The sequence below is a fragment of the Catharus ustulatus genome, chromosome 25 (genome assembly GCF_009819885.2).
Source record: "Catharus ustulatus isolate bCatUst1 chromosome 25, bCatUst1.pri.v2, whole genome shotgun sequence".
Classification (NCBI taxonomy): domain Eukaryota; kingdom Metazoa; phylum Chordata; class Aves; order Passeriformes; family Turdidae; genus Catharus; species Catharus ustulatus.
Genome location: NC_046245.1, coordinates 1384233 through 1657029, shown reverse-complemented (window position 1 = coordinate 1657029; position 272797 = coordinate 1384233). Strand labels below are relative to the sequence as shown.

Below are 272797 nucleotides of genomic sequence, written 5' to 3'. Positions count from 1 at the left end.
GCAGGAAACGTGTGCTGACCTTGTCCTTCCTCCCCAGGGCTGGGCTACAACGAGGAGCAAATCCACAAACTGGACAAGTGAGTGCCACCCTGTCCCCTTGCTGAGGCCAGGCTGGGCTCTGGTGCCTCTGGCTGCATCCCAGAGGGGTTTCATTTATTCCCAAAGGGGTTTCATTTATGCCCAAAGGGGTTTCATTTATTCCCAAAGGGGTTTCATTTATTCCCAAAGGGGTTTCATTTATTCCCAAAGGGGTTTCATTTATGTCCAAAGGGATTTCATTTATGCCCAAAGGGGTTTCATTTATTCCCAAAGGGGTTTCATTTATGTCCAAAGGGGTTTCATTTATTCCCAAAGGGATTTCATTTATTCCCAAAGGGGTTTCATTTATGCCCAAAGGGGTTTCATTTATTCCCAAAGGGATTTAAATTGTCCCTGGTGCTGTCAGAGGCAGTTCCTGAGCTGGTTCCTCCTTGCAGGAGCTCTCACAGTGCAGGTTTTGAGCCATGAACTCTTTCAGATGAAAATGTGGGAGCAGAGGTGGGGCCAGGGAGCTGCTCTGGGGTCACATCCTGTGCTGGGATTATACATAAATATATATATAAAATATATATTATATAATCATTCCAGGCTGCTGCTCACACAGCACTTGGTCTGAAGCCATTTATTGATTTATTTAGGAGGTGCCCCTGCTTCCCAATCTGCTTAACCTGCAGTGGCACTGAGGTTCCTGATGACTTTTGTGCCTTTTAAGAATCCTCCTTTCAGTTTCCACCCAAACCAGGGGAATTTTTCACAGGCAGGAAATACAATTCCCACTTGTACATGCAGCAGGGAGGGAATTTCACATCTTTGTCTCACTTAATGCTCGGTCTAACCTTGAACATTTGCCTTAAATTCCATGGCAGGGATTTCTCAGCAGTGTCCTGAGGGGGAGTAACAAAAAAAAAAAACAAAAAACAAACAAATAAAAACAAAAAAAAACCCACAAAAAAACCACAAAAAAAACAAAACAAGAAAACAAAATTTCCCTCTCCATCACAGTCAGGTTTGTTTTCTCTGTAATTTGTTTCTGAGCAGCTTTAGTCTGTTCTCTCTTTGGTGTTTTCTCTCTTATTTAGGCTGAATTTGGGGAGCCTGGCCAGGAGGGTTCTGTCCATTTTCCAGAAGGATTGTGTCCAGCAGTACCAGGAGGCCCTGGCCCTGCACAGCAGCAGGATGAGGTACCACAGGAGCCCTGCTATTTGAAGTTTATATTTTAATTTATTTGTATTTATTTATATTTATATATTTATATTTATAATTCTATTTATATCTATATTTATATTTATTTATATTTATATTTATATTTATATTTATATGTAATTATATATTATATATTATATAATGCATATTTATATTTAATATATTTATATTTATATTATATATACTTATTTATATTTCTTTATTTTATTTATATTTATTTTCTATTTGGAGTTTATATTTTAATTAATTTTTTAATTTATATTTTATATATTTATATATATAGAGAGGAGCAGCCTGCCCTGGGCTGGGGCAGAAGGAATTTCTGGAATATCTCACAATTAAACCCACTTTGTGACCCGGTCCCTTCTCGGGTGGGGAGGAGCCCTGGGCTGGATTTACAAGTGAAAGGGAATTTTTTAGGCTGGAAATTGGATTTGGATGCTCAGAATTTCTCCAGGAGCTGTGGGCAGGGTCTGCCCTGTGCCTGTGCTCTCCCTGCCTCCTCCTTGCCTTTTCCAAATTTTTCCCAGGTTTTTCCCAGTTTTTCCCAGATTTTTTCTGGTTTTTTCCCAGTTTTTTTCCCCCAGTTTTTTCCTAGTTTATTTCCCCAGTTTTTCCCACTTTTTTCCCAATTTTTCCCAATTTTTCCCAGTTTTTTCCTAGTTTATTTCCCCAGTTTTTTCCCAATTTTTTCCCAGTTTTTCCCATTTTTTTCCCACTTTCCCCACCTTTTTTCCCACCCTTGTCCCACTGCCAGCCCCAGGCTGTCCCCCCATGCTGCCTCACCCCAGGCAGGTGTCACTCTGGGGACAGGGATGTCACTCTGGGGACAGGAGTGAGTGTCACTCTGGGGACAGGAGTGTCCCAAGTGCCCTCCCCACCCTGGCCCAGCTCCATCAGGAATTTTCTCTTGGGTTTTCTCCCCCCTGGATGTGCAGCCCCACAAAACCCACTCAGTGCAGAGTTTTACCTCTGCTCACAGGGAGCAAAAAAACCTCTCCATGTTTTCCTGGGGTATTTTTGTACCTGCCCTTATGGAGAAACCACCCTGAGTCACAGCTGGATATTTTGAATTTCTTGTTACTTCATTTTTAATTGTCCTGTTTTGTTTCCTGCCGGGGTTTGTGGGGTGGTGGTTGTTTTTCTGAGGACTTGAGGTGGATCATTCACCTGAAATATTCTTCCCTTTGTTATTTTTTTTAAAGCCAAAACAAACATTTTTAATTTTTTTATACAACTCCTGATGTGCCTGCTGGGTGTGAGGATTTTTTGGGCAGGGGACAAGAGGCCCAGCCTGTGTTGCTGAAGTGAGCTGCCTCATTTACAAGCAGCTTTCCCATATTAATTAGCTGTCAGTGCTGTTTGGATAACCTGGCTGGAGCTGCAGCAATTACAACACTGCAGTGACTCATTTTTATTTTCCTTCAGCATTTTCAATCCAGACAGCTCTTGCAGAAAGCAGCAATTAAAACACATTAAAAAAAAAAATAAATTAACATTGCCAAGCACTGACTGGGAGCTTTGTCCTCATTTTCTCCTTCCAGGAAAGTTTGTGAGATAAAGAAGCACCTGAAGAGGCTCAGCAATCGAATCAGCAGCTGCAGTGTGGAGATGATGGAGTGCCAGGACTGCCTGCAGGGTGTAGGTGTCCATCCCCACAGCCTCCCCTGCTCCCCTCTGCAGCGTTTTTAACCCTTGCTGCAGTTTTTTGTGGGTGATCCAAGCTGGAGGTGTTGTTTTGTGTGAGCAGGGAGTGGGGAAAGCTTTGGGAAAAGCATTGCTGGTCCCAAGGATTGCCTGGCACGGGGGGATCTGTGCCCAAAAAATGGGAATTACAGCAGGGGGAAAAGGCTGCTGAGCTGGGCACAGCCTCCTGTAGATGTGCTGGGCCTTGGGATGTTTTATTTAGTTTTTCCTGGAGCAGTGCTGGGTGTGACTCTCCACCTCCACAGGCTCTGGACAGGCTCCTCCAGACAGAGAAATGGGATTTGGCCTCAGCTCCTCCCGTGCCTCCCTCCATCCCCCTGAGCCAGGCGTGCCAGGAGATGGCTCTGAGGTGAGTCCTTGGGGACAGGGCTCTGGGGACAGCCCAGGGCTGGCTCTGTCCATGCAGGATGCAGGATGCAGGAATTAGGGCTGGCTCTGTCCATGCAGGATGCAGGAATTAGGAATGGGTCTGTCCCTGTAGGATGCAGGAATTAGGAATGGCTCTGTCCCTGCCCTGCAGGATGCAGGAATGGGTCTGTCCATGTAGGATGCAGGAATTAGGGCTGGCTCTGTCCCTGCAGGAATTAGGGCTGCCTCTGTCCTTGTAGGAATTAGGGCTGGCTGTGTCCCTGCAGGATGCAGGAATTAGGAATGGCTCTGTCCATGCAGGATGCAGGATGCAGGAATTAGGGCTGGCTCTGTCCATGCAGGATGCAGGATGCAGGAATTAGGGCTGGCTCTGTCCATGCAGGATGCAGGATGCAGGAATTAGGAATGGCTCTGTCCATGCAGGATGCAGGAATTAGGGCTGGCTGTGTCCTTGCAGGATGCAGGAATTAGGGCTGGCTCTGTCCCTGCATGATTAGGGCTGGATCTGTCCCTGCAGGATGCAGGAATTAGGGCTGGCTGTGTCCCTGCAGGATGCAGGAATAGGGCTGGATCTGTCCCTGCAGGAATTAGGGCTGCCTCTGTCCCTGCAGGATGCAGGAATTAGGAATGGCTCTGTCCCTGCAGGATGCAGGAATGCCTCTGTCCCTGCAGGATGCAGGAATTAGGGCTGGCTGTGTCCCTGCAGGATGCAGGATGCAGGAATTAGGGCTGGCTGTGTCCCTGCCCTGCAGGATGCAGGAATTAGGGCTGGCTGTGTCCCTGCAGGATGCAGGAATTAGGGCTGGCTGTGTCCCTGCAGGATGCAGGAATTAGGGCTGGCTCTGTCCCTGCAGGAATTAGGGCTGGCTGTGCTCCTGCAGGATGCAGGAATGGCTCTGTCCATGCAGGATGCAGGAATTAGGAATGCCTCTGTCCCTGCAGGATGCAGGAGCTGCTGCAGCAGATGAGGTCGGTCTCCTGCGATCTGCAGTACAACAACAGCATCATCGAGCGGTGAGTGAGGGCACCCAGGGCTGCTCCAGGCAGGGATCCCCTCCTCCCTGCAGGAGTGGCTGGAGGGTCTGGGTGGGCTCCCTGGGACAGCCTCAGTCACTCCTGGGGTTCACACGGGGATTTTAACTGCCCCAAATCTGCATCCTGCTCTGGCAGCAGCAGAATTTCTCCTTCTTGTTTTAGCCATGAACTTCTCTGTCATTCCTTCACCCCTTTTTTCCAGCCTTTTCCCTGTGCTGTCTGCACTGGCTGCTGCTCACTGCCACGGGGCAGGAGCTGATTTCTCTTTCTGTATGAAAATCTGTGCAAAACCCAGCGCCCACTGCTGAACACCCCCCGGGATTTTCCTCCTCTGCATCCTTTTCTCGGGGCTCTGAATGCAAATGGACAATGGGAATTTGTACAGCAGGATGTCCAGGAGTTTAAAAAGACATTCACAGGGAATTCAGCCCTGTTTTTAGGATCACATCTGCCCTAAACCCTTCGGTTTTGTCCCTGCAGGTTGGGTGGGGCTGCTCCCACTCCCCCAGTCTGAGGACACGGTGAAGGTGCTGCAGCAAAATCATTTCCCAGCACAGGAATTCCAGCCTGGAGCACCAGAGCCATCGGATTTCCGTGCCCTGGGACTGTCTGTGCCCTCCTCCTACCTCTGTGCTCCAGCACTTTGCACGTTCAGCCCCATCAGCTCCCAGGGCCCTGCACCGAGGGAGGTTTGGCCAGAAATTCGAGTGGGGTTTTATCTTTTTCTTTTTAAAAAATGCTTGAAGGACTCGGTGTTTTTATGGTTTCTCTGAATCACCGTGTCAAGATGAGGAAGAAGAAGAAGCTTCACCTTTTGTCCTCTTGCTTATTTAGGAATTATTCCAATTTTTCGTGTGCAGTGGGGATGCTGCTGGTTGTGGGTGTTTGAGGAAGACATTCCCAACCTTTCCCTGCTGTTCTGCTGCAGGATGGAGGGGGAACACCTCCCTCCCTGCACAGGGGAGGAGCAGCAGCAGCTGCAGGGCTGTGCCCAGCCTGACTTTCCTGTAGGAACACGCCAGGGGTGCCCAGGAGCCTCCCCCGCCCAGGAAACCTTTCCCCAGTGGAATTTGGCACCAGAGCTCCCCATTCATTTTAATTATAAAAACCAACATCCTGAATGTCCAACCCAACTGTTTGCTGTGGAGAGGTGGAACTAATCCATCTCTTAAAAGCTTTTCTCCTACGGGTTATTTTCTGGGATTTGCCGAGTTTTCTGATGGAAAATGCGAATGCAGAAAATCAGAATTCCCTGATATTCCTGCAGGAGCAGGGCAGGGTCCCTGCTGCACCTCCTGGCATCTGACCTGGAACACGTTTGGCTTCAACAAAAAGGATTTCTTTCTTGGCAAACAGAAAAAAGAGTTTTTGCTAATAGCCCTTGTCATGCTTTAACTGCTGCAGCACAGCAGCTGCAGAAGGGACTTCTGGAATCCAAATGAAACAAGAATTTTCCTGCCAATGTTAATTATTTGGGGTTTTCTTTTTTCCCCCCAAAATATTTTAACCTGTGGCCTAAAAGAGCTCGTGTTGAGCTGTGCTGTCAGCTCTGAATGGGAAGGATAATGACTGCAATGAGCTTCTTGTGCTTGCTGTGGAGACAGAAAATATTACATTTATTTAGTGTTTTTTTTGTCCTGAGGCTGCAGAACAGAGACTGGAGATGGTATTGGGGAAATGAAAGTCCAGAATGGTTTTAGGAGGTTTCCAACCAGACCTTCACCCTCAGAAATTTCCTTTATTTGTAGGTGATTCCTGATACAATTAACAGCTTGTGGAGGATTTAGGGTAAAACACCAAATTTTTGTGGAACAATTTACTGAGGAATAAATTTGCTGCTGCTTTCAAGCAGAAGTAGAGGAGATGTGAAAACGAATCAGGACCCTGAACTGGGAAGGAAAAGACCTTCCAAAAACGAATCTTGCTGCTCAGCAGCAGAACAAAACTTGATTTTTTTCTGGCTGTGTTATTCCTCCTTCAGTTTGAAGCTCTTATTAGGGGCTGCTTATGGCACTAGGCTGCTGAGACTCAGAGCCAGTGTTTTAATCCACCCTTCAAATTAGAATCCTTGAAAAGGATTTAGATCTCCTTGGCTTATCCTGTCCTCAGGAGTGCACGGGACACGTCAAATTCAGCTCCTCATAAACCCGGATTCACCCAGCCCAGCTCTGCCCCCGCTGCAGCTGCTCTCACCTCCCTTCCCTCCCCAATCCTGCAGAAATCCGGGCAGAATTCACAGAATTCACAGAATTCACAGAATGATGAGGCTGGAAAAAAACCTTCAAGATCATCAAGTCCAACATCTCAACTCGACCATGTCACCCAGTGCCACATCAGGATTTTTTTAAGGGATGGTGACTCCACCGCCTCCCTGGGCAGAACATTCCAGTGCTTTATCCCTCTTTTTCCTGATGTCCATCGTGTGTGGATGAAGGCGTTTCACACCAGTGAGAGCAGCAGAGAAGGGTCAGCGCTGTCCTGCCCGGCCCGGGGCTGTGTCACCTCTCCAAAGAGCAATCGGAGGGGGTGACAGGGACACCCTCTGTGCCCAGCACCGCTGTCCCCGAGCTGCCACACTCGCACTTCACGATTTTTTCCCTATTTTCCCTTCCACGTTTCCCACAATCACGGGAGCCTCGGCTGGGGGAGATAATTCCTGCGGAGGGGACAGGGGCTTTTCCCCAGGGTCCCTTCCAGGACCCTGCAGCTCCCGGGGGGACAAAGCTGCGACAGAAAACGCTGGGGAAAATCCTCTGTTAGTGCATGGTGGGCTGCACATCCCCCGGGGGATGCACGGGCTGAGTGTCCAGCGGGGATTCCCGAGGACAAACTGCAGCGGGGACATTCCCAGGACACACCCGGGGAATCCCAAAGCGAGCAGCGGGGAAACATCACCCGGGGGCCGCGAGTGCGGAGCGCCGCGATGCTCGGGGGGGAGGGATGGGGGATCCCCGCTGCCGGTGCCACCCCCGCCGTGTCTCCTCCCTCCCGGCCGGTCCCAGGCGCCTGCGCTGCCCCGTGCTCGCCTCTCGGAGCCCATGGCATCGCCGGCCGTGGGGCCGTGCCCCCGCCCGCTGCCGGCCCCCGAGCCCGGCTCCATGCTCCGCTGCCCGCCGGGTCCCGCGGGGAGCCCTGGTGGGGCCCGGGCTGCCAGGCGGCTGCGGAGGAGAGGGGGAGCCCCTCGGCTGCTGCCCGACGTGCGGAGCATCTTCGGGGCTCCGCGGGATCCCCCCGAGCGCGGCCGCGGGCACCGCTTCGCCCCGCGCCTGCCGCGCCGGGGATGGTGCGACCTGTGCGGGGAGGCGGTGCGGGAGCGCGCCCTGCGCTGCGACTGTGAGTGCTGCCCGTGTCCTGTCCCCTGCCTGTCCCTGCCTGTCCGTGTCCTGTCCCCTGGCTGTCCCTGCTGTCCGTGTCCTGTCCCCGGGCTGTCCCTGCCTGTCCGTGTCCTGCTGAGCCCTGCCTGTCCCCTGGCTGTCCCTGCTGCCCGTGTCCTGTCCCCTGGCTGTCCCTGCTGCCCGTGTCCTGTCCTCTGTCTGTCCCTGCCTGTCCGTGTCCTGTCCCCTGCCTGTCCCTGCCTGTCCGTGTCCTGTCCCCTGGCTGTCCCTGCTGTCCGTGTCCTGTCCCCTGCCTGTCCCTGCCTGTCCGTGTCCTGTCCCCTGCCTGTCCCTGCCTGTCCGTGTCCTGTCCCCTGGCTGTCCCTGCTGTCCGTGTCTGTCCCGTGCCTGTCCCCTGCCTGTCCCCTGCCTGTCCCTGCTGTCCGTGTCTGTCCCCTGCCTGCCTCTATCTGTCCTCTCCCTGCCTGTCCCCTGCCTGTCCCTGCCTGTCCCTGCCTGTCCCCTGCCTGCCTCTCTCTGTCCCCTGCCTGTCCCTGCCTGTCCCTGCCTCTCCCTGCCTGTCCCCTGCCTGTCCCCTGCCTGTGCCTGCCTCTCCCTGCCTGTCCTCTGTCTGCTCCTGCCTGTCCCCTGCCTCTCCCTGCTTCTCCCTGCCTGTCCCTGCCTGTCCCCTGTCTGCTCCTGCCTGTCCCCTTCCTGTCCCTGCCTGTCCCTCGCTGTCCCTGCCTGTCCCCTGCCTGTCCCCTGCCTCTCCCTGTCTGTCCCCTTCCTGTCTCTGTCTGTCCCCTGCCTGTCCCCTGCCTGTCCCTGCCTGTCCCACACCCCCGTCCTGCCCGCATCCCCGCCCGCTGCTGCCGTCCCACATCCTTTACCCTGCCAGGACTCTGCCCCTCCGGACCTTCTCCCTCTCGTTCTCCCCAGCTCTGCCCCCCTCAGGTCCAGTTTTGGGGCTTGCCGTGTCCCCCTGGGGTTGTCCCGCATGGGGGGGACCGGGCCGGGCTCTCCGGGAGCGCTGCTGCCGGGCGGGTTTGGAGAATGAAGCTGTTCCAGGAAAAAGGAGACGATCGGCTCTGGGTGGGGTTGGCACGGGCAGCTCGCGGTGAGCAGGGAGGGTTCGTGTTTGTAAAGCTTTACACTGAAGGGTAAAGTCCTCCAGAGTTTGTAAATTCGCCTGAAGCTCTGCCCAAAGCGCTGGGGGGAGATGCTCCGAGGCGTTGTGGTGTGGGATCCGCTCTGCAGGAAAGAATCATCTTCCCTGTGCGGGAAGGGACAGGAGGGGCCCGAGGTGACCCCGCTGGGGCTGTGCGGTGACACCAGTGCTGTGTCCCTTGTCCCGGGTGCTGCTGGCGAGCTGTGACCCGTGTTGGGTGCTGCAGAGGGGGAACGAAGAGGTTTCAGCGAATTTGTGTCACTGATAACTTGGGGATTTGTGCCCTGCTGCTGTGAAACCGCTCCTGGCCAGCTCAGTCCCTCAGGCTGGGGGAAACTTCTGGGATGCAGCTGCTGGGGCTTGAAAATTTGCTGGTGGGGGTCAGCTGAGCCTCTTGAATTTTGGCAGAAGGTGTCAATGGTGATGCCATTCCCTGCAGGTTTAAAATCCCCTGTACCAGTGTGGGTGTGGAAATGATGCCCGTGTATTTGGGGCTGGGGGTGCTGCTCATTTTTAGGATGTTTGGGAGCGCTGTGCCGGCACCAGCAATGAGTGCCTGGCTCAGCCAGCTCTGCTCCTGACGTTTGGCTTTCCTTAGGATGAGTTCTGCGTTTCTGGTGGGGATTTGCTCGGGGGTCTCGGTTTGGGATGAGGAGATCGGGCAGGGACAGCAGCACCACACGGCCCCGCTGCAGCTCATTAAAGCTTCAACCCTTCCTGCTGCTCATTAAATGTAACCCGGCCGCCAGCACAACGTGACACGGGGCTGGGACCTCGGTGGAACCCTTGGAGGGAGATGCAAATCTCATTTCTAGGGTGCACCTTTGCGTTCTGCCTGGTGTTCTATGAATTCCCTCAAAAGCTGCTCAGGGCCGGGTGGTTCCCCGGAGCTGGGAGCTCCTGCACGCTGCAGGGAACGTGTGAGTGAGGCTGCTCAAAGAAACGTCCAGTTTAGGAGAAATAAGGTTTATTTGATGGGGAAAAAAAATCTTTGTCGAGGCTTTTTTGCCAAACCTGGGAACTGGGGTCAGGTGCGAGGTGAGGTCCTGGCTTGTGTGGTTTGAAATCCTGACTTAAATACAAATTCACAGAATTTTGTGGTGTTGTGAAATGCTGTATAAACAGCTCCTCTGGCAGGATGTTTTCCCATACTTATATTGAAACAGATTTTAAATAACTCTATTTCCCTTTTCATTTCAGAGAATTATGCAGACTGTGGGAGTAGTTCTGCCTCAAAAACTCCCCAAACAACTGGAATGGAGGGGGAGGGACACTCCTATCTGCATTCCCTGTCATCCCAATAGTGATTCCCATTAAAAATGCCTGAGAGCTGCAGACGGGGTGTGCTCTGCCTGCTCAGTGAACATTTATTTTTTTCTTTCTGATGCAGAGTTGCTGCTTGTTTGCTTTTGACTTGCAGCCTGAGGATACCCAGGTTTTTGTTTGTACAGTTCTGGCCTATTTTTATTTACGTTGTATTTCGTAATATGGGAAAGTGGCATTTATTTATTTATGCATTTATTTATTTATTATAATTATGGACTGTTCAGTCTGGAGAAAAGGAGGCTCAGGGGTATCCTTTTCTCTGATCTTAACCCTGATTTTAACTGTGGGTGCTGCAGATGTTGCCTGAGACATGGGAACCTTTTTTTCCCTGCTTTTATTTGGAGTGTTCCAGGCTGTGTGCAGGACAGACATCCAGCACGGTGTGAAAGGATGGGGAGCTGGGAGCTCGGAGTGAATCCTGCTGCCATTCCCTGAAAATCCTTGTTCCCAGCCGTGGAGGGAATGGATTTGGGCAGGAGTGGCTGTGCCTTGAGTATCTCCAGTGTGTGGCTTTGTGCTGCTGGCACCTCTCAGAGCTGTCTGCAGTGAATAAATCACCTCGTGTCGGGGTGTAAATGTCTTTGCTGCTGCTGGGGGACTTTTCCTGCCGGCTTTTCCCAGGGGGCTGGGTGGGTGGGGATGCTCTGGGCTGTTTGGGTGCAGTTTTTGGGTGTCCTGGTGACTAATGCAGCTTCAAAGCCCTCGGTGTGTCCTTTGGGACAGCACAGGAACCGGGCTGGGCTCGGAGCTGGGGCATTTTCCTGGTGGGGAGGGTTGGGCAGGCACCAGCTGGGAACGGCTCAAATGCTTCCCTGGCTCTTGCTGTCTCTGATAACCAAAAAATCGAGTATTCTGATATCTGTGTTGATAAAACAGAAGGGTTTCTTTGCAAGGAAACCACCCCAGCTGCCCTGGGGGGAAACTCAGAGCGTGCCCAGCACCTCTGCAAGCGCAGTCACACCTGGAGCAGCGTTTGATCTGCAGATCCTGCCCCGACACCGGCTCAGCAAAGCAGCCCAGCATCCAGACGGGTTCTGTGCCTCTGTCTGGAGCCGCCCTGAGCTCCCCGAGCAGCTCCGTGCTCAGCCAGCCCCGTTTCCCGAAGGAGGAATTGATAAAAGCATTTCTCGTTTGTAGAGCGAGCTCAGTTCTAAGGCTGCAGGTTCCCAAGGAGCAGTTTGCTTAAGATAAGGAATTTTTTATCGAGTTCTTGGAGGAGCCCAGGCTCACCTGGAGGAGGCTCTGCTCACACCGCTGCTGCTTTTTGGGGCAGGGAGGTTTTTATATCTCTGCTTCCACCGCATCCTCCCACACTCAGCCTTAAACAGAAATCGCCGGCAGCTCAGGGGACCCGCAGCGCTTTGCATTTCTGTCCCATTCAGCTGATCCAGGCAGATTCCTGAGGCTTTTCCTGCTGCCAGGGGACTCGGGCAGGTGGGGATGGAGCTGGTCGGGGTTGGGTGAGGACGGGGTGGGGTCCGGGGATGCCCCAGGCAGGGCGTGCTCCTCCCTGGGAGGAGATGGAGCAGAGGGGAGGGACCGGGACAGCCCAGAGCTTGGGGCAGGGACAGCCCAGATCCCTGGGACAGGGACCAACCCAGATCCCTGGGACAGGGACCAACCCAGAGCCTTGGGACAGGGACAGCCCAGAGCTTGGGACAGGGACAGCCCAGAGCTTGGGACAGGGACAGCCCAGAGCTTGGGACAGGGACAGCCCAGATCCCTGGGACAGGGACAGCCCAGATCTGTGGGATAGGGACAGCCCAGATCTTTGGGACAGGGACAGCCCAGAACCTTGGGACAGGGACAGCCCAGATCTGTGGGACAGGGACAGCCCAGACCTCTGGGACAGGGACAGCCCAGATCTGTGGGACAGGGACAGCCCAGAGCTTGGGACAGGGACAGCCCAGATCCCTGGGACAGGGACCAGCCCAGAGCTTGGGACAGGGACAGCCCAGATCTGTGGGACAGGGACCAGCCCAGATCCCTGGGACAGGGGCAGCCCAGGTTTTGGGACAGGGACAGCCCAGATCTGTGGGACAGGGACCAGCCCAGGTTTTGGGACAGGGACAGCCCAGATCTGTGGGACAGGGACAGCCCAGATCTGTGGGACAGGGACAGCCCAGATCTGTGGGACCAGCCCAGGTTTTGGGACAGGGACAGCCCAGAGCCCTGGGACAGGGACAGCCCAGATCTGTGGGACCAGCCCAGGTTTTGGGACAGGGACAGCCCAGATCTGTGGGACAGGGACAGCCCAGATCTGTGGGACAGGGACCAGCCCAGATCTGTGGGACAGGGACCAGCCCAGGTTTTGGGACAGGGACAGCCCAGATCCCTGGGACAGGGACAGCCCAGATCTGTGGGACAGGGACAGCCCAGATCTGTGGGACCAGCCCAGGTTTTGGGATAGGGACAGCCCAGAGCCCTGGGACAGGGACAGCCCAGGTTTTGGGACAGGGACAGCCCAGGTTTTGGGACAGGAACAGCCCAGATCCCTGGGACAGGGACAGCCCAGGTTTTGGGACAGGGACAGCCCAGGTTTTGGGACAGGAACAGCCCAGATCTCCGTGCCAGGCTCCTGGCGTGGCTCAGGGCTCCCAGGGTGATGTTTCCTGCTGCATTCCCCTCCAGCGCCTTGGGAAGGGTTTATGGAGAGAGACACCAGCCCAGGCTCCAGCTCTCACCTTGCAGGTTTGTTTTTGGGCTGCTCCCTCTGCTTCACCCCAGTGAAGTTCAGGGGATGTTGCTGCTCTGACTGGGGGAGGGAGGGAGGTGCACAGGGGCTCTCTTGGGGGGGCTGAGGAATTCCCTGAGATGAATCTTGGCTTTGGCTGCTCAGGGTGGGTTTTGGCCTGGTTAAATTCCACCTCTGTCACTGCCTGTGTTGTGCAGGGTGCTGGATGCTGTTTGTGAGCAGAGGGGGCACAGGGGACAGTGCAGATGTCAGGGGGGAATTGTTCAGCTGCTGTTTGTGTCCCACCCCATCTCTTGACACCTGGAACAGCTGTAACTGCTCCTCCATGGAATGGTTTGGGTGGGAAGGACCTCAAAACTCATCTCATCCCACCCCTGCCATGGCAGGGCCACCTTCCATTGTCCCAGGCTGCTCCTAACCCTGTCCAGCCTGGCCTTGGGACACCTTCCACTGTCCCAGGCTGCTCCAAACCCTGTCCAGCCTGAACTTGGGACACCTTCCACTGTCCCAGGCTGCTCCTAACCCTGTCCAGCCTGGCCTTGGGACACCTTCCACTGTCCCCAGGCTGCTCCAACCTGGCCTTGGACACTTCCAGGGATCCAGGGCTGCTCTGGGCACCTGTTCCAGGGCCTGCCCACCCTCCCAGAGAAGGATTTATTCCTCATATCTCATCTAAATCTCTCCTCTTTTAGTTTAGAACCATCCCCCTTGTCCTATCACCCTCTTTTTAAATCCCTGATTTTCAGGGATGCTGTGAAAGGCTCTACAAACCTCTCCTAGCTCTGTGCAGAGTTTAAATCAGTTTTATAAATATAGTTAATCTCACTGCATACCTTTAACCTCTGATTAAACACAGGGGACATTTTTATCCCTCAAACTTTAAAAGAAAAGCAGCAAAGGGAGAAGAGAGGATGCCGGGAAGAGACCTCCCAGCACACGGCCGAGTCCTGCTCTTTCTCTCTCTAATCTCTTCCGTTGGGTTCTTTTATCTTATCAAGCAAAAAGCCCCAGAAATAGAAAGTTTTCCATGGCTTACAGGAGATGCACGAGCCCCCGCTCAGAAAAAATAAATAAATAACCCCGTAGATGGCAGCAGGTTGTAAATGGACAATGTCAGGGCTTTATCTCCGTGGGGGGAAAGGCACAGTTTGTTGTATCCCAGAGCATTTGGGGTTGGGAGGTGCCTGGAGAGGATGCCAGACGGGAAGGCAGCAGCAGCCGCTTGCTTCGGGCTTGTAACAAAGAGAATCCGTAAAATCTTCAGGCACTACCCCAAATCCAAGCCCTGGCCCTCGGGACTGCGCCTGCCAAGGAGGCCCAGCAGGGAGGTGCTGCTGGTCAGAGGTAGGTGCTGCTGGGCTTTGGGGTTTGGGGCTGGGTTTGATGCTGCTCTTTGGGGTTTGCCTTGGTGCTGCTGAGGGATCCTGCCTGGCAGGTTCCAGGGTGGGCACAGGGCTGGCACCACACCTGTGGCACCAGGAGGTTTCACCCTCTGCTCTGGCTGCCCAGCACAGGGCATGGCTGCTGTCCCACCTGCCACCCCCAAGGAAAATTTGGGTTTTAAGTGATGGCTCCAGCAGCTGGGGCTGTGCTGCCCTCCCTGCAGTGCCACAGGGACCTCTCAGAGGGGTGGCTGTCACTGGGGGAGCCTTCCCTGCTCTGGACAGACTGCAACAACCCCTGAGATTCCCATAAAATGAACCCAGTCCAGCTGGTTTGGAGCTGGAGCTGCCAAGAGGGGAGTGCAGTGATGGAGCTGCAGGGCTGGGGCTGGCTCAGTGCCCTGGGGGGGTTCAGGAGGGCTGAGACCCTTCCCTGGGTGCTGCACCCACCCTCTGTGGGTGCTGCTGCTGCCCTGTCCCTTCCCACTGTCCTGGTGCCACATCCTGCTGCCACCCCTGAGCTCACCCTGGTGACATCAGCCACAGGAGCAGCACCTCAACCTTAAAAAAAAACCAAAAAAATTGCAAAATGCCACCTCAGGTGCAGCCTTGGAGCTGTGTGAGCCCCTGGAGGATGGCAGAGTTTGGAAGGAGGAAATCTCAGTTGTGCTGCCTGTTCTCAGACACCTGTGCAGCCCCCTCCTCCTTTTGTCCCCATTCCCACCCGGGCCAGGCTGAGCTGGGAGATGCCCCGTGGGGTCTGTGGTACCCTGGGGTGGGGATGGGAGGATTGGGGAGGGCAGAATGGCTGCAGAAATTTCCCTGGGGAGGCTCTGGCACAGAGCAGCTGGGGCTGCCCCGTCCCTGGCAGGGTCCCAGGCCAGGCTGGAGCCACCTGGGACAGGTGAGGGTGTCCCTGCCCATGGCAGAGGAGCTTTAATGTCCCTTCCACCCCAAATTCTGTGACTGCAGCCCTGTGTTTAGGCACTGATGGGGGTTTTTATAGGACTGGTTTAACCCATTTTATCCCCATGAGAGACTTTACCTGGGGAGAAAGGGAAATTGCCTGAAAAACCCAAATTTTTCACAGTATCATGATCTTTCTCTCTCTTTTTTAAAAGAAACTCCATTTCCAAGTGTTCCATTGTTTGACTGGAATGGAAATTATCTTCAAGCCTAAGTGGAGGCATCCTGCTCCTCTTGGCAAAGAGGTCACGTGGCTGCTTCCCAAAGCTGTGCAGGGTTCTATAATTAGTGCTCCCCACCGGATCCCAGTGATTAATCTGTTAATAGGTGATGGTGACTAAGGAGGTGTCACACTTTAATCCCACAGTGGGCCTGACCCGGAGGAAGTGCTTGGGAATTGGTGTTTCTGTGCCCAAAATTGTGGCAGACCTTTGGCTGCCTGCGTGCTGGAGCTGCCCAGATGTGACACCCTGGGCAGAGGGGACATTGGGGAGGTGACAGATGCTCAGGTGAACCCACAGCTGGAGCCTTCTCCAGCTGGCAGCTCCAGCAAAGACTTGGCCAATGCTCCCCATTAAAAGGCTTCTCCAGTTGCTGGAAAGGTCATGCATTAAATTAGTGTGTAACTGCAGCTTATCTCTAATTAAAAAAAAAAAAAAAAGAAGCCAAATCTCCCTGCTTTTCCCCCAGGCTTGCTTGAGACAACTGGCTTGGAATAGGAGAATGACAGACAGCTCATGGCAGATGAATGTTAAATGATAAATGATTTCTCTGTATCCCCTGGAGATTGATGTTTCCCCCTCAGGCACCAGCTCCCAGCACTGCTTCAGCTCCTCTCTCAGGCACTGGAGAATTCACCAGAGCTGAGCAGAAATCACTCTCCAAACCAAACATGGGGTATTCCTTTGCTTTCCTGCAGGGCCAGACATTCAAAACCAATGACCCAAATGTTAAAGGAAAAAACAAAAAAAAGGGGAAAGGAAGAAAAAGGAAAAAGAAAGAGGGTGTGTATTTAAAAGACAAGTTCAGTGCTCTTAGCAAGGTCTTGGGGCTGGTGCAGGGACAGGCACTCACATCCCTCTGTGGACTGGGCTCTCCTGCCTTGCTTTTAGGGTATAATTATTTTTTTCCAGGTTGGTGACCGCTCAGGAATTCTGGGCAGTGTAAAAAGTAAATTTAAGGCTGTTTGTACGGCAGTTAAAAATTAAAAGGCTCAGATGGGCTGTTAAAGTGGAAGGAGGTTGTTGTGGAGCCAGGAGGGTTTGGAGGAGCTGGGACTTTGAGGGAGGGGACAGCACGAGTGGTGGACATGGATATGGGAGAAGTGGAGCTGGCTGTGCCAAACGTGCCCCTGTGCACTGGGGTGAGCAGGACCTGTGCCTGAAGGGTTAAAGCTGCTCTGTGCAGTCAGATGGGTATGAATGGGTTAATGGGGCAGCATCCAAAGAAAACAGCGACAGAAATGCTGTGCTGCACCTGGGGACAGGGGGTCACAGCCTCTGCTGGGGCTGGGATGTGTCCCTGCCCCCTCCAGGGGTGGATTTGGGGCTGCTGGTGGCAGATTCAGATCTGGGGCTGTTGGTGGCAGATCCACATTTGGAGCTGTTGGTGACAGATCCACATTTGGAGCTGTTGATGGCAGATCCAGATCTGGGGCTGCTGGTGACAGATCCACATTTGGGGCTGCTGGTGACAGATCCAGATCTGGGGCTACTGGTGACAGATCCACATCTGGGGCTGCTGGTGACAGATCCAGATCTGGGGCTACTGGTGACAGATCCACATCTGGGGCTGCTGGTGACAGATCCAGATCTGGGGCTACTGGTGACAGATCCACATCTGGGGCTGCTGGTGGCAGATCCACGTTTGGAGCTGTTGGTGACAGATCCACATTTGGAGCTGTTGGTGGCAGATCCACATTTGGAGCTGCTGGTGACAGATCCACGTTTGGGGCTGCTGGTGACAGATCCACATTTGGGGCTGTTGGTGACAGATCCACATTTGGGGCAGTTGGTGACAGATCCAGATCTGGGGCTGCTGGTGCCTCTGTGACCCCAGCTGGCCCTTGGAGATTCCGTGTTTAGGCCCTGGCACAGAGCAGCAGTGGCTGCCCCATCCCTGGAAGTGCTGGACAGGGCTTGGAGCATCCTGGCGTGGTGGAACTGGATGATCTTTAACGTCCCTTCCAACCCAAACCCTTCTGTGATTTTTAGTGACCTTAAACAACTGGACATCTGTCCAGAACAAAGCTATCTCCCCATGGTGGGAGGTGAAGGATCCTTTCCATGTGTGTGATCAATGACACGTGTGTGATCAGTGCCATGTGTGTGATCAATGCCATGTGAGTGATAATGCCATGTGTGTGATCAATGCCATGTGTGTGATCAGTGCCATGTGTGTGAGCAATGACACATGTGTGTGATCAATGCCATGTGTGTGATCAGTGCCATGTGTGTGATCAGTGCCATGTGTGTGATCAGTGCTATGTGTGATCAATGCCATGTGTGTGATCAATGACACGTGTGTGATCAGTGCCATGTGTGTGATCAGTGCTATGTGTGTGATCAGTGCTATGTGTGTGATCAGTGCTATGTGTGTGATCAGTGCCATGTGTATGATCAATGACACGTGTGTGATCAGTGCCATGTGTGTGATCAATGCCATGTGTGTGATCAATGTGATCAATGCCATGTGTGTGATCAGTGCCATGTGTGATCAGTGCCATGTGTGTGATCAATGCCATGTGTGTGATCAATGTGATCAATGCCATGTGTGTGATCAGTGCCATGTGTGCGATCAGTGCCATGTGTGTGATCAGTGCCATGTGTAATCAATGCCATGTGTGTGATCAATGCCATGTGTGTGATCAATGCCATGTGTGTGATCAATGAAATATGTGTGTGAGCAATGACACGTGTGTGATCAGTGCTATGTGTGATCAATGCCATGTGTGTGATGAATGACACGTGTGTGATCAGTGCCATGTGTGTGATCAATGCCATGTGTGTGATCAATGTGATCAATGTCATGTGTGTGATCAGTGCCATGTGTGTGATCAATGCCATGTGTGTGAACAATGGCACGTGTGTGATCAGTGCCATGTGTGTGAACAATGACACGTGTGTGATCAGTGCCATGTGTGTGATCAATGCTATGTGTGATCAATGACATGTGTGTGATCAGTGCCATGTGTGTGAACAATGACACGTGTGTGATCAGTGCCATGTGTGTGATCAATGACACGTGTGTGAGCAATGCCACGTGTGTGATCAGTGCCATATGTGTGATCAGTGCCATGTGTGTGATCAATGTGACCAGTGTCATGTGTGTGATCAGTGCCTGCTCCAGCTCTGGAATCCCCCTGGCTGCTCCCCTCCCTTCCGTGGTCCCCTCCCCTTCCTGCCAGCCCTGGGAGCCTCACGCTGTCCCCTCTGTCCCCCAGACTGCAGGTACACGTGTCACCAGGAGTGCCGCAGCCTCATCCAGCTGGATTGTCGCCGGCCCCCGTGGCAGAGCCAGCTGTCCCCCGAGGGCACGCTGCTGCCAGCCTGCAGCCAGGTACGTGGGGAGGGGTCCCGGGGTCCTGCACAGGGCTGATCCCGGCTCCCAGGGGGGTTCCAGGAGGGAGGGCTGGTCGGAGCTCAGCTGGGAGTGTCACTGGCAGTGTCACCGATGTGTCACCTGCAGTGCCCTGCCCATGGCAGAGGAGCTTCAAGGTTCCTTCCAACCCAAGTTCTGTGACTGCAGCCCTGTGCTTAGGCACTGATGGGGGTTTAGGCACTGATGGGAGTTTAGGCACTGATGGAGGTTTAGGCACTGATTGGGGTTTAGGCACTGATGGGGGTTTAGGCATTGATTGGAGTTTAGGCACCGATGGGAGTTTAGGCACTGATGGGGGTTTAGGCACTGATGGGGGTTTAGGCACTGATGGGGATTTAGGCACTGATGGGGGTTTATGCAGGACTGGTTTAACCCATTTAATCCCCCTGAGAGACTTTACCTGGGGAGAAAGGGAGGTGTGCTCTGCATGGATGGAGGCTGGGAATGGCATCCCCTCCCTCCCTGGAGAGGTGTGAGCAGCTCTGCCGTGCTCAGGTGTCAGCTCAGGTGACAACCCCCGCACGACCCAGATCCCAGTGCCTGCAGGGGGTTGGGATACTGGGATGGGATGGGATGGTCCCAGTAAGGGTGAACCATGGCACGGATGTGTCTGGGAAATGCACTTTGGGCACGAGCAGGGATTTGCAAGGAGTGTTCCCAGCCTTGTTTTGGGAGTTTCAGTGCTCCTGGGGGATGGAGACTCTTCAGTCTGCGTTAGGATGTGCAGTTAATCCCAGGCTCACTCCGGAAGGCTCAGCTTTGCTTTAATCCCCACATGTCTGGGGCTCCTGCGTGGGTGGCACAGGCTGCAGGGCCAGGGAGGCTCTCACAGCCCACGGGAGATGGGAGATGCTCAAGGCACGGCTGGGACACCTGCCTGGAGTGGGTTGGGCTGGGATGGAGCTTTTCAGGCTCTGTGTGCTTTCTGGAAATGTTTGGAGCAGCTCCTCAGGGAAGTGGGGGAGTCAGCACCCCTCAAAGTGTTCAGGAAATGAATGGATGTGGCACTGGATGGCCTGGCTTGGTGGGATCCAGCCAAAGGTCTTTTCCAGCCTCGATGATTCTGTGGTTCTGTGTTCTCTCCCTCATTACACCCCCTGTTTATGTCCCTCTTTGTGGAGGACCTCGATGAGCTCGTGCAGAACTGGGGATGGGAACATTTTGCACAGGGTTTCTGTCTGGGGTGTGGGGTTTGGTTTTCATCCATCCTTTGCTGGGCAGCTGCTCAGAATGAAATGATCAGGAGAGATCTGAAGTGGGGTGGGATTGATCTTCCTAAATCATGCATTACAAAAGGGCTCAGAGTGGGTTCTCCACTCCAGGTGTTTGTGTAAGGGGCTGGAGGTAAATCTGTGTGTGGTTACACCTCCTTAGGATGTCACTGGGCTTCCCCCAGCAATGCTGGGCTCTTGGAAAAATGAGAAAGGCTTGTTTCATCTTCAGGGTGATCACCCCAGCCAGGGTTATTGATGGCCCTAATAACAAACAGGGAGCCTGTGCTTCGTGGCCATCCATCACCCTGCCAGGCCCTGCTGTCACCCTGGCGAGGGGGAGGCATCCTGTCAGACAAAAGTGTCTCTCCAATTCCAGCAGCAGACAGAAATCACATCAGCCCATCCCAAAGGCCCAGCTGGGGATTGCACCTCGGAATCCTCAGCACAGCAAAGCCCTGGCTGGGATCCTGTGCTGGGGGTGTGGGGGATGATTTGAGGGTTAATGAGGGTAAATCTCTGCAGTAAAGCTCCATTATTCCTTATGGATAATGGATATTCAGGGACAAATCATTGCCAGCTTTGCTTGATCTGAGCAGGCAGCCACGTTCCTGGAGGGATTCTCTCGGCCAGGCAGGTTTTGCTGCTGGGAAGGAGGAGGATGGAGGGAAAATAAAGTCAATATTCCAATAGGAAACTAACAGGATGCCTGAATACACTGGCAGGAGGGGAAGAGGCCTGAAAACACATGAAAAAATTAATAGCTGGCATAATTGGAAGTCATTAAATCATATTATCAAAATTAGGCAAAGCGGATGCATCAGAGAAATAACTATTTTAATATCACCTATTTAAGGACTGTTACCATGTAATACAGGCATGAATAATTTGGGCTTTGATCCAGTTAAGTATTTAGGAGTGTTTTACATTTGTGTCCCAGCTCAGCCTCCCAGGGTGACATCCAGGCTCTGCTGAAGCTGCCAAAAGCCCCCTCTGGTCTCGGCAGCACCAGGATTTTATTCCCTGGATTTGGCAGGGCAGGTTGTGTGAACTGGTGTGAACTGGTGTGAACTGGTGCAGGGCCCCGAGGTCAGTGGGGTTTTTGGGGGCTGATGTGCAGGTCACCATTGCATGGAGCTGCTGCTGTTATTTGGTTTATTTTTGGCTTTGTTGTATTTTTTATGGAGCTGATGTCCCAAGCAGGAGAGTGCAAGGAATGAATGAGGGATTCCTGGAGAATCCCATGGAGCATCCAGAGGTTGAACCTTGGTTCCACTGGGAAACTTTTGGGCAGAAAGACCCCAGTGCTGATACTCCCAACCCTCACTTTCTGCTGGTGTTGCACATGCTCAATTTAACCTTATTTCTCCTCTAAATTTATCCCTGACGAGCAGAGGGGGTTGTGCTGCTGCAGGAACACGCTGCTGCCATAAGAACGTGGCTTGTTTATTCCCTCTGTAAATAAAGCACTTGGATTCTTGCCTTCCTCTTTGTGAGCTGCAGATGTTGCCAGGCTTTCCCATCTCCATCTCTGCGTTCATGGGGTGCTGCTGTGGTGGGCACAGAGCTCTCAAAGCCTTGGAGCAACTGAAGTTCTTCAGCAGACACAGCTGGAAGGGTTTGGAGCAACATCTGCAATCTGTCACGAGGAGAGGTTTTGGTGCTGGGTGGGAAGGTCTGGAGGAGCAAGTTGAGATGAGATATTGGGAAGAAATTCTTCCCTGTGAGGGTGGGGAGGCCCTGGCAGAAGCTGTGGCTGCTCCTGGATCCCTGGAAGTGCCCAAGGCCAGGCTGGACAGAGCTTGGGGCAGCATGGGACGGTGGAAGTGTCCCTGCTTGTGGCACCCTGAGGGCAGCAGAGCCCTTCCCCTGCCAGCCCCACAAATCCCTGTGATCCTCACCAGAAAGGTCAGGGCTGCTGTAAAAGCAGGACCCAGGAGCTGAGCAGCTTTTCCCAGGACTGCAGTCCCAGCTGCCTCAGTCTGGGGGCTGAAATTGCTCCTGCTGCTCTGAAATCTCTGCAGGGCAGGGAGGCACCCCTTGTGCTGGCTCCTGGCACCCCGAGGGGTCCGAGCTGCATCCTCACCTGCCTCCCCATCCCCAGCACCCCATTCCCCCAGGTGCTGCCAGGGCAGCTCCCAGGGATGCTCCAGCAGGCACAGAGCACCCCCATCCCTCCGTGGCACCGCGCTTTGTGTCCCCACGGTGATGCCCGGAGTCCCCAGGGCGCAGTGCCGAGCTCAGCACCTCGGCTGCGAGAGAAATGAGAAATTTTGCAAGAGGAAGTGGCCGGGCTGCGGCAGAGCGAGGCGAGGGCAGGAAGGGGAGGCGATGCTGCTGCGCGGGCACCCCCGGGAGCGGCGAGCGGGGCGGACTGGGAGCGGACTGGGAGCGAACTGGGAGCGAACTGGGAGCGGACTGGGAGCGAACTGGGAGCGAACTGGGAGCTGCGCCCGTTCCATGCCGGCCCGGCGGCGCTGCGCAGCGAGGTGGGCGCGGCACGGGAAGGGTTACCCGGCACGGCACGGCACGGGAAGGGTTACCCGGCACGGCACGGCTGCCTGAGGAGCAGGAGCAGCTCGGGGATGAGCACACGGAGCTGTTGCAGATAAGCGGCGAGCCGGGGATGTGAGCGCAGCGGGTCCCCGATGCTCGCCGGCCCCCCGAGCCCCCCGGCTGGCCCGCAGCCCCTCGCCTCTGCCCGGCTCCCATGACCATGAGCAGCGGTTACTGCAGCTTGGATGAAGACCTCGAGGATTGCTTTTTCACGGCCAAAACCTCGTTTTTCCGCAGCGCGCAGAGCAAGGTCCCTGCCAAGGTAACGCAGCGGTGCCGCACGTTCGGGTGCGGGCGCTGCCAAAAAGGAGCTGGAGCGGGGCTGGGGGCAGAGCTGGGGCTGGGAGGGGGTTCTGCCCTCTCCTCTGCGGGGTCTGCACCGCTGCGGGTTTTTCTCAGCCTTTCCAAGCCGGGTTTCCCCCGTTCCGAGGGGATTCACGCCTGCTCTCCATGGGGTTTTTCAGCGTTAGGTGAAATCCTTCAGCAGCCGCGGGTCAGGGATCTGTGGTTTGGCCATGAGAAATTGCACCTGTGCGGTGGATGGGAAAGTTCAGGGCAGGATTAATGTGTGAAGTGATTAACACGGTGATGAACGTGGCTCTTTGCTGGGAGCCTGGGGCTGTGCGTGGACAAGGACAGAGGGTTTGGCTGGGCAGCGCTTCACCCAGGATGAGATTTGTGTCTCAGCAACATGGGCAAGGCTGCCTAGGCAGTTTATAATGTCTGTTTTTAAAAATAAATAAATAAATTAAAACCCTCTGTCATGAACTTTGGGGCCCCAACCAGAGCTGAACATAAAAGGAGAAGGCGCTGCTGCAGAAGTGGGAGTTTCACACGGGAACCCTGCAGCACCCAGAGATCAAATCTGACCCCAGGAGCAGCTTTTTCACTTGAAATCCTCCTGTAAACCACCAGCACCGACCTGCTCCTGTTCAGCTCTGCTGTACCTGCACCCCTCAGCAGGTGCTTTGGGGTTCAGCCTCCTGCAGCAGCTCCAAGGGCTCTCCTTGGGCAGGGGGAGCTTCAACCAGCTGGGAATTTTATTGAATTTCTCTGCAGACATGGTTTAAGAGGGGATATTCCCCACTGGCCAGCAGCTCCCTCTCGCTATGATTAACTGACACGTAGTGCTGGTTTTTAAATGTCATTTGGTGATTCATTTGTGTAGGAGATGGGGAGATTGGGGTGCTGGTGCAGCCAGAGCTGCTCTCTTTGAGCCAGGGCACTGCAGATCCTGGGGCACCTCTGGGACTCAGCCTGCTGCTGTTCTGTTTGGGATTTCTCCCTCTCAGAGGGGTCAGCAGCCCCTTTTTATCCTCACCTGAATGTGACCAGCGTGGGTGGCAGAGATGAGGCTGCCAGAGAAGATGGAGCCTGTCAGGGGTTTGGTGTTGTGGGGAGGAAATGGTTCCTGTGCATGAAGAAAAAAAACAACCCCACACGCACTGAACGTGCTGCTGAACCCAACTGGTGTTGTGTAATGGGGCTGTGTGAGGAGGTGGATTCTCACAGAGGTGCAAACCACGCTCAGGACATGCTGGAGGAAGGGTCTGGGGGGTTCATGGCCTCTTTGGGGTTGGTGGTGCTGCAGGTCCTGCAGGGGGAAGAGGAGGTGATGGAAATGGAGGAGGTGGTGGACATCTCTCTTGGATTTTGATTCCCTCCCCATCTCTCTCTTGGCACCTTATTTAAGTGATAATTATTGCATGTGGAACATTCCCCTCCCCCTGCAAGAGCTGTGTGTGACAACAACTCAATTTTTCACCACCTGCTCCTGGCCACAGGGTGAAACCATCAGCTGAGACCCCAGGGTGAGTCAGGCTGGTGGTGATTGTCCATCCTGGGATGCCAGGGCTGATTCCTGAGCCAGGACAGGGCTGGCAGTGTGGCAGGGCCTGCTCTGGGCAGGAGGAGGTTAAATATGGATAATTTAGGGATTCATGTCCTGAAAGACACAGGAAACATCTCGAGGAGGAAATGAGGTGTGGGTGGGTAGGAGGGGACACAGGCACTGCGTGCAGTGGGATTTGGTCTGTGGGATTACAGAAACAATTTTTCTGATTGGAACAACTGTATTAGTCTGTAGAAGAGCCACTTGCTAGGAACGCTGTAATTCCTTTTTATTTGCAGAACCATCAGTGAAATCACTCTTCATTAGCAAAGAGCTGGTTCAGATCTCAGATGTGACCTCACCCCTGCAGATCCATCGCTTTCCATTTTCAGGCCCCTCCAGCTGAATGGCTTCAGTGACTTCTGCCTGAAGCCTGACTGCTTAAAACTCTGCAAAATCGCTCCTGGAGTCCTGATGAGAGAGCTGGCTCAGAGAGAGAGGGGTGGGAAGCACAGGAGGGCAGAACCCAAGCAAGGGCTAGATGAAAGGAGCTCCAAGGTCCCAGCCAGCCTCACCCCATGACCCCAGGGCTGGCAGGAGCTCGGGGCAGGGTTTTGGGGCTGGGTGGGCAGCAGGGGCATGGCAGGGGAGCCCCAGCCTGGACCCCCTGAGATGCAGCTCCCTGTGAGGACCTTGTCAGCTCTCAGTGCTGAGCTGAGCTGTGGCAGGAAAATCGGTTTCTAAGTGAAGTCTCCATGGCAATCAAAACACTGAGCCCGTCTTCACTTGCTCTAACCTCTCTGAAATGCAGCAGCCATCCCTCTCCCTGCTCCAGAGCAGCACAGCTCTCCTGTCTGCTGTGTAAACCCAGAGTAAACCACAGCACCTCACCTGAATTCCTCAAAGGGAGGGAAATGTTGAGGGTATTTTCATTTTTGGGTTTTTTTTTTTTTATCCAGATCTCTTGTATGATTCTCCCTGCTGCCTGTCTGTGCTGGAGCAGTGGATCCTTTCCCAATTCAGTGCTGGGAACCCTGGGAGTGGGTGTTGAAGGGCAAGTGTTGGGTGTTGTGCAGGGATGGAGAGCTCTGTGAGAGCAGAGATGTCCCAGCTCTGGTGACAGCCCTGTCCCCAATGTCCCCGAGCTGCCACCACTCCCTGCTGCAGCTGGATTTACAGATCTGAGCTGCTGGTCCTCACGTTTCTGACTCAAATGTGAAACCTTTACATTTATTCCCAGTCCTTTGTGCTGGGCTGTGTTTGTGGCTGCAGGTGATGCTGCTCTGGACTGCAGCTCCACAGCCAGGGACGCTCTCATGTGCCTCTCCAGCCTTTGTTTCCTGGTGTTTCAAGGCAAATCTTTCCTTAATAAGCAGAAGAATTGAGGACTGATGGCCCAGCTGATAAAATCCCTTCAGAGGAGATCTCTGAAATGCTCCTGCAGTGTGAACAAGGAGCCAGAGGGAGAGCTTGGGCCGTGGGCTGGGGAATGTGAGCTGTCACAGCCTGGTGGCAATGGGGATGGAGCTGTGCCCGAGCACACCAGGGAGGACTTGGCCACTCCTGCCTCGAGGTCAGGCTGCCAAGAATGTGGTGATGCTGCCCAGATCCATCCCCAGAGCTCTGCTCTTCCAATCCATTAACCAGAGCTGGGAGGAGAGGGGCAGGGAGTGAGGGGCAGGGAGGTGACATTGGGGCTGCAGGGATGGTGACACTGGGGGATGGTGGCACTGGGGCTGTAGGGATGGTGACACTGGGGGATGGTGGCACTGGGGCTGTAGGGATGGTGACACTGGGGGATGGTGGCACTGGGGCTGTAGGGATGGTGACACTGGGGCTGCAGGGATGGTGACACTGGGGCTGCAGAGAGGTGACACTGGGGCTGTAGGGATGGTGGCACTGGGGCTGCAGGGATGGTGGCACTGGGGCTGCAGGGATGGTGGCACTGGGGCTGCAGGGATGGTGGCACTGGGGCTGCAGGGATGGTGACACTGGGGCTGTAGGGATGGTGGCACTGGGGCTGTAGGGATGGTGGCACTGGGGCTGTAAGGATGGTGGCACTGGGGCTGTAGGGATGGTGACACTGGGGCTGTAGGGATGGTGGCACTGGGGGGATGGTGACACTGGGGCTGCAGGGATGGTGGCACTGGGGCTGTAAGGATGGTGGCACTGGGGCTGTAGGGATGGTGACACTGGGGCTGCAGGGATGGTGGCACTGGGGCTGTAGGGATGTGACACTGGGGCTGCAGAGAGGTGACACTGGGGCTGCAGAGAGGTGACACTGGGGCTGTAGGAACAGTGGCCCTGGCTCCAGGGAGTGTTCACCACACTCAGACTTTCTGCCTCTGCTGCTCCTGGCTGGGGCTGTGGTGGGACAGCTCCTGGGTCCCACCTGGAGCTGTAATTCCCAAATCTGGGGCCCAGTGTGATGCAGAGTTTCTGCCTTGGCTGCTTTTAAAAGATTTTTAAGTTGGGAGTTGACTTGAGAAGGTGAGAGTAGGGAGGGTGCTCCTTGAATGTGGGGTGTGTTTCTCCTGGCATGCTTGTAGATGGAAATACCCATCACAGGAGGTTTCCTTGTTGCCTCTCTTGGCTTAGAATTCTTTTGAGAGCTGTCACCATCATCTCCACGGCCCCTGGGCTGTCCATAAAAGCCTGGCAGGAGTTTCCAGCTCATTAGCTGAGTGCTGGCTAGCACTGAGTGAAGCCTGGTGGTGATCCCTGCCCAGCCCCGGGCCATGGGCTTTGTGTGCCACGTCCTGCCCCTTCCCACAGCTCGTCTGGGGCAGCTTTTGTCCCGTGGAGCATTAGCCCCAGTGCCAGCTGTGGCTCCAGTCACTCCTTACAATGGGGATTTCTTACAGCTGAGCAATAATGGGGCTGTGGAGGGCAGGGGGAGGGCACAGTGCTGCTGTGGATGTCCCAAACCCGCGTGTCCAGACTGTCCTGGCAGCCCAGCCAGTGTCACAGGGCTGGCAGAGCCTCCCCTGCTGAGCCTGGGCCATGCCAGATGTGTCACCTCTGTCCCTGCAGTTGTGCAGCTTTTCATGGAGCAGGTGTGGAGCCCCCTGGCAGCTCCAGCTTTTCCTGTGGTTTTCCTGCTGGTCACACAGGACCAGGCACTGGGAATGTGCCCCTTCCTGTGGCTGCCACTGATGTCCTGTGTTGGTTCTTCTGGCTGCCACTTTGATGTCCTGGCTACCACACTGATGTCCTGTGTCATTCCTCTGGCTGCCACACTCATGTCCTGTGCCCACTCTGGCTGCCACACTCATGTCCTGTGTTGGTTCTTCTGGCTGCCACACTCATGTCCTGTGCCCTCTGCCTGCCACTTTGATGTCCTGTGCCCCTTCCTCTGGCTGCCACACTCATGTCCTGTGCTGAGGCCACTGGCCAGGTGGTCCCCAAGGATGGCTGAGCTGGCCCATCCCTGTTTTCCAGGCAGGGAAGCTGCAGGCCCAGCAGGCTCGAGGTGCAGATCAGAGATGTGGTTTTGTTACCAGCTCGTTCCATCCTGTCACGGTACAACAGGAAATGTGGCAACGGTTCATGGTTAAAAGCTTCTGTTTTTCTTCCTTTAGTCAGAATTGCAGATTCTGCACCAGAAACTTTGCACAACTGGGGGTTGGGGTTGATTTGTGAGGAGCAAGAAGTGTTTGATGTGGTCAGGCACTGCAGGAGCAGCAGCACTGCTCCTCCCAGGGCTGCTGCCCCACAGGGCTGGTGCTGCTGGGCTGCTTTGGCTCTGGAAGCAGAAAAGCAGAATATAAAGCTGTGCAGGACCGGGATGGATGGGTGGTCCTTGCTTGGGGGACTCGTGGATGATGGCCTGAGCATCACTTGAGTGGCAAGAGGTGAGGGGTTGAGCCCTTGAATCCCCAGTGCCCCCATCCCTACACAGCTCCTGGGGCTGGGGTGGCCCCACTCTGGATCCTCTGGGACAGCTGCTGGAGTTTGCCTTGATTTTTCTCCCATGACTTCACTGCCCAGGTTTGATCCGGACACTGTCCTGTCACTGTGATGGATGCATGAAAGAAATTATCAAAGTTTCCTTTCCCTGGAGGGGGAGGGTGTGGGAAGAAGGGGGCTGGGCAGGCTGCAGGTTCCCCTGAGCTGCCCAGGACACCACAGCTGGCCAGTGGTTTGTGACAGAGCGTCTGACACCGAGCCAGGCCCCTCCTCTGTGAGTGGTTTGGGTTTCTTGGAAGCCAAACCCCTCCTGATCTGGCTGTGCCTGCTGCCAGGCCCTGGGGCACCGCTCCAGGCTCCTGCTGCCCTGCTGGGCCGTGTCCTCCATGGAAACCGAGCTGCTCCAGGCTCCCAACTGCTGCCACGAGCTGTGTCCCTCAGCTGGGAACATCACACCAGGGGAGGGACCTGGGGACAGGCAAACAGCAGGGACAGGGAGAGATAAAAGCAAAACACACTTTGTGTGTGTCTGGATGAGGGATGGATGGATGATAGATGGATGATAAATGGATGGATGGATGGATGATGGATGATGGATGGATGGATGGATGATGGATGGATGGATGGATGATGGATGATGGATGGATGATGGATGGATGGATGGATGATGGATGGATGGATGATGGATGGATGGATGGATGGATGATGGATGGATGGATGATGGATGGATGGATGGATGGATGGATGGATGGATGGATGGATGGATAGATGGATGATGGATGGATGGATGGATGGATGATGGATGGATGGATGAGGGATGGATGATGGATGGATGGATGATGGATGGATGGATGATGGATGGATGGATGGATGGATGATGGATGGATGGATGGATGGATGATTGATGGATGGATGGATGATGATGGATGGATGGATGGATGATGGATGGATGGATGGATGGATGGATGATGGATGATGGATGATGGATGGATGGATGGATGGATGATGGATGGATGATGGATGATGGATGGATGGATGGATGGATGGATGATGGATGATTGATGGATGGATGGATGATGATGGATGGATGGATGGATGATGGATGGATGGATGAGGGATGGATAGATGATGGATGGATGATGGATGGATGGATGGATGATGGATGATGGATGGATGATGGAGGATGGATGATGGATGATGGATGATGGATGGATGATGGATGGATGGATGATGGATGGATGGATGGATGATGGATGATGGATGGATGATGGATGGATGGATGGATGATGGATGGATGATGGATGGATGGATGATGGATGGATGGATGATGGATGATGGATGGATGGATGGATGGATGGATGATGGATGGATGGTTGGATGATGATGGATGGATGGATGATGGATGATGGATGGATGGATGATGATGGATGGATGGATGATGGATGGATGATGGATGGATGGATGGATGATGGATGGATGGATGGATGATGGATGGATGGATGGATGGATGGATGGATGATGGATGGATGGATGCAGAGATGCAGGGCTGGATACTCTCCATGCTGGGCTGTGTTGGTGCCATGGATGATGTTGTGGTGCCCTCACTCTGCAGCTGCACCCCTCTGTGTGCAGGAGGGGACAGTCCCTGGGGTCCCCTGCCCTCCCTCGCTGTGCTTGGGGTGAGGGGCAGCACAGCTGTGTCTCAGTGCTGTGACATGGGTGACATGAGGAAGTGCAGGCTTTCTGAGAGTTCATCTTCTGTTAACTTACAGGGAAGGGGTGGGGCTTTTTATTGTTTTTCTTTTTGTTTTTCTTTTTTTGTCCTGTCACTCCCTGCCTTTGTCTAAAGCCCCTCTCCCTCCCTTGCAGTGAGGCTGCACCCCAGTGTCACTGGTGTCCCCTGCTCCACGTGGGTGTCGAGCTCCTGAGCTGTTTGCTGCTCTGGAAATTGGGAAATCATGAATTGTCCCTGGGGAATGGCCTCAGTGGATGCAGGGCTCCCCAGCCCCAGCACTGCAGCTGCCTTGCCAGGTTGCAGCCAGGGTTTCAGTTTGTCCTCTGCTTGATCCTCCTCCTGAAAGAAATACCAGGGCTAGCCTCGGGCAAAACTGGCTGATTTACAGCTTGCTGTGTCCTTGTCCTGTGTGCTCTGGGCTGGCTGAGGCAGACAAGCTTTGCTTCCCAAGCTGCCTTTTTTCCCCTTTTTTCCCTTTTTTTCCCTTTTTTCCCTTTTTTTCCCTTTTTTCCCTTTTTTCTCCTTCTCAGAGGTTACAGTTTTCATTCTGAGCCTTCCCAGCCTTGATGGCACATCCCTTCACGCTTTCTGCTCCCTGCTAATGCCAGCTCCTGAGCGAGCCCACAGAAAATCTGGGCAAAATGCATTCCCAGGCTGTCACCAGGGAAGGTGGAGAGTTCTGGGAAGGCAGCAGAGCTCTGAGATCCAGCCCACTGAGCATTGCCCAAGACACACAGAGGCTTGTTTGCTGCAGATGGAGCAGATAAAGCAGGCAGTGCTGCACAGACCTGCCCTGCTGGCTGGAGGGGAGCCAGGGCAGCTTTGGACTGGATAAGAGTGACAATTTCTTCATGAAAGGGTGGTCTGGTGTTGGAATGGGCTGCCCAGGGGAGTGGTGGAGTCACCATCCCTGGAAGTGACACTTGGGGACGTGGTTTAGCGGTGCTGTGTTGACAGCTGGACTCGATCTCAGAGATCTTTTCTGACCTTAATGACTCTGTGATTATTCATTAGTGACATTTCCATGGGTAGAGCCCTCCTACAGGTCAGACCCGTTGGTTTTGGAGGAAATTCCCCCAAACCTGGGCGAGCAGCAGCCTCTGTCCCCTCTGGGTGAGCCCACACAGACACTGAGCAGTTTCTGACAGGGGCTGGGATGCCTGGACTGGCCCTGCAGTTCTTGATTTATTATCATTCACACTGCCAGCCTGCTCCCCGTGGCTTTTATTGCTCTGAGCTGTAATTCCCCAGGCTTTGGACAGGAGCAGTGAGAGATTTAACTCCAGGTTCTGCCTGGGTGAACCCACTGGAAGCTGCTTGAGTTTTGGGGAGTCAGAACCTTGAATAGTGGAAATAGGATGGGATTTTTCTACTTGCATTTCAAGAAGGAAATAAATGCTCCCAGGTGCCTTTGAAAGTGGCTTTTAAAGGCTGGATGTTCTGCCCTGGTTTGTGCTGGGATGTTTTACTGCTCTGGTGCATTTTGTGCTGCCCTACACTGCCTGTCCCTGGTGCCAGAGGTGATTTGGGGTTGGGATGTGGCATCCTGCACACTCAGGGACCATCCCCACCTGTGTCACCCCTATGAAGGATCCATTCCTGCTTTCCCAGGAAAACGTGGAGCTGAACAGATGGATTGTCACCCAACACACACAGCAGCTAAAGCCCCACTCTTGTCATTGCAGAATGTGACACAAACGGTCGAAGAAGAAAAACCCGAACCTCCGACCGTCCAGGAGATCAAACAGAAGATTGAAAAGTACAATGCAAAGGTCACCAACTGCCTGCTGATGAAACTGGTACGTCCTGGGCTGGTTTCCCCTCACACACACAGACTGCTGGTGGTTTCTGTGGGCTCTGAGCAGGGCCAGCCTGTGGGGAAGGTGTCACTGGGGTAAGGGTGGCTGTCCAGCTCTTTTCCTCCTGCTTGGCTTTCCAGTGTCACTGGCACCCTTCCCTGCCTCCAGCCCTTCCTGCTGGCACTCATCTCTGGCAAGGAGATGCCAGGAAAGCCTTGCCCCAGCTGGGTGAGCCCCAGAGGGGATGAGTCACGGTGGAAGCAGGGCTGCAGCTCAGCAGCTGTTGGAAATGGGTTTAGGAGCACAAAACCTTTGTAGAGAGATGCTGTGCCCTCACCACTGCCAGGATTCCTGGGTGGATGTGCAGAACCAGGCTTTTCTCCTGATTCCTGCGTTTTTGTGGGGCTGAGGGTGGGGTAAGAGACCTGTGGTGGGATTAGCTGATGTCCAGGGATGATCTGTTACATGGAGATGTGAGAATCCCTTAAATGGGAAATAAAAAACAAGGAATAATTTTGGGACATCCTGCTGAGCCAGGGGCTTCAAATCCATATTAAGTGCAACTACAAATTCCATGTAATGGAATTTCCATAGCAGGGCTGGTTTGAAATAAAACAAGATCCCACAGTCGAGAGGAAGGGATGAGTCATTACCAAGAGAAAATCAGTAGTGACTGTCCCTAAATCACTGGGTATTTTTACCATGATTAATGAGACAGGCTGGAACTCCCAGAGCATGGGCAGCTCCTGCTGTCACCCCCCAGCCTCTTGTGGTGGAAAAAAGGGGCTGGAAAAGCTGCCTGGAGGCTGATCCCCGTGTGCTTTGCCCCAGAACGACGATGGGACGTACACAGGGTTCATCAAGGTGCACCTGAAGCTGCGGCGCCCGGTGACGGTGCCGGCCGGGATCCGGCCCCAGTCCATCTACGATGCCCTCAAGGAGGTGAACCTGGCAGAGATGACAGACAAGAGAACCTCCTTCTACCTGCCCCTGGATGCCATCAAGCAGCTGCACATCAGCAGCACCACCACGGTGAGCGAGGTGATCCAGGGGCTGCTGAAGAAGTTCATGGTGGTGGATAACCCCCAGAAGTTTGCACTTTTCAAGGAGATGAGGAAAGATGGGCAAGGTGAGTTCAGGGCCTGGCACCTGCCTGCTCTGCCTTGGGGTGGTGGGTTTGGCTTCTCTTTGGTGTCCTGTAGGACCCACTGAGGTGATGCTGCTTAGGTTAACAGGGGATTGTTTTCAGAAGGGGCTGAAACCAGCTGAGATCTTACAGGATCCTTATGAATCCGTGATCCCAGCTGAGCTTCCCTCTGCCCTGGCAGCCCTGATCTCACTGGGGTGTCTGCTGTCCTTGCAGTGCTCTTCCAGAAGCTTCCTCTCACCGAGTACCCCCTGTACCTGCGGCTGCTGGCGGGCCCTGACACGGATGTGCTGAGCTTTGTGCTGAAGGAAAACGAAACGGGGGAAGTTGAGGTACATTGGTGACTTTTCCTTGGTCCTCACACCAATGTGGAGCACATGGTAGAGCAGCACTGTGTCCCTCTAAGAAGGCTGGGTTGGTCTTTCAGTGCTCCTGAGTGATGTGGGTTTTTGAAACAATTCAAACTTGAGCTGTGAAAATGCTGAGCCACTTTTGATGGCCACGCCATAATCTGTTTATGGAACCCAGCAGCGCTGCCCCAGGGTTAATCCTCACTAATTAGATTAGCTGAGCACTGTTATAAGTAATCCACCAATTTAGGTAAAAGCCAGGGACACTCAGGCAATAAATCACAGTCAGTTTTTGGTTGAAATCTTGCTCCCCAGTACAGTGAAGCAAATGCTGGGAGCTGCTGCATCCTGCAGGATTCTCCTTCTGCTGTGGGGTGGGAGGATTGGGATGGTCCCTCATGCTCTCTCACAACATGAGGTTAAAATCCCTGGAGATCAGACACATTTAAATGTATTTTATCCTCACAGATGCAGAGGTAAGAACCCACAAAGCCCAGCAGGTGTGTGCTCACTTTGCCTCTGTGCTGCTTTTGCAGTGGGACGCGTTCTCCATCCCAGAGCTGCAGAACTTCCTGATGATCCTGGACAAAGAGGAGAAGGAGAAAATCCAGCAAGTGCACAGGAAGTACGAGAGGTTCAAACAGAGACTGCAACAGACCCTGAAGGAAGCCAGAGGCAAACCTGGATAACCTTCAGGAGGCATCAGACTAAGCTAGAGACTGTTTTTAAATGAAAAGACTTCTCAGGACACCTTAGTAGTCATTCTCCCTCTTAACCTCCATAAGGACTGGCTCCCAGCACCCCTAAAGCAATCCCACTGCATTTTCTTCTTCTGAAACCTCTTCTCCCAGGACCAGAGCCAGTCCAAGAAGGGGAAGCCTGTTTTTAAAACAGCCTCAACAAAGCAAACACAGCTGCTGGTTGGCTTCCCAGCCGTGCCCCACGCTGCAGAGGAAAATTCTCTCTGTGACACCCAACAGGACCCATCTGCTGGCTGAAGTTCAGGGCAGCTCCTGCTGCTCCTGCTCCTCCCAGCGAGCTGCTTGTTCCTGTTTGGAGCTGCTGTGGCCCCCAGTGCCCTCGTGGCCCAGTTCTGGTTTCGTAAGGAGGGCAGGGGAAGCAGCAGGAAAAGGGGAGGAGGTTGTTGCACCAAACCGTGTGGGCGTTGCAGCTCCAGGCAAGCCCTGGACTTGTTCAGGGCTCAGGCAGCCAGGGAAGCGCCAGGTTGTGACAACCAGGCAGCTGCAACACCCCAAGAGTCTGTTAGTAAATATTACTGCAACTTGGTGATAGCAATTCCCAGGAAAAGCATTCATTTTGATTCTATTTGACTTCTAATTTTGAAAAGAGCTGAATTCCAGTAACTGTCCCTGATGCTTAGCTAAGTTAGCCAGTGTTTCACCAGTTCTCTACTCTGTAGGAATTGGGACCCACGTTTCCAGAAATTCTGTTTGAAAAATGTCCAGGTGATGGTTGGGGCACAGGCTGAGGGTTGAGTGTTGGAGGTTTAGCAGTATGTGTCCATCAGAGGAACCCAGGAAAGCTCAAAACCCCCTCACAAATCCGATTTTGAGCTGTGAATGTGCCTGGCCCCAAGGGACAGGAGCCCCATCCAGGGCTGGGGTGAGGAGGTGGCACCAAGGAAGGGAATTCCTGTCCTTGGATGCTCCTGCTCACTCCCCTGTGCTTGCTCCTGCTCCTCACAGTGCTGTCCCAGCCCTGCTGTCCCTGTCACACCCTCCCCGTGCCCTGTTCTCCCTCCCCACTCTCAACTGGTGCTGTTCCCAGGATTTGCTGTCTCCCTGGAGTCAGGAGAGGACAGCAAGTCCCTCTCTGCCTGTCTCAGGGCTCCCACCAGGCCGAGCATCCCTTAGCAAATCCTGGAGCTGCAGGAATCGCTGCTGGGCTGGGAATGCTCCAGGGATCCCTGGGCAGAGGATGGGCCCCGTGTTTACCCTCAGTGCTTGGTCCCAAGCACGCTGCACACAGCCAGGGCCAGCCCTCCCTCTGTTCACAGCACAGGGAATGTCACTGCTGGGTGGGATGGAGCAGGGAAAGGGGTCTGGGTGCTCATGAGCAGCCCTTGGAGCTCCCTGCACCCAGGGCGAGGGCAGCCAGCAGGTTATTGGGAACGGGGAGGACTCTCAAATTTACCTCAGTGCCTTTTTTTTCCCTTAAGTGTGAAAACTTTGCATTTGGGCTAAGGAGGAAGCTGTGCAGAGCCCTTGTCCCTCCTGTCCCACAGCAGGGGTGTGACAAGCCCCTTGTGTCTGAGGAGGGATGAGGAACTGGTTGGGATATTTATTTTTTTTTTCCAGATTTTGAGTATGTTTGTTTCTAAACCTCATGAGAGTAACTGCATCACTTGGAGCCTCTTTCTGCCCAGCTCAGCTGCAGCTCCTGTTCTGGTCAGCAGTGAGGGTTTGCTGTGGTGCAGAGGAGCCTCCAGCTGTACTGTACTCGACACCCAACGACCTTTAAAATCTGCTGGCAGCCACAGAGCAGCACTTGCCACGCTCTGGGGCTCTCTGGCCGGCTCCACGCAGGCTTAGCACTTCACTGTTCACTCGTGGAGTCATTCCAATACCGTTTAGCTGGTGCTTTGAGCCTTGACAGCACCGTATAAATACTTCAGTTCCACCGTGGGGAAGAACGCTGTAAAAACTGCCAGTGGCTCTCAGAGGGAAGAGCCACACGCTTGGCTTGAAATCCCTTTTCTTTCTGGCTAAAAGTTGTGCAGGTTTCCTTTTTTTTTATTTTATTTTCAGTGAGTTTTGGTGTCCCCTCTCCCTTCCTGGCCCCAGCATGTCTTTGACAGTTTGTAGAAGGCATGGCTTCGTATGCAATCACTGTGGATGCTGCTGAAAACCTCCTGCCACCAGCAGGGCTCGCTCGTTTGGTTTTATTTTTCAATTTGAGGGGCATTTGAAGAGTTGGTGGGTGCTGAAACTCAAATTCTCATGGGTCAGTTGAGCTGTTTTTAGAAGTATTTGCCCCGTCTTTAAGCGCAAAATCCCGTTGGCAGTGCCTTTGGTTAGCAAGTGTCTCATCTAGGTCGTGTGAGTTTCTTTTCCATGGCTACTGTAAAACCTGTAAAATAATGTGTATAGAATGGAATAGTAGAGCTTCTATGGCAAAGTGAAATGCATTTTTGCAATGCTGTAATTTATTTTTACTACTCCCTAGTGATTCTATGGCATTTTTACAAAATGTCTCACTCTCAGCTTTTTTTGAAGGTTCTGGAACTATTTGTTCATATGCAGACAGTGTAAGAGACAATAATAAAACTGTCAGTAATTAAAGAAATCTCTTGGCCTTCTTTTTCTGGTGCCTTCCTATGGAACTTCAATGGATTAAGTTTAAAGGGAAATACAGGAATCCTTCCTAGAAGTGAATTTAAATTTCCTAATTTACTGTTGAAGAGCTAAAGAACATCCACCCCTGTAAGAACTGACTGAAGTGTTCCATTAATTCAGTATTTTAGCTGGGGCTGACAGAACTCCTACCTGTGATATATTACAGCTCATTACATTAAAATGTGCTTTTATATATAGGAAGAATAGAGACTACAGAAGTCCAGCTAATACAGTTAATTCTCAGTGCTGAAATGTCTGATTTCAGTACCTGGAAATGTTTAAAAGAATAAAATCTAAACCAGAGTGGGTTTTACTCAATGGCAGAACACACTGCACTGTCCCAGGATTGTGTTGGAGTGTGTTTTTCTCATATTTCAGTGAAGGTTTATTCCATATCCTTAATCAAAGATACAAAGCAAGAATGTTGAACAACCAAAACCCACTGCAGCACCCAGTGCTTCAGTACCAACTCCCAGAAGAAAAATCACAAAGGGACAATGTAAAGGGGTTTATTCAGCTTTTTTATTTTTATGAAAAATGAACACCTGGAGCAGTATTATTATTTGGGTGAATTCCAGACCTTGTAAACATCCAGGACTCATTGTGGCATGAGCAGGGCCTGTACCATCCTTGATCTGCTGGCAGAAACACTCCCTGAACTGAGAGCTGAGCAATCCTCGCACATCTGGCTCCTACTTCTTGCGGCCGAGCTTGGGAGCCTTCTCCAGGCCCTGGATGTATTTCCGAGGTAGCTGATACTCTTCTGCAACACAGCCAACAGCTCACTTGGGTAAGGAGGAGTTACACAAAAAAAATCTCAGTTTTGGTGCAACCAGAATCTTCTTACCGAGCAGCATCTTGGCCAGGTGATGGATTTGGTTGCCTTGGATCTGGACCTGGACTCTGTCCTTTGCTCCTGGTGCTGGGCTGATGGTGGCACTGGCCTGGACCTTCTGCTGGAGAGTGTTGGCCACACACTGTGGGTCCAGGCCATACAGCTCCAGGTTCTTGATAATTGTCACCTGTGGGTTTAATAATGATTGGAAACATCACTGCTGAAAGATTAATCATGATTGGAAATATCACTGCTAAAGTGTTAATAAGGATTGGAAACATCACTGCTGAAGAGTTAGTAATTATTGGAAGTATCAATGCTAAGGGTTAATAAGGGTTGAAAACATCACTGGGAATAATGATTGGAAACATCACTGCTGAGGCTTTAATAAAGATCAGAAATATCACTGCTGAGGGTTTAATAATTACTGGAAACATCACTGCTGAGGTTTATAAATGATTGGAAACATCACTGGTTAATAATGATTGGAAACATCGCTGCTGAGGGTTAATAAGGATTGGAAACATCACTGCTAAAGGGTTAATAATGATTGGAAACATCACTGCTAAGGAGTTAATAATTATTGGAAATATCAATGCTAAGGGTTAATAAGGATTGGAAACATCACTGCTGAGGTTTAATGAAGATGGAAATGCCTCTGCAGAGGGTTTAATAATGACTGGAAACATCACTGCTAATGGTTACTAATGATTGGAAACATCATTGCTAAGGGTTAATAAGGATTGGAAGTGTCACTAACTAGTTAACAATGAATTGGAAACATCACTGCAAAGGGTTAATAAGGATTGCAAATATCACTGCTAAAGCTTTAATAATGACTGGACACATTACTGCTAAGAGTTAAAAATCATTGGAAACGTCACTGCTGAGGGGTTAATAAAGCTGGAAATGTCACTGCTGAGGTTTAATGATGATTGCCAAGGCCGCCCTCAGGATCTGGGATCTCATCTGCTCATCCCCCAACATTGAATTGTCTTTGTTCACCTTCTTGTTGGATGATCTCTGTGCTATGCTGATGTCGATGGGCTCGATGTTTCCTTTCCTCACCACAGGTTCCTGACCAGAAAACGTCACCTGGTGTAAGGGCTGCAGCCGTTCAAGGCACCTGGACAATAAATAATCTGTGTCATTCTGGGGAGGGATACTGAGAACCAGCAGCTGCTCTCAAGGGTGTCCCACTGAAGGTGTGACATCTCATCTTGTTCCCATTTATCTCCAGGAAATTACAGCTCAGGCAGCTCCCACCCCGGGGCTGGAGTTGCAGGCAATAAATCTGTGCAGTTCTGGGAAGGGATATTGAGAGAAGGATCACCTGCTCAAGAGTTCATCCCATTTGAGGTGTGAGATCTCATCCTGCTCTGATTTATCCAACAGGCAGTCACACAGAATGGCATTCACCTTCACAAAGCTACAAAAGCACACAGAGGGAGCAAACCAGGTCACTTTTTCTTTTCTCCAATTTCAGCCTCTCCTGTGAAAGCAGGAGAGGGAAACTCCCACCTGTACTCACTTTTTGTTTGTCTCATCAACCAACTCGTTACTCTTCACATAATTAATGATGACATTTCTCACCTCACTGCTTGAGAGGATGCTGCCTTTTCTGAAGAGAAAAAGAATTTTTAACTCAAGTATTTGGGTGTTGGGCTCTGGCACTAAGAGAGAAACAGCAACTGCAGCTTTGTTGCTCTCTCTCTTCATTTTTTTTGTGCTTACTTGTGTCCAGATTCCTGAAAGAGTGGCATCATTTTAGTGGAGACCCCATAGAGTGGAATGATTTCAGGAGCATGGTACACTTGTTCTCTGTCTTCACTTTTGCTGTCTTGGGCAGCAGAGGCTGAGGAAAATCCTTCAGGCACTGCAAATGCTTTAATGCTGCCACGAGAATTGTTTGGTGTGAGCAAAAGGGATGGGAACAGAGGTGGAAGCAGCAGATTGCACTCCCTTCTTTCAGAGACCCCCAGCTCCTTTAAAGTCTGGGATATTCTACATACTCTGGGTGTTTCCAGTCCACGTCCACGATGCTCTCCACGCCTCTGCTCAGCTCCTTCACCTGTAAGATCCTCTGCTGCTGCATGGACTGCAGGAATTTAGAGAACTGAAGGAAGCAAAAATGTGGAGTCAAGCATTTTAAACTCCTGCTCTTGTGTTTTAAACTTGTTTTCTATTTCTGTTTCTTATTAGTTCAAACAAAACCATGCAAACAAACAGCAAAATCTCACCTTCTTATAGCTTGATTTCTTTATGTCCAGTTGTTTTCCAGCAGGGCTATAAATAGATTATTTTAAAAGTTATTTAGTTATAAACTCACCCTTAATTTCTTCTTAAATCTTGCTACTTGTGCTGGAAGTTTCTTAATAGTGGGAATACAAATCACACAGAGAAAGAACTACTCCAAAAAAGCTGATAAACAGAATGTGATGAGTGAAATCAGTGCTGATGTTCTTGTGGGCTGGCAAACAGCCACTGAGGTGATTAAACTGTGGTGAAACCTCTGTCAGCCAAGTCAAGTTGGCTCCAAAGTCCAAATCTAGGTCTGGACAATCCAAGCATTTAATATAAGAATTGTATTTGATCAAAGTACTTGATGGCAGAAGTGAGTTTAACTTAAGGTAAGAACTGGATTTCATTTTTTACTCAAAACCTTCTTCCTAAATATTCCCCACAATCTCCACATTTTAAAGACCAAATCCCAGCATGCAAATCCCAATTCCATCTCCTTCCCACGTACCAGCAGGAGACCATGTGGCTGCCTAGAAATGTGCTGGTGAGCAGAGGGAGATCTGACTTCTTCACTTTGCATTTTAAGGCATGGAAAAAGCACTGATTGAACAATGCATCCATTTGCTCTGCAGGGAGAGAGAAGGACAGGGAGGCAGTGAGCTGTCTGTGGGCTTTAACAAACTTAAGGGGCATGGTTTGGTTTTACTGGGATCCCAAAATACCTTGTGGGGTCCTGCTGTCCTCAGCCTCCTGCTGCTCCTCCTTGCTGCCATCCTCAGCTGGCTCTGCAGCTCTGTTCTCAGGGAGCTCCTCCTTCCCCAGCTCTGCACAAGTGTCTCTGTCCTTCAGGCTCAGATCCCTGATGTCCACATGCTGCTGTGGCTCAGGGCAGCAGCTGCTGCCAGGCTCCTTCCCCTGCAGCTCCTCCTCGCCTCCAGCACTCTCCTCTGCAGCACAATCCGTTACCAAGGGAGCTAAGGTAGGAGGAGAAGATTTGTCACCATATTCCCTACAAAAGGAAGAAAGAGCAGAGCACAGCTTTCCTTTTGCTGCTTTGAACCACAGGACAGTGAACAGATGTTACCCTGAATAAAGGCACTGGCACCTGCACAGGGTTTTTTCTGCAATCTCTGAACTGTAACATTTGCTTTGAACTCATCTTCCTCCATAAATTCTAAGTCAAGTTCCTATCCAAGCTGTACCCAAATAATTCAGTAAGTTGGCCTGACAGATCAGTCTCAGTGGGGCACAGATTTGGATTTCATAAACACACGAGACATTTTCCCCCAGGTCTGGCAGGTACCCACCAGAGGTGATCCAGGTGAGTGTGCAGCACAGCAAAGCCCTTCCCCTTCATTCCAGCAGCCAGCATCTCCTCTGTGGACATGGTGGCAACTCCAACTGCCACAGGAGCTCTGGGAAAAGAAGGGAATGTTGGAGCAGGACTACACAGACATGCTGTGCTACTGTTAGATGGAATTTCTTTTACAGTGTCCTTGTTCTTTACAGGTTGTTTTTTTTTCAAGCATCTACATATTTTCTGGTTATCCTTCTAGTATGTGAGGTTTTCCAAAGAATCCTGAGGGTAAGTGCAGCCTGGATGAAGTGAAGGTTGTGCAGTGACACATTCTTGCTTTCAATAAATTACCAGAAGCAGATGCACTGCCAGAAGAGACCAGCAGAGAGAGAAAACCAATGGCTTTAGCACTCCCTCATTCACAATTTCCACATTGTGCAGAATACAATCTTTTGTTAAAAACATCAGTCCAAATTGTTCCAAAAAAACCGATTTACAAAGCTTCCCACCTCAGCTCAAAGATATCCTAACCCAGAAAATTAAGATTTTTTTTCCTGCTGTATTTTCCACTGCTGAGGTTCCCAGCACATCAAACACACAACAACACTTCAGCTTTGATTTCCTCAAAACCCTTCAGTTCGTTTTTAGTTTCTGGACGGGTTCTGGGTTGAAAATCCCCCGTACCTGTTTCCCAGCAGGGTGACAGCACAGAGCGTGCCCCGTTGCACTCGAGGGAGGCCGGAAGGTGGCACCACAACCCCTGGCAGCATCAGGTCTGCGGGAAGAACGAGGCGCATCCATTTCTCAATGAACCGCTCCGGCACCGCCTCCTCCGCCCCCCTCCCTCCCGTTACTCAGCAAAAACACGAGCTGAGCACAAGCCATGGACAACACGAGTCTCTAATTCTCCTCCTAAGGCAGCGCTTTCCCCCCGTGGAGTGTGGGATCCAATCTATAACGGGGTTGGGCACATCCCAAAAATCGGCAGGAGTGAAGCTGGCTCAGCCCTGTCAGACTTTTCAGCCAGCTCCCAGCATCACTCCTCATTCATGGCACGGGAAGGGAAAGGAACACGGAGAAGGATCAGGAATTACCCATTTACTCTCCCCCTTCCCAAGGGAAGGCTGTCCCAGCAGATTTTTCCACAGTGGGAGAACTGCCTCAAAGCTGCCACTGCTGCTCCATCCCTCCTGAATGTGCCACATCAGCTGCAGCCAGCTGGGAATGCTCAGGATTCAGGAATTCTGCTCAAGGATGCTCCTTGTTATTCTGGACAGAAACTGTGCCCCTGCTTCCTTTTGCTTCCCACAGCTGGGATGTGAGCAGAGCAGAGCTTTCCATGCTGCAGGTGTGGCAGTGTCATCCCCCAATGATGGGAACTGCAGCTGCTGTCCATCTCCTGGACTGAGCTGTTCCATGGTTTGGTTGTGCAGGAATCTCACTCATATTTTTCTTTTTTAATGAGGAGGCTGAAGAAGCCAAGATTCTTCCTCCTATTCATTGTCACAACTATTTTTAGCAATAGAAAAATTGATGGATTTATTTTAGAATGAACTCTGCAACTGCCACCAGAGCCCCACATGGGTGGGGACAGAAATGCCATCAAGGCCTTAATGTGAGCATTAAACTGTAAATTACCAGGGCAGACACCAGGTACTGGAATTCATGGAACAGATATCCAACATGCTGCTCTCAGGAGCTGAATCTCCTCCAGGGCTCCTTTCTCAGAGGTGGCTCTACCTCTCCTCCAGCCTTTGTGGCCATGGTGTCCTGGCTGCTCCTTATCTTTGCATCCTGCACAGAGGTAGCCAGGTTGCCAGGGGTGATGAATGACCCACAGGCCTCTTTCATCCACATCCTTCCCCATTAGCAAGTCTTGTTCCCCAGAATCTGGGTCATTTCCAGTCAGCAAGGCTCTGATGTCTATCACAGCTACACACTGGAGCACTTTATATTCCCCAAAAGCAAACAAAGCAGGGAGAGCCGAGTTCCACTTTACACCTGTGTCATGGAAAAAGACATCCCTGCCTACCTGAGCCCTTCCAGGTACAGAGCAGGGCTGCAGCAGCTGCAATTTCATCTTTTTCTGCTTGAGCAGTTCAGCAATTTAAAGTTTATAATGAGCTGATTCTCCTGAATCTGAGCTGCATCCAAAGCAGGTTCCAGAAAACACACTCCTTTCCTGTTAGTCTTGATCCATAATGAGCTGGTAGAGCCAGTAACCCAGGAATTCAGCTCCAACCTCACCTGCACAGTCCACAGGCTGGCAGACAGTGATTGAAGCACTGCAGCTTCCAAAATAAATTCCCTTTTTATCCACAGGATGAGCTTGCTCACCTGGGCACTGACAGGAAACAGGGTGGCAGCAAAGGAACTTTCAAAAGGGACAGAGCAGTGGCACAGGCAGTCCTGTGTCCCAGTTCAGGGCTGCTCATCACCCTGAGAAGGGATTTCCAAACCTGAGCCTCCCACATGGAGCAGTTACTGCATTTAAACAGCTTCACCGACCTTCTTCCAGTCACAAACTCTTTTTACAGCTGATTTATTTCCTTCTTAGGACTCCACCACAAATTATTTTTGAGAACTCATTCCTTCTACTTGTTTCAGGTACATTTTTGCCACTGTGAGAGGAAACACCTAAAAAGCCCTGAAGACAATTCTTTTTCACAGTGCAAAGGGACAAAGTTCTCTTACCTGCTCCTCCTGCAAGTTTCTGTAGCACTGGGGGCCATGTTGCAAAGGCAGGGAGAAGGTCTGGGTAGACCCACAGAGTGTACACTGTCCCAAAACAGAAGAAAATTTAATAATGCATCATGAAGAACTTTATAGCTGGTTCCTTTACATCTTTAAGATTAAACTCTCCTTGGATAATCACAAAGATTTAATTTAATTGGATAACAAAACACTTAGCTGGATAATAAAGAAATGTGAAATCAAAATAATACCACAATAATTAATTGGGAAGGTAAGCAAAGAGGGAGGATTACTCCAACCCTACCTGTTGGATACAGAACTTTCTCAACTTCAAACAGAATTGGGTTCCTGTGGTTCATGTAAACAGTGATGGCCTCCCCTTTGTGAGAGTGGATTTTGATGACATTGAGCTCCTCCTTGTTTGGAATCAACTCAGCCAGTTGTTCAGTGCTCAGGGTGGGAAAAGCTGCTGCCACCTCACTTCGTAGCTTCCTCCTGCAATGATAAAACCCCAAATGTGTTACAAAGTTGTCAGGGCCTTCCCTCAAACTAATTCTTTCATCTGCTGTTACTGTTTGGTTGGCTGTTCCTGAAATTCCCACCTTTTCATAAGATATAATTTGAAGAATTTATGTCTGGGTTTACAAATGATGTAAGAATACCAGGAAAAGGCCAAATATACTTGCCCTGCTCCTATCTTCCTTAAACATCTGCTTTCAGCTTCTGTTTGCTGCCTGTGCCTCCGTTTTGTGCTGTGATTTCAACCTGAGAGTGCCACACTGGCTCTGCCCAGCCTGTCACCCCCAGCAGGAGCAGAAACAGGGGACAGGGGACAGGGAACAGGCAGATTTCCCTGTCCCCTGTTTTAATTGAAGCCCTAGTGACCAGCACAGGGGGTTGTGGTCATTCACAGCAGTGTCCAGTGAACCTGAACCATCAGGAGGTCAGGAATATAAAGAATTAGGGAATTACAGATGGTTTGGGTTAAAAAGGACTTTAAATCTGATCCAGTCCCAGCCTTGCCATGGCAGGGACACCTTCCACTGTCCTATTCTTGGTCACAACCAGGTCTTGGACACTTCCAAGGATGGAGCAGCCACAGCTGCTCTGGGCACCCTGTGCCAGCGCTTCCCCATCCTCACAGGGAACAATTCCTTCCTAATATCCAATATTAACCTACCCTCCTCCACTTTAAATCAACCCCCCAGTCCTGTCACTCCATGCCCTTATCCAAAACCCCTCTTCAGCTCACTTACAGCCCCGTTAGGCACTGAACTGCTATAAATAACCACAGAAAGCTCCTCCAGGCCTCGGCAGAACATTTCGATTAAATCTGGCTTAATTACGGCAGCACCTTCAGCGAAACGCTCACTCCGTGCTCGGGCCGGGAGCGCATCACAAGCAGGGGGTGAAAGAGCCACACGCGGGGGCATCGCCGGCAGCGACCGCGACCCCGGGGCCGAGCCCCGCGCGTCCCCCCGGCCCGGCGGGGATCCCTGCGGGTCCCGGCGCGGATCCCTGCGGGTCCCGGCGCGGCACTCACCGGTCCGAGCCCTTGATGCTGGTGTTGGCCCTCACGCGGAACGCCCTGGCGAACATGGCGGGCCCGCGCCGTCCCCTCAGCCCGCGGCGGCCGCCATGGCGCCGTCCGCGTCCCTAAAGCGTCCGGCTGGAAACGGCGCCCGGCCGCGCCGAGCCCCCGCGACCCTCGGCTCGCCGCCCTCAGGGCTCCCGGAGCCCTCGCCCGCCTTGGGGACCCCCAGCCCGGCTCCTTGGGGGGGGTCTCGGTCCCTCTTGCCCGCCTTGGGGACCCCCGCCCCGGCTCCTTGGGGGGGTCCCGGTCCCTCTCGCCCGCCCCAGCTCTCTGAGGGACCGCGGGTCCCCCGCCCCGGCTCCCTGAGCGGGTCTCGATCTCTTTGTCCCGGCTCCTTCAGGGGCTCTCGATCCCCCTCGCCCGCTCTGGGGACCCCCGCCCCAGCTCTCTGAGGGACCGCGGGTCCCCCGTCCCGGCTCCTTGAGGGGGTTTCGATTCCTTTACCCCGGCTTGAAGACCTCGCCCCAAATCTTTAAGGGGGTCCCGATCTCCCCACCCGGGTTTTGGGCCCCCCACGGAGCCCCCCGGGCTCCTGCACATGAGGAGTTCTCAGACACGTGGGGTTTATTTTGTGTTTAAACTTGCGGGCGGTTTTCTGGTTAACGTGCCCTGGCAGCTGCGATTTGTACATTTCCTTGTGAGTGTCCTGATCCATTTCTAGCTGGAGGTTGAGGAGTGTGGCATGGGTATCAGTACTACAGGAGTACCGGAGTGATTGCAGCCTTGCCAGGATCAGATATTGAGATTGGAAATTCCCTCCAGGATCATCGAGTCCAAGCTGTGCCCGATGCCCAACTGTCCCCAGCACTGAGTGCTCCTCCAGGGATGGGCACTCCAAACTTCCCTGGGCATTTCCAAGGCCTGACCACTCTTTCCATGGAGAAATTCCTGCTGATGTCCAACCTGAGCTTCCCTTGGCAGTTCCTTCTCCTCCCGTCCCTGTTCCCTGGGATGAGATCCCAAATTCCACCCCCGGCTGCCCCCTCCTGTCAGGGAGTTCTGCAGAGCCAGAAAGTCCCAGGCACCACTTGATTTTTATTTTTATTAATTTCATGACACCTCCTACATCCCATTAGAGAGCAATGCCACCGATGCCTCGTAACTCCCGTGGCTGCTCGTGGAACGTTGCCCTGGATTTTTACTGCAATTCTGGCACAGGGGCTGGCAGGGTCGGGCAGCCTGTGCTGTCCCAGAGCCCCCCACACAGCACTCAGCGTTTTGCCTTCACAAATCGCGTTTTGCTCTCTGCAACCCCGTTACTACAGAGCGTTCCATCCGCAGCTCGGTGTGAGGAGCCGCCTCTCCAGGCCGAGCGCTCCGCGGTGCGCGGGGTGATTTGGGCTGAAGGGAGCAGAGAAGTGATCGCTGGAGCTCCATAACCCGGGTGTGATCCCAACCCGTGGGGAGAGTTTGGTTAAGGGGAGCAGAGAAGTGGTCGCTGGAGCTCCATAACCTGGGTGTGATCCCGACCCGCGGGGCCGGTTTGGCTGAAGGGAGAAGCGCAGCGAGCGCCGGAGCCCCGGGACCGATCCCGACTCGTGGGTTCGGTTTGGCTGACGGGAGCAGCGCAGCGAGCGCCGGAGCCCCGCAGCCCCGGGACCGATCCCGACCCCTGGATTCGGTTCGGCTAAGGGGAGCAGCGCAGCGAGCTCCGCAGCCCCGGGACCGATCCTGACCCCCGGGTTCTGCTTCACTGAGGGGAGCAGCGGGCATATCCCACCCCGCAGAGCGAGTTCGGCCGAACGCAGCGAGCTCCGCAGCCCCGGTACCGATCCCGATACCGATCCCATCCCCTGTGTTCGGTTTGACTAAGGGGAGCACCGGGCACATCCCACCCACAGAGCGAGTTCGGCCGAACGCAGCGAGCTCCGCAGCCCCGGGCCCAGCCCGCCCCGGCAGCGCTGCGCAGGCGCGGGCGGGCGGGCGGCGGGCGGGGGCCGTTCCCGGGGCAACGGCCGGGCCGGGCCGGGGCCGAGCGGCCGCGCTGGGCAGCGGCAGCCGCCGGGCATGGGGCCCGCGCCGGGGCCCCCCCGACACGATGCTGCTCGGCAGGAAGCCGGACGGGCCCCTCGCAGCGGGTGAGGAGCACGAGGAGGTGGTTGGGGGTCCCGCGGGGCTGGGGGGGAAAGGAGGGGATGCGGTTTGGGTCGGAGCCCCCCGCGTGGTCCCGGCCGTCCGTTGGCTCTGTCGCGATAGGCGTCGCGATTTTAAGTTCTTGAGCAGCCGACAGCGAGAGACGCCGCCTTTTTTTTTTTTCCTTTTCCTTCCCCACGTTTTTGCAGCTGTAATTCCCGCATCTCATTTTTAAGGGATAACCTGCTTTAAAGGATAGTGCTATCAAGTGTTGAAGTGTTTGCTCGATTTCTGCTCATTTAGGATTATCCCGATTAAGGGAAAGCGGGGAGAATGGTGGTTATTTCTTAGGGATGTATTTTTTTGCAGTGCAGAAGTTGATTAACAAAAGAGAACCTCTAAATTAAAAGTATCTCGAATTAAGATTCCCCAGAAGCATCGCGCTCTTGTGGTATGAAAATACAGTTAAATTCCAAAGATCGTGTAATGAATGAAGGAGAATCAATGATTTTACAGAGCAAAATGTGCAAAAGGGAGCCGCATTTCAGCCTTTGGCTCTGTCTCTGTCAGTGAGTTGTGAATAACTGGTTTGTGTGGGACCTTCCAGCCAGGATTGGAGATGGATTGTACGACTCCTATATGAGGATAGATGAGTGTAGATACCCAGAGCCTACAAATGAAGAACGGAGCCCTTCAGCACTTCCTTCCCTTTCAAGACCTCATGTGAGTATTTTTAAAGTCATCTGTGTCTTCACGTTGTGCAGTGTGGGAGTGAGAACTACCCGGGGATCTGATCCCTTCTTACAGAGAATAAATTCTAAAAGTGGGATTTTGCAGCTTTGTGTGGCTTGTTAACATTATTGTTTCTCCTGAGCATGAAAATGATGTGCTGTGCTCGCTGCAGAACTTCCTGGCAGCCTCAGGAATCCCGTCTGAGTGCCCTCAACTTGTGTTTTAATAAAAAAAAAGTTACTTTCCAAAGGGTTGAACATTCTGCCTTGTCACCTTGTAGTCTGATAAGTAAATCCACGCACGCTTTGCTCTGCCTCCTCTCCTGCACGTTTCCATTTTCGTTCCCCTCATGAAAATTCCGCCGGGTGAGTTCGTAGGAGCAGCAGAAGGAGCAGTGTGAGTCTGTGTGGCTGCCAAACGTCTCACAAAAGTATCTTTCTGCTCTGAAAACTTGGGCATTATCTGGCACTTCTTTGGCTACCAAAATGCTCCTTATGAACTGAAGGTGTTGCCAGGTTTTTCCATCTCTGTTCCCTCTGCAGATGTGGAGTTGGGAGATTTTTTTTTTCCCTTTAATTGGTTCAGTAGTGCTCGTTTTGAGCTGTACTTTTGTACACTGATCCGTCCTTTAGATGGGTTTTAAATGTGTTCTGGCTCTTGTTGAGTTCTGGCAGAAGGGAAGGAGCTTAAGCTTAAAAAAAAACCCCTCTCACTCTCTGAAAAGTGAAAATAGACATTGCCCTGAGTAAGATGCATTTGAAAATCATCACCTTGTGGGATTTTGTTGTAACAAATTCAGTCTGTGCAAACTCAGGGTCATGAGTGTGGGGTTTTTTTCCCCTTTTTGCAAATGTTGAGGTGGAGCAGAAGGAATTTGGAGTTTTGTTGAGCAGTAGGGTTTGGAGAGTAGTGGGTTGGGGTTTTTTGTTTGCAGGGGTATGGAAACATTTCAGCTGCAGTGTTTTAAGCTGACTTCATTTGTTCATAACTGAATACGAGTCAGTGGAGTGGAACTATCCAGTGAAATACAAATATAGACCCATGAATATTTTGTTTGACTTGTCTTCATCTGTGTTTTTTCCCTGAAACCTGTTAACTTCTTAGGGCAAGATTAAGGATTTAAAGCATGCCCAGTTTGCACAGTGATGTATCAATAAAATCCAATCTCAGTGGTATCAAAGAAGCAGAAGCTGAAGATGATGCTGCTGAATTTTAATGGGAAAATACCTGAATTTTTAAATTTCTTCTTACAAAATGTTTTATTATGATGTAATGTTACATGGGAATTACTGCAGCTGCTCATTCCTTCACCTGAGCCTGCAAGAGAACACAAAGTCTCTCTGCTTGGAGAATGCATTGTGTGTTTAATTCAGTGTTCAGAACATCCCTGCAAACCAGTTTGTGTAGGAATTGTCATAACTGTTTCCTTGTCAATGAAAATGAAGTTTTGTCAGGGAGAGTTTTCAGCAGGGTGCCACTGGTGTTGTCAGCCTCATTTCTCACTGCACTTCAGCAATAAAACAAAAAGCTGTGGAGCCTGGGATTTGTAAAAGAGAGCTGTTGATAGAAAGCTGGTGTTATCCAGGAGTCATCTGACTTTGAGTGCAGCTCTTCTGAGTTCAGGGGAAGATGGAGCTATATTTGTGTCTCCCATCATGTGGCAACTGATTTTGGGAGTCCTCTAAGAATGAAAATTGAGACCTTACTACCGTTGAGTCAGGTTTGAAATCCAAAGCCATAATTCCTCCATTAAGAAATCGTTCCAGGATAAATGGAATCATGAATTCCTGGTTTATTTAGGGATACAAAGGTACAAAATGTTTGCTATGAACAGCAGCACCAGCAGAGCTGCTACTGCTCTTGGGTAGGGAATATTTCAACAAGGGTGAACCTAGTTGTGTGTTTGTATCTCCTGTTTGTTTGTAAACTTTCTGTTTGGGTCTGCTGGACTGAAGAGTCTTGGAGGCAGCTCTGAAAAAATGTCATTCTTATCTCGGAGCTTCAGCCAGGCTCCAAGAAAAAGGCGTTTATTCCCAGTTACCAGGGCTGGGCTCTGTTGTTTTTATTTCAGACTCTGGCAAGGCGTGGCCCTCCCAGTGCGCTGCATTTTGGGGTTGATAGCAGGAGTGGAGCTTGCTAGGATCTCTCCCTATAGATAAGGACTGACTTGTGCAGGGAAATGCCCATTTTTTGGGGCTTGTGAGCAAGAATTAACATTTCAGGGCAGCAGCAACAAACAGAGTCTTTTATGAGCTGTGTGTAGTTGGCTTTGGCGAGAACATTCACTTCCCTTATTTGCTGACCCTGCTGAGATGTTGGACTGGATGTAACTAAAAAGGAATTTGGTTTTATTGCTGTGGGGCTGCAGGTTTATTTATATTTTTTGTTTGATTCCTGTGTAGTTATTTTGGTTTTTTAGGGATTCGGTTTGGCATGTGTCTGAGATCTTTATTTTTAGATTAAAGGACAAAATGGAAAACAGATGTTGCTGCTTCAGTCAGGGCTTCTTCAGTTCTGCCTGGGATGGGACAACACCTCTGTGCTTCCTCTCAGCAAGCAGGAAAGGGAATAACTGCTGTGCTGGTGGGGACCTGACCTCTGGGGTGCTCAGCATTTACTAAATAGTAGAATTGACAAGCCTGGAAAATTTCACAGTGTTTTTCTCACCTTGTATGGGTTTGTTTCAGATGTAAATATTTTAGCACATGGTGGTAAGGGGGAGTGTTTGCAGACTGCTCCCAGCCCAGTTGGAGTGGGAGTTTTTCCTGGTTATTCAAGTCTGTGTTAAGAGAGTTGTGCTGTTCTCTCTTCCCTCTGTGACAGTGACAGGACCCAAGGGAATGGCTGGAGCTGTGTCTGGGAGGTTTGGTTTGGATAAAAGTTCTTCCCCCAGAGGCTGCCCAGGGCATGGGCACTGCCCCAGGGCTGCCAGAGCTCCAGAACAGCGCTCTCAGGGACTGGGAGGGATTTTGGGGTGTCCTGTGCAGGGCCAGGAGCTGGACTTGATGATTTTTGTGTGTCCCTTCCAGCTCAGGATATTCTATAATTCCACCATGATTTCAAAGGGAGGTGTGGATATGATGCTGTTTCCTCCTTGAAATTAAAACCCCCCAATTAATTGTCTTTAAAGGATGGTTTCCCTTGCCTTGCCCTGTCCTCCTCCTGTCCTGCCTCACACCAGCCATATGTCACCTGCTGGTGTTGCTTTGTCTTCCTTGGGCAGCCTGGCTGTGCAATCTTCTCTGCACATCCACGTTCCATTCCCTGCTCCAGACAGGTGCAAGTTGCATCTGTTGATGGTTGTGCTGCTGCACCCACGTTTGAAGCTAAACTTAGCTGTTCCCTGGCCCTTTGCAGACTGCACATAGGTATTCTGTGGTTGTTGGAGTCTTTGGCTGGCTAGGGTTTCCCTTTCTGGATTTAAAAGCACAAGTGCTGTTTCTGGGAGTTGCTTTCTCTTTGTGTACCCTTCTATAACTATGCTTGTAATCTCATTTAACCCAGCAGTTTATATTTGTTCCTAATAAATGCCAAACTCATCCGCGTTGCCGATTTTCTGTTGGCAGCGATTTTATTTTTAATCTGTGCTTTAAAAGATAAACTACACTTCTTTTTCCCTTGTAGGTTTCTATCAACAAACTCATGATGAAGGATCACTGTCTGACTGGAAATCAGGTCAAAGTGGAGCAGTTATTTGAGGACTCTGGCAACAGAAGGAGCAGTGCTCTTCAGTCTGCAGAAAGATCTCTCCCTTCCCTGACAAAAGAGAAAACCCTGGAGAGCCTGGGTGCTAGAGGCAGTGGAAGCTCCTTGAAATCACATAAAGCCATCTCCCAAGCTCCAGAGGAAGCTGTCAGACAGTTCAAACATCAGCTATCAGCTTATGAGCAGCAGGAGATCTTTAGTTTCTCTGAGATTTACTTTGTGGGGCCGTCTGCCAAAAAGAGGCAGGGGGTGATCGGCGGCCCCAACAACAGCGGCTACGACGACGACCAAGGCAGCTACATCCACGTGCCCCACGACCACCTGGCTTACAGGTATGAGGTGCTCAAAATCATTGGCAAGGGCAGTTTTGGACAAGTTGCTAAAGTCTACGATCACAAACTCCACCAACACCTGGCCTTAAAGATGGTTCGCAATGAGAAGAGGTTCCATCGGCAAGCTGCCGAGGAGATCAGGATCCTGGAGCACCTGAAGAAGCAGGATAAAACAGGCAGCATGAATGTCATCCACATGCTGGAGAGCTTCACCTTCCGAAACCACATCTGCATGACCTTTGAACTCTTGAGTATGAACCTGTATGAGCTGATTAAAAGGAATAAGTTTCAGGGTTTCAGCCTCCAGCTGGTTCGGAAGTTCGCTCACTCCATCCTGCAGTGTCTGGATGCCCTTTATAGAAACAAAATCATCCACTGTGACTTGAAGCCAGAAAATATCCTCCTGAAACAGCAAGGGAGGAGTGGAATCAAGGTTATAGATTTTGGGTCCAGCTGTTTTGAGCACCAAAGAGTCTACACGTACATCCAGTCCCGGTTTTATCGGGCGCCAGAGGTGATCCTGGGCAGCCGCTATGGGATGCCCATAGACATGTGGAGTTTTGGCTGCATTCTGGTGGAGCTTTTGACTGGCTACCCTCTTTTCCCTGGAGAGGACGAGGCAGACCAGCTGGCCTGCATCATGGAACTTCTTGGAATGCCACCTCAGAAGCTTCTGGATCAATCCAAGCGAGCCAAGAACTTCATCAACTCCAAGGGCCAGCCGCGGTACTGCACGGTGCTGACGCAGCCGGACGGGAAGGTGACGCTGAGCGGGAGCCGCACGCGCCGGGGCAAGCTGCGGGGAGCCCCGGGCAACAAGGACTGGGTGACAGCTCTCAAGGGCTGTGACGACCCCCTGTTCACTGGATTCCTCAAGGACTGCCTCAGCTGGGACCCTTCTGCACGAATGATTCCCAGCCAGGCCCTGCGGCACCCCTGGATCTGCAAGCGGGTGCCCAAAGCAGCCGGCCTGGAGAAAAGCTCTGGCAGGAGGATTTCCAGCTATTCAGGTTCCTTCCAAGGCATTGCTAACAAGCTGCCTCCTGTGGCTGCAGTCCCCAGCAAGCTGAGGGCCAGTCTGGCTGCTGAGCCCAGTGGCAGCATCCCTCTGTGCACTGTGCTCCCCAAACTGGTCAGCTAGTGGGGAGGGCTGGGTGCCCAGGACACCCCTGTGTGTCCTGTCTGTCCGTGCTGAGGGAGGACATCAAATGCAGAGGGTTGGGTTTACTTTTTGTCAGGGGCTCAGTCTGGAATATTGGAGGATCAGTCCAAAATGTGCACGTGGAAGGGCTGATTTTATCCAGTTGTTTCACTCACACCTGGTGCATATTCCACTGCTGAGGGTTCAGCTCAGCTGGGGAATGTAGGGACAGTTTGGCTGATGAGCTGTTTAAAAATGCTGGTTTAGAAATCAAACCATTTCTTATCATGGTTCAACAGGTTCTTTTGCTTAAGGCAGGAAAGGAACTTGATTTAAACTCTTGTGTTTTCAGTTATCTCCAGCCAAACTCTTTCTGTTCCGGGAAAAAAGTTTTTAAATCTCTTGTCAAAAGCACAAATGCATTAAAGTAATGCATTAGGAACTTCCTTGCAAATTGCTTAAGTTTGAAGAGTTTTATTTCTCTGCATTGCTTTTCCCTTATCTATCCTGGGATTTTAAAAAATGTGATGGGATGTAGATACCAAAGGAATTTGTTGTTGGAAAAGGAAATATCAGATGATAAAATTTCAAAGCAGCATAGAGATGCCATGAAACACAGGATATATATAAATAAAACTTCTTTCTGTAACATTTGCTATTTCCCCCTAAAAATCTATGGAAAGCTTGTAGGGGAATTTGGGATCAGGCCTGGTCCTTCACAAATGTGAGCCAGTTTGTTCAGGTCATGATTGAATTCTCTGTTTCTTTGGAGCTCAGATTTCCATCATCAGTTCTGCCAGATGTGTCTCTTTGTTTTTCCTGTGTTTCTAAAACAAAAATGTTGAACTTCAAGAGCTGGTTTATATCCATGTTTGAGATTCTGGTAATTGCAAAAAATTATCTCTTTGTGTAGAGTGAATTCCATTGAATTACATGAAGCTCTTTTAATAAAAGTGCAAACTGCCACCCCTGTCAGACAAGTAGAACTTTTTCAGGCCCAGGGCTGTGACTGGAAAAGGAGGGTGGGGGGAAAAACACACATTAATAATTGGGAGTGTGCTCTGAAATCTCAACAAAATCTCTGGAAACATAACCAGGAAATTCTGATAAGGTGCAAGAACTGGCGGATCCAAATGGAAATATTTTATGCTTTGTGTCTAATTGCCTTCCTTCAGGCCTTTGGGTGCCTACATCTTCTCATTCTTGAACTCCTTGAGCTTGTATTTCCTCTTCCTTTATCTTCCCAGAACATGCCAGGGTGGTGTGACCTGTCACAGGCACAGCACAGCTCGCTGGGGTTGTTCCTTCTCATGGCCCCAGCCCATCTCCAGAACCATCTGATCCCCTGCCAGGTGCCTGAGCAGGACTTCAAATGCAATTTGGAGCTTTTATGAGCAGAAGGTTTTAAATGTGGTGACTTTCTCTGCAGCAGGTTTTGAATGCTAAAGGAGGGAGACTCTCAGTATGCAATAAAGGAGTCAGCAGGGTGATTTTAAAGATAAGGTGAGCAAAGGTTCAGCAGAGCCCCTTCCCTGAGGACATGGGGCTGCTCTGGGTCATCCCAGCACTGGCTGGAGCTGCAAAAAACCTCCAAAAGGCTCAGCCAAAGCTCCAAAGGACTTCAAACCGAGGTTCTCATGTGTGGAGCTTTTCTGAGTTGTTTTGTTTCACAAGTGTCAATTGAATGAGCTTAGAAATGATTTTAAAACAACAACCTGGCCCTTCGTGCAGCAGGCAGCCTGGATGGGCTGTCAGGGGCACTTACAGCCACACTTGGCTGGCATTTTTTATTTTGCTTGGCTAAGTGAAATTTTATTTGAATGAAGAACCAGGGAAGTGGATTCTGGAGGGAAGTCCAGAAGATGTCATGGATTTCAGTGGAATCTCTAATAGATCTGGCACCTTTTCAGAAGCCAGAAATCATCTTCTTCATTTTCTGCCCTTTACATTTCTTTTTAACAAAATACACCAGGTGAGAGAGAAGGGAAAGGAACCTTTAGGGAGCAATAGCTTGGTAGGAAAGAAGCATGGGAAGGATTTTGTAGAGAAGAGGAGGTGATGGTGGTGCTGGAGCCTGGCAGAAGGAGCAGTGCTGGGACTGCACCACCAGGCTCAGGAGCACAGCACACTCTAAACCATTTTGTCTATTAAAAGTGTGGAATAATAATGATACTGCTGTGACTTGTGGGAAGAAATGACTGTGAGGGAACTCCTGTGGCAGCCTCTGGTGCACACTCAGTCATTTTGCTCAGGGCTGGGGCTGTGGAGCTGCAGATAAAGGCAATTAACTGGCAAAACTGTGGCTTTCCATCTAGAAAATGTGTCCAGCATGCCCTGACTGCACGAGGTGTTTGTTTAAGACTGGCTCTTACCTACTTGGTACAGCCACATTTGAAAATCAAATATGCAGTTTAGTGAATTGCTAATTTGGGTGAGAAGGAAAAGCAGCCTCAGCAGATATTTATTTACTGGGCTGGAAACTTCTTCCTCACACAGCTGAGAATGTTGGGGTCTTGTTTCCAATACCAATCCCCAGATTCTTCATAAAACTTTTGCTTTTGGTGGATTGTTTGATGCAGAATTCCCAAAGTGGGAGAGCTCCCAGGTGAGCCAATAAACATCCTGTGAGGAATTGTCCCTGCACAGCCTGGACTTGCTGAGTTCCCTGTGCAGCAGGAGTTGGCCAGGCCACACCTGGGGACCCTGGGCTGTGTCACTGTCATTTATCAGGGCCAGTCTCGTGTCTGTGCTCTGCAGATAGGGCCAAACCTCCAAGTCACTCTTGTTTTTGGGAAAGCCAAACCCTGCTGAGGTCTGAAATCACCAGAGAGCATCCCAACATCAGCTGTGCTGCTGCTGAGGATGTTGGGAGTAGCTTGAATTGAAAAATGTCTGAATAGATCAAGAGCAGTTTTTATTTTTATGTTTTGCTTTGTTGAGCTGCCAGCACTGGCACCTCAGTCATGTTCTCAGAAGTTACCACATGCAAATCACTTGTGTGTACAGCACATCAGGCACTGCATTTCTAAAAGTCACCCAGACTTGTTTCAAAATGCTCCTTGCAGTACCCTGGGAGAGGTGCAAATAACAACTGTTCATTGGCTGCACTTTCAGCTCTTTGGCTCAGCAATATTTTTATATAAACCAGTGACAATGCATGAGCAGCACATCTGAAAGACCCAAACCTAAATCTGGAGATTTTCTGGGTACCACAGACACTCCTCACTGGTGGTTTTTATCCTCCCAGAATGGGAATCCTGCTTGACCTAAGAATTCACAGCAGATTAATTGGACAGATTTAATGCAACTTTTGTGGAAGAGTGAATGATTGCTTACAATCTTTTCTACCTGTTAGGGGGTTTTGTGCAGTTGAAAACTTTTTAAGCAGTTGTAGTTTGCAATGATCATCATCTTCAAAACTACCTCTCAAACAAACACAGGGTCCTTTTTAAAGAGCTGCTGGCTGCAGCTCTCCTGGGTTTTTTTCTTGTTTAATACCAAAAGCTGTCCTGGCTGTGAAACATATATATGATGATCTCAGCAATGTCTTGCTAATCCCAGGCACACAAGCAAAAGGCTGATGCTGCACCCAGAGATCTCTGCTGAAATGATACAAAAATCCCCTGCCTGCCAAAGTTTAATTCCGTTGTGGAAGTGGAGAGCCAAAATAATATGGAAAGATCTGTGGGACTTGTGTGCAGCACCAGCTGGGAATGAAAACAAACCATGCTCAGAGACTTTAATGAAAAATCCTGGGGTTTCTGCCTGTGCTGATGCTCAGAGCTGAGGGTACCTGGCAGCTTTGGGTTTTATATTTGGTGCTTCACTGAATCCTGGAATTGCTGAGGCTGGAAAAGCCCTCCAGGATCATCAGTTCCAACCTGACCTCATCACCCAGACCAGTGTCCAGTCACTGGACACCTCCAAACCTCCCTGGACAAGGCCTGACCCCCTTTCCGTGGAGAAATTCCTGCTGGTGTCCCACCTGAGCCTCCCCCAGCACAGCTCCCTCTCTCCTGCCCCTGTTCCCTGGGATGAGATCCCAAATCCTCCCTGTCAGGGAGTTCTGCAGAGCCACAAAGTCACAGACACCTCTGGATTTTTACTTTTTTATTAATTTCATGATGGGAATAAATAACTCCTCCATCCCATTAGAGAGCCCTCGTGTTCTGGAACACCATCAATGCCTCCAGCTCTGCACCTCCCTCTGCACCAGGTGAAATCTGTGGCTCAGAGCATTGTCCTGGATTTTTAATTCCAAATCAGAGGGTCAGGCAACCTGACTCAGGGTTTTACAGCCTCCACTGCCTCACCACCAGCAGCTTCCTGCTCAGGGCTTCTCACACACTGCACATGTTCCAACAAAATCTCCCCAGAATCTGCAGCTTTGCCTTTTTATTATAAATATTGTGATGAGGTGTGATGGGGTGGGGAATGTGGAAAACATTGGAGGTGCATTCTGGAAATCAGCCAGTCTCAAATGTGTACCTAAATGTAATGAGCAGATTTCTTCAAGTTGTACTTTGGGTTTTTTTTTTTAAAAAAACAATAAACTCATCATTTTCTTTAGCAATGGAGTGTGCAAATTCCTAAAAGTCCTTGATTAAAAGGTAATAATTAATTCCAGATGGTGGAACTCACCTTGTGCTGGCAGCCAAGGTGGCATCTGCCTGGGGAGGAGAGGAGCTGTCACTGGGGGTGGGAGATTTCTGTGTGTGCTGAACGTGATGAAACTCTGCTCTGACAAATGTTCCTCTCGTTAACAGGGCTGCAATTAGAACACACCAGAGTTTTGCCATGACATTCTTCAGTTGTCACTTTCTTATTCAGCCCACTAGAGAGCTTTTTAAAGCCCAGAATCCTGCTTATCCCCAGGCTGAAAGGAGAAATCCAGTAATAGCCACTTAGGGGAGATTTGCTTTTATTAGAAACCTATAAATGGGTAACTTACTGTACACAAGTGGATATTGGGATGGTTTGAAGATGAAATCATGCTCCAATAAAAGGTCTGCAGCTACAACCTGGGTGATTAAACCATGTGTGTTACACACACAAAATGTGCAGACAACACAGTGAATTTTCACCTTGTTTTAATGTGGGTGAACAGCAAATATCTGATTTTTTTTTAAATTTACAGTAAAAAAAAAATTTAAAAATATACATATGTATATAAACAAATGCAGCTCTGTGTTCAGCCTGCCACGAGTCCATGGGACACTCTCTGAGTGACATTTTCTCAAGCACAGCACCTCAGATTAAAAAAATAAGCTTATCTGCCCTGCTGCAATGCTTGTTGATGTAACATGATAAGGGATTGTCTCCCAAATTCTGCTGTCTGAGCTGCACCGGGTGCTGGGAGGGGAAATAATGTTTGGTGCCAGGGGAGGGGCTGGGGAATCCGAGCCCAAAGCTGAGCCCGTGTCTTTGTGTTGGGGGATGTTGGTAAAAACCTGAATGGGGAGCACAAACCTGGAGTTTGTTACTCCTGTGGTGTGTTCCAATTATTGATTAATTTATTATTATTAATTATTATTAATTATTATTAATTCTTGTAGTGACAGGACAGGAGGGGAGAGCTTCAAAGTGGAAGGAGGAAGAGTTAGATTGGATATTGGGGAAGAATTCTTCACTGAGGTGGGGAAGCTCTGGCACAACTGGAGGTGTCCAAGGATGCTGGAATATGTCCCTGCCCATGGCAGAGGATGTGTGAACCAAAAAGAGAATTTTGCCCCAAATTCTGTTTTTTTTGCAGTGCTGGAATGTGTCCCTGCCTATGGCAGGGGCTGTGTGAACCAAAACCATGAACCAAAAAGAGAATTTTGCCCCTAATTCTGTTTCCTTGCAGTGCTGGAATATGTCCCTGCCCGTGGCAGAGGATGTGTGAACCAAAGAGGAGAATTTTGCCCTTAATTCTGTTTTTTTGGTGCTGGAATATGTCCCTGCCTGTGGCAGGGGTTGTGTAAACCAAAAAGAGAATTTTGCCCCTAATTCTGTTTCCTTGCAGTGCTGGAATATGTCCCTGCCTGTGGCAGAGGATGTGTGAACCAAAGAGAAGAATTTTGCCCTTAATTCTGTTTTTTTGGTGCTGGAATATGTCCCTGCCCATGGCAGAGGATGTGTGAACCAAAGAGGAGAATTTTGCCCTTAATTCTGTTTTTTTGGTGCTGGAATGTGTCCCTGCCCATGGCAGGGACTGTGTGAACCAAAGAGGAGAATTTTGCCCCAAATTCTGTTTCCTTGCAGTGCTGTGCTGTGCTGATTCACCTGATGGTTTTTGTGAGCTCAGCTCTGGTGCCACAGACGAGGAGGGAGCAGTGACACCTCTGGGTTTGTTTTTTTTCCTCTTATCGAATGTCCCTAATGAGCTTTGCGAACTTTTTAGGACAGCCACGTGCACAGATGCTCAGAAATGCCTTTCCCTCTAAAGCCTGCTCCCTTCACTTGGATTTTGGGTGTAAAACCCAGCAATAAACATTTCCTTGACTGGATTTTTTTCCTGTGGTCCCATCCCTCTCTCCCCAGAGTTTCTAGGGCAATGATAAAGGTGATTTTTTCTTTCCCAGATGCAGAGACATCTGAACTTATAAGGAGAGTTTGGGATGTGGGAGCGCAGGGATGGGACACCGCTGGCCCAGCCTCTTGCAGACAGGGGGATTTAAATAATTGCTCCTTAAGTGTGCGCCTTGTTTCCTTTGTCTGCGGGGATGGAATAGCTGCCCGAATTAAGTCTGTCCATTCTTAAACGCTGAGAGGAGCTTTCTAAAGGCGAGGCAGAGCAGCCCCAGCCGCTGGCAGAGCAGCAGAGCCATGTAAGGGTTTGCATTCCTGCCCCCGGCTCGGAAGCTCTGGAATTCGGCTTTACAAGCACAGCAGCGCCCAGGATTGTTGTGCTGGGCTACTGGGCTGGAGGTAGGCAGGCAGAGACCGTGATTATAATAATTAGGTGTAATTAAGCATAGCAGAGAAGGGATTGGGAGAAATAAAGCTCATGGTTAGCCCAGGGAAGGGACTGAAGGAGTAGAGACACAAACCGGGCTGGATTTCTCAGGAATTTCTTCCCAGTTGGAATTGCAGTGTGAGAACAGTGTGCTGGGCAGGGGGATGTGAGCCAGGGGCTCTCCAGATGGGAAATGGCACAGCCAGGTCTTGCCCTGGGTGGTTTTTGGTTTTTTGGCTGTGAGGAAGTGCTGAGGACATGGAAATGCAAGAACTCACAACAAGAACTGCTGGAGCTCAGCTGCCCTGGGCTCCAAGGGCTTTGTGCTGGGCACCCACTAAAGGATGGTCCTGTAGGGCAGGGAAAAGAGTTGGGAAAACGATTTCCACCCTCCCACACTCAGCAGGAGCCTCAGAGCTCGGTGGGTGAGAAAGGAGAAGGCAAAAAAGGATTTTACTCAATTCCATTCCAGGTCAGACAGAATGCCCAAGGTCCTTGGCCTGTCCTGCAGTGCCCAGGGCAGTGCCACCTCCCTTTGCCCCTCCTGTGTCCTGCCCTGGTGACAGCAGCACCAGCCCCAGGAACTGCCAGGCTCTCCAGCAGGTGCTGATGACGGATGGCATAAATGGAATTAAATGGGAGGTGTGAGCAGCCAGCTGTAAAGTCATCAAACAGGAAAGGTCGTGCAAGTAATTTACACCAGAGCTGCTCTGCTCCCAAAGCCCTGAGCACGAATTGGTGCAGGCAGGCCAGCAGAGAGGGATCTTTTCTATTTATTTATTTATTTTTGTGTGAGTCTGACTGAGACAGGAGCTGTAGATCCCCCCTAGATCCCTGCACTATTCCCCTGTGTGCAGCTCAGCCCCTGGCATGGCTTGGGCTGGATGCTGTCGACTCCTGTCTGAGCCAGGACAGAAAGAGGCTGAGCTGGGCAGCTCCTGCAGCTCCTGGGATTTCTGGAGGAGCCTGGGGAAACACGCTGCCCACCTTTTTATGCTCTGTTTCTTCTCTAGATGAGATTCAAGTGGAAGCAATGGGGGTGGTTTCAGATGATTTTTCTCCTTTCCTCCTCACAACCTCCACAGGGGACCCTGGGCACTGGGAGGGGGGACCTGTGTTCTCCAACACTTTTCAGACATTTGCAGCCTGGTGATGTTCAGAAATGTTGATTTAATGTGGGCCCTTGTGGGGCACAGGGATCAGGACACGCTGGCAGTGCCAGCCCTGGCTGAGTGCTGGGGGTGTGTGTGCTCACAGGGGCGAGCAGAGGGGAGCTGCTGGTTATTTTGGGAGGTGCAGGAGGGGAGCAAACAGCCCAGCTTTCATTTTCCAGCCAGCTGGTGCTGATTCAGGAGGTTTGAGCAGTGCCAGTTGCGTGGAGCTGAGCTGACACCGCAGCGTTTTCCCCTCTCCATCATTCCTCACTCAGGCACTGGCTGTGCTTTCAGGAGGAGCAATAAGGTGACAGGAGAGGTGAGAGAGAGCCAGAATCTCCAAGCTGCATTGTCTTCTTCTTTCCCCCTGTCTAATGGATCACATGCTGTGCTATAACTATTTCCAGGCCCCTCTTCAGCCCTTGCAGGACTAAGTGTGGTCCTTTGACACATCCCCATGTGATGGGGAATGCACCAGAGTGACACAAACCTTCCTAAATATTCTTTGATGATTTTTTTTCCCCCCTATTAAACTAAACCCAGAACTTCATGCATCACCCACACTGCTGGGTCCAGTTACACACCATGAAGAAATTTGCCTTTATGAGCTGCTTGCTCAGGTTCTGGTCTCATTCCACGACCCTTTCTGGCAGCTACAGAAAAATGTTTTACCTTCCCACAGGGCCACAACAAATGCAGCTTTTGGTGGACCCAGTTTCAGTCCCTTCCCTGTCTCCTGGTGCCATTTGCAGAGCTCTTCCCACATGGCACTGCCAGGGGATTGAGGGCCAGCAGCAGCAGGGCTGGCAGGGGTGGGAGGGGGGAGCTTTGTCCCTGCTCTGTGCCAGCCACGGGGTGACCTTGTGGGAGCTTTGTCCCTGCTCTGTGCCAGCCACGGGGTGACTTTGGTGACTTTGTGCTTTGCAGGAAGGTTATTTCAGATATAACTCCTTTGGACACTTCAGTCAGCTCATCTCGCCTGTTTTCTGTCTGCTGACCCTGTTCTCCTGGATCCTGCCTCTGCAGGGTTTGTGGGCACAATCCTGGCTCCTGAGGAGTCCACCTGAGGAATCCCAAATCATTCCTGACTCCCTTTCCCTGCCCACAAGGTGCAGAAACAGCTGGAAGGTGCAGAACACAGCAGTGTCAGTGGTGTCTCACAGATATTGGGGTGCCCCTGGTTCCAGGCTGTCCTGCATCCTGCTGGCTCTGCTTTGTGCTGCATCCAGCACTGCTCCATGCACCCAGCATCCCAAAAGCTGTGGAAAGGCAGTGAGGATGCTGCTGGGAGTCCCAGAGCTCCATGGAGACATCCTGCACCCTGTGGATGCTCTGAGGAGCTCACATCCCAAACAACAAACAAATCACTCCCTCCCAAAGAAATAACTACAAAACAACAACAAAAAACCCGAACAAACACCCCAAAAAAAGAGAGTCCCAGCTCACCTCGCTGCCGTTGCTGTGTTTCCAGTTGCTACACAAACAGATTTATTTCTGGCAGCTCGGCGTGCCAGCTCCGGGGCTGTGCAATGCAATCCGGGCCGGGCTGAGCCGGGGCCGCTCCGGAGCTCGGCGCTTCCAGCACGGCCCGGCAGCTGCTCGCCCTGACCCCGGCCACTTTTAGCCTCTCGCTCGGTGGCCCGGCTGTTTTCCCAGCGTACGCAGAGAGCCCGATAAAGGCCGGCCAGCCCCGGCAGCGGCACCTGTGCGGGGCGGGAGGGCAGCGCTGGCACCGCCACCGGGATTGTCCCCAGCCACCGCCACCCGGGATTGTCCCCAGCCACTGTCACCCAGGGATTGTCCCCAACCACTGTCACCGCGGATTGTCCCCAACCACTGTCACCCCGGGATTGTCCCCAAGCCACTGCCACCCCGGGATTGTCCCCAGCCACTGCCCAGGGCAGCGTTGGCACCGCCACCCGGGATTGTCCCCAACCACTGTCGCCCCGGGATTGTCCCCAACCACTGTCATCTCTGGGATTGTCCCCATCCCCTGCCCAGGGCAGCGCTGGCATCGCCACCAGGGATTGTCCCCAACCACTGTCATCACGGGATTGACCCCAAGCCACTGCCACCCCGGGATTGTCCCCAAGCCCTGTCCCAGGGCTGCGCTGCCACTGCCACTTCTGGGATTGTCCCCATCCCCTGCCCAGGGCAGCGCTGGCACCGCCGCCCGGGATTGTCCCCAACCACTGTCACCCGGGATTGTCCCCAACCACTGCCACCCCGGGATTGTCCCCATCCCCTGCCCAGGGCAACGCTGGCACCACCACCCCGGGATTGTCCCCAGCCACTGCCACCTCTGGGATTGTCCCCATTCCCTGCCCAGGGCTGTACTGTTATTGCCGCCTCTGGGATTGTCCCCAACCACTGCCACCTCTGGGGTTGTCCCCAACCACCTCCACCCATGGAATTGTCCCCAAGCCCTGTCCCAGGGCTGTGCTGTCATTGCCACCTCTGGGATTGTCCCCAGCCCCAGCCCCAGGGTTGTGCTGCTGGTTTGGGGTCACTGCGACCCCTCGGATTGTCCCCAACCTGTGAGTGCCCACCCTGGCACAGGGACACAGGTGCCAGTCGTGTCCCCCAGGTGTCACAGGACAGCCAGGGCAGCCGCAGCAGCGCACGGGCTGCGTTTGTCCCTCTGGATTAGGGCCAGCCCAGGAGCTGGTTATGCTAATGGGGACAATCTCCGTAATCTTGTCACACAAACGCCTCCTCTGTGCCGGCAGAGCAGCGCGGATTTGGGTTATTTGGGACAGAAGGGCTCGGGAGGTGGCACGGAGAGGTGGCACGGAGAGGTGGCACGGAGAGGTGGCACATTCAGAACTCACCCGTGCCAGGCTGGGTTCAGCTGGGGCTGGTGGGAGATCCTGGTCCTGGATCCTACCTTGTCACCCCTGCCACCCAGGGACAGCGGGGCTGGCCTTTAAACCAGGTCCCTTTTACCCCAACCCCTTTAGGGATCTGAGGTTTCACCTCTCAGCTGGGCTCCATCCCTTTAAAAGCCAATTATTTCAGGGCCTGCACATTTCTGAGTGCTGGTTTTTGTGACTGTGATTTAGGGAAGTACATCTGGCATCGTCTGCTGGGCCATGAATCAGGATCCAGTTTCCAGGTGGGAAAATCCTTGTGTTGGGAAAAGCAGAGTAAGGGGTGAGTGCTGGGGGATTTTTGGGTGTTTTTAGTGTTCTCATTCCTTGTGCTAAACCCTCCCTGGATGGAGGGGTCACTGCTTGAGGGGGAACTTGGATGCACCCAGGACTCTCTGGTTTGTCCCTCAGGGACCGGGAAAGGAGCAGGAAAATCCTCATCCCCAGCAGGCAGACAGCTCTAATCCCGAGCAGCATTCCCTGACATGTCTCACAATCACGGGCTCTGTGTGCCAGCCCGGGAATGTCCAGCGGGAAGGGGCTGGGGATCCGTCCCGCTGGGGAATGCCAGCAACGCCGGAGCCCGCGGGCGATAATCCCCGACGGGAATCCCGGCCCGGAGCCGCTGCCTCTTCCCACCGTGTGCCAAGGGGCATCGCTCCATCATCTCCTGCTGCTGCTCCGGGGCCGTGCCCGTGGTAAATCCCCCCGGCAATCCAGCCAGAGCCATCCCGTGCCACAGAGGGTCTCCTAAAAACGCGATTGCTCAGATTCGTGCTGAGCGGAGCAGCGTCACAAAGTTTGTGGTTGCGTTTTTGGGCAATAAACCCGAGTTAGAATAGCTCCTTTCATCCCGAAGGATCCCACAGTGCTTTATAAATAGATCTGCACACCGTGCACAGGGATCACTTCCAGGCACTGGGATGCAGCCGCTCCCTGGGAGAGCGGAGCAGCTGCTGGGAGCTGAGCTGGAACTCCGGGAACGGTGGAAAAAAACTCAGTGCAACTTCCAGTGCTGCCTCCTGTGCTTATTGCAACCCTTCCGCTGCTTTACAAGTGGCATTGATGGCTGTAATGGTGATTAACAACATCTTTTCAGCTCTATTACCCCTCTTCTAAAAGCACAATTTAAAGGAATTATCATTTTTTAGGTGGGATCGTTTTCACCAGCCTCGTGCTCACACAAATTCACCTAGGGAGAAGAACAGGATGCACAGAGCCTTAATGAGCAATGCCCTCATCTTCGTGGTCTGTTTTTTCCTGGTAACTCTGTTCTAATCAAATAACAATCTGGTTTATTCCTCGCCATGGAGAGCACGTTCATGGATCAGCCACGTACAGGCCGAGCCTGCTGCCAGCCAGCGATTGTGGAAATGGGAGTGGAAGGAGGGAAAAACCAGTTCCCATCCTCATCTGGGTGATTTTTCTCCTGGCTGAGGATGGAGGTCACTGCTGCTGGGTTTGGTGTTCATAAAGAGCTTTTTGAGTTGGTTCGTTTGGGATTTTTTTATTGTTTTTTGATAAAAATGGAGCAAAGTCGGGTGGGTTGTTGCCATGCCGGACCCTAACCCTCCCGTGGCACAAATCCCTGGGGATGGGTGTGGATGATACAATTCCCCCAAAGCCATCTTCCATCTTCCCCTGCCCCTGGAACTTGCTATAACAGATAAGGTTTCCTAGATACCAAGGCTGAGCCAAATTCCTTGAGAATTTGGTCACCCTCTAACACCTTGGAAGATAATTGGTTAGAAATTAGTTTGTGTAATTGGTCAGTTCACCTTTAGAACTTCTCACTTAGATTGGATGCTGTTCTTTGTATAAACTTTTATTGGCTGTAGTTTGAATCCTCCCCGAACCTATTAATATAGATAAATATATAAACCCTATAAATAAAAATAAACCCTATTAATATAGCTGTCAGCCCTTTGTTCGGAGAGAATCCTGCTTGACCACCCTTCGCGTGAAATAAAGATTCTTGTGGAATTCATCAAGCAACGTCTCCGGTGTATCTCTGAGATTTCTGAGAGATAGCTACATGTTCGCACTCTCTGGTCCTGGCAAATACCATCGGGAACCCAAAAAAGAAAACCCCAGATGGGTGGTGCGGGTTCCCTGTGAGGACAGGGCAGGGGTGGCAGCTCAGGGCAGGGGTGGCAGCTCAGGGCAGGGGTGGCAGCTCAGGGCAGGGGTGGCAGCTCCGCTCCGCTCCCGTCCCGCAGCCCCAGCGCTCGGCGGGGCCCTGGGGCCACCTCGTGGCGGCTCCTGGCGAGCAGCTCCGAGTCCCCGAGCACGGACCTGGCCCCCTCTGTCCCCTCTGCAGGACACCTTGGGTGGTTTTGGGGAAATCTCTCAAATTCTGCCTCACCAAGGCTCCACTGCTCGCTGCTCCCGTTTGCTGTAAATCAAATATTTATGGTCACACTGAGCCTTCCCCTCCATGGTTATTGCTTTAATAAATTCTTTATTCCTTAATAAATTCACACCGAATTCATTGCTTCCCACTGACTCCAGCAGAGGATTGTCATTGCAATTACCTTGTAAAAGGTGTCGTGGTGCAAACAAACATCTGTCCCCACGACATGAATTTGATAAGAGAAAGCTTAAATTTGTCAGCAAGCAGACTTGAAATAGAGCAAGGACAAACTCCCCACAGGCATCAGATTTACCTTAGAAATAGTTAAAAGGGGCTAAAGGGGCAATGGTTTTAAATTAAAAAATGGGATTTTAGATTGGACATCAGGAAGAAATCCTTCCCTGTGAGGATGGGGAGGCTGTGGCACAGAGCAGCCGTGGCTGCCCCATCCCTGGCAGTGTCCAGGGCCAGGCTGGACACCTGGGACAGCGGGAGGTGTCCCTGCCATGGCAGGGGTGGCACTGGGTGAGCTTTAAAGTCTCCTACAACCATTCCAGGATTGTGTGATTAACTGATGTGGTTTCCCAAGCCTGAGGGCAGAGGGAAGAGGGGCTCGGCTGTCCCAGCCCCAGGGCCAGGCTGGGATGGAGGAGCCAGCACAGCCCTCACCTCGGGCCAGAGACCGGGGAGATTCCATGGGAAACCCAGGACCCCAATTCTGGGATGGAGGAGCCAGCACAGCCCTCACCTCGGGCCAGAGACCAGGGGAGGATTCCATGGGAAACCCAGGACCCCAATTCTGGGATGGAGGAGCCAGCACAGCCCTCACCTCGGGCCAGAGACCGGGGAGGATTCCATGGGAAACCCAGGACCCCAATTCTGGGATGGAGGAGCCAGCAGAACCTCACCTCGGGCCAGAGACCGGGGAGGATTCCATGGGAAACCCAGGACCCCAATTCTGGGATGGAGGAGCCAGCACAGCCCTCATCCCGGACCAGAGACCAGGGAGATTCCATGGGAAACCCAGGAGCCCAATTCTGGGATGGAGGAGCCAGGACAGCCCTCACCTCGGGCCAGAGACCGGGGAGGGTTCCATAGGAAACCCAGGAGCCCAATTCTGGGATGGAGGAGCCAGCACAGCCCTCAGCTCGGGCCAGAGACCGGGGAGGATTCCATGGGAAACCCAGGAGCCCAATTCTGGGATGGAGGAGCCAGCAGAACCTCACCTCGGGCCAGAGACCAGGGGAGGATTCCATGGGAAACCCAGGACCCCGGGCTCCCCATCTGAGCCTCCTCTGCACGGGTGTTTATCTTTGAAATAGCTGAAGGGTCGGGTTACAAAGCAAATATGAATGAAACTAAAGGAAACGGAGCCACGAAATGGGTCAATCGTTTTCCTTTGACCGGATTCCTCTGTGGAGAAAAACTTGGCTTGAAAGGCTCCTTCCCCCAGACGTGCTGAGACGAGCCCAAGGACGCCAGAGCTGGGAAAACCCCACAGAGCAGCAGCTTTGAAGCAGCTTTGATCTGTGCTGTGGGGTCTGTTGGGTTTAACTCCCACCCCTTGTTGGCCGGGGTGAAGGGTGCAGGATGAAATTGTGGGAGATGCTGCAGGGCCCAGAATGAATCCCTTTTCCAAGAGGGAAATCTTGCAGCCCACGCTTAGGCAGGAGTGGGAGAAAGCCTCTGCTGCTCTCCAGGTTTCTCAGGGAAACTCAGGACTCGGTGAGAGGCACGGGGAGCTCGACAAGAGTTTTATTTATAAAGCTGCCAGCGCCTGGTGTAGGTTTACTCACTCTCCCATCTGGTGACTGTCACTGCCACCTCCTGACAGACGTTCAGTCTCTTGCTGCTAATGACGTGCTTTGATTAGCTGGATCCGCTGCTTCACCCAGCTATCGATCAGCCTGGGGGTGAGAACTGCCTCTGCAAAACCGGCAGCGGTTTTATTGCTTTGAATAAAAAACCTAAGAGGATTTTATTGATCTCAGGAGGTGCTGAGGTGGCAGAGGTGCCTCCTGCTCCAGGGTGGCCTTGCAGAGGCCACAGTGTGCCCTTCTCTGTCCTGCCCTTCACTGCCCTGTCCCTTTTTAGGACCTGGATTCTTCTTTCTTGTGGTGTCAGCTGCTTGAGGAGGACGTGGTGTTAGGTCCCGTGTGCCGTGATGTTCCTTCATCCCTCCCCCAGGACACACTCCCTGCCTTTTGTGGGACAGCTGGGGAAGAGGGATGGGTGTCAAAAAACACATGTTCTTTACTTAGAAAACAGGGATTATCAGGGTGCCTTTTATATCCATAAATTAAATATCTTGATTTTCCGTGGCGCTCTAGCAGAAGGAATTTTGCTGGATGTCAGGCAGCTCAAGGGCAGGTTGCACCTCAGCATGGATCCCTTCTCCTTGAGCCTCATCTTTGTTGGATTCAGGAATGAACATGGACACAGGAGTTATTTGCTATCATCAGGACAGGCTTTACCCTTTTTGGCATCCCTGCTGCTCTCTGTGCTGTGGTGTGGGTGACATCCCCTGTGGATGGAGCGGTGCTGGGTGAGGTGTTGGGCACCAGCAGCCCCAGAGCAGCCCTTTGTCACCTCGGGATGTTCTCGGGACAGGGAGGAGATGCCAGCGTGGCTGGGACACTGCTGCTGGGTGAATCCAACAATCACAGAATGGTTTGTGTTGAGGAGACCTTGAAGATCATCTCATTCCACCCTGCCATGGGCACGGACACCTTCCACTTTCCCAGGCTGCTTCAACCTGGCTTGGACACTTCCAGGGATGGAGCATCCACAGCATCTCTGGGCAACCTGTGCCGGGGCCTCCCTACGATCACAGGGAAGAATTTTCCTCTCAAAATCCCACTGAAACCTTCTCTCTTTGAAACCCAGCCCGTTCTCCCTTGTGTCACTCCGGCTAGCAGCCCTTCCTATTGTCACCGGAGGGTCACCGCGACCTGTTGCCATCCCGGGGACACCGGCGGTGGCAGGGTCGGGGCTCTCTGGTACCCCGGGGGGATCATCCCACCTTGGCTCTCCGGTACCCGGGGGGATCATCCCACCTTGGCTCTCCGGTACTCCCGGGGGATCATCCCCCTCGGGGTTCTCTGGTACCCCCGGGGGATTATCCCATCTCGGCTCTCCGGTACCCCGGGGGGATCATCGCCCCTCGGGGCTCTCCGGTACCCCCGGGGGGATCATCGCCCCTCGGGGCTCTCCGGGGATCATCCCCCTCGGGGCTCTCCGGTACCCGGGGGATCATCCCCCCCTCGGGGCTCTCCGGGGATCATCCCCCTCGGGGCTCTCCGGTACCCCCGGGGGATCATCGCCCCTCGGGCAGCGGCGGGGCCGGTCCGGCGGGCGCAGGCTCAGCCCCGGGGCCGCTCCGCCCCGTCCCTCCCCCGGCGGCCGGGGCGCTGACATCAGAGCCGGCCCGGCGAGAGGAGGAGGAGGAGGAGGAGGAGGAGGAGGAGAAGGAGGAGCCGCCGCCGCACCGGATCCATCGCTCTTGTCGGGGCCGGGGCGCACCGGCGGGGGGCGGCGGCGGCGGCGCTGCTGCTTCACCCCCCGCACCCCCGGCCCATCCCGCACGGCCCGCGGGGCTCCGCCGCCTTCCCTCCCTCCCTGAGCTCTGCCCGGAGCCTTCCCCGAGTCCTTCCCGAGCCCTCCCGGTGCCCGCCATGCTCTCCGGGGCTCCGCCGCCGCCCGCCGGCTTCCCCAGCCCTCCGCCGCCGCAGCCGCCGCCGCCGCCGCCGCCCGCCGCTCCCCCGCACGGGCCCGCGCCGTTCCCGGGGAAGGGCGGCCTGCAGATCCGGAAGAATGCCATCACGGACGACTACAAGGTCACCACGCAAGTGCTGGGGCTCGGCATCAACGGGAAAGTTTTGGAGATCTTCAGTAAGAAGAGCGGCGAGAAGTTCGCGCTCAAGGTGCGCGGGGACCCCGCGCCGGGAGCGGGGGGACGCGGGGAGCGCTCGGCCGGGAGGGGCGGGAGCGGCGGCGGCGCTGCGGGCACGGATGGAGGGGGCTCTGCGGGGGAAGGAAGGGGGTCCCGGGGCCATCGGGACCGGACAATCCCGGCCGGACAATGAGCTGCCCGCCCGCCCCTCCGGCCGCGCTTTAATATCGGTTTTTTCCCCCCATTATGAGCGGCGAGGCGCGCCTTTCCAGCTTTGTGGTGGGAAACGAAGCGAAATGACATCTTGGTAGGGTGAGGTTGGGTGGGGGGTCAGGAGAGGAGAGGAGGGTGGTCTGGCTGGGATCCCCCCGGGGGATGCGCATCTTGGGATGCTGGGGCTGCATCCCCCGGTGTGGGGGTCGGATCGTGGGGGTCCCTCTGTGCTGTGAGCCCCGGCAGCTGCTGGCTGTCCCCGTTCCGTGTCCCCTCCCGGCTGTGGCACCGAGCGCTGCGGTCCCCACTCTTCCCACCAAAATCCCAGCGTTACGATGTTACCCCTTGTCCCTAACTTGTTTCTTTTTGCCAGGCGTGGATAACAGCGAGGTGCGTTTGAGCCCGCTCTAGGTGATGCTCTCCTCGTTTCCAGAGGAGGTTTTTGAGCAGACAGGGGAGCGTGTGTCCCTGCCAGCGGGGCTGGGGAAGTTTGAATGGATTCCTGACACGGGAGCAGGACTGGCTGCTCGGTGGGAGCGCCGTGTTCTCCAGCATCCGTGCAATTTGCGCCCACACATGAGCTGTTCCAATCCTTGGCGTTACCCTGAGAACTGGGGAGGCTGAGAACACCCCACCTAAAGCCATAACCCTCAGCTAAACCTGTAACTCCCACCTGAACCCGTCACCCCACTTCTTTTGTGTTTAGAGTTGGTGTCTGGGGTTCCTAACCTGAGTGAGGGAAGCAGTGTGAGGCTGTGGGGGTACAAGTTGTGCTGCAGAGGTGTTGGGATGGGCAGGGTACGGTGCTGAAGCTCTGTGGTTCAGGAAGGGGGGTCAGTCAGGTATTAAAAATTAAATTTTTCCTTCAGAAACACCAAAGACACTGCTCGTGAGGGGCCCTGCGTTCTACTCCGGGGTGACATTGTGTTGTCATCTCTTGGGGTTGAAAATTAGCGAAATCCTCTTCTGTTTTGACAGACGGGCTCCTCCTCGCCTCTGAAGTTGAGTCACATATTTAAGGCACAGATAGATCCCAGCACTTCCCTCTCGCAGCCCTGAAAGGGGAAGGATGCAGGAGGCCGAGCCCGGGGCTTCCTCTGCTCTGCTTGGGGCACGGGACTGGAGCTGTCACCCTGAGAGGCTCAGGGTTTGTGTCACATGTCACAGAGTGCCTTGGCTTGCTGAGAACCTCCAGGAGTGTGAGAGGGTGGCACAGAGTGGCTCTTGCAGGGTGAGGTACATTCGACACTGAATCTCTTTTAGGAAAAGGGATTGTCTTGCCTGTCCCCTGTCCTGGCCTCTCCTGGCATCCCTGGCGGGGAGGGACGGGTTCAGCTGAGTGGTTGGACGTGTCCCTGGCTTCTCAAAGAGCAGCACAGCTGCTACTGTAAGTGATTCCCTCCAGCACCTTCCAAACGGCTACGCCGGCAGTTTGGGCTCTGGGTGCTCGTCCTGCCCTCCTGAGTGTGAGCTGCAGCTCCTGAGTGTGAGCTGCAGCCTTGGCTTAGCCCGTTGGGATGTTTGGGCTGAGCTGCAGAGCCCAAACTCGGTGTGGGTGGCTGCCCTAGACATGATGTGTTCTGACTTCATTCCCTGCTCGGGTCGCAGCCGGGCTGACGTCTCTGCTAGAGACCTGTGGAGAGGTATTTGGGTCCAAATTACTCATGGGCTGCATCAGAGTGGAAAGATGACCTAAAGCAGGATCCACAGAAGTGATTGCATCGAGTTGTCATATTTCAGATGATGCTTAAAAGAATCCTGATGGCCCATGGCCAGGAGCCACAGCTGAAATCTGTCTGCTGCCTGCTTTGGTTGTGCAGTGAACCTTTCCATTTGGAGTGTCATTCTTTAGGTCTGCTGTTCCAAAATCTTGTCTAACAATGCAATCCTTCACAGGAGGATGAGACACACTTGTGTCTCTCCCTGACATGATTGGTTTCTTCTGGTCGTGTTGTGCTTCCTCTTGGGTCACGAGGCTCTGTTGTGTTGTTAAAGCTCTTTCTCCCAAATCAAGAGATGGTTTTGCTGAGAGTCACTTTGCTGAAGAGAACTTTTCAGTGCTCCAGCTTGGGGACAGTGTTCTAGCAGCAGTGAAAACATTAAGGCCAATTTTCTTCTCCTTCCAGAGCAGTAGTCCACGGCAGAGACACATCATTAAACAGAACCATGCTGTGTGTGAGTTAATGGATGGTTGTTCTGCTTGCTGTGTGGTACCTGGGTGAAAACAAGAGACTCCTCTACTTTTCTTACAGATTCTTGTTCATCTCTCTGTGTCCCACCCCTGATTTTATTGTATTTTTTGGCACCTGAAGTGTGACATCCCTGAATTACCTGGTGTGAGCTGACCCTGTGTGGAGCACGATGATCTGCAGGGTGGGAGCAGCAATCCCAGGGAGAGCTGCTGAATGGAGCTGAAACTCCTGGTTCATTCTTCCTTGTACCTTGGTGTGATTTATTATTAGGCAAAATTAGGCTTGCAGTTTTGTGGAGGCTGCTCTATGTAGGTCACTGCTGGCCTGGCTTGGCAGGGGTGGCTGTGGTCAGGCTGCACTGGTGGGGCTGGCAGCAAGGGCTCGTTGCCCGCTGCAAATTCCACTTTCAAGACTAATCTTTGGGCTGGCTGCCTTAATTCCACAAGGAAATGGCAGCTAAGGCAGGCAGGAGAGTGGGGACTGGTATTGCAGGTGATGAGTTTTCCTCTGTTGTGTGTGTTGGAGCATTTTGTGGAGCAAAATCAATGAACAAACCTTGCTGCTGACTTCAGCTTCAAAGCATGAGATCCTCACCTGGGCTGGAGAGGTTTGGAAGGGCTGGAGGAGCTCAGGGCCCTGCAGGTGCTCGTGGGTTTGCCCCTGTTTCTGGAGCATCCTTGGTGCTGTGGTGTTTGTGAAACACTCCCAGTCTCATCTGATAATCTGTGAGTGATGGTTCCCCTGATGGAGGAGGAGGAAGGAGGATGCTGCTTGTGGTTTGCTGTTCTGGGAAGGTGCCTGTTGTGGAATTAGGGCAGGCAGCTCGCAGCTCAGAGCTGAGCAGCTCTCTGGGTGAGGGAATTAGTGTGGCCAAAGCCCCCTGTGTCTGCAGCTTCCCTTGAGATCCCCCTGTGTCCCTCCAAAAATCCATCTACAAAAACATCCCCAAAGTGAGGCAGTAAATGGAGATCCTGGGCTCGTGCTCCTGGGAAACAGCTTGCTGTGTCTGCTGTTCTGCTGTCCCTCTCTCAGTGCAGAGATGTTTTTTTTATTAGCTCTGCCCTGTATTTTATATAATCACAAATGTCTTCGCCGTGGCCTTCTGTGCAGGCTGTGGTTGAAAAGCTGTGGAAACTGCAGTGACATCACTGGGACTTTTCCAAAGCAGTGGTTTATTATCTCATTGACCAAAGGAGTCCTACTGACTTGGGGTTTGAGTTTGTTTAAAGGATTTAGGATTTGCCATAATCTCTTTTAAACACTTCACATGTTCTGAGCAGCCAGAGCTGGGGCTGTGATGGGCTGATAAGGCCCTGGAGCAGGGGTTTTCTCTTTGGTACGTGCTCAGGAAGTGGCGGGGCTCTTCCTCTCAATAATAATCTAATGCCATCAGCCCTGGCTCTTGCAAAAGACATCTCCCATGTTTTCAGAGGCGGGGAACTGAGATGCAGTGATTTACTGAACGTCAGAGGCTGAGGAGCTGAGCTGCCTGTGGCACGCAGGGTGGAAGCCCAGCCCTGCATGTGTGATTGAGCAGCCAAATGCCAGCAGGTAAAACGATGAATTTGTCATTGCCACTGAGCCCTGCTGGCCTTTGGCAGGGTTAGGGCATCACCTCCACCAGGAAAGCCCCAATACAGGGTTCATGGGGCTGTGATGGCTCTGTGAGTGATGCAGAGCAGGGGCTGGGCTTTGTAACCAGCCTGAGCGATGTGGAAATAACAACTGGAGCTGTGCAGCCTGAGAGCCAGGTCTGGCATGTTTGGAGCATGATGGATGGGCACAGGAGATGAAAACCCCTGGAAGGTTCCTGCTGAGAGAGCCTGAAGGATCAAGGTGGTGACTTCTCTCTTCCCAGCCAGCTCTGGGATATGCTCTGGTATCTGGTGGGGTGGAATTCTCTCCCCAGCTCTGGGATGTGCTCTGGTATCAGGTGGGATGGAATTCTCTCTCCCCCCCAGCTCTGGGATGTGCTGTGGTCTCTGGTGGGATGGAGGAGCCCTTGCTGGGTTGCAGGGTGGTGGTGCAGGTACATGAGAGGCACCCAGAGGAGTGGCCAGGCTGGAAGTGCCCATTGGCTGATCCTGTGGCACAGGAGCAGCATCACCCCAGCTTTATCATCTTCCATCTTCTCAGAGTTCCTGGTGGGTTCCCACACCGAGGCTTTGCCCTTTTCAAAGCCATCCTTTTGCTGTGCTATTGCTGTGTGCTGGGAGGCTGGGAGGGGAGATCCCTCCTCCCTGCTCGGAGCCTTCCCTCCTGCTCGGAGCACAGGCGGCCTCCCGACCTGCAGACGGCCCTGCTGCCGAGCTCAGGCTCCTCTCCAAGCACAACTGGCCTCAAGTTGCAGCATTCAGGCAGCATGACCTCACCTCCTGGTTTCCAAGAATAACGTGCTGCCTCCCCTGCTGCCTCCCCTGCGCCGCGCCGGGGCTGCCTGCGGGGCCAGGGTGGCTCCCAGAGCCCAGCCCGGGCCAGTGCCAGGGACCTGGCTTGTGCCGGGTGTGCCAGGTAGCCTCAGACCAGTGCCAGGGTCCTGGCTTGTGCCAGGTGTCCCAGGTAGCCCCATGCCCACCCCAGTTCAGCTCCAGAGCTCTGGCTCATCCCAGGTAGCCCCATGGTCACCCCAGGCCAGTTCCAGGGTTCTGCCTTGTGCCAGGTGTCCCAGGTAGCCCCATGCCTACCCCAGTTCAGCTCCAGGGTCCTGGCTTGTCCCAGGTGTCCCAGGTAGCCCCATGCCCACCCCAGGCCAGCTCCAGGGCTCTGGTTTGTGCCAGGTGTCCCAGGCAGCCTCAGGCCAGCTCCAGGCCAGCTCCAGGGTCCTGGCTTGTCCCAGGTAGCCCCATGCCCACCCCAGTTCAGCTCCAGGGCTCTGGCTCATCCCAGGTAGCCCAGTGCCCACCCCAGGCCAGCTCCAGGATCCTGGCTTGTGCCAGATATCCCAGGTAGCCCAGTGCCCACCCCAGTTCAGTTCCAGAGCTCTGGCTCATCCCAGGTAGCCCCATGCCCACCCCAGGCTGCTCAGCTCCTCTGCCCTTTGTGGTCTTCAGGACCTGGCTGATCTTGCAGGCTGGTTTTGGAGGAGGGAAAGTTTGAAGCAGGACCTGGGCAATCCCTCCACCAGCTCCAGAGGCTGGCAGGGAACACAGCTTGGGAGCACTCCCCAAAATCCAGTTTGGAGCCCGGGCAGTCACACTGAGCCAGCATGGTGGGGCTGTGCAGTGTTGGATTTCACAGTCTGGATCCCACAGAAAGTGGGTCCCGTTTCATTGCTGCAGGATGACAAATCCAGCCTGCTCTGGTGGAAGGTGTCCCTGCCCAGGGTGAGGAGATGACCCTCGATGTCCCTTCCAACCAAACCATTCCGTGATTCTCTTGCTCTCTGAAAAAGCCTTCTCCCTTCAGCTCTGTGAGCTGCCTGAGGCTCACTGTGGGCTCACTTTGGGCTCATTTTGGGCTCATTTTGGGAGGACTCTCAGCTCTGTGGCCAGCTCCTATGGATGGCTTGGAGGGTTGGAGCAGGGCACACAAGGGCAGCTCTGAATGCAGAGAGCTTTAACAGCCTTTTAAACCGTCCTTCCTTTGTGCCCCGTGGCTGAGTCATTTCAAAGATTTCAGCCTTTTAAGATCCTACCAATTTGAGGTGGGGATTGCAGCAGCTGGCAGCTTGAATGGCTGCATTAACTGCTGCTCCTTTGTGGCCTGGGGAGGGGACAGAGTCCCTGAGTGCTGCTGGACCTGGGATGACCCGAAACAAAAACTTCTGCTGGAGATGCTGAGAGCCTCAAAAATGTCACATGGAAAGTGGCACTGGGACACAGGGGGACACAGGGTCTGCTCTGAGCACTCTGGGAGCTCCCCTGTGGCTCCATCTTCACTCTGGTGCTGCTGGGGAGGATGGTGGCATCTTCTGGGGGATGAAGGCTTTCCCTGAGTGCTGTGCTGTGCCAAGGGCAGCCCTGTGGCTCAGGAGTGGTGCAGCTGGCACAGCCTTTGCTGTCATATGTAATGAGATTATTCAGGCCTTTGGCGTCAGGGCTGCACGTGGTGCTGTGCCCGGCTGTAGCCTAAACCAGAGCTAAAGTCCAAAATACAAACCCAGATCTGAATGTTCCTGGGGCGCCCAGCCAGGCTGGGGCTTTGCTGCTCTGCTCTTGGTGTCCTCACCCGGCTTGGCCTGTAGTTGGGGATCAGGGGAGGGATGGATTCGTGTCCTTTGTCACCATAATTCACTTTGCTGCTTTGTGCCCTTGCTGCAGGTGCTTTGAGCTCAGCCTTTCCAGCTCTGCTGGCCCCAGATGAGGCTCAGGCAGGTTTGTGCCTCACTCTGAGTCAGGTTAAGCTGTGTCACAGCAGGATGGGGCTCTGTGCTGTCCCTTTCCCAGGGGCTGCAGCAGCTCCTGGATTTGGAGCATCCTCAGAGCTCTCCCTGCCCTGTGCTCCCTCATCCCAGCCCTGCTGTGAGCACTGAGCTCCAAAGGCTCCCTGCCTGTCCTGCCTGTGTTTTCAGGGAGATGTGGCTGCAGCACAGGCTGGGGCTGCTGTGGGGATTTGGCAGCCAGGCTGCAGCTCCAGTTCCAGCTCCAGTTCCAGCTCCAATCCCAGTTCCAGCTCCAGTTCCAGCTCCATTTCCAGTTCCAGCTCCATTTCCAGTTCCAGCTTCATTTCCAGTTCCAGTCTCAGCTCCATTTCCAGCTCCATTTCCATTTCCAGCTCCATTTCCATTTCCAGCTCCATTTCCAGCTCCATTTCCAGTTCCAGCTCCATTTCCAGTTCCAGTCTCAGCTCCATTTCCAGCTCCATTTCCAGTTCCAGCTCCATTTCCAGCTCCATTTCCAGCTCCATTTCCATTTCCAGCTCCATTTCCATTTCCAGCTCCATTTCCATTTCCAGCTCCATTTCCAGCTCCAGTCCCAGTTCCAGTCCCAGTTCCATTTCCATTTCCAGCTCCATTTCCGTTTCCAGCTCCAATCCCAGTTCCAGCTCCAGTTCCAGCTCCATTTCCAGCTCCAGTTCCATTTCCAGCTCCATTTCCAGCTCCATTTCCATTTCCAGCTCCAGTCCCAGCTCCAGTCCCAGCTCCATTTCCAGCTCCATTTCCAGCTCCATTTCCAGTCCCAGCTCCATTTCCAGCTCCATTTCCAGCAGCAGCTCTGCAGGTGCAGGCAGCTCCGGAGTTTGGGAATGCAGCTGGAATCCCGGGTGTCAACACTGGGCTGGGGCAAAAGGAGCTGCAATCAAGTTTAAACAACCCCAAAAGTCTGTGTGTTATCCTCAGCTTGGCCTGACAAAAGCAGTAAATGAAATAAAGAGCAGGGGAGGTGTCTGGTTTGGAATTCCAGCAGCAGTGAGAGTTATGGCATCTCCAGCTTCAACTTGTTCTATTCCCACTTGTGTCAGTGAATGGGCAGGGGCCACTGAGCTGTCACTGAGGTGTCACTGAGCTGTCACCACGGCCCTGGGACTCAGTGGGACTCCCAGAGCCAGGCTGAAGGAGCCACTGTCACCTCTGCCAGCCTCCTCCTGCCTGCCTGGTCCCCTCGGGGCTCTGGTGAGACTCTCCTTCTCTTCTCCTTCTCTTCTCCTTCTCTTCTCCTTCTCTTCTCCTTCTCTTCTCCTTCTCTTCTCCTTCTCTTCTCCTTCTCTTCTCCTTCTCTTCTCCTTCTCTTCTCCTTCTCTTCTCCTTCTCTTCTCCTTCTCTTCTCCTTCTCTTCTCCTTCTCTTCTCCTCCTTTTCTTCTCCTCTTCTCTTCTTCTTTTCTTCTCCTTTTCTTCTCCTCTTCTTCTCTTCTTCTTCTCTTCTTCTCCTCTTCTTCTCCTCTTCTTCTCCTCTTCTCCTCCTCTTCTCCTCTTCTTCTTCTCCTCTTCTTCTTCTCCTCTTCTTCTTCTCCTCTTCTTCTCCTTTTCTCCTCTCCTCCTCCTCCTCCTGCTGTGCCATTTCCCAGCCTGCTGCCCCTCGTGCTGGGCAGATTTGCTGAGGAAGAAGAGCCCCGGGCAGGCAATGATTGTGCAAGAGGCTCTGCTGCTGCTGCTGCTGCTGCTGCTGGGAAGGGCTCGCCAGGAAGTTTAAACTCAGGTTATCTCCTGGAAGTGATCAGAGCTGTGAATGTGGCATTTTCAGCTGGGTGCCTCCCGTGCCTCGGGCAGAGCAGTGCCGGCACAGGGACAGGGCTGTTTTGGGGAGCCTGGAGGTGCTGCAGGGCTCCTGCCCAGGCTCCTGGAGAGAAACATCTTCCCCTGCTGGCCCAGGAGCTTGGGACACCCTTTGATTTGTCCCCACAAGGAATGACCCTGCTCCTGGTGTGACATCTCCTCTCCATCCCTCCCACCCTGCTCATCCCACCCCCAGGTTCATACTCCCAGTCTTTGCTGTGAGGAAGAGTTGCTGTAAAGAACAACTCTGCCAGGACATGAGATGTTCTCTGGGTGCTGGGATTCAGCAGGGAAGTGCTCCAGGGGGGTTTGGGAGTTTTTGGAAGTGTCCTGGTGGTGCCAGTCTGGTCCTGGTGCTGCTGGAGGAGCCAGCCAGCCCTGTGTGCCCTTAGGGTGCAAATGCTGGGCTGCTGAAAACTGGTGAGGAAAATGCTGAGGGTGGGTTAAAATGTGATCTCTGGGTGCTGGGTGATGCTGGGGAGGTTCTGGATGGGTTAAAATGGGATCTTTGGGTGATGCTGAGGAGGTTCTGGATGGGTTAAAATGTGATCTCTGGGTGATGCTGGGGAGGTTCTGGATGGGTTAAAATGTGATCTCTTGGTGCTGGGTGATGCTGGGGAGGTTCTGGATGGGTTAAAATGTGATCTTTGGGTGATGCTGGGGAGGTTCTGGATGGGTTAAAATGTGATCTTTGGGTGCTGGGTGATGCTGGGGAGGTTCTGGATGGGTTAAAATGTGATCTTTGGGTGCTGGGTGATGCTGGGGAGGTTCTGGATGGGTTAAAATGGGATCTTTGGGTTCTGGGTGATGCTGGGTAGGCTCTGGATGGGTTAAAATGTGATCTCTGGGTGCTGGGTGATGCTGGGGAGGTTCTGGATGGGTTAAATCATGATCTTTGGGTGCTGGGTGAGAGCCAGAACTGCTTTTCCTGGGAGCTGTGGAACAGGTCTGAGGCTCCTGGCTCTGCCACAGTCGGGGGGGCTGTGGAAGGTGATGTCTGTGTGCCTCAGTGCAGTGTTTTGGGGGATATTCCCATTTCTGGGCCTCCCCTGGAAGGCTGCAGGGCAGGCACAGCCCTGGCCCTGTGGGATGGGAGCAGGGAGAGGCTTTGGGAAGCTCAGTGAGCCCCCTTAGCTCAGCTTTGCCAGGCCCTGGCAGTGTCCTTAGCAGGTCTGGCTTTAACCAAAACATTCCTTTCATGTTTCCTTCTCCTCCAAGATTGCCCTGAACCACCAGGCAGATGTCCCTGCAGGACACTGGGGCATGGTGCTGATGCTCCCAGGGTTTTAGTGGCTGCTGACCATCCCTGGACATCAGGATCTTGTCCCCACCTGGGATCCAACCCCTCCAGCAGGAAAAATCCTTTCCCTGTGTGAGAGCTGGGGCAGTGCAGCTGTGGTGGGTTCTTGGAGGCTTCATTTCTCCCTGGGTGTCAGGAAAGGAGGTTCTGCTGCCCTGAGGTGCCTGTCCAGGCTGTTCCAGCCCTGCAGGGCTCCTGGGGGCACGCGGGGGCTGCGGTGGGCGGCACAGCCACACAAAGGCTGCCCTGTCTGCTCCTTGGCTTCCCCCAGCCCTGAGCTCTGCTCGTGAATGAGTGGGATTGAAAAAAGCTTAAATTCCTACACAGCAGGGCCCAGGAGCCCCCAGCTGACCCGGAGGGAGCAGCTGCCCCCTGCTCACCCCATGCCAGGGGTGCTGGGGAGCGCTGCCCTGCGATGGGGCTGGCTGAGGGGCAGAGGTTTCTTTTTAAAAGCTGGATATGGGAATGCCCAAGGAGACCAGGCTGTTTGCCAAGGGAGCAGCAGTAGCTGCAGGAGGAGATTTTTTCTGTTAGTTTGTTTAAATATCCGTGCGTTTATCCTTTTAGCCCATCTCCGTTTTAATCTCGGGCAAAATGAGCCCAGAGCACTTTGCTGCCTGTGGGATTTGGGAGGAAATCAAGCAACCTGCTGGTAAACACTGTCAAGCACTGGGGTTCTGAGCATCCATGGCAGCATCAGTGGCTCTTTGCTGTGTGTTTCCCACACGTTTTTGTGTGAATTGAAAAGATACAAGGGCACAAAACCTCTGGGGCTCTGAGCAGCCTGCTCTGGTGCAAGGTGTTGGGATGAGAGGATCTTTAGGGTTCCTTTTAACACCAACAAGGGTGAAATTTCCCCTCTGATATTTTTAAAAAGCTTGTGCACCCAGGCACTTCACATTTTGCACATTTGCAAAATTTTTGCACATTTGTTGAGGTTTGGAGGTGATGGTGCTGGCTGGGACTCTGCTGGTCCAGGCTTTGTCCCAACCCTCCCCAGCTCTGGGGCTGCACGGCTGCTGCTGCTGCCAACAGGTGCTCTGGAGGCTCCTGGGGCTGCCAGAAGCCTGCAGGGAGCTGAGAATAGCCACGGTGTCCTGAGAGCTTTAATGTGGTGCCAGCAGGATGCAGAGAAGGGCTTTTTTCTAAAATAGAAACACAACTGTGTTTTCCTGCCGGCTGAAGGAGTCTCGGGGTGGCTGCTGGAGGAGGGGTGCCCTGCTGGGCTCCTGGGCTGGCAGGAGGCTCTCAGAGCCCAGGGTTTCCCCTAAAGTGCTGCTGTGGGTAGAGTGGAAGTGCACAGCCTTGGGTAGGGCTGGGTCTCGAGCCTGGGGTGTTGCTTGGCTCTGCACCCCTGTGGGTTCATGGCACACGGGGGTTTCCAGCTGCTCCTCTGCAGGTCCTGCTGGGCTTGTCCAACCTCAGTGTGATGGGAGAGGGGTGAGGAGAGCAGCCTGTGGGGCAGGGACAGCCTGGAGTGTTTGGGGAGTGTTTGGGGAGCTGGCAGAGGTTGGTGGGGGATGTTTGCCTGATCAGCTCTGGATCATCCAGGGGGTGCAATCCCCTCTTGTCCCTTCATTGCCATCCCTCTGCTGACACTGCTGCTGCTGTCCCTGCCCTGGGCATGGTGCTGACAGAGGTTTGTGTCTGCTGTGCCATGTGAGGGGAGCAGGAGGAGGTGGAGGAGGAGGAAGAGGAGGAGGAAGAAGGCTGTTGGTGGCCCCTGCTTCACTGAGCACCTGCACAGAACCCTGTTATGAAACCCCTGAGCTGTTCCTGGCCTGGCCTTTTCCTGCTCCCAGCTCTCTGGCAGCCTCAGGCTGGTGTGGGCACAGTGCCTGCTGTGATTCCAGCCCCTCTGGCACTGCCAAGGTGGGTCCAGGAGCTGGAGGATGCTCTGCTCTGGAGCTGGGCTGCACATCCTGGGCTTATCTCAGCGAGGTGTTTGCTGTGCCCTGGTGTTGACAAAGCCCGTGGCAGGGGTGAAACTGTGTTAAATAAACAGCTGAGGAAGGACAGGATGATGCAGAACGGCGCTGTCGTCACCAGCAGCTTTGGGGTGCGTAAGTGAAACCCTCCCCAGGCTTGGCACTGGTGGAGGAAACATCCCGAGGCCATCCTGCTGCCAGGGCCACTTCAGGAGGGGCAGCTTTGTGTTCCAGGCTGGTTTTTCCCTTTCTTTACGTGTCCATGTGTTTCTTTGTGCTGCACTGAGGTCTGTGTTGAAGGGCTGCAGGCAGGATCCCTGTGCTGGGGGGGGAAACAGCCTCTGCTCTGTCCTGCCCATGGGCTGAGCCCTGAGAAATTTCATTTTTGGGCAGAGCTCAAGTCCAGGAGCTGCCGGGAAGCTGTGAGTGTTGTGGGGCTTCTTCTGGCAGGGCTTCAGGGCTGGGCCTCTCCCCAAAATCACTTCCAGCTGAAACGCTCAAGGAATGGCTGGACACGTCCAAGAATAAAAGCAGTTCTGGGATGTAGGTGTGGGGAATCCAGAGCTGTCCCTGGGCTGGGAGGTCGTGGTGGGGTCAGGCAGGGTTGTCCCCAGGGCTGGTGGCAGCCAGGGACCCCAAGAGATGCTGTGTGTCCCTGGTGCTGAGGGGAAGCCCCTGGCTGTGGGTGCAGGGCTGCTGGAGGCAGCAGTGCTGGGGATGAGGGGTTTTTTCAAGCTCTGCCTGTGGGAGGGAAGCACAAAGGACATAGGTCAGGCCTGAGTTAATGGTTTACATCAGTGTTTACTTCGGTATTAATCATACCTGCAAATATCAACCACTTCCCATCATAAAGCACATGTGTGCTTTTCCGTCCTGCTGCCAGCTCTGATAGCCAGCCTGGCAAGGATCTCCTGTGTCCTGGCCAGGAGAGGGGCTGCCAGGAGGAGCTGAGCCCTGCAGGGAGCTGGGAGGTGCAGGTGCTGTGTGTGCAGCAAACCTGCTGGATGGGAGCATCTCTGCCCTTCCCGTGGCTCCTGATGTTCCTTTCACTCTGAGCTGTGTGATAAAACCCCTGGCACAGGCAGCAGAGGTGGGATCAGGGCTTTGGTTTGCAGAGAACATCTGAGCATCCCTGCCCTGAATGGCTCCATGCAGAGCTGGACTGTGACACCTTTGGTTTGCAGAGAACATCTCAGCATCCCTGCCCAGAGTGGCTCCATCCTGAGCTGGGCTATGGCTGCTTTGGTTTGCAGAGAACATCTGAGCATCCCTGCCCAGAATGGCTCCATGCAGAGCTGGGCTGTGGCTCCTTTGGTTTGCAGAGAACATCTGAGCATCCCAGAATGGCTCCATCCAGAGCTGAGCTGTGACTCCTTTGGTTTACAGAGAACACCTGAGCATCCCAGAATGGCTCCATCCAGAGCTGGGATCAGGGCTTTGGTTTGCAGAGAACATCTGAGCATCCCTGCCCAGAGTGGCTCCATGCAGAGCTGGGCTGTGACACCTTTGGTTTGCAGAGAACACATGAACATCCCAGAATGGCTCCATCCAGAGCTGGGCTGTGACACCTTTGGTTTGCAGAGAACACATGAACATCCCAGAATGGCTCCATGCAGAGCTGGGCTGTGGCTCCTTCTGGCCCCAAGGCTCTTGGTCCTTCCTGCCCTAACCCAGTGCTGTGGTGGCTCCTGTGGGCAGTGATGTCTGGGATGTCTTTAGGGGGATGGGATGGGCTGCAGCATTTTGTTGTGACCCCGTTTGTCCCTGTGGGGTTCACAGGGAGGTCCTGGCAGGGTGGTGGCTCTGTCACAGCCAGATGTGGCACAGCAGGACATGGGACTTTGTGGGCATGGCTCGTGCCTGGGCTGCTCCTGCTCCTCTCTGGAGCCTCCTGGAGAGGTGAGCATCGCCTGAGTCAGCCAAACCCAGCGCTGCTGAGGGCTGCAAGGAAGAGAAGGCTCCCAAAACAAAAACACGGGACTGAATAAGCCCCTAATTTTGTTTTTCTCAGATAAATGAAGCCGACACTCTTTGTTTCTCTCCTTTGAACACCAGCCCCAGCCTGTTGCTGGGTGTGAGTCAGTGAGGATGCTTCGTGCTGCTGCCTTGTTGCCATTTACCTGCTCTGACTTTTCCCTGTGAGTTTTGCAGCCCCTTCCCACCCACCTCCATCTCCTCCCACCACGCTGGGACGCTTCTCTCAGCATCCAGGGTGCTGCTCCTGGACACCCACTTCATCTCCAGGATGTGCCCAGAACATTTCTGCTGCTGGGAAATGGGCTGTGCAGCGTGGGGGGCACGGGCCCCTGGCAGGTGGCTCTTATTTAAACCCAGGCCTCTCTTCTGCTCCTCGCCTTTGTGTGCCTCGAGAGGCTTTTGTTGCTGCCTGAAAAGGCTGAATGGCTGCTGCATCTGTCGCAGGGGGAGAGAGGGGCAAGGAAATGCTCAGCAGATGCCCTGAGCAGGGGGGCTGTGAGGTGGGGGTCCAGAGCATCACCCACTGAGTATGGACCCCCATGAGCAGGGGAGAGATGGAGTAAAGGGGAGATGGAGTAAAGGGGGGATGGAGCTCAGGGGAGATGGAATAAAGGGGAGATGGAGTAAAGGGGGGACGGAGTAAAGGGGGGATGGAGTAAAGGGGAGATGGAGCACAGGGGAGATGGAGTAAAGGGGAGATGGAGCACAGGGGGGATGGAGTAAAGGGGAGATGGAGTAAAGGGGGGATGGAGCACAGGGGAGATGGAGCACAGCGGGGATGGATCTCAGGGGAGCAGGAGCACAGGGGAGCAGGAATACAGGGGAGATGGAGCACAGGGGATGCAGAGCTCAGGGGAGATGGAGTAAAGGGGGGATGGAGCACAGGGGAGATGGAGCACAGGGGAGATGGAGCTCAGGGTACCCAGAGCACAGGGGAGCAGGAATACAGGGGAGATGGAGCACAGGGGAGCTGGCACTTGTGCAATGCTGGCAGACAAGCGAGGCCCCTTGTGAAAGCTCGGTGTAAGAGCTGCCTCTTCCCTCACCCATCTCCATCCTCCGCCCCATTGCAACATCTGCCCCCTCCCTCCACCACATCTGCCTCCCTCCAGGCTGCTCCTGGCAGGGGTTTTAGCTCTGCCCTGTCTCTCTCAGCCTCTTCATGCCTGGCTGGCTGCTCGTCTCGGGCCGTGTGCTGGGGAGGCTCTCAGAGCTCCGGGTGTCCCTGGCAGCGCTGGCATCATTCAGGCTGGGAGAATGCGGCCGAGCAGCTCGAGCGTGTGTGTGTCAGCTCCTGTTTGCTCGGCCTCGCTTGCCTCTCCTGCTCTTTTATATCTAAATAATCCTCTCTTGCTGGGATCCTTTCTCCAACCTTTCCTTTCTCCAACCTTTCCGTTCTCCCCGAGTGACCGTGGAGGATGGAGCTGGCTGCGCTCGAAGCTTCAGTGTTCCCCCATCCCTCTGGAAGGTGGGTACTGATGCCTGGTGCTGTCCTGCTTTTCACACCACCTTGGATGAAGCCAGCTGCACCAGGAGCAGAGCCCTGCCCTCCCAGCAGCCATGCCAGGCTGGCAGGACGGGGCACGCTGCGGGCAGGACCCAGCGCGGCGCTCCTGGGGACATGTCACCTCTGCTCCCCGGCTCTCCCCAAGCAAAACAAACGTGAGGACGAGGCTTTCACCTCCCCAGCTGGGGCTTCAGACTCTCTCTGTGGCTCCTTGGGCGTGGGCAGAGCAGAAACGAGCCCCAGCTTGGGGAAAGTCCCGTCACCAGGGCAGCAGGGCAGGTTGTGGTGGGTGTAAGAGCGGGGATGGGGTTAATGTAAAGGTTTGTATAAGAGCCACGGTGATGTGGGGGAGGCTTCCTGAGCTGCACCTTTAATTGTTACTGCCTTGTGGTTCAACCATGAATTTCCCTCTGTTTGGTAACACAATTCCTCTTAGGGACTCGTGATTTTTATTTCTCTTTTGCTGCTCATAAACACCAAAAGCGGAACCAAGCTTTGCTGCTTCCACGTCCTTGTGCTGCCCTCTCCCTCCCAACCGTGTCTGGCAGGGGCTGGGGCAGCTTTGGCCGCGTTACCTGTGGGCTCCCCAAATATTCCGGCATTCCAGGCTCAGCTGGATCCAGGGAGAGGTGGGAACAGCCTGTGCAAAGCTTCCAGCACTGGCCCTACAAATGTGTAAAGCAGCTGACGCCAGTTGGCAGCGAGTTTGCAGGGGAAGATTAGAAGAGGAAAATCCTTTGAAGAGAAACCCTTTTGCTTTGTTAGGAAAAAATGCTCCTTGCCCTGTGCTGGCCGGGTCAGGGCAAATCCAAAGGTTTGATGCAGGCAGGGGGAAGCTTCCCTGCTGATCATTTGGGGGATTGCCCCTCTTTGCTGTAGGTTCATTCTTACTGCAACTCAAGAAGAGTTTATTTTAACCCCTGTGGTACAGACAGGTCCTGAGGGGAGCTCCTGGGGGTGTTTGGGGTCTGGGTACTCCCCTGCAGGTCCTGTTGGAGGGGTGGGGGCTGCACTGCCTGTGCTGTTCTGCTGAGGGCTGGGGAGAATCAGGTGGGATCAAAACACACACGGAAATAAAACCACCCTGCCTTTAAGGGCAGCCCTGGAAAATGGACAACTCAACACCCCAGAGTGAGCCTGATCCTCCTTTTCCATGGAAATTGCCCGTGGGAGGTGAGTTTTTCCCCTTGGACAGGGAGATCTTGTCCATCTGAGTGTGCTTGGGTCACTGAGGGGCAGCAGCTTTGGGGCTGTGGTGGCACCCAGAGCCAGGAGGGACAGAGGGACAGAGGGACAGTGGGGCAGAGGGACAGAGGGACAGTGGGACAGGAGGGACAGTGTCCTCAGGACCTCCTGCCTGCCAGGGGAGGAAGGAGCTTCCTTTTCCAACCTGTCGTGACTCATGGAACATCATCCCAGGAGGAGGCGGCGAGACTGAATCAGTGATGCCTGAGGACAGGAGAGGGAACGTGAGCGTGGGCAGCTGCAGCCCCTGCTTTGCTCCAGAGCTTTCCTTCCTTCCTTCCTTCCTTCCTTGTGCCCACACACCTGTGCTGTGCTTGTCCTGAGGTGATGGGGGGAATCTCAGCTCCATGTGGTGCTGAAGCTCATTTTTGATGCCTGGATTTGGGTTTGGGTTTGGGTTTGGGTTTACTCAGGGGGTGCTGTCCTCCTCCTGAAGTCCTGCTGAGCTGTTTTGTTTCCAGGAGCTGCTTCCAGGGTTTGTCTTTCCCAGGTGGTGCTGCTGGAGCTCCTGAGGAGCCTTTGGTGTCCTGAGCAGGTCGGGCTGGGCTGTGCCATCCTCTGATGGGAGCTAATGAAGCTGATGAGGGTGTTTAGAGGAGCACAGAACTAATTTCTCTCACAGCATGGAAAGGCTCCTGGGGGAGCTGGGCTGAGCCAAGGCACAGGATGGCAGCAAACGCTGCCTGCCCGAATCTCAGAGGTGTCAGGCTGCTGGGAGGGGAGCTGGAATGCAGCTGAAAGTTGAATTTCCTCCCTAATTGCCAGCAGGGTGGAGTGGCTCTCGCTGCTCTCCCTCCTTTCCTGCAGGGAGGTGGCCCAGTGGGAAGCAGAGATGGGCTGGGGCAGAGCTCTGGGCTGGCACAGCTGTCCTGGCTGTCCCCTGTCCCCTGCCATGCTGGAGGGATGCTCTGTGACCGTGAGCTGATGTTTGGAGATGTGCATTGACTGCAGATCTGAGCACCCATAAAACCCAACAGCCATCATGGGAAGGGGATGCAGCTCCTCCTGTTTGAGCCCTGCCAGGATTTGCTCTGGGTTGGTGGCAGAGCTTCCTGAGCACGCTGCCCTTGTGCTCTGCCTGGGGACACTTGTGTAACGGGGGGATCCGGTTACTGCCCGGCTCAGCTGCTGAGCCCTGCTCTCCAGCAGGAGCAGGCAGGTAGTGCAGCGCTGGAATAATAAAGTTTGATCTCCAAGGAGCCCTTCTTTGGAAGGGGAGCAGGAGATCAGAGCTGGAGAAGCTGAACTGAGGGTGGCTGTCGGATGACGGCGGTGTAAAAGAAGGGACGGGGTCTTCATGATTTGCAAGGAGCCATGAAGCCGTTTATTGATGCACAAAGCAAAGTTTATATACTTTCTCCATTGTTACTAAAAATAACACACCAGTAATATTCATGTAACTAAGGTATATTGCTTAATTGTAACTAGACAACATTGCTCAGTCTAGGCCTCGTCTAAGCTAGCCAGGTAGATACAATATTTTTTGTAAATTCTTATAGAAACTGCAGGCTAAGTACAGTAATTTCACGAATACAAGCCGCGGCAAGAAGACTAAAATTTTGGTGGAAACCCGGAAATGCGGCCAATATTCCGGTGCGGCTAATCTATGGACAAAAATGTGATATCTGCCCTTACCTAGTATCATGCTGGTCCAGTCCCGAGCCAAAACAGTCTGAAATCCATGGTTTCCCGTTGTTCCGACAATGAACCAATCAGAGAACAGCTTATTGTCTGCCTGTGGATGGCGGCGTTACTGAGGGGCGGGGGTTGTTATCGGGGTGAGTTACCTCGGCAGTTCGATAAAAGTGTGTGATATTTCTCTGTACTTTTTAAAGTGTTTTCAGTCTTGTGCAGCTACGGGGCTGGCTGGGCTCACAGGGAGAGGGCTGGGGGAGCCTCTCTCCCCGCAGGGAGAGGGATGAAGCGGGCAATCGGCTCGCAGGGAGAGGGCTACAACGGCCGCTCCCCCCGCGGGCTGCGAGGGCTACAACGACCGCTCCCCCCGCGGGCTGCGAGGGCTAAAACAACGGCCGCTCCCCCCGCGGGCCGCGAGGGCTACAACGGCCGCTCCTGTGCCAGCACGGAGATGTGGCTCCGCTCGGAGCTCAGCTGCCTGCCCGCGAGGCTGAGCGGCTGTTTAAAGGCAACGCGGATCCATTGGGAATGCTCGCAAAATGACCACACTATTGTTCCTGTCTTTTTCGGCTTGTAAATAAAGGGTGTGTCTTTTTTCACTTGGAAACAATGTTTCCGAGGCCGGCAGTAAGCCAGTAAGCCCCAGCGATCCCGCGATTGTGTTACTAAATGACGACTTTGTGAAAGTTCACTTCGAACTAAATTGCGGCTAATATTCCGGGTGCGGCTTATCTATTGACAAAGACATCAATGTTGCCAACACACCAGATGTGCGGCTTATACTCCGTGCGGCTTGTATTCGTGAATTTACTGTACTCTGTACCAAATACCTTCTTATCTTTTGCATTCCTTCTCCAAAATCCCGCTTTCTTCTGCCAAGGCTTGGGCCTACTCACTCCCGCCAAGGCTTGGGCCTACTCACTCCCGCCAAGGCTTGGACCTATTCACTCCCGCCAAGGCTTGGGCCTACTCACTCCCGCCAAGGCTTGGGCCTACTATGGCTAACAGATCCACATCGGTAGTGACAAGCTGAGCAGTACTGGCAGTTCTGCTTTCTAGTTGTATTTCCACAGTCGGGAGTGCAGCAGTTTGTCCCGGCTGCTGCCATCCGAGGGTTAACCCTGGCTGTGTTCAGGATTGCAAAATCAGCTGGGGTGGGATGGGGGCAGTTCATCCTTGCTGAATCCCAGGGGAAACACGAGGTGATTTTCCCATCCCAGCCTCCTTGCTGGAAGCCAAGAAATACAAACCTTGCTGCGGTCACAGGCTGCCCTGGGGCTGGAGCTAAATCAGGGCAGTGGGCAGTGTCACCACACCCCAAACACGCTGGATGTGGGGTTCCTGTGGGCAGGGCAGTGCCAGGACATCACCCCCAGAGCATTCACTGCTGCCTGGGGCTGAGCAGTGGCAGGGAAGGTTGGAAGGAGCTGCTGGCTCCCACCTGAAGAGGACAAACTCGCCCCACGCTGTCATCCCCAGGGCTCAGGGAGCTGCTGCCTGTGCTGAGGGCAGGGTTTTGGGGTGCAGCAGGTGATGCTGGGGCTGTGGGCTGCCATCCTGTGTCCATCCTGTGCCCATCCTGTGCCCATCCATCCATCCCCCACGCAGCCTCTGGCCTCAGCTCACGCTGCTGCTGCCAGGAACATTTCCTAAATTAACCAAATCATTCCATTAATGAGGCTTAACCTGCTCCTCTCAAGCCTCTCCATCACCTCTCCCCAGCAGGGGAGTGGAGGGAGCAGCTGGATCGCAGCTGGGTGTACTGGGAGCACTGGGCAGCTGTTTGCTCCCTGGGTACAAAAACAACGTCAGGGCTGTGCTGGTGCAGGTAATGGAGGCCTCTTGCTTCATTAGAAATCCAATTAATCTCCTCTCAAAGCGCTCAGAGTGACCTCTAAAAATGGGATGTATTTTGCTGTACCTCTGCTGTTTGTCTTGTGCAGAATGATGTTAATTAGCTGCTTCCTGCTGGTCCATTTTCCCGGCGCATAATTACAAATTGTTTTGTTTTTCTCTTTTCTCTTCAGCTTCCTGGCTCCCCACGCCAGGCTCTCAGAGTGGGGCTGCAAATAGCCTGGCTTTTCTCAGCCCCCTTTGCATGGCTCCTGTGGGGCTGCTGTTACTCCTGCTTATGGTTTTGGCTTCTGCAGGATCCAATTTTTAGGGTAATAAAGCAATAGAGGAGCAAGGAGGGGCTGTCCAACCTCCTGCCCTGTCTCCTTCTGCCCTGAGGATGTCAAGGAGTTGTGCAAAGGTTGGCTTTGGCCACCTGGTCCTTGCTGAGTTTGTGATGGTTTGGTGCCAGCAACCTCCTCAGGTTCCTCCAGGTTTGCCTGGAGAAGGAGGAGAGCTGAGGAGGTGGGAGAAGTGTGAGCAAAGCCCAGGGATGGTGTTTGGTGTTTGGGGTGGGTGGCTGAAGGGCACATCCTGGCTGTGCCTTTGCCTGTGCCAGGGTTTCTCTGCCAGGGCAGCACCACCAGTGAGGGTTTAATCTGTAAATGGGCAGGGTGTGGGTTTTGGGAGTTAATCCTTGTTCCTGAGAAATCCCCAGATTCTGAGAAATTCCCCAGAAATCCTGCAGAGCATCCCAGGGCTGATGCTCCTCTGCTCCTGGAGCGTGTCAAGGACAGGTCAGAGGGTCAGGAGGACTTTTCTGTGTAAATCTTGGTGAAATGACCAAACCTGCTGTTTCCTGCAGGGTGGGGGTGTTTCCACATCCCCCTGCTTGCTGCTGCTCCGGAGGCTGAGCCTGGCCCCAGATCCTGAGCCTGGCCCCAAATCCTGAGCCTGGCCCCAGATCCTGAGCCCAGCCCCGAAGGCTGAACCTGACCCCAGATCCTGAGCCTGGCCCCAAATCCTGAGCCCAGCCCCAAAGGCTGAGCCCAGCCCCAGATCCTGAGCCCAGCCCCAGAGGCTGAGCCTGGTCCTAAAGGCTGAGCCTGGCCCCAGATCCTGAGCCCAGCCCCAAAGGCTGCTGGAGACAGGAAGGAAAACGAGCTGCTCTCAGGATAGACACGTTTGTTGTTCTATATTTAGGAGCACAATAATTAAGGCTGGTTGTTTATCCTGACAGACATCATAACTAATAGTCTATGGCAGACAAGCAAATCCTTCCTGCACCTGGGAGCTCCGGGTTGTCTTTGGATGGGGAGGGGGCTCATTAAAGAGCTGCAATTTAGGAAACATCTGGAGGTTTGCTTTGCCCCCTCCCCAGGCACGGGTGCTGGTGGGCTCTGAATTTGTGGTGAGGGAGCTTTTGTGGTCAGCAGGGTGGGAAATGAAGGGGGACAGCAAAGCAAAGGGGACAGTGAGGATGCTTGGTGGCACCCAGGGGTGCAGCCTGGAGGCGTCAGGGTGCAGAATTTGGCTGTAAATGCAGTAGATCTTGCTGGTGGGGCACTGGGGGGTGGCAAGCAGCCAGAATCAGCTTTTAGCAGCCGTGTGAGGAAGGGCAAGCTGAGGGCAAACGGCTTCTCTGTGTTCCCACTAGATGGGGATGGAGGCATTGTCAGAGCGCTCTCAGCGCGCCCGGCTCTCGCCCCCGCGTCCTCTCTGGTGGCCACGGTGGCACCCAGGGGTCATGGCCCTGCTCCTCGGGGGTGGCTCGGGGCTGACACGCTGTCACTTGTCCCACAGATGCTGCAGGACTGCCCCAAGGCCCGCAGGGAAGTGGAGTTGCACTGGCGAGCGTCGCAGTGCGCGCACATCGTGCGCATCATGGACGTCTACGAGAACCTGTACCAGGGCAGGAAGTGTCTGCTCATCGTCATGGAGTGGTGAGAGCCTGATCCCAACCTTGCTGGGCGCTGGGGAGCTGCCCAAAGAGGGGTGGGCATCGTGGGGATGCCAGGGGGTGGGAGGGATGCCAGCCCTGGCGCTGGTGCTGGAGGGATGGGGAGGCTCTGCTGGCTCTGAGTCATCCTGAGATGGGTTCTGTGGGTTCTGTGGGACCCAGGGCCTGTGGTTCTCACAGGTGGGTCATAACCAAACTGCCTTTGGCCATCAAAAGCTGGGCTGAGGCTCCTGGCAGCCCAGCAGCTGTGCTGGGGCAGCAGCCAAGGCGAGCTGGCAGCTCTGGTGCTGCCCTGGCACCTCCTGCAGCAGCAGCTGAGCGGCTCTGCTCTGGGTAGGAGCTTGGTATTAACCTGGGGGCGAGGAGGAGGGATGAAGGGGAAAGTATTGAAACCACATCCCAACCGCAGCTGTGATTTGATGCAGCTTGCTTGCCAAAACCTCTCCTCTGGCAAGCTGGCAGATCTGGGGGGGCAGAGGGGGCAGGAGCAGTGCCAGGGCGGGTGGTACAGCTGCCCCCAGAGCAGCTCCTGTGGGGGAACAGCACCTGAGAGCCACCCTGGCACTCTGGGCAGTCAGGGATGGCAAAGGGTGTGTGGTGGGGAAAGGAGGAATGGCTGAGGGGTGGCAGGAGAGTGCCCAGAACTGTCTGTGGGACCAGGATGGGAAAGGGGATAACGCCCATGGCAAGGCAGGATTTGGCTTCCAGCAGGAACAGGCTCTGATCCATCCTGACAGGCTCTGATCCTTCCTGACAGGCTCTGGATCCATGCTGAAATGTTCTGGATCCATTCTGATATGTTCTGGATCCATTCTGACAGGCTCTGATCCATCCTGACAGGCTCTGGATCCATTCTGACATGTTCTGGATCCTTCCTGACAGGCTCTGATCCATGCTGACATGTTCTGGATCCATGCTCACATGTTCTTGATCCATTCTGACATGTTCTGGATCCCTGCTGACAGGTTCTGATCCACCCTGACAGGCTCTGGATCCTTCCTTACAAGTTCTGGATCCATTCTGACATGTTCTGGATCCATTCTGACAGTCTCTGATCCATCCTGACAGGCTCTGTGCAGCAGAGGCCCCAAGGGCTGCAGGCTATTGCTATTGCAGATGTCAAGTGAATGTCAAGGAGATGCTATCAATGCTGGGAAAGCCAAAACTGCTCCTGCTTCAGTCAGATAAGGCAGGGGCAGGAAGTGCCATTATCCCTGCTGTCATGGAGCATTGTCCCCTACCTCAGTCCTGATCTCTGTGGGAGCTGCATTTCCCTCAGGGTACCTGGGGAGGGAACCCACCAAAGTTTCTCCAGCACCTCCCATGGGCCTGGCAGTGCTGCAGCAGGGTCCAGCCTCTGTGTCCCAGCTTGGGGATCCCATTGTGACACTGCTGATGCTCCCTGAGCTTTGCTCAGCACTTTTGTGCTGGCTCATGGTGCTGCTGAGGCAGTTGTGAGCAAAAGGAGGCCACGTGTGCTGGGAGTGCTCTCACCAACTTCAAGCCACGTTTGCTGCCTTTACTGTAAATGTGTTTCTGTGGGCTGCTGGGGTGACCACGTCCGCCTGCGCCTCTGCCCCGCTGGTTTCGGGAAGGAGGAGGCTCTGAAACGCCCCAGAAGCACCAAGCCAGGGACTTGGATGGGGAAGGGGATTGTTTCCTGCTGAGCAGCAGAGGGTTTGGTGCAGCTTGTGGCAGTGTGAGATGGACCCACAGGTTGTGACACCACCTGGACCCAGAGCTTGTGACACCACCTGGACCCAGAGCTTGTGACACCCCCTGGACCCACATTTTGTGACACTGTCTGGACACACAATTTGTGACACCCCCTGGATTCAGTTTGTGACACCCCCTGGACACACAGGTTGTGACACCCCCTGGACTCAGTTTGTGACACCCCCTGCTTGTCTTGCAGCTTGGATGGCGGGGAGCTGTTCAGCCGGATCCAGGACAGGGGAGACCAGGCCTTCACAGAACGGGGTATGGAGCCCACACCCTTCAGTCCACTCCACCCTGCTGCCCTTCAGTCCCCTCCATCCCCTCAGTGACTCCTGAATCCTCAGCAGAGGAATCTCCTGAATCCTCAGCAGAGTTTTGTCCATGAGGAACATGGGCCCTGCTTTTTGTGTTCACTTGAGAATAGGGTTAGGGGGGATTTTCTCAGCTGCTCCCACACTCTGTCCCTCCCACTCCTGTCAGAAACACCCACCTCTCTCAAAAAATTAAATCCATGGGCTGTGGTTCTCATAGATCTCATTAATCTCCTTCCCTCTACTCCTCTGGCCAGGAAAAGCATCCACACAACCCAAACTGTGAGCCCGTTGCCCCCTTGACTTCCCATCCTAAGGGGAAACCTTTCCCAGCTGGATTCCTTGCTGTTGGGTGTCCTAAGTGATGGAACTCCCTCCCAGGTGTTGGGATCAGGGCTGGGCTCTGTCCCATCCCTTCCCCTGGAGTTTCTGGGAGCTGCAGCCTCCAGGGACCCTTCAAGCAGAGAAAACCCCTTTACCCTCAGCCAGCTTCTTTGACTCCTGGTTTGTAGAGTTCCCCAGGGAATGGTGCCCATTTTAACTTTGCTAGTGAAGGCTCCTGATGGTTTCTTTGCTGCTTCAGAGGCTTCAGAGATCATGAAGAGCATCGGGGAAGCCATCCAGTACCTGCACTCGATCAACATCGCGCACCGGGACGTCAAGGTACCGCCCTGAGCCCCCCCTTGGCTGCTCCAGGGCCAGGCTGCCCCAGCCCTGTGCTCACCCCTTGCTCCCTGGTGTTCCCAGCCTGAAAACCTCCTGTACACCTCCAAGAGGCCCAATGCCGTGCTGAAGCTCACCGACTTCGGCTTCGCCAAGGAAACCACCACGCACAACTCACTGGCCACGCCCTGCTACACGCCCTACTACGTGGGTGAGTGCTTTGGGGGGTGGGTTTGGGGTTTGGGGGGCAGAGCTGGGGGGTTTGGGGTGCACAGGGTACCCTCCATCAGCTCTGCATCCAGCCTGGAGCCTGAGCTGCAGCTGCTCCAGGCAGTGCTTCCCTGAGTGCTGCAGGTGGTTCTTGGTGTGTCCATGGGGTGTCAGAGCCCTCTCACCTTCTGCTGACACTCAGATTTAGGATTTTCTGTCTGTCTTTGCCAGCCCCAGAAGTGCTGGGCCCAGAGAAGTACGACAAGTCCTGTGACATGTGGTCCCTGGGTGTCATCATGTATATTCTGTAAGTGTGAGCGTTCCTGTCCCTCCTGCCGGGCTCAGCCCCTGCTCCTGGCACTGCCCCGTGCCCTGGAGGTGCTCCTGGGGAGGTTTTTGGGGTGGCACATTGACTCTGCTCCCCCTCCTGTGCAGGCTGTGTGGGTACCCCCCCTTCTACTCCAACCACGGCCTGGCCATCTCTCCGGGCATGAAGAAGCGAATCCGAATGGGCCAGTACGAGTTCCCCAACCCCGAGTGGTCCGAGGTGTCTGAGGAAGGTAAACGTGGTCCCTGAGCTCAGCTCTGCTTCTGGGGACAGCCTGGGTGGCAGGGGACACCTCTCAGCAGCTTCACCTTCTGCTGAAGGGTGTGTGCAGGGACAGGTGTGTGACACACAGGGTGTGCAGGGACAGGTGTGTGACACAAAGGGTGTGCAGGGACAGATGTGTGACACACAGAGTGTGCAGGGACAGGTGTGTGACACACAGTGTGTAGGGACAGGTGTGTGACACACAGGGTGTGCAGGGACAGGTGTGTGACACAGGGTGTGCAGGGACAGGTGTGTGGCACACAGGGTGTGCAGGGACAGGAGTGTGGCACACAGGGTGTGCAGGGACAGGAGTGTGGCACACAGGGTGTGCAGGGACAGGTGTGTGACACACTGTGCAGGGACAGGTGTGTGACACACAGGGTGTGCAGGGACAGGTGTGTGACACACAGGGTGTGCAGGGACAGGTGTGTGACACACAAGGTGTGCAGGGACAGGTGTGTGACACACAGGGTGTGCAGGGACAGGAGTGTGACACACACAGAGTGTGCAGGGACAGGTGTGTGACACACAGAGTGTGTAGGGACAGGTGTGTGACACACAGGGTGTGCAGGGACAGGTGTGTGACACACAAGGTGTGCAGGGACAGGTGTGTGACACACAGGCTGTGCAGGGACAGGTGTGTGACACACAGAGTGTGCAGGGACAGGTGTGTGACACACAGGGTGTGCAGGGACAGGTGTGTGACACACTGTGCAGGGACAGGTGTGTGACACACAGGGTGTGCAGGGACAGGTGTGTGACACAGGGTGTGCAGGGACAGGTGTGTGACACACAGGGTGTGCAGGGACAGGTGTGTGACACACAGGGTGTGCAGGGACAGGTGTGTGACACACAGAGTGTGCAGGGACAGGTGTGTGACACACAGTGTGTAGGGACAGGTGTGTGACACACAGGGTGTGCAGGGACAGGTGTGTGACACAGGGTGTGCAGGGACAGGTGTGTGACACACAGGGTGTGCAGGGACAGGTGTGTGACACACAGAGTGTGCAGGGACAGGTGTGTGACACACAGGGTGTGCAGGGACAGGTGTGTGACACACAGGGTGTGCAGGGACAGGTGTGTGACACACAGGCTGTGCAGGGACAGGTGTGTGACACAGGGGGTTGTGCAGGGACAGGTGTGTGACACACAGAGTGTGCAGGGACAGGTGTGTGACACACTGTGCAGGGACAGGTGTGTGACACACTGTGCAGGGACAGGTGTGTGGTACAGAGTGTGTAGGGACAGGTGTGTGACACACAGGGTATGCAGGGACAGGTGTGTGACACACAAGGTGTGCAGGGACAGGTGTGTGACACACAGGGTGTGCAGGGACAGGAGTGTGACACACAGAGTGTGCAGGGACAGGTGTGTGACACACAAGGTGTGCAGGGACAGGTGTGTGACACACAGAGTGTGCAGGGACAGGTGTGTGACACACAGGGTGTGCAGGGACAGGTGTGTGACACACAGGGGTGTGCAGGGACAGGTGTGTGACACACAGACTGTGCAGGGACAGGTGTGTGACACACAGAGTGTGCAGGGACAGGTGTGTGACACACAGGGTGTGCAGGGACAGGAGTGTGACACACAGAGTGTGCAGGGACAGGTGTGTGACACACAGAGTGTGCAGGGACAGATGTGTGGCACAGGAGGGGTGTGGAGGGACAGGTGTGTGACACACTGTGCAGGGACAGGTGTGTGACACACAAGGTGTGCAGGGACAGGAGTGTGGCAGAAGGTGTGCAGGGACAGGTGTGTGACACACAGGGTGTGCAGGGACAGGTGTGTGACACACAGAGTGTGCAGGGACAGGTGTGTGACACACAGAGTGTGCAGGGACAGGTGTGTGACACACTGTGCAGGGACAGGAGTGTGACACACAGGGTGTGCAGGGACAGGTGTGTGGCACAGGAGGGGTGTGGAGGGACAGGTGTGTGACACACTGTGCAGGGACAGGTGTGTGACACACAGAGTGTGCAGGGACAGGTGTGTGACACACAGGGTGTGCAGGGACAGGAGTGTGTCACACACAGAGTGTGCAGGGACAGGTGTGTGACACACAGAGTGTGCAGGGACAGGTGTGTGACACACAGGGTGTGCAGGGACAGGTGTGTGACACACAGGGTGTGCAGGGACAGGTGTGTGACACAAACAGGGTGTGCAGGGACAGGTGTGTGTCACACAGAGTGTGCAGGGACAGGTGTGTGACACACAGAGTGTGCAGGGACAGGTGTGTGTCACACAGAGTGTGCAGGGACAGGTGTGTGACACACAGTGTGTGCAGGGACAGGTGTGTGACACACACAGTGTGCAGGGACAGGTGTGTGACACACAGGGTGTGCAGGGACAGGTGTGTGACACACAGGGTGTGCAGGGACAGGTGTGTGACACACAGGGTGTGCAGGGACAGGTGTGTGACACACAGAGTGTGCAGGGACAGGAGTGTGACACACAGAGTGTGCAGGGACAGGTGTGTGACACACAGGGTGTGTAGGGACAGGTGTGTGACACACAGAGTGTGCAGGGACAGGTGTGTGACACACAGTGTGTAGGGACAGGTGTGTGACACACAGGGTGTGCAGGGACAGGAGTGTGACACACACAGTGTGCAGGGACAGGTGTGTGACACACAGAGTGTGCAGGGACAGGTGTGTGACACACACAGTGTGCAGGGACAGGAGTGTGACACACAGAGTGTGCAGGGACAGGTGTGTGACACACAGGGTGTGTAGGGACAGGTGTGTGACACACAGAGTGTGCAGGGACAGGTGTGTGACACACAGTGTGTGCAAGGACAGGTGTGTGACACACACAGGGTGTGCAGGGACAGGTGTGTGACACACAGGGTGTGCAGGGACAGGTGTGTGACACACAGGGTGTGCAGGGACAGGTGTGTGACACACAGTGTGCAGGGACAGGTGTGTGACACAGGGTGGGTGTGCAGGGTTTTGGGGCTGGGGTTGGAGCTCAGGGGAGCCCCCCTGGCAGCTGCTGCCTCCTGACCCTGCCCAAACCCTGCAGTGAAGCAGCTGATCCGAAACCTGCTGAAAACAGACCCGACCCAGCGCATGACAATAACAGAGTTCATGAACCACCCCTGGATCATGGTGAGTGTGGGGCAGGGGTGGGCTGGGATCCATGGGGTGGGATGGGATGGGGTTTGGGATGGGATGGTTTGGGATGGTTTGGGATTGGTTGGGATGGGATGGGATGGTTTGGAATGGGATGGGATGGGATGGTTTGGGATGGTTTAGGATGGGATGGGATGATTTAGGATGGGATGGGATGGGATCAATGGGATGGGATGGGATGGGATCAATGGGATGGGATGGGATGGGATGGGATGGGATGGGATGGGATGGTTTGGGATGGGATGGGATGGGATCCATGGTTTGGGATGGGATGGGATGATTTAGGATGGGATGGGATGGGATCAATGGGATGGGATGGGATGGGATGGGATGGGATGGGATGGGATGGGATGGGATCCATGGGATGGGATGGGATGGGATCCATGGGATGGGATGGGATGGGATCAATGGGATGGGATGGGATGGGATGGGATGGGATGGGATGGGATGGTTTGGGATGGGATGGGATGGGATCCATGGTTTGGGATGGGATGGGATGATTTAGGATGGGATGGGATGGGATCAATGGGATGGGATGGGATGGGATGGGATGGGATGGGATGGGATGGGATGGGATCCATGGGATGGGATGGGATGGGATCCATGGGATGGGATTGGATAGGATGGGATGGGATGGGATGGGATGTTTTGGGATGGGATGGGATGATTTAGGATGGGATGGGATTCCCATGGCTCCCAGCTCACACCCCTCCCCTCTCCTGGCAGCAATCCATGCAGGTGCCCCAGACCCCACTGCACACCAGCCGTGTGCTGAAGGAGGAGAAGGACCTGTGGGAGGATGTGAAGGTAAAACCCCTCTGTGTCCCTGGCTGCAATGCTCTGTGCCTCTCTCTCTGGGGAATCTCCTCTCCTGTGCTGTTGCAGCCCAGGCTCATTCCCTGTCCCTGTTCAAACTGCACAGATGTGACACTTGGGGACACGACTGAGAGGTGCAGGGGCTGTGTTGGGTTAACCATGGAATGACAGAATGGTTTGGGTTGGAAGGGACTCAAATGCCACCTCCCACTGTGCCAGGCTGTCCTGGGGCAGTGCCAGGGCTGGGGCAGCCCCAGCTGCTCTGGGAGCTCCAGGCTCAGTTTTCCTGGAGGGCTTTTCCACCCCCAACAATTCCACAATTCCTGTTGGGGTGCAGCTCTGGGGCAGGTCTGTGCTTGGGGGATAGCTGGAAAAACCTGAGGGGGGATTTGCTGATGTCTCTGTGCCCCTGCCCACAGGAGGAGATGACCAGTGCCCTGGCCACCATGAGGGTGGACTACGAACAAATCAAGATCAAGAAAATCGAGGATTCCTCGAACCCTCTGCTGATGAAGAGGAGGAAGAAAGCCAATCCCCCCGAGCCCTCAGCACTGCCCCACTGAGGAGCCCAGCCAGCCCTCCACAAAGCAATAACTATATATATATATTTTTTAAGAAAAACAAAGACAAAAAGAAACGGACTGTTCTCTCGAGCGCATGGAATTCAGACATTTATACCAGACTAGTTATTTTTAGCTACTCACCTGTGTTTCTGACCTTGCTGGAGCAGGTGCTGAGATCCCCCCTCACATCCACACCTGCAGCCAGGGATTTTTGTCCTCTAGGTGAACGCCGTCAATAATTGGATTTTTATTTTTCTTTTGTGAAACAGTTTTGATTTATATATATATATTTTTTTTTCCCCCTCCTCCTCCTTCCTTCCAAAGACATGGAAACTCCTGTGGTGACCTTTTTAGGGTATATAACATATAAATATTTTTTAAAAACTACTGTAGAGCTGAAACCCAGACAGAGTGTTCCCTGTGTGGATGCTGGCTAGAGACAGGCTCCAGGTTTGGGAGTGGGTCAGGGAGGGAGAGCTGCCCTCCCCCTGTCCTGCTGGCCCTGGGGGGGTCCCTGTGGCCACCAAATCATCCCAGGAGCCCAAAAGCAGCAGCCTGAGCCTGGCCCTGCCTGGCAGCACCGTCTGTCTGTCTGTCTGGGCTGTGTGTCTGTCCGTGGGCCTGGAGTGCAGCTCTGAGCTCAGGGGTGCCCAGGGGGGCAGCAGGAGCCTGTCCTGTCCCCAAAGCTCTGCAGGGACGTGTCCCCATCCCCACCCCATCCCCAGGGGGTGTCCTGGGGGTCCCTGGGGACAGGGGGTGCCAGGGGAGGGGACACAGCTGGAGCCAGGCTGGCAGCACTGAGCCCTCCCTGCTGCCCCCTGCAGCTGCTCTGAAGTCTTTAGTCCATGGGTTATTATTATTATTATTATTATTTGTCACGATGTTTCACTTCGTTAAATGTGTTTGAATGGGGAAAAACGATTTTTTAAGGCGATGTTTGGTTTTTAGGCGATCTTTTAGACACTGTATGGAATTTTAATTTGTTTTGAAAACTGGTTTATATCCCTTTTTTTTTTTTTAAATATTATTTTTGTCCGTTGGCTTATACTAATCTTCCCGGTCTGCTCTTCAGTCCTTTGGATTAAAGACACTTAAAGAGTCACCCAGTGTCTCCTGTTGCTTGTGTGGCTGTGAAGAACCCCAGCACTGTGTCCTAAAATTGTTCTTTTTTTCTAAAATTGTTCTGGGCTGAGCTCCCCAGGCTGTTCTCTGGGACACAACATCCCTTTGTCTGGGGAGGTTGGGGCTGTGCAGCCTGAAGAAAAGGCTCCAGGGAGATCTCAGAGCCTCTTCTGGTGCCTAAAGGGGCTCCAAGAGAGCTGGAGAGGGGCTTGGGACGAGGGATGGAGTGACAGGAGTGGCTGCCCAGTGGCAGAGGGCAGGGATGGATGGGATTTTGGGGAGGAATTCCTGCCTGGGAGGGTGGGCAGGGCTGGCACAGGGTGCTAGAGCAGCAGGGGCTGCCCCTGGATCCCTGGCAGTGCCCAAGGCCAGGCTGGACAGGGTTTGGAGCAGCCTGGGACAGTGGGAAGTGTCTCTGCCATGGCAGGGGTGGCTCTAGGTGTCTTTAAGGTCCCTTCCCACCCAAAGCAGTCTGTGACTGTTCTGAGCAGCAGAGGGGTCCAATCCCACTGCGAGGTGGAGCTGGGAACAGCCAGAGGAGCTTCAGCCTCCCCTGGTGAGGAGGAACCGCTGGGGCTGCAGAGCTGGGAGAGCCCCAGGCACTGCCCCAGGGCTTGAGAGGGAACTGCTGCAAACAGGAGTGAGACAGGGGGACAGGGGAGGACACAGACAGGGGTGGGACAGGGGTGGGACACCGACAGGGGGGACAGGGGGGGACACAGGGGTGAGGGGTGGGACACACATAGGGGTGTGAGACACAGACAGGGGTGAGACACAGGTGTGACACAGGTGGGACAGGGGGGGACACACGTGTGAGACACAGACAGGGGAGTGGGACAGGAGGGGACACAGGGGTGAGACAGGGTGTGAGACAGGGGTGGGACAAAGGGGTGAGACAGGTGTGAGACAGGGGGGACACAGATGTGAGACACACATAGGGGTGTGAGACACAGGTGTGAGACACACATAGGAGTGTGAGACACAGGTGTGAGACACAGGTATGAGACACAGATAAGTGTGAGACAGGTGTGAGACACAGGGGTGTGACACAGAGAGGGGTGCGACAGACAGATGTGAGACAGACAGGTGTGAGACAGACAGGTGTGAGACAGGTGTGACACAGGTGTGAGAGATGTGAGAGGTGTGAGACAGGAGTGGGACGGACAGCTGTGGCACAGGTGTGAGACAGATGTGAGACACAGATGTGAGACAGGCACAGGTGTGGGACACAGGGGTGAGACAGACATAGGGGTGTGAGACAGGTGTGACACAGACAGGGGTGAGACAGACACAGGTGTGGGACACGACAGACAGGGGTGAGACACAGGGGTGTGAGATGCAGAGATGTGAAGCACGGTTAGAGGTGTGAGGCAGGAGCAGCGAGATGAGACACAGGGATGTGAGACACAGGGATGTGAGACACAGGGATGTGAGACACAGATGGGTGAGACATAGACAGATGTGAGACAGACATGTGAGACGTGTGAGACACAAGTGTGAGACAGGTGTAAGACAGGTGTGACACAGGTGTGAGACAGATGTGAGAGGTGTGAGACTGGTGGGACTCAGGTGTGAGACAGGGGTGGGACAGACAGCTGTGGCACAGGTGTGAGACAGATGTGAGACACAGATGTGAGACAGACACAGGTGTGGGACACAGACAGGGGTGAGACACAGGGGTGTGAGATGCAGAGATGTGAAGCACGGTTAAAGGTGTGAGGCAGGAGCAGGGAGGTGAGACACAGGGATGTGAGACAGACGGGTGAGACACACATAGGGGTGTGAGACAGGTGTGACAGATGGGTGAGACACAGACAGATGTGAGACAGGCATGTGAGACGTGTGAGACAAGTGTGAGACAGGTGTGGCACAGGTGTGAGACAGATGTGAGACAGATGTGAGACAGACACAGGTGTGGGACACAAACAGGTGTGAGACAGACATAGGGGTGTGAGACAGGTGTGACACAGACAGGGGTGAGACACAGGGGTGTGAGATGCAGAGATGTGAAGCATGGACAAGGTTGTGAAGCACGGTTAGAGGTGTGAGGCACGGTTAGAGGTGTGAGGCACGGTTAGAGGTGTCAGGCACAGGGATGTGAGGCACAGACAGGAGTGTGAGGCAGGAGCAGAGAGGTGAGGCACAGGGATGTGAGGCACAGGGAGGTGAGGCAGGTACAGGGATGTGAAGCACAGACAGGAGTGTGAGGCACAGACAGGAGTGTGAAGAACAGACACGAATGTGAAGCACGGGCAGCATTTTCCATCCCCCAAGGTCTCACCAGCTTGTGCAGGTTCAACGTTTTGGAAAAAACCCAAAGATTCTGTAAACAAACGTAATGCTGGCAGTGAACCCCGAGGCTGCCTCGGGCTCAGGTTTCTTTTCTCACCCAGATCCTGTTCTGGAAATTACGGGGCTCACTGACACAAATCTCAACTCCGGCGGGAAGATTTGTGGCCTGAAAAGTTTTCTGGGTGTGTTTGGGGAGGGAAGAGCAGGGCAGGCACCAGGGCTCCTTCCCCTCTCCATTCCCCTCAACTTGGGCTTGAAGCCATCAGTGGCCAGCAGGTCTCCAGAGGTTCTCCTGGAGCTTTCCTGGACATCCCAAGCCCAGGAGGAGAAGGTGTCACCCCCTGCACCCTGCACTTTCCCTCCTCCCCTGCAGAAATGTCCCCTGGAGGGGTTTCACCCCCACCCAGCACCCAGGCTCTCTCTTTCTGTCACTGCTTTCAGTGCCTGGGTGGATGAAACCCAGGGCTGTTTTCTGTGAAGCTGTTGATGCTAAAAGGAATAGCTGGGGCAGTGTGGGAGGTGGGTGAGAACGGGCTTACTCACTGGGGCCGTGTTTTTGTTGCTTTTGGGTTTGAAACCCAAATTTTGGGGCAGAGCTGCTCACAGGGCGCTGTAAATAAATCAGGTGGAGAGCAGAGGAGAGGGCAGAGGAGAGGAGCTGGAATTGTGGGGGCTCTGTGCCCCTGGGATCAGGTAAGGGTGGGGGAAGCTGCAGGGAGGAATCCAATTATTTGGGGGGGAAGATGAAATTCAAGGCCTGTTCCAGAATAATTCTGGGGCTCTGGGGTTCCATCACCTTTGGGAAAAAACACTCCAAGGCAGCCAGGATATAAAATCTGCTCTGGGACCTGTGGGAGGTGATGACCACAATCATTTGCAGGAGTCAGCTGCAGTGGGAGCAGAGCAGGGACCTGCGAGCTGCTGACTCCAAAGGAATTTCTGAAAGATTCACTGCAGCATTTGAAATTTCGAGGTATTTAGTAGAAAGATAACCCATCTCTCCTCACCCCACCTGCTTTATTTTTGGCAGCAAGCTTCCTGCTAAGGAAAAAAAAAAATTAAAATATATATATATCTATGTATAATTTCTTGCTTTTGAGGTGATTTTGATCAAAGTCTGGCTCCGCTCCAGAGATCACTGGGGAGGGATGAATCACAAAGATCTCTGATCTTATCTGCCAGCACAAGAAGTGGCTGCTCTTGCAGGGTTGGAGGTGAAGCCCCTTCCTCCAGCCTGGTTTGCTGTGCTCCCATGGTGTTGGTCAACTCTGGAGAGCCCCAGGAGGACAAAATGTGCTGTGGATGTGTGGGAGGAAGGTGTTGTGCAATGAGGAGCCCTCAGCTGGCTGCTGTTTCACTGCTGCCCTTTGTTTGGTGATGATGAGCATTATTTAGTGTTTATTGCCCTAATTGAAGTTGTTTTTCCATGCCTGGGCTGCTCTGAGCCTGCTGGTAGCCACCTGCCTCCTTCTTCTGCCCTGGGTTGGTTTGTACCCTGGGAGCAGCTCCTGGCAAGCTGGACAACTCAAAAAGGCAAAAATTCTGTTTAAAATCACCTGATGGTTGTATTTTTTTTTTAATAATTAGCACCAGGCCCATCAGGGGATGGTCAGGATTTCCTGGTGCACAGCTAAATTGTTTGATTTTCAGAAAATGCTGGATTTATGGAAGATCCATTGGCATCAGACCTGGGGCTGGCTGTAAAATGACAGGTGGTGATGAAAACCTGGCTGTAAAAAGCAGAATGAGATGTGATTTTTGCTCTCTCCAGAAATGGCACCACCAGGATGTAACAAACCCACGGGAATCCTGCTCTAGGATTTTTCAGTGCCTTTTCCAACCAGGAAAAGCAAAGCTGCTCCTCAATGATCCGAAAATCAGCCCCAGCAGGTTGTGGAGAGGGTGTGTGAGATGTGCCAGCCACAGCAGCTGGGCTCAGCATTGCAAAAGAGTCAGGAAACCGAGTTTCAGCTCAGAAAAAAGCAAATTTGGGGCTACTGCCAGGAAAGGAACCCTTGTAGTCAAGCTCTGGAGTGAGGGAGATGGTTTGGTTGCTTCAGGCTGTGATGAAATGGTGGAGAGACCCTGCCAAAGGCAGAAAAGGAGAACTGGGGGGTTAAACCTCTGAATCCCTGAGCAGCTGAGGTGCTGTCCCATGGGAATCTCCATCTCCTGTCCCACTGCAAAGCCCAGAGGAATCTCTGTGGCAGGGATGGGGAGCAGCTCCATTCCCTTCCTCCCTCTGCATCAGCATCCAGCAGCCCCAGGAGCGGCATTAATGTGTTAATTAATGTGTTAATTAATGATTTAATCACACATTCATGCCCTGCTGGCTGGGATGGCACTGGGAGGTGCCACAGGGCTCTGTGCCCTCACCTTGCACTGCTGCTCAGGGGGATTTTGGTGCTCAAAGGGGATTCTCAGGAAGGTGGGGATGAGCATCCCAGAGGAGCTGCTTGTGACACTGCAGGGGTAATGGTTTTAATTAAAACAGGGGAGATTTAGACTAGATGTAAGGGAGAAACTTTTAAAAATGAAGGTGGTAAAGCACTGAAATAAGCTGCTGAGAGGTGTTGGCTGCCCTGTCCCTGGAAATGTTCTAGGCCAGGTTGGATGTGGCTTGGGACAATCTGGGGTAGTGGAAGGTGACCCAATGACACGAGGTGAGAACAGCAAGATCAATAAATCCCTTCCAACCCAATTCTGGGATCATGAGCTCCCCTGGATTTTGGATCTGAGTCCTCCACAGAGGCTGAGCATGTGAGGCTGCAGGATTCAGCCAGTGAGAGATGTCTGAATTATTCTGCTGCTCTCAGGCAGTGCCTGAATTATTCTGCTGCTCTCAAGCAATGCCTGAATTATTCTGCTGCTCTGGATGGTACCTGAATTATTCTGCTGCTCTCAAACAGTGCCTGAATTATTCTGCTGCTCTGGAGCAGTGCCTGAATTATTCTGCTGCCTCTCAAGCAGTGCCTGAATTATTCTGCTGCTCTCAGGCAGTGCCTGAATTATTCTGCTGCTCTGGAGCAGTGCCTGAATTATTCTGCTGCTCTCAGGCAGTGCCTGAATTATTCTGCTGCTCTCAGGCAGTGCCTGGATTATTCTGCTGCTCTGGAGCAGTGCCTGAATTATTCTGCTGCTCTAGAGCAGTGCCTGAATTATTCTGCTGCTCTGGATGGTACCTGAATTATTCTGCTGCTCTTGAGCAGTGCCTGAATTATTCTGCTGCTCTGGAGCAGTGCCTGAATTATTCTGCTGCTCTGGAGTGGTACTTGAATTATTCTGCTGCTCTGGAGCAGTGTCTGAATTATTCTGCTGCTCTCAAACAGTGCCTGAATTATTCTGCTGCTCTCAGGCAGCGTCTGAATTATTCTGCTGCTCTTCTGCCCTGAGTCATTGTGAAACCTCCAGCTCTGGGGAGGCTCTGGGGGCTCGGCCCCGTGAGAATGGAGGAGCTTCACTGAAAGTGGGCACCGTGCTGGGAACTGCTGGGAACCCACTGGGAACCCACTGGGAACCCACTGGGAACTGCTGGGAGCTCCTGCTCTGCTGCCAGCCAGCCTTGGGCACTGCAGGGCTTTGCCAGCACCCTGCATTTATCCTACAAGAGCATTTCTGGGCTCTGTTCCTGCTCTGAACTGGCATGGGGCAAGGCTCCTGCCAGGCTGGTGTGGGATGGATCCCCACTGCTGCTGGGGGAACCTGGGGGTTTTGGTGGTGGGGAGCTGGGGGTGCATCCCTGGGAGCTCTGGGTCCAGTTCTGGGAGCTCTGGGTCCAGTTCTGGGAGCTCTGGGTGCATCCCTGGGAGCTCTGGGGAGCTCTGGGTGCATCCCTGGGAGCTCTGGGTCCAATTCTGGGAGCTCTGGGTGCACCTTGAGAGCTTTGGTCCATCCCTGGGAGCTCTGGGGAGCTCTGGGTGCACCCCTGGGAGCTCTGGGTCCAATTCTGGGAGCTCTGCGTGCACCCTGAGAGCTCTGGGTCCATCCCTGAGAGCTCTGGGTCCATCCCTGGGAACTCTGGGGAACTCTGGGTCCATCCCTGGGAGCCCTGGGGAGTTCTGGGTGCATCCCTGGGAGCTCTGGGTATAATTCTGGGAGCTCTGGGTGCATCCCTGGCAGCTCTGGGTCCATCCCTGGCAGCTCTGGATCCATCCCTGGGAACCCTGGGTCCATCCCTGGCAGCTCTGGGTCCATCCCTGGCAGCTCTGGATCCATCCCTGGGCTGCTCAGCTCCAGCCTCCCCTCTCCCTCCCCCTGGAACAGCACCTGGGTGACTCCAGAACCCCACACTGGGGTGCTGCTGGCCCTGGGGATGCAGATGAACATCACATCACCGTGGCTGTGGCTCCTTTAGCAATCCCCAGCCTTGGGAAGGACTCAGCCTCACTGCCTGAGGGGAGGATGTGACAGCTCAGCAAAGTCGGGGCTGTGCCCCCCACTCCCCTCGGGGGTTTGTGCTCCCAGCTGGGGTTCACAGCTCTGTTTTTGCTGCTCCCCCTGGCCTCTTTCATGACAAAAGCCCCAATTTCGGTCACATGCTGCTGAAATCTAGGACACAGAGAGGCAGTGAGTGGGGCAGCCAGCTCGAGTTCAACAACAAGCCTTAACTACAACCACAACAAAATGAGGAAAGTTCTGAGAGCTTCTGCAACTCAAAAGAAGTTCTAGCAGAGTTTTCTTGCTTTAATTTCGCCCCTTTTTGTGCTTAAGGTGCCTCACATCACCTCAAGGCTTGTCCCTGCTCCTTGTGGCACCCTGGGAGGATGAAGGGTCATGGAGAAGTGACAAGAGATAAATTTTTCCTGTTCCAGCAAAGAGGCCAGTGAGGTTTGGTTCCTCAGTCCCACAGGAGGTGTCTGTCTGTCTGTCCTGCTGGCTCAGGAGACAATTCCACCCTGTTGCTCAGCTGGGGTTTGCCCTCCTCGTGCTGGCCAACAGGAGATGATGAATTGATGAATGGAAGTGAATTACTGTCCTGACAGCAACCCAGCACTGCTGCTCACGGCTTTGAGGAAAGTTTCTAAAGGGAGACAAAGCCAAAGCAGCTCCCTGAGGCAGAAATGCAGAATTTGGGCTGTGGGAAGCTCAGCCCTGGGGTAGAGCAGCAGCACACGAGGGCAGGAGGTGATCGGGGCTCTGGGGCTGCTGAGCTGGCAGCGCTCTCAGGGGAGGGTGCCCAGCAAGGAAACCCAACTTGTGTGGGATAACAAAACCAGAAACCACCTCCTTTGATCTCTGCCACAGCTTCGTGCTCTTACTGTAACAGCCAGACTGCCACTGAGATTGGCAGGAACTGCATCAGCACCAGGGCTCAGGAGATGAGCTGGGTTTGGGAGATGAGCTGGGCTAGGCTCAGGAGATGGGCTGGGCTCAGGAGATGAGCTGGGTTTGGGAGATGAGCTGGGCTCAGGAGCTGGACTGGGCTCAGGAGATGAACTGGGCTCAGGAGATGAGCTGGGCTCAGGAGCTGGACTGGGCTCAGGAGATGAGCTGGGCTCAGGAGATGAGCTGGGCTCAGGAGCTGGACTGGGCACAGGAGATGAACTGGGCTCAGGAGATGAGCTGGGCTCAGGAGCTGGACTGGGCACAGGAGATGAGCTGGGCTCAGGAGCTGGGCTGGGCTCAGGAGATGAGCTGGACTCAGGAGCTGGACTGGGCACAGGAGATGAGCTGGACTCAGGAGATGAGCTGGACTCAGGAGCTGGACTGAGCTCAGGAGCTGGACTCAGGAGCTGAGTTGGGCTCACATAATCATTTGGGAGGTAGCAGGAGCTAAGGGCTGGGTTTTATGGTGTTTTTCACTCCCAAACTCTGATATTTTGGGCTCAGTTGATGCTGGGCCTGAGGGATGTGCAGAGCTGCTGCCCACAGCAGCACAGCTCAGGGTGCAGCCTGGAGGGACACTGGGTGATGCCAGGATTCTGGAGTTAGATCACCTGGAGGATTTGTGATAGTGCCCTGGATCTCCCAGCTCTCCCAGCTGCCATTTGGGCTTTTCCCCCTGGTTTTTTTTTTTTTAAGCTCTGGGAACAGAGCTCCAGCATTGGGAAGATGCTGCTGGAGGAACAGTGTGGATGATTCTGGGATTGCTCCTCCCTGCTGTAAGAGATCAGTGACAGCTATTTCGTGAGGAATTTTATTTTTAAATGGGACAAGCCCAGGTTTTGTCCTTTCCCTGGTCGTTAACACAAGACAAATCTCCCTGGTGTTCCTTCCCCCTGGATCCCCCTCCCTCTAACACAGCACCCAGTGCTGGAGCTGATTTAAGCCCTGCTCACAGCTCAGAGGAACAGGACAGAGGCTGGGCTCATTAAGGAGTCTTTATTAGCAAAAATAAAGGATTTCCCTTCATACAGATACACAGTGAACGTTCATCCAGTGGCAGGTGCTGGTATTGTCCCACAGCTCAAAGGTGTTTGGAGGGAAAACCAGAATTGGCTCAACAAGAGCTGAATGAGCCCTGGTAAGGAGCTTAATTAATTTAACTCTGACACTCTTTGGCTGCCCTTGAGGCTGAGCTGTCAGCAGGAGGAGCGAGCTGTGCAGCAGCACTCCTGCCCTGCCATTCCCAATTCCTGCCTGCAGGAATTCCCTGCCCCGCCAGGAACGTCCACAAAGAACAAACCGGGTGTAAAGAACCTCTCCTCAGCTGGGGCTTGCACAGCAAACACCAAACTGGCAGAGTTTCACCGGGTGGGGGCCCTTCCACTCCTAAATATTAGAAGTGAAAGCCTCTCTGGGGGTGGTGGCATTTTCCTCTGGCTCAGTGTCCTGGGGTGAGGAGGGAGCTGAGCCCCAAATCTGCCACTTTTGGGGGCACTGAAGCTGCTCCTGCTGCTGCTGGGGATTAAAAATCCAATCCCAGCACTGGCACGGGAGCAACCCCAGGGATTTGAATGCAAATTACCTGAGCCACCTTAAAATGGTGGTTAATTAAATATGCTCTAACTTGTCAAAGAAAACAGCAGTGAAACAGTGAGTAAAACCCAATCAGAGACTGGAAAATAGTAAAGTTAACTTTGGAAAGTGCAGAGTGGCTGATCCAGCAGCTCTGGAAGGCAGATACTGAGCAATAGTTAACTCAAGTTCTATTAGAACCAAACATTTCATTCCTATTGCTGATTTTTTACATTTAGTCAGGACTAATCTGAAATCTAAAGTGGAGTCAACCAAGCTGTTGCTGTGGCTTTTTCTCCTCCTAAGCATAAAACTGATTGCATAAATAAATAGAAATGTAGGATATGAGGTGAGAGTTATTTGCCTAAAATTCAATTTTGTCGAACTCAGAGCTGGCCTTGCTCCTAATCAGGAGTGGAATTCCCTCAGGATAAGCTCAGCTCATTGTCTGCCCTCCAGAAAAACGCTGCTTTGGATGTTTTGAAGCTGTGAATAAAATAGCACTACGATAAACAATATTAAAATATTGAACAATAAATAATAATTTACAAGCTCATTGCTCCTTTTTTCAAAACATACTGTAAACATCAACACTGAGGTATTAGAAGTAATAAATAATAAATTCAACTATTATAAAAATAACCCTTAAATACAATATTAAGCTGGAAGTTATTGACCTATAACTCTTGATCTGAACCTTGAGATAACTTAATTTGAGCTCTTGCAGCCTAAAGTGATTTTTAAACAAGTAGCAGGAGTTTGGGTGTGGAAAATGCAGACCCAGGGGTGCTCTCAGTGCCTTCTCTTCATTGTTAAATATTTTTCAATGTAGTTGATGAAGATGTCAAACTCTCCCATGGCTTTGTAGATCCCGTTCCTGTGCATCTGCAGGGGAAAGCCAGGTGTGGCTGTCACAGATCTGTGATGTGCAATGCCAAATTCTGCCAAATTCTCCTTCCATGGACACCTCCAGCTGCTCTGCCCAATCCCCTGGGAATTGCAGAGCTGCCACCCTTCAACCTTGGCTCCCTGGATTTGTGATCTGTGTGATCTGTGTGATGTGTGTGATGTGTGATTTGTGATGTGTGTGATCTGTGATGTGTGATCTGTGTGATCTGTGATTTGTGATTTGTGTGATCTGTGTGATTTGTAATTTTTGTGATTTGTGTGATCTGTGTGATGTGTGTGATTTTTGTGATTTGTGTGATGTGTGATGTGTGTGATTTGTGTGATCTGTGTGCTCTGTGATTTGTGATTTGTGTGATCTGTGTGCTCTGTGTGATCTGTGTGATTGGTAATTTTTGTGATTTGTGTGATGTGTGTGATCTTTGATGTGTGATTTATGTGATCTGTGTGATCTGTGTGATTTGTGTGATCTGTGTGATTTGTGATCTGTGATCTGTGTGCTCTGTGTGCTCTGTGTGCTCTGTGTGATCTGTGTGATTTGTGTGATCTGTGTGATTTGTGATCTGTGATCTGTGTGCTCTGTGTGCTCTGTGTGCTCTGTGTGCTCTGTGTGATCTGTGTGATCTGTGTGCTCTGTGTGCTCTGTGTGATCTGTGTGATCTGTGATTTGTGTGATTTGTGTGATCTGTGATGTGTGATCTGTGTGATTTTTGTGATTTGTGTGATGTGTGTGCTCTGTGTGATCTGTGTGATCTGTGATGTGTGATCTACATGATCTATATGATCTATGTGATTAAAGCCTTCCTTGGACCCTGTCCTCCCCTCCCCTCTGCCCTGTGGTGGCAGCAGGTTTCTCCCAGCCCAGCCCTGAGCATGTCCTCACCTTGCTGAAGGTCTCCTTGATGTTCTTCATGCTCTTGCTCCTCTCCTCGCACGTGAAGAACCTGTGCTGCAAAGGGACACGAGCCTCAGCCCCAGGGCTCTGCCCAGGGCTGTGCTGGGGCTGTCCCCTCTCCTGTCCCTTGTCACACTGCTCCCCCTTCCCCTTCCCTTGGGGACACAGGTTTGCCCTGCTGGAAGGAGCCTGCAGTGACCCCAGCCTGTCCCCAGCCCTGTGTCCCTGCTGCCAGCCCCTGTGTGGGTCTGTTTGTCCCCTCTGACCCCAGCGATGGCCTCATGGCCACACCAGCTGTGATTTCAGCAGCTCCAGCACCCAGCTAAGGGACATATCTTGTTCTGCCCTCCCTCTGTCCCTTCAGCCAGGCTCTGACTGGCAGGGCTGCTCCTGCAGCATCCTCAGGGCACTGATGTGAGCACAAAGCCCACCCTGGATCCCACCTGATCCCACCCTGGATCCTGCCTGCATCCCTGCCTGGATCCCACCCTGGATTTCTGTCTGGATCCCACCCTGGATCCCATCCTGGATCCCACTCTGGATCCCTGCCTAGATCTCTGCCTGGATCCCACCCTGGATTCCTGCCTGGATCCTGCCTGGATTCCTGCCTGGATCCTGCCTGGATTTCTGCCTGGATCCCACCCTGGATTTCTGCCTGGATCATACCCTGGATCCCTGCCTGGATCCTGCTTGGATCCTACCCTGTATCCCACTCTGGATTTCTGCCTGGATCTCTGCCTGGATCCCACCCTGGGTTTCTGCCTGGATTCCTGCATGGATCCCACCCTGGATCCCTGCCTGGATCCCACCCTGGATCCCATCTGGATCCCTGCCTAGATCTCTGCCTGGATCCCACCCTGTATCCCACTCTGGATTTCTGCCTGGATCTCTGCCTGGATCCCACCCTGGATTCCTGCCTGGATCCCACTTGGATCCCTGCCTAAATTTCTGCCTGGATCCCATCCCATGGATCCCATCCCATCCCATGGATCCCATCCCATGGATCCCATCCCATCCCACGGATCCCATCCCATCCCATCCCATCCCATCCCATCCCATCCCATCCCATCCCATCCCATCCCATCCCATCCCATCCCATCCCACCCCATGGATCCCACCCCACCCCTGCCCACCCCAGCAGTGCCCCCCACTCACACATCTCCTCCTCATGGCTCTGCCCACCCCAGCAGTGCCCCCCACTCACACATCTCCTCATCATGCCCCTCAGGCTCAGCAGCAGGTTGCCCAGGTCGCCCACGCTGCGCTGGTGCTGCGCGCTGGCGCTGATGGCGCTGGGCAGCACCTCCTCCATGTAGAACCCCATCAGCTCCGACACCGCCTGGCAGCCGAGGCTCCCCTGGGGACAGCAGGGCAAGGAGGTTGGGGACAGCCCCGCCACACGTGTCCCCGCAGGGTGGCACAGCCAGCCCGGCGTGACAGCAGCACATGCCCCGGTTCGCTTCCCTTCTTGCGAAACGCCCGCCCGGGGATGGAGAAGGAGCAGGAGCGGAGAGGGAATGAAATTCTTACCTTGAATTCCTCCAGCAGGTCAGAGCTGAGCAGTTGGATGCTGAGCTCGTCGTCTTTGGATTGCTGGGGAGGATGGAATTGGAAAATGAGGTTTTTCAGGCATTCCCATTTACCCGAATAAATGTCCCTGCCCTTGTTTGCATTTAGGGTGTCCCTGCAGCAAATCAAAGTGTGAGCCCTGAGCAGAGCAGGCACTGCCCAGCTTTGCAGCACAAGGACTGACAGCTCAGAAAATGCAATCACAACCTTTGGTACCACTGAATTTGTTAATGTGAAACCCCTCGGGCTGAGCTGGAGCCGCTCACTCTGTCCCCAGCTGCAGAGGTGTTTGTGTCTGAGGCTGCTGCAGACAGAAATCCCTCCCGAGAGTGTCAGAGCCACCCCAGCCCCTCTGCCAGGGCAGGAGGGCTCCATCCCCCTGCCTCGGTCACCCCTAAAATCTCCTGTTGATGGGGAAAGGGGAGTTTGGGCTGGCACCACCCGAAGCATTAAAGCTGCCCTGAGAGGTTAAAAAAATTCCTTCCCGACATTGGAGATTCACAGCCAGCTCCACATCTAAAATCCTGGCTGTTTTTGTTTGATGACAAATATAATCGTGACATTAGCTTGAGGTTTAATCTGCAGAATTTTCCTGTTTTATTGCTAGAAGATATTGAGATGAACTAAAGCAGCCCTGTCAGTGGCAGATGCTCTGAGGCTCCTGCGATGCAGAGCAGGGACCTTGCACAGGCACCAGCGCAGGTGTTCAGTTCCTGCCGTGCTCCTCCTCTCTGTGCAGGTTTTGTGGCTCTTTCAAAACAAAATTCTGCACAAAAGATTTCCCTTTTCGCCTGGCACTGACCTCAGCAGGGCTGGAGCTTGCTGCTCTGAAGGAAAAAAACGATTTCCTCCTGTTAATTCAGTGATTAATTTGTTTTGCACTGTTACGGGGGATGTCTGGCTAGAAAGGTTTGCAGAGGTTCATTATGAAATCTCGAGTTCATTGCCACTGAAACTAGGGAGAACAGCCTGGCAGATTTTCTCTCAGTGAGCAGCAAAACCCCAGCTACGCCTGCTCACCCTTAACACAAAACAACCAAATCATTTCTGCCGCGAGGAAGCTCTTCCCCCTCCTCCAGACCCCAGAACTTTGCAAGAAAGTCAAAACGAGAAGCCAAAAAAAGAAAAAAGAAAAAAAAAGCAGCAGCTACTTACAAAATAATCCTTGATTTCCTCAAACTTGACCCTGAGCTCTTTGAGCTTGGTGGGCAGGAGCTCGGGGAAGTGGCTGCAGGAGGGCAGGGCATGGGCAGTGCCCAGCAGCAGCAGCAGCAGCAGGACCGAGCCCCTGGGGCAGCTCCTCATCGTGCTCTGGGTAAAGGCTGCTCCCCTCTGCCCGGCTGGGTCCCACGGGAGGGTACCAAGCAGATCTGCAGCTTTCACCTTGATGGAGCCCCTCATTTATACTCTCAAAACATCACTCCGTTTCCTCTCCCCATTTCCTGACGAGCAATATTGGGGTTTTAAGTCATTCATTAAGCCCAAATGTCATTGGGTTCCCGTCAACTTGGGTTTCCTGTGACCCCCCTCCTCTCCTCACACCCCATCAAATTTTTTATGCTTAGACTCTGCAATTTTTTTTTTTTTTACATGGCTTGTTTCTTGTAAATTTAGCTGTGGCTCGGGAGGAAAGCTGCAGAGACACACAAAGAAGCCAAGGTGCTGCGTGAGGATACTTTATTCTAACAGTTCCATTTTTTATTTTTAGATGAATGTTATATGGTTAGGGGAAAAAAAAAGTGTTGCTGCTTTTAAATCTCAGTAGCAAACGTGCAGAGAGCATCACTCAGCAGAATTGCTTTTCATGAGCTGCACAAATTCTCTGTCTGTTCCTTTGGCATCCTAATCTGCAAACACACATCACCATCTGAAATCTTCATTTTTAATTCATTCATTTTTATTTTTTTTCCAGTTAATGCACATGTCAGCTGAAGCCAACATGAATTTTCACTACTTAGCAAGCTCAGTTTGTGCTCCCAAATATCAGCTGGATGCCAATGGGGTCGGGGGATCCCAGTGCAGGATTCCAGCCCTGCTCTGGTCCCTCGAGGATCCTTCAGGGCAGGATCATAATTTGTGCCACTACTTTCATGCCTGGTGTTAAAGGGATGAGCAGATCATAAAAATTCATTTTCTAGGCTTTTAAATCTTATTTTATTTCCTAGAAATGGACAGCAGCCCCATCCAAGCAGCAGCATGTCCTGTCTTAGACGGGACTTATTGTCCCAGCTGTGATAAAAGTGGCTCTTGGAGCCACAGAGAATTCCTGTGACGTCTCCGTTTTCCGCTCCCCTCTCTTTTCTCCTCTCTTTCTGTATCTATTTTAGCCCACACCCCTTGCTTCCTTGGGATAAAGATTTCACTTATTTGTTCGGGAATTTGGCATCCAAGAAAGTGAGAGGGGAGATAAATTTGGATTTTCTGAAATCAGGGGGTTTTCTTTGAAATCCCTCATGTTATTTTAAGAGAGCTCATTTTTCCCAGTAGGGAAGCCTTCCTCCATCAGGAAACAAATCCCAAAAATCCTCCTCTCTGTTATCACACTGATCTTCTTTCAAGATGAATTTGTGAACCTTTGAGAGAGAATTTACTGCTGGAGAAAAGCAGGAAAAATGCAAAGTATTGTTTGTTCCTGCATACTGAGAGTTTTTCACTCTATTTTTAAGAGAGAGGAATGGTTGGCATGCACATGTATGCAAAAGAAAAGGGGATGAAACACCAGCACTGGGGAGTCTGAGGAGGGGAAGTGTGGGATTTTGTGATTTATTTTCCTTTTTTCTGCTGGTGTTGTCTCTCCCAGAGGTGATGGGGAAGCTGCTCCTGGGGAATCACTGCAGGGACTCCAGGGCTGCTGAATCACGGCCTGGGCCATGGTTTTGGTGGCCCATGGTTTTGGTGGCCCATTTTTGTTCCCCTGCTCTAACACAGCTGTGGGGTTTTCCCCCTTGACTGTCAGCAGAATCCAGCTGAAAGGAGAAGAGCAGAAAGCTCGGACAAAACCAGCCTTAAACTCAATCCCCACAGGCAGGACCCCACCTTTCCCTGGGACCCCACACAGGGACAGGTTTGGTTTCTTTTGCATTAATTTAAACCTGCCAGGGGACAATAAATCTTCAGTGCCAAGACCCAGATGGCTGCTGAAGCTCCATCAGGGTGTGGAAGCCGATGTGTGAGGTTGGTTTGTGCAACCCTGGATGCTCAAATCCTGGAGCTAATCCTGATCCCTCCAGGGCAGGATGCAGCCCCAGGCTCTCCCTGCAGTGCAAGGGCTAAACTCAGCTTAGGAGTTTAGGGGTTGGTGTTTTTATGGGATAGATGGCAGAGGGGCTTGGAAAAGAACAAACAGATCAGAATAGAACAGAATAGAACAGATCAGAAGAAACAGAACAGATCAGAAAAAACAGAACAGATCAGAAGAAACAGAAGAAACAGAACAAACAGAACAGAATAAACAGAACAGAACAGATCAGAATAGAACAGAATAGAACAGATCAGAAGAAACAGAACAGATCAGAAGAAACAGAACACAACAAACAGAACAAACAGAACAGAGCAAACAGAGTCATCAGGCTGGAAAATCAAGATCATCGAGCCCAACTCAACCGTAACACCTCAACTAACCCATGGCACCACATCCAATCTTTTTTTTCAACACATCCAGGGATGGCGATTCCACCACTATAGGTTTCTCTGTTTTTTGGTCCCTGGTTGATTTCAAAAGGACCAGAGAGTGCTAACATGTAGCTCTCTCTCAGAAACCCATATTTCATCAGCTGAGAAAGACCGTAGGCCACGCTTGACGATTTCCACACGAGTTTATTTCATGTGAAAGGGGGTCAGGCAGGATTCTCTCAGAACAAAGGGCAGACACCTGTATTTATAGATTCAGGAAGGATCCAACTACAACCAATAGAAGATTATACAAAGAACAGAAACTTACCAATACACATCCTAATTTCTAACCAATTATCTGTTAGGAGAGTGACCAAATTCCTAAGGCATCTGGTTCAGCCTTGGTATCTAGGATACCTTATCTATTACAGCAAATTCCAAGGGCCAGGAGAAGATGGCTTTGGAGAAATTGTATCATCCACACACCACCTCCCCGGGCAGACAATTCCATCATTTTACCCCTCTTCCAGTAAAAAAATAAAAAACTTTTTTGCCAACATCCAACCTCGGGGACGCGCCCGAGGAGTTGGAGCGGAGTTCGGAGCCTCTTTCCACTCTGCGCAGGATTTCCAAACTCCTCTTGCTTTGGGGCACCAGACTGTCCATGAAGTCACCTCTGACATCCCAAATTATGACTGTGGAGCAGTTCCTCCATCCCTCTGTGGAAGGAGGGGCTGTGTTTGGGTTGGCAGCAGCGTCAGGCGGCCGTGCCCGTTCCGCAGAGGAAACTCAGCGTGCGCAGGGCGATTCTCTGCCTTCGCTGTGTTTACCTGCGTTTCCTCTGCCTCGTCAGAGATCTTGACGGTGCAGTTTCGCTGTGACTCAGCCCTGCTGAGCGCTGTGGAAAGGCGGTGGCTGCGCTACTACAGCGAGATTCATGAATGAAGAAAACACCTTTTTCCTAAAGAGTGTCCGGGCGGCGTGGGCGGAGCGCTGAACCTTTAGGAAACAGCTTTCGTCCTTGCCAAGAAGATCAATTCAGGAAGGAGAACGTGTTACTCAAAAGCCACTTTTGTGTGTTTTTTTTTTTTTTTTTTTACCCCACCTCCCACAAAGTTGTGACAGCGGCGGGTTCGCAGGAGCAGCCAGCGCTGTTTCTGCGCTAAAATCAGCCCTGGGCACACACTCGGTCCCCCGATGTGCCAGGAGGAAAGGCTGGTCCTGGACATGGTCCTGGACATGGTCCTGGCAGCTTTGGGGTCGGATGTGCTCAGGGTCCCGTTCCTGGAGCAGGGTGGCACCTCACCTGATAATTGATGAGGCTTTTCTTATCTTGGCAAGGATTGACGGGACAAATTTTTAGGGGTTTTTTTGCCTTCTTGGTTCTCTGCATTGCTTTTGGGCAGAGGGATGTGTGTAGCACCATCCCTGGAGGGGTTTTAGCATCCCTGGAGAGGTTTTATCATCCCCGGAGTGGCTTTACCATCCCTGCAGAGGTTTTACCATCCCTGGAGAGATTTAACCATCCCAGGAGGGGTTTCACTATCCCTGGAGGGATTTAACCATCCCTGGAGAGATTTAACCACCCCTGGAGGGATTTTACCATCCCTGCAGAGGTTTTACCATCCCTGGAGAGATTTTAATCATCCCCGGAGGGGTTTCACCATCCCTGGAGGCATTTAACCATCCCTGCAGAGGTTTTACCATCCCTGGAGTGGTTTTACCATCCCTGGAGTGGTTTTACCATCCCTGGAGTGGTTTTACCATCCCTGGAGTGGTTTTACCATCCCTGGAGTGGTTTCACCATCCCTGGAGAGATTTAACCACCCCTGGAGGGATTTTACCATCCCTGGAGTGGTTTTATCATCCCTGCAGAAGTTTTACCATCCCTGGAGAGGTTTAACCATCATTGCAGAGGTTTTACCATCCCTGCAGAGGTTTTACCATCCCTGCAGAGGTTTCACCATCCCTGCAGAGGTTTCACCATCCCTAGAGGGATTTCACCATCCCTGGAGGTGTCCAAGGCACACCTGGACGTGGCACTCAGTGCTCTGGTCTGGTGACAGGGCAGGGATCAGTCCCAGCTTGGACTGGATGATCTCAGAGGTCTTTCCCAGCCTGATCTGTGATTCTGATTTTCTGCCCCGTCTCCTCCAGACGTAACTTGGAGGATCCCCTCCATTTCCAGGCTGTCACTGTGGTGCTGCTCTTTCTTTCCCTTTCAGAAATTCCCCATTTCTCCTCCCTACAGATCTGGACAAGCTGCTGTAGGTGACGCTGGTGGGGGAAGTGGGGACTTGGTGGCCTTTCCTTGACCCCGTGTTTGAAGTGCTGGCCCTGCTCTCTCAGCAGCCCAGTGCTGGTGACTAACAGTTCCTGATGAAGCACCAATTGCTCTGCTTTGTGCTTTTTGTCAAGAATTTTTCACATTTCACATGTGGAAACCCGGTGAGAACTGGTGGCGTGACTCACGCCGAGGTCAACAGGTAAATCCCAAATTGTTCTTCGGAAATTTGAGCAATGTCACCGCTTTATCTTCTCCAGAAATGGTTTATTAATCATGAATTGGTGTCATCAGGACTTCACTGCCAATGTGACACAGACACAGTTACATAAGAAGTTCTTAGAAGGTCCAGAACTTCCACGTGATGTAAATTGAGCTGGAACTCTCTGGAATTGCCACATGAAAAGAACCAAGTGATGGAAACTGCAGGTTCAGTTTTGGTGATAAACTTCACTGAGAAATATTTGCTCTTTTAAATTGCACACATAAACCTCCCAATATTTGCAATTCTGTGATGAAATAATATCCAAATTTAATATTCCTGCCTGGAATTCCTGCAATTCTGCCAACCTGGAAGAGCGAGCTGGGCTTTATTCCCTATTTTCTGTGAGTTTTGCCATTTAAGCCCCTCTCTGAGTCGTGGGTGAGGTCACTGATGCTGCCATCATCCACACAGGGCTTTTCCCACTCCACAAAGCAAACAGGGCTGTTGTTATATTTCATCTCTTTTATTCTGAAATCAGCAGTTGACAGGAATTTTGTGATGCTCACCATCCTTACAGAAACCAATTTGGAATTTGGAGTCTCAGGAGTGGGGACTGTGTGCCCCAAGTGAACTTTCCTCAAATGAATTTCTTTGCAGACAACTAAAAAGTGTAAAAAGTTGCAAAAAAAATCCCTGAATATATAATCCTGTGCCCCAAATATCACTTGCACTGCCTTCTAAAATTGTTTTTAGCCTTCTACAGAATTTTGAGCAACTCCTGCCCTGAGCAGCTCATTGCACAAGTGCTGCTTTGAGGAGCTTCTTTTTTCTAGTTCTGGTATTACTTGGGGTGGGGAGAGGAGGGGGATGTGTGGATCTGCTGGTGAATATTGACTTTGTCATGATTTATCACCAAAACTCTGACCAACAACACAAACCCAGCCTATTCATAGCGCTCAGGGGTCACAAGACAGAAACTCCTTATCACGGTTTGGGAAATCAGAGGAGGCCAAGGCGCTGCTCGGAAGCTCTGGGCTGAATTTCAGAGCCAGCTCCACTCATTTTTGGGTTTTGGGGTGGTTTTTTGTGCAGAGGGTTTGGAAATCCTGGGTTTTCTTTGTCCCCCCACAAAGTGCAGCGGGGATGGGGATGGTGGCTCGAGGGATGCTGCAGCACCCCTGGTGCTGCCAGGGGATTTTCCACCTGCTCCTGCTGTGTCTTTCTGCTCCAGAAGCTTTGCTGTGGTTTTTTCTGATTAAAAATGACCCACCAGAGGAGCTTTGCTGAGGTTTCAGAGGGTTTTAAAAGTGTTCAGATCTTCCTGCTCTTTCTATCTTTTTTTTTTGATTTTTTTTTTTTTGATAGAAAGAACAGCTGATCCAACCTCCTTCTCCTAACAGATATCTTAATGTGGACACCCAAAGAAAATCATGGAATCACAGAGTGCTGTGAGTGTGAAAGGACTGCAAAAGATCATTTATTTCCACTCCCCTGCCTTGGGAGCAGAGATTGAGTTCTAAAAGCAGTGGAGTTCAACTGAAATCCTTCTGCTCTCCATGGGGGCTCAGAGTCAGCTCCATCGTGCTCAGCACTGCTCTCCTCGAGTTTCTTCACTGATTTCCCTGGGATTTATTTTTCTGTGGAAGCCTGAGGAAGATTTACTTCATTAACACATCAGGCATTTATGCCTTTGTTTGGTTTTTGCTTCCCTGTCACTTTTGAGGACTGTAAATAGGAAGTGGAAGATGAAGTTGAATGGTGGAAAACCCCTTTCACTGTTTAAAAATAAGAAGACGAAAATAAAAAAAAAAAAAAGAAGAGAAAACATGATCTGAAGGAAACTTCTTCTGCTGTCGGGAAGGGAGGCATGGGAACTTCATCCCTGCTCCTCAGCAGTGTCTGCTGAAAATAAAGCCAAATGCAGAGCCCAAATCCTCACAGTGGCCCTGATTTACAGGGATGGCCAAAGGTTGTGCAGGGAGGAAATGCTTGGTGTTTTCCAGAACCTTCAGGGGACAGAGGGCTGAGCTGGTGATCCCAGCATCAGGCAGAGCAATCCAGGGGAATGGAGAAACTTCTGGAAAAATCAACCTTGCGTCAGGACACGATTTTCCAGGGATTTACACCCAGAGGTGTGGATGGTACAAGCCCTCCAAAGCCACCTTCCCCTGGCCCCTGGAACTTGCTATAATAGATAAGGTATCCTAGATACCAAGGCTGAGCCAAATTCCTTAAGAATTTGGTCACTCTCTAACACCTTGGAAGAAAATTGGTTAGAAATTAGTTTGTGTGATTGGCCAGTTCACCTTTAGAACTTCTCACTTAGATTGGATGCTGTTCTTTGTATAAACTTTTGTTGGCTGTAGTTTCAATCCCCCTGAATCTATAAACGTGAAATAAAGATTCTTGTGGAACACAAGCAAGGCTCTGCTCTTTCTCTGCTGGCTGATGTGAGCTCCTGAGAGATGGCTGATCCACATCAGCACTCTCAGCTCCTGGTGGAACAACTCCCAGGGACCAAAAGAAAGTTTACACAAGAGAAGCAAACCACTCCCAATTTTCCTGCTTTTCCCTTTCCCAGAAGATGTGTCATAACGAACCCAGCGAGGTTCCAGCCCTCCCTGCCTGCCCATCCCTGTCCCAGGCCAGAGCTGGAGCACAGCCTCTTGTGCATCCATCCCAAACCAGCCCTGGCTCCTCGGGGTTGTGAAATGGAGAGGGGCAACACCAACCCAAAACCGAAACCCGCGCCGCGAGCCGGTACAGAGGCAGCAGCGAATTTACTGAAACACAGCTTTCAGTTTTGGTGAAAGCTGAAGCTGCCTGGCTATTGGAGTGATTCATCTGCTCCCCAGATCGCTCAAAAGCGGAGCTGATAGCAACCAGCTCTCAGTTTCTCCTTTATTAGGTGTCACTTATTGCCTGCACTGTCAGCACATTTCGGCCTCGGGGCAGTCCCAGGGGCTGTGTGGTTCTGGCACATCCATGGGCTGCTCCAGCCTCAGGCCAGCCTGGCTTTCCATCAGAAAAACCATCCCAAAACCATCCCAGGTCATCCCAGACCATCCCAAACCATCCCAAACCATCCCAAACCATCCCAAACCATCCTAGCCCATCCCAAACCATCCCTGACCATCCCTGACCATCCCAAAACCATCCCAGATCATCCCAGATCATCCCAGACCATCCCAGATCATCCCAGACCATCCCAAACCATCCCAGACCATCCCAAACCATCCCAAACCATCCCTGACCATCCCTGACCATCCCAGACCATCCCAAACCATCCCAAACCATCCCTGACCAACCCAAACCATCCCAGACCATCCCAGACCATCCCTGACCATCCCAAACCATCCCAGACCATCCCAGACCATCCCTGACCATCCCAAACCATCCCAGACCACCCTAGACCATCCCAAACCATCCCCAACCATTCCAAACCATCCCAAACCATCCCAAACCATCCCAAACCATCCCAAACCATCCCAAACCATCCCTGACCATCCCAAAACCATCCCAGACCATCCCAGACCATCTCAAACAATCCCTGACCATCCCAGACCATACCAAACCATCCCAAACCATCCCAGACCATCCCTGACCATCCTAAACCATCCCAGACCATCCCTGACCATCCCAAACCATCCCAGACCATCCCTGACCATCCTAAACCATCCCAAACCATCCCAGACCATCCCAGACCATCCCTGACCATCCCAAACCATCCCTGACCATCCCAAACCATCCCAAAACCACTTTTGGGACCACGGTTTAGGGTTGGTCAAGGGGGTGCTGTGGTTGATTGTTGATCTCCAACGTCTCCTCCAGCCTGGGTGATTCTGAGTTTCTCTGGAGCGATTTCTGCTGTCACAGCAGCTTTTAGTTCTCCAGAAACAGGGATGGGAGGAGGGGGAGAGCTGGGTGTGGGGTTTGGGAGTCCCAGAGCCCTGGCCCAGAGCCCAGTGCTGCTCCCAGTGCTGTTGGTGCTGCCCCTGGGATGTGCTGGGTCATTCCCTCCCCTTCTTGGGCCACTCCTGAGCTCCTTTCCCAAATTCTCAATGGCAATTTAATTCTCCAGCTGGTCCCTGAATGGGGCAGGGGTGAATTGGGCTCCCAGTGGTCCTTGGCATCACAGAGAGCATCACCAGCCTGGGCTTGGGGGACTCACACAGACACAGCTGAAACCCAGGTGCTGGATAGCTGAAAAAAAAAAGCTTTTTGAGCTGAATTATTTAACTCTAAAAGCCTGAAATATGCATTTCCCTGTGTGGAAGATGCCATTTATGATAACCAAAACGTGAGTTCATATTTTGCCAGAGCAGGGGAAACAATTATCAAACCTTCCACACCCCCTGCCCTGGTGACTAAATGAATTTTCTGCAGAACAGCTGTCAGTGCTCGAGATCCTCCACCACGCCTTTCCTCTTCCTCAAAGGTGCATCTTACAAGAGGAGGGGAAAAAAAAAAGATTTTTTTTTTTTTTTTGCGATTTCTTTCCCCTTTTCGGGGTGAAATTCTGTCACAGCCATGGCTGAGTCACAGGGCGAGTGTCACATCTGTGCTGGGCAGGGGGTGGCACAGGCGGTGACGTGTCCCTGACCTGGTCAGGGACGTCCAGCCAGGAGCCCTGGGGGAGGTGGCACTGTCCCCTTCCTGGGGACACCGGGGGCTGGGCTGGGAGGAGCCCCAGAGGGACAAGCATGGGTGATGGCCTGAATCAGGAGGATCCAGGTGTTGTTCTGGGGTGAGGGACATTGTCCTGGATTAAAGGATGTTGTTTTGGGGTTAGGGACACTGTCCTGCATGAGGGATGTTGTCTTGAGGTGAGGGGCATTGTTTTGGATGAGGGACATTGTTTTGGTGCTAGGGACATTATCTTGGATAAAGGACATTTTTTTTTATAAAGGACATAGTTTTGGGGTTAGGGACATTGTCCTGAATGAAGGACATTATTTTGGGGTTAGAGACATTGTCCTGGATGAGGGACATTGATTTGGTGCTAGGGACTTTATCTTGGATAAAGGATATTTTTTTGGGATAAGGGACATTGTTTTGGGGTTAGGGATATTGTCCCGGATGAGGGACATTGTTTTAGGTTAGGGATTTTATATTGGATAAAGGACATTGTTTTAGGATTAGGGACATTGTTTTAGGATTAGGGACATTGTTTTGGGGTTAGGGACATTATCTGGGATAAGGGACATTGTTTTGGGGTTGGGACATTGTTTTGGGGTTAGGGATATTGTCCTGGATGACGGACATTGTTTTGGATAAAGGACATTGTTTTGGATAAAGGACATTGGTTTGGGTTAGGGATTTTATCTTGGATAAAGGATATTGTTTTAGGGTTCGGGATATTGTTTTGGATAAAGAATATTTTTTTGGATGAAGGACATTTTTTTGGATGAAGGACCTCGTTTTGAGGTGAGGGACACTGTCCCAGGCTCTCCAAAGGTCCCTGAGCCCCCCAGGGCTGGGGCAGGAGCTGCTCTGCCCATCCTAAAGCTGCTGAGACCCCGGGCACCTCTCGGGAGAATCCTGGGGCACAGCCAAACTTCTGCTCTGGGCTCTCTTGGAGCTTGGCTGAATAAAAACCGCCCAGCCTGGCCCCACCCAGTGTTTGATTTTCAGAATTATTCAAGTGGTTGTGGATCGAAACGTGACTGGGGAGAGGGTACATGATGTACCTCTCCAGCAGCACCTCCTCACTGAGTGTTTTCTGACTCATTTGTTGAGTTTATCGAGAAAAACAATTTTTTTTTTTTTAACTTCTGTCAGCAGCGCTGCAGAGCTGGGGCTGGAGCTGGCCCTGGCCAAGCTTTCTGCCCATAACGAGCTGCACTAATTAAGAGAGAGAAGAGCAGTCTGATTGTCAGCGCTGGCAGAGGACATTTCCAGGACACAGAGTGACAAACTCATGGAAGAGTCACCTCAAGGGTGGCACCTGGAGGGGTTTGGGAGGGGAGTACCAGATTAGCCAAACCAGGCTTTGGCTCTGCCTTGGAGGGATGGGCATTTCTCGACAATTAAATATTGATTTTTGAGGAGCTGAGAACTGCGTTTCACTTTTCCATTGACACCCAGCTACGCAGAGGGCTGGCCCACAGATTGCATCACTTCAGATGTCAAAGAAATTGCTCCAGTGCAGAAAAAAACAAGTAGAAACGTTTTTCTTCCGCTGCTGAAAACAGGATTACGACTCTGACAGGGGTTTTGATGAGTTGCAGCATTATCAGGGCAGGTGTAACACCCCACAGTCATTTTGGTTTCATGTGGCCAAGTTTTTGCAGATCTTTTCCTGAAGGAGATCAGGAAGGGTTCCTGAGCCAGGATATTGTTGCTATTAAGGCTCAAGTCTTCCTTTGTGAAAATTTCTGGGAGCTTTTCTCTCACTCACATTTTCTGGCTCTGGGACCTGAGAAAAACCATTATCAGGCTCATATCTGAAATGATGGTTTGCCAAAAGCTGCCGTGAAATAGGGGCGATGACAAAGAATGTCAAACCAAGGCTGGGCTGCCGGGTGTTATCAGAACTTCTTAGAGCACAGAAAGTGCCTTGAAAGGAACTATTGAAACTGCCTTATCACCCCCAGACACTTTACTGGAAACCTGATGTTAAATGTGATCTGGGACCAGTCCTTGAGTCTGGGGCGCCCTGGGATCAGAACAGCTCAATGATAATTTCTTTAAGGACTTTTTTTTTTTAAGGATGAAATGAATGATTTGAAATGAATGATTTGAAATGAATTATTTGGAATTAATGATTTGGAATGAATGATTTGAAATGAATGATTTGCAATGAATGATTGGGAATTAGTTCAGCTGGGTGAGGACTGCAGTGACTCCCAGTGACACCAGTGGGGTGCACAGGGGATGGAGCAGGGCTGAGTTTCCCCACGTAACCAGCCAGGGGTGAGTCAGTGTCTTGTCCCCATCGAGTGTCTGGTCCCTGTCACGCTCCTGGGCTCTCCAGCACCGTGTCCAGCGTTAGTCACTGCCCCAACCTCTGTCCCTGCAGCAGCCTGGTGCTTTCTGCCACCCTGGAGAGGTTTTGTCACCACAGCAGTGACGGTGACAGCGCTGGGTTGTGGGGACACGGCCAAGAGGTTCCTTCCTCCCTGCTGCTCTGGGGGTATTCCAGATGTTCTGGGGATATTCCAGCTGCCCTGGGATATCCCAGCTGCCCTGGGGGTATTCCAGCTATTCTGGGGATATTCCAGCTGTTACCTTCCAGCTGCTCTGGGATATTCCAGCTGTTACCTTCCATCTGCCCTGGGGCTAGTCCAGCTGCCCTGGGGATATTCCAGCTGTTGCCTCCCAGCTGTTCTGGGGATATTCCAGCTCCTCTGGGGGTATTCCAGCTGCCCTGGGGATATTCCAGTTGTTCTGAGGGTATTCCAGCTGTTACCTTCCATCTGCTCTGGGATATTCCAGCTGTTACCTTCCAGCTGTTCTGGGGGTATTCCAGCTGTTACCTTCCAGCTGTTCTGGGGGTATTCCAGCTGTTACCTTCCAGCTGTTCTGGGGGTATTCCAGCTGTTACCTTCCATCTGCCCTGGGGATATTCCAGCTGCCCTGAGGATATTCCAGCTGCTCTGGGGATATTCCAGCTGTTCTGGGGCTATTCCAGCTGCCCTGGGGATATTCCAGCTGTTCTAGGGATATTCCAGCTGTTCAGGGGATATTCCAGCTGTTACTTTCCAGCTGTTCCCTCCCAGCTGCCCTGGGACATTCCCTCCGATCCTGCCTCAGCCCCTCGTGTGCCCGTGTGATGTGGGACTGCTCTGCTCACCGTGCACTTTGCACAAATGATTTCCCAGCCAAGTTAAGGACACACAGGGATGAGTTTTAACTGCTGAGCACCGGGGCAGCTGCCTCACAACGCTCCCTGCTGCCTTTGTTCGTTCTTTGGGCCATCTCTACCCCTGAGAGCCCTGTCACAACGTGCCTGCCATAAAATCCCGAGGGAGGAGCCCTTCCCTGGCAGCTGGAAGTGTTCCTGGGGAGAGGAGAGCTTTCCCTGCCCGTTCCCAGAGCTGCACTGCCCGAAAGGTTTCATTCTGCCTGCGGGAATCACTTCCCATTTTACTGAGCTCATCTGCAGCGTCGCAATGCTGACTTTCAGAAATCCCTCTTCCTTCTTTCCCTCTTCCTTCCCAGAGCCCAAGAGGGATGATTTGCTGTTTTACTGAGGGTGTTTCCATGCTGCTGGAGCTGCTGGGTGAGGGCAGCCTGGGGAAAGCCACGCTGGGGTGGTTTTGCTTCCATCTGGGTTTGGTTCAACGTGTGCTGATGGCTTTAAAGTGCCAGAGGGGAAGGATGGGTGGGATTTTGGGAAGAAATTCTGCCCTGTGAGGGTGGTGAGGCCTGGCACAGAGAAGCTGTGGATACTTATGGATCCCTGGCAGTGTCCAAGACTAGGCTGGACAGGGCTTGGGACAGTGGGAGATGTCCCTGCCCATGGGACATGAGATGTCTGTGAGGTCCCTCCCAAGCCAACCATTCTGGGAACTCTGCTGGTTCCACCCCACCTGCTCTGAAATGAGAACTTTGGTGCTCCATCACCACCATTTCACAGTCAGTAAAACCCAAAAATGAAAATCTCTCTGGGCTGTCCCCCACCCCGGCGGGGTTTTCCTCCTCCTTGCCCTTGTGCTGAGGGCCCTGGACCCCAAAAATCCAACATTTCCCTCCTGTTCCTGTGTCATCCCAGCATCTCTGCTCCACTCCCCCACAGCCACGTCTCTTCCTTGCCTCCTGGCACTTGGCTGACCCGTCCTGTTCGGTTACCAAAAGGAAAAAAAAATGAAAAGAAAGAAATCCTTTCATGTCATCTGCCATTTACATAATGAAGTAAGAGCTCTCTGCCTCTTCCCTCGTTTCCTCTCCCGGGCTGGGTGTGCACAGCAGTGCTGCCACTTCCTCTGCTCCCAGCAGTGCTGCAATTCCAGGCAGCAGCTGGGATTTGGGGGAGGAAGGTGGGGATTACCAGCCCAGATCCCTCCAACACCCCAGCCAGGGCAAACCCCCCCTGTGCAGCCTGGATCTGCCCTCTGGCTGCTCTCCAGGTCTGGGGCAGCTCCAGCATCCCTGTGTGCAACACCCTGACTAGCCTGGGCAGAAAATCCATTTGCCTAGTCCTCCCCTGGTGACAGATCTCAGCTCAAGACTGAGCTTGGTTATCAATAAATTCATTAGTCACCAGCAGGACTGCCCTGGCCCACAGGCACAGGAGCACCTGCATTGCAACAGGGACACGCTGGGGCTGCTGCTGCCTGCAGGAGCCACCTCCAGGGGCTGCCCCTGCCATTGGAGGGGTGACTTTGCCACCCCAGAGCCCTCTGAGCCCAGCTCACCATCCCTCCTGGGCCCAGAAACTCCAGGGAGTTCATTTATCTGCAGATTTTTGTTTGTAGATCCAATGGAAGGGGTTCCAGAAACATCCAAACCAACCTTGGAGCCAGCAGGGCAGGGGGTTGGGGTTGGCACATCCGTGTGACAACGTGCCCCAGGTGACAAATCCTGCTTCCCTGGGGCTGAAGTGCTGGGAGGAGAACGTGTTTGCTCCTTGGCTGCCCTGGGTTTGCTCAGCAGGGAAGGTTTGTGGTGGGATGATCAGGATGTCACTGGGCTGGGGACTTGGGAAGGTGTCAGTGACACCTCTGCCCCTCTGCAGGGTGATTTGGACTGTGAGTGATGATCTCCTAAACCCCCTCTGACCCTGGAAACCACCTGTGTCCTCCAAAACCCTGACTGGTGTTTCTGTGCCTCCAACAGCAGGGACAGGGATGGAGAAATGGAAACAGCATTCCCTGACCCTGGCAGCAGGATCCCTCAAATCTGGGAGCAGGATTCCCTGGAAATGGCAGGAAAAGGCCACTGGTACCAGGATGATGATGGAGAACACCCTGGCCTTGACTTTCACCACTTCCACCAGGTGCACTGGGCTGCTGGCACCACTGGGCTGGTGCCACCGAGCTGCCACATGGCAGAGCTCTGAGAGGAGCTGGAATGGCCCAGCATCGCTCCAGGATGGCATTTTGGGGCTGTGACCCCCTGGCTTTGGTCACAGCCTCTATTTTGGGGCTGTGACCCCCTGGGTTTGGTCACAGCCTCTTCCCAAAAGGAAGGGCAGGCAGCAGTGCCAGAGTTCCGCCTCCGTAGGTGAGGGAAACACCTGTGGGAGAGGGAGCTGGTCCCTTGCACCAGCTCGTTCATTCTGCAAATTACAAAGGGAAATGCGTGCTGGGAAAAGCAAGAAAAATCCCAAAAGTTAATGCAAGAGTTATTTCCTGCTGGTACCGGGATAAAAACGCCTCCTTGAGAATCTCCAGGTCAGTGAGAGAGGTGAAGCCACTCGAGGTAAGGCACTGAATCCATCCCTTGCTCTGTGTCCTTTTGGGTATTCCCTTGTATTCCTACCTCTGAAATATTTTTTTCATTAATAACCTTAATTTTCAGTGCTAACAAAACTTGTGTTAACTCAGCTATTCCAGAGGGAAGCTGTTTTCTTTTGGGACAAGACTTTGGGATCTGTTATTTATAATCAGTTACCTCCTGTAGTTTCTGTGCCATTAGACTTAATAATTTAATTTCACTGCATTTATTTTTCTGATAGCATTTTTTTTCAGAAGAACTCTCTTTAGATGCATTTTTAATTGGTATTTTATTTATTTCTCCTTTTCTTTTTGACCTCTTGTGTTAAATATTTGATTTTTATTATTTTTTCCTCTGGCTCATGGGGAGTAAAAAAGAAATGGGTAAGAGTTAATTATGAGTGTGGGGTTTTCTATGCAGAGGTGCAAGTTTTATATAAAAATGTGTGTGTTTTCATAGGGCTCACAGTTATTGAGGAGAATTAGAGGAATATTCTCCTCCTTGGGCAGGTCTCCCAGCTGCCATGAGAGGATCCCCCTTGTTCCTCTGCCTCCTCTCCGTGTCCTGCTGGGCGAATTTGACACCAACAGCCGGGGGCAAAATCTTCCACTTTGGAACCTGCAGGGTTTCCATGAGCATGGCAGAGATCAGGGCTGGATTCACAGCGATTAAAGCCAATATTGTGAGTATTCCCAGGCTGAGGGGGGCTGGGATTGCTGCAGCCCCTCTGGAGCTCCCTGCCCATCTCTCCACAGCAATCCAGAGACCCCATCCGCACCCTGAGCATCCTGTCCCACCCTCACTCCCTCCACAAGCTGAAGGTAGGTGGCCTGGGGATCCCAAAGCAGGTGGGTGTCACCTTGGGAAGTGCAATCTGTCACCAATCAATCATTTCCATCTTTCCCACACCCCACAGCTCAGGGCAAGGCCACTGCCCAGGTCTCAGTTTTGATTTCCAGCTGCAAATTCAGCTGGTTTTATTTAGTGAGACTCGCTGAGGGTGGATCTCCTGGAACATCAGGCTGAAATGATTTCCCAGTTATTTTATCAGCTTCAATCGAGCAGCACTGAAGAAGCTCAGTGAGTCAAACTGTCCTGCTGTGCTCAGCCACCACGAGCTTCCTGTCAGAGATGCTTTATCCCAGAGTCACTGCAGCTTCTTTCGAAGAACTTTTCACCATTAAATTCATTTTCTAAGCCTTCAGACAGGTGCTGCATCACTCACCAGCTCTTCACCTTCTACGTGGACAAAGTTTTCAAGCACTGCAGGACCGAGGACTCGTTTGTGAACAGGAAAATCAGCAGCATTGCCAACTCCTTCCTCAGTGCCAGGAGGAAACTTGGGCAGTGTGTAAGTGCTGGCTTCTGCTCCAGCAGGGCTGCATCTCTAATATTTAATATTTCATCCCTAAACCAACCTGGAGAGGTGCAAAGCTGCAAAGTCTTTGTTTATAAATGAGAATACAAAGCAGAGTGGTGTGAGGAGTGTTCTGTTCTGTTTTAAACTCCCCTGCTGCTCCTAAAGCCCAGTTTTAATCCTGTCCTTGTGTCCAGGCAGCCGTTGTGAGCTAAAGCCTGGTTTAGGGTCCTGCAGCCTTTCCCACAGTGCCCCAGGCTGTGATGCCCAGCAAAACCTTTGTTTGTTTAAAATCTTATTTTTAATGAATTAAATGAATGAATCCTGCTTTTCCAGCGTGAGCAGAATAATTGTGTGTGTGGGGAGGAATCCACGGAGAAATTCAAGCAAATTCTTGCAAACTATGAAGGGGTGAGTTGGTGACCGAGCCTGGTAATTCACACAGAATTTAAATTCTCTTTTTGTTGGGTTCTACTGGTGCTGTCTGCTCACTCCTTCATTTATCATTCCAGCTGAATGTCACATCTGCAGCCATGAAATCCCTGGGGGAGCTGGACATCCTCCTGGACTGGATGGAGAAATCTCGTTAGTGGGAGGTGTTAATTACCCCAGGGGCTGGGGAGCTGCAGGGGATGGGAGGGACAATAAATAAATAAATAAATAAATAAATAAATAAATAAACAAACAAATAAATAAATAAATAAATGAACCAGTGCAACTCCTCAGCAGCCCCAGTGCATTCAGGCCAGCGTGGAGGGCTTTGCCAGCCAGGGCCATCGGCAGAATCTTCATTAAGAGGGAAATAACGAGTTTAATTAAATCAGCATCGCCCTCGCTGCTACCAAAGGATGCTCCCAGGGAAAAGCCACAAGGGTTTCTCCTGCTGGCACACATAAGCTGTGATCATGTCATAAAATTGTTGTTTAAATTGCAGATTTTTTTTGTGTAGGGGATGTGGGGAATGAGTGCTGAGAGCTGCCTGGGAGGACTCTGGTGCAGCTGATGCTGCACAAACCTGGGCTTGGTGTCAGCTCTCACTGATGGATTTGGCTGAAATGAGAAGCACAGGGTGAGAAATGCTTCCAAGAATAGGTCCTAGCAGGTATGTGAGGCCTTAGAAATCTGTGTTTCCTCTTGAGATGATATTTTCTGCCTTTTCAGTAAAAAAGTTTCTGTGCAAGATATGTGGTTGCTGAATAGAAAGAAGGTTCTTGAGTGTATTGTGCAATTTACTGACACTCAGTAGTGAGTTTTGTGGAAACTGGTTGTGATGACTGCAAATAAACCCCACTTGAAACTGTGCTGAGTCTGTTTGTCAAAATTCTGCGGAATTATAAGATTATATTGCTGGTGAAACTTTCTGAATTCCTTTTACAGCAGAGGCTGGCACTCCAGCATGCCAGGGCTGATGAATCCCTCTGGGCATGCCACAAACACCAAACTCAGACCCCAGTGCTGCTAAATCCCCTCAGTTTGTCCCAAAACTGTGCATTATTTACAGCTCTGCTCTGCTCTGCCCCATTTTGGGTGCTCCATATCCCAGCTGGGGGACAGCCCCAGCATTTCCCTGACACACTGGGTGGCGTTTGGTGATTCCCTTCCACAGGAAAGATCTCTGCTCCCTGTGCCCCTCAGGTATTTCCTGATGCCAAAGGAGGTGCAGGAGGTGCAGGAGGGATGCAGGGAATGCAGAGGGACCCTGGGGATGCAGAGGGACCCTGGGGATGGAGAGGGGACCCTGGGGATGCAAAAGGGACCCTGGGGATGGAAAGGGGACCTTGAGGATGGAAAGGGGACCCTGGGGATGGAAAGGGGACCTTGAGGATGGAAAGGAGACCCTGAGGATGGAAAGGAGACCCTGAGGATGGAAAGGGGACCCTGGGGATGGAAAGGGGACCCTGAGGATGCAGAGGGGACCCTGAGGATGGAGAGGGGACCCTGGGGATGGAAAAGGGACCCTAGAAATGGAGAGGAGACCCTGAGGATGGACAGGGACCCTGGGATGGAAAGGGAACCTTGAGGATGGAGAGGAGACCCTGAGGATGGACAGGGACCCTGGGGATGGAAAGGGAACCTTGAGGATGGAGAGGGGACCCTGAGGATGGAGAGGGGACCCTGAGGATGGAGAAGAGACCCTGGAGATGGAAAAGGGACCCTGGGGATGGAGAGGGGACCCTGGGGATGCAGAGGGACCCTGGGTTTGGGGCAGGGGAGCCCTCACCTCCCTTTGAGGGCTGGCAGGAAGGTGCAGTGTGGGTGTGAGAACTGGGGAGCAGGAGGGAGATGCTGCCCTGCTCATCCCAGAAGGGTAAGTCCCCAATTCAGGGATGATTTGTGTTTTATCCTCAGTGAAATTCTGGAATCCACAATTCAGGGATGATTTGTGTTTTATCCTCTGTGAAATTCTGGAATCCACAATTCAGGGATGATTTGTGTTTTATCCTCTGTGAAATTCTGGAATCCACAATTCAGGAATTATTTGTGTTTTATCCTCAGTGAAATTCTGGAATCCACAATTCAGGAATTATTTGTGTTTAATCTCAATGAAACTCAGTGTTTGCCAGCTAACCCAGCCTGCCACTGTCACCTCTTTGTCATTACAGCTTCCTACACTGCTTTATCTGTGGAATATTCAGCTTTTCCCACCCTTTTTGTGCCTCCCTGGGTGGGCTCTCCTGTGATACCCCACAGACCCTGAGCTCCCCATCTGCTGAAAGCCACTGGATTCTAATTGCTCGTGCATTCAAACACTCCAGACGTGTCTGGCCTGCAGGTGCTGCCCTCAGGTCGGGAAAGCTGAGAGGAATCAAAAGCATCAGCTGTCCTAAAGGCTTTTCCAGCTGCCTTTAAAAGAAAATAAGAATTTTTTTTTATTTTTTTTTTTTTTCACAATGCTCCTTCTGGCCTGTGAGAGCCCAGTGTGGGAACTGGGGCTGCTGGTGGGATGAGCCACTCACAGGATGAGTTCCTGCTGTTCCCAGCCCAGCCTCCCCCTCTGACCTGCACTTCCAGCCCCCTTTGCTGGAACCATTTCTCCCAAATCACCACTTAAAGCTGAATTTAAGCAAAAAAAAACAAAAAAAAAAGGGTCAAGCTATAGCAAATAGTGGGAGCAATGAAGAGTGTTGCTTGCTGATGTTGTGATGCTCAAGGCAGAGCCGGTCCCAGGTGCTGTCACCTCCCCTCAGAGCCGGTCCTGGGGAGGGGACACGTCCAGGACAGCGCTGTCCCCAACGGAGCCGCCCTGGGCGATGCTCTCGGAGGTGGCCAGGAAGGAGGAGTAGGTGAGCTCAGCGTCCTCCTTGGAGCTCTGCAAGGACAGGAGGGCACAGTCAGGGCGTGGGGATGTGTGGATGGTACAATTCCCCCAAAGCCATCTTCCCCTGGCCCCTGGAACTTGCTATAATAGATAAGGTTTCCTAGATACCAAGGCTGAGCCAAATTCTCTAAGAATTTGGTCACTCTCTGACACCTTGGAAGATAATTGGTTAGAAATTAGTTTGTGTAATTGGTCAGTTCACCTTTAGAACTTCTCACTTAGATTGGATGCTGTTCTTTGAATAAACTTTTATTGGTTGTAGTTTCAATCCCCCCTGAACCTATAAATGTGAAATAAAGATTCTTGTGGAACACAAGCAAGGCTCTGGTCTCTGCTGGCTGATGTGAGCTCCTGAGAGATGGCTGATCCATCTCAGCACTCTCAGCTCATGGTGAAACAACTCCCAGGGACAACAGAAAGCTCACAGGGATGGGCAGCAGGGGGTATCTCAGGATATTTTTGTGGATATCCACAGGAGGATGGGACAATCCAGCAGGTCACGCTGTGCTGATGTGAGCATCACCCCAGGAACCCCCCAGAGGATTTTAGGTTTGGGGTTCCTTGGCAAGGCTGTCCCTGGCACCCAGCTGCCCTGCCTTTAAGCTGCTGGGCTTTACTGGTGTCCAGTTCAGCTCCTGGCACTCACACCTCTCCTGCTGGAACAGCCTTTGGAAAACACTGCCTTGAATCTGGCACCTGCAGGTGCTGGACCACGATCTTACCCGAGGGGAGGGAGGCAGAGAAAATGATGGAGAGGCAGAGAGCACAGCAAATCTCTGCAATGGCAGAGCCCTCCCTGCCTTCCCGTGCCCCCTGAACCACTGAAGTGGGATGTGATGCTTTCCAGCCATCTGCTCATCCCAGTGGTTCGTGTTTCTGCCAACAACCCAACCCTCCTGACACTGCCTGGGTTTATTTCTTGAAGCAAAGTGGCTGCTGTTAATGTCCAGGGAGTCAGGACAGGGGTGAGACCCACCCTGGGGACTGGATCTGTGTAAAATGGAAAGAAATAAAGCCCCTGGGAGGAGAGAGCCCCTTTGGGACATTCTGCAGGGCTGTGGTCACATCTCCCAGCTCAGTGGCCTCTCTCCTGCCTCCTCTTACCCTTTTTGCCTTGGTCGTGTCGACGGCGCTTTGCTGAGTGTCCGTGGTGGTGATGAACTCTGCAGGCAGAGAAAGGAGGGTGTTGGGGAGGGGCAGTGGCTGCCAGGGGATGCTGTGCCCTTTGTGGGGTGTTTCAACCTGGCAGGGCTGGGCTGGGCTCGGCCACTCACCGTCCCCTCCCACCGGGGTCTCCTGGATCTCCTTGGCGCTGTTGCAGGCGCTCAGGTCCCTCACGTTCTCAAAGTCTGACATGCTGATGTTGGTCCTGTAGCTCCCCACGGACACCAGGTCTGGTGAGAGGAGGAGGAAAATCCCTCAGGTGTCGCTCAAAGTGGGTGGGAGCACACAAAGACCCAATCCCTCTGTGCCAGGTGATGGTGTGACACAGTGGGCAAAGCCCTTGGAGAGCTGGGCTCTGTGTCAGCCTGGACACTGGGAGTGGAGTCCTCTGGAGGGTCAGTGAGGAGCAGGGAATGGAGCTCTGGATGGGTCAGTGAGAGGAGCAGGGAATGGAGCTCTGGATGGGTCAGTGAGGAGCAGGGAATGGAGCTCTGGATGGGTCAGTGAGGGGCAGGGAATGGAGCTTTGGATGGGTCAGTGAGGAGCAGGGAATGGAGATCATGGATGGGTCAGTGAGGAGCAGGGAATGGAGCTCTGGATGGGTCAGTGAGGAGCAGGGGTTAGAGATCATGGATGGGTCAGTGAGGAGCAGGGAATGGAGATCATGGAGGGGTCAGTGAGGAGCAGGGAATGGAGATCATGGAGGGGTCAGTGAGGAGCAGGGAATGGAGATCATGGATGGGTCAGTGAGGAGCAGGGAATGGAGCTCTGGATGGGTCAGTGAGGAGCAGGAAATGGAGCTCTGGAGGGGTCAGTGAGGAACAGGGAATGGAGCTCTGGAGGGGTCAGTGAGGAGCAGGGAATGGAGATCTGGGTGGGTCAGTGAGGAGCAGGGAATGGAGATCATGGATGGGTCAGTGAGGAGCAGGGAATGGAGCTCTGGAGGGGTCAGTGAGAGGAGCAGGGAATGGAGATCTGGGTGGGTCAGTGAGGAGCAGGGAATGGAGATCATGGATGGGTCAGTGAGGAGCAGGGAATGGAGCTCTGGATGGGTCAGTGAGGAGCAGGGAATGGAGATCATGGATGGGTCAGTGAGGAGCAGGGAATGGAGCTCTGGAGGGGTCAGTGAGAGGAGCAGGGAATGGAGATCTGGGTGGGTCAGTGAGGAGCAGGGAATGGAGATCATGGATGGGTCAGTGAGGAGCAGGGAATGGAGCTCTGGAGGGGTCAGTGAGGAGCAGGGAATGGAGCTCTGGGTGGGTCAGTGAGGAGCAGGGAATGGAGCTCTGGGTGGGTCAGTGAGGAGCAGGGGTTAGAGATCATGGATGGGTCAGTGAGGAGCAGGGAATGGAGATCATGGATGGGTCAGTGAGGAGCAGGGAATGGAGCTCTGGATGGGTCAGTGAGGAGCAGGGAATGGAGCTCTGGATGGGTCAGTGAGGAGCAGGGAATGGAGCTCTGGATGGGTCAGTGAGGAGCAGGGAATGGAGATCATGGATGGGTCAGTGAGGAGCAGGGGTTGGAGATCATGGATGGGTCAGAGAGGAGCAGGGAATGGAGCTCTGGATGGGTCAGTGACAGGAGCAGGGAATGGAGCTCTGGATGGGTCAGTGAGGAGCAGGGAATGGAGCTCTCTGGAAGGGTCACAGCAGGAGCAAGGGTTGGAGTTCTCTGGAGGGGTCAGTGAGAGGAGCAGGGGTTGGAGCTCTCTGGAACTGGGACCTTCCTGCCCATCCTGGTGTGGCACCAGCAGAGCAGCTCAGCCCAGCACCTGGGTATTGTTTTAACTCAGTGCTGCTGTTTCTGAGCCCAGAGAGGCAGGGACTCACCAGATCTCTTCAGCTGCCTGTATTTGACAATGGCAAAGGCTGTCACAGCAAGCAGGATCAGGCCAGCAAGAGGGCCCAGCACTAAGGCCACAGTGTTGGAGCCACGGTTTTCATCAGAGCTGGAACTGAGGGAGAGAGACTCACTGAGAGTGATGCATGTGGAAATCCAGCAGGCTAAATTTGGGTAGGATGGTAATTCTGAGCAAGCATGGTGCAATTCAACCAATTAAGTGGATTCTAGCACACAGAATAAAATCAAACTCAAATAAAAATGTAGGTTTGAGGTCAGGCTGAAACAGCTGTGTCAGCAGCTTGGTTATAAATACGTGAAGGAAAATTCTCTAATATTAACAGAAGCACTTTCAAATAGTTGCTTTGTACATGGAATGTCTAACAATTTCCTTCTTGAATTGGAGATTAATTGTGAGTCATCTTGCCCTTTGCTGTCACTTTTTATCTTCTCTGACATTTAGAGCAAAGTTCTTCGGGGACAAGATTTTTTTTGTGTGTTGCTAAACAACACACACAGGGTGCTCAAACACAGTGGGCTCACACAAACCCCACAGGAGGGATAAATGGCAGGGGATGGAGAGAACCAACCTTTCTGGGACGGCTCCTTTCCGCACCTCAGCGCCGCTGTGGGATCCTCCTAGGGGAGCAGCTCCGGAATCATGGCTGGAATCAACGTCCAGGAGCTCTGGGCTGTGCTTGGAATCACGGCTGGAATCAACATCCAGGAGCTCTGGGCTGTGCTTGGCATCGCTCCCTGTGTGCCCCAGGACAGGAAGGGGTTAGAGAGCAGCACCAGGAGAACTGGACACTAAAACCACTGGGGTGGACACGGAGCTGCCATGGGTTTTGGCTTTCTGTGGATGGTACAATTCCCCCAATTCCATCTTCCCCTGGCCCCTGGAACTTGCTATAATAGATAAGGTCTCCTAGATACCAAGGTTAAGCCAAATTCCTTAAGAATTTGGTCACTCTCTGACACCTTGGAAGATAATTGGTTAGAAACTCGTTTGTGTGATTGGTCAGTTCACCTTTAGAACTTCTCACTTAGATTGGATAATGTTCTTTGTATAAACTTTTATTGGCTGTAGTTTCAATCCCCCATAACCTATAAATGTGAAATAAAGATTCTTGTGAAACACAAGCAAGGCTCTGCTCTTTCTCTGCTGGCTGATGTGAGCTCCTGAGAGATGGCTGATCCATATCAGCACTCTCAGCTCCTGGTGAAACAACTCCCAGGGACAAAAAGAAAGCTTAGAGCTTTCCATGAGAGGTTCTTCAAAACGGGGTTTGAGACCTGAAATGCTCTCACACCAAATTGTTTACTGGAAAAATCTCAAGTAGGATCTCTCTGCCTATGAACTTTTGAAAAGGTTTTGCATTTTTAAGTGAAAGGGCTTGCATTTCTAAGTTCTGCCTCTAATGTTTCCAGATCAAATTTTGCATCCTCGCTTTGCTTTTATTCCTGGCTCCTTGCCCACCAAAAGCAATGAAGTGGGGCTGTTTCACTCTGTTTTCACTTTGGCCATCACCCTTTTAGGATGAAATATCAGATACCCAGGGCTTGACTCTTTCTCTGCTTCTAACAATATTCCTCCCCCAAAACCATTTCAATTCCAAAATATTCCACCTTGCTGTTGGTGTCAGCCTCTCCCATTCCTTACTGGTTTCCTGTTTATTAAGATAAGAATTTCACTGGAGCAAAATCTCTGATCAGTTCTTCACCTGAAAGGTGCTCAAACTAAATGATGCTACCCATTGTAACAGGATCAATTAATCAGCACGAGGTTAAAAACAAAACTGGTGTGGAAAGAGGGGAGTTTTAGGCTGGTTTTTCATGACTGGGAAGTCAAAACCGAGTGAATGAAAAGGCAAAGTGAGCCGGGAGGCTGCGGGGTGCCAGCGCTTCTGCTTTGAGCTGCTGCAGCCTAGCGGTGATGGAGAGACTCCCTGGGCGTGGAAATGGATTTGTGGAGTTCTCTCGGACACATCTTGACTTAGAAATGCCATGGAATTGGACAGATATTGCTGAGAGAGAAATGGAGCTGGGAAAAAAGTTTTAAAGGATAGCCTTGCAAATAAGACTGGGTACTCTGGAGAAATAGAACTATGGAAGATGCATTGTAATGGATCCCATTTTAGGTAATTTTAGATGATTGGCTTTAAGGTGTTTTACAGCATGATGTGACAAAAGCTGATGGGCAAAGAAGTGCTTATAGTGTATTGTAATTAGGATTTTTTTTTTTTTTCCACAATGCTCCTTCTGGTCTCTGAGAACCCAGTGTAGGAGCTGGGGCTGCTGGTGGGGTGAGCCACTCACAGGATGAGTTCCTGCTGTTCCCAGCCCAGCCTCACCCCTCTGCACTTCCAGCCCCCTTTGCTGGAACCATTCCTCCCAAATCACCACCTGAAGCTGAATTTGTAATTAGGAAATAGTCAGCCTCTGATTGTGATGGCGTGAATTATAACACCTGTATTGTCTCACCCTTCATATGAGACTGAAAACAGAATAAAAGTTTTGTAAAACACCTCCCAGTTTCCCCATCTGTGGGTCAGAACAGGATAAAAATCCAGCCAGGCTGCCCGGACTCACCTTCGCTCACCCGCAGCTCCACGGCCATGGTCTCCCCCAGGACTCGGTTCTGCTTCACCCCACACCAGTACCAGCCTGCATCCTCCTTCTGCACCGGGTCAAAGCTCAGCACCACGGTCCTGGTGGATGTGGCACAGCTGGTTCCCGGCCCTGGCAGCCCCAGGTCCTGCGCTGGCAGCACGGCACAGCCGCTCTCGTTCCACCTGCACCAGTACTTCTCCAAGGAGTAATACTTGCAGGGGTAAGAGCAGGTTAAATTCACCCTGGAGCCTGCTTGTGCATCCACTTCCTTGTCTCCTGTCAGTGCAGGTTCTCCTGTGAGGGCAAACAGGACATCAGGGCTGCTGGGGCTGCTTTGTGAGAGTGGGGCTTCAAGGGACAGAGCTCCTGGTATTGCTAAATTAACACTAATTACGGCTCTTCCCTTGCAAGGCTTAAGAAATAATTCATGGGAATATTCTGTGTGTGCATTCCCACAAAACTGAACCTCTCTGAGGTGAGTTCAGGCTCAGAGCTCTTCCCAAAAAGCCAGCTGGGTGACTTGGGGTGGCTCTGCAGCTCCTGAGCAGGCAGAGAGCTGCCAGTGCTCACTCTTACCTTTCACAACCTTCAGTTCTGTGGATGATTGCTGCTCCTTCAGCTCGTTTGACATGCACCAGTAGAAGCCCTGGTCCCTGGTCTGCAGCTGGTTCAGGACGATGGTGACAGTTTTGTTTCCAGGGTTCTCGAACATCGCCACTCTCCCTTCGTAGCCCTCCTTCACATAGCCAGCGTTGTCGATGATCTTGTCACAGCCCTGGATCCTCCACTTGCACCAGATCCTCGAGGAGGATTTCTGCAGAGGATCATAGAGGCACTCGAAGGTTGCTGAGCTTCCATTTTTTCCAGTTACTGTGGTCTTTAACTTAGGGAAGTTTTTATCTGTTGGGAGAACGAAATGAGGGCTTGTAAGAGTCTCACTTGTGTCCCTCCCAAGAAAATCAACATCAGCAGATCAAACCAAGCTACTGTGGCTGAAGGATGGCCAGGCAAAGCTCAGGGGTGCAAACACCAGGAGATCATCCTGGCACAGGTGGGGATTGATCCTACAGGCTCAGCCAGGCTTTGCTTTTCCCCAAATTCACTGAGTGTTGTTGGCTTTGTGGGCAGATATTCCAAAGCTTTGCTTTTTCCCAAATTCACTGAGTATTGTTGGCTTTGTGGGTAGATATTCCAAAGCTTTGCTTTTCCCCAAATTCACTGAGTGTTGTTGGCTTTGTGGGCAGATATTCCAAAGCTTTGCTCCCTTTGCTAGAGGGATCATTTACATCTGTCAGTTTGAGATTTAAGGAACTGGGGGCTTGAAGACAGCTTGTTTGCCTCAGACTTGGGGGATTGGAATTTATCTGCTGGAGTTTTGGGTGGGGAGCAGAGCTCTGGGAAGGTGAAATCTGGACACAAGCTTTATTTAGTGATGGTTTAGTAGGTTGCAGGTGGTTCAAGGAATAGAAAGAAGTATGTAGATGAGAGAATAGGATAACAGCAAAGAAAAATTCAAGTTCTTGCTAAATAAAGTGAGACTGCTGGTGATGCTTCTGAAGAGAAGGAGAGAGGAAGGGGAAAACACCCTGGGAACAGCTCACCCTCGTAGACAAACACGTCCAGTTCCTTCATTTTTTCGTTTTTCCCATATTCACCAACTCCACAGTAGTACAAGCCTCTGTCTTCCCAGTCCATCTGGGTCATGGTGACCCTGAACGAGCCTGGAGGCTCCTCAAAAGTCAGCAGAGCTCTGCCTGTGAAATCTGGATCGATTTCCTTGTGGCTGTTGATGATGTCCCTGCAGCCTTCCTCCTCCTTCTTGCACAGGTACCTCCTCTGGTCGGCTGTGTCCTTCCCAAAGCTGCAGGACACGGTCCAGGTGCTGTGCAGCTTCACGTAGAAGAGCTCAGCTGCCTCAGGAACAGGCGGGGCTGTGCACAGAGACAGAAATGGAATTATCTGAAAGCCCCTGCTGATAGCACGGGGTTAAAAATGTTTCTAAAATCATGGAATTGTACACAACAGATTCGGGGGTGCAAAGAAAGGTTGGGTCTGGCAGGGCTGGAAAGGGAAGCAGGCCTGGGAACGAATGTTGGGCTTTGTCTTTATTGGATCAGGTGAAACTGCACCTGTGGAATCATCATGTGATTGTTAAATGTAATAATTGTTTGGTAAATTGGATATATTATTGTTTAATTGTAATGAGAGTCATGAGAAGCGATGGAATGGTAACAAGAATAATGAGAAAGGATGTTTGGGGAGCTGATGGAAATCACAAGAATCCCTGCTTGGATAAGATCAATGTATAGAATAGAACAATATGGGTTTAATAATTATTCTATAATGAAAAGGGTATAAAAACCTGTGCCTCTGGAACCCATGTGGAGTCAGATTTGGGTTTGTACCCCTGATCCCAGAGCTCTCAATAAACCACCTGTGATTCTGTTTTTCTGTGCTAACACCCGCGGCTCTCAGACACCGCACGCGCGAGGTGGAGCCTCGTTTGGAAGGGAGAGGAGGAAAAACTCAAATAAAATGGTTTTTTTAGGTTGTAATTACCTTCAGCAACGCTGAGAACGACTGTGTGGGACAGCCCTCTGCCGTTGACGCCCACCCCACACTGGTAGGTGCCCGCGTCGCTCAGCGCCAGCGCTGAGATGTTGATCTGGAAGTTTTCCGCCTCGGGGTGGTCGCTCAGGGAGATCCTGCCCTGGTAGGCAGGGTCCACGTACACCGAGCTCACCTTGGTGGCACACCTGGCGCCCACCTGCCTGCACCAGTATTTCCTGTCGTGTCTGTTCACGGGGGTGGGCGGGTAGAAGCATTTCACCACCACGGAGCCGCCCAGCACGCCGTGCACCTGGCGGGGGCCGAACACGGGGCTGGAGACTGCGGGGAGAACGGGCTGGGGTCACTGTGTGCACACTGCTGTGGCCCAGGAAAACTCCAAACAGGATTTTCCCCAAGCTTTCCTTCAATAGCCCAGGGTTTTTCCCAGGCTGTGAAGATACACATGAAGGTTTTTGCCAGAAAAGCAGTTCTAGTGATAGAACAGAATTAATAACATTTAACACAAATTAAGCACCTGTTGTTTTTTGTGTGATAGCACAGAGTGTTTTCCTCTGCTGTCCTGCCTGAGCTTTGCAAACCATCCTTTACATACAGATCAAACTTTCAATAAATGCTTATTTTCTCATAAAAATGCGTTGTTATTCGCCTTCCCTCGTGACAGCGATGTCGCTGTAGGGGTGGGCACACAGACACGCCACATTTCACACTGCTCATGTCCTTTATTGCAACAGCTGCCTGTCTTTGACACCCTGCCCACAGCTTCCACTTTGTCCATCGGTTACAACACGTCAGGGTGGCGTTCATTGGTGTGAAACCATCCACGCTCTGCTTTCCCCAAGACTTTCCTAAAGATAATTTTCCCAGCTGCAGCTTTTCCTTCCTGCATTTCTCTTCCTTCTCTTCTTGGTCTCCAATGGCCTTGATAGAATACTAGAATACATTTTTAATTTTTAATTTTTTATTTTTATTTTTTTTCAGAAATAACCCTTATTAATTAACCGTCTCTGGCCCACAGACCAGCTGTGAGTCCTGCCCTAAGGTGAGTGCCCAGGGTGCCACACGGGCCAGGTGGCCCCAGGGCTGAGTGGCACCGAGGTCCTGTGGCAGTGAGGGGCACCCATGAGGTAAAGATGCTCCCTGTGATGCTTTTATATTTTATATATTTATTATATTGATATATTATATATAATTTATAGATAATTTTTATATAATTCACATATAATATGTATATAATTCATATATAATTTTTATATTTTTATACAATTTATATATAATTTGTATATAATTTAGATATAATTTTATATTTATTATATATAAATAAATATTTTATATATTTTAGGGTTTTTTATTTTTCAGATCCTGCACTGCCTTAGTGTCTAACTCCATATAAAATGTTAACTTCACATTTTGGTCAGAATAAAACAATCCCTCTGGGCCTGGAGCTCAAGGACCCCCTACATCCTCAAGCCCTGAAAATATAAACAAAATGAATTATTGGGAAGCAATCTGGGGGAATATGACTTCATTACCTGAAACTGGAATAGGAGAATTAACCCTGACATGCAAATAAACCAAACTTATCTCAGAGAAACTCGTGACCATCGTCCAATTTGGGTGCAGCCTCTTGGGATCATCATTAAATAGATTCACTTTTATCTTTTTGACTTTGTCCAGCCTCTGTTTCTAGGCCAGCCTGCTCCAGACCCTCCTCCTCCCCTCCCAGTGTCCCTTGGCCACCCCAAAATCTGTGCCCAGGTGGGTGACACTCACTGGCTGCCTTGGGGGGGTACCTGAGTCTCACAGACCCAGCTGGGAGCGAGGCCAGCAGGAACAGGAACGCCAGCAAAATCATTTTTCTTGCATTCCCTGCAAAAGAAGTGGAAAGTTTTGAATAATCACATTTGCAAACTGTTAATCATCTGATAAGATTCCTGCTCGGGGGATATGAGGGTTGTGGAAGTGGAGAGGAATTTGGTTTTTCATTGCTCCTGTTGAGGAATTGGATGGGAAAAAGGGAATTTATTTCTCTCTTCTTGCCTGGGTTGCTCCTCCAAAAATCAGATTTTTGTGAATTTCCTGAGCACACCTCCCAATCCACCTGCCTGCTCCTTCATAAAAGGCACCCACAGGAGCTGATGAGAGGTGCCAAGAAAATCCTTATGAGCAATCAGAGGGATTTGATTTCAGGGCATCAAGTGACACAATTTTATTGAGGGTAATTCCCACCAGAAGAAAACAACTTTTATTTCCCTGTTAATATGAAAGGTGTTCTGTTGTGCCTCTTCCTTATATTCTGATTTCTCCTTGCTCAATGGCCACTTGTCCTTGGCTAATTATTAACTCACTGAGCATGAAAAATTCTTTCAAACACATCCCTGAAGTAGCCAGGAAGGCAAACATGACAAATTCTGCAGAAAGTAAATAGTGTGGCACAAAGGGAGCCTTGATGTTTGCCCCTGGCTGACAGCTGTGCCCTGGTGTCACCTCACTGCCCCCCAGCCCATGGGGCCAGCAGGACCCACATCAGCCCTGCCAATAATAATCTGGAAATAATAATCTGATATTCTGATTTCTTCCAAAAGTTCAGCTGTCAGGTCTGGGAGGGTTACCAAGATCCCTGCCCACCCAAGCCAGGGGTTCCTGTGCTCTGCAGCACCCACACTACAGCTCTGAGCTCTGTTTTCAGATGTTCTTAAAATGCAAATGGAAATAAATTCTCTTTTCTCTCACTTCCCAGCTCAGGACAGATAATTTTGTTGTTGCTGCTGTCTTCCTGAATAACTGTTTAGATTTGGTGCTGGGCTCTGAACCCCACTGCAGCTCCCCTGGGTGCAGGAACATTTATTTCAGTGCTGTGTGTGAAGCCTGGGGAGGGCAGGTCCCCCTCAGCCAGCCCCACACCTTCAGAGATGTGTTTTCAGTGTCTTCACCCTTTAAATTCCCTGATTCAGTTCCAGGACACTCCTCTGGACCTGGGCTGGCATCACCTTCCTCTCCAGTGCAATTTTATGCCTAAATTTTGGTATTTTCCAGGTTTCCTGCAGCAGTGCTCTCTGGCCAGGCTGGCTCTTCCAAATCTCATCCATTTCAAGACTTTCCCCACATTTCCACACTTGGGATTCTGGAATTATCTTCAGATTTATGATGATTTAGAAGAGACCAGGAGCTGATCCCCAAGTTGTGCAAACCTGAGCCAGCAGCTGCTCTGCCTGGGCATGGAACAGCAGAGTTCAGTTCCCAAATTGTGCTGAATTCCTGCTGCAGGGATTGATTGCAGGGATCAGCCCAGTGCAGCCCATTAGATATTAACTATTGCTCCTCACAATGCCCAATGTCAAGGCTGGGCCATGAGAGTGCCAAAACACAAAAGTTTAATTTTCACACTTGTCATTCCAGCCTGGGAGCCCTTCTGGTTTTTTCTGGAATGTTTGCTGCTATTCCAACAGTTGAGAAATAGTAACACAGAGGTGATATATTGCATATATTCTGTAGATTTTATATATAGGTAATATTTTCCCCCTTCAAATCCTTTTGACGCATGGGGAAGCCGTGCAGGTGTAAATTGTTGTAGGGAAAGTTGTGCTGTGAGGAGGTGCTGGAGGTTTCTGTGCCCAGAAAAAGGGCACAGCAACAAATCCCATCCTGCACAGGGCTGGATGATTCCCATCTTCATCTGCCCATCAAGGCCACTGCTGATTGTGCCTTGCCATGGGTTTTATTTCCTGCAGTGGAATGGGGAAAAGCCACTAATGCACACCAGTTTCATGGGGTTAAGAATGAACAATCCACTTCCAGCTAAAAGATTTTTTTGGGAATTGAATTCTACTGTTCCATGCCCAGACAGAGCAGCTGCTGGCTCAGGTTTGCACAACTTGGGGATCAGCTCCTGGTCTCTTCCAAATCATCATAAATCTGAGGATAATTCTCCCTAGGACTGACAGAATCCCAAGTGTGGAAATGTGGGGGAAGTCTTGAAATGGGTGAGATTTGGGAGCTGACCCAAACACGTGCAGAAAATAAACATTTCCAGCTGCCAGCAGATTTACAATATTGAGAGAATATAAAGGAGGGGCTGGTTTGGTGATGCAGTGAGCAGAAACACTCAGGTAGAACTTGCTGGAGATCATCAGGATTTACCAAGAAATCAGCAGTTTTTAGGAATGCCTGCAGTGCTTGGGACCCTCTGAACTGAGAATGTTTGGGTCAGTCCAACATATGAGCAAGGTATTTCAGAAAAGAAATTCAATAGAGCAAACAGTCATGGCAGAGACTGAAATCCCAGCTGAGATTGTGCTGCTGGCCCAAATTCATGTTCCTTTCAGCTGCTGGATCCACTCTGCACTAAGCTGAGACCTGATTTTCTGCTCCTTTCAGACCCTCCATGTAAACACTCGTTGCTTTTCAGATCAGACCTTCATGGTTCATTTGTTTCTTGGGCTGGAAAGTGAAACCAATTCCAGCACAATTAAATGATTTTAATTTCATTCTCCTGGCCACGGGCACTTGTCCCTCAGTCTGGAGGGATGGATAGTGCCAGTGTGGATTCATTAACAATTGCAATTAGGTGATGTTTATTTATTATCAGAAGTGTATGACATCTATAGGAATGCTCCCTTTGCAGAGCAGGAGTTCAGGTGTGTAGCACTCACACCTTCCCTGGGACAGATCTCACTTTTAGGAAATCCCATCCAGTCCATTCATTTAAGCTTCAGGTTCTATTTATCTTCCTGTAACTGTACAAACTTCTCAGGGAGCTTCTAAAGCAGCTCCTTTGGGACACAACTGCAGCGACTCTCTTCTAAAATTTCAAAATTAAAATTTTAGAATCTGGGGTTCAAAAGCGAGTCGCGAAATTTAGATTACTACAGTAATATTGATTCATTTTAATTTCTTATGTTAAAACTTAATGCAAATATTGTAATGATAATTAATCTGTGGGGATTTTTTTTACTCAGAAATTAGATATTAAAAATCTGCTGCAGAGAAGAAACCATAACTGCCATAAGCCTGTTCTTAGGGTTCTTTGAGAAGAAATAATTTCATGCTCTGAGCATGAAATGGCTCCAAAGCGTTCCCATGTGAGGAAGGGTCCTCAAAAGTGGCTGAGGGCTCGTGTTCCCCTCCTTCCCCATCCCACCCCAGCCCTACAAAAGCTTGTGCACTCCCCAGGATGCCAAAGCAGCTTTACTCACACTCAGGCTGCTCCTGGCACTTCTCGCTTTTCCTCCCAGGGACCTGCAGTGAGTGTGGCACTGCCAGCCTGGTTTAAATACTGCCAGCCTGGTTTAAATACTGCCAGCCTGGTTTAAATACTGCCAGCCTGGTTTAAATACTGCCAGCCTGGTTTAAATACTGCCAGCCTGGTTTAAATACTCCCTGCACCTCCAGCCCGGCATTCCCAGCCCTGGTGACTTAAAGGAACAACGTCCAGCAGCGCTGCCAGGTGAACTCTGCCCAGGGGAGGGCCAGGCAGTGCCCAGACAATGCCCAGAGAATGCCCAGAGAATGTCCAGACAATTCCCAGACAATGACCAGACAATGTCCAGCCAATGCCCAGAAAATGGCCAGAAATGTCCAATGTCCAGCCAATGCCCAGAAAATGCCCAGACAATGCCTGGACGATTCCCAGAAATGCCCAGAAAATGCCCAATGTCCAGCTAATGCCCAGACAATGCCCAGACAATGTCCAGAAATGCCCAGAAAATGCCCAGAAGTGTCCAATGTCCAGACAAAGCCCAGAAATGCCCAGACAATGCCCAGACATGACCAGACAATTCCCAGACAATGCCCAGACAATGCCCAGAAGTGTCCAATGTCCAGACAATGCTCAGACATGCCCAGACAATTCACAGAAAATGCCCAGACAGTGTCCAGAAATGCCCAGAAAATGCCCAGACAATGTCCAGCTAATGCCCAGACAATGCCCAATGTCCAGCTAATGCCCAGACAATGCCCAGACAATGCCCAGACAATGCCAGAAATGTCCAGACAATGCCCAGAGAATGCCCAGACAATAATGCCCAAACCATGCCCAGAAATGCCCAGCCAATGCCCAGCCAATGCCCAGCCAATGTCCAGCCCAGCTCTGTTTCCCCTCCAGGGTGTCCCCTCTGCTCACCCCAGGGCTGGGGGCTCCCAGCAAAGCCCCAGGGCTCCTTTGGGAAGGAGCTTGGTGGCTCTGTGGGGTCAAGCCCGTGGAGATTCCTTTGGGCACCTCTGTGCCAGCTTTTTGCTCAGAGTGATTCCTTGCTTTGCCTTGTTTTAATGATGCAAAATCAGGAATTCCTTCAGCTGAGGGGGTCACCTGGAGCTTTCCTCATGCACTCAGTGAGAGCTGATGTGTTGGGACAGGATGGCAGCTCCTGCAGAGCCTGGGAGCAGCAGGATCCTGACCCAGAGCTGGGATCTTCAACAGATTCATCACATCCTAAATCCAACCTTGGAAATAGCTTTTGTTTAGCTGAAGGCATTGAGCTCCTTTTTTTTCTATGAATGTGAAGCTTTTGGGGTGAGGAAGAAGCTCTTGGGATCAGGAAGGAGCTCTTGGGGTGGGGAGGGAGCTCTTGGGGTGAAGAGGGAGCTGCTGGGGTGAGGAGGGAGCTTTTGGGATGAGAAGGGAGTTGTTGGGGTGAGGAAGGAGATGTTGGAGTGAGAAGGGGGATTTTGGGATCAGGAAGGAGCTGTTGGGGTGAAGAAGGAGTTGAGGAAGGAGATTTTGGGATGAGGAAGAAGCTGAGGAAGGAGCTCTTGGGGTGAGAAAGGAACTCTTGGGGTGAGGAGGGGGATTTTGGGATCAGGAAGGAGCTCTTGGGGTCAGGAAGGAGCTCCTGGGATGAGGAAGAAGCTGAGGAAGGAGCTCTTGGGGTGAGGAAGAAGATTTTGGGATGAGGAAGGAGATTCTGGGATGAGGAAGAAGATTTTGGGATCAGGAAGGAGCTGAGGAAGGAGCTCTTGGGATCAGGAAGGAGCTGCTAGGGTGAGGAAGGAGACTTTGGGGGAGGAAGGAGCTGTTGGGGTGAGGAAGAAGCTGAGGAAGGAGCTCTTGGGATCAGGAAGGAGATTTTGGGGTGAGGAAGGAGACTTTGGGGTGAGGAAGGAGCTCTTGGGGTGAGGAGGGGGATTTTGGGATCAGGAAGGAGCTCTTGGGATCAGGAAGGAGCTCTTGGGGTGAGGAAGAAGCTGTTGGGATGAGGAAGGAGATTTTGGGATGAGTAAGAAGATGAGGAAGGAGCTGTTGGGGTGAGGAAGGAGCTCTTGGGGCGAGGAAGGAGCTCTTGGGGTGCCAGCTGTGTTTGCTGTCCTGCAGCTCCCACTCCCCCAGCCCCAGATCCCTCGGGATCAGCTTCCCTGTGGGTCTTGCAGAGCCTTGGAAATTGTTTTTAGGACCTTGCAGGTGAAGATGGGATGGCCACAGGCAGAGGAAAACCTGGCAGAAATTTGGGAACCTGTAACTGCTGGCACATGCCAAGGAGGAAAAATTAATGCAAGGTGGATGAACAGGTTTTTTTAACCAAACCTTCCCTTTCACCCTCAAGGTTTCCAGTAAAACCAATCCCTTGCCTCATGCAAATATGCAAAAATTTATTTCTTTGCTTTAGCTGACGAGGAAGTGTTTCCCTGCCAAGGCACAGGTTCCAAAGTGTTTTGGCATCTCCAGAAAACAAACAACCTTCGGATTGCTTTTATTTGGGGAGTGCAGATTGCAGCATGAGCCACGAGTGTGGATTTCCCGTGTGGAAGCAGTAGTGCTGCTGGGGCTGGGCTGGGTTTGGGTCGGGTTTGGGTTGGTTCTGGGTCTGGGGACATCCCTGCAGGAGAGGAGAAGGAAAAACAGCAATTTAGGAATGTGGGTGGCTGAAAACTGAAGTGAGACGTGGTTTATATGTTGGAAAATGACTCCATAGATCAGGATTTTTTTTTAAAATCCGATTTTATTTTATTTATTTTTTTTTTTTTTTTTGAGCAGTTTGCTCCTTTCCAACCCAAACCATTCTGTGATTCTGTGACATGAGCACCCCTGAAGCCACCAAGGTCCTTCCCTCCCCACCCCTCCCCAGATTTACTTTTCCCTCAGGGAAACAACCCACAAATAGCCTGGTTCTGGAGTGTTATTTATTCTCTCTTCTGCAAAAAAAGGAGCACTTTGGGTACTGTGAGATCTCAGTAAAGGGGATTTGGGTTTTGGGGAGGTGTTGGGGGCTTGGTTTTCCACAAAGAAAATTCCCAGCTCTGCTACCCAGGGGCTTTCACAGAAGGTTTTGGCTCAATTCTCCATCGGGCACCTGGAAAAGGAATTTTTCTCCGTGGGGGAACTGTAAAATAATGAAACAGAAAAGAAGCTGTGATCTGGCATCGCCTCTGTGTGGTTTTTGTAGGAGTCATTCCATAGGTGTTGCTGGGTTTATGCCAAATTTGGTATTTTAAATGATATTTTAAGGAGTTCAGAGAATTATCCCAGGTTTTACCCCAGCCCAGAATCTGGGAAGAAAAGGCACAAATAATTTCCGGGTTTCATTCTCCCCTTTAGGAGATTTTCACAGAATGTTGATTATTTATTTTCAAGGTTTTAGGGGAGGGATAATTTTTCTTTTTATTCTTTATATTTAGGCCCAGAAGACCCTGTTGGCTCTGAGTGCATTGGAGTGAGAACACAAAATCACATTTCTGAGCCACTATTCCATTAATTTTTTTTTCAGCAGGGTCCTTCCTACTGATCCAAATTCCTACAGATCAGATACACTCTAAAATATTTGCTCAGATGATTTTTACAGGAGCTTTTCTCTAAAATCATCAACAATCTGAGGCTCTTACATAGAAGCTGATCATCCTGATATTTCCAAGGATAGCAGAGATTGTCCTGCACAATAGAACAAAAAAGAATGACATGGTTGCAACACAGTGAACAATAATTACTTCTGTGTAATGCTGAGAAAGGTGATAAGGAATCAGGCAGGAAGAGCGATAACAGCTTTACTACTTACAATCAAAAATCACAATTGGGCCCACAATAAATATATAAACTTTATATAGGATTTAATCCAAGCCTTATGAAAGCCAAGGTTTAATGTTTCCTGGTAAGTAATAAAGGTTTTGGCAGGAGGGTGTGAATCTTGGACTGTGCATTGTGATTCCTGGACTGCCAACCTGCTGCAGGTGTTTTCCTTACCAAGCCACAAATTCCCTGCTGAAAAATCCGAATTTATTCTCTTTTATCAGGGGAGATTTGCAGTGCAAACACCCACCTACATTTGCCAGAGCCCGTCCTGAATTCCTGCTCTTCTCCTGGCTTCCCCTCCCTTGCAGGGCTCAAAGCTGGCTCCAGGCTCCCCGAGCTGCTCCTTCCTTCTCCTTTAAAACAAAGCACAGGGATGCACTGCAGGAACAGCCCCACCAGCATTGTGTGAGTTTTCCAGCTGTCACACACCAAATCAGGCCAAATTATTTCAGTTTCCTCCCTGTGAATAATGCACTGTTGTCATCACTGCTATAAGTGCATGACATATTGTTGGATGCAAATATTAGAATAAATATTATATGTATAATATTAAAATGGCTTTTCTATATAAATATAAGCTTCTTTTCTTCTAATAGCAAAAGTTAGACATAAGTTTTTTAAAAATAGTGTGCTTCAACTACCCACTTAGTTAAAATAACAACCCATAAATGTGTGATAAAAACCTTATATCTGACACAACAATTATCAACACTCACCAACTACAAAAAAACAAATCCACCACCCAAATTAAAAAATAATTTCAAAAAAAATTAAAACCACAAACCAAAAAACACACATACTCTAAAAAAACAAACCCAAAACGTAGCCATGTTAAATAGTTCTCAAAAGAAAATTAGACAATACATTAAAAACTATAAATATGCAACAAGTTAATGTACTGTAAAATGGATTTTAAAAAGTGTTCCCAAAGCAGTGTGCTCTTAACTTACCAAGCACCCAACCATTTTAACCCTTTGCTTTATGTGTCTCCTATTGTCTTTTTAATAAACCTTTTAAATTTTACCAAAAGTACAATGTGTTCTTCACAATCACTGAAAGATTTCTGTCCCTACATTTATTTGTATGGATAGAACGTGGTCTGGATTGAGCCAGAGGCACACATCTCTGCAAATCAGCTCTCAGGAGGGATTTTTGGGGCTGTCTCTGTCAGCTTGGCTGGGTTTGGCCCCAGAGTGAAGCCCCTCACACCCCTGCAGGATTTTCTATCCCTCACAAAGCCACAGCTCCTCTGTGCACAAAACCTCAGCCTTGCTCTCAGCAGGGCTTCAGCACTTCCATTTCTTTCGTTTGCTTTGCTTTTGAGCGAGTTTGAAACAAAACCAAACAACTTCTCAAGGACTCTGCTTGTTCTGCAGACAGACACGTGTCTGGGACGTGGAAATGCTCCAGGGGCAGACTCCATTCCCTGGAAATCACAAAGTCCTTACAAAACAACCACAAAAGTCACTGCCTGGCCAATTTACCTGTCTGCTTTTGAAGCTTGATTTTGGCCAGGGTGAGGATGATGATGGTGACGCAAATCAGCAGGAGCAGAGTTGGTAACACAACTGGGAGCAGCCGTGGCTCACCTGAGGAGCTGGGGAGGATGAACCAGCAGGGTTAAATTAGCTTTGGAGCCACCTTCACGGTTGTTTTCACACTAAAGACTTCCAAGGAATTGTAAATTCGGACTGAATCAAAGGAAAGTCAACAGTCAAGGAGAGCTGTAATTATTTGATCTGGAGTTTGGCTCATGAGGAAGTGATTTCTACAGCTGCTGTGGGGTTTGTGCTGCCAGCTGAACGAGCCCCTCCAAAGGCAACACGAGCTCCATATAAACACAACTGTTTACAGTTTACAAATCCATCCTCTGGGTGAGCTGCTACAACCCTCTCATGTTTGGAAGGTTCCTTCCCTCTTTCTGTCAGGATAGGGGGGAGCTGGCATGGCCAGGATGGGGTGGATGGAACCCATCTCAGTATTGAACTGGATTTGTGGACTTTGCCCAGCTGGGTCCTGGCTGACCCTGCAATTCCTGCTGCACCTGCAGCACATCCCTGGCAGGGCTGGCTGCTGGCCACAGCTGGGGGAGGAGCTGGAGCTGCTCACGGGGAGCACAGGAGGCAAATCCACTGGGAAACCACTTGTACTGGGCTGGGACACAGGAATTGGAGTGGGGAACCAGCAGGGAACAATTCCTGCCCAAAACACTCCCAGCCTTTGGGTGAACCTTGCCCAAAGCTCCCTCCTGGTCCAGCAGCGAGCTCCCAGCACTGCTGCAGCCACACGTGCCCCAGGGCTATTGCTCAAGCCTCAGCAACGTTTCCCAAGGTCCTGTGTCCATCCTGAGCCCAGGGGAACAGGCAGGAGCACAGGCACAGCTGTTGACTCTGGCATCTGCTCCACAGGGCCAGCAGCACCCGCAGGGGCACGGACAAGCTCAAAGCGAGCACGGGCACGAGGTGACCTTGTGGCCTTCTCTGCCTTCCCTGGTGTCCTGGAGGTGCTCTCAGCTGTGCACAGCTCCCCAAGAATGGGGCAGACAGGCTGCAAACACCAGGGATGGGGCTGTGGACTCACCTCTCCTGGAAGGTTTCACCGGGGGAGGTTGCAGAGGTGCCAGGGGTGGCGGTGCCCATGGTGGTGGCCTTGGGGACAGTGAGCGTGGTGGAGAACGTGGGGACAGTGCCCATTGAGGTGTCCTTGGGGACAGTGAGCATGGTGGAGAACGTGGGGACAGTGCCCATGGTGATGTCCTTGGGGACACTGCCCATCGAGGTGTCCTTGGGGACAGTGCCCACAGTGGAGAATTTGGGGACACTGCCCATGGTGGTGTCTTTGGGGACAGTGCCCATGGTGGAGAACTTGGGGACACTGCCCATCAAGGTGTCCTTGGTGCCCATCGAGGTGTCCTTGGTGCCCATCGAGGTGTCCTTGAGGACAGTGCCCATGGTGATGTCCTTGGGGACAGTGCCCATGGTGGTGTCTTTGGGGACAGTGCCCATGGTGGAGAATTTGGGGACACTGCCCATCAAGGTGTCCTTGGTGCCCATCGAGGTGCCCTTGGGGACACTGCCCATGGTAGAGCCCCTGGGGACAGTGTCCATGATGGTGCCCTTGGGGACAGTGCCCATCGAGGTGTCCCTGGGGACAGTGCCCATGGTAGAGCCCCTGGGGACAGTGCCCATCGAGGTGTCCTTGGTGCCCATGGTGATGTCCTTGGGGACAGTGCCCATCGAGGTGTCCTTGGTGCCCATCGAGGTGCCCCTGGGGACAGTGCCCACCCCTGCCGTGCTCCCGTGCCAGGCTGTGCTGTGCCCTGCAGGGTTTGGTGCCGAGGGTCTCGCAGGGCTGCTCGTTCCTGGCTCTCGTGAGGAGCACAGATTGTTTCTCGTTTCTGCAGAGAACATTGTTTGGAGGATTTAATACCCAACATGTTTGTCAGATTTAGCAAAGATTTACACACTTCACCTCGAATTTCTTGTGAAAAAAACAGATTTGGGCATTTCTGTTCTGCTTGCAGTGCCATAGGGAGCATTCATGAAAACCTGAACACCTGGCAAACATCCCTGCTCTAACCCTGCTCTTCCTGCCGTGCCAGAGGAGCAGTTCCATGGATCTATTTACACTCTGCAGTTTCTCAAACTGCAAGATAACCTTCAGCTTTATCTCCAGAGCCAAACACCTCCCTGTGCTGCACTTGCCAGGACCAGGATGTCACATCCTGGGGTTTGCATCACGACTGATCAATACCATCACCCAAACCTATTAAATGGCTTTGGGAGCTCAGCTCTCTCACCCCAGAACCCTCCACCACCACCTCAGCTGCTGGCTAATAACCAAAGGGAAGTGCAGAGCTGCTGTTTCTCCCTGTCCCATGGTTTGGGGACCATCCAGGCCATGCCACCACCTTACCCTTGTGGACGAGCAGCATCAGGGGGGCTGTGACCTCGGTGTGCCCACTCCTGGCCCCACACCAGTACCAGCCTTCATCCTCCTCCCTCAGCTGCCTCAGCAGCACCGTGGAGCTGCCAGGGGCACTGCTGGACATTTGGATCCTCCCTCGGTGGGACTCCAGCACGAATCCCTGGTGGTCCAGCAGCAGGGGGCAGCTCCCTGCCTCCCACCTGCACAGGTAGAGCTTCTCGTAGGTGCCCCTGGGGTCGTGGTGGCACTGGAAGGACACCGAGCCCCCGACTGTGCCACTGAGGAATTTGGGTCTCCTGGGCAGGGTGGAGGCTGCAGGCGAAGGCACAAAATTAGGGCAGGGCACACAATTAGGGCACACAATTAGAATTTCGTGCCCCTCACCCAGCACCGAGCCCCCCCATGCCCTGTCCTACCTGTGGCCACCTGCAAAACCACCTCCTGTAGGCTGTCCTGCCCCCTCAATCCTCGTGTCCCACACAGGTACAGCCCCGAATCTTCCTTCTTCAGGTCATTGATGAGGACTCTGAAAGCCCCAGAGCTCTCCTGAGGGCTGATAACGATCCGCCCCTGGTACCTCCTGCTCACAAAGCCATCCGAGCTGGCCAGGAGGGTGCAGCTGCTTCTGCCCACTTTGCACCAGAACCTCTTCTGGTCCCTCTGGGTGTCCCCAGAGGGGCACAGGACTGTGACAGAGCCGTGCAGCTCCCCTCGGATCAGCTGGGTTGGCTTGGACACCGGGGCATCTGCAGGGAGAGAGCAGGACAGGGGTGTCACACACAGAGCCCCAACCTGCCCCATCCTTCTGGATCTGTGAGTTATCTCAGGTTATCTGCAGGGAGAGAGCAGGATGGGGTGTCACACACAGAGCCCCAACCTGCCCCATCCTTCTGCCTCTATGAATTATCTCAGGCTGTGTGCAGGGAGAGAGCAGGATGGGGTGTCACACACAGAGCCCCAACCTGCCCCATCCTTCTGGATCTAGGAATCATCTCAGGTTATCTGCAGGGAGAGAGCAGGACAGGGGTGTCACACACAGCCCCAACCCTGCCCCATCCTTCTGGATCTGTGAATTATCTCAGGTTATCTGCAGGGAGAGAGCAGGATGGGGATTTCAGCATACACAGCCCAAAGCTGCCCCATCCTTCTGGATCTGTGAATTATCTCAGACCATGTACAGGGAGAGAGCAGGATGGGGATTTCAGCACACACACTCCCAAACCTGCCCCATCCTTCTGCCTCTATGAATCATCTCAGGTTGTGCTCCTGAGCTCTGCTCTAGGGTAATAAATATTCATCTTTTCAGCTTATCCACACAGAGCTCACACCCTGAAACTCCATCAGTTATTCCCTTTACTTCTCCAAAACCCCTTCACTCAGACATTTCCCCTGTGCCCTTCCCCAGAATCTCCAAACCTGTTTTTCCAACAGGCAGGAGAGATTCCTTCCCATTTCTGAACAGCTTTGACCAAACCTGGGCGCTTTTACACCCCAAAATTATAAATATAGAAAACAGAAAAAAACAGAAATAGAAAAGAATATAGAAATAATAGAAAGAAAAAAACCTGATGAGGCTCCTGATCCCAACCCTCCCCAGAAGCCAAGAGGAAATCCCACCTGGCAGAACTGTCAGGTTGAGGCTGACGTGGAGCCCCTCGTTGGTGCTGCCAATGCCACACCTGTAGGTGCCCGAGTCGCTGCTCCTCAGCCCTGTCATTGTCACCCTGAAGGTGCCATTCTGGGGGACATCCCCCAGGGCCACCCTGCCCCTGTACAGGCTGGAGATGAAGTTGTTGGAGACGATGGTGTGGCAGATCCCGTTGGCTGCTACCTTGCACCAATATTTGCGCTCGTATTTGTTGGCTGGGGTGGTGGAGTAGAAGCACTGGTGGGTGATGGAGCCTCCAAGCCCTCCTGCCAAAAACCTGGAGCCAAACAGGCTGCTGGAAACGGGCTCTTGGGGGACAGAACACAAACAAGGGTTTGGTTACCCACAGCAGGGCTGCTTTGAGGCAGGGCTGGGGTTCTGAGGGGCACCAGGGGACACAGGGCTCAGAAAATCAGAAAACACCACAGGGATGTTGTGGTTTCCCTCCCTGAGTCCTCCTGGTGCCACAGAAATTCAGTTTGGGATGTGGTGTTTACCCCCCAAGTCCCCCTGGTGTCACAGAAATAATTTTTGGATGTGGTGTCTCCCATCCCTGAGTGCCCTGGTGCCACAGAAATTCATTTTGGATGTGGTGTTCCCCTCCCTGAGTGCCCTGGTGTCACAGAAATAATTTTTGGATGTGGTGTTTGCCCTTCCTGAGTGCCCCTGGTGTCACAGAAATTCAGACTGGGATGGGCAGGGGTGCTCAGACTGATTTGCACAGAAAATTTTGAATGTGGTGTTCCCTTCCCTGAGTGCTCCTGGTGCCATAGAAATTCATTTTTGGATGTGGTGTTTCCCCTCCTTGGGTGCCCCTGGTGTCACAGAAATTCATTTTTGGATGTGGTGTCTCCCATCCCTAAGTGCCCCTGGTGCCACAGAAAATTTGGGATGTGGTGTTTGCCCTCCCTGAGTGCTCCTGGTGCCACATAAATTCAATTTTGGATGTGGTGTTCCCCTCCCTGAGTGCCCCTGGTGTCACAGAAAATTTGGGAGTGGTGTTTCCCCTTCCTTGGGTGGCCCTGGTGTCACAGAAATTCATTTTTGGATGTGGTGTTCCCCTCCCTGAGTGCCCCTGGTGTCACAGGAATTCAGGGGTGCTCAGGCTGGTTTCAGGCTGCAGCTGGAGGTGTTTGGTGTCCAGAGGAAGGTTCCAGAACAGGACCAGTGTCCCCAGCTCCAGCTGCCCTTACCAGGGCTGGGCACTCATCACTCACCGTGCAGCAGAGCTGCCAGGAGGAACAGCAGCACCACGTCCATCCCTCCCGAGTGTTCCCTCAGCAACCCTCACAAATTCACACTGGGGATGGGATGTTGCTGATTTCTGTGGTTTTAAGCAGAGCAGAGAGGTTGTGGCACCTCTGGAATGCTCTGGTGGCAGCTCAGGGCAGGGCACTGCTCACTCCGAGTCTCTGACCTGCCCTAGCCCAAAACAAGGGAATTTGAAAAGGGAAAAAGGAGCCAATGGTGCCCTGGAGATCTCACACTCCTGCCCTGAACCCTGTGCTTGGGGATGGGCTGGGTGGTGAAAGCATCCCTTCCCTTCCCTTCCCTTCCCTTCCCTTCCCTTCCCTTCCCTTCCCTTCCCTTCCCTTCCCTTCCCTTCCCTTCCCTTCCCTTCCCTTCCCTTCCCTTCCCTTCCCTTCCCTTCCCTTCCCTTCCCTTCCCTTCCCTTCCCTTCCCTTCCCTTCCCTTCCCTTCCCTTCCCTTCCCTTCCCTTCCCTTCCCTTCCCTTCCCTTCCCTTCCCTTCCCTTCCCTTCCCTTCCCTTCCCTTCCCTTCCCTTCCTTCCCTTCCCTTCCCTTCCCTTCCCTTCATTTCAATCTCAAACTGTGAAAATGTTGACAGGATCCATTTTTGGCATCTGATTAAATCATTATCCTGCCACCATCCATTTTACCTCATCCATTTCATTTTTTTGGGTGTTCTTGGCCAAAAAGGGCAATAATTTAATTTATAGTTTAAAAAAAAATAAGGGCACAGTGGGGAGAAAAATCATCATAAGTCACTACTTTTATTTTTATAGAAATAATTATGTTGAATTCCAGAATTGTTACTTACTGCAGGTGAAATCTCTCTCCTATAATCATTCTATAAAAGCACTGTTCCCCAAAAATAAAATATTTTAAGGGCAAATTGAGGCTCACCTACCTTAGACTGTGACGCTTCTGGTGCTGGAAATTTTCTTTTCCTCCACCTCCAGCTCGGATTTTGTTCAATAAAGTTGTTTTTGCAGCTTGCAGCTCAGTCAATCTTTGCTTTTCCCTCGATGTTTAATTGTTTTTTTCCTCATATATTGATGCGTAGATTTTAAAATTGCTGCTCTAAAAATCTTCTGAGGTCTTGGTGTGCATCTTGGAGATGGAGATGGTCAAAATGCTCAGAGGAGGAGCAGAGATGTCATCAAAAAGACCCAAAAATGGCCTTTTTTAGCTCTCTAGGGATGTGACATCATGAAAGGGGGAAAAAAAGGGGTGAAGAGGCCAGGAGCAGAAATTGCAGGGTTTGGGAGGAATTCCCCTGCTCTACAGACACAACATTTCAATATAAAAGAATGAGGTGGTGTTTGCTCCGAGCCACTTCCAGGCAGAACTTCAGAGGGAGAACTTGGTGAAGGTTCCTCAGGCACCTGGGCTGGGCTCCTCTGAGCTCATGTCTGTGTTTTCATCCTGTTTTGGGGTCAGAGTGATGCTTTCTGCTTCAGCTTCTGTCCTGAACGTGAACAAGGTGGGTTCAGAGCAGGTGGAACTCAGGGCCCTTCGTTCCTGCCCACAAACACAATTCCTCTTCTGCATGAACCAAATCTTTGAGAGGAGTTTGGATGTTCTCACAGCTCCAAAACTGTGCAGGCTCTTTTTTTTTTTTTCAGCTCTTGAAGGGGTTTTGGGCTGCTCTCCTTCCATTAAATTAAATTAATTAAATTTGACAGATAAAAAACCACCCATGGCCCCTCTGAGTGCTCCAGACAGGGTGTGAAGAGTGATTGTGTTCTGGCTAAATCAATCCTTGAAGCACTTTGGAACCTCCACCGAGCAGTTTTGTGCTGTTAATCGTGATGTGATTCCTTGTATTGCAGGAATTGTTGTGTTTTGTACCAAACCAAGCCATAAATTCCCCACTCCTGGCTGGGCTCCAGCAGAACTGCTGTGTCTGAGGGCATTTATTGAGAGCAGCAAAGCACCAGGACTGGCTTTGTGTGAGCAGTAAAATGGGGCTCAAACGATGCTGGGAACCCCCTGGGAATACTCAGTGTATTTCAGAGAATCATAAAATCATGGAGAATCATAAAATTACAGGAGATCCTCCTGGGGCATGGCCTTGCACCTTGCCCTGCTAAAGGACAGTGACATTTTTTAGAATTTATTCTTCTGGGCTGTGCTTGTAAAGGAAATTCCTGTGACAAAGGTGTTGGAGGGGGAATCTTGTCCCTTGGGGCAGCACCAGGACAGGCAGAGGCTCCATCCCATGAATTCCATCCCTGCCAAGGTGTGGAGGCTGCTGCCAGCACAGCCTGAGTGTGCTCAGAGCTGGAACTCATGAATGGTAACAAACTCCTGGTTGCTCAGAGTGCCTGGTTAATGATTGAACCCTGCTCAGAACCAGCCAGGGATGGTTTCGCTGCACACAAACCCCTCTGCAAGGAACAACACTGCCCCTGTCTGTCTCTTCCTGCACTTCCAGATCCAGGAAAAGAGCTGAGATCTGGGGGGAGTGGAGATCCTCACCCCCTGCCCTGCCAGGGGATCCCAAACCCACTGGGGTTTAAGAGCAGGAACGAGGAACACCAGGTCTAGTTCTGGTTTCAGACATTGTCAGCTACATTTGCATCACTGGCAAACAGAGGGGAGCAAAACCCAAAGCAATAAACCCTGATTGCTTTAACACAGCACAGAAGTGCCCCTGGGGGGCTCCTCTTTGGGGGTTCTTGGTTCTGTGGGGCCAAGCATGGGTGGGAGCTGCAGGGACAAGGCTGGGCCTTTTTTTCATTCACAATTCCATTAGAACCAAAAAACTGGGGCAAAAAAAAAAAAGAAAAAAAAAAGGGAAAAAAAGAAAAAAAAAGATAATGGAGAGAATGGGTTTGGAGAGGGCCTTTGTCTCCTTGTGAGCAGGGAAAGGGCACAGCCTCAGCTCCTGGTTATGACCAAACCATTCTGGAACGTGCTAAAGAGCCTCAGACATCCCCAGCACCTCCCAGAGAAATGGAGAGAGCCCAGCCCCATCCTGGAGCCCAGGTTTGGTGTTCCCAGCTTGGTTCAGCAGCATCCAAACCTCCTTCCCCACCTCTCAGCCCCAAGGCACGAGAGCTGTGATTAGCACAAATTATTTCTGCTGTGCAGCTGATGTTCCCTGGCACTGCCAGAATCCACCAGGCACCGCTCCTGGATCTGATCTTTGTAATGCAGATGTGCTCAGGGATGCTCTGAATTGGGACAGGAGGTCTTGACAGGTCATGGAGACATGGAAATGACACGTCTGAGCAGGGTGGGACTGACAGCTAGGAATTAGATGGATATTCTGTGCAAAATGCAAAGCTGGGTGTTTTGTTTGTTGTTTTGAACATTGCTAACACATAAACTCACTCTGAGTGATGTGCATGAAGACACTCAGGGTACATTTACCAGCTCTGAGATTTGTTGCTTCTGCAAGGCTCTGATCTCTCTTCGTGGCTGTTTTGTGTTTGGGCTCTGCTGGGATTTTGCCTTCTGGGCACCAATCAAGTTAAATATGCCCAGAATTAAATTCACAGAATCACAGAATGATTTGGGTCGGAAGGGACCTTAAAGCTCATCTCATTCTGCCCCCTGCCAGAGTATGAAATCTGATTTTGATTTCAGGGGTGCCCAGAGAAGAGCCCAGGAGTTCTGCTGGGCTCTGGCTGAACCTGGGGTAGATTTGGTTTGTGTTGCTTTGTCCCCCACCCAGACTTGGAGCAAGCTGGGGTGGTGGAAGGGGGGAAGCTGGATGAGCTTTAGGGCCCCTTCCAACCCAAACCATTCCACGATTTTGTGATGATGACAAAGCAAGAGCCTTTGTTGCTTACAGGCAATTTAATTTCCAAACTAATGCAGGCTTTCTTTAGAGAGAGGGGCTGACCCGGGGAGCCAATTGCACTGAACAATTTGCTGATGTTAATTAACTGCTTGCAGCACTCAGTCCTTCCCATCCCTGACCTTGTAGCAGCAGCACCTTCCCAAGACACTCTGTGAATACCAAACAGGCTGGGGCTGACACAACCCTCAGCCAGGCTTTCAATCCCTCTCCAAACATCCCTGGGGCTGCTCTGCTCAAAGAGGGGAGCATCCTGGTAAAGAACTGCACCACAGCAAAGGTGTGCACGCAGCAGGGATGGTGCTGAGCCGCAGAAAGAATCCAAGGAATGTGAGGCAGGGAAACAAGCAGGGAAATGCTTGGTAGCTGAGCAATTAATTGAATTATTCTGGGGCTGGCCGGCCTGATGCAAACCTGTGCATCAGGAGGAGAAAATTCTCCAGCAGCAGGAGGCAGAAGGAGTTAAGAAGTGAAAAGGGCTCTTAACTACCACTGTTCAAGCATTTATCACCCACTTTGCAGTTAAATTCCAGGTACTTTCTTCTATAGAAAAGAGCTTAGAATCTTGTCTCCTACAAGCTTAGTAGTGGTGATTGTGTGCAAGATAAGAAGTTTTCCTGGTAGTTAAACAAAGGGCTGTTTCTCTGAGGAATGAACACAACAAATGTCAAATAGGGAAAGTTTCTGGAGCCCATGTTAAAAATCGAAAGGCTGTTTCTAAACGGTGGATCGGACAAGAGCCCGGGCAGTGGAGAGGAGCGGAACATTTTCTGTGTACCTCCAATGCAGGAATATTTTGGCAGCAAGCTTTAAACATGTATTATTTCCCAAATTTATATTGATTATAAGTTGGTGTACAGGAAGAGACTAATGTAGCCGAGACAGGGAGTGATGATTATCCCTCACATAAAATTTAACTGTGTATAGGAATATAGAATGGGGATGAAATACCTGTGTAACTCTTAGAAAAAGGAAACATCTCAGACTACAGAAGCCATACTTAGTGGGAGGGAGGTTAAATAAACCCCAAAGAATCCAAGAATGCCAACACAACCCCAAACCACTGGGGAGTTACTCTAATCCTTTTGAGCTGAGAGTTGGAAATATATCTGAACTACATCATGAATAAAAAGTCCATCCTCCAAAAGGAATCAGGTGCTCTGTGGCCCATGTGGATCCTCCCTGTGTATTCACTTCTGTGCTATTCCTTAGAATCTCATGGAAATCTAATTCGGTGAAATCAGTCTTCTCTCACTCTCTGGTAGAGTGTTCCTTCAGTCACAACTATATGTTTCTTTACAATTCCGACCAAAAAAAAGTGTTAGTGACAGGAGAGTCAGATGCAATCATCAGGGGCTGGGAACATGGAGAGCAGGCTTACAGGCAGGTGTGTTCAAAAATACCTGAGAGGTGGGGCCATCCCACACCTGCTCTGGCTCTATTCTTGCCCTTGCTCTGGTCTCAGGCAACACAGCAAGGTTAGAGGATTTCCCCCATCAGTCTCTAACACTGTGTTTGTCCTTCACACCCACTGGTCACCCCTTCAAAGCACTTTGTTTACTATTTTCAGATTCCTCCTAAGTATTTCTGGATGCACCATTCAATACTTCTTGTAGCAGTTACACTTGCTTTATTAGTGCTCTGAGATTTCTATTAACTTTGCCCCCCTTTTTTTCCTCTCTTAAGCATTTAAGTGTACACCTGCTATACACAAAATGTTCTGTACACGCCGCGTTCTTTATTTGGTGTGAAGCTCCCCACGCCTCTCCCGAGGCTGTGGGGCAGGAGATGGCAGCAGATGCTCGTGCCCAAGGCCAGGCAGCGCAGGCTGCTGGATTTGGGGTGAAAATCCCCTTTCCCACCAGCTACTCCTTCAGCAGCCCCAACTTCTTGAGCGCCTCGCGCCGGTTCTCATCGGCCGCGCCCTTCGGGGAGATCTTCACGCTCACAGCAGAGCGTGGCGGCCTGGGGAAGCTGGACAGAGGGTGGGATCTCCTCTTGTTGCTCTTGTCCTGCTCCTCCTGCTCCTTCAGGCCGGCAAAGTCCTTCCCTGCGCCGAGGGACGCGGGCCGGGGGCGGCCGGCGCGCAGGAAGCCGGGGGCCAGGCGCTCCAGGAAGGACATCTTGCCCAGGGAGCTGCTGCTGCTCCTGGAGCTCTGCTCCTTGGGGGTGCCCATGGAGCTGCCCAGCCCCACCCCGGAGCGCTCCAGGGTGTTGGATTTGAAGGCCATGTGCCGCATCCCCGGCGTGGAGGCCTGGCCAGGCTGCCCAGGGATGGGGAGCGGCGTCTCCCTGGGGTGGGGATGGAGGTGGGTGCTGGGCTCCCTCCCATCCTGGGACAGCCCCAGCTTCTCCAGGGCCTCCCTTCGCGCTTTCTCCTTCTCCTTGGGGTCCAGAGGGCCTGAACTGCCCTTCTCAGCAGCGCTGTCACTGCCAGGGCTGGCCTGAGGGCTGGCTGAGGGTGCAGGGGCTGCTCTCCCCTTGTGGCCGTGCTCGGGGCCCAGCGGCGTGGCGCCGCTCCTGCCGCTCTTCAGGATGATGTTGGGGGGCAGCTTCCGCGGTTTGGGGGCGGTTGGGGGCCCTCGCTTGGCATCGGGGTCCTGAGGGGGCTCCTCCAGGCCCCACAAAGTCCGAACCTTGCTCTCCCTGCCGTGGGAGCTGCGTGACCACTCCAGGTCACCCTGGAAGGGGTCTGGAGGTTGGGTCATCCCCGGCCTTGTGTGGCTGCCCGTGCTGGTGTGCTCCAGCCTGGCCTCCCTGGGCACCTCCTGGGCAGGAATTCCTGCTGGGATGTTTCCTGAGCTGGCAGAAGCTCTGTTGGCTGCAGGGATGGTGCTGGGGTTTGGGGCTGAGCTGGAGGAGGCCGCGCTGCTCTGGGCCCGGCTCTGCTGAGCCCCGCGCGGCCGCTCCCGCGCAGGGGGAGTCCTGCTCCCCACATCTGCAAAGAGAGTGGCTGGAGTCACTGCACGGGCACAAGAACATCCCTCAGCCCTCATTCCTCATCCCTCAGCCCCTCTGGGACAGCCCAGGATAGCTCACCCAGTGTGATAACTGATACAAGATTTGTGTTCGTCATGAAAGTATTGGGGTTTATATAAACCAAAATGCAAAGGTCTGAAGTGAAGCATGGGCCCTTGATGGAGGAAAAATGTGATTCAAGCATTCTGTTTTAAATCCCCCTTGTTTTAAATCATGAATACGATGTTTCTAAATGATTTGTATCTACTACCAGTTTGTAAAGTCAGGCTTTCCAATAGAATGATTGATTTTGACTTCCTGCCTTTGTTTTATCAACGCTGCCTATCTACAAAACCAGAACTTCCCAATTTCTGGCAGTTTTATCTACCCAGACCAGATGGTATCTGTGGGACTGACTCCCAGAGACTTTACAGATGTTTATTCGGCCACCACTGTTTGCCTGACAAAATTATGAGAGCAAAAAACCAAAAATTATTGATTACAACGAGACCACACTTGGCTGCAAACCAAGCTTGGAGTAGGCAGGGACCCCTCACATTCCCCAGTGCTGCTTTGCCCTGTCTGTATAAAACAAACCAATCTAAATTTTGCTAAAAATTGAGACTTTTGTTTCTCATTTATAAAACCAGGGCTCCCCCAACTCCTCTGATCCATCACTGCTGGGGAAGTTGGGGCCTGACAAAACCTTGTTCATCTGTGGGATTACTGACACTGAGCAGGACACCTACAAGTTATTTATATATTGCAGAATTTCAAAGCCGTTGGGTTGTGGCATCAGAAAAATTTGTAAAATATTCATGTCTAGATAGGACATGCATTGTACATATCTGTACATGAGAACAAGGCCTGTATGAAACTATTTTGGGAAAGAAATAAATAGAATACTATTATAATAATAAATATTAGATAATAATAAATATAATAGCAATATTAAATAATAAATATTAAAATCTTAAAAATAAATAATCTTAAATAAAAATTCTTAATAAAAAATCTTAAAAATAAATATTAAAATCTTCTCTGCAGAAGGGTTTGCAGCTCACCCCGGGGCACGGGGCCTTTCCTGGGCTTGGGGGGCTCCCCGGAGTCGGTGTCGTCTGTGGAGACCCCACTGTCCCCCTCTGCATCCAGGGAACCAATGGTTTCCTCCAGGAACATCAAACACTCCTTCTCTTCCACAGATAAATAGTCATAGCTGTTGTCACTCTGGGAAAAAGGAGATAAAGAGGAAAAGGAGATATATATAATATATATACACCATATAAATAATATAAATAATATATATCATATCTATCATATAAATCATATATATAATAAAAATAATATCATATATATATAAAATATATATAAGAAAGAAGCTTACTTTATAGTACCTGTATAATATATAAAAATATTTTTATGTATATTCAATATATATAAAAGAAAGAGACATTTACTTTATACTACATTTTATATGTATAAGAAAGAGAGGTTTACTTTATATTACATATATATGTAACTTTATATAACTCTAACTTTATATCCATTATTCTATATCAATGTATTCTATACTACATATATATAACTTTCTATAATTTTATATATATTAATATTCTGTATATTTTAATATATTCTACATTATTTTAATATTTTATACATTTATATTTAATAACCAGGTACTTTAGAGAGCCTGTGCCAGCTGCTTGCCCAGTGGCTGTTCAATAATGGGAATTTACAGCTTCAGAATACTAGACTCTAAAAATAAGAAGTATATATACACTTAAAGCCTTTCTTATATTACCCTGCTCAGTGGGTCAGAATTATTATTCTAAATATTCTGAATTTGGGATTATTCTGAACTTGGGATTATTCTGAACTTGGGAACTTGGCCTCTAACTTTTAGTTCTTGAAATTGAAGTGTGAGCAGCTGGATAAATCTGTCAGAACAGACAGCAGAGCTCTCAGCAATGCTGAATCCCAGGACACACAATAAATCCTGAAGGTTTCTGTGATGAGCCCTCCTTGTTCTCTCATTCACACCTGAGCAAGAGCTGTTTAATTTTTGTTGTATTTTGAGCACCAGGAGATGTGTTATGCAATATCAGATATCAAAAGTGATTCCTGCAATCTGTCCTGAACAAAATGAAAGCCAGGACAGGATGGAATGTGCATCAGATCAACAAGCACAGGGCAGGGATGATCCCAGGGCTTGTTTTGCACAGACACCTTATCCAAATCTTTCCCTGTGCAGGATCACAACCAGTTCTTCCATGCCCATTAAACTCCAAGGGTTTGGTTCTGGTTTGCAATACATCACATGGAGAAGCTGCCAGGACTCAGCACTGCTCTCACACATATCAATTAAGCTCCAAGGCAGGCAGGATGTAATTAGCCCATCAATCTCGGGATCAGCGTTGGGAGACAAACAAGCTTCAATGGACAGATAGTGAAAAATGACACAGCTACACCCAGGGTGCAAACACACCCCTGCCCTAACTGGGGACCCATCTGGGGCCAGCCAGGAGGAGCTGAGGTGAAAACAGGAGGTACAAACCCATCCCTGCCCTAACTGGGGACTCATCTGGGGCCAGGCAGGAGGAGCTGAGGTGAAAACCCATCCCTGCCCTAACTGGGGACCCATCTGGGGCCAGGCTGGAGGAGCTGAGGTGAAAACACGAGGTGCAAACACATCCCTGCCCTAACTGGGAGCTCATCTGGGGCCAGCCAGGAGGAGCTGAGGTGCAAACAGGAGGTACAAACCCATCCCTGCCCTAACTGAGGACCCATCTGGGGCCAGGCTGGAGGAGCTGAGCTCGCTGTCTCCTGCAGGTGAAGCCACCCTGGTCACAGCCAGTGTGACCAGTTACCAACTGGTGTGATCCTGCACAGTTCTGCTCCCAGTGTGACCAGTGCACCAAACTGGTGTGATCAGCAGTGTGACCAGTGCACCAAACTGGTGTGATCCTGCACAACTGTGCTCCCAGTGTGACCAGTGCTCCAAACTGGTGTGATCCTGCACAGTTTTGCTCCCAGCAGTGTGACCAGTGCACCAAACTGGTGTGATCCTGCACAGTTCTGCTCCCAGCAGTGTGACCAGTGCACCAAACTGGTGTGATCCTGCACAGCTCTGCTCCCAGTGTGACCAGTGCACCAAACTGGTGTGATCCTGCACAGCTCTGCTCCCAGTGTGACCAGTGCACCAAACTGGTGTGATCCTGCACAGTTCTGCTCACAGCCAGTGTGACCAATGCACCAAACTGGTGTGATCCTGCACAGTTCTGCTCCCAGCAGTGTGACCAGTTACCCCACTGGTGTGATCCTGCACAGTTCTGCTCCCAGTGTGACCAGTGCACCAAACTGGTGTGATCCTGCACAGTTCTGCTCCCAGTCACTGTGACCAGTGCACCAAACTGGTGTGATCCCTGCACAGTTCTGCTCCCAGTGTGACCAGTTACCCCACTGGTGTGATCCTGCACCCCTGCAGCCCTGGGCTCCCTGCAGGGATCTGTGCTGGCCCAGAGCAGCCCCTGCAGCAGCAGCAGCAGCAGCACACACGTGGCAGGACAGGATGGGAGTGCTCTGGGGCAGGAATTCATCTGCTCCTGCTGCTCTCAGGGCCTCCAGCTGCCTCCAAAGCAGCGATGGAGAGCGGGTTTGAGCTGGGATCTGCCCCAAATCCTTGCCCACCTGGGCACCCCGGGGTTACTCACCCGCTGTGAGTGGTTGGAGGCTGTGCTGGCCATGCTGTCACAGCTGCCAGAGTTGCAGCCAGCCATCCCCAGCTCCTTCCTAGGCATAGCACGGGCTGCCCTGGAGGCTGCCACGGGGGGAATATCCCGGCTGCAGCAGGAGAAAGGAGAAGCATTCAGTTGTGAGATTATCCTGGGAGGGAGGACAGGCAGGCTGTGCTGCTGCTGGATGGAGGAATTGTGCTGTCCCCAGGAGAAGGCACAGCTGGGCTTTTAAAACATCAGCCTTGAGGTTTTCCTCAAAATAACTAGAAACAGGGTCACCTCTGCACAGGTGTTGGTGTTGGTGGCTCCCTGATCACCTCAGAGGGGTGGATAAGGCACAAGAAAAAAGCTTTGAGCCCAGCTCAGGCTCAGAGAGGCTCAGAAACCCCAGCACCAGCCCAGCTCAGGCTCAGAGAGGCTCAGAAACCCCAGCACCAGCCCAGCCCAGGCTCAGAGAGGCTCAGAAAGCCCAGCACCAGCCCAGCTCAGGCTCAGAGAGGCTCAGAAAGCCCAGCAGCAGCCCAGCCCTGACTCACGGGACCTCTTTGCTGCACCACACCCTGTGCCAGCCCTGCAGCTTGAACTTGTGCTGGCCCCAAACACAGCTGGCTACTCCCATCCTCGCTCTGTCAGGAGCTTCCTCCTGGCCAGGAGCTGCCTCTGCCACCCTTCCTTGGGGTGGTGTCCCCAGGGAGGTGTCCCCAGGCCTTTGGGTGTGTTTGGGGAGCAGGGCAGGCTGGGGCTGTGCCCAGGGGGGTTCAGGCAGCTCCCCAATGTCCCCAAAGTTCCAATGTCCCCTCTGCCCACAGCAGTGTCCCCCTGGTGCAGCCCAGCCCTGCCATCACCAGTGGGACCCCAACAAACACCCTGGATTTGTGTTTCCAGCGCTGGCACAGGGGTGGGGTGGCACAGGGGACAGTTATCCCTGCACAGAGCATCCCCAGAAGGTGTCATTACTGATCCCCCAAATTTCCTGGCACCACCAATCAGTCTCCTGCACTTGCACCACCCCATTCCTGGGGAGGGGACTGAGAGGGAGCAGCAAAACAAACAGCAGCACCCTGTCCAAGACTCAGGGACCCAGAGGAGAGGATTTGCTCCTCGGGAGACAGAGGAGCCCTTTGTGCTGTAACCTGCAGGCAGGAACACACTGCTGCTTTTTTTTTTTTCTTGTAGCAGGATCAGGGAATTAGATCCAGCGATAAGTGAGCAGAACTGGCTGCTTGTTCAGAGCGTTAGACCCTGAAAGAATTCCTTTGTAATTGGAATACGCCGCAAAAATCAGATTTCAACACCCACGCCCTGACAGATCTAATCCTTCCATGCAGGAGGAGTTTAATATTTCAGTCTCAGCTCTGCATTATTTACTGCTTAAGTGACGCTGCAGTAAGTGGTGGCTTTGGAACAGCAGCTCCCTGGGTTCTTTGAATTCAGACGTGTTCATAGCCAGGGATTTGAGCTGTGGGGAGGCAGAGCTGAGCTTGGGGGAATTTAAACCTCTGCAGGGTTTTGCTGTGCACTGGAACATCCACAACGTGAAATTTAGATTTATATCAAAACTAAAGATAGAGATTTATAGATTTGTATCGACTCTTAAGTAGCAGGAGGTTTGACCAGGCTGCTCCTGGCTGCCTCCCCCCCAAATTTCAGGCAGCAAAACCCTGCTGGGGAAGCGAAAGCCTCGCTGGAACCCGAGTGCGCAGCTGGCTGGGGCCAGCAGGGAGGCATTTTCTCAATGAGGATCCTCCCCACCACCAGTCCATTAAAGAAATTATTTTCTCTCATTCAAGCAGCATTTGCAGGGACCTCAAATTGCTGCCAAGGCCTTGGCACCCACCGAGCCCCAGCTCACGGGAGGCAAAGTTCAGCCCGAGCGCGCGGAGGATCCGCTCCCAAACAACAAGTTCCTTTTCCTGCCCATTAGTTCTCTGATGTGATTACAGCTCCAGCACAGTCATACAGCTCGGGAAAGGGGAAAAAAAATCAGTGTTGAAACCCCCAGTTTTAATGATTCAGGAGGATTTCAGTTCCTTCTTTGTGGTGAGTTACAGCCACAAACTAAAAACGCGACTGAGCGTTTGATTTAAGGGCGCTCCAAAAGCTGCTTGATAGCTGGGTGTCAGTGGTGCAGCTCTCTTCCCCAACTAAAAACAGACTTAGAAGAAGCTGTTTTTTATCCAAACCCAAAGGCCAGGTCCCTCAGCTCTTGTGGCCGTTGCCATAACTGTCCTTTAAAAGCCATCAAAGAGCTGCCGGGTAGCAATTAATGCTAATTGCTTTAGAGAAGAGGCTACTTTCTTTTAGCCAGCACCACTGCAAGCTCTCCATCCCGGCTGGGAAGGGCTCGGTTTTGCTGTCTGGGGCAGAGCAGCCAGACCCTCCTGCCTGGGGAAAGGGCTTTGTGCTTTGGGCAGCCCCAAACACAAGGCAAAGCAAAGCCCCCTTTGCAGGCACTGTCCAGGGGATGGATCCCAGCCCAGGGGAAAGGGCTCAGATCTGAGTTTCCTCCTGTCTCAGCAGGTAAATAAATCCCCCCAGCAGCTGCCTGAGCTGTTTGCTGCCCTGAGCACAGTTTTCCCCAGTTTTCCTCCCACCATCACCACCAAACCAGCCTTGCTGGTGAACCCCCCACCACATTTCACCCATCCAAAGCAGAGCCCTGCAGGAACCCAGAGCCCCCCCGGCCCCTCCAGCAGGAAAAGCACAGAGAGAAAAGCACAAGCAGAACAGGAATTATTATGAATCAGTTTAGTTGCTTTACCAGGCCGTCCGTGGCTCCGTGCTGCCCAATTCCTCGTCCCGGCCGTGCCTATCCCAGGACTTCTTTGCTTTTCTGGGCTAACCAAACACAGCCAGGTTACACATTAACTGCAGATAAGGCTGTGCTGCCCAGGTGGGTGCTCAGCTACGTCCTGGCAGGTGATCCCTGGCCCCTCACCTGCAGCCAGCTCATCCTGCAGCCCTGCCAGGCACTTCCCTGCTGTTCCTGAGCCCCTCGAAGGCTCCGAGCGAGCTCTGGCTCGTGGCTGCTGCGCTGGCAGCGCTGCTGTGAGCTGGCAGTGCCCGGTGCCACCCAGCTCCTTCACTTCCCTGCTGTCCCCTGCTGTCCTGGGCACGGCTTTGGGGACTCCTTAATCCGACATCCTGTTCTGCCGCATAGCTGCTGGCTGACAGCGGAGCTGAGCCCTGACCCCAGCCCTGCACACACAATAATTACGTCCCAGGCTGGGCGTTCGCAGGCAGCAGCGTCACCCTCAGCAGGTTTGTGCTCTCAGGTGCTTTGGGCAGGGATGTCACAGCTCGGGCTGGGAGCTGGGAGCTGCCTCCTGCTCGGCTCTGAAAGCAGCCTGGGCTGGGCAGGTTGGTGCTTGTATTTCAGCACAGCTTCCCAGAGGCCAAAAGTTTGCTGCCTGCGAAGGAAGGAGGTTGTAAAGACAGGCAGGAAGGGTTTGGGAGCTTCAGCACAGATTTATGGACGTGCTGCAGGATGGTCTGTGCAGCTCCAAGCCTGCCTGTCCCGACCTGCAGCTGCTTTTGCCCCACTTGGCACCGTTCCCTGTGAGCACCAAAAGCCTCTGCAGCTCCTTCCAGCACTGGGGATTCCTTCCCCAGGCAGTTCTGGAGCTCTGCTGGAAGCTGAAGCCCGCCGAGATGCCCATCAGACTCCTCTTCACACTGACACCTCCTCAGAAGCTCTGCTGGGGCATTTCTGCAGCAGCTCTGAGTTGTGGGTGCCACCTCTGCTGCCTCACACAGGGGCCCAATGTCCCCACCCTGCACAGGTGACACCGAGCCCCAGCTCGGGTGGTGGCACAGAACAGCAGGGCCTGCTTTTCACTCGGAATATGGGCTCTGACATTAAAATCAGAGCTTTTCCTGCTGCTGAACAACGCTTGGGCCATTCCCCACACAGCATGGACTTGTACCTGCTTGACAAGGTGCTGCTCAAATCTGCAAACACCCTGCAGGAAATTTCCAGGCCTGACACAGCTGCCGGATTCATTCACATTTCAACTCTCCAATGATTTATTTTTTTTTTCTTCCTTCTTTAATTTGTATTTTTAGCAAAAGGCTGCGTTGCCACACACGTTCCCTGCTCCACAGAAGGGGGAAGTGGAAACATCAGCTAATTAAAATCACGGGAAATGGAAGGAGAGATGAGCCAGAGGCTCCCACCAGCCAAGTGCTGTTCCAGGAGGGCAAATCAACAAAGCAGAGGCTGCTGCCAGCCCCAGGCTGCCCCAGCCCCTCCTGCTCTGCCCCAGAGCTGCTGGGGCGTTGTGACAGATGGGAATTGGGGCAGGATTGGTGCAGGAGTTGTGCTGGACTGGCACAGCACCACCAGAGTTTAAATGGGGGTTTGATTTTAAATTAATTCATAATTTTAAGCGGAATTTTGTCGAGTTGTGCTGAGGTTGCTCTGAGAGAGGGAGGAATCCAAGCTGGGTTGTTTTGTTTTTGTGCTGCCAGCAGGGTGTGAGGAGCAGCAGCACGGGGCAGGGGACACAAACCTGGGCTGTCAGACAGGCAGAGCTGGCTCCTCACAGCCCTGTGTGGCACCGAGGTGTCACCAACCATCAGGAGAAACCTCGAGCTCCTCTGAATCAGGAGCCCAGAAAGAACCTGTTCTTTTTCCACATTCCTCTCCCTCCAACAAATATAAATAGCTGCAACCCAAAATAAGGTGTGATTTCACAGAGATGGCATGAAGGATATGTGAGGAGTCAAATGATGCAGAGAAAACTTCCCAGTGCCCTGGAAGGACTTTGGCAGCTTCACAGCCCTGCTGAGCCTCACCCTGTTCCTAAACACGAGGGCACAAGTGACTCAGGCCTGGCCTGCAGGAAAAGCATCCCCACAGCGTCACTGATAAGATTCCTGTCAAGGTAAGGACATTTATTTGACTCTGTGGGACTTTTGGGCACTCTCCTTTGCCCAAATTGCAGGCACAGGCAGCGTGCTGACAAATCCTTTTTGGAAAATAGCACATAGTTAATGCTCCTGTTCACAGCCCTCATTAAACCTCCCTGGCCAAGCAGCTCTATTTATTATCTGTTTATTTATTATCTCTGTTTTACAGAAAAGAGCCAGAGAAGGGAGGTGAGGCGTTCCCACAGCCTGCTTGCCATTAACACCACAAGCTTTAATAATTCCACAACATTTTCCTCAAGACTTTAATTAAAAATAATAGACAAGGGCACTGTGATCTTGGACAACCTGATTTTGTTACTTCCTCCACTCTATTCCTGTTCCAGGGAGCATTTGGTGCTTTCACCAGTTTGAAGGAAGTGATTTCACCCAGTTTGAAGGAATTTTATTTGGAGCAAACCTGAGGGCAGTTTTAGAGCTGGATGCAAAGTTTGATTTGAAATACAGGCAGACATTTAATTGCATGGCAGCTGCAATTTTCCAAACAGCAAGCTGACAACTTTTAGTTCCTCCTCTGGAGAGTCTCCTTGTCAGGGAGAGGCTCCCAGGGCTGGCCCATGGGTGGGTTCTGCAGTGAAATCAGCCAAACACAGATGATTCAGCACTTGTGTGTCAGTCTGATTGCTCAGAAACTCCCCCAGCTCCAGGCCCTGTGCTCCAGGCAGGCAGCACAGAATTCTGCTCTCTCCTCATTCAGCCCCAAAGAGAAGAACAAACAACTCTGGGGGTCAGATGGGTTTTGGTTGGCCCAGAACAGATCCCAGTTGCAGAGCTGGGATATTCTCAGTGCCCTCCCCAGAAACTGCTCTTGATAGTTCACTCACAACTTCACTGTTAGGTTTGTCCTTCAGAAATTCCAGTTATTACTGATTTCCTCCCCAGACTGCTCTTTGCATCCATGGAGGAGATCTGTGTAATACTGGATATGGATTTGTGAAGTCTGCTTAATAATTTATGTATTTCAATGCATAAAAGATTCTGGAGGGATGTAAAACTCTCTTCTCATATCATATTTCACAGAATCCCACACTGGTTTGGCTGGGAAAGGATCTTGAAGCTCATCTCATCCCATTCTGATATTCAGAGTTCATCCCACCACAGGATGCCATTTCTGGGATAATTCCCTGACTGTGTCATTAAGGGCAGGAAAATCCGAGTTAAAAAGTACTAAAAACCATCCTAATCGTAATTTTTAAAAAGAAAAGGAGTTGTACTTTAAATCTGCCCAAACTTTATATTTTAAATAATGGAGATGCATTTTGTCTGGGAAAGTTTAGGAGAATAAGGAGAAATTTCTCTCACAGTCAGTACCAAGGGCTTCTCTGTCAGCCTGTAACAAAATCAATTTTTACAACCACAAATTCCAGGTTTGTTTTTTTTTAACCAAAGAGATTTTATTTTCTAGGCAACAAAAGAAAACATCCAAGCAGTGATAGTGACACATCTCCCTCCAATGGAACTGATTCTCTGTCAGCAGATTCCCAATGCAAACATGATCTAGCAAAGCTCAACACTCTGGATTAAATAAAGCTCATTTTTCAAATACTGCAACTGAGAAATACCAGGAAAAAAAAAACAAAACAAAAGCTTTACACACTTGGAGAAATCCATCCAGGACACAAAGCTAAAATGTAAGGGTTGCTCCCCAAAGTCAAGGCAGAAAATAAATATGGATCTTGCACTTGTGTTTCAAAGACACCCAAAGAGTGGAGCAGCTCTCTGAGGTAGGTGTTGTGTCCATGTGGCAGATGGCAAAGGGGAGGAGCAGCTCCCTGCCCAGGCACCCCCTGGGACAGCTCAGGGCACACCTGGGGCTTGCTCGAGTCTCTGGTCTCCTTCCCAGCCAGCATTTCAGCTCAAGTACTTCTAACACAGTGTCATCTTCAGTTCCTTTGAACTGGCAGCTCTTTCTGGAGGTTAAGCATCAGCTTCTACAGGGCTGGGTTTAATGCTGGGTTTTGGGGGGTTTTATCTTCTTTTCCTAATGACAGGCTAAAAGCAGAGCAGGGTTTAACACTGGAAGCTAAGTGGCTTTCTATAGGGAACTCCCAACAGTGCTAATGTGTGTTTTAATACTGAACTAAAAACAAACCTGGTCCATAGTGCTCTGGGTGAGTCTAGGCTGTTTAATTATTCATGCCTTAATTCAGCAAAGCACTTATGTCATTATGTTCTGTCTTCAGTAGAACCCTCCTGTATTTCAAGATCCAACTGGGAGCCTCTGCTGAGAACTTGAAATGGGATTTTTGCAGAGCAGGTGGTGTTGCTGCACCAGTTTGGTCAGGTGCCTGAGGGAACAGAGGCTTTTCAAACTGGGTTTTGGGTTCCACGTGGAAAGTGGGTTCATTTCCTCCTCAGTCTGAAGATGCACGTTCTTGTTCCCCAGTCTCAAAGTGCAAGGAAGGTCACTCAAAACAGAAGCAACAGAAGAATGGCAGGCAAAGGATATTTTAAAATTCAAGAAACAAGGATGTGTTGCAGGCATTTCAAATTAAAAAATAAAATAACATAAATCCCCTTCAGTAATATGCACCTTTACAGCACCTTTTAAAAGCCCTCAAAAGCACCTGGTGTTAACCCCACTGTGAGGTAAGATATTCCAATTATACCAATTTCACCTTCCCTGATTCTGAGCAGTCCAAGGGCTGGGGCACTTCTCCCAGCTTATCTTGTTCTGAATATCCAGCTGCACCCTTCATTATCACAATGAAAGTCTTGCTACTCCACAGTGGTGACAAATCAAACACATTAAGGCAGAAAGCAGATGGAATTTCAAGCCTCCCTTCTGGCTCTGCCCTTCAGAGGGCAAAACTTTTTACCAGCAAAGAGTGAGAACTCAACCTTAAAGTGCTCATTTACAGTATTTGGAAACTGGAACAGCTTAGTAACACCATGGCCATGACTGGCTCTAGTCAAGTAAAATATTCAATGTATTTAACAGATGCAAATTAAGTCATTGCCCTAACTACTCACTTCCCTCTTGCAGGAATTTCCAATGCTATTATGAAGAAGAATCCCAAGTATTCCAGGAAACATGCTTATGCTCTGATGCAGTGTAAACACCAGGGGGTGGAGAGTTATTTTTCAAGCAACTAAAAACTACCTATGGAGGATTAATAAGTTTTATTCAACACTTATCCATCTACTCATTAATTTAAAGGCTACCTTAAAGCTTAGAGGCCATTGCTTTCCCTAAAATTCTCTGCACACAAACTACACAGTCTATTCCTGATGGACCAGGGCAGCTCACTGTCCACTACAAATTGTATTTTGATACTGGATTTGATATTTCCATCACAAATCACGCACCACACGAGCAGCTTCCGCTCATGGGTGCAGAGCCTGATTCCCAGTGTCCATGATGCTGATTTGTGTTTTCCCAAAGCCTGGGATTAACTGAATCACCCTAAAATGTACATTCAGCACCTCAGAGGTGGATTGTACACCAGTGTTGGACAAGCCTGGCTGTGTCTGTCTGCTCAGATCACACACACACACACACACACACACACACACACACAAAGGTGATGAAACCAAGGTGTGGCTGCCACCATCCACCACCTGCCCAAGTGCCATCCCTACTCCCAACCCCCTACTCCCAAACCTGTGCGTTGGCCACCATTAAGTTAATTCGCTTTTCAAGCTCTGTGAACGGAATTTTATGATTACAAACAGCTTATCTGGGACTCCAGAATTTGATTCCGGAGCGCTGAGGTAGTCGATGGCACCCTCCTCGTGCTGAGCTCACACCTCCCCGAAGTTGGTGTGTCCAGTCTCCTTAGCGTGCTCCCTGGCCTCCAGCTGCCCCGTCAGTCCCTTCTGGCACACCATGCAGCGCAGGGCGAAGCGATTCACGTCCGTGAACTGCCTCTTCCTGCGCGCCTCGTCCGCCAGCTCCAGAGCCTGCGCCAGCACCACGTCATCGCTGCTGGGGAAAATGGTCTGGGGGGGAACGTCCGAGGCGGGCACGCGGCGCTCCAGCGGGTCGTAGTGGATCCCGTCGTAGATGAGCAGCACGCGCTTGCTGTAACCCGCGTCCTCCCCGAAGCGGTCGATGCGCACGGTCTGCGTGTCCACCACGCAGATCTCGCACTGGTAGAACTTGGAGAGGATGGAGATCTCGATGGCTCCTCCCCAGCTCTCCTCCCTGCGGATCCAGTCACAGTATTCCCTGTTGGTTTTGCCCAGCACGGCCTCGCAGTACGACTCGGGGTCGCTGGCCACGATCTGGGCGATGAGGTTGCGCATCTCCGGGGCGCAGCCGGGGTCGTACACGCCGCCCTCCACCACGTAGAACACGCTGGTGAACAGGCAGGAATTGTCTGCTGGCACCACCCGCCTGGCCAGCACGGGCACGGCTTCCCTCACAGGGTGGGACATCGCTTTTTTGGTGACCACGGGCGAGTCGGGCTCAGGTTTGGATGTGTCTTCTTCCACTATGAGAGTGTCACCTGCCAGACAGGAGGAGGGACATAAAGGGGGGGACTTCAAGCCGCTGCTGCTCCTCAAACACAACAACACGGCTGTGCTGTCATTGCTGAGGATCACACAAAAGAATCATGGAATGGTCTTCAACACCAGCCAGTCCCAGCCCTGCCAAGGGCAGGGACACCTTCCACCAGCCCGGGCTGCTCCGAGCTGTGACCTCGGACAGCTCCGCCCGTTTCCCGCAGCTCGGTATCCTGCAGGGAAACAGCCCCAGCAACAGCCGGTGGCACCACAACGGTCCCCGCGGGACTCACCTGGCGTGGCCCGGTCCCTGTCCCCTCCAGCCCCGTGCTTCTCCCTCCGGACCCCCGGGACGCAGCCAAAGCACCACCGGCACTGGCAGCGAGCAGGACGCGCCGCCGAGCCGGGTGCTGACACCTCCCCCGGCAGCAGGAACCGGCCCGACCGCCGGTTGATGAGGGGTGTGTGTGCCACGGTCTCTTTAATTAACGTAATTGCGGCCGGCGAGGCAGCAGAGCCCGCAGAGCGCTGTCCCCACCCTGTTCCCCGCGGGGCCCTCACCCGAGTGGATGCCGAGCTCGCCCAGCCGCCGCTCGCCGTCGCTGAGGTCGAGGCTGCGCGGCGGGAAGCCGTGCAGGAGGCGCTGCGCGGGCGCGGGCACTCCGGTGAGCGCGGCGAGCGCGGCCTGCATGTCGCGGAGGCGGGAGTGCGGCGACAGCCCCGGCAGCGCGTGCGAGCCGCTCCGGGCCTTGCAGCGCAGCCGCAGCATCCTGGGGCCGCCGCCGCACCGGCCGCCGCCGCTTCCGCTTCCGCTTCCGGCCCGCTCTCGCGAGAACACGCCCCGCCCCGCCCTCGACGGGCGGCCAATCAGGGAGCCCGCTCATTTGCATAGCACGCGGCTCATTTGCATAGAGCCGGGCACGGCGCTCTTGCCATTGGTACAACCCTCCGGGGTCTCATTTGCATAAAGAGGGGGGTGCCTCTCCTTTAATTTGCATGCAGCCGCACGCCGCCTGCCATCTCATTTGCATAACGCGAGGTGTCGCCCTGAGTCCCTATCCCCGCCCTTTCCCCATCTGATTTGCATAACCCGCCTAAATTTGCATAGAGGCGGGAGCTCCACCTCCCCTTTCGTCACTGTCCCATCTCATTTGCATCCCACGCGTGCCCTCGTTCCCCTCTCGCCCCGCCCACCTCCCGCTCCGCCTCATTTGCATACAGCGCGTGGATCCCCCGCCCTCCAGTCTCATTAGCATACAGCGCGCGGTTCTCCCGCCCTCCCGGTCTCATTTGCATACAGCGCGCCCCCCGCAGTGACGCGCGCCCGTTTTCCCGCCCCGCCGCGCCCCTTTTCCCGCGTGTGCGGTCCCCGGTTTCCGTCCCCTGGACCCGGTTTCCGTCCCCGCTGCGCCGTGCGCGGGCTGCACCGCTCATCTGCATGCGATTTGCATGCGGCGGGGCGCGGAGAGCGGCGCGGAGCGATGTCGGCGGCGCCGCGGGGCTGCTCCGGGGCCCCGCGGGGCAGGGCGGGCGAGAAGCAGTGCTGTGAGTAACCCCGGCCCCGGCGGAGGATGCGCGCTCCGTGTCCTTAAATAAATGAAATAAATAGCGGGAGGGGGATCGGGCTGCGCGCGTTCGTCCCGGACCTGGCATCCCCGTCCCGCTCTCGGCTGTCCCCTCCCGCCGGTGCCGTGTCCCTCTCGCCCCCATCCTCCCGCCTGCTCCGTCCATCCATCCATCCATCCCCATCCCGTGCTTTCCCCCTGGATCTGCCTCTCCACGGGCGCTTTGGGAGCTTGCTGGGGCTGTTCGCTGAGAGAACGTGACCGTTTTGTTAAAAGCATCTTTGGTTCGCCCTTGACGGCTCCGGCCCGGGCGGTAAATGCTTTTAACGCTGACAGCCCCGTTAGGCAGCGCTGCCGCCGGTCCGCAGACAGAGCAGAGCACGGGGTGAGCAGCTCGGGAACGGCAAGGACACAAGGCGAGCCCGTCCTGGGATGCGCGGAGCTGCTTCATCCGCCGGGAGCCGGGATGACGCTGGGCTGGCTCTCCCTGTGTGCTCCGCAGCGCCGCTGATGCTGTTTTGGGGTGGTTTTGTTTTTTTATTTTTGCAGCATGGGCTTCCTACATGACCAACTCGCCGACGCTGATCGTGATGATCGGGCTGCCCGCGCGGGGCAAGACCTACATGTCCAAAAAGCTCACCCGCTACCTCAACTGGATCGGGGTGCCCACCAAAGGTGGGTGTGGGGGTGTGGGGACATCCCCGTGCTGTGACACTGCCATGCAGTGCCCTGACTCTCCTGTCCCCTGTGTGAAGTGTTTAATTTAGGGGTGTACCGGCGCGAGGCCGTCAAGTCCTACAAGTCCTACGACTTCTTCAGGCACGACAACAAAGAGGCCATGGAAATCCGCAAGTGAGTCCCTGTCACGGTCCCTGGAGGGCTGGGGACGCTGAAATCTTGGCAGGCTGTGTGTCTGAGGAGCAGAAAATAACCCTGAGAGCCTGGGGAAGGGAGAAGGAGCAGCACAGCCTGTGCAGGATCCTGCCAGGGATGGGTGTGGGAGGCTGGGGCTGGCTCAAAGCTCAGGGCCAGGGCACAGGTCGGGGTGCCCCAGGATCTCTGGGGCTCTTAGAAGGGTTCAAGGGAGTTTGGGATCCCTCCCTGCTGGCTCAGCTTTGCTGTGGGAATGCTTTCCTTCAGCCCTGACCATCCCTGTTTCTGCCCTGCAGGCGCTGTGCCCTGGTGGCTCTGGAGGATGTGAAGTCTTATCTCTTGGAGGAGTCTGGGCAAATAGCTGTAAGATCCTCTGCACTAAAAATAGTTCTGCATCAGGGCAGTTCAAAGCTGCCTGGAGTGTTTGGGGACCTGATTTGGGGCTGGGTTTAAAAGTCTCAAGATAAATTTGCTCTTTCCCCATTTCCTGCCAGGTGTTTGATGCGACCAACACGACTCGGGAGCGACGGGACCTGATCTTAAATTTTGCCAAGGAAAACGCGTTCAAGGTAGTGCTTTAATTGTGTGTTTAATTAGCAGTGGCTGCCCTGAGGGACCCTGTGGCTCCCCTGTGCAGCAGCTCTGGAGTTTTGGCTCTGAAATGTGCTTCCCTGCCTTGTCCCCAGGTGTTCTTCGTGGAGTCTGTGTGTGATGATCCAGAGGTGATCGCTGCCAATATCCTGGTGCGTGCTGCCCTTCCCAGGCTGGGCTGGGTGCTCAGGGCAAGGTCAGGGCTCGGGGAGCTCGTGGGGAGCTCGTGGGGAGCTCGTGGGGAGCTCTGCAAGCGCCTCCCTCTCACGTTTCACCTGCAGAAAAAGCAGCTGGGATTTGCAGGTTTATTAAAAGCCTGAGATGCCGTTATGTGAGCATGTGGAAATCGAATGGAGCCCGGGAATGGGTGACCTTGAATCGCTGTCCTGGCGAGGGAAGGAGGGCAGAGCTTGGAGCCAGCGCTCTTTGGCAGGGCCAAGCACTTCAGTGCCTTTAGAGTCGCCCTTTGTTTCCTCTCCAGGAGCAGGTTTTTCCTCGGGGCAGCGTTAAACAATGTGGATTTGTTTTCAAAAGGGGGGGAATAATGTTATTCATCGGGGAATAATGTTATTCATCCTTCCTTTTGTTCCCTCTTGAGCTTGCTTAACTCACACGCTGTGTGTCGGGCAGGAGGTGAAAGTTTCCAGCCCTGACTACCCAGAGATTCACCGGGAGAATGTGATGGACGATTTCCTGAAGAGGATCGAGTGCTACAAGGTCACCTACCAGCCCCTGGACCCCGATGCTTATGACAAGTAAGCCAATCCTTGAGGTGCACCCGGGGCTCCAACACCTCTGCTCCCCCCAGGTGTGACTGTGCAGGTGAATCACAGGTCCCAAGTGAGATCTGAAGGGATTTTCTCTGTGTGCAGGTGAATCCCAGGTCCCAAGTGAGATCTGAAGGGATTTTTCTCTGTGTGCAGGTGAATCACAGGTCCCAAGTGAGATTTGACAGGATTTTTCTCTGTGTGCAGGTGAATCCCAGGTCCCAAGTGAGATCTGAAGGGATTTTTCTCTGTGTGCAGGTGAATCCCAGGTCCCAAGTGAGATCTGAAGGGATTTTTCTCTGTGTGCAGGTGAATCACAGGTCCCAAGTGAGATCTGAAGGGATTTTTCTCTGTGTGCAGGTGAATCACAGGTCCCAAGTGAGATCTGAAGGGATTTTCTCTGTGTGCAGGTGAATCACAGGTCCCAAGTGAGATTTGAGAGGATTTTTCTCAGTGTGCAGGTGAATCCCAGGTCCCAAGTGAGATCTGAAGGGATTTTTCTCTGTATGCAGATGAATTACAGGTCCCAAGTGAGATCTGAAGGGATTTTCTCTGTGTGCAGGTGAATCACAGGTCCCAAGTGAGATCTGAAGGGATTTTTCTCTGTGTGCAGATGAATCCCAGGTCCCAAGTGAGATCTGAAGGGATTTTTCTCTGTGTGCAGGTGAATCCCAGGTCCCAAGTGAGATCTGAAGGGATTTTTCTCTGTGTGCAGGTGAATCCCAGGTCCCAAGTGAGATCTGAAGGGATTTTCTCTGTGTGCAGGTGAATCCCAGGTCCCAAGTGAGATCTGAAGGGATTTTTCTCAGTGTGCAGGTGAATCCCAGGTCCCAAGTGAGATCTGAAGGGATTTTTCTCTATGTGCAGGTGAATCACAGGTCCCAAGTGAGATCTGAAGGGATTTTTCTCTATGTGCAGGTGAATCACAGGTCCCAAGTGAGATCTGAAGGGATTTTTCTCTGTGTGCAGGTGAATCACAGGTCCCAAGTGAGATCTGAAGGGATTTTCTCTGTGTGCAGGTGAATCCCAGGTCCCAAGTGAGATCTGAAGGGATTTTTCTCTGTGTGCAGGTGAATCCCAGGTCCCAAGTAAGATCTGAAAGGATTTTTCTCTGTGTGCTGCACATGGTTTGGGTTGGAAGGGATCTCAAAGCCCATCTCTAAGAGCCATGGCAGGGACACCTTTCCAGTGTCCCAGGCTGCTCCAAGCCTTGTCCAGCCTGGCCTTGGACACTTCCAGGGACCCAGGGGCAGCCAGGGCCTCCCCACCCTCCCAGGGTGGCATTTTGAAGCACAGCAGTTCAGAGGATGATAACTGGGTACCACCTCCTTTTAAAAAACCTCATTTTTCAAACCACCCGTGTGGACATTCTTATTTTATGTCGACTCCAGAGATCTTTCCTTCATTAAAGTGATCAACGTGGGCCAGCGCTTCCTGGTGAACCGAGTGCAGGATTACATCCAGAGCAAGATCGTTTATTACCTGATGAACATCCACGTGCAGCCCCGCACCATCTACCTGTGCCGGCACGGAGAGAGCGAGTACAACCTGCTGGGCAGGATTGGGGGCGACTCTGGCCTGTCTGCCCGGGGCAAGCAGGTACCTGGGGCTCTGGGCAGGGACCTGGGGCTCTGGGAGCTGGGATTGATGCCTTGGAGGGGCAGGTAATGCCTTGAGTTTTAGTTTTTGTGTTTCTCTGCTGATTTGGTGTGGGATTCTCAACGTGGTGTTGAGTGTTAGTAAGTTTTGTTCATGGGGTAGTTAGATAAAAGAATCTTTTTCCAGCAGGAGAGCAGGAGTTTGGGACTTTATGACCTGAAGCTGTAGTGGGGCAATTATCCTCAAAATGCAAATGGACCAAACTTATAAAAACTCGTGACCCATTGTCCATTTTGGGTGTAGTCCATGGGGGGCTTTGTCTGCCCAAAATGCAGGAGGGGCTGCTTCATGCAGGTGATGATGCCTTGAGTTTTAGTTTTTATGTTTCTCTGCTGATTTGGTGTGGGATTCTCAACGTGGTGTTGAGTTTTGTTCATGGGGTGGTTAGATAAAATAATCTTTTTCCAGCTAGAGAATCAATGATAACCATTACTCCAAAAGCAGAAACGACAGCAAAGTGAAGGGAGCAGAGCAGGAGTTTGGGACTTTGTGACCTGAAGCTGTAATTGGACAATTAACCCCAAAATGCAAATGGACCAAACTTATAAAAGTGTAAAAACCCATTGTCCCTTTTGGGTGTAGTCCATGGGGGGCTTTGTCTGCCCAAAATGCAGGAGGGGCTGCTTCATGCAGGTGATGATGCTTTGAGTTTCAGTTTTTGTGTTTCTCTGCTGATTTGGTGTGGGATTCTCAATGTGGTGTTGAGTGTTAGTAAATTTTCTTTGTGGGGTGGTTGGATAAATAGAGAATCAAAGATAACCATTACTCCAAAAGCAGAAATGACAGCAAAGTGAAGGGAATGGAGCAGGAGTTTGGGACTGTGTGACCTGAAGCTGTAATTGGACAATTAACCCCAAAATGCAAATGGACCAAATTTATAAAAGTGTAAAAACCCGTGACCCGTTGTCCATTTTGGGTGTAGTCTGCCCAAAATGCAGGAGGGGCTGCTCCATGCAGGTGATGGCTTGAGTTTCAGTTTTTGTGTTTCTCTGCTGATTTGGTGTGGGATTCTCAACGTGGTGTTGAGTGTTAGTAAGTTTTCTTCATGGGGTAGTTAGATAAAAGAATCTTTTTCCAGCTAGGTGTTTGGGACTTTGTGACCTGAAGCTGTAATTGGACAATTAACCCCAAAATGCAAATGGATCAAACTTATAAAAGTGTAAAAACCAGTGACCCATTGTCCCTTTTGAGTGTTGCCCATGGAGGCTTTGTCTGCCCAAAATGCAGGAGGGGCTGCTTCATGCAGGTGATGATGCCTTGAGTTTTAGTTTTTTGTGTTTCTTGGCTTCTCTGCTGATTTGGTGTGGGATTCTCAACGTGGTGTTGAGTTTTCTTCGTGGGGTGGTTAGATAAAATAATCTTTTTCTAGCTAGAGAATCAAAGATAACTGACAGCAAAGTGAAGGGAATGGAGCAGGAGTTTGGGACTTTGTGACCTGAAGCTGTAATTGGACATTTAACCCCAAAATGCAAATGGACCAAAATTATAAAATTGTAAAAACTCGTGACCTATTGTCCATTTTGGGTGTAGCCCATGGGGGGCTTTGTCTGCCCAAAATGCACCTGAAGGCCCTTCAATAAATACAAATAAACTGCTTTTATTCCCTTCATTTTGTCTGGCCTCTGTTTTTAGGGCCTCACCCTCCTAACCCCCCTGGGGCTTTTCTCCCCAGTTCTCCCAGGCTCTGAAGAAGTTCATCGAGGAGCAGGAGATCGTGGAGCTGAAGGTGTGGACGAGCCAGCTGAAGAGAACAATCCAGACAGCCGAGTCCCTGGGGGTGCTCTACGAGCAGTGGAAGATCCTCAATGAGATCGATGCTGTGAGTGACAGGCTGCTTAAAAACCTGGCTGGGAAATCGTGTTGAAAGCCAAATTAATCAGCAGGAACCCAGCTGTTTGCTGTTGATTTACAGCCATGTTTTTGTATCACCCTCAGCCATCCAGGATGAGCTTTGGGGTGGTTTGGTACAAGGCTGAGAGTGTTCAGAGCTGCCAGGTCCAGCTGGTGTGGAGGAGGAAAATAACACTGAACATCCCAGACATCTGTCACACCCTCCTGCCTGGGCAAAGGTTGCTGCTCCCACTCTGATTCTCTCAGGAAATTGCAGGGTGGTTGCTGGGGAAGCGAGGGCTCATTTTTCATCCCTGGTGTTTGCCATCCTTTTTGGTTTGGAGATAAAAACCAGAGCCCAGCCTCTTCAAACCAGCCTGGAGCCCACGCTGGGGGCAGGGCTGGGTCAGTGCAGCACCCAAAATTTCCATTCCATAAAGGGATCCTGATCCCAGCCTGAGCTTTTCCTTCCCTCCCTCCTGTGCTGTTGGCCCTGTGATGAAGTCAGCTTTGTGGTGACCATTTTTCCTTCCCTCAGGGGGTCTGTGAAGAAATGACTTATGCAGAAATTGAAGCCAAGTATCCAGAGGAGTTTGCCATGAGGGATCAGGATAAATATCTTTATCGTTACCCTGGAGGGGAGGTGAGGACCCTAAAGAAACAACAGCAGCACAGTGCAGTGAAACATTGAGTTAAAACTCAATTTTAAGTTATTCTGCCAATATTTGTGTGCAAACTGAAAACATTGGGATCCCCAATTCTCTTTTGGGGGAGATTTTCTTGGTTTCCCTCAGTGCTGCTTTTCAATCCATTAATTTGGCCACAGACACTGAGGGGGTTCTGCATCCCAGGCCTGAGGAACCATCCAAAAAACAAAATTATCATGGCCTGGAGTAATTTCTGGGTTTACTTCACTGTTTAAGTGAATAATTTACTATTTTATTTGGTTTCTTTCCTGACTGCACTCATTGAGTACCAGTAATCTGAGCCCTCCCACGCTCTGAGGGTTCTGACCCTGAATTTCACTTTCTGCTGTTGGATTTTTTTTTGTTGTTGTTTTTTTTTAAAACTATTTTTACCACATCACCCATAACCTCCTCATTTTGCTGCTTTTACTGATATTTCCCTGAATGTGACTGTAAATTGCCACCTGTGTGTTTACACAACCCCTTGACCAGTTCCTGTTTGGTTTTCCAGTCCTACCAGGACCTGGTGCAGCGCCTGGAGCCGGTAATTATGGAGCTGGAGAGGCAAGGCAACGTCCTGGTCATCTCCCACCAGGCAGTTATGAGGTGTCTCCTGGCTTATTTTCTTGACAAGAGTGCAGGTACAAAAATAAAAGGATGATGTGGGGCTGGCTGCTGTCCCTGCTTCCCCTCATGGGGTTTTTGGGAGGGTGGTTTGTAATGGCTGGGTGGATTTTTGGGGTTTTTTTTGTTTTTTCCGTCCTTAAAAAAGGAGGGAAGGAATGGTTTCAAGGCTTTAACCCCTGCACTGCAGCAGGGCAAGGAGCTCCCTGGGCATGTGCTGCTGGTTTTCTGCACTGATGTTGTTTCTGGAGCTGTTTGCAGCAGCAGAATGTGTGGAGGATTGGGTTTTATTTCATTTTCTGAAAAATTAAAGAGCCTCAGTGGCCTGGGAGGGCTGGCAGCAGTGCTCCATCCCAGGGAAATGCTGATTTCTTGCACAGCACACACACCTGGAAAGTTCCAGCCTGCTGTAAGCTCCAGTGAGTGGCACTAGAGCTTCATAAAACATTTAATGACGTTAATAAACCCCTAACAAACATCATAAACATTTAAATACAGCCCTGAATGGGTCTCCTGGGGGCCAGGGCAGCTGTTGCTCAGGTGCTTTCCCAGCCCTGTGCCACTGCAGAGGTTTCCTCTGGCTGGCCCTGTGCTTTGGAAATGGAATTCTGGAATGGTTTGGGTGGAAGGGACCCCTCAAAGGGTTTAGGGACATCCCAGGTGACCCCAGAAAATCTTTCTGTGCCCTAGATGAGCTGCCCTACCTGCGCTGCCCCCTGCACACCATCCTCAAGCTCACACCTGTTGCCTACGGTAAATATCTGCTTTATTTTAATTTTTATTTTTAATTTTTATTTTTAATTTATTTTTATTTTTTATTTTTATTTTTTATTATTTTTAATTTTTAATTCTATTTTTTATTTTAATTTTTAATTTTTTTTTTTTTTATTTTTTTTTTTTATTTTCATTCCTGTGCTGGATTGTCATGGGCAGGTCTGTGTGTCCATGTGTGGCAGCACCTGGCCACGCTCCAGAAGTTTCTGGTAATACACAAACAGGTTATTTCCTGGTTAACACACAAAAAGTTGATGTGGAAAAGGGTTCTGGAGGGTTGGGGGAGCAGAAGTGGAGGTGCAGGGTCTTCTCCCCTGACCTCTCTTTTAAATAATTGGATTTTCCCTGTGGGTGAGGAAGGCGGTGCCTCCAAACCTGTCAGTTAAAATTGGCTTTTCTGTGCTCTCACACTTAACACTGAAGTGTAAAATTCTCTTTGTGTGTGGATTTATGAGCTGTGTTAATTTTTATAAATGAGAGATTGATTCCTGATCACTTTCCCTGCTGTTTTTTAAATAAATAACCAATATAAACTTCTCCTTCTCTTGGGTGGAGGCTGCAAAGTGGAGACAATCACCCTGAACGTGGAAGCAGTGAACACCCACCGGGACAAGCCCTCCCTGAACTCAGTGAGTTTTGCTGCTCCCTCTTCTCCAAAATGAGTCACAAACCCCTTTAAACACTGCCTGGGGGCTCTCAGTGAGCAGGATTCTCCTCAGAAATAACCCCCAAAAGCAGAATGAATTGCATCAGTGTTTCCCAGGCCAGGGGGGATGTTTTTCAGAGCTGTTGGAAGGAGCAGAATGGGCAAATTTAGGGCACAGATGTGAAACTCCAGGTGTTATTCTCAGATTTCAATGCAGAGCTTGCTGCTGATGCTTGTAGGTAATTTCAGAAGGATTGGCAGGAGGGTTAAAGTGGATTTTTCTCCTTGTGTTGATGAGTTTTCCCTTCCTGAAATCCTCTCTCTACCCTTATTTAAATCACTGTTGAGCATCCACCTTGTAGCCACATCCTGAATCTGGGGAGTTGCTGATTTTTGGGGTCCTTGGTTTTGCAAATCCAGTTTTCCAAAGGGACTGTCAGGGAAAACCTCAGTGATCGCCTCTAATTAATTCCCCCATTAGAGAGCACAAACCAGCTCTGCTCTGCTGGCTCACAGGAGGTCTGGGTGCATCTGAGTTTAGTTTTGGCACATTTTGGTTTTTTTGTTGTATTTTATGAGGAGCTCTTGGGCTGGGGTCTGGTTATTCCTTTGTGCTGAGGGACTGGGCAAACTGGGAGGGTTTGTGGAGCTGCCAAATGCCAGCCTGAGGATGTTGGGCATGGCTTGGGTGGGTCCTCGTGGTTTCCATGCCCTGCTCATGGCAAGGGCTTGGCTTAGGTGATGTCCAGAGGTTCTTCCAAGCCAAACCACTCTGGGATTCATCACTTTCCCAGCTTCTCTGTGATCCCTGCATGGAAATCACTGCTGCCCACTTGGAGGCTGCTTCTGTTCTTTGCTTTGCTTGGGGAGCACAGCTGCAGAAGGAACAGGGTGGAGGGAGAGTTTTTTTCTGTTGGCTTGTTTCTTTTTCCCCCTAAATTAAGGAAATAAATAAATAAAATTTAAAAAAAGAGACCAAACCAAACCCAAACAGAGCCACCTAAGCAAAATAAAAGTGCCAAAGGGAAGTAAAACTGCTGAAAAAATCACAATTGTATCCAGGATGGATTCAGTTGTTTTCCAGGCTGGGGAAGGCACAGCCCAGCGCGGGGAGAGTCAGGGTGGGGTGCTGCAGGTGTGTGACATGCCTTTAAACTCTGGTTCCCCCTTTCCATTCCTGCTGATCCCCTGTGTGTGTGTGTGTGTGTGTGTGGGATCAGCTCGACCTCCCCAGCAGGCAGAGCCCTGTGAGGATGAGGAGGAACAGCTTCACCCCGCGGCACCACAGCCTGGGCAGCAAACCCCTGCACCTGCTGGGGCCTCTCCCAGCCCTGCAAGCTCGAGAAGGGGCTGAGCAGCCACAGCTGGAAGTCTCTGTGCAGGTGGTACCTTCCCTGTGCTCCCCTCCCCACCATCGCTGGGACCCCCACCGGCACCTCCAGCACTTTTTGTTGTTCCTGCATGGAAATCATCCAGCCTGGATTGGATTAGGGGGAAAAAACAATCAGGAAAGTCCCTCAAAACCAGCCCCAAAGCATAAAAATGCCCCCCATCCAGCTGGAGTTGTGGTGGCAGTCTTTCAGAGCCAGGTTTCCATCCTGGGTTTTTGGCAGGGGGGTTAATCCTGGGTTTTGCTTCTGGAAAAGTTCCAGCTCCCCTCTTTGTCCCAGTTTTTACTGCAGCCAAGTGATGGCCCTGCCTTCTCTCACCTCCTGCTCTGACACAAACCTGCCCTGGGCTGAAATGACATTTTGGGGCTGTTTCACTCCTCCCCTCCTTTGCTTTGCTGCTTTTCCCGTTTCAGTCTCCTTTAAGATGCACTACGAGCCCTGCTGTGCTTCTCTGTTTCCTTTGCAGCCTCCAGAGGGAAATGCTTGCCCCTGAGTGCCACTGCCAGCAGCTTGGGTGTGCTCTCTTTGGGGTCAGTAACTCGGATTTCTCTTCATTTGTGTTGCATGGAAACCACTCTGGGCAAAGGCAAACCCGTGGAGCAGAAGGAATTGTGTGCTGGATAAAACCTGAGATTATTGGGGACCTCCTTGGGGTCCAACTGGGTTTGCTGGTGCTTGTGCTTGTGCTGGCTGCTGCAAATCGTGTGTGAAGCCCAGCCTGCTCCATCCCTGGGCCAGGACAGGGGGTGGCTCCACGCTCAGCAGGGTCCCAGCTGTGTCCCCACACCCAGGACAAGCTCTGGTGATGTTTGTGCTCTCAGGAATTTTGTAGGAATCACTGAATCGTTGTGCTTTCACTGCCTGGGTGTGTTCCTGGTGTCTGAGTGAGGCAGAGGAGGTTTTATCAAAGCTTGAAGTGTTTGCTGTGGTTAATACTCAAGGTGGTCGCTGTGATGGTTCTTGGGTGGTTCTGGAAGGTAAAAAGAAGTGAGCAGCCCTGATAAACCAGCCTGCCTCCCTCCTCCTGAGCTTCTGGGCTCAGAAAAACCTTTCAGGAGGGTTGGCAGGAGGCTGCAGGGTGATGCAGAGGGCTCTGTGTGGATGGAGGGGGTGCAGTAAATCCCCAGGAGGTTCCTGCATGGGCAGCAATTCCACAGAGCTGCACTCAGCTCTCCATGTCTGAGCTCTCTCCTGCCCTCCCCTCTCCTGCTTTCCTCACTGTGACCTCTCCTGTTCCTTTTTCCCTGCAGAAAATGTCCACTTTAGCAGTGTAAGGCTTCCTGCTTCCCCTCGGATCCAGCTGGGAACAGGAGGAGCTGGGAGCTGGGACTGGAGCATCCCTGGAGCGCCGTGAGCCCCCTGGCCAGACCCTGCCTCAAACTGGGATTTTACAGCCTGGCTGTGTCTGTTCCTCCGATGTCTGTCCATGGGGTGGGGAGGATTCACTGTGCAGATTTTTCTGAGCTGCTTTTAGCACTCACAAACCAACATTGGGTGCTGGAGTCGTGTCCCACGCCTTTCCTCCTGGCCAGCTGCCACAAGGAGCCACAGTGGGAGGAAAAATCATCGTGGTTTTACTCACTGGGGCAGCTTTCCTTTGGGAGAGGCATTTCCAGCCCAAATCCCTGAGCTTTTATTTCTCCAGTACCATTTCCCAGTTATTTCCAAGTTTTTTCCAAGTTATTTCCCAGTTATTTCCAAGTTCAAACTCATTTTTTTCCAAGTTATTTCCCAGTTCAAACTAATTTTTTTCCAAGTTACTTCCCAGTTCAAACTCTTTTTTTCCAAGTTATTTCCCAGTTCAAACTCATTTTTTCCCCAAGTTATTTCCAAGTTCAAACTCATTTTTTTCCAAGTTATTTCCAAGTTCAAACTCATTTTTGTTTCCAAGTTATTTCCCAGTTCAAACTAATTTTTTCCAAGTTATTTCCCAGTTATTTCCAAGTTATTTCCCAGTTCAAACTCAATTTTTTTTCCAAGTTATTTCCCAGTTATTTCCCAGTTATTTCCCAGTTCAAACTAATTTTTTTCCAAGTTATTTCCTAGTTCAAACTCATTTTTTTTCCAAGTTATTTCCCAGTTATTTCCCAGTTATTTCCCAGTTAAAACTCATTTTTTCCAAGTTATTTCCAAGTTCAAACTCATTTTTTTCCAGGTTATTTCCTAGTTCAAACTCTTTTTTTTCCCAGTTATTTCCAAGTTCAAACTCATTTTTTTCCAAGTTATTTCCTACTTCAAACTCATTTTTTTTCCAAGTTATTTCCCAGTTATTTCCCAGTTATTTCCCAGTTATTTCCAAGTTATTTCCCAGTTCAAACTCATTTTTTTCCAAGTTATTTCCCAGTTCAAGCTCATTTTTTTCCAAGTTATTTCCAAGTTCAAACTCATTTTTTTCCAAGTTATTTCCCAGTTCAAACTCATTTTTTTTCCAAGTTATTTCCCAGTTATTTCCAAGTTATTTCCTAGTTCAAACTCATTTTTTTCCCAGTTATTTCCAAGTTCAAACTAATTTTTTTTCCAAGTTATTTCCCAGTTATTTCCCAGTTATTTCCCAGTTCAAACTCTTTTTTTTTCCCAGTTATTTCCCATTTTTTTCCAAGTTATTTCCCAGTTCAAACTCATTTTTTTTCTGTTGTTCAGCCATGCAGGGAGCTCCAGGCAGGGTTTGCCTTTCCCTCCATCTGAGCCAGTTCCTTTGCCCTGGGGAGTTTTGCTGGATGTGACCCCAGCTCAGCACTCCCATCCCTCCTGCCCCTCTCTGGGAGCAGCTCCCACCAAAAACCCAATTTCAGCTTCTCATCCCAACCTAAACTTCATCCTCTCACTCATTTTTCCTGCATTTTGGGCAAGTTTGATCCATTTACCCCAGAAAATGGGAGCAGCAGGGCTCCTGGGCAGGGTTTGCAGGAAGCACAAGGTTTTTTATCAGTTTATTTTATAATACACCAAATTTTAGACCCACAACAAGCTTTTAACTTGCCTATGGATATGCTGTGAATGTTCCCAACGCTGCCTTTCGTAGTTTTAAGCTGTTGTAGAGTTTAGAGCACAGCTCTGTGTGTCCATGTTTTAAATCCTAAAATCCTTAAATCCTCAGCAAACCCCAAATTTTCAGCTCTCTCCCACAAACCTTGACTTGTGTTTTGCCAAACTCCATTTCACCCCACTCCAGCTGTTCTTGCAGTAAGGGCAGGACCCTCAGCTTGGGGGAAGAAAGGAACATTTTGGGCACAGAACAGGAGAATGTTCTGGACCTGCTGTTCCCAGGTGACTCCAGGATTTATCTGGGCCCCAGAAGTTGCTGCTTTTAAATGTGTAAATAAATATTGGTATACCCAACTGTGCCCTGGCTGTGGAGGAGCTCAGCAACTCCAAAACTTGAGGTTTATTTGGGCATTTTGGTTGTTTTAAACACTCCCAGAGCTGTAATTTGATAAAACTGAGGTGGAGAGGACCAAGGCACAAATGTGGACCCAAAAAAATGTGTTGATCAACAGCGGTTGTGCCACAGAGGGATGAAATTTGCTGGTGAGAAATTGAGTTTTTATTAATTTTTCTCCTCAGGGTTTTCCTCCCAGGTCTGATCTTGGGTTTTAAATGGTTTTGTGTTTAGAAATAAACCAGAAAAACAAAAAAATATTGAAGGGAGAGATGTAGAGCCTGTGCATGGCAGCCCCCAGTGCCACACTCTGAACGCACAAAGCCATCCTTGGCAGGCTGGCTGCTCTGACCAAACCCCTCCTGCCCCGCAGGAAGGGCTGCCACATGTACTGTAGGATGTTTATGCACCAAAAAATGCTGCAGAGTGCATTCTGTCCTTATCACTGAGCACTAAATGATTGTAAAGAGACAAAAAAAATCTCTGGTTTTACCTGCTGGGATCTGTCAGTGTCGCTGTGGATGTGTTGGTGGCCGTGATTTATTTTTATTTTTTTTTTTTAATCCTCGCTGAAAATCAGGAGTTTTGCAGTTTGGATCCGTGGCTGGGGGTCCCTTTTGTGGCTGTGGGGTGGAATTTCATCCTTCTCTGCAGCGTTTGTGCCTCACTGCTTTGATTAAAGCTTTTTCCTCCTGTGTTTTCTGCTTGGAGGTGTGGAGGGGATTTGGGGGATGGATTTTGGGAGTGTAAGGATGGATTTTGGGGTGTAGGGGTGGATTTTGGAGGTGTGGAGGGGGATTTTGGGGTCGTGGGGGTGGATTTTTGGGGGATAGGGGTAGATTTTGGAGGTGTGGAGGGGGATTTTACAGGTAGGGAGGGGGATTTTGGGGGTGTAGGGGAGGATTTTGGAGGTGTGGGGGTAGATTTTAGGGGGGTGGGGGTGGATTTTGGAGATGTGGGGATGGATTTTGGGGTGTGGGGATGGATTTTGGAGGTGATGAGGGTGGATTTTGGAGGTGTGGAGGGGATTTTGGGGGTGTGGAGGGGGATTTCACAGGTAGGGAGGGGGATTTTGGAAGTGTGGGGGTGGATTTGGAGGTGTAGGGGAGGATTTGGGGGTGTGGAGGGGGATTTTACTGGTAGGGAGGGGGATTTTGGAGGTGTGAGTGGATTTTGTGGGTATGGGGATGGATTTTGGAGGTGATGGGCGTGAATTTTGGGGGTGTAGGGGAGGATTTTGGAGGTGTAGGGGTAGATTTTAAGGGGGTGGGGGTGGATTTTTGGGATATAGGGGAGGATTTGGAGGGGTGGGGATGGATTTTTGGAGGTGTGGAGGTGGATTTTGGAGGTATATGGGGGGATTTTGGAGGTGTGGATGTGAGCCTGGCACCCTCCTGAGCATTTCCCCAGGACTGGGGGGGTTTCTGTGACCCCCTGGCTTTCTGTGCCTCTGTTCCCAGCAGGTGCTGGTGGCTGCTGTCCCCTTCAGTGGCCCCTGCCTGTCCCTTTGGTCACTCAGGTGGGCTAAAACTGCTCCATCTCTGGGAAAAAACTGAAAAATGAGGGCAAAGAGGTGAAGGCAGCCTGGCTGGTGTGTGCTCTGTGATCTCACCCAGCTGCTTCTCAACCTCCCTGCTCTGCTTCTTTCTAATTTTTATTTTTTTTTTAAGGTTTAAAATTCTGCAGTGTCTGTCAGCTCGTGCTGTGTGCTCTGTGCACTTGAGCATAAATACCTGCCGGTGTTTATTTACAATAAAGAGAGTTTAAAAAGCACAGATCATTGCCTCTGTTCTTTTCCACTGTTTGCTCTGGCCCTGCAGTGCGTGCTGCTTTTCTCAGGGGAGCTCAGGGAGTCTCTGGGATGTGTTTGGGGGTGGCCAGGTGTCCTCTGCTTTGGGAATTTGAGTTGAAACTGCTTTGGGAATCTGAGTTGAAACTGCTTTGGGAATTTGAGTTGAAACTGCTTTGGGAATCTGAGTTGAAACTGGGGGCTCTTCAGCCCTGCTGTTCCCCTTCTCAATTGTAAGGGTGTTACTGGAGTTCAGAGTCTCACTTTCCATGGAACTGAGCCTTCACCCAAATTAAAAAATAATAAAAAAAATTAAAGCCACAAGCCATGAAACATGCTCTAAAAAAGCAAACCCAAAGAGTAGCCATGCTAAACTTTTTATTAAACATAAAGAACTATAAATATGCAACAAATTAATATATTATAAAGTATATTTAAAAAAACTTTCCCAAATCAGTGTGCTCTTAACAACTTCCCAAGCACCAAACTGTTTTAACCCTTTACTTTATGTGTATCTCCAATTATCTTTTTATTAAACTTTTTAAATTTTACCAAAACAGTAAAACGTGTTTTTCACACTGGATAAACCCACACAAACAATTCATCAACAATTCCCCCATAACAATTCATCAACAATTCCCCCATAACAATTCATAACAATTCCCCCATAACACAGCCCAGGCTGCTGCACAGAGGGTGTGGTGTCAGTGACACAGTGCCTGCTGTCCCCAACTTCCCAGTGCAGCTTCCCCTTCCCTGCAGCTCTGGGGACAGGATCTGTGCTGGGGGACAGGATCTGTGCTGGGGGGACAGGATCTGTGCTGGGGGGACAGCTGCCACCCCTGGACAGGATCTGATCTCTGCTCCCAGGACAGGATCTCTTCTCCCAGGACAGATTTGTGCTCCCAGGACAGCTTCCACCCCTGGACAGTTTCTGATCTGAGCTCCCAGGACAGGATCTGTGCTCCCTGGACAGCTTCCATCCCAGGACAGGATCTGATCTGCTCTCCCAGGACAAGATCTGATCTGAGCTCCCAGGACAGGATCTGATCTGAGCTCCCAGGACAGCTTCCACCCCTGGACAGGATCTTTGCTGCCAGGACAGGATCTGAGCTCCCAGGACAGGATCTGATCTTTGCTCCCAGGATCTGATCTGTGCTCCCAGAACAGCTTCCATCCCAGGACAGGATCTGATCTTTGCTCCCAGGACAGGATCTGTGCTCCCAGAACAGCTTCCATCCCTGGACAGGATCTGATCTTTGCTCCCAGGACAGGATCTGTGCTCCCAGAACAGCTTCCATCCCTGGACAGGATCTGATCTTTGCTCCCAGGACAGGATCTGTGCTCCCAGAACAGCTTCCATCCCAGGACAGGATCTGATCTTTGCTCCCAGGACAGGATCTGTGCTCCCAGAACAGCTTCCATCCCAGGACAGGATCTGATCTGAGCTCCCAGGACAGGATCTGATCTGTGCTGCCAAGACAGATCTGAGCTCCCAGGACAGCTTCCACCCCTGGACAGGATCTGATCTGAGCTCCCAGAACAGGATCTGAGCTCCCAGGACAGATCTGTGATCCCAGGACAAGATCTGTGCTCCCAGGACAGATCTGTGCTCCCAGGACAGCTTCCATCCCAGGACAGGATCTGAGCTCCCAGGACAGGATCTGATCTGTGCTGCCAGGACAGCTTCCATCCCAGGACAAGATCCGATCCGTGCTCCCAGGACAGCTTCCACCCCTCACCATGCCCCGGCTCCTGGGGCCAGGGCAGCTCCTGGCAGGGCTGTTCCTGCTGCTGCAGCCCTTGGGGACTCAGGGTGAGTGTCCCCCCTCCCTCCCTCCCTCCCTCCCTGTGGGGCTCTGCTCTGCTCTCCCCGGGGATTTGGGAGGGCACACAGAGCCTGAAGGGGCTGCAGAAGGCTGGAGAGGGTTTGTCAGCAGGAAAGGAGGGACAGGGGAAGGGGAGGGGGCTGAAGGTGGGTGAGGGCAGGGATGGGTGGGATTTTGGGCAGGAATTGTTCCCTGGCAGGGTGGGCAGGGCTGGCACAGGTACCCAGAGCAGCTGGGGCTGTCCCTGGATCCCTGGCAGTGCCCAAGACCAGGCTGGACACTGGGAATTGGGACAGTGGGAGATGTCCCTGCTGTGCCAGGGCTGGCTCTGGATGGGGTTTGATGTCCCTTCCACCCCAGCTTTAATGTCCCTGCTCTGATTCTCTGACTGATTCTCAGCCCTGGGCCGTGCCCAGCCCTGCCCAAGGCAGCTGGGGCATGGCCAGGAATCCCCCAGCTGACCTCAGAACTGCAGAAGTGCAAATCTGCTGAGTGCTGAATGTCCCTGGGAAGGGGAATAAGCAGCAGTTTCTGTCTGAAGTTGGGGGCTCAGTTAAACCCAAACCTTGCCAGAAACTTCTCCAGGGTGCACAGCCCGTCCCTGTCTGCACACTGCTTTATTCTTCATATTTATTGCTTTTATTCTTCATATGTATTGCTTTTATTCTTCATATTTATTGCTTTTATTCTTCATATTTATTACTTTTAATTCCTGATGCTTCTCAGTTCATTTCCCAAAGCCAAACATTACAGATGGGGTGCCAATAATTAATCTGGGACCTGGAGGAGACACAAATAATGTATTTTCCAAGATAATTTCCAAGATAATTTCCAAGATAATTTCCAAGATATTTCCCAAGGTATTTTCCATGGGGGTGGCACCAAAGGCAGCGTTGGTGGCAGTGCCCTGGCACGGTGCAGCTGTGGGATCCTGCAGCAGAACCAGGATGTTCAAACACGTTCTGACTCTGTCCTGGTGACCTGCCAGCACTGCCAGCCGTGAAGAAATCCCAGCCAGAGCTGCTGCAGTTTTGTTTCCTCTGTTATTTGTGATAAGCACCCAAATATTTCTCACGAGAAATACGAGAGGAGTTTTTTGTTGGGACATCAGCGATGTGCAGGTGTGGCAGAGGTTATGAGGTTGTTGTAGAGCCTTTTTTTATTTTTTTTAAGGCTGCACCTGTAGTTACTTGTGCCCTGCCTGAGCAGGGCTCCAAGGGAAGGGCAGGAAAGGAAGGGCAGAGAAGGAAGGGCAGACAAGGAAGGGCAGAGAAGGAAGGGCAGAAAAGGAAGGGCAGACAAGGTGTTCGATAACGCAGGAAGGAAATCCCCCAGCTTTGGGGTGCTCAGGACTTTTATTAACCCCCAAACCCTCTGCCCCAATCCCTGCAATTATTAAAGAGCTGCTGTGACACTCGGTCACTGTGCTGGAATCATGCAAGAACACCCCTGAAAATCCATTTTTTTTTTTATTTTGGTGGTGCACAGAGGCTCAGTGTCCCGTCCCTCACGTTGCAAACGGGCAGCTGAGCTCTGCAGGGAACTTCACCTACGGCAGCACGGCCACGCTGCAGTGCCAGCCCGGCTTCGTGCCCTCGGGCAGCAGCAGCACCGTGAGGTGCACCTTCAACGGCAGGTGGTACCCGCGGGTGCCCTCCTGTGTCCCAGGTGAGCCCTGAGTCCCCTCCTGTGTCCCCTGCTCTGTATCCCCAGCTCTGTGTCCCCTGCTCTGTGTCCCCAGCTCTGCCCCCAGGGCAGTGCTGAGTCCCTGTTGTCCCCTGTTTTGTGTCCCCTGCTGTCCCCAGGGCAGTGCTGAGGTCTCTATTGTCCCTGCTGTCCTTAGGGCAGTGCTGAGGTCTCTGTCTGTGTCCCTGCTGTCCCCAGGGCAGTGTCCCCAGCTCTGTGTCCCTGCTGTCCCCAGGGCAGTGCTGAGGTCTCTATTGTCCCCTGTTGTCCCCAGGGCAGTGTCCCCAGCTCTGTGTCCCTGCTGTCCCCAGGGCAGTGTCCCCAGGGCAGTGCTGAGGTCTCTATTGTCCCTGCTGTCCCCAGGGCAGTGTCCCCAGCTCTGTTGTCCCTGCTGTCCCCAGGGCAGTGCTCAGTCCCTGTTGTCCCTGCTGTCCCCAGGGCAGTGCTGAGGTCTCTGTCTGTGTCCCTGTTGTCCCCTGCTGTCCCCAGAGCAGTGTCCCCAGCTCTGTGTCCCTGCTGTCCCCAGGGCAGTGTCCCCAGGGCAGTGCTGAGGTCTCTATTGTCCCCTGCTGTCCCCAGGGCAGTGTCCCCAGGGCAGTGCTGAGTCTCTGTGTCCCTACTGTCCCCAGGGCAGTGTCCCCAGGGCAGTGCTCAGTCCCTGTTGTCCCCTGCTGTCCCCAGGGCAGTGTCCCCACCCTCCCCCGGTGGAGTTCGCCGATCCCCAGTCCCGTCGCGAGTTCCCAGTGGGGAGCACCCTGAGCTACTCGTGCCGAGCCGGCTTCTCCCCAGTGCCCGGGGTGTCCCCAGCCATCACCTGCCTGCACAACTTCACCTGGTCCCCGGTGCCCAGGCTGTGCCAGAGTGAGTCCATCGCTTTTATTTCACTTTGCCAACAAACCGTGGGTTGGGTTTCTGCAGCAATAATTGCGCTGCTCAGAGGGTGGCGTGGCTGGAAAGGAAAAGCTGCGGCTCCCCCTGGTTATTCAGCGGCTCCGTGAGGATTCAGGGATGCAGGATGCAGGATGTGCCATCCCCCAGCAGCTCTCCAGCTGATCTCAGCGCTCTCACATCCTCCTGCCTTCCAGGAGAGATGGATTTTGTGCTGTAATTCCCATCCCTGAGCCTGCCAGGGATGAAATAGCTTTAAAACCCCAATCCTGGAGTGTGAGTGAAACTGAAAAAAAAAGTGGATTGGGAAATCACCTGTCCTGATCTACTTCAATCATTTAAACACAATATTGTTGTTTTTAATGAATAGAGGGAGGAAGGAAGGGGTCACTACAGAAGTTTCAGCATAATTTGTACAAAGCTGGTTTTATTTTTACAGTCTTTCTAGTTAAAGTGACTTGCAGAATCTTTCCACATCTTGCCTGTAGGTGAACTAGAAATATTATCCATATTATATTATATTATATTATATTATATTATATTATATTATATTATATTATATTATATTATATTATATTATATTATATTATATTATATTATATTATATTATATTATATTATATTATATTATATTATATTATATTATATTATATTATATTATATTATCTAGAAATATAATATATAATATATATTATATATATTATATATTATATATTATATACATACTTGTATATTTTAATTATTATATATTATCTATTATCTATGTTATGTTATGTTATGTTGTATTATATTGTATTATATTGTATTATATTGTATTATACAGTATTATATTGTATTATATTATCTATTATTATATTATCTATTGTTATAGTATCTAGAAATAATATTCCTCAGCGTACTGGGGGTGTGTGGCAGCCGGGCCGGGTCACCACAGCCAGTCCCCGTGTGCCAATGTCCCCTGTGTGGTGCTCTGTCCCCAGAGGTGCAGTGTCCCAGCCCTGCCATCCCCCACGGGCGAGAGGCCGGCCCCAGCAGAGCCCAGTACAGCTTTGGGCAGCAGGTGCAGTTCCAGTGTGAGCCTGGCTTCGTGCTCAGGGGCAGTGAGAGGGTGCAGTGCCAGCCTGACGGGACCTGGAGACCCCCGGTGCCCTTCTGTGAGAGGGGTGAGTGGGGACAGGGTGGGGCAGGGGATCCACCTGGGAATCCACCTGGTGAGCTTGCTTTTGGTCCCTGGGAGTTGTTTCACCAGGAGCTGAGGGTGCTGATGTGGATCAGCCATCTCTCAGGAGCTCACATCCAGCAGAGAAAGAGCAGAGCCTGTTTGATTCCACAAGAATCTTTATTTCATGTGAGGGTGTCAGGCAGGATTCTCTCTGAGACAAAGGGCACACAGTCACATTTATGGGTTATGGGGGATTGAAACTACAGCAAATAAAAGTTTATACAAAGAACAGCATCCAATCTAAGTGAGAAGTTCTAAAGGTGAACTGACCAATTACACAAACTAATTTCTAACCAATTATCTTCCAAGGTGTTGGAGAGTGACCAAATTCTTAAGGAATTTGGCTCAGCCTTGGTATCTAGGAGACCTTATCTATTCTAGCAAGTTCCAGCGGCAGGGGAAGGTGGCTTTGGGGGAATTGTATCACCCACAGCACCTTGTAGCAGAAGCGTGGTTAATTCAGGGTGTTGGTCAAAGGGATTGCAGCCATTTCTCCAAGGGGTTGGTGGTGCTCAGCACTCCCTGAGCCTGCTGAGGTTCCTCATGGAAAACAGGAGGGGATGAGGAGGAAGGGGCTGGAGGGGAGGTGAAGGAGATGCTGCAGAGCTGGGGCTGTGCAGGGCTGGGCTCATGGCTGGGGCAGACTGGGAGCACTGGTCAGCACTGGAACAGAGGCAAGGAGGGCAGTGAGAACTTTTGGCATGAAGGTGGAGATCCAGCCTGTCCTGTTACCTCCCTGAGGAGGGAGGAAAAGCTGACCAGGAAAAGCTGACCAGGAAAAGCTGGCTAGGAAAAGCCGACAAGGAAAAGCTGACCAGGAGAAGCTGACTAGGAAAAGCTGACCGGGAAAAGCTGACTAGGAAAAGCTGACCGGGAAAAGCTGACCGGGAAAAGCTGACCAGGAAAAGCTGACCGGGAAAAGCTGACTAGGAAAAGCTGACCGGGAAAAGCTGACCAGGAAAAGCTGACCGGGAAAAGCTGACTAGGAAAAGCTGACCAGGAAAAGCTGACCAGGAAAAGCTGACCAGGAAAAACTGACCGGGAAAAGCTGACTAGGAAAAGCTGACCAGGAAAAGCTGACCAGGAAAAACTGACCGGGAAAAGCTGACCAGGAAAAGCTGACCAGGAAAAGCTGACCAGGAAAAACTGACCGGGAAAAGCTGACCGGGAAAAGCTGACCAGGAAAAGCTGCCCAGGAAAAGCTGACCAGGAAAAGCTGACCAGGAAAAGCTGACAAGGAAAAGCTGACTAGGAAAAGCTGACCAGGAGAAGCTGACCGGGAAAAGCTGACTGAGAAAAGCTGCCCAGGAAAAGCTGACCAGGAAAAGCTAACTAGGAAAAGCTGCCCAGGAAAAGCTGACCAGGAAAAGCTGACCAGGAAAAGCTGACTTTTCCCTTTGCTCCGGCAGTGTGTGACCCCCCTCCCAAAATCCTGCACGGGCAGCACTCGGGCTCGGGGCTGCAGCAGTTCCCCTACGGCTCTGAGGTGAAGTACAGCTGTGCAGAGGGGCTGGCCCTGCTCGGGGCTGAGTCCCTGTTCTGCACCTCGGACGATGGAGAGAACCTGACCTGGAGCGCGCCCGCCCCGCAGTGCAGGGGTGAGAGTGGGGTCAGGGTGTGGGGCTGGGGTTTGGGGTCAGGGTGTGGGGTTGGGGTATGGGGTTAGGGTGTGGGGTCAGGATGTGGGGTCAGGGTGTGGGACTGGGGTTTGGGGTCAGAATTTGGGGTCAGGGTTTGGGATCAGGGCTGGGGATCAGGGTTTGGGGTGAGGGTATAGGATAAGGATTTAGGGTCAGGGTTTGGGGTCAGGGTGTGGAATCAGGGTATGGGATTAGGATTTGGATCACGATTTGGGATCAGGGTTTGGGATCACGATTTGGGATCAGGGTTTGGGATCAGGATTTGGGATCAGGATTTGGGGTCAGGGTTTGGGATCAGGATTTGGGATCAGGATTTGGGATCATGATTTGGGATCAGGGTTTGGGATCATGATTTGGGGATTTGGGATCAGGGTTTGGGATCAGGGTTTGGGATCAGGATTTGGGGATTTGGGATCACAATTTGGGATCAGGGTTTGGGATCAGGGTTTGGGATCAGGGTTTGGGATCAGGGTATGGGATCAAGATTTGGGATCATGATTTGGGATCAGGGTTTGGGATCATGATTTGGGGTCAGGGTTTGGGATCAGGGCTGGGGATCAGGGTTTGGGGTGAGGGTATAGGATAAGGATTTAGGGTCAGGGTTTAGGGTCAGGGTTTGGGGTCAGGGTGTGGAATCAGGGTATGGGATCATGATTTGGGGTCAGGGTTTGGGATCAGGGCTGGGGATCAGGGTTTGGGGTGAGGGTATAGGATAAGGATTTAGGGTCAGGGTTTAGGGTCAGGGTTTGGGGTCAAGGTGTGGGACTGGGGTTTGGGGTCAGGGTGTGGGATTGGGGTTTGGGATCACTATTTGGGATCAGGGTTTGAGATCAGGATTTGGGATCATGATTTGGGACCACGATTTGGGATCAGGCAGAGCCAGGCCCTGGGGCAGTGTTAGCACTCAGAACAATGGGTTAAAGCAGCAGGGCTGGGGGATGATCCCTCTGGGGGTGACAGACTCTGCATGTCCTGGCTGGGCTCGGGAGGGGCTGTGCCCGGAGCTGCTGTCCCCCAGCCCAGAGCCAGCCCTGCTCTGTCCCCCAGCGGTTTGGTGTCCCAAGCCCGTGGTGCAGAGGGGCAGGGTGACCCCACAGACCTTCACCTTCCCCTACGGGCTGCTCCTGCACTTCTCCTGCGAGCAAGGCTTCGGGCTGCAGGGCTCTCCCCAGAGCCAGTGCCAGGCTGATGGCACCTGGGACCCGCCTGTGCCCACCTGCCAGCCAGGTGAGTGAGCATTTCCTCCTCCACCTCCTCTGCCTTGATTTTTAACTCGAATTTCCTTTCAGTTCAGCATCCCAAACCCCCACAGCAGGGGGATGCAGTGATTCACTAACAAACTGTGGTATGGGGTGAATCAACTGAGCCCTTCTCCTGCAAATGTGACTTTTAGGGGTGCTCCAAAACCTCCCTGGGACAGAGCAGAGGCTTGGGGTGCAGCCCTGCCTGGGGGCTCCCTGAGTCCTTCCCCTGTTTGCAGAAGGAAGAACCTTCCCAGAGCTGCTGTTTTCCAGGTGATGGCTGAGTTTTATGGACAGCTTTGTGTACAGGAGGCTCTGAGCCAGGTCAGGATTCACTGACTGTCCCTTCCCTCATTGCCAAATGTCCATCCCCATGGTGGGGCTGCCTGGAGCGAGACACTGCCAGAAAACAGCAAATCCATCAAAATTCCCCTCTCAGGGGCTGCTCTGACCTTCACCCTCTGGAGGAGAAATATTTTCCTTTCACATTTGATTTCACAGCTCCGCAATTTTAACTTCCTCTGCACTGGCTCAGCCTTCCCAAACTCCTCCCTGACCTCTGCCGTGGGTTTTCCTTCCAGTTCTGTGTCCACAACCACGAGTGCCCTTTGGGAGGCTGAGGAGCCCTTTGGGGGACAGGAGGTGGTACCAGACCAACGAGACTGTCACCTTCCAGTGCCTGCCTGGCCACCAGCCCCCAGAGCAGGGAATGACACCTTTGGAGGAGTCCTGGACAGCCACGTGCCAGCCTGATGGCAGCTGGACACCACTGCCCAAGTGTGTGAGTACCCAGAATTTGGGCTGGGGGAGCCTCAAACATCATCCAGTCCCACCCCTGCTGTGGTTCAGCATTTCCAGCTGCTCTGAGCCCCAGGTTGCTCCATCCCTGGGTGGGTCCTGCCTGATTTATAATAAAAAATCTGCTTAAACCTCTCAAAACTTCTCATTTCTGGTCCTGTTGGGACAGCAGATGAGGAGAGGGTGGCTCTGCCCCTCTGCAGTGCATCCTCACAGGCTTTTCTGGGCTTGTTTTCCTCTTGAACAGATGAAAGAAGGTGATGCTGATGTGTGCCAGGAGGTTCATTACATTAAATCCATCTTTGAATGCGGTGTGCCTGTAGAAGAAGTGAAAAGTCTGCTGGAAATACAGAAACTGCTCCTGGAGATCAAAAAAATAAAGATGGAATTAGAAAACTGAAATGAAACTGGGCCCCTGTAACGCTCACCTCTCCTTTGGTGAACTCAGTTTGTGCAATCAGCATCTCTGAGAAGGCTCTGGGTGATTTTATGGTTTGTGTTTGCATTCCTGGAGCCAGAACAATAATCCCCAGTGTATGGCAGGCTGCTTCTGCTGTGCTGGATGCCAGAGTAGAGAGTGGGCTTTGCTCTAACCTGCAAGCTTGATTTGCTCTTTAACTAATGAGTTGTTTCACATTTCATATTAGGAAGCATAGAAAGAGTTTAGAGTTGGCTTTTTTAATCACTGTGGAAAGCTGAGGCAAATGGGAGTGAAGTGCAGAAAAGCTGAGACGAGTCCAGAGCTGTCTCTGAAGGTTCTGCTGCTGCCAGGGTCCATTGCAGGAAACAGTGATGCAATCAGTGTTGAACCTTTAAATCTGATTTCTGTCCATGCAGCTCCTGATTTTGGGTAAGGGCAGCTCACAAGAAGTGTGTTGTAAAGGCTGCATTTGCCTCAGCCCTGGAATTCAGCAGGGAACAAATGTCTGAGCTGCTGTCATCTTCCACATCCCTATTTCTGCTGAGCAAATGCTGAGAACAGGTGCAGGAACCAGCTCCAAGTGAGGCAGCAAATTCCTGTTCCTCAATAAAAGCTGATCAGACCCTGTGGCTCCGATGCTGTGGTTATTCCTGGGGGTTTATCTGGCATGTTGGCTGGGAACTGGGCACATTTCCAGTGGGTCCAGTGGTGCTTCGGGGGAAAAGCTGAGCCCTGGCAGCTGGGTGAGCCCTGGGGAGCTGCACCAGCCCAGGCTGGGTGGGAGAAGGAGGAGCCTCCACCTCCTGCACGAGCATCACTGCCAGATGTGTGCTTCTAGAACTTATTAAAATTGCTTTATTCGTTACCAGAACTTAAAAAACAGCCAGGGGAGAGGAGGTGTGTCTGGTTTTGCACAGAAAGGTGCTTTGGGATGGAGCCTGTGCTTCTCCAGCTCCAGGTGAGGAGCTCTGCCGTGAGAGATGCTCCCGTGAGATGAGCAGGGCTGCACTGAGCTCGGTGCCCTGAGCTCACCTGGGACTGCAGCAGGGATTTATCTCCCCCTGCAAGGCTTGACAGCCTCAAAAAAACCCGGGTCTTGCATCCTGAGTGTGTGTGTGAGAGGCTGTTGAGCAGGGGCTGATGTCACAGGGTTAATGAGGATGCAGATGTGGCTGCTCACACCCAGTGAGTCAGGCAGTCAAAGAAAAAAAAAATTTGGAAGGAAAATGCTTTTATTTGCTTGACTGACAGCAGATCTGTGGTGCATTACCTGCCAGCAAATAACTGAGGAGGTGTTTTCCTGCCCTGGAGCCAGCTTGGGGCTGGGACGGGGCTTTTTCTGCTCTGGGAACGGAGCTTTGGAAAATCTGTGTGGGTCAGTGCTCCTGCCAGCCTCAGCCCGATGGAGCAGCGGGACCCGAGCTGTGAGTGACACTTGTCCCCACCCCGGCTGCTCTCCGTGCTCCTGATGGACATTTCAGCTCCGTGGGTGTCCTGGGGAGTTTTCCAGAGCTCGGCGGAGCCTGCAGCGCGTCCCCTCCCAGCCCCGCACAGCGCCGGGAGCGCACGGGAGCGCACGGGAGCGCACGGGAGCGCACGGGAGCGCAGCGCTCGCTGCAATGACGGCCGGAGCAGCGGCATGGGGGGGACACCCCGACCCCCCGGCCTGGGGGGTGGCCTCTGCTCCCCCCGAGCTGCTCCTGGCCCTGCTGGGGCTGCTCAGCATCCCTGGGGCTCGTGGTGAGTACGGGGAGTGGGCAGCAGCAGCAGCAGCCACACCTGCCCGGATCCCACCTGGCTGCTCAGGGATGGGCTGGCTGAGGCACCCTGAGCCTGGGCACTGTCCCGGCTGAGCCACCCTGAGCCTGGGGACTGTCCCGGCTGAGCCACCCTGAGCCTGGGGACTGTCCTGGCTGAGCCACCCCGAGCCTGGGGACTGTCCTGGCTGAGCCACCCTGAGCCTGGGCACTGTCCTGGCTGAGCCACCCCGAGCCTGGGCACTGTCCCGATGCTGTCCCAGCCCTTTGCCATCCCACACACCCTCCTAGGGCGGGCAGGGGGCCAGGGGAGGGTCCCTCACCTGGGGAGGTGTTGTCCTGTCACAGGTGACTGTGGCCCCCCTCCTGCCATGAGCCACTCCCGGCCGTCCAGCAGCTCCAGCAGCTTCCCGGTGGGATCCAGGGTGACGTTCAGCTGCACCGGGGGTGCCCGCAGGATCCCGGGGCTGCCCGACACCGTGGAGTGCCTGCCCGGCAGCGTCTGGTCCCGGCTGCCCGAGCCCTGCGGCCGTAAATATTCTGCTTTTTATCTGGGGCTGCTCTGGGTCACCATCCCTGTCCCTGTGCTGGCACTGCCCCTGTCCTAGGGACAAACACCCTGCCCTGTCCCAGGGACAAACACCCTGCCCTGGCACTGTCCCTGGGTACAAACACCCTGTCCCCGTCCCTGTCCCTGTGCTGGCACTGTCCCTGTCCCTGGGTACAATCCTGCTGTCCAGTCCCTGTCCCCGTCCCTGTCCCTATTCCTGTCCCTGTCCCAGGTACAAACCTGCTGTCCCTGTCCCTGTCCCATCCCTGTCCCTGCCCCTGTCCCAGGTACAAACCCCCTGCTCTGTCCCTGTCCCTGTCCCTGTCCCTGTCCCTGCTCTGTCCCTGTCCCTGTCCCTGTCCCTGTCCCTGTCCCTGTCCTGTCCCTGTCCCTGTCCCTGCCCCTGTCCCTGTCCCTGTCCCTGTCCCTGTCCCTGTCCCTGTCCCTGTCCCTGTCTCATCCCTGTCCCTGTCCCTGTCCCTGTCCCTGTCCCTGTCCCTGTCCCATCCCTGTCCCTGTCCCTGTCCCTGTCCCTGTCCCTGTCCCTGTCTCATCCCTGTCCCTGTCCCTGTCCCTGTCCCTGTCCCTGTCCCTGTCCCTGTCCCTGTCTCTGTCCCATCCCTGTCCCTGTCCCATCCCCGTCCCTGTCCCTGTCCCATCCCTGTCCCAAACCCCTGCCCTGTGCCCTGGTGGCTGGCACAGGGCTCATTCAGAGGATGGATCTGGGCACTCCCGTGCCCCCCCAGCCTGTACATGTTCCCCCCATGTCCACAACCCCTTCCCCGGGCTCCTAACACCCCTCCATCCCCGCTCTGCTGCCTGCAGCCTGAGAAGGAACCCCAGTTTAGCTGCCAGGAGCTCTGCAGAATCATTCCAGGGGAGGTTTGGCTCGCTCCTGGTGGGCAGCTCTGCCAGGCTGGCTTTCCTTGGTGCCAGGGAGCTGCTCTGCCCCAGCCAGGCTGAGGTTTGCTGCCCTGTCCAAGGAGGATGAGACGAGGAATTTCTTCCCTGTTGGCACCAACGTGAGCTACGTGTGCCGGGCTGGCTACGAGAACACCTCGGAGATCTCCCCCTCCAGCACCTGCCTGCAGAACCTGACCTGGTCCCAGCCTGCTGAGCTGTGCAGGAGTGAGTGTTTCTGCTGTCCCAACACCCCAAAAAAGCTGCTCCCAAAAAGCAGCCTGGCCATTATCATCCCAACATCTCCATTACCACAAAACTGGGTGAATATTCCTTGTCATTCCTAGTTAAGATTAAACAGCAGAAGTGTCAGTGATGTTATTTTTGGGTTTTTCTGCTGATATAAAAAGGTCTGGTTTGATTTTCGTGCTAGGGAATGTTTGGTTGGACTCGGGGATCTCAGAGGTTTTTTCCAACCTTTTCATGGTCCTGAAGATGTTTTCATGGGGACATGGCACACTCAGGGGACAAATCCCAATTTGCTTTTCCAGCACTGACCTTCAACACGAAGGCAAAGCCTTCTCCTGGTGACACCCATGGAATATTAACTGTGATGGGACAGGGATATTTTTGCACAGCCCAGTACCTTATTCCTAACCCCCTGTGAGTCTGGAGCATTTTGGGATCCCCACTCCCCCTGTGGCTCAGCCTGACTGTGATGCCCATGGAGTGAAACCCTCTGGAACCTTTGGGACACCCCTCCTGTATCCCCTGTCTCATTTCTGTGTCCCCAGGGAGGTCCTGCAGTGCCCCAGGAGCGCTGCCTGGGGGGAGGATGGGGCCCCTCACGGACCTGCAGCTGGGAGCACGAGTGGACGTGTCCTGTGAGGATGGGTGAGTGCTGACCACAGCTCCAGGCTGGCACAGGGCCAGCATCTCCAGCTTTCCCTTCAAATGCCACCCACAGGAGCCCCAAGTGCCCACCCAACAAGAGCAGCTGGTTCTGCTCTTAGTTTATAACTCTAGACTACAATACAAGTTATTTAAAATATTTCATCTTAAGATAGTTGAGATATATTGGATAAAAAGGGGTTACACTGGAATTTTTGAAGCCCAGTTAAGTCCAGCTGGGAAGGGCAGTGAAGCACAATTTCCAGAGTCAGGAGCTGACTCATGACTGCTGCCTGCTTTCAATCAGGGCCCAAATGCAGTGCACTGGCCTGAAATTTTAATTCTTGCCCCTGCAGCCAGTGTTCCTCCCTCCCAGCAGGAGCAGCTGGCATCATCTGCCTTGTGCTGCCCAGCTCCAAATGCCCCAGAGGGGTTTTGTCTCTCCCTTGGGATGTAACTGCAGAAAAGGAGAGCGGGTCCCACCCTGCTGGGGTTGAGCTAAACCTTGGAAATCACCACCAGGGTGGAGGGATAACGTTGCTCATGTTAGATCAGATATTGTCCTTCATGTCCAGATGCTGAGGGTTTTGCACAGGAGGTCACTCAGGGTGGGGAAGGTGCCAGAACAACATCCACAACTCCCAGCAAACCAGTGCAGAGGCCACTTGAATTAAATGTGGCTTTAATTAAACCCTGCTGCCCCTCACTGCTGTACATGGAGGATCTCTCCGAATCCCAGAACCCCAGACTGGTTTGGGTTTCAAGAGACCTTAAAACTCCTCCAGTGCCACCCCTGCCGTGGACAGGGACACCTCCCATGGACAGGGACACCTCCCATGGACAGGGACACCTGCCATGACCCCAGGGGCTCCAGGCCCTGCCCAGCCTGGCCCTGGACACTTTGCAGGGATGGGAAATCCACAAAATCTCTGGGGAAAGCATCTCATCAGCTGAGCTGTCCCAGCAATCTGATTTTCTGGCAAAACATCAGCAAAACAGCTGCACCTAACACCCCAAAAACAGTGTGAGGCAGGAGGTGGCACTGGGGGATATTGGGGGCACTGGGGGACATTGGAGACATTGGGGGCACTGGGGGGCTCTGGGGGGACACTGGGGGATACTGGGGGACACTGGGGGACATTGAAGGACCCCATCCTGCCCCACCAGCACTGGGGGGTTCATCAGACCCAGTTCAGAGCCCCCAGTGAGCAGCACTGGGGCTGAGCCCCAGCTCTGGAGGTGCCCAGCAGGGAGCTCCCCCCTTGTCCCCCCATCCCTGGGGGTGACAGCAGCTTGGGAAACGGTGACAGAGCCACCCCCAGCACTGCTGTGGGCCAGCAGCAGGCAGGGATGGACCCTCAGCTCAGCCCTGGCATTCCCAGAGAGCTCTGCCAGCCCCAGATTCTCCCTTCCCTGCAGGGGAATGCAGAGTCAGAGCAGGGAATCACCCAAAGCAGAGGGACACAGAGCTCTGCTGGTAACCACTGCTGCTTTCAAACTGCCCTTCCCACACTCCTGTCGTGTTTTCGGGAGGTGGGTGGGAAATATTCTCAGCTTTTGGAGAGTTACACTGATTTTCTCTGGTGTATTTTAGGTATAAATTAGTCGGGAATAATTTCATCTGGTGCCGGCTGAAAGGAAACGATGTTGAATGGAGCGAACTTCCAACTTGTGAATGTGAGACTCATCTCTAATTGTGAGATTAAATCCTTCACTTCATTCCAGCAGATCCTGCACCCCAGCCCAAACCTCTCTTTGGATTGTTTTTGCTGTGGCTGATCCGTTCCCACCAGCACAGCTGAGAGATGCCCGTTCTGCTGCTGCTATTTCAGCAGCTTTGCTCCCACAAAATCCCACCAAAAACATTTCTGTCACGGCTGGAGGTGATGGGGTGAGATTCCCAGGAGTCCTGAGCATGGCAAGCTGCTGCCATAGACTTTTAACAATTCCCAAGCATTTTAACCCTTTCTTTATGTGTATCTCCTGTTATCTTTTTATGTGTATCTCCTGTTATCTTTTTATATCTATCTCCTATTATCTTTTTATGTGTATCTCCTATTATTTTTTTTATTCACCTTTTTAAATTTTACCAAACCAATAAATCCTGGTTTTCACATCTTCCACAACCTCAGGCAGCCTCAGCCATTCTGTATTTTGATGAAAACCCAAGTTTTCAGCAAACACAGCGCCCTTCTCTCCCGCAGTGATCACCTGCTCCCCACCTCCTGCAATCAGCCACGGCAGGCACGATGGGGAAGGCGTTGGGATTTTTGTTTGGAACTCCACGGTGACCTACAGCTGTGATTCCAACTTCCAGCTGCTGGGGAACGGGAGCATCCAGTGCGGGAGCGGCGGGGGCTGGAGCGGAGCCGCGCCCCAGTGCAGAGGTGGAGCCAGCCCAGGGCTGAGAGTGTTCAGCGGTTTTTAGTTGTTGTTTTATTTATTTATTGTTTGTGATTTGTTGTTTATTGTGTAGTAGTTATGTGTGGCTTATTGGTTATGGTTTATGAGTTATGGTTTAGTTATAGTTTAATTATAGTTATAGTGTAGTTATTGTTACTGTTATTGTTATTGTATAGTTCTATTGCTAGTTCTAGTTCTAGTATAGTTCTAGTTCTAGTTCTAGTATAGTTCTAGCTCTAGTTCTAGTTCTAGCTCTAGTTCTAGTATAGTTCTAGTTCTAGTTCTAGTATAGTTCTAGTTCTAGTTCTAGTTCTAGTTCTAGTTCTAGTATAGTTCTAGTTCTAGTTCTGTATAGTACTAGTACTAGTTCTAGTTCTAGTTCTAGTTCTAGTATAGTTCTAGTTCTAGTATAGTTCTAGTTCTAGTTCTAGTTCTAGTTCTAGTATAGTTCTAGTTCTAGTATAGTTCTAGTTCTAGTTCTAGTTCTAGTTCTAGTTCTAGTTCTAGTATAGTTCTAGTTCTAGTTCTAGTTCTAGTACAGTTCTAGTTGTTGTAGTATAGCTATAGTTAATATTTATAGTTTATTGTTTGTTAGTTGTTGTTTGTTTATTATTTATTACTTATCATTTATAATTTATCGTTTATCATTTATTGTATATTATTTCTGTTTTACCTATTATTTATAGTTTTTTAGTTATAATTATAGTGTAGTTATAGTTTTATTGTTTTTAGTTGTTTGTTAATTATTTATTATTTCTTATAATTTATCATTTATTGTACACTATTTCTGTTTTGCCTATTATTTATAGTTTATTAGTTATAGTTATAGTTAATAGTTATAGTTTATCATTTATCATTTATCATTTATCATTTATCATTTATCATTTATTGTATACTATTTAAGTATTACCTATTATTTACAGTTTATTATTTATAGCTATTTATAGCTATTATTTATAGTTATAGTTATGCTTTATTGTTTGTTTATTATTTATTATTTTTATTTTTTATTTCTTATTTATTATTAGTTTGGTATTTAGTACAAAGCAGCTCAAACTAATGTGGGTATGAAGCGCAGGAGGGGTCAGATGTGAGTGGTGAGGGAATCTGAGAGGGAAGGGCAGGGCTGGAGCAGGAGGGAGCAGAGCTGAGGGTGAGGGGTGCCCTGAGCAATGCTCCCTCTCCCCAGAGAAATCCCCAGCTCCCACACCTGGAGCGGGCACGGAGGGCAGAGCTGCCCCCAAAGGTGAGTGGGACCGACCCCATTCATTATTTATAAACCAAACCCCATTTATCTCCTCCTTCATCGCCTCCCCACAAAGGGATGGATGGATTTACCTGGGGGTTCCCCAGCTCCCCAGGGCAGTGGAACCCAACCCTCCAGGAAGGGACTCAGGTGGGAGGCGAAGCTCAGCCCTTATCAGAAGCATCTCCAGAGCACCATCCCCTTCTCCAAATCCTCGCCTTTCTTCAGGAAACCAGGTCAGTCACGACATCAGCTCAGTCACGACACCAGCTCAGTCACGACATCAGCGGGACTCCCTGCTTACTCCCATCCCTAAACCCCAAAATTTTCATTTTTCCCCCAATTTGTCCCCAGCGAGCAGGAGCTGGGCTGCCTCGGGGTTCAGAGCTGTTCTCCCTCTGTACAAATCCCCCAAATCCTATCCTGGGACCAGCAAAGGATCCGTGTGTCCTCCCAAGTACATGGGGATCCGTCGCCCACCTGGCTGCTTTCAGAAGTTAAAACAGTCGAAATTTGCACCATTTTGTGGAAGTGAGTGGGGTTTTGTAATGTTCTTTTCTTTTCTCTGTAAAATCTCTATTTTTTTCTGGGTGGGCATCTGGTTCACAGCTCAGCTTTGACCTCCTGTTCTCATTAAAAGCTTTGCATTTTCTGAAATACATTTTAATTTATCAATTATTTCCTTGCCCTCACATTATCACAGATTTGGGTTTTTTTAACTCATTTTTTTGGACATTTTGAAAAGCAAGAGAGAACTTTGCACCACACAGCCCTGAGAGTGCCAGGGCTCTGATGCCAACCTTGTTCTGCACAGGGAGGTTGTGCCCAGCCAGGAGAAGCTGGACATTGTGGAAAATCTGGTCCTCCAGATTCCCCTCCCGCTGCAAAGGAGAATTTTATCCATGAAAAGGGTGAGTGTTGGCTTTGTGGGAGCTGTAATTGTGTCACTGAAAGAGGGAAAACACAACAACCACTGGAAGGGCTCAGAACCCACCTGGGATGGTGAAAAGTGTTCCTCTGGTCTCAGGGCCAAGTTGGGTTTGCCCATCCTTGAGTTTTGTCTTTTGGGTTAAAAATAGAAAATCTTTTGCTGCTCCTGATCTGTGCCAGAAGTGCCCCATGCAATGGTGACATTTATTAGGACTCTCACACCTTGTTTTAAGATGAAGGATGACCTCAATCAGCTCTGTCCCGCCTATAAAACGTAATTTTTAAGTGATGACATGTTAGCACTCCAGGAAATCGATGGAAAACCATTCCAGCAAGCATTGGCAGCTTTCCACATTTGCTCCTCCCATCCGAGTTCTCCTTTCAGCGATTGCTTTCCATGATCCCGAGCCCAGCTGTGGTTCCTGCAGATCCAGAGGCTGCACTGTCCCAAAGCCCCGAGTCCCGCAGAGCCGGGTTGTGGCACACCCAGCTGATGCTGCATTTTCCACAGGTTTTCTGCTCACTGGCAACGCCACAACAAACCCCAAACACGGCCCCAGCCTCCCTGGGGAGCTGAGCTGCTCTCTCCACTCCCCAGGAATTCCTGCCCGCAGCGATCCAGCTGTGCATCCACAGCCCGTGGCAGTCCCGACTTCCCTGCCCTGCAGAGTTTTAGGAAACCGTGGCACTTCGGATATTCCATGGTTTGATCTTTGTATCTTGAGTGGTTTAAGCTCTTTCTTCAGCAAAAGCTTCTTCATGTATCAGCCTGAAGTTCCTTGTAGTTTTGTTTTTTTTTTTTTTTCCACTACACGAAGATAAAGCCACGTGTGGGCTGGGCATCTCTGATCTCGTAATGTCAAGAAGCCACTTCTGCTTTCCGGAGGGAGGGAGGCGGCTCAGAGCTGCTGTGAGCACATCAACCACACACAGACACAGACACAAAACTCCTAAATGTCCCCCCCAGTGTCGTCACCCTGCAAGAGAGGCACTGGAAGAGAGTCCTGTGCATTATTTTGGCTGCATACCCCAATTGTGTCCTGTAAAAGTCCCAAATAATTTTGTCCTAATAAAACTCCCAACGCCTTTCTGGGTTTTTATTTCTGTTTAGTAATAAATGGTAATTGTTGATAAAGGGCAGTCTGTGAATTCAACTCCCTGCTGTTTCCTGCTCATGTTTTATTCTCTTTTTCAAGAACTTTTAAGGTATATCCTGACAATGCTCAGTCAGTTCTTTATCACTCTGAACATTTATTTTCTAAATGCCATCCATGGCAAGTTAAACTCGGTTATATAGATTTTAAAAAGTAGTAAAGGAGGGAAGCAAATCCATGCAGGTTTGTGCGGGAATGTGTTTTTGGGACGCGGTGGAAAAGGCAGCCGGAGCTGCATCTCCCTTAATCCCATCCAGCCACCCCGGGACTGCGCAGGCAGAGCCAGGCTCAGCCCCAGAAAGGTTTTGGAATCTGAGGAGAAATTTCTGAGGGAATCCCGGAGCAGCCGCAGCCGCTCCAGCGCTGCTTTTGCTGTAGAGTTTTGCTGTCGGGTTTTGCAGTCGGGTTTTGCTGTCGGGTTTTGCAGTCGGGTTTTGCTGTCGGGTTTTGCTGTCGGGTTTTGCAGTCGGGTTTTGCAGTCGGGTTTTGCTGTCGGGTTTTGCCGGACCCCTCCCGGTGCCAGCAGCAGCTGCCGGGGCTGATTCCGGGGCTGTGGGAGGGGTGGCAGCCCCAGATAAAGGCGGTGACACTGGGACAGGCACAGAGCCGCTATCGTGGGGCTCAGCCGCTGCGGGAGGAGCCGCTGCCGCTCCTGGGGGTGCAGAAAATGCGGGTGCGGAGGGGCAGGGGGTACAGACGTGTCCTGAACACAGCCCCAAGGGTTCAGCCTGTGAGCATTTCACCGAGCCAGCTCTCGGTTCTGTGAGCCACTCCCTGCGGGGCTCGCCATCCCTCCGGGTCCTTGCCAAGCATTTCACTTCGCCAAATACTTCACTGTGCAAATCCTCCTGCCCGTGCCAAGGTCACTGCCCTAAGATAATGCAGGAGAATTCCCCAGAACTGAAAGGTGGCTTTGTTTTTTCCTGTTAGCAGATTCCTTTTGCCTTATGCAGCCACCAGTCAGGTCAGGGAGATGTGAAAACACAACCAGGGATCTCCACGGAATTTGTCACCGTGTTCAGAGGAGTGTTTGAAAGGAACACGTTATCCAAGGTGCTGGATTCCTCCCTTGGGAAAACTCTGCGACTCATTGCGAATGCCTTGGTAACAGCTGCTTGGAGCTTCAGCTGTGTTGGAAAGGAAAATAAAGTGGAAATTAAAAATAAAAAGATAATAAAACAAACAAACAAAAAAAAAAAAAACTAAAGTAAAAGAGATAAGTTTACGCTTCTCCTGGAAACATGTTTCCTGGACACCAAGGGAAGCAGGAAGGTGCAGGTGTAGGTTGGCTGCCCTTTGTGGTTCCTTTCCTGCCCTTTGTGGTTCGGGTATTTTCTTTTCCTTTGGGAGCTGGCAGTTTGGGAGCAGGGAGGTGATTCCTGGAAGGTGCAGAGGCAGGCTGGAAGGAGAGGCTGAGCCCTCCCTGGGATGCGCTGAGTGCCTGGAGCACAGCAGGTCCCACACCCAGCCCCGCTCCCCTCCCGAAAGCGCTCCCGGCTTTCGTCAGAGCTTCCCGGAGCTCTGAGCTCAGCCCAGCCCAGCCCAGCCCAGCCCAGCTGGACGGGAGGGACGGGCGGGGGCTCCCTGGATCTCGGAGCAGCCCCCGGGAGTGCCCGGGGACCAGCGATGGGCTCCGGTCACTGCTCGCTCCTGGTGCTGCTGCTGGCGCTGCCCGCGGCGTGCGGTGAGCCCTTGGAGGGGTGGGGTGACCTGGGTACGGGAGGGTTCTCTGTGTCCTGGGTGCTGGAGGGTTCTCTGTGTCCTGGCTGCGGGAGGGTTCTCTGTGTCCTGGCTGCGGGAGGGTTCTCTGTGTCCTGGCTGCGGGAGGGTTCTCTGTGTCCGTGGGTACGGGAGGGCTCTCTGTGTCCTGGCTGCGGGAGGGTTCTCTGTGTCCGTGGGTGAGCGCTCAGGTGTGCGAGTGTGTGTTCTCTGTGTGATCCATGGAGTGTGTTCTGTGTGTGAGCCATGGAGTTCTGTGTGTTATCCATGGAAATACGTGTTCTGTGTGTTATCTATGCAGTGTATGTTCTGTGTGTGATCCATGGAGTGTGTGTTATCCATGGGAATGTGTGTTCTCTGTGTGATCCATGGAGTAGAGTGTATGTTCCGTGTGTGATCCATGGGAATGTGTGCCATCCATGGGAGTGTGTGTGCTCTGTGTGTGATCCATGCAGTGTGTGTATTCTGTGTGTGGTCCATGGAATGTGTGTGATCCATGGGAATGTGTGCCATCCATGGGAGTGTGTGTTCTGTGTGTGATCCATGGAGTGTGTTCTGTGTGTTATCCATGGAGAGTGTTATCCACGGGAAAGTGTGCCATCCATGGGAATGTGTGTTCTGTGTGTGATCCGTGGAGTGTGTATGTTCTGTGTGTGATCCGTGGAGTGTTTGCTCCGTGTCTGATCCATGCAGTGTGTGTTATCCATGAGAATGCGTGCCATTCATGGAAGTGTGTGTTCTGTGTGTGGTCCATGGAGTGTGTGTTATCCATGGGAATGTGTATTCTGTGTGTTATCCATGGGAATGTATGTTCTGTGTGTGATCCATGGAGTGTGTGCTCCATCTGTTATCCATGAGAATGTGTGTGATCCATGGGAGTGTCTGTTCTGTGTGTTACCCATGGGAATGTGTGTGATGTTTGTGTGTGTGTGCTCCATGTCTTATCCATGTGAACGTGATCTGTGTGTGTGTGTGTTCCCTCTGTGTGCTCCCTGTGTTCTCCATGTGTGTTCTCCATGTGCTCCATGTGTTCCTTTTGTGGGGGTGTGTGTGCTCTGAGTGTGCCCCATATCCCCTGTCCCATGTGTGACCCACATCCCTGTCCCTGTGTGTGTCCCATATCCATGTCCCTGTGTGTGTCCCATATCCATGTCCCTCTGTGTGTCCCACATCCCTGTCCCTGTGCATGCTCTGTGTCTGTGCTCCCACATTCCTGTCCCCGTGTGTTTCCCATCTCCCTGTCACTTGTGTGTCCCATCTCCCTGTCCCTGTGTGTGCCCTGCATGCCCTGCTCCCCGTGCCACCCTTTCCCACATTTTCTGCGTGCCCTGCCCGGGTACAAATCCAGCAGCAGGAGCCCCCTCAATCCCCGTTTATTTTCCCCCAGGGGACTGCGGGCCGCTGCCAAACATCAGCCACGCCGAGCCTCGTGGGGCCATCAAAGAGCAGCAGAGCTTCCCCGTGGGCTCCAAAGTGACCTTTGCCTGTGTCCCGGGGTACACCAAGCTCCCCCTGCTCTCTGACACCATCCAGTGCCTGCCCAACTCCCGCTGGTCCAGCCTGCCCGAATTCTGTGGCCGTGAGTGTTTCCCTTCTCTGACACGGAGGGTGTTCATGGAAACGCTCAGCTTTGGCAATCCTCAGGGCTTTCCTCATCGCACAGGATGAAGTGGTTTGGCCACTTCTCTTGCTGCCCCTTTCTCCTGCTCTCCACCCAGGCTGTTGCCACTTGCTGGCACTTGTGTGTGAATAAAAATAGAGAAACAGCTTGGGAAGCGCATGGAAAAGGGCAAGGGGGCAGGGGCAGAGCCCTGAGTGACCAAAGGAGGAGGAGGAGGTTTGGCTTTGGGGATCTGGAAACTTCTCCAGTGAGAGCTGGCTGCACTTCCCCACCTCAGACAATTCCTGGTGACAATACCTGTTTGGGGTACCCGTGTGCTTAGTGAGGCTTGTGTGTTACCACTCGGATTTATGTCTGCAGCTGAAAGCAAAATGTTGTTATTTTTCCTGGGATTTATTTTTACAATTGAAAGCAAAATGTTGTTATTTCTTCTGGGATTTATATCTGCAGTTGAAAGCAAAATGGTGTTATTTTTTCTGGGATTTATATCTGCAGTGGAAAACAAAATGTTGTTATTTTTTCTGGGATTTATTTTTGCAATTGAAAGCAAAATGTTGTTATTTTTTCTGGGATTCATGTCTGCAATTGAAAGGAAAATGTTGTTATTTTTGCTCTGTAAGTGGACATTTCCCTTGTCTCTGTGTGGCCAGGCAGCTGCCCCAGACCTCCATCTGTGAGATTTGCTTCCATATCATCAGAAGACCAAAGGCAGAATTTTTATGCTGTTAATACCACGGTGAGGTACATTTGTCGCCCAAGTTATGACAACACCACGGACCAGCCCCTCACCAGCACCTGTCTGGACAACTTAACGTGGACAGAAGTTCCTCCACTGTGTCGGGGTGAGTCTCTCCACATCATTTCATTTCCCCCAGTGCCACATCTGTATTTAAAATGCTCTTTTCTAATGACATTTAGCATGAAATGCCATGAACTGCCCGACTGGACATTGCCATACTGCCATGAGAACAAAGTGTGGGGATTTCCCAGCCTCAGAGTGTCCTAAGGATAATCTCTCTCTGTTTCAGTGAAATCCTGTGGTGTTCCAGCCAATCCAGAACACGGCCAAGTGATCACAAAAGATCATCAGCTGGGAGGAACAGCCAGTGTGGTTTGTGAGCGTGGGTGAGTGTGAACCACTGCCCAGTGCATCCCAGTTCCCTGGCCAGAGCCACTGGTGTGGACTGGGACACGGGGCTCTGCCCACCCTGAGTGACAGCAGCTGATTTTGGGACGTGCCTTTGCCCCCCCAGGTACAGATTAGAGGGAGCATCACCTTCCATCAGGTGTCTCCTACAGGATGGCAAAGCTGTCTGGAGTCCTCTCCCAGCTTGTCAGGGTGAGTGAAGCTGTCCAGTGCTTGGCTGGAAAAAACAAACACTGCACCTCAGAAATACTGAATTTTTGGTTTACTTCATGAAGTGAAATCAGGGCATGTGAAAAATACTTTTTACCATCTTGGTAAAATTTAAAAGTTTGAATAAAAAGATAATAGGAGACACACATAAAGCAAAGGGTTAAAACAGTCATGTGCTTGCTGCCAAGAGTACAGGGATGCTTCCAGAAACTTTTTAAAATACATTTTACAGTACATTAACTTGTTGCATATTCATAGTTTCTCATGTAGAGTTTAACTTTTTTAGAGAACTGTTTAGCATGGCCACTCCTTGGGTCTGCCTTTTTAGAGCATGTGTTTCGTGGCTTGTGGTTTTAATTTTTTAAAATTATTTTTTAATTTGGGTGGTGGTCTCAGCCTTTTGCAGCCAGTGAGTGTTGATAATTGTTGTGTCAGCTGCAGGGTTTCCATCACTTGTTTAGGGGCTGTTATCTCAATTAAGAGGGTGGTTTAAACATATTATTTCTAAAAAACTTATGTCTTTTGCTATTAGAAGAAAAGAAAAAAATATATTCATAAAGAAAAGCCATTCTAGCATTATACATATAGCATTTATCTCAGTATTTGCAAAAAGCCAACAATGTCATGCACTTATACCAGGGCAGCACCTCTGGCACAAAGCCGGGGCTCCTTCTGCATCCCAGGACCACCCCTGAGTCCCTCTCTCTGTCCCCCAGCCCTCTCCTGTCCCCCTCCCCCGGCCATCCCGCGGGGGCAGCACAGTGGGAACAGCTCGGGGGAATTTGCGTTCGGCTCTGTCACAACCTACAGCTGTGACCCGGGGCTGGAGCTGCGGGGGCAGGACACGCTGAGCTGCGGGGACAATGGCACCTGGAGCGGGTCCCCTCCCAGCTGCGGTGAGCTCATCCCTCCCGGCCATCCCATCCCCTGCATCTGCTCCTGCTGGGTGAAAATCGCCCCGAATTCCATCCTGTTCTGGAGGGTTTGTTCCCAGGGGAGCACCAGGAGCAGAACCAGACTTGGGTTTTGCATTTTCCTTTCCAGAGGAACGGGCAGAAATGTAATGAATAATGTGGGAAATAATCAATAACTGCTGAGGGAATTTAGAAGGGATTTAAGTCTCGTGTCCAGGCAGTAAGGACAAGTGGAACAACAGAATCCTCTCTGCCCAAAAGGCCTGGAGTGGCACAAGAGGTCCCTGCCACAGCCTGAGGTGCACAAATCACTGCCCATGGGATGGTTACTCCTCTCTGAACTATTTGATGTGTTATGTACAAATCGATCACCATACAAAACAACATTCTGAGTGTTGTTCCTTTGTCTGTCCCTAGTTAAAACCACAGCAGAGACAAACCAAACCAAGTCCTCAGAAGAGAATCCTTACTGGCTGGGTAAGACTCCATTTCCTAGGAGTCCTCTTAATTGCACCACATTTCAGGCTTCATATTTTTAACACCATTTCATTATTTTCCTGTCCAGCAAGCATCCTCATTCCGAGTTGCATTGGTAAGTAGCTTAAAATTGAAAATATATTTTCTTACCCCAAAGCTCTTTGCTGTTAAATACCCAATGCTATGTTAAATGTTAAATTCCTGGAGTCAATGGTTGATTTCTCTCTCCTTTTCCTTTCTTTGTTAGTTCCCCCAGTAGCCCTTGGAATTCTAGCTGGGATCATCATGAGACGGAAGGAGAGTGAGAAGCAGTAAGCAACACTGAGCTGCCCCCCTAAATCAGAACTTTCCCTGGGGATAAGTGAATATTTCCTCTCAAGCCCTATCCCCTCAGTGTATTTGCATGGTTAGCACAATTTTTCCACGTTGCTAAATTTCTTTTCATTCTACAAATGTTCTCCTTTCTGTCTCTTCAGCTCTTACAATGTGAATTTAGAAAAACACAAGGGGAAGGGGAGGGATGCAGAGATGCACCAGCAGGTTGCAGATAAGAAGAAGCACCCCAAGCCCTGGAATTCCTATTTCTGGTAGGTTTGCTTGTTCACCTGCCCAAAAACTTGTGCCTGCTCTGACTGCAGCCAGGAGTGTCGCTGGTGCTGAGCTCACCTGCAGATCCTTGAGCAGTTTTTGACTTTTTGACACCACGATGAACCCCCAGCTGCCCACAGCTGCTTCTCAGGAGGGTTTGGGGTTCGCTCTCTGCATTGATCTCCCCCTTTCTCTCATCCACAGCCACACAGGGAACTGCCACGTGTGTCCCAGCTGTGAGGAGCAGCTCCACAGGGACCTGGCCCCTCTGTCAGAGCCCCCCCAGCTCAGCTGCACCGCCTGCCAGGACTGGCTGAGCTCCCAAAATCCCCGCACCCACTCTGTCCCCAGCATTGGGGACACTGGGGACAGCCAGAGCCCAGCAGGGACCAGGTACAGCACCCAGCTGCCACTCCTGCTGGGGAGAAAAACAAGGGAAAAGGGGGAGGAATAAGGAATCCTTGGTGTGGATAAAGTGAATTTTGCAGCTGGAATTCCTGTGGTTCCTGCTTTAGCAGGAGCAAGGATTTGATTTTTAGGAAATAGTGGCTGTGTTGGGCTGTAGGTGTTTTGGATTTGATTTTTAGGAAATGGTGGCTCTGTCAGGTTGTAGGTGTTTTGGATTTGATTTTTAGGAAATGGTGGCTCTGTCAGGCTGTGGATGTTTTGGATTTGATTTTTAGGAAATGGTGGCTGTGTTGGGCTGTGGGTGTTTTGGATTTGATATTTAGGAAATGGTGGCTCTGTCAGGCTGTAGGTATTTTGGATTTGATTTTTAGGAAATGGTGGCTGTGTCGGGCTGTAGGTATTTTGGATTTGATTTTTAGGAAATGGTGGCTCTGTCAGGCTGTAGGTGTTTTGGATTTGATATTTAGGAAATGGTGGCTGTGTTGGGCTGTGGGTGTTTTGGATTTGATTTTTAGGAAATGGTGGCTGTGTTGGGCTGTAGGTATTTTGGATTTGATTTTTAGGAAATGGTGGCTGTGTTGGGCTGTGGGTGTTTTGGATTTGATATTTAGGAAATGGTGGCTCTGTCGGGCTGTAGGTGTTTTGGATTTGATTTTTAGGAAATGGTGGCTGTGTTGGGCTGTAGGTGTTTTGGATTTGATTTTTAGGAAATGGTGGCTGTGTTGGGCTGTAGGTGTTTTGGATTTGATTTTTAGGAAATGGTGGCTGTGTTGGGCTGTAGGTGTTTTGGATTTGATTTTTAGGAAATGGTGGCTCTGTCAGGCTGTGGGTGTTTTTGGGAAGCCACATGCTCAGGGTGTCCCCTCTCTGTTTTCAGCTCTCCTGCCGAAGCTGGGGATGTGCAGAGGGGAAATGGCACAGGAGAGGCTGCTCCAGGGTGGAGTGAGGCACAGCAGCCCATGCACCACCACAGGTCAGTCTTCCACCCCAAAATACCCAGATGCCACAGTGGGATGGACAAAAATCATCAAATTTCAGAACAGAACAGAACTGTGTTTATCAGAGAATCCTGGAATGGTTTGGGCTGGAAGGGACCTCAAAGCCCATCTCATTCCCATCACCTCCCACTGCCCCAGCTTGTTCCAAGCCCCAGAAACGTGGCCTGGAAGGCACAGCCACGCTCTCAGTGCCCATCCCCAATGGTTCTTCTCCACAGTGACCACATCTGTCCCATCTGTGAGAGCTGGCTCCGTGCCCACACCGGCCAGGGTGACAGCAGGACTGTGACAGCAGGGGAGTGGCAGCACCAGGGGTGAGTGTGCCCAGTGCAGGCAGCTCCTCTCAGCACTCTGTGCCCTCCAAACTGGGAATTCCCTGCTTGACTTAACACAAAAATGGGTGTGAACGTTGGCTGCTCCCAGCCCTGTGTCAGGGTGGGAGTGTGGGGGCTGCTCAAGCACAGAGGGGAGACTGGGTGGGTTTTATTCAGATGGTATTTGAGGGGTTTCCATGTGGGATCTGCTCAAGAACAGAGGTGACACTGGGTGGGTTTTATTCAGATGGTATTTGTGGGGTTTCCATGTGGGATCTGCACAAGAAAAGAGGTGAAACTGGGTGGGTTTTATTCAGATGGTATTTGTGGGGTTTCCATGTGGGATCTGCTCAAGCACAGAGGGGAGACTGGGTGGGTTTTATTCAGATGGTATTTGTGGGGTTTCCATGTGGGATCTGCTCAAGAACAGAGGTGAAACTGGGTGTTTATTCAGATGGTATTTGTGGGGTTTCCATGTGGGATCTGCACAAGAAAAGAGGTGACACTGGGTGGGTTTTACTCAGATATTATTTGAGGTGTTTCCATGTGGGATCTGCTCAAGCACAGAGGGGAAACTGGGTGGGTTTTACTCAGATGGTATTTGTGGGGTTTCCTGGGTGTCTCTGAAGCTCCTCAGCTGCACTCACCTGGCTCAGAGATCTTTGGAGCTCTGGTTTTTAAGCAGCAAGAGCCCAGGTGAGACCCTGCAGTGGGAGCTTCCTTCACCCCCTGCCCAGTGCTTTTCCCACCTGGGGCTGGGGGTCCTTCCCTCGTGGCAAGGGAAGATTTTAGGCCAGAGCAGGGATAAGGTAAAGATATTTATTCAGTTTATTTATTTATTTTCTGACACTCACCCATGTGAGTCTGGTGCTCCCTCAGGCTGACAAAGGTTCCTTGACAGGGTCACCACTGAGAGAGGCAAATTCATTGGAAAAACCAGATCAGCTTGGTTTGCCATGTTGCTTGCCTTGGCTTCAGGAAGTGTGAACTCCTTGTTGCTGCATTGTTTTGGGTTTTTCCATTTATTCCTGTCAGTGCCTGTGAGCCCCAGCCCTGGGGGAGCTGGTCCAGCTCTGCATTCTTGAATCACTGCTTATTTGAGTTTAGAAAGGGGAAATTGTGAAGGAAAGCAGCTTCTGTGGGTGCTGGAGGCTGTGCAGGGTGGTTTGGAGAGGGGAATCCTGCTGGGACTCACCCTCCCCTGTCCCCACAGCCTGCAGGGCCCCCTCTGCCCTCCCTGCATGGACCAGCAGCTCCTGGCCCTGGTGCAGGGGGACACAGGCAGCAGCCCCGTGTGTCCCCTGGCCGGGGAGGGGACCCCAGCCCACCTGGCCCCCGTGCACAGCCCCGGCTGCCACGCCTGCCCCGTGTGCTCCGTGCCCAGCCACGCTCACCTGTGCCAGCCCCAGCGCCTGGCACCCACGGTAGGAGCTGCTCAGGGCACCCAAACTGCCCTGGGAGGGGTTTGGGGAGGGTGAATCAGGAAATCCTGATAAATGTGACTGTCCAGCAAAGGGTTTTGAGAACACGGAAACCATGAGTGAGATAGAAATGAGCAGTTTTTGATTGTGCCTGAGAGCAGCAATGGGGATGCTTGATCCTTCCTTTGTTTGGATAATTCCAGATGTCACAAACGCCAAAGAGCCAGCAGAGACCCTCTCCAGGTGTAACAGGAAGGGTCTGAGATAAGGTTTAGAGATAAGAAAGCAGCAAAACATGGTAATATAGCAATTTCTATAGATTGCATGCAAATGTTAGAGAATTTGTATCTTGTATTAGATTGGTTAGTGGAAATGAGAATATTTAATACAGAAGAGGATTTATTGTATTGTAATGGGAAACTCGCTCTCTTAACTCAATTCTTAACTCTTAACTCTTAACTTTTAACTCTTAATCTCTTAACTCTTTATTCCTTCTCTTAACTCTTAAACTCTTAGCTCTTAATTCCTTCCCTTAGCTCTTACCTCATCCTCTCACTCAGACTCCGACCACCCCACACTCTCCTCCTGCCCTGCCCTGAGCTGTGCCTGCAGCTCCAAGCAGGGCCCTCTTTCCCCAGTTTGTTGCCCTAAGCAATAAACTCCAAATATCAAAACCAGAATACAAAGATCTCTCTGTTTGTCCTGCCCATCACCACCCTCAATATTCCCCCAGGGGGGGACAGGGCTCCTCAGACCCTCCCCATCCCTGATTCCCTTGTTTCCCATGGCAGGATAAATCCAGGAGCTGAGGAGGGAAGGGGAGCTCTGACCCTGCTGGGATTCTGTTCTTGGTGCAATAAAGACCTGAAGCCAAAGCTCTGACTTCACCTGGCCTGGCAAAGAAGCTGAAAACCAAACATACTTCAAACTGAGTTGATTTAATCCCCACTTTTTGTTTGTTTTTGTATGAACAAAGTGTTTTCGCAGCTCTTAAAGGGAGACTTTAAAAAGTCAGTAAACGTTTAGGAAAATAATTTCCTCTTTGCACAATCTTACAAGATTTACTGGTATTTCTTAGGCAACTTTTTTAAAACTGAGGTTCTTTTCCTAGTGTGCAGATCAAAGTGCAAAATTTGCAGTATTTATAGTGCAACTGTTTTGTAAATAAAAGGAATGTAAAATAAGGAATCCTGGTATCCTGGCTCTGGAGTTCATTTTGTATTTACTAATCAAAGAGTGGCTTAAATGATTTTACAGCCTCATTCTTTGCTGGATGTAATCAAGTTCATTAATTCCTGTTGCTGCACTGGTGTCCAGTGCCTGAGTTTTCCTGGGAATTGTGATTTGGGAGGTGGGGCAGTGCTCTGTTCTCCTCCAGGCTGGGAAACACCCCCAGGATCACCGAGTGCAGAAAGGTTTTGGGCTCTTGCTGTGCTCATGGCAGGGCTGGGGGCAGCTGCAGGTGGGCACAGAGGGGAGCAGGACTCCAACCGCAGGTTTGGGCACTTGGGTTGAATTCTCCATGAACTGAGCCAGTCCTGGCTGTGCTGAGGTGGGGACAGGTGAGGAGGAGCCAGGAGGGGACAATGCCCTGGGTTGGAAAAGGTCACACTTCCTTTCGTGGTTATAACCCAGCCAGGGTGGAAGGTCACTGGATAAGCTGAAGAGGTGCCATAAAATGGAATTAACACTGCAATATTTCCTGTTCACAAGGGAAACACCACTGTGGTGGAATTTTAATTGGCTGCACTCAGAGTTTTAGCTGCTGATAAAGCGAAATGTTGAGGTTTGGGGTTTTGTGTGCTGCCAAGGTAAATCACCCAGCTGGGAGCTTCTCGTGACGTGCACTTGGGAACAGGAACATCCAAAATGTGCTGACTGCAGACCTCTGGTTCCTGCACTTCCCCGGTGCCTTCCTGCTAACAGGAACACGCCTTGATAAGAAGGAAACCCAGAAAAAACCATTTCCATCCCCACTTCAGCCTTGTTCCAAACACAGCCCCAAGTTCTCCCTTCTCAGCACAGCCCTGTCCTGTTCAGCTGCCTCAGGGGTACTGCAGCTCCTGTTTTTTCAGCTTTGCTGTTATTTTTATTTCTCTCTTACTGTAAGCCATGTGAGTGACTAAATGGACAAAATACAATCTAAAGCCTCGCAGCTCTGGGTTGTGTTTGGTTTTGTTATTTCAATCCCAGCACATTTATTCCTGTTGCATAGTCCAAAGTGATTTTTTTTTCAAATGTTTTAACATGTGATTTGGGGATCAGCTTGGAATTATCCCCCACAATCAAATGAAAGGAACTGTGAATGCTGAAGCATTGTTTACAGGGGTGATCACCAAAATTTACCATTGCAGAGGCTTTATTTACTGTATTTGTGATCAGTTGTGCATCATTCTTCTTTCAGTGCAATTCTGAAGTGTGAGTGTTGGATTTGTAAATTCTGAAGCGTGAATTTGGATTTTGGGAGCTCTCTGTCAATAAAAGAGACAAAAGGACTCGAGCAGTTCATGTTTGGCTGCTGCTGCAGGCTCAGAAAGTGTCACCTGAGTGAGGTGGGGACCTGCAGCTGCTGGGGCTGCTCCTTCCTCACCAAGTCCTGTCTGAGGTTAATTCTTCCTGCCAGAGGTGAGGGATGAGCCCAGGGCTGGGTCAGGAGGATTTTCACTCTGCCCATCCCACCCCTGCCAGGTGAGTTGTGCCACGTCCCCTGGTGCCACCACCATCCCCTGGGGCTCTGGGACAGAGCCTGGGCCCCTTCCCCTGAGGGCACATGGGCACAGAGCAGCTCCAGCCTCTCCAGCTCTTCCCCACCCCTCCTTCCACCCCTCCCTGCCACAAGCAGCAATGTGAGGCACCTGCAGCCTGTGCTGGGGAGCCCCCAGGTTCCTGTCCCACCGTCCTGGAAAGTCCCCAGCAGCATCTCCTTCCTCCCAGGGGGGAAGTGGGGTGCCCATATCAGCCCCGTGGCCCAGGAGCCGCTGCCAGCGCTGGGGATGGTGCCCACGCTCACCCTCTGCCTGCTGGGCAGCTCTGCCCTGCTCCTCAGCACCACGCCCGGGGCTCAAGGTAAGGCAGGGCAGCACTCTGCTCCTCCGGGGCCTTCCTCACACACCCCTCCTCCTCCTCCTCACTGCTGCTCCTCTGCTCGCTGAGCCATCCCTGTGCTTCTCCCTGCAGGGACATGGGAGCCCTGCCCTGGTCCCAGGGGGAGGTGGGCATCCCAGAGCCTGTGAGCTCCTCTGCTGATGGCAGAGACCCTCTGGGGCCACCAGACCCACGGCTGGCACCCCCAGAACGGGCTGGCACCCCCTGGCACAGCCGTGTGGCAGCACAGAGCCCTGGGGGGATGCTGGTCAGACCTGGACTGCCCTGGCAGGGTGTCCCTGGCAGTGTGTCCCTGGCAGTGTGTCCCTGGCAGTGTCTCTGGCTGTGTGTCCCTGGCAGGGTGTCCCTGGCAGGGTGTCCCTGGCAGGGTGTCCCTGGCAGTGTCCCTGGCAGGGTGTCCCTGGCAGGGTGTCCCTGGAAGGGTGTCCCTGGCAGTGTGTCCCTGGCAGGGTGTCCCTGGAAGAGTGTCCCTGGCAGGGTGTCCCTGGCTGGGTGTCCCCGGCTCGTACTGAGCCCTTCAGAGCCGGCAGAACGGCCAGGAAAGGCTCCTGAGCTCTCTGGGTGGGTGGCATGAAATGCTGGACACCCAGATTTTGTCAGCCCAGGTGGCAGCGGGGTCCCCCAGGAGCACGGGGAGGGTCCTGCAGCCCACGGACCCCCACCCCAGAGCACAGCACTGCTCACGGGCACGGGGAGGGTCCTGCAGCCCGGGGACCCCCATCCCACCCCAGCCTGGAGAGCACAGCACTGCTCACAGGCATGGGGAGGGTCCTGGGACCCCCAGCCCACCCGGTAGTGCTCACAGGCATGGGGAGGGTCCTGCAGCCCCAGGGACCCCCCACCCCACCCCAGCCCACCCTGCAGTGCTCACGGGCTGCACAGACACCCCCACACTGCAGGAACCCTGCGAGCTGTGCAGGTGAACATTTCCCTTCTCTCCCTTTCCCAGCCGTCTATTGCCCCTTCCCACATGTCCGCTATGGGTCGGTGTCCCCTCGTCGCTATTACTACAGCGTGTGGGACACTGTGAGCCTCACCTGCAACCCGGGGTACACCCTGCGGGGTCCCAGCAGCAGCACCTGCGGATCCAGCGCCAGGTGGGACCCGCCCCTGCCACAGTGCAAAAAGGGTGAGTGAGTGTCCCGGGGAAAGCTCCCTCTTGTGTCCTCCCAAATTCAGCCGGGATGGATCTGTCCTGGCTTCCCTCCTCCGAGCAGGGCTGGCACAGAGACAGAAACACGCTGGGATGAGCTGAGCCCTGTCTGGGGGCTCCGACAGGGATGGGGAGAAGTTAACCCCGTGGGATTGCAGCATCTGAATACCGGGGGATTCCTGACACTGCTTGTGGGTTCTGCTTCCTTGTGGAATGGAAAATAATCACAGCTTCTCACTGCTCTTGCTGCTTCCCCGTCTGTGTGGGTCCCTGCCAAACCCTGGATGTCCCTGCAGTCCTGTCGGGACTGTCGCTACCGCCAGTAATTTCTCCCCGGTGCAGCAGCACCTTCAGTGAGCTAAAGCCTTGATCCAGCAAATAGAACAGAGCAGAATTCAGGATACCACCCTGACATGACCCGAGCTGTCCCAGCAGCACGCAAAGCACAAAGAGCAGCCCCGCAGGATGATTTCTGTCCCTCCGCAGAGGTGACCTGTCCCCGGGCACCGAGCATCGCCAACGGGCGGCACAGCGGCCACTCCTCGGCCCGCGTGTCCCGGGGAGCCACCGTGTCCTACAGCTGCAAGGAGGGCTTCGAGCTGCTGGGCAATGCATCCATCACCTGCACGGACTCCGGGCTCTGGAGCCGGCCCCTGCCCCGCTGCCAAGGTGTGTGGGGGCCTCGGGAGGGGCGCTGGGGGTCCCGCAGGGTCCTGGCAGTGAGCAGAGGGCACGGAGGGCTCTGGGGGTGCAGGACCCAGCTCATGCACTGGAGGTTAAAGGAGCTGTCCCTGCTCCCACAGCGATCGGCTGCCAGGCACCCGAGGTGCAGAACGGCGAGGTCTTCAACGTGCAGAGCACCTACAGAGCTGGAGACACTCTGCACTTCTCCTGCGAGGCTGGATACACCACAGAGGGCTCCGACGAGGCTCGGTGCCAGCCCGGGGGCATCTGGGACCCGCCGGTGCTCGTGTGCCACAGGGGTGAGTGGGGCTGCTGCTCGGGAACGGGGGATGCAGGCAGGAATGGGGGCTCAGGCAGGAACACGAGGTGCAGGAACGGATTTAACCCATCCATGCAGCATCCCTCTGGTTCCCTTCCCCTCGTTCCCTGCTCTCTCGCTCAGTTAAATTTCTCCTCCTCGCAGTCCGGCCGTGCCCGACGCCTCCGGAGGTCACCAATGGAAATCACAACGCGCAGAACAAAGCGGTTTTTAGCGCTGGAATGTCTGTAAGGTACAGCTGCAATCCCGGCTATTACCTGGTGGGAAATGCCGCCGTGTCCTGCAGAGCATCGGGGAACTGGAGCCAGCCCCTCCCTCGCTGTGAAGGTGAGCCTGGGCTCTGTCCATGGGGGGACAAACTCTCGGTGTGACTCTGAGCACAGGGGACACCCTCACCAAATCCACTGAGACCTTCAGTGAGAGATTAAACTCCATTTTAATGATATATATGGGTTTGTGCTGTATAAAGAGCGAGCTGAGATCCGCGAATCCAGAGGCAGCATCCTCGTCCCCGTGCCGCAGTCCCAGCCTGGCTCCGACACACCAGGGATGTGACAGTGCTGGGACCAGGCTCGGGCATGGAGGGGACTCAGCTTTTAGGGGGAGACCAGCTGGGTTTAAACTGATATTTTCAATACTCTTCGTCCAGAAAAATCAGAGGACAGACAGGACACGCAAAGGTTGCAGCCGGCAGTTCCTGGGCTCCGAGCCCTCTGTCCCCACAAAGTCTGACATGCTGCAGGGCGGGGCTGAGCAGCCTCTCCAAAATCTCGTCTCCCAAACTCCGATGAGGTTTTCCCCTCCCTCCGCAGAGGTGACCTGTCCCCGGGCACCGAGCATCGCCAACGGGCGGCACAGCGGCCACTCCTCGGCCCGCGTGTCCCGGGGAGCCACCGTGTCCTACAGCTGCAAGGAGGGCTTCGAGCTGCTGGGCAATGCATCCATCACCTGCACGGACTCCGGGCTCTGGAGCCGGCCCCTGCCCCGCTGCCAAGGTGTGTGGGGGCCTCGGGAGGGGCGCTGGGGGTCCCGCAGGGTCCTGGCAGGGAGCAGAGGGCACGGAGGGCTCTGGGGGTGCAGGACCCAGCTCATGCACTGGAGGTTAAAGGAGATCCCTGTTCCCACAGCGATCGGCTGCCAGGCACCCGAGGTGCAGAACGGCGAGGTCTTCAACGTGCAGAGCACCTACAGAGCTGGAGACACTCTGCACTTCTCCTGCGAGGCTGGTTATACCACAGAGGGCTCCGACGAGGCTCGGTGCCAGCCCGGGGGCATCTGGGACCCGCCGGTGCTCGTGTGCCACAGGGGTGAGAGCGGCTGCTGCTCGGGAACGGGGGTGCAGGAAGGAACGGGGGCTCAGTAAGGAACAGGGGGTGCAGGCAGGAACGGGGGGTGCAGGCAGGAACAGGGGATGCAGGCAGGAACGGGGGGTGCAGGCAGGATCAGGGGTGCAGGCAGGAACAGGAGGTGCAGGAACGGATTTAACCCACCCGTGCAGCATCCCTCTGGTTCCCTTCCCCTCGTTCCCTGCTCTCTCACTCAGTTAAATTTCTCCTCCTCGCAGTCCGGCCGTGCCCGATGCCTCCAGAGGTCGCCAATGGAAATCACGACGGGCAGAACAAAGCCTTCTTCAGCACTGGAATGTCTGTGAGGTACAGCTGCAATCCCGGCTATTACCTGGTGGGAAATGCCGCCGTGTCCTGCACAGCATCGGGGAACTGGAGCCAGCCCCTCCCTCGCTGTGAAGGTGAGCCTGGGCTCTGTCCCCTGGGTGACAAACTCTCGGTGTGGCTCTGAGCACAGGGGACACTCTCACCAGTGCAAACAGATCCTCCAAGAGGGTTAATTCCATCTAAAGTGTCTCGTGTTATCAATTAATATCAAGGCTGGGAGGGTCTGTGTGGACATCACGCTGATTTTGTTGAAACGTGAACTTTTTTTGCTTTTATGTTTTCTTTTGCTCCAACTCCTGCTCACCCTCATTCCCAGGCACTGTCTGCATCAACCCGATCGTAGCCAACGCAAGGCGAGTTGGTGACCACGGGGCTCTGTCTGCCCCCGGGCAGTCGGTGACATTTCGGTGCCAGGATGGTTTCAGCCTGCGGGGCAGTGCCAGCGTGTCCTGCCAGGAGGATGGCAGCTGGCAGCCCCCTGTTCCTGAGTGTGACAGAGCCCTGCCTCCCCACAACGCCTCCAGGAGGTCTCCAGGTACGACAGGACTGCCCAGGGGTACACTGCGGTTTTATGTCCCCTAATCCCGTTTAAAACATGTTGTTAAATCCTTTGAGGGGATGATTTAAAGCTACGCTGGGAATAAAAACCTAATCCTCTGCAACCCTTTCAGAAAATGTGTTTATTAATGGCTATATTAATCAAAATGCACATTTTTCAAGGCAAACCAAACCCCTTTCCTCCTAACAGAGCTCTTTGTGTGCCTGCCCCTGGTGTGCCTGTTCCTCCTGCTTCTCACCTCTCTTTTCTCTCTCACTAGGTGCTTGTGATCCTCCCACAAGGTTACAGTTTGCTGAGCTAAATGAGGAGCATAGAAATGCCATTGGTTTTTCTGTTGGGAAGACTGTGCAGTACACTTGCAACCCTGGATATGCTAAAGTCCCAGGAATGTCACCTACTATTACATGCCTTGAGAATGGAGTGTGGTCAGAAGCGCTAGAGTTCTGTAAAAGTGAATAGTTCCTTGCTTTGGTGTCTGTTGTTGCTGGAGGATCAGGTCCCAGGTTCTGTCCATGCTGCCAAAACCTTGATGTTATTCTGAATTTGTGACTAGTAAAGCCATGTAACTCTTTGTAGTGGGAAACTCGTGTTGGGAATGTGGGCAGGAGGAAAAATTGAATATTTTGTACTGGGGTGTAGAGAGACAGGAGCCTAAAATAAGGATGTTTTCCTTCCCCAGAGAAACAGTGCAGTCACCCTGGTGAGCCTGTGAACGGCAAGATTATTTCCCTGACAAATCTCCAGCTTGGGTCTAAAGTGGTTTACAGCTGTGAGGAAGGGTAAGTCCTGGTTTGGAGATGGATTAGGTGAGTGTCCCCTTTTCTAATCCTTTTTACTCCCAGAGAATGGATTCTGTACACCAGCCCCTTTACAGGGTTCTGTACCTACAGAGCACATGAGGGGCTCACTGTTGTTCCTGCACACATAAATATGGGAAATGGGTCAGGGGAGCAAGGAAGGAACCTCCCCTCAGGGCCACAGATCCCAAATCCCAGGTGTGGGGTGGAGCAATAACCCAACAGAAATGGCTTGGGGTGAATCAATGAGCAGTGACCAATCCTTTCCACACCAGGCACAGGTTGATTGGAAAATCCAGCAGACACTGTGAGATCTCTGGGGGACGTGTTGCGTGGAGTGGGGACGTTCCCCTCTGTCAGCGTGAGTAGCTCCTGGCTCTGGGGGTTTGGGTTGGGAAAATTCTCCAGCAGTGCCACATCTTTCCAATCAAAGCTTTCCCAGGCTGTTTCTTCACTCTGTGGGCAGGAAAATTATCAGGTTTGGAAGCCTTAAGAAATCAGTCTGGGAAAAGGTGCAAGATCCCAAAGCTTATGGGATTTTGGCCTCAAGTGGAGCTTTTCCAGCAGTGTTGAGCGTCCTGCTGCTGACTGACAGCACTGCAGGACAGGGGGGGAACACAGCTTCAGCTTGGGGGTTGTTCTGTCAGACCCAGAGAGATCCAGGGTCAGTCCTAGGGAGAGACAGTGAACCCCAAATTCCATCCTTGCTCCTCTCTGCAAGGTGAGTCCCCAGGAGCTGCTGCTCAGCAATTCCACCTGGGGGTTTCTCTGCTCACCAAGTGGTGTGGCTGAGCAGGGGTTTCATACAAAGAAAAAAACATTTTCTGGTACATTCTGGGCTTTTAAAGCATTTCCCAGATTCTCCAGGTAGGTGTGAAGCACAGCTGACACACAGACCATGCCTGTTGCAATCCTGGCACCAGATTTGACACGGTGATGCAAAATTAGCACAGTAATTTCATGTGTATAAGGTGCACCTTTCTGACAGAAATTTTGATCTGAACCTGGAAGTGTGCCTTATACTCTGGTGCACCTTATACTCACGAAATTACTGCATTTGATTTCTTACTTCTTAGGAAGTAGAAAATGCAAAGCATGCAGGTGTTTCCTGCACAGAGCTTTGATCACTGCTCTGCTTTATGCCTGCAGGAGGGTGGAGGGGAGGTGGCACTGGAGGGTGGTGGGGAGGTGGCACAGGAGGGGAGGTGGCACTGGAGGGTGGTGGGGAGGTGGCACAGGAGGGGAGGTGGCATTGGAGGATGGAGGGGAGGTGGCACTGGAGGGTGGAGGGGAGGTGGCACAGGAGGATGGAGGGGAGGTGGCACTGGAGGATGGTGGGGAGGTGGCCTGGAGGGTGATGGGGAGGTGGCACTGGAGGGTGGAGGGGAGGTGGCACTGGAGGGTGATGGGGAGGTGACACAGGAGGATGGTGGGGAGGTGGCACAGGAGGATGGTGGGGAGGTGGCATCCTGTGAGCTCCCTTTATTAGAACCAGAGTTTGTGCCCCACAGAGGACACCCCAGGTGCTTTGGTGCTGCTGTAGAACTGACACACCTTGCTCTGCACCTCTGCAGGCATCCCCTGCCTGCCCCCTCCCGACATCCCCAACGGGAGGCACTCGGGGAGGCTGCAGGACGAGTTCCACTACGGCACCTCGGTGACCTACAGCTGCCAGCCCGGGCTGGCGCTGCACGGGGAGCCCTCCATCCACTGCACCACCCGGGACGGCCAGAACGGCGTGTGGAGCGAGCCCCTGCCCGCCTGTGGAGGTGGGGCTGGGCTGCTGGGCCTGCAGGGACCCCCAGGGACCCTCCCAGCGCTGCTGGGGAACTGCAGGAGCTGGAATTCTCACCCTGGCATTTGGGAGGGTTGAGGTGCAGCTGGGGCCAGGCAGAGAGGGGAGGCTGGAGGGTCACCCTGCTGCCCCAGCATCACCTTTCCCCTTGGGGATGTTTGATATTGCAGGGTGCAGGCACAGCATCATCTCTAGGAAACGATTTGCAGGCCTGTGTGTTAAAATTGCAACCCTTGGTGGTTTCACAGCTCTGCCTGAGGGTCTGTTTTGACCACCTGCACCTCTTTTTTTTTAATTTTTATTTTTTCCAGAGGCGAATTGTCCTGTCCCCCAGATCCAGAACGGGAGGGTCGTGGCTCGCAGGTCTGCCTACTCCCACAGGGACACCGTCACCTTTGAATGTGACCCAGGCTATGCCATTCACGGCCACAGAGAGATCCAGTGCCAACCAAACAACACCTGGGAGCCACCTGTGCCCGTCTGCCAGCAGGGCAAGTGTCCCAACAGGACATCAACCCTCCCCTGGTGTCCCCAATCACATTTTGTGGCTCTGTAACAGCCGGGCTGTGTCTCTCTCCCAGCAGCTGGCTGCAGAGCCCCTGCCAGGCTGGGCTTTGCCGAGCTGAAGGAGCCCTACAGGAACAGGACGGTGTTTCCCGAGGGCAGCAGGGTGGAATTGGAGTGCCAGCCTGGCTACAGCCAGCTCCTGGGGGTGTCTGCAGCCATCACCTGCCTCAGCAACCAGAGCTGGTCTGCAGCACTGCACTTCTGCACAAGTACGTCCTGGAGCGCTGAAAACCTGGGGTTTTGTGGGTGTCTGTGGCTGTGCCAGGGGTGACAGCCCTGCTGGGGTGGCAGCTCAGCTGAGGGCTCACAGAGGCTGCAATTCCCTTCCAGGGAAGCAGTGTCCCAGCCCAGAGAGCCCAGAGAATGGCAGGGCTGTGGTCCTGACCGATCTCCTCTTCGGATCCAAAATCAACTACACTTGTGACAAAGGGTGAGTGCTGTCCTGCTGAGGGTGAAGTGGATTTTCAACTTTATAAAAAATTACACTTGTGGCAAAGGGTGAGTCCTGCCCTGCTGAGGGTGAAGTGGATTTTCAGCTTTACACAAAATTATATTTATGGCAAAGGGTGAGTCCTGCCTTGCTGAGGGTGAAGTGGATTTTCAGCTTTACACAAAATCACACTTGTGGCAAAGGGTGAGTCCTGCCTGCTGAGGGTGAAGTGGATTTTCAGCTTTACACAAAATTATATTTACGGCAAAGGGTAAGTCCTGCCCTGCTGAGGGAGAAGTGGATTTTCAGCTTTACACAACCCAGTTCCCAAGTCAGAACTCTTGGCTGCCACTTGTGAGGGTTGTAAGGAAATCTCAAGAAATCTGTGTTAAATTAATGAATCCTTCTGTGTGGTGCAGGTACAAGCTGGTGGGAGGCTCCCAGAGGATTTGTGAGGTCTCTGGCACAGGTGTCTCGTGGAGTGGGGATCCTCCTGTCTGCCAGAGTAAGTAAACCACCACAACAGGCCCTTGGGGATGCTTCACAGGGTAAAGAGGGATTTCTTTCCAGCCAAGGGTTTTGTTGTCACTGAATGTGTAAAATATTGCCTTTTCATTTTGTTCTGGATATGCTTCTGAAAATTGTTTCAAAGGTCTTTTATTTGTTCTGGTCCAAACAGAGAAGAAACATTAATATTTTAAAGTGCCTGTTGGTGGGTGAGTATTTCTCCCTGGCCAGTCTCTGTGTCACCGATGGTTATGGAAAGCTCAGAATTGTCCCAGCCAGGGGCAGCAGGGAAGTGACTCAGGAGGGGACAGACTTTCCTTCCCATGTCAGGTTTTTTCCATGCCAAATTTGTTCCTGGAGAATTGGGGTCACTGTGTCACTGCTGAGGTGGCTCCTGTCCCCCCTGACCGTGCCCTGTCCTGTCCCCAGGTGTCACCTGTGCCGCCCCCCCGGCCATCCCCCACGGCACTCACACCGGGGGGGACAGGGACAGCTTCTCCCTCGGGGACGTGGTGACCTACAGCTGCAGCTCGGGGCTGGCCCCGGCTGGGGACCCCTCCCTGACCTGCACCTCCGAGGATGGGGAGAACGGCACGTGGAGAGGGACAGTGCCACAGTGCCAAGGTACAGCCCAGGGAGTGCCCAGAGCCAGCTCTGCCTGTCCTGGCACAGGGACATGGGGACACAGCTCACACTCCTCTGCTCCTCTTCATTTGTTTATATTTTTATTTATATTTTTATTTATTTACATTCCTTATTTATTTAGATGTATTTACATTTTATATTTTAAAAATGTATTTTTATTTATTTTTATTTGTTTAATTTTGTTTTCATTTATTTATTTTTATTTAATATTATTAATTATATGTATATGTATATGTATATGTATATGTATATGTATATGTATATGTATATGTATATGTATATGTATATGTATATGTATATGTATATGTATATTTATATTTATTTACACTCCTTATTTATTGATATATATTCAAATTTTATACATTTTTATTTATTTTATTTTATTTTATTTATCTATAATTTTATTTCTATTTATTTCTATATATTTCTATATCTTTCTATTCTTTTTTATTTATCTCTATTTATTTCTATTTATTTCCATTTATTTCTATATATGTCTATATATTTCTATTTATTTATATCTATTTCTATTCATTTTTATTTATCTCTATTTATCTCTATTTATTTCTATTTATTTCTATTTATTTCTATTTATTCACAGAGGTTACTGTCAGTGTTCAAAGCAACCCAGAGGATTTACAATTTTCATAATCGCTTTTCTAGGCATCAAATGCTTATTTGAGCAGCGTTTAGGTGTAACAGCTTTTTCTTTTTGTTGCTGATGGGGAAGTACTATTATTGTTTCGATTTCCATCACAATTTAATTTGATGTACTGCTTCTGAAAAAGCTCTAAAGCAGGATGCTGATGGAGAGGAGAGCTAAGTCAATCACCTTGTCCTGAGTGACTGCACTCCCTCCTGTGCTGGCAGAAGGATTTTGGTGCTGTCCCCATTGTCACAGCTCTCCTGTCCCCGCAGAGGTGAAGTGTCCCGCGCCCCCCAGCATCGCCAACGGGCGGCACAACGGCAGCGCCGGGGCCGGGCACAGCCCGGGCTCGCTGGTCCGGTACTCGTGTGCCGAGGGCTATTCCCTGCAGGGCACGGCCACCATCCGCTGCTCGCCCCGGGGCACCTGGAGCCGGCCCCAGCCCCGCTGCCAAGGTGTGTTCCGGTCCTCCTCTGCCTCCCCTGCCCTCCTCTGCCTCCCCTTCCCTCCTTTCCTGCCCTCCTCTGCCTCCCCTGCCCTCTTCTGCCTCCCCTGCCCTCCTCTGCCTCCTCTTCCCTCCTTTCCTGCCCTCCTCTGCCCTCCCCTGTCCCTCCTCTGCCTCCTCTTCCCTCCTTTCCTTCCCTCCTCTGCGCTCCCCTTCCCTCCTCTGCCTCCCCTTCCCTCCTTTCCTGCCCTCCTCTGCCTCCTCTTCCTCCTCCCAGACTCTCGGCTTCATCACTGCCACCAAACCTCCTGGGGCAGGCACAGACCAGAGGTGCCATGGGCAGGAGCAGCCCCGAACCTCTCTGGGTTTGGCTTTCTGCTCCCATCAGGGACAGCTGAACAATGATATTTTGTGTAGGAACCAGAGTCAGTGATGGTGAAATGCACAGTGAAGGCAGGGCGTAGGAACAGCTGAATAATGATATTTTGTGTAAGAACCAGAGTCAGTGATGGTGAAATGTCCATGGCAGTAATGGCATGACTCAGGGGAAACTGAATAATGATATTTTGTGTAAAATCAAGAGTCAGTAATGTTGAAATTCACGTGGCAGTGATGGCAAGGCTCAGGGGAAACTGAATAATGATATTTTGTGTAGGAACCAGAGTCAGTGATGGTGAAATGCACAGTGATGGCAAGGCGTAGGAACAGCTGAATAATGATATTTTGTGTAAGAGAGTCAGTGATGGTGAAATGCCCATGGCAGTGATGGCAGGGATCAGGGAAAACTGAATAATGATATTTTGTGTAAGAACCAGGGTCAGTGATGGTGAAATGCCCATGGCAGTGATGGTAAGACTCAGGCACAGCTGAATAACGATATTTTGTGTAAGAACCAGAGTCAGTGATGGTGAAATGTCCATGGCAGTAATGGCATGACTCAGGGGAAACTGAATAATGATATTTTGTGTAAAATCAAGAGTCAGTGATGTTGAAATTCACGCGGCAGTGATGGCAAGGCTCAGGGAAAACTGAACAATGATATTTTGTGTAGGAACCAGAGTCAGTGATGGTGAATTGCACAGTGAAGGTAGGGCGTAGGAACAGCTGAATAATGATATTTTGTGTAAAATCAAGAGTCAGTAATGTTAAAATTTGTGGCAGTGATGGCAGGGCTCAGGGACAGCTGAACAATGATATTTTGTGTAAAATCAAGAGTCAGTGATGGTGAAATGCCCACGGCAGTGAAGGCAAGGTGTAGGAACAGCTGAACAATGATATTTTGTGTAAGAAACAGAGTCAGTGATGGTGAACGCCCGTGGCAGTGGTGGCAGGGCTCAGTGCACAGCCAGGATGGTTCCACACCCCCAGCTCCTCACACCCTCCTGCTCTTCCCTCCCAGCAATCGGCTGCACCAGGCCAGAAATCGAGAATGGAAAAGTCAGCGGGCTGGAGACCTCCTTCAATCTGGAGGACACCATTTTCTTCGAGTGCAACCTGGGCTATGCCTTGAAGGGCTCTCCAGAGTCTCAGTGCCAGTTTGGGGGCAAGTGGCACCCTCCTGTCCCCACCTGTGAGAAGTGTAAGTGCCAGTGAGGGCAGGGTGGTGGCTGATTCCTGGACTCTGGGTGGAGGGAAGGGCTGCTCTCAAGGGCTGGGAAGGAAAACCATGCAGGGATTTGTCCTGCCAACCTCATAATCCCCACTCAAACTCCAGCCCAGGCTGTCTGGGGAGGTGTGGGCATCACCTGGCACCAGCCCTGCAGGGATTTAAATGACATGGGTGTGGTGCTTGGGGACATGGGGTAGTGGTGGGTTTTTCCAACCTGAATGTTTCTGTGATTCAGAGCCTTGTTAAATGTAGGGCTCTTTGAATGAATCCACAAAATCCAACGAGCCAGGCTGGTGCCTGATATCATTCACAACCACAGAAAGGCCAGAGCAAGTTGTGAGGGTCACAGATGGAAATCAACAACTGTAAATGCCTAAATAGTGAGAAACGATCATTTCTATGTCAATAAGCTCAGAAAACATGAAGGCTGGAAGGCAGGAGAGGGTAGGACAGAAACATTCAGTGACAGCCCTCCTTGCTGTTGGGACAGAACAAAGATAAGAGGCTGCCTCACCCTGCAGGGACTTTTCCCTCTCCTTGCAGTGCCGCCGTGTCCTTCCCCTCCAGTTATCAGGAATGGCCAGCACGACAGCGGGGGTGTGACAGAGTTCATCCCTGGCATGTCAGTGAAGTACCACTGTGACCCCGGGTACGTCCTCACCGGGAAAACCACGGTGTCCTGCCTGTCCTCGGGCGTGTGGAGCATCCCCTACCCCCGGTGTGAAGGTGAGCAGCCAGGGCTGGTACCCAGCGAGGAAAGGAGAGCGCTGTGCTCTCAAACAGCAGAGCAGGAGCGCTCAGCTCTGCTCTTCCCTCCCAGTGATCACCTGCAGCAGCCCCAGCATCAAGGATGGGGAGGTGGCAGAGGGCAGGAGGGCCGAGTACCACCCTGGGGACAACGTCACCTTCCAGTGCCACCCGGGCTTTGTGCTGAGGGGCAGCCGTGGGGCCGAGTGCCAGCCCGACAGCCGCTGGGTGCCCTCTGTGCCCACCTGCCAGCCAGGTGAGCCAGCTCTGAGGGCTGTGCTGTGCTGCCAGGGCCTCTGGGCACAGCCCAAAGCTCTGTGTAAAATCAATCTCTGTCCTGCCCTGGCAGTGCTGCTGTGCCCGCCGCCCCCCGACATCGCCCACGCCACGCTCAGCGCCGCGCCAGGGACCAACTTCAGCAGTGGCAGCTCCGTGAGCTACAGCTGCCAGCCTGGCTACTCCCTGCTGGGGAACTCCTCACTGCTGTGCACGGCCTGGGGCAACTGGAGCCTTCCCTACCCGCGCTGTGCAGGTGGGGCTGCCTCAGCATCATCCCGTGCCAGGCTCAGCATCATCCTGTGCCAGGCTCAGCATCATCCTGTGCCAGGCTCAGCATCATCCTGTGCCAGGCTCAGCATCCATCCCATCCCATGCCAGACTCAGCATCATCCGTGCCAGGCTCAGCATCATCCCTGCCAGGCTCAGCATCCATCCCGTGCCAGGCTCAGCATCATCCTGTGCCAGGCTCAGCATCCATCCTGTGCCAGGCTCAGCATCATCCTGTGCCAGGCTCAGCATCCATCCCCTGCCAGGCTCAGCATCCATCCCCTGCCAGGCTCAGCATCATCCCATGCCAGGCTCAGCATCATCCTGTGCCAGGCTCAGTATACATCCCTGCCAGGCTCAGCATCATCCTGTGCCAGGCTCAGCATCATCCTGTGCCAGGCTCAGCATCCATCCCCTGCCAGGCTCAGCATCCTCCTGTGCCAGGCTCAGCATCCTCCTGTGCCAGGCTCAGCATCCATCCCGTGCCAGGCTCAGCATCATCCCGTGCCAGGCTCAGCATCCATCCCCTGCCAGGCTCAGCATCATCCCGTGCCAGGCTCAGCATCCATCCTGTGCCAGGCTCAGCATCCATCCCATCCCAGTCTCAGCATCCATCCTGTGCCAGGCTCAGCATCATCTGTGCCAGGCTCAGCATCCATCCCATCCCATCCCATCCCATCCCATCCCATCCCATCCCATCCCATCCCATCCCATCCCATCCCATCCCATCCCATCCCAGGCTCAGCATCCATCCTGTCCCAGGAGCTGTGCTCACTTTGGTGGCACTGGCAGTAAGCTGCTGGCACTGCTCAACTTTCCCAAAAGGAGACAGGCTTGGGTTGAATATTGAAATTAAAGAAATATTGAAATTAGAGAAATATTGAAATTAAAGAAATACTGAAATTAAAGATTTCTGTACTCCACAGCCCAGAGCTGTGTGAAGGCACCACTTTCTTTAAAGACCCCATAAATGAGGTGCCTGTGTCCTCACATGCTGAGTGTTATTTGATGCAGACAAATGTAGAACACACATAAATAACTTGGGGTTTAACAGTGCACCTGTTTCTCTTTAGCTGCATTTCACAGCCAAGGACATTTTCCTCATGCCCATTTTGTTCCTTGGCAGCTGGCTGTGCCGCACCAACACCGCTGCTGTTTGCTGAGCTAAGCCAGGAATACGAAAATCAGACGGAGTTTGCTGTGGGGATGACTCTGAACTACACCTGTCGGCCTGGATACGTGGAACAGCCACAGACATCACCAACTATCACATGTCTTGAGAATCTAACGTGGTCTGAAGCCCAGGAGTTCTGCAAAAGTGAGTTTTGCAGCTGCTTCTGATTTGTTTAAATTGTTGTGTGCTGAATCCTTGTAATTTCTCCCTTACCGTTCCCTCCTCTGGATGGTTTGGGCAGACTCCTGAAAATAGTGATTCCTATGACACTGAGTTAATGAAGCTTAAAACCAGCTCATCTCAACCCCTGCCATGAGCAGGGACACCTCCCACTGTCCCAGGTGCTCCAAACCCTGTCCAGCCTGAACTTGGGACACCTCCCACTGTCCCAGGTGCTCCAAACCCTGACCTTGGGCACTGCCAGGGATCCAGGGGCAGCCAGCACCTCTCTATCCTCCCAGGGAGGAATTCCTTCCCAAAATCCCATCCATCCCTGCCCTCTGCCACTGGGCAGCCACTCCTGTCACTCCATCCCTCGTCCCAAGCCCCTCTCCAGCTCTCTTGGAGCCCCTTTAGGCACCAGAAGAGGCTCTGAGATCTCCCTGGATCCTTTTCTTCAGGTTGCACAGCCTGTCCCAGTGTCACTGCCCTGCCCTTTGCTCAGTTCTGTTTTGTCCTCTCTCTTTAGTGCTGCAATGCCCTTCACCTCCAAATATTGACAAGGGAAAGCACGACAGCCAGGGTTTGGAGGTTTTTCCCACTGGGATGGTTGTGAACTACAGCTGTGACCCCGGCTACAGCCTCGTGGGAGAGGCGTCCATCTACTGCACTGACGCTGGCAACTGGAGCCTCCCCCTCCCTCAGTGTGCAGGTACACCATGGTTTTAGGAGTTATGGATAGCCTGGAGTTATTTCTGCCTGTAGGATTCATCCTCACCCTTCCCAAAATCCTGAATCTGTTACCCCCGCCTTTTTTTTTTAACCCATTTTGCACAACGATTTTAAGCTGTACGCACCCAAAATACATTTAAAAACAATTTTGGTGTTGACATCCCCGTTTCTCTCTGTTTTTACCCCTGACAGGTGGCTGTGGTGCACCTCCAAACCTCACCTTTGCTGAGCTGGGCAGGGAATACAGGAACCAGCTGGAATTTGCAGTTGGGGACACCGTGCGCTACAGCTGCCGGCCGGGACACTCGAGACGCCCCGGGATGCCCCAAACTCTGACTTGTCTCCAAAACCACACGTGGTCTGAAGCCCTAGAGTTCTGTAAAAGTGAATAGCTCCATCCCTTTGGTGTTGGTTGTCAGAAATTGTCTATTTTGTGGGTTTCTTAGAGCGATTTGTGAAGGAAAGGTTCTTACATGGCTTTACTAGTCACAAGGTCTGGGCCGATTTGGGCCCTTTTGAAATCTCATTTTTATTGGTGTCAGAACTTGGACAGAGCCTCAAGGTACCTTCTCATAGTGTGTTACACAGCCTCAAGAGAGGAGTTTAAACTCAGCCTTGTTCTTTCCCAGGGAAGCAATGTAAACAGCCAGACCCCCCCAGGAATGGCAGAGTTGTTGTTCTCACAGATCTCCTTTTCGGCTCAGCCGTGAACCACACCTGTGATGAAGGGTGAGTCCCACGCTGCCTTTGCTGTCTCTGTCTGAGTTTCCTCTTGGGTAAAGGATCAGAGCCCACTCCTCTGCACAGCTGTTCTCCCACAGCAGACCTGGACTGGAATTTTGGTTCTAATTTCACTGTAGTTGCTGCTCCAGAAAGAGAGAATTGTCTCTTTTTTTTTCTTTTTTTTTTTCTTTTTTTTTTTTTCTGTGCTCAATAGATAAATTTGCAAACCAGTTTCAGTTTTCCTTCTCAGATGGCCTCAAGCAGGAGCTGAGAGTGGCAGCAAGCCCTTGATGCAAGGAGGCTCCAGCCCTCTGGAAATCAGTTGGGTCCTGATTTAGCACCTGGCCAATCTAACCCAGAGTTTCTGGGGTCAGTGCTGCTCCTCTCGGATCTGGGAAGAAGGAACTTGGTGTCCTTCATTCCCAAAGCAGCAGAGAGACCTCGGTGATCAGCTGGAAGCTGCAGAAGGAAACCTCTGGGGAGGGCAAATCCAAGCTGAAGGGCTTGGTATGAGCTGATATTTCCCTCTCTGTACCCCCAGGTACAGACTGGTGGGACAGTCCCAGAGGAGATGTGAGATTTTGGGAAGAGATGTTGCCTGGTCTGGTCTGCCTCCCATCTGCCAGAGTGAGTAGGTCACCATTAGACTGGGACCAGAATTGCTGTATTAAATCCTTAAAAAACATTTAACAAATAAATATAATTAAAGGTGTAAGACTATCACAGCGTAATATTCTTCTGGGATAGGTTTTTATTTTATGCTTGCATGTTTGGTTTCTTCTAAAAATCTTCCAGATGTAAACCTTTGATCAGACTGAAGAGCTGTGAGATGCCTGCAGGGATTTGTTGCTTTTGTTTCATAATCATAAATAAGAAATCAAGCAAAAAAATGTGTTTGTAGTAGAAGAGTGGTACTTTGAGTACGACTGAAACAGAATTTTCCAAATGCTGTACTGTTATCCAAAGCACAGGCATGTTGATCATTGCAGTTAGTCTTTTCTTCAGATGGAATTGCTTTGGCAGCACAAGGCTGGGATGGTAAAGTGTTCATGACAATGACAGTACTGACATCTCACATATTTATTAGAATATATTCATACTATTCTGTACATGGACACAAAACTGTGTTTATATATTCAATACTGTGGTACCCTTAAGACCCCTAAAAGAACTAAAACCCTTCAGTTCTTGGAATTATTTTTGTCAGAGTCCTAGCTGTGAAACTCCTCTGAGCACACTGAGCTTTAGGATGTGTTCATCACAGCACACACACAGCTCTGGATCCCTGAGCAGGAATTTCTCTTCCAGGGGTGCTGTGCCCAGTGCCACAGATCCAGAACGGGAGGGTGGCTGTCCCCAAAGCTCGCTACCCCTACGGGGACACTGTCACCTTCAGGTGCCGCAGAGGCTTCACCCTGCGAGGCTCCCCCAGCTCCCAGTGCCGAGGGGACAGGAGGTGGGACCCACCCCCGCCTGTGTGTGAGCAGGGTAAGGATCAGCTCCTCCTGATTTCTGCTGCCCATTCCCCAAAGTCAAAGCTGGTTTCGTTTTTCCTGTTTGCTCCAATTACTTTAAGGAGAATGCAGATTTTTTTCCTTTCATTTATGCCTCTGTTCACACACAGGAGATGAACCAGAGCTTGGGTAAAGCTGTAAGTACTGGCATGATTTGCACTTTCTCACACTGCTTGTTGCAACCCATAATCCACATTCTCTTCATTCCCTGGAAGTGAGGGATTTGATAACTGCAGGTTATCAGAGAGCAGGGAATTTTTTCTTGGAAATGTAACACCAGGATGATGGGAAATGAAGGTGAATTTGTGCATTTTATTTGCTCACCCATGTTTTTACACTCTTAATGCTGCGTTTAGATGGAGTGGCAGAACGTTTTCACCACCCTGATACCACAAAGAAGCCAGGTAGGTCTCTTACCTGAAGAGGCAAGATTTAATTTACTAATCACTAACTCCTTCTCCCAGCCTGTCCTGCTTTTTTGAGGGAATTTTGCAGAGGGTTGGGCAGGGGAGGGAGCATTCAACCTTTCCCAGCTGCTCAGAATTTTTCCCTCTTGCCTCTCTGAGCTCTGTTTTGATCTGTGTGTCTCTATTTTCAGTGCTGCACTGCTCCCAGCCTGCAGATATCACCCACGGGTCTTTCCAAGGCCCAATAAAAGCAGTTTTTACCCCGGGAACATCTGTGAACTACATCTGTGAGCCTGGTTTCTCTCTCCTGGGGACAGCATCCATTTATTGCACAGCATCTGGAGCCTGGAGCCATCCCCCTCCCGTCTGCCAAGGTGTGTTTTGCGAAGAACAAAGGACATTTAACAAGTCTTGCCTTAGGGGAAGCTTTGTAGAAGGTTTAATCTTGGTACAGAGTGTGTGTAAGAACCAGCTCATGGTTTTAGCCTTTCTGAAGCCAGCTGGAGTTGCAGGGGTCTGGGCTGTTGAGCTGAAGAAATTCCAAGGGACAGTCGAGGCTGGGAAGGACAGCACCTCGGTCACTCCTTGGAACCCTCCAGCATCCTGCTGTTTCTCTCCCTGCCTTTCCAGCTGTGAAATGTCTGCAGCCTCCAAACATCCCCAATGGGAAGGTGAGAGGCAACACCTCGGGCACCTTTCCATCCGGAGCAGAGGTGTGGTACAGCTGCAATCCTGGTTATTCCCTGCTTGGCACTGCTGTCATCAACTGCACGGGCTCAGGGACCTGGAGCCGGCCCCTCCCGCAGTGCAAAGGTGAGCCTGATTCCTTGGAATCCCAGGTGAGACTGCCCCAGTTCTGCAGAACACAGAAAGGAATTATCCTGCGGAATGAGAATTATTTCCTGGTTACACTTGGGAGGAATTCAAGAGCAACGTCCTGAACAACCCATAGTCGTGTTTCTCAGGTTTTGTGTTCCCTCTTTACACTGCTCCAATTTCAGAGATCCGATGTGAATTCCCGGATGTCCAAGGTGTTAAAAAGGCCATTAAAGGCAATAGTTACCGCCCTGGGACTAACATCACCCTAGAGTGTGACGATGGTTACACGCTGGAAGGCACCAGGCACACCCAGTGCCAAGAGGATTTCAGCTGGGACCCTCCCGTGCCAGCCTGTAAACTCAGTGAGTGGAATGCAAACAAACAAAGAACAAACCCAAGCACAAATGCGTTTTGAACATGCAAATATCTGTGTGGTTACGAAGAGGAAGCATACAAGGGTGTGGTTGTGAGAAATCTGGGGTTGGTGAGACACTGGTATGGGAAAGCTGTGGCTGCCCCAGAACTCAGAAGTGCCAAGGCCAGGTTGGACAGGGCTTGGAGCAGCCTTGGATTGGGGAAGGTGTCCTGTCCATGGCAGGGGATCAAAGGCAGTTGAGAAATGCTGGATTTTGGTAGAACAGTTTGCTGATTTTCCTTTTTTTCCCCCCATTCTCTGCAGTGTCCCCCAGGTCCGGGTCAGTAGGCCTAGGTAAGCAGCTTACAAACATTTTTGTCCCCAACCCAGTGGCCTGAGTGGCACAGCCTCCCTTGGCAGATACACCCTGTTGTGAGTTTGGTGATTTTACAACACCCAGTGAGAATAACTCGTGCTCTTCTCCCTCAGGAGTTGCAGCTGCTGCCGTTCTGCTGCTCCTGGGAGCTGGTGTTGTCTGGAAAATAATTTCCAAACAGAAGGAAGGGTAAGGCAGCTCTGGCTTTTGTTCCTGCCCCTTGGTGCCAAGTCCCAAGCTTTACACTCTTGATAACACTTGAAATATTTGCCTCAGCGCTGGTAATTTTATACCTTCCACCTGCCAGTGATACAACCTGGAATCCATGGTGTGGTTGTGTTGTTTGTTCTTAAAGGCAACCAAACCAAGTGTTCTTTTACAAGGCAATTCACTGTTTTCTTCTTTTTCATATAGCTATTATCATACATATGAAAACTATAATTACAGAACCCCCCTGACCCCAGCAACTGAACACAAAGGCTCGTGTCTGCCATAGGAGGTATGGGTTTATATTCTAGCACAAAATAGCAGTTAGGGCTGATGTAACCAAACTGTTGATTGTTTATTGCTGACTGCATTGTCTCCTTGAACGACTATTCTCTTAATACAATCATTCTTTCTATTCATCTTCTGATAGAATATTTTATTTTGCTGAAGATGTTTTAAACATATTGGGGTTTTAAACCCTCCCATTTTTCTTTCTGATACCACATCAAAGTCTGTCTTTCCTTTTTCACCATCTGGATGGTCGGTGTGTACAGCTCAGACCTCCAGACCAGTCCTTGATTCTGACTTAAAGCTGGTTTTAATTTGTACAAATAAAGAAAAAACTGCCTCAGTCGTAGTAGAGTCAGAAAAGGACACTGAACTTGGTTTCTGGGATTTTTTATTGCTTTTACACTTGCTATAATGGTATTTTTACTTACAAGTGAATCTACTTTCTATGGTGGATCTCCTGCAGCCAACAGTGAATTTTCACTGTTAGCAGCACCTCCCTACAAAGTGGGACACATAAACAATTTAGGGCTGTTTTGGGTGATTTCTTTGAAACGAAGCATTTCCCAGACCCTCCCTCCTCCCTCCCCGGGTGGTGCTGGAATCTCTGCCCATCAGTACAAAAGCAGGAAGCTCCAATTTCAACAGCAGGATATCATCTCCTTCCTAGGCTGGGCATCCCTGCTGCTGCAGACCGGGCACCCGCAGCGAGGAGGTGCTGCTCACGTGGAGACTGGAATTCTGTAAAAAAAGGACATTTTACTGTCAATCTGTAACGCTCTTCTGCTCTCAGTAGTTCTGGAAGGATCTCAGACTGCACACGGTGTGGGTGCTGTCTCAGAGGAATTCTGTGCGCTGCTCCCGATGAAGAATATTTCCTTTATCTCCCCGAAAAAACTGGATAACCCCAAGTTTTGGTAGGGACAAACAATCAATAATGCACTGGTCATTCCCTGTCTCACTGCCCACCAAAATATACCTGTGCAAGGGTGGGAGTAACCATGTGTTAATTAATATCTTAATTACAGCCGTATTTACATCTTTATTTCCTTCCAGCAACGCTTATGTGCAGTGTTCCTCTACCAATGCTTAACATAATAAAAGCTGATGATGACAATTCTGTGTCTTCTTTTAGAACTCTAAGTCTTTCCTGGGGTTTTTTTGGTTGGGTTTTTTTTAATTATTATTTTTTTGGCTGTTCTATTTTAATGCTGCTCCACCACACATGGGATTTAACTCCTTGCACAGGGGTGTCCATCCTGAGCTGGCAAATGAACTAAATGAACTAAATGAACTAAATGAGCGAAACGAACTAAAGCTGGCACTGAATAAACGAAATAAACTTTGATTTTTTCCTCTTTCCTTGACCTCCCCAGGAAAGGGTTCATCTCTTCAGTGCTGTAATGCACTGAGGCTGTCGCAAAATTTGGAGCACGTCAAGATTATTCTAAATCAGGGCGTTCTTTGGTGGAAGATTTTTGTATCATTTCAATCCTAATCCATAAAAAAGGATGAGTGGGGCAGGCAGGAGCATCCCTTAGCCAAGAGCATCTCCCAGTGAACTAGCTTTAAGGATGAATAAATCAAGGTGCTGAGGTAGCACTTGGCAAAATACCCGCGAGTATTCTTCAGCCGAACACCGATATTTTCCTTTTAAAAACCACATTTTGGGGTCAAACCACAGCCTGCCATGAGCATGCGTTGAATGAGCGCAGGGATTGCGTCATTTCTGTGGAAATTATCACAACACAACGGCCCGGAAAAACAGAACTAACCCTGCGGTGCCGTGTGAGACACCTGCGGCCCGGGAACAGCGGCACTGCCGGGGTGACCAATCCGCGAGTGCACTCTAAGTGTCCCTAAGTGTCCCTAAGTGTCCCTAAGTGTTCCCAAAGTGTTCCCACAGTGTCCCCGAGTGTCCCCCCGGCCTGCGGGCGGGCCCGGCCATGGCGGAGCCGCGCTGAGGGCGGTGCGGGCCGGGCGTGCCGCGCATGCGCACCGGGCCCCGCGCTGCGTCTGCGCCGCCGCCGGGAGCGAGCGGAGCGGAGCGGAGCGGAGCGGCCCCGCCGCGGCCATGGGACAGCGCCCGGTGCCGGCTCCGCTCCCGCTGCCGGTGCCGCTGTCGGTACCGGTGCTGCTGTCGGTGTCCGTGCTGCTGCCCGCGCTGCTGCTGTGGCAGCTCGGTGGAGCCCAGGCTCCGGGTGAGCAGCGGCCGCTCGCTGTTGGCGGCTCCAGGCAGGCGGTGCTGGGGGGGAAAGGGCGCTCGGAGCGGGGCCCCTGCGGGGCAGCGGGCGGGAGGAGGGATGGGGATGGGGATGGGGATGGGGATCAGCATCAGGAATCGGGATGGGGATGGGGATCAGGATCAGGAGTCGGGATTGGGGATGGGGATCAGGAGTCGGGATTGGGATGGGGAATCGGGAATCGGGATTGGGATGGGGGTCGGGATCAGGATCGGGATGCGGATGGGGGCATGGGGATGGGGATGGGGATCGGGATGGGGATGGGGATCGGGGATGGGGGTCAGGATCAGGAGTCGGGATTGGGGATGGGGAATCGGGATTGGGATGGGGATCAGGAATCGGGATTGGGATGGGGATTGGGATGCGAATGGGGATCGGGGATGGGGATGGGGATCAGGAATTGGCATTGGGATGGGGATGAGGATGGGGAATCGGGATTGGGATGGGCGTCGGTATCAGGATCGTGATGTGGATGGGGATCGAGGATGTGGGATCGGGATCAGGATCAGGGATCGGGGATTGGGGATGGGGATCAGGACCAGGAATCGGGATTGGGATCAAGATCAGGGATCGGAATGGGGATCAGGATCAGGGATTGGGATTGAGATGGGGATCAGGATCAGGAATCGGGATTGGGATGGGGATCAGGATCAGTTTCAGGTTCAGGATCAGGAATCGGGATTGGGATGGGGATCAGGATCAGTTTCAGGTTCAGGATCAGGATCAGGAATCGGGATTGGGATGGGGATCAGGATCAGTTTCAGGTTCAGGATCAGGATCAGGATCGGGAATCGGGATTGGGATGGGGATCAGGATCAGTTTCAGGTTCAGGATCAGGGATTGGGATTGGGATGGGGATGGGGATTACCGGGGTGTGCCCCTCTCCCCGCCGTGCTGTGGCCCCGGGCAGGGCAGGCAGGCAGGAAAAGGCTCCAGGGCGGTGCTGGCCCTGCCGGGCGGGTTTGAATCGCCAACCCCGGCTCTGCCGGGCTCGGGAGGAGCTCAGAGCCCCCCGGGGTGTCCCCGCTGCCGGACCTGCTGCTGGAACCTCTGTCCAACCTGGTTCCAAACTCCTGAGCACTGAGCCCCGCTTTCCTTTATCAAGAAAGGACAGGGAGCTCCGTGAGTGGGGCCGGCTTTTTTTGTTTTTCATAGAACAAACGAAATGGGTGTGCGGTGACTTAAGACGTGTTGTTTAAATACAAAAAAAGGCAAACAGATCAAAACTAAGATCGGGAAGGAAGTGAGTTGTGTGCTTAGAATGACTTGAGGAAACAACGACTAACGTGCCCTATACACATGCAGAGCTGGACACAGTTAAAACCTAAACTGAAAAAATAGGAAAATTCTTAAACATATCCTTAAGAGCTCTTGAATTATTGTGTCTCCTGTGCTGTTACACCTCAGTGTGTTTCTCCTGTTGCTAAGGCTCTGTAGTTTTTTTCTCCTTCCTCTCCCAGATGAGTGTCCCCGGCCGGAGCGGCTGCAGTACGCAGAGCTCGACCCGAGCTCCAGGGACATCACGAATTTTCCACCTGGGACCAAAATCTCCTTCAGCTGCAGGCCAGGATACACCAGGGTGCCAGAGAAGTCACTGACCTTGACATGTGGTGAGGACTTGCAGTGGTCACCCACAGGCCCGTTGTGTACAGGTAATTTTTTTGTACCCCTTCTTCCAGCTGGGATTTGGGTTTGGTTTTAAACAAAACTTGGAAAACACTGGTGTGGGTAAGAGCCACAAGTGCCAAAGATTTTGTCTTGTATATAACTACAAAAATGTAGATTTTTATTTTCTTTTTTTTTTTCTCCCCTTTCCCCAGCAAGAAAATGTGTGTACCCAGGAGACTTGGAAAATGGTTATTTTGATGTAACAGATCTTACATTTGGTTCAAAGTTGACGTTTTCTTGTAATCCAGGGTAAGTGTTTTGCTGAAGTTAATGAATCCTTTTTCTTTTTTTTTTTATGTTTATGCCCGATTTGAACCAAACCCAAGTTTTCTATTCCAGTTCTGACCTGAAATCTGAATTCTACCCATAGCAAGTGAAATTGCAGCTCAATTTAATTAGATTTCCTGATTTAATTACTCTTTGCATCAACCCTAAGCTTTTTAGTGAGATACTGCAGAACTGGAGTGTTATCTCTAGTGACTTCCTTTAATGCTCCTATGGCATGGGGAGTAAATATATATTCATCATCCTTCATTATTGAATAATTAAGTCAAAAACACCAAGGAGTTTTTTTCTCCTTTTCCTTGAGTATTAGTAATTTTAGGACTTTAATATTAGAGAGTATTTCTGAAAATGGTGAGACTCCCACAGTTCCTTAGTGATGTCTCTTTTGCTTCTGTTTTGCTTTCAAAGTGAGACTGTCAGCAGAATAAACAGGATTCTGTTCACCTTGCAACAAAACCTTGGTGTGTTTTGTCCCCATAATAACAGAACAGAATTAACTGTAAGAACCAATTTTTTGGTGCTTGTTGGAGAAACAAGAAATTTAAGTTTCACTTCTTCCAACTTTTTACCTGTCTAGATACAGAATACGGGGTAATGAAGAGATTACCTGTATTATCAAGGGTGCAGGTGTTGGCTGGAGTGGACTTCTGCCTTACTGTGAAAGTGAGTAAATTTAATTACTGCTGTGTTTGATTTCATATTTGTTTTGTGTGTTTGAGAGAGGGATATTTCATTTCCAAACAGCTGTGCCACCAACTTTCCAGTATAAAAAATGATGGGAAAACAGGGATGATTTTTTTCTTAACTTCTTGGGTTGTGCCTGAGGCATGACCACTGAAAAATGTTTTTGTGGTAATTATCTCATATTAAAATAACTTCTTGTTGGAGTGGAGATTCTGTAGCATGACCTCGAGTCAGGTTTTCAATGAAATGATTTGAAAATCAAGCTTGCTCTTTGAGTGAACCAGCTAGCACAGAAAAACCAATCTGACCAATTTTTGGGCTTCATTTCCAGAGATTCCTTGTGAGCCACCTCCCACAATAGCCAATGGGGAGTACGAGGAGAGCGACGGCTACGTGTACGGGAGCTCAGTGACCTACAGGTGCCACAGTGTCCCCAAGGGCTCTGATCCCTTCTCCCTCATTGGCACAGCCACCATTTCCTGCACAGCTGATGCACACTCAAACGGAGTCTGGAGTGGCCCACCTCCAGAATGTCGAGGTTGTTGGGATTTTTTATTCTTTGCTGCAATGTCTGGTGCTTTTTTTGGGCTTTGCTCTAGGAAAAAAAGGAGCAAATGCTCTGGTAACAAAGTTTGGTGCAGTTCCAGTGGGGGTCACGTCAGCATGGTGGATATTGATGGATTATGGCACAGAATATTGACTAAAATTGAAGTTAAAACTTGAAAAATACCTGTGTGAGTGTCTTGTTGGAAGTGACAAAGCCAAAGTGAAGGAACTGGGAGACCACAAATCCTGCGGAAGAGCAAGGATGTGGGGGCTGGATTAGGAATTGTAAAAAGCTGAGGAAGAATCCCTTTCCTAAAAACACAGCCACTATGGAAGTGCTTTTACAAAGTTTCTCCAAATAAACTCGGGGAAATTCACACCTAGGGAAAAGTTGTTGCGTTTGGTGCAACGTTTAACAACGTTTCCAAGCTTTGTTTCTGTTTGTTAACAAATATTTATGTTAACAAATGTTTCCAAGCTTTGTTTCTGTTTGTTAACAAATATTTAACAAATGTTTCCAAGCTTTGTTTCTGTTTGTTAACAAGTATTTGTGTTAACAAATGTTTCCAAGCTTTGTTTCTGTTTGTTAACAAATATTTCTGTTAACAAATGTTTCCAAGCTTTGTTTCTGTTTGTTAACAAATGTTTATGTTAACAAATGTTTCCAAGCTTTGTTTCTGTTTGTTAACAAATATTTCTGTTAACGAATGTTTCCAAGCTTTGTTTCTGTTTGTTAACAAATATTTAACAAATGTTTCCAAGCTTTGTTTCTGTTTGTTAACAAATGTTTATGTTAACCAAATCTTTGCTTCTTGCAGTGGTCAAATGTGAAGACCCCAGAGTTGAGAATGGGAGGAAAACATCAGGATTTGGAGGTTCCTACACTTATGGGAACTCAGTTGTGTTTGAGTGTGTTCCAGGCTATTTCCTGGTTGGAGCAGAGGTAATTACCTGTGGAGAAAATAACGACTGGGTTCCTCCAAAACCTACTTGTCAGAAAAGTAAGACTTTCTCTGAAATTCCCTTTTCTCTTGTGTGTGAAGGTGTTTTAGCTAAAATAGAGCATCGTGGTGTTCTGCTGATTTCATGGGTGGAGGCTGGAGAAAAGGTGTGGAATGTTGTGGAATACAGGAAAAAATACTTGATACAGAGAATGAGGAGTGTGCACAGTGAGGAAAGCTGTAGCATCCTTCTGGAGTAGTTGAAATCTTTGTGTGTGTTTTTAAAGCAGTTCTTCAGCTCCTACTTTCTGGAAATTATTTTAGAGCTCAGAGAAATAATGAACCAGTCTGGATTTCTGAGCTGCCACATCACAGGATTGTATTATCTTAATGAATACCTACAGTGATGTTTAAGTTTCCTAAAGGGAATATTTGTAATTAAAACTGGGGTAAAGTTAAACTTCTGAGCTGTTTTTCTTACATGAAGGCAACTCAAATTTGTGGAATGAGTTACAGAGTTGTAAACTTCATTCTCACTAAACTTGTTTTAAATTCCTGTGTCAGTTACTGCAGATGTGTGTCCTCCCCCGAAGATCCCCAATGGGGTCCTGGTCCCAGGCAAACCTTCCTATGAAAAAGGAGAGTCTGTGGTGCTCAGGTGCAATGCTGGCTGCTCCTTCCCTGGTGGCTCTGCAGAGATGACAGTGACCTGTCAGGGACAGGGTTCCTGGGGTGCTCTACAGCACTGTGCCTGTGAGTAAAATTCCTAAAATCAGCAGCACACTGACAGGTTTTAAATAAAATAAATAATAATAATAGTAATAAATTTTTTATTATTTTTTTTTCCAGGTGAGTCTGAAGGTTCTGGTTCCACACCAGTCATAAGTCATGGGAGAGTGACAGATGGACAAAAACCTTCCTACACTGTGGGGGATTTAATTACCATTGAGTGTTACTCAGGGTACACCTTGCATGGGCAGTCTCAGATCCAGTACGTTGGGAACAACCAGTGGATGCCTGGAGTGCCAACCTGCCAGCTCAGTAAGTGTGGACTGCAAAAACCCATCCCTGACACAATGTTTTATGTTCAGGAGAAAGGATTTAATGCAGCTTCCTTCTTGGTTTTAATGTGACAAATAGGGTTTGATAAAATTGCTTAAAATATCCCTATTCTAAGTTAAGTAAATATTATTTCATTCAGTTAGCTTCAAAGATTGTGTTGATAGAAGTGCTTGAAATAGCTCTGTGAATATTTTTATAATAATGTTTGAGTAAGAAGCACCTGTGTTCCTCTTGTGATACTGATTCCTTCTGTTTTTAGGTGGATATATTATAGCCATCATTTGTGGTAAGTGTTTTCTAAAACCTTAAAAAAATATATGATACAAATTATATTTTTTATGTGAAAATCCATTTTTGATTCTGTGGGACTGCAGCAGGGTGGTTTTGGAATTTTGGTTAAAGCTGCATGATTCGAAAAAAGATTTTTTAGCTGTTCCAGCTGAATTTAGTGTGAAATGTGAGGTCACATTTCTAAAGCATTTTGCAGCAACTTGACCACTTGGATAAATTTCAGAGTTTGGGTTTTCTGGGGGTTTTCTGCCAGTGCACAGGAGTGCTCAGTCCCTCCTCTGTCCCTGTTTTTGTTACCCAGATTTGTATAAACTTGTAAAAAGTGACATTAGGGCTTTGTCATTCCATTTTTAGTGTTTCTGAGCTGCTAGGGTTCTGTTCTGTCACTGGTTCTGAGCTATCTTGCAGAGTTTTGAGTAAAGAATCAAATATTTAATTTACATGGCTCATTCCATAAATAATTTGGATTGTGGAGTTTTTTCTGGGGTAGACCAAGGCTATTTTTTGCAAAATTTTTTGATGCTTTTTTGTGAGCTGGAGATGATCTTTGTCACTCTAAGGCTTTTTTTTTTTTCATTTTAATTCTTCCTAAAGTGATTGTGGTAATTATGATGCTCCTGGCAGCCTTCTGGATCTACAAGAAATTCTTCTCACAGAATGGGTGAGTAAACTTCCTTTTTATTAATACTGCAGACTTCAAATGACTGAGCCAAAGCTGTGCTGATGTTGAAGTTTCCTGAGCTTTGTGTGCCCTTCCTTTTTCAAATGTCTGATTTTGTGTGAGCTCTGGGAACTAAAACCTAACCATGAATTTGACTTTGGTTTTGGATCTGCTGTTCAGCTAAGCTGCTTAATTAACACTTGCACTAATTTCCAGGAAGGAAACCCCTGTTTTAAGCTTGTGTTTGGCAGTGCCCAGGTGCCAAGGAAAGCTTTTTGTCCATCTGCTTCAAACCTGTCAGTTCATCTCCTAAAGCCAGGGGGAGTCTTGGTTCTGTGGGTTTGTGCTGCCAGAAGCTTTTCAGGTTTTTCTTCTCCTCCTGCAGCCCCAGTGTTGGTGTCCCTGTGTTAAAGACTTACAAAATGAGCTGTAAAGTATTAGATTTGTGCATAAGCAATTAGTGTTCTGTTTTCAATGAGGTTTCTAGGGTGTTTTAAACTTTATCTTCAGAACAGCTGGGGTTTATTTGTGGTGTTTCATGGAGGGGCAGGAGATTGAAGTTCCTCTTTGTGCATTGCTTTTTGCTGTGATGGCTGATTTTATCTTCTGGAAAAAACCTTTTTGTCAGAGAAATATTTTGTAAAATGCAAAGACACCTTGGCAGTGCAGAGCAGGTTGGGTGGTACAGGGAGTGCCAGGATAAGCATCTCATCAAAACAGTGCTGGCTTTTTCCAAAATCTGTTGGGATTTACCTGCAACAAGGGAAGGGATGCTTTAAATGAAGCAAACCAGAGGGAATATTCCATGGTTACTTGTAATGAAGTGTACCCAGGGGATTTGGAGAGCCCTGGAGGGGGTTTACAACCAGGGAGGTTTTGCCTTAGAGTTTTAAACAGGCAGTGCAGAATCAACCCAAGGGTCAGAGTGTGCTGCTGAGCAGCCTGGTGCTTTGGAGCCCCTGCTTTTATCCAGTGCTTGGATATTCTGCAGCCTGGATGGGCCAGGGAAGAGCTCTGGGCAGCTCAGGGCAGCATTTCATCCCTGCAGAGACTGCTCAGGGGGCAGAAAGCAGGAGGGATCTAAAGCAGCATCATCAAAAATTAAAGAATGTGACATTCCTGAATATCTGACAGCATGAAAAGCCAGAGCTTCCCTTCATCTTCCTCTCTGTGAGCATCTGACTGTTCCAGCTCTTTCTTGTCTGAAAAGCCTGATCTAATCTCCTTTTATTGAAGCCTCCATCTCCCTGTTCAGTGTCCTGAGTTCCTGGTGCAGCTGTTGTGCTTCCAGCCCCTGATCCTTGCTGGTCTGTAGCCTCCAAATGAGAGCAAATCTTTCCTTGGCCTCTCTTTCTTTGTGTTTGAAATGCTCTTGGATGGATTCAATTAGATCTTTCTCCCCTTCTGCTGTTCAGCTCGTACACAGTTGATGAGAGTTGCAAGGAAATTTGTATTTTAAAAGCTAATGTCCCAGCTGAGATGGAAGAAACTGCACAAATGAATTAATGAAAAGGTATCACTTTCCACTTCATTTGGACTTTTTTGCAATGCAGCTTAAGTGTCTTTTTTATTGTGCTTTGCTTGGAATTTCAGGAGTGTGAAATCCCTCTAGCTGGGAGCCTTGGCTTCCTGTAGGGAAGAATATTTTAACCTTTCAATGATTTGGGAGAACAGGAATACACATATTTTCCTATAAATTATATTTGTATATATTTATTTAGATACACATTTATATCCTATAAATTTTATATATAAAGAATTATCATTTAGCAGTGTCAGTGAGAGCTTCCAGTGGTTGTAAATCACGTTTCTTGGTGTTGTGTGTGAAGGATGAGTGACATATTGCCTTCAATACTCAGAATACTCTGCACCCATCCAGTGGTGAGTTACTTTTCTTGGCTAATTGTTTATTAGAAGCTGGAAACCACCTTAGGACACTAAAACTCTAAATCCCCTCAGAGAAAACCAGATCACATCTCTCACAATTATTGATTCATCTGCATTTTTGCTTTCTAGAAGAGAATAAATGAAGGGACTAACAAGATCTTTTGAAACCTTCTTATGAAAAGGTGATTTCTTTTTCAAATTCAGAGGGTGTAGCCCTGGAAAGGCTCAAGATGCAGTTGCTGGTGTCCTCTCCTGCATTTTAACCCAGTTTGAGTTCCTTGCCAGTGTTTTGTTGTTGCTGTCTCAACCCAGCTGGAACTACAAATATTTTTTAAATCAGCATCTTCTTTTTTTCATTGCTTTTCTCCATTACTCAGATTCTGAGGTGATGGGTTCTCTTATTCCAGCTTAATGCAAAGGTCTTTTCATGTGCATAGTCTGGATTTTATTGACTTGTAAAGGACAAGAGAATTTTCAGTATTTTTGTATTAAGTTTAAGCTTGGAGTTTATTCCAAAGTGATGTGTAGATTAAGGAATATCATCTTCACTCTGAAGAAAGATGTTTCTAATTAAGATGGGATCTGTTTTCTGGGTTAGTTTGGCTTATTTTTGGAGAGAAAAAGGGAATCAGGAGATAGAATTGAATTCTTCATTGCAATCTTAGCTTTACACATGATAAGAGAAATTACTGGTCTGGTGTGTCAGAGCCCTGGTAATTCTGGAGGTTTTCCTGTGGAATGTGGAACTCCTCAGAGACTTGGGGTAATAGCACTGAAGTTTGGTGTGGGGTTGGTTTTTTGTTAAAGCACATCAGGAGTTACTCAAGGGCTTGGGACATATAAAAAAGTCATTGTGAGTTTTAGTTCCTGTATGTTTAAGTATTACAAAGTTGCTGTTAGTGGACTGCAGAATCAAAACCCACACAAACTAATATTTCATTTCTGGTTAGAAGATATGAACTAAACAGCACACTGTAATTAAAATGGATGTCAGGGTGCACCTGGTGGAGTTATGGGAATCCTGTAACTGTTGTGGTGTTAGATTTTGGAAATATCACTCATCACTTGAGATGATCCCCTGGGATCAAAGGCTCTGCTACTCCTTGGGTCATTCCTGCAGCTCAGGAGCTGAGGGAAGCTCAGATCTCCTCAGTCCAGCAAAAGAGAGGTAAAGAGAGGCTGAAGAATGCCCCAGTGGCTTCAGCTGCAGCTTTAATGCTCAAACCAAGGATGTGCTTTCAGTGTAAATGTAAAAGCTCTTGCAATGTCAAACCTCTGATCTGACTTGTTTTTCTGTTTGTAGGAAACGTGACAGCACTCCCAGTTCTGCCGAATATAGGATGTATAAAGCATGAGTGACCTTTTGGGGTGGGAGGGGAGGAATATCCCTGTCAGAGCTGAAAATGAGTGGCTGGCTGCAGAATGAGTGACTGCAGAATGAGTGCTTGCCCTTGCAGTGAGCTGCTGCCCATGAGTTCCCTGTGCCTGTCTTGCTCTGCTGAGCTGGGGGAGGAGATGTGTGATAGGATCAGTGTGTGTACATCTGATAACACAGATAGATCCTGCTTTGCCTCCTGGGCCCCTCCTCATCCTTCTGTGCTGGGGGAGAGGCAGTACCTGTGGCATGCCAGAGCGTGTGGGATGCTGAATGTCACTGTCCCAGTGCCAGCTGCTGCTGCCTGCTGCCTCCAGTGCCACCTCTTTGCTTGCAGAAGAGCCCAAAATTCCCAAAATTCTCCTCTCGAGCTCTCCTGGTTGTCCTTCCCATCCTTTTTGCACTTGAGATGGTGTAAATGGTTCTGTTGTTCCCCTTGTATCTGAAATGTGTTGTTGCTCATTCCCTGGTGCCATTGAAGGCAATGTCTTTTGGAAGCTATCACAATTAAGATCTTATATACTCTACCTCTTTGTCTGCCAAAGTTGGTTGCTGTATATATAATGAATTAAAGTGTGCCTTGAAATCAGACTTCCATAGCTTTTCCTTTGCTTTTAAGAAGGAAAAAAGCAATATATATTTATGACTCTTTGCTACAATCCCCAAAGACTGCAGTGGATTTGTAGGAACTGAAAAGTGAAGGATTCTGGAGCCTGTTGGCAGGAGGTTCCTCATGAAAGGAGCTGCTCAGAGCTCAGTGAAATTCCTTAGGTGCTTGATTTTTAGTGAGCCTTGGTGTCAGTTCTGGAGATCTTCTGTTGCTCTCAAGGGTAGACACAGGTGCTGTGTGATCCACCTTGCTTCTTCACTTGAAATCACATATTCCACATTTCTAACCTCTGGCTGCAGGCTGGGATGTTAAATCAAGCTCTGAAAAGCTGGATTTAGCATCAGGTTTGTGTTCAGAAGAAGAAGGTTTTCCCTGTCACTCACTTTTCATGTTAAAGGAAAGCCAGACCAGCTCAGTTGTGTGACATGTGGTGGTCTCTTGTTTGCTGCTTGTCCATCAAATGTTTTATTCTGACTCCAGGAGCTCCCACCACGGTGTTTGCCACTAGCTGAGACTCACTGCTCCTTTAATTCCTCAGCAAACCCCAGATCTTCACTAGAACAGGTTTTAGCTTCATGAATCTCTCTATCAGCATGCAGACAGCTTCTGATTTTCACAGAAAACCCAAATAATGTCACTTCAGATGCCTGAGGCAGCTTTGGAACTGCTCTGGCTTGTCTGTGGCTGCTTGGCACCGCTCTCCCTGTCATCAACAGCTTGTTGGAGTGGCACAGAACTGTTTGGGGCTTTGTGGGGCTTTTTGGGACAATCCCAGCAGTCCTATTGTTGGAGTTCATAATAGGCTGTGCTTGTTAGAAAGGGGCTTTGGCTCTGCAGGAGGATTTGCTGCTGGAGGCCTGGCTGAGTGCTCAGTTTGGGAGATGTTTGTAAACACTGGGATGTGTGGCTGGGGCTGAGTGTGGTGGTGCTCAGGAGCTCAGCTTGCTTTGTGTGGCATCTGCAATGTGCTGAAATACACTGGAATGTTCTTAATTGGGAGGTGGAATCACTGTACAGAGTGGCCATGTTTTTATTCTTCCTTGTGGATGTAAAGATTAGCGATGATTTGTAATGTTCCAAATAAAAACGTTAAATTATTTAGCAGTAAGTGTTTGTCTTTCATTCATCACTGTGCTGAGCAGCTCTTTTCCCACTGTCATCCAGGTGATTTTTCATGTCCCAAACTTCAGGTGGGAACTGCTGAGATTGAAGTTTGCAGTTTGTGCACAGTTATTCAGTGTTTTAATTTGCTGAGCACCTTTTGGGGTTTCCTTTTACAACTGCAGAGAACTTCCCAGAACCTCCAAAATTTTGCTGAAAATTTGGTGAAAAGTTGATGGAGAAGAGGAAGTTTATCTTGGGGCTGTTGTGAGGCAAAGCCCAGTGTGTGACAAATGCAGTCCTTAGGGAAAACAGCTCTGCAGGGTCCAGGTGACCTGTGAAGGGCTGGATTTAGGAATTTTGGGAATTTCACACTTGAAATGTGGCGAGCTTCATGTGTGGAGTCAGCTGCCTGATAGAGTGAAGCCTTTCAGAGGGTGGAACAGAAAAAATAACTTCATCTGCTGTGTTTTCAGTGTGTGCTGTGACAGTCAGAGTGAGTTGGTGTGGAGATGATGCCAGACTCAGGTTTGGGGCTGGGTTTGGGTTTCAGTGAGCTTTGGTGGGATGAACCAGAGGATGTTCCTGCCCATGGCTGTGCAGTGGGATGATTTTTAAGGTCCCTTCCAGCCCAAACCATTCTGGGATTTCTGTGATTTTATTAATCTGACTTCAGCACCACAAATTAATTTGGCCTAATTGCCATGAGTCCTGTGCTGCTTTTCTAAAACTCAGTGCTGCATGAATTATTTCATTTTGGAGTCTGGAGCTGATCATTAAAGAGACGTGAGCTCTGTGCTGAGGGAAGTGCTGCATGGAATAAAAATGTCTTGTTGCCATCTGCTGGTAAAAGGAGCAGAGGGAGAAACAAAACAGCTCCAGAGCTGCCTGGTTTTGGGGTTAAATATTCTGAAGTGACAGTGGCTGGTGGGTTCTCAGTGTCACACTTAAAATCAGTGTAAAATAAACCCTGCCATGGCAGGGGTTGGAACTGGATGATTTTAAGGTCCCTTCCAAGCCAAATCATTCTGATTCTATGATTCTAAATATTTCTGAGGGTGGTGAAAATGGAGCTGGGGGCTGAAATGAAGAGACTTGCAGCACTTGGGTGTTGTCCAGCAGGGAACCAGGTGATCTCTCTACCTGAGACAGAGCCCAGGAACATCGAGCACACAATTTTATTTCAAAGGAAAAAAAAAGAAAAATCTGTGTAAAGAACAGGTTAAGGCAAACAAACAGCACATGGAGCAGAAGTGGTCAGAGGTTGGGTGGCTGTGTGGTCACACCCAGGCCCTGGCTTGCTGGAGCTGAAGAAGCTGAGTTATGTTTGAAGAGATGCTTCTCTGTGTCTGGAAGCATCCCATCCTCACTGGAGGGGATGCTGACTGTCCTCCTTTTGTGCAGGATGCTCGGCCTGTGGGGGGAACTCGAGGTCAGAGAACAGCAGAGCAGTGTTTGGGAGCCAGGTCGTGCTCTGGTGGTGTTTGTTTGTTGTTTGTGCTTGGGGGGTGAGGGAAGGAAGTTTCCCATTACTGTTGCTTTTCCCCCTACATCATAACCGATTTCAAATGGTGCTAGACAAAAACTGAGACTCTGAACACCAAGAGAAATCGGTCAGCCTGTGTAAGAGACGTTTTCCTGGCTGACAGAAGGATCCTCTTGGAGATGGCAGCTATGCATTCTTTACTGGGTGCTCTGATCAAACCTTCATCCGCTCTGGGATCGGCTTTTCCGTGTCTGGGAGCACGCTGGGCAGCAGGGAGGGCAGGAAAAGAGTTCAGCTTCTGTTAGTGCTTGGGATGGAGGGCTGCAGAAGGGAGATATTGCTGGGAGGTACCAGCAGCAAACTGGAAAATTAGTCTAGAAAAAGGAGTACCAGCGGCAAACTGGAAAATGATTCTACAAAAAGGAACAGATTCTGTGTGTGCTGGAGAATGATTCTACAAAAAGGAGTGGGTTCTGTGTGTGCTGGAAAATAATTCTACAAAAAGGAACTGATTCTGTGTGTGCTGGAGAATGATTCTACAAAAAGGAGTGGGGTCTGTGTGTGCTGAAAAATTATTCTGGAAAAAAGGAGTGGGGTTCTGTGTGTGCTGGAAAATTATTCTACAAAAAGGAACTGATTCTGTGTGTGCTGGAGAATGATTCTACAAAAAGGAGTGGGTTCTGTGTGTGCTGGAAAATTATTCTGGAAAAAAGGAGTGGGTTCTGTGTGTGCTGGAGAATGATTCTACAAAAAGCAGTGGGGTCTGTGTGTGCTGTGTGGCATCTTCCTGATGCCCATGGCAGGGGGTTGGGACAGGATGATCTTTAAGGTCCCTTCCAAACCAGTCTGAGGTTCTGGGATTGCTGAATGCACTTCTGTGCTTGACTGCTGAGGTGGAATTTCTGTATTTGCAGAGCTGAGGTGGAATTTCTGTATTTGCAGAGCTGTGGGATGAGAATCCTGTGGTGGTGGAGTCCCCAGGCAGGGAGTGGAAATCCTTTTGCTCTGAGGCAGTGAATGAAATGCTGGTGCTAGCTTTGGGTGTCAGACATGCTCTGCCTGGCAGGGTACAAGAACCACGCTGCTTTTCATGCAACCTGTGGATCACTTTACTCTGGACACCTTGAACTCATATCCATTGTTTATTGAGCAGAAGTACAGGAGCAGGAGGCTGTGCTGCTGTGGCCCTGCCCTGGGAGGGTGCATACAGTGGTTGGAGAAGTGTCTAGAAACCAGATGATGTTACAGAGTGGATGGCTGGCAAAAAAAACCTTTGGGAAGGGGCTGGTGTGAGGAGCAGAGGATGCTGTTGAAGTGAGCAGGTGCTTGGTCTCCTCCCACGCTGTAATTCTTGCTCCTAGAACACTGATTTCAAATGGTGCTAGATACAAAGTGGGAAAATCTAAGCCACCATGTGAAACCAGCTTCCAGAGGAAGACACATCTTGTGCATGGCTGCAGGAGAAAATCCTTCATCTCCACCGTACCTAGAGAAAAATTCATTTATTTAATTTTATTAGACAGCAAGACGGTTACCTTGGGCTTAGCTACTTTGGGGATGCTTTTTTTGTGGCATCTTGTGGATGGTTGAGGAGAAATTAAATATGGGTGAGGAAAAACCCCCAGCCTGGCAGTGAGTGTTGTTTCCTGGGTGGAATGCACTCCAGTTCTTCCCAGCAAGTGATGATCAAGGTTTTATTTCTTTTCTAGTGCAGAGCAGAGTGCTGGTGGGGTGAGTGGGGGAAGTTTGTGTGGCACAGGAACACTTTTTCTATTTCACTGCAGGTGAAACCAGGCTATGAATCTCATTCTGTCCAAGACAGACAGTTCTGTCTTTCTGTCACTCACTGATCAGAGAGATCAGGTGCTTTGTGTGACAGGGAAAGGAAATGTGAGTGTCCTGATGGAGCTTCCTCCATCCCTGTGCTTTAAATGAGCAAGGACTTGCAGATTTTTGTGAGACAACTTTTTGAATTCTGCAGGCAGAATGAAAATAAATTGGATTGAAAGTACTTTGAGTGTGGGTCAGAACAAAAAGAGAGCGTTCATAAATGGAGCTGTAAATGGTTCAGTGGAAGTTGTTGAGGAGGGAGAGTGTGAAAATGAGTGGCTGATGGTTCCTGGAACTGCAGCAGGGCTGAGCACTTAACCTGCAGTGTCCAGAGCTCAGAGCACAGGGAATAGAGGGGGTGTTGAGAAGCCTCTGAACTGCTCCACACATGCATAATTCAGGAGCTATCAACCCTTGGATGAGTGTCTGACCTGTGCTGGAGCAGAGGCCAATGTGAAATGGAACAAAGCACAACTGCAGGCAGCAGTTTCACTTATTGATGCCCCGGGTTTTTGGCTGCTCTGTGTATTCCTGTTGTAACCACATCCAAAAATCTGCTCCATCCTAATGCACACTGCCAGGCAGCAGAGGCAGAGCTCAGAGACAGGAGCTTGTCCTTCCAAGAAAGAGGGGTGGAGGAAGGGGAAATAACTGGACTAGATTCCTGTGTCTGGATATTTACTGTCGTTTCTAAATCCATTATCTGGGGCAGCAGGGTGGAAGATGAGTGGAAAGCAGGTTCCCTCCCCAGTGCCTGAGTGCTGGCACAGTTATTTGTGAGGCACCCTCTATTATCAGGTGAGATTTACTCCTGAAAAGCTGCACCAGGAGTTGCTGCTGAGGAGAGGCAGGTGCAGCACAGATCACAGAATCACAGCGGCTCTGAGGAACAGGCTCTCACTGAGCTCTGCTTTGGTTTTTCCTCAGTGGAAAGCATTACAAAGAAATGTTCACTAGGGTTTTGAAAAACAACTTGGAGGAAATGTCACTTAATTTTGTGCTGCTGGAAATGGGAACTTGTGTCAAAGGATGAGGCTTAGAAGGACTGAATCCCTCTGCACATCTTCCCTCTGCACAGGAGAGCAGCCTTTCCAGAAATACCATGCAGCAGATGAAGACCAATGGCTCATTTATTATTTATAGTTTTGATAAAACCAGGTTTCACTTCAGCATAATTAAGGTGCTGCTGCTCCTCCTCCAGGCTACCTGGAGTTGCTCCTGTTGCCTTCACAAGCTCCCCAGAAGGTGCCAGCCCTTGTTGGCAAGGTGCAGCTCATGTTTTGGGAAGGGTGCATCTGTCAGGGCTCTCCTTTCCAAGGCTCCCAGTGTGGCTGGGAGGGGAAGGAGCAGTTCTGGATTCTGTGATCCAGGATGTGCACATGGGCAGGAAAACAGGAGCACAGCATGGTTTGGGGGAGCAGTTCTGGATTCTGTGATCCAGGATGTGCACATGGGCAGGAAAACAGGAGCACAGCATGGTTTGGGGGAGCAGTTCTGGATTCTGTGATCCAGGATGTGCACATGGGCAGGAAAACAGGAGCACAGCATGGTTTGGGGGAGCAGTTCTGGATTCTGTGATCCAGGATGTGCACATGGGCAGGAAAACAGGAGCACAGCATGGTTTGGGTTGGAAGGGACCTTAAAGCTCACCCAGTGCCACCCCTGCCATGGCAGGGACACCTCCCTTTGTCCCAACCTGGCCTTGGGCACTGCCAGGGATGGGGCAGCTGCTCTGGGAATTCCATCCTAACCCTGGGATGTCACCCTGTCACCTGTCCTGGCTTTGTCACAGTGCCCTGGACTTTCAGTAATTAATAGCAGGGAAAGTACAGTATCATTCTGTGGTTTTTCAGGTGTTTTAGTGGCACTGCTGCTCTGTAGCTTCTTTCAGAGGAACAACTCAAAGCCTTTCATGGGCTTCACACTGCTTTATACATTCCATGGGACACAAAGACAAATAGGGAATCCCTGCCTTCCCTGTGAAGGGAAACTTCCTCTCTACCCTGAGACCTTCAGTGAGCAGGAACAAGCAAAGCTGGATATCACAGACCTGATCTTTCACAACCTGCTCCTTCTACAGAAAGGCAGTTCCAGGGTTTTTACAGAAAGCAAAACACATCTCAGTGTGCATCATGAATTTTTTCCTCCATTTTTCACATCACAGGGTAAAACTCGTGGTTCACCAGGCTCTGGTCTCCCCTGGAGAAAATAATCCCTGTTTTACATGCTGAGAATCTGGGCTTGATGCATCATCCTCCCAGTGAAGGAATGAATCAGCCCAAGGCCAGGTGCAGGACAAGGGGTGTGACAGAACAAGTGCTGACCTGTAAGGGGAATGGAAATGAGTGAACTTCTAAGGTTTCAAAAAAAGCCTCCTCAGCGTGGGGAGCCTGCATTTCATCTCTTTGTTGTGCAAGCCTGGTGCTGCGTGGGTCAGCTGTGGACAAATGTGCTCAGGCTTGCACTGGGAGCCAGCCCTTGGTGTTGGGCTGGGGGGAGGCACAGTGGGGGCTGCACTGCCTTGGAAAAATTGATAGGAATTTATTATCAAGGAAAATTGATATTTGTGCTTAGGAGATGGCTCTGGAGATGCCACTGCTGTTATGGGCAGCAAAAACAGGTACTTCCTTCACCACTTTAAAGCATAAGGGAGATTTTCTTTCCTTTATTTAAACCACAATAAAAACTCCACATTACAATCCTGAATTAAATGTAGTCTGTTCCTTCAGTCCTGCTCTTGCAGCCTTACAAGTGCAGGACAAATGGAGTTAAAAGCCTGAAACCCCCCAAAACCCCAGGGCAGGCACTGGGACAGGATAGGGGGAAAGCCTGTGGAGCTCTGTGTCCCTTTTAACTGTGAGCAATGGGGCAGTCAGACCTGCTGGATTTGAGTCACTGATTTCAATTTCTGTGGAGGGGAATTTGCCAGAGCACTCTGCAGTGTCTGTTTGAGCATGGTGACCATCAGAGGTGTGCTTTGGTGGTACTGCTGTGGTTCCCCATCCTGGGATCCCCCCCTGCTCATCTGAAATTGCTTTGGCTTGCTTTGACTCATCCACTTTTCCTCCAGCTTTGCTCTCAGGAGAGTTCCTGGGCAAACCCCCAGCCTGTTTGGAGGAGCTGCTGAAACTCTGGGTCTTGTGGAGGATTCCAGATTTCACAGGGAGCAGTGAGGTGAAACTGGGCAAACTCACCCAGGGGAAGAAAAGCACTGCACTCTCATGGCTGAGGTCAGGGAAGGGCAGCAGGAATAAAAACTCATCAAATTTAGTCCTACACACAGCACATTGCAGAACTCACTCCACTCAAACAAATGATCCACCTAAGCAGCTGCAACCAGAAAGGCCATTTTCTATTCCTAACTGCTGTACCCAAGCATCACTTTAGAATGTAAAGTACTGATTGCAGGGCTTGAAAGCTCTCACAGGGAGATGATTGTTGTGATTTGTACAGTGGGTTCAGGAACACGGTGTTCCCCCAACACCACCACTCCAGCTCCTCCAGGTAATGGCAAGGGAAGCCATATTTTTCTTTTGTGTCATTCAAGAGACAAAAGAATGTCCTGTGCCAGGGAGGAGCATAAGGAAACAAACCCAGCCAGATGTTCACTGAGGTATAACCTGCCTTCAAACCAGACATCTGAAAACAAGCCTTTAGTTTAACACTACCTGAACACAGCTGGAGAAAAGCACTGACCAAACCCTCCTGGCTGAGCCCTGTCCCTGTTCCCAGCATTTCCATCATTCCATCCCTGAAATGTCACCGTGTGGCCAGGAGCCACTGTCAGTGTTCCAGATTTGAGCTGGATATCCAAATGCAAAGCCAGTGGCTGGTGATGGACTCCTGAGTGCTGGGAGTGTTTGTGGGGGGAGCTGAAGAGATGAGCTCCACTCAGAAATAGCTGTTCCTTGGAAAGCTGGAGGGCTGAATCACAGTGTGTTGGCTCAGTTTTTAGCAGACGAGCCATCACATCTGCCTCCCTGTAGGCGAGGAGTCGTCACTGGCATGGGATTGGCAGCCAGGGTCTGTCCCTTTGGAGAGCAGGGAATAACCAAGGGAAGGCAAAGGCTCGTGTGAGCAGGGTCAGGCTGCCCAGGGCTGAGGGCTTGGGGAGGTGGGCTGGCAGCTCTGGGAGCAGGAGGGCTCTGCTTGGCTTGCCCTGCTCCCCCTGTCCCTCTCTGTCCACAGAACGCTGAGCTTTGGGAACTAAATAATATTTAATATTTTGCTCAGAGGCATTGTCCACTCCTCTGCTGCCTGGGAGGGTGAGACAAGCAGAGCCAGCCCTGAGCAAACCCATGGCTGGTGCTGCCCTGAGACAGCTGAAAATACAAGTGAGATGGGAAATAGGAACACCAGGGGAAAATGGGGAAACCTGGAGGGAACAAGACAGCTCCTGAGCTGAGATACCTAAAACTGAAAGCACCTGAGAGTCAGCCCTGGCTTGACAGGCTCTGGGGAGCCTGCAGAGTCCACCTGACAGCCACAGAAATGCACATTTACACGGAGCTTTTCTTCCTAGAACAGAGTGTGAGTCCTTCAATACACGTCACTCCTGGTTCCCTGCAGTCCAGAGGAAGTCTTGGGGAAAAAGGGGTTGAGGGAACTAGTGGAAAGTTTTTGGAACTAGCAAAGAAACAAATTACAGATATGGATTTCAGAATCTCTCAGAGACGGGGGATTTTTGGAGCTACAGTTTTGGGCTCTGTGCCCCCACTGATGCAGTAATGTTAATTTTCAGGCCTCCCCTCCAGGTTCAGGCATGGGCACAGTTGCAAGAGAAGTAGATTGGGAGTTTCTGAACCAACTGGTTGCTGACCATGAGTCAGGGGAATGACCTTGCAGCAGGCGGCTCGCGGTGCCGCTCGGAGCCGTGCCAGGATAAACGGCACTGGCATCTCTGAGTGCTGGTGGAACCATTTTGTGACATTCCAGCTTGGCCTTTTCCACTGCTGCCTTTGCACCGAAATGGTCTGGGTGGGTGGGAATGGGATAGGCTATTCCCTTTTTTCCTCACAGCCTGGGTTTGGGACTGTCAATATACAGAGATAAAGAGGATGTGGACAACTCCTGTCCCTTTCCTACGTGCTTGTCCATTAACATCAGCATTACAGATATTTAACCAAATTCAATCTTCCTCTCCCCCCCAGCCATACCCATATTAAACTGGAAGAAAACACCATGATAAAGTTTTAACAATCCTACGCAGCAGCACTGAATTTTCTGGATGGGTCTGGGAGAGATTTGTCAGAGGAGAGAGGGTAGAACACTTGGCATTTAGACGTTTTAATGAATGTTCCCAAATAAGAAAAGAAAAACATTTGCTTGTAGACTCTAAGCTTCTCACAGCATCAGAAAGCTCCTGACACAGAGCCCAGTGCTGTATTTGTATAACATGGAAATGAACAGCAGCAGCAGCAGTGCTGCAGGCTCCGAGCCTGCTCTGCCAGCAGCAGAATGGCCAGGGGTGCTGGGGCTCACCCCAATTCCCAGTTTGGGGGGGTCACTAGGTGGATCTGATACCCCTGACCCCTCAGGTGGGCTTGGAACTCTTAACATCAACATGAAATGAATGTTTCTAACCGTATTTAAGCTTGTGTCCCCATCAGCTCCACTCCCTACAGCACCGAGAGGAACCAACAGCAAAATTCGTCTGCGTCACAGATGTAACATGACCATCGGCAAAACAAGTGCAGGAGGAGATCATGGCTGTCTCGTCCCTCCCAGAGCCTTCCCTCGCCAGCAGACAGGGGCAGGTAATGCTTTTAAATTCCTATCATGGGCATGTGAAATCCTGCCCTTCCCTCCCCAAATCCCAGGGTCCCTGAGCGGTCACAGCGCCCGAGCAAACTGCGTGTGCTTTGCCGGCGTGGGACCGAACGCTGCGTCACCGTGCTGCACCAAGGCCGAGGCAGAGCAAACCCCACTCCCCAGAGCAGGGAAACCCAGATAGAGGAAAATGAATCAGCTGGCACATACACAAGTGTCAGAGGGAGGGAGAAATCACAGCTTTCCCCAGTCCTTTTGTGGCACCGTGCAGGGAGCGATCGTGGAGCAGTCACCCAGGTACAGCTCACACAGTCACTGCTGTCCTACAGAAATGTGCCATGTCCCCTTCTTAGCCTTGTTTCCTGCCAGTCCAACAGATTTACCTGCTGACAGTAACCTCAATTCCTGAGTAATGAGATTTACAGCTGAAGTTTAACATTGAAATAACTCCTCTTTTATCCGTCTCCTTACCCTCCCTGCGTTCAGGCGCAGTTAAACCATCGCTGTGGCCAAAACCTGGTGGCAAAAGGAATTAAACCAAATCCATCCCTACACTGAACACACTCCTTGAAAGCCATGAAACAGCACTAGCTTTACAGAGAAATGGCTTCTCCACCCCACAGCCATGATGGGGAAAACCACAAAGAGCTGTCCATGCAACCAACGCTCAGGAAAACAGACTCAGCCCAGCATCATCCACACAACCCAGCGATACAGCCATGCCTTAGTCCAGCTCCTGGCTGTGCACAACCCCCTCCCCAGCTGCTGGGACTGCTCTTGTGTGTGTCTGTGTGTATTTATGCCTGTCTGTCTGTCTGCAGGGACCACCACTGTGGCTGCTGTTGCTGTTGTTCCCCTGCTCTGCGGATCTGGCGCTGCGGGAGGCACGGAGGCTCCGAGGGAGCCAGCGAAGGCTCGGTGAGTCAGGAGGGGTTGGGATGACTGCAGCAAGAGGCTGAAATTCCCTATGGAATCTGGCAGAAAAGGAGGGAAGGTGGAGATGGCAAAGAGGGGAAGAAAGTGGGGAGTGGCACGTAGAGCGTTGGGTTCTTCCCTCCCCGTCCCTGCACCGCACTGCCGTGGAAATGGCGGCTCTGCGCAAAGGACGCGAAAAATCCGCAGCGCCTGCGGCCTTCGCCACCAAAGCTCCAAAATCCGTTCAGGGTGTAAATCCAGCCCTTCCCTGTCTCCCTGAGCACCCTGCAGAGGCCAGGCTGCAGCCCAGCAATGGGGATGGCAGCCACACGGTGCCTGAGCCCAGCGGTTGTTGCTAAACAACCAACCCTGCCGCTGGAGATGTCAGCCAGCGAGTAACGGAGATTAAACACTCCTGCTAGCACATCCTGAAACTTGGGCCAGCCTCAGAGTGGTGAAGGGCTATGGAATAATGGTCCCTGTTGTATGAGAAAGCAAAGTTACCACTCCACTGCATAATCAGGAGACTTCCTCAGCCAGAAGGACCAAGCTCAAGGCTGGCTGTGTCCTCAGCACTTCCAGGCAGAGCTGCCATCTTCATTGCTGGTCGCTTTGGGAAGAGAGGTGAAAAAATAGTACAGCAAATGGTTAAGAGGGAAAAGTGTTCTCCCTTTCACTTCCTCATCCTCTCTCTGGAGCTGCTCTCTGCCCTCAGTCTCCCATCCATCCTAAACCAGTCCTTCCCATTCTGCTGTCCTGGGTTTCTGATACTCCTTTGCAAACCTTGCAAACCATCACTGAGGGCAATCTCCATCTCTCTGTGATGTTATCGAGCCTGTGGCAAACTCACATTTGTGCAAACAAAAGCTGAGTTTGGGCAAGAGTTGTGTTTTCATTTCTTTAACTATTCCCACGACATAATTTCCAGGTGCAATCCCTGCCCTAAGCTGCCAACACTCCGGCACCTCACAAGGGAGAAGGAAGCGAGGAGAAAAGCCCTGAACCCCAGAACTTTCCCCTGCACCGCGGGCTGCAGCTCTGACACGTCATCATCACGACTGGACGGCGAAAAGAGACCTGGGAGCACCCATGGGCGAAGGGCTGCACCCAGCACACCGAGCAGGGAGCAGCTCCTGTCCTGCTGCTGCCCCAGGGACGCCTGGCACCGGGATCCCAGGTGGGCACGGAGCGAGCAGCGGGCAGGGATGGGCAGGGAGTGGTGGGCAGGGAGCAGCAGGCAGGGAACAGCCATAGAGCAGGTGGGAAATGGGCAGGGAGAAGATAGGGAACGGGCAGGGAGCA

General features: G+C 51.4%; 17 protein-coding genes across 26 annotated transcripts in view; 12 read left to right on the top strand and 5 right to left on the bottom strand.

Moving 5' to 3' along the window:
- The window catches only part of IKBKE (inhibitor of nuclear factor kappa B kinase subunit epsilon), a 16732-nt gene extending 11630 nt beyond the window's left edge, over nucleotides 1–5102 (top strand). The window contains exons 15-20 of the mRNA XM_033080151.1: nucleotides 38–77; nucleotides 1119–1220; nucleotides 2787–2883; nucleotides 3195–3298; nucleotides 4261–4332; nucleotides 4834–5102. Of these exons, the coding sequence (XP_032936042.1) occupies nucleotides 38–77; nucleotides 1119–1220; nucleotides 2787–2883; nucleotides 3195–3298; nucleotides 4261–4332; nucleotides 4834–4867 (449 nt within the window). The 3' untranslated portion in view covers nucleotides 4868–5102. The remainder of the gene's footprint in view (nucleotides 1–37; nucleotides 78–1118; nucleotides 1221–2786; nucleotides 2884–3194; nucleotides 3299–4260; nucleotides 4333–4833) is intronic.
- An 8445-nt stretch (nucleotides 5103–13547) lies between these two features.
- On the top strand, nucleotides 13548–36648 carry RASSF5 (Ras association domain family member 5). Of its 2 annotated transcripts, XM_033080152.2 has the most exons (6): nucleotides 13548–14200; nucleotides 18647–18762; nucleotides 31732–31845; nucleotides 32677–32974; nucleotides 33209–33324; nucleotides 33879–36648. In XM_033080152.2, exons 1-6 carry the CDS (start codon nucleotides 13960–13962, stop codon nucleotides 34029–34031), a joined length of 1038 nt encoding a protein of 345 aa, XP_032936043.1. In that variant the 5' UTR covers nucleotides 13548–13959; the 3' UTR covers nucleotides 34032–36648. The 2 variants fall into 2 exon arrangements, with proteins under 2 accessions (XP_032936043.1, XP_032936044.1); XM_033080153.1 differs by lacking the exons at nucleotides 13548–14200; nucleotides 18647–18762 and adding an exon at nucleotides 22462–22833.
- A 550-nt stretch (nucleotides 36649–37198) lies between these two features.
- On the bottom strand, nucleotides 37199–45420 carry EIF2D (eukaryotic translation initiation factor 2D). The gene is made up of 15 exons (XM_033080395.1): nucleotides 45309–45420; nucleotides 44070–44260; nucleotides 43766–43849; nucleotides 41756–41846; nucleotides 41082–41189; nucleotides 40497–40783; nucleotides 40283–40400; nucleotides 39774–39819; nucleotides 39546–39649; nucleotides 39268–39426; nucleotides 39065–39154; nucleotides 38867–38962; nucleotides 38539–38659; nucleotides 37546–37720; nucleotides 37199–37461 (listed from the first exon to the last, which is right to left on the bottom strand). Exons 1-15 carry the CDS (start codon nucleotides 45362–45364, stop codon nucleotides 37391–37393), a joined length of 1797 nt encoding a protein of 598 aa, XP_032936286.1. The 5' UTR covers nucleotides 45365–45420; the 3' UTR covers nucleotides 37199–37390.
- A 1925-nt stretch (nucleotides 45421–47345) lies between these two features.
- On the top strand, nucleotides 47346–54308 carry DYRK3 (dual specificity tyrosine phosphorylation regulated kinase 3). Its single transcript, XM_033080307.1, has 3 exons — nucleotides 47346–47437; nucleotides 48040–48155; nucleotides 51789–54308. Exons 1-3 carry the CDS (start codon nucleotides 47398–47400, stop codon nucleotides 53340–53342), a joined length of 1710 nt encoding a protein of 569 aa, XP_032936198.1. The 5' UTR covers nucleotides 47346–47397; the 3' UTR covers nucleotides 53343–54308.
- A 15911-nt stretch (nucleotides 54309–70219) lies between these two features.
- On the top strand, nucleotides 70220–101117 carry MAPKAPK2 (MAPK activated protein kinase 2). The gene is made up of 10 exons (XM_033080380.1): nucleotides 70220–70579; nucleotides 92334–92473; nucleotides 94406–94470; nucleotides 95104–95183; nucleotides 95268–95394; nucleotides 95625–95700; nucleotides 95829–95953; nucleotides 99010–99095; nucleotides 99846–99926; nucleotides 100355–101117. Exons 1-10 carry the CDS (start codon nucleotides 70331–70333, stop codon nucleotides 100496–100498), a joined length of 1173 nt encoding a protein of 390 aa, XP_032936271.1. The 5' UTR covers nucleotides 70220–70330; the 3' UTR covers nucleotides 100499–101117.
- A 9102-nt stretch (nucleotides 101118–110219) lies between these two features.
- IL10 (interleukin 10) lies at nucleotides 110220–115484 on the bottom strand. 2 transcript variants are annotated; one of them, XM_033080199.1, is made up of 5 exons: nucleotides 115335–115484; nucleotides 114141–114203; nucleotides 113815–113967; nucleotides 112599–112664; nucleotides 110220–111694 (listed from the first exon to the last, which is right to left on the bottom strand). In XM_033080199.1, the coding sequence occupies exons 1-5, from the start codon at nucleotides 115482–115484 to the stop codon at nucleotides 111602–111604; spliced, it is 525 nt and encodes a 174-aa protein (XP_032936090.1). In that variant the 3' UTR covers nucleotides 110220–111601. The 2 variants fall into 2 exon arrangements, with proteins under 2 accessions (XP_032936090.1, XP_032936089.1); XM_033080198.1 differs by lacking the exon at nucleotides 115335–115484 and having other exon boundaries at nucleotides 114141–114837.
- Nucleotides 115485–131183: 15699 nt separating this feature from the next.
- Nucleotides 131184–132607, top strand: LOC117007065 (interleukin-20-like). Its single transcript, XM_033079947.1, has 5 exons — nucleotides 131184–131342; nucleotides 131416–131481; nucleotides 131859–132011; nucleotides 132354–132428; nucleotides 132530–132607. The coding sequence occupies exons 1-5, from the start codon at nucleotides 131184–131186 to the stop codon at nucleotides 132605–132607; spliced, it is 531 nt and encodes a 176-aa protein (XP_032935838.1).
- A 2497-nt stretch (nucleotides 132608–135104) lies between these two features.
- Nucleotides 135105–145381, bottom strand: LOC117007287 (polymeric immunoglobulin receptor-like). Its single transcript, XM_033080306.1, has 10 exons — nucleotides 145294–145381; nucleotides 143512–143841; nucleotides 142554–142883; nucleotides 141529–141852; nucleotides 140928–141246; nucleotides 138930–139049; nucleotides 138330–138448; nucleotides 136611–136730; nucleotides 136441–136499; nucleotides 135105–135327 (listed from the first exon to the last, which is right to left on the bottom strand). Exons 1-10 carry the CDS (start codon nucleotides 145373–145375, stop codon nucleotides 135202–135204), a joined length of 1929 nt encoding a protein of 642 aa, XP_032936197.1. The 5' UTR covers nucleotides 145376–145381; the 3' UTR covers nucleotides 135105–135201.
- Nucleotides 145382–164797: 19416 nt separating this feature from the next.
- Nucleotides 164798–173943, bottom strand: C25H1orf116 (chromosome 25 C1orf116 homolog). 2 transcript variants are annotated; one of them, XM_033079940.1, is made up of 4 exons: nucleotides 172598–173943; nucleotides 169813–169942; nucleotides 167167–167329; nucleotides 164798–166082 (listed from the first exon to the last, which is right to left on the bottom strand). In XM_033079940.1, the coding sequence occupies exons 2-4, from the start codon at nucleotides 169897–169899 to the stop codon at nucleotides 165010–165012; spliced, it is 1323 nt and encodes a 440-aa protein (XP_032935831.1). In that variant the 5' UTR covers nucleotides 169900–169942; nucleotides 172598–173943; the 3' UTR covers nucleotides 164798–165009. The 2 variants fall into 2 exon arrangements, with proteins under 2 accessions (XP_032935831.1, XP_042635920.1); XM_042779986.1 differs by lacking the exon at nucleotides 172598–173943 and having other exon boundaries at nucleotides 169813–170230.
- Nucleotides 173944–176133: 2190 nt separating this feature from the next.
- Nucleotides 176134–179983, bottom strand: YOD1 (YOD1 deubiquitinase). Its single transcript, XM_033080379.1, has 2 exons — nucleotides 179776–179983; nucleotides 176134–179216 (listed from the first exon to the last, which is right to left on the bottom strand). The coding sequence occupies exons 1-2, from the start codon at nucleotides 179981–179983 to the stop codon at nucleotides 178510–178512; spliced, it is 915 nt and encodes a 304-aa protein (XP_032936270.1). The 3' UTR covers nucleotides 176134–178509.
- Nucleotides 179984–180604: 621 nt separating this feature from the next.
- Nucleotides 180605–192344, top strand: PFKFB2 (6-phosphofructo-2-kinase/fructose-2,6-biphosphatase 2). Of its 4 annotated transcripts, XM_033080206.2 has the most exons (16): nucleotides 180605–180759; nucleotides 181329–181454; nucleotides 181535–181631; nucleotides 181949–182015; nucleotides 182147–182221; nucleotides 182339–182395; nucleotides 182874–182998; nucleotides 184402–184609; nucleotides 186342–186488; nucleotides 187038–187142; nucleotides 187697–187826; nucleotides 188500–188562; nucleotides 189139–189212; nucleotides 190450–190611; nucleotides 191087–191150; nucleotides 191871–192344. In XM_033080206.2, the coding sequence occupies exons 1-15, from the start codon at nucleotides 180696–180698 to the stop codon at nucleotides 191111–191113; spliced, it is 1527 nt and encodes a 508-aa protein (XP_032936097.1). In that variant the 5' UTR covers nucleotides 180605–180695; the 3' UTR covers nucleotides 191114–191150; nucleotides 191871–192344. The 4 variants fall into 4 exon arrangements, 3 of the variants coding, with proteins under 3 accessions (XP_032936097.1, XP_032936098.1, XP_032936099.1); XM_033080207.2 differs by lacking the exon at nucleotides 190450–190611; XR_004420097.2 differs by lacking the exon at nucleotides 180605–180759 and adding an exon at nucleotides 181007–181164 and having other exon boundaries at nucleotides 190450–191150; nucleotides 191871–191905.
- Nucleotides 192047–194696, top strand: LOC117007064. Its single transcript, XM_033079946.2, has 6 exons — nucleotides 192047–192051; nucleotides 192095–192289; nucleotides 192410–192704; nucleotides 192914–193098; nucleotides 193243–193464; nucleotides 193506–194696. Exons 1-6 carry the CDS (start codon nucleotides 192047–192049, stop codon nucleotides 193615–193617), a joined length of 1014 nt encoding a protein of 337 aa, XP_032935837.1. The 3' UTR covers nucleotides 193618–194696.
- Nucleotides 194697–198730: 4034 nt separating this feature from the next.
- LOC117007063 (complement receptor type 2-like) lies at nucleotides 198731–205607 on the top strand. The gene is made up of 8 exons (XM_033079945.1): nucleotides 198731–198749; nucleotides 199106–199285; nucleotides 199985–200164; nucleotides 201171–201353; nucleotides 202822–203010; nucleotides 204100–204279; nucleotides 204875–205074; nucleotides 205339–205607. The coding sequence occupies exons 1-8, from the start codon at nucleotides 198731–198733 to the stop codon at nucleotides 205489–205491; spliced, it is 1284 nt and encodes a 427-aa protein (XP_032935836.1). The 3' UTR covers nucleotides 205492–205607.
- Nucleotides 205608–207131: 1524 nt separating this feature from the next.
- LOC117007062 (complement decay-accelerating factor-like) lies at nucleotides 207132–212038 on the top strand. The gene is made up of 6 exons (XM_033079944.1): nucleotides 207132–207252; nucleotides 207618–207800; nucleotides 208756–208947; nucleotides 209514–209613; nucleotides 211205–211287; nucleotides 211815–212038. The coding sequence occupies exons 1-6, from the start codon at nucleotides 207132–207134 to the stop codon at nucleotides 212036–212038; spliced, it is 903 nt and encodes a 300-aa protein (XP_032935835.1).
- Nucleotides 212039–216961: 4923 nt separating this feature from the next.
- Nucleotides 216962–223820, top strand: LOC117007094 (complement decay-accelerating factor-like). Its single transcript, XM_033079988.1, has 13 exons — nucleotides 216962–217027; nucleotides 218450–218641; nucleotides 219334–219525; nucleotides 219712–219808; nucleotides 219937–220022; nucleotides 220757–220936; nucleotides 221372–221431; nucleotides 221520–221546; nucleotides 221679–221742; nucleotides 221908–222018; nucleotides 222224–222412; nucleotides 223305–223400; nucleotides 223644–223820. Exons 1-13 carry the CDS (start codon nucleotides 216970–216972, stop codon nucleotides 223741–223743), a joined length of 1452 nt encoding a protein of 483 aa, XP_032935879.1. The 5' UTR covers nucleotides 216962–216969; the 3' UTR covers nucleotides 223744–223820.
- Nucleotides 223821–227930: 4110 nt separating this feature from the next.
- CR2 (complement C3d receptor 2) lies at nucleotides 227931–247476 on the top strand. The gene is made up of 31 exons (XM_033079943.1): nucleotides 227931–228006; nucleotides 228095–228226; nucleotides 229215–229394; nucleotides 229905–230087; nucleotides 230222–230401; nucleotides 230566–230748; nucleotides 231234–231416; nucleotides 231549–231728; nucleotides 231986–232168; nucleotides 232411–232629; nucleotides 235013–235219; nucleotides 235557–235736; nucleotides 235827–236021; nucleotides 236143–236242; nucleotides 236662–236747; nucleotides 237179–237373; nucleotides 238313–238495; nucleotides 239885–240064; nucleotides 240638–240820; nucleotides 240915–241097; nucleotides 241191–241373; nucleotides 242514–242705; nucleotides 243250–243432; nucleotides 243645–243836; nucleotides 244082–244181; nucleotides 244717–244802; nucleotides 245484–245663; nucleotides 246046–246093; nucleotides 246288–246470; nucleotides 246727–246909; nucleotides 247098–247476. Exons 1-31 carry the CDS (start codon nucleotides 227931–227933, stop codon nucleotides 247328–247330), a joined length of 5154 nt encoding a protein of 1717 aa, XP_032935834.1. The 3' UTR covers nucleotides 247331–247476.
- A 2711-nt stretch (nucleotides 247477–250187) lies between these two features.
- LOC117007093 (membrane cofactor protein-like) lies at nucleotides 250188–271485 on the top strand. 4 transcript variants are annotated; one of them, XR_004420082.1, is made up of 12 exons: nucleotides 250188–250342; nucleotides 251845–252036; nucleotides 252205–252301; nucleotides 252915–253000; nucleotides 253353–253559; nucleotides 254386–254568; nucleotides 255073–255261; nucleotides 255358–255549; nucleotides 255830–255856; nucleotides 256456–256522; nucleotides 270421–270567; nucleotides 271402–271485. XR_004420082.1 is itself a non-coding variant. In XM_033079985.2 (12 exons), the coding sequence occupies exons 1-11, from the start codon at nucleotides 250216–250218 to the stop codon at nucleotides 258026–258028; spliced, it is 1458 nt and encodes a 485-aa protein (XP_032935876.1). In that variant the 5' UTR covers nucleotides 250188–250215; the 3' UTR covers nucleotides 258029–258035; nucleotides 259713–261495. The 4 variants fall into 4 exon arrangements, 3 of the variants coding, with proteins under 3 accessions (XP_032935876.1, XP_032935877.1, XP_032935878.1); XM_033079985.2 differs by lacking the exons at nucleotides 270421–270567; nucleotides 271402–271485 and adding exons at nucleotides 257938–258035; nucleotides 259713–261495; XM_033079986.2 differs by lacking the exon at nucleotides 271402–271485 and having other exon boundaries at nucleotides 270421–270582.
- The last annotated feature ends 1312 nt before the right edge of the window (nucleotides 271486–272797 follow it).

Bases quoted from the DNA above. Each gene is read 5' to 3' on its own strand.
- RASSF5 (XM_033080152.2), top strand. From the start codon at position 13,960: ATGGACAATGTCAGGGCTTTATCTCCGTGGGGGGAAAGGCACAGTTTG. The intron at 14,201-18,646 runs GTAGGTGCTGCT...TCTGTCCCCCAG, and splicing joins GGAGGTGCTGCTGGTCAGAG to ACTGCAGGTACACGTGTCAC. The intron at 32,975-33,208 runs GTGAGTTCAGGG...CTGTCCTTGCAG, and splicing joins GATGAGGAAAGATGGGCAAG to TGCTCTTCCAGAAGCTTCCT.
- EIF2D (XM_033080395.1), bottom strand. From the start codon at position 45,364: ATGTTCGCCAGGGCGTTCCGCGTGAGGGCCAACACCAGCATCAAGGGC. The intron at 39,820-40,282 runs GTACGTGGGAAG...ATCTATTTATAG, and splicing joins AGCCACATGGTCTCCTGCTG to CCCTGCTGGAAAACAACTGG. The intron at 38,660-38,866 runs GTGATCCTTCTC...TTTATTGTCCAG, and splicing joins TGGGATGAACTCTTGAGCAG to GTGCCTTGAACGGCTGCAGC.
- DYRK3 (XM_033080307.1), top strand. From the start codon at position 47,398: ATGCTGCTCGGCAGGAAGCCGGACGGGCCCCTCGCAGCGG. The intron at 47,438-48,039 runs GTGAGGAGCACG...GGGACCTTCCAG, and splicing joins GGACGGGCCCCTCGCAGCGG to CCAGGATTGGAGATGGATTG. The intron at 48,156-51,788 runs GTGAGTATTTTT...TTTCCCTTGTAG, and splicing joins CTTCCCTTTCAAGACCTCAT to GTTTCTATCAACAAACTCAT.
- MAPKAPK2 (XM_033080380.1), top strand. From the start codon at position 70,331: ATGCTCTCCGGGGCTCCGCCGCCGCCCGCCGGCTTCCCCAGCCCTCCG. The intron at 95,184-95,267 runs GTACCGCCCTGA...TGGTGTTCCCAG, and splicing joins TCGCGCACCGGGACGTCAAG to CCTGAAAACCTCCTGTACAC. The intron at 99,096-99,845 runs GTGAGTGTGGGG...CTCTCCTGGCAG, and splicing joins TGAACCACCCCTGGATCATG to CAATCCATGCAGGTGCCCCA.
- IL10 (XM_033080198.1), bottom strand. From the start codon at position 114,629: ATGCTTCGGGTGGTGCCAGCCCAAACTCCCCTTTCCCCATCAACAGGA. The intron at 113,968-114,140 runs GTAAGAATTTCA...TGCTGTCCCCAG, and splicing joins ACCTGCTGGAGGAATTCAAG to GGGAGCCTCGGCTGCCAGGC. The intron at 112,665-113,814 runs GTGAGTGGGGGG...GTCCCTTTGCAG, and splicing joins GGGGCATGATGAGGAGATGT to CACAGGTTCTTCACGTGCGA.
- LOC117007065 (XM_033079947.1), top strand. From the start codon at position 131,184: ATGAGAGGATCCCCCTTGTTCCTCTGCCTCCTCTCCGTGTCCTGCTGG. The intron at 131,343-131,415 runs GTGAGTATTCCC...ATCTCTCCACAG, and splicing joins CAGCGATTAAAGCCAATATT to CAATCCAGAGACCCCATCCG. The intron at 131,482-131,858 runs GTAGGTGGCCTG...TCATTTTCTAAG, and splicing joins ACTCCCTCCACAAGCTGAAG to CCTTCAGACAGGTGCTGCAT.
- LOC117007287 (XM_033080306.1), bottom strand. From the start codon at position 145,375: ATGATTTTGCTGGCGTTCCTGTTCCTGCTGGCCTCGCTCCCAGCTGGG. The intron at 143,842-145,293 runs GTGAGTGTCACC...TTCTCCCCGCAG, and splicing joins GTACCCCCCCAAGGCAGCCA to TCTCCAGCCCCGTGTTCGGC. The intron at 138,449-138,929 runs GTTGGTTCTCTC...CCTCAGTTCCAG, and splicing joins AAAGGAGCCGTCCCAGAAAG to CTCTGATGAAAACCGTGGCT.
- C25H1orf116 (XM_033079940.1), bottom strand. From the start codon at position 169,899: ATGCCTAGGAAGGAGCTGGGGATGGCTGGCTGCAACTCTGGCAGCTGT. The intron at 167,330-169,812 runs GTGAGTAACCCC...CCTTTTTCCCAG, and splicing joins CCTCCAACCACTCACAGCGG to AGTGACAACAGCTATGACTA. The intron at 166,083-167,166 runs GTGAGCTGCAAA...CTCTCTTTGCAG, and splicing joins GAAAGGCCCCGTGCCCCGGG to ATGTGGGGAGCAGGACTCCC.
- YOD1 (XM_033080379.1), bottom strand. From the start codon at position 179,983: ATGCTGCGGCTGCGCTGCAAGGCCCGGAGCGGCTCGCACGCGCTGCCG. The intron at 179,217-179,775 runs GTGAGGGCCCCG...CCTGTCTGGCAG, and splicing joins CGAGCTCGGCATCCACTCGG to GTGACACTCTCATAGTGGAA.
- PFKFB2 (XM_033080206.2), top strand. From the start codon at position 180,696: ATGTCGGCGGCGCCGCGGGGCTGCTCCGGGGCCCCGCGGGGCAGGGCG. The intron at 181,455-181,534 runs GTGGGTGTGGGG...CCCTGTGTGAAG, and splicing joins GATCGGGGTGCCCACCAAAG to TGTTTAATTTAGGGGTGTAC. The intron at 186,489-187,037 runs GTGAGTGACAGG...TCCTTCCCTCAG, and splicing joins TCCTCAATGAGATCGATGCT to GGGGTCTGTGAAGAAATGAC.
- LOC117007064 (XM_033079946.2), top strand. The intron at 192,705-192,913 runs TTCCCAGTTATT...TTTCCCAGTTAT, and splicing joins CCAAGTTATTTCCCAGTTAT to TTCCAAGTTATTTCCCAGTT. The intron at 193,099-193,242 runs TTTTTCCCAGTT...GTTCAAACTCAT, and splicing joins TTTCCTAGTTCAAACTCATT to TTTTTTTCTGTTGTTCAGCC.
- LOC117007063 (XM_033079945.1), top strand. The intron at 203,011-204,099 runs GTGAGAGTGGGG...TCTGTCCCCCAG, and splicing joins GCCCGCCCCGCAGTGCAGGG to CGGTTTGGTGTCCCAAGCCC. The intron at 204,280-204,874 runs GTGAGTGAGCAT...TTTTCCTTCCAG, and splicing joins TGTGCCCACCTGCCAGCCAG to TTCTGTGTCCACAACCACGA.
- LOC117007062 (XM_033079944.1), top strand. From the start codon at position 207,132: ATGACGGCCGGAGCAGCGGCATGGGGGGGACACCCCGACCCCCCGGCC. The intron at 207,253-207,617 runs GTGAGTACGGGG...GTCCTGTCACAG, and splicing joins CAGCATCCCTGGGGCTCGTG to GTGACTGTGGCCCCCCTCCT. The intron at 209,614-211,204 runs GTGAGTGCTGAC...GGTGTATTTTAG, and splicing joins GACGTGTCCTGTGAGGATGG to GTATAAATTAGTCGGGAATA.
- LOC117007094 (XM_033079988.1), top strand. From the start codon at position 216,970: ATGGGCTCCGGTCACTGCTCGCTCCTGGTGCTGCTGCTGGCGCTGCCC. The intron at 218,642-219,333 runs GTGAGTGTTTCC...CTGTGTGGCCAG, and splicing joins CCTGCCCGAATTCTGTGGCC to GCAGCTGCCCCAGACCTCCA. The intron at 221,432-221,519 runs GTAAGACTCCAT...TTTCCTGTCCAG, and splicing joins AGAGAATCCTTACTGGCTGG to CAAGCATCCTCATTCCGAGT.
- CR2 (XM_033079943.1), top strand. From the start codon at position 227,931: ATGGGCACAGAGCAGCTCCAGCCTCTCCAGCTCTTCCCCACCCCTCCT. The intron at 235,220-235,556 runs GTGGGGCTGGGC...TATTTTTTCCAG, and splicing joins GCCCCTGCCCGCCTGTGGAG to AGGCGAATTGTCCTGTCCCC. The intron at 246,910-247,097 runs GTGAGCCTGATT...CTCCAATTTCAG, and splicing joins GCCCCTCCCGCAGTGCAAAG to AGATCCGATGTGAATTCCCG.
- LOC117007093 (XM_033079985.2), top strand. From the start codon at position 250,216: ATGGGACAGCGCCCGGTGCCGGCTCCGCTCCCGCTGCCGGTGCCGCTG. The intron at 250,343-251,844 runs GTGAGCAGCGGC...TTCCTCTCCCAG, and splicing joins CGGTGGAGCCCAGGCTCCGG to ATGAGTGTCCCCGGCCGGAG. The intron at 253,560-254,385 runs GTTGTTGGGATT...TGCTTCTTGCAG, and splicing joins CCCACCTCCAGAATGTCGAG to TGGTCAAATGTGAAGACCCC.